General features: G+C 46.7%; 7 protein-coding genes and 3 long non-coding RNA genes across 18 annotated transcripts; 4 read left to right on the top strand and 6 right to left on the bottom strand.

Moving 5' to 3' along the window:
• Nucleotides 1-6,412: 6,412 nt before the first annotated feature.
• LOC112555360 lies at nt 6,413-28,776 on the bottom strand. 2 transcript variants are annotated; one of them, XM_025223725.1, is made up of 4 exons: nt 28,730-28,776; nt 28,421-28,509; nt 26,693-26,929; nt 6,413-7,093 (listed from the first exon to the last, which is right to left on the bottom strand). In XM_025223725.1, exons 1-4 carry the CDS (start codon nt 28,774-28,776, stop codon nt 7,056-7,058), a joined length of 411 nt encoding a protein of 136 aa, XP_025079510.1. In that variant the 3' UTR covers nt 6,413-7,055. The 2 variants fall into 2 exon arrangements, 1 of the variants encoding a protein (XP_025079510.1); XR_003097453.1 differs by lacking the exon at nt 28,730-28,776 and having other exon boundaries at nt 26,718-26,929; nt 28,421-28,631.
• Nucleotides 28,777-28,895: 119 nt separating this feature from the next.
• On the top strand, nt 28,896-30,730 carry LOC112555361. Its single transcript, XR_003097454.1, has 2 exons — nt 28,896-29,031; nt 29,212-30,730. It is a non-coding gene; the product is annotated as an uncharacterized LOC112555361 (long non-coding RNA).
• Nucleotides 30,731-82,071: 51,341 nt separating this feature from the next.
• On the bottom strand, nt 82,072-89,209 carry LOC112554782 (transcription factor SOX-2-like). The gene is given in 3 exon segments (XM_025222813.1): nt 82,072-87,649; nt 87,652-88,484; nt 88,683-89,209. Coding segments are annotated over 2 exon segments (957 nt in total). The 5' UTR covers nt 88,073-88,484; nt 88,683-89,209; the 3' UTR covers nt 82,072-87,113.
• A 3,589-nt stretch (nt 89,210-92,798) lies between these two features.
• LOC112554784 lies at nt 92,799-115,675 on the bottom strand. Its single transcript, XR_003097317.1, has 4 exons — nt 115,571-115,675; nt 114,846-114,956; nt 99,453-99,579; nt 92,799-93,553 (listed from the first exon to the last, which is right to left on the bottom strand). It is a non-coding gene; the product is annotated as an uncharacterized LOC112554784 (long non-coding RNA).
• A 418-nt stretch (nt 115,676-116,093) lies between these two features.
• LOC112554783 lies at nt 116,094-210,275 on the bottom strand. Of its 3 annotated transcripts, XR_003097315.1 has the most exons (5): nt 210,170-210,275; nt 196,248-196,454; nt 178,258-180,021; nt 144,321-144,496; nt 116,094-116,240 (listed from the first exon to the last, which is right to left on the bottom strand). It is a non-coding gene; the product is annotated as an uncharacterized LOC112554783 (long non-coding RNA). The 3 variants fall into 3 exon arrangements; XR_003097314.1 differs by lacking the exons at nt 196,248-196,454; nt 210,170-210,275 and adding an exon at nt 189,625-191,531; XR_003097316.1 differs by lacking the exons at nt 196,248-196,454; nt 210,170-210,275 and adding an exon at nt 183,039-183,162.
• A 22,097-nt stretch (nt 210,276-232,372) lies between these two features.
• LOC112555239 (metallo-beta-lactamase domain-containing protein 1-like) lies at nt 232,373-243,590 on the bottom strand. 4 transcript variants are annotated; one of them, XM_025223541.1, is made up of 6 exons: nt 243,441-243,590; nt 243,051-243,106; nt 242,057-242,155; nt 241,241-241,404; nt 236,980-237,094; nt 232,373-235,120 (listed from the first exon to the last, which is right to left on the bottom strand). In XM_025223541.1, exons 2-6 carry the CDS (start codon nt 243,100-243,102, stop codon nt 234,846-234,848), a joined length of 705 nt encoding a protein of 234 aa, XP_025079326.1. In that variant the 5' UTR covers nt 243,103-243,106; nt 243,441-243,590; the 3' UTR covers nt 232,373-234,845. The 4 variants fall into 4 exon arrangements, with proteins under 4 accessions (XP_025079326.1, XP_025079325.1, XP_025079328.1 ...); XM_025223540.1 differs by lacking the exon at nt 241,241-241,404 and adding an exon at nt 240,425-240,588 and having other exon boundaries at nt 243,441-243,589; XM_025223543.1 differs by lacking the exon at nt 241,241-241,404 and adding an exon at nt 240,425-240,588 and having other exon boundaries at nt 243,479-243,565.
• Nucleotides 243,591-244,192: 602 nt separating this feature from the next.
• Nucleotides 244,193-247,823, top strand: LOC112555685 (COMM domain-containing protein 2-like). 3 transcript variants are annotated; one of them, XM_025224162.1, is made up of 5 exons: nt 244,193-244,382; nt 245,580-245,657; nt 246,009-246,091; nt 246,450-246,623; nt 247,385-247,823. In XM_025224162.1, the coding sequence occupies exons 1-5, from the start codon at nt 244,316-244,318 to the stop codon at nt 247,580-247,582; spliced, it is 600 nt and encodes a 199-aa protein (XP_025079947.1). In that variant the 5' UTR covers nt 244,193-244,315; the 3' UTR covers nt 247,583-247,823. The 3 variants fall into 3 exon arrangements, with proteins under 3 accessions (XP_025079947.1, XP_025079948.1, XP_025079949.1); XM_025224163.1 differs by having other exon boundaries at nt 244,368-244,483; XM_025224164.1 differs by lacking the exon at nt 244,193-244,382 and adding an exon at nt 244,407-244,453.
• A 1,360-nt stretch (nt 247,824-249,183) lies between these two features.
• Nucleotides 249,184-253,620, top strand: LOC112555869 (carbohydrate sulfotransferase 12-like). Its single transcript, XM_025224430.1, has 4 exons — nt 249,184-249,361; nt 250,413-250,534; nt 250,723-250,793; nt 251,482-253,620. Exon 4 carries the CDS (start codon nt 251,543-251,545, stop codon nt 252,644-252,646), a length of 1,104 nt encoding a protein of 367 aa, XP_025080215.1. The 5' UTR covers nt 249,184-249,361; nt 250,413-250,534; nt 250,723-250,793; nt 251,482-251,542; the 3' UTR covers nt 252,647-253,620.
• Nucleotides 253,621-254,514: 894 nt separating this feature from the next.
• Nucleotides 254,515-256,907, top strand: LOC112555592 (carbohydrate sulfotransferase 10-like). The gene is made up of 5 exons (XM_025224022.1): nt 254,515-254,737; nt 254,883-255,004; nt 255,171-255,240; nt 255,745-256,598; nt 256,642-256,907. The coding sequence occupies exons 2-5, from the start codon at nt 254,890-254,892 to the stop codon at nt 256,905-256,907; spliced, it is 1,305 nt and encodes a 434-aa protein (XP_025079807.1). The 5' UTR covers nt 254,515-254,737; nt 254,883-254,889.
• Nucleotides 256,908-257,169: 262 nt separating this feature from the next.
• On the bottom strand, nt 257,170-265,266 carry LOC112555259 (retinal homeobox protein Rx-like). Its single transcript, XM_025223578.1, has 6 exons — nt 264,930-265,266; nt 264,222-264,330; nt 263,020-263,143; nt 259,688-259,763; nt 259,207-259,326; nt 257,170-258,982 (listed from the first exon to the last, which is right to left on the bottom strand). Exons 2-6 carry the CDS (start codon nt 264,314-264,316, stop codon nt 258,507-258,509), a joined length of 891 nt encoding a protein of 296 aa, XP_025079363.1. The 5' UTR covers nt 264,317-264,330; nt 264,930-265,266; the 3' UTR covers nt 257,170-258,506.
• Between the last annotated feature and the right edge of the window lie 10,637 nt (nt 265,267-275,903).

The raw sequence follows: 275,903 nt of genomic DNA on the forward strand, positions 1-275,903 counted from the left end.
TTTTGTGTTGTTTTCGATTTGTTTGCAAATAATCTTTATGCTCTGAAGCTTTCCTTCATTCATCTACTTTTTTCTCACCGACACGCGCACAGGTACCAAGCACGCGCACGGACAGGAGGACGGACAGAGGGAGGAGGGAAGGGACTAGCAACTCATCCAGGTCGTGAACATCAAAGAGCATCTCAAGGCCTGACGACCGGCTTCACACAGGAAGAAGCAAAGCAATAAAATAAAGAGAGAGACAGGTTTTACCTGGTTTACAATATAAACATCTGATGTTTTGTTGACAGCATTTGTGGACAACAGCGCGGGATGCTTAGTCTGTCGAAAAATGTCCAAAATATTTTACAGGGACAGGAAACAATTCTTAGCCAGAACGGTGGAGAAAATAAATCAGATAGAAGATGTGGAAATAATAATAATAATAATAATAATAATAATAATAATAATAATAATAATAATAATAATAATAATAATAATAATAATAATAATAATAATTTATATTCAGTATAAATAACAGGTTTTTTTCCAGGTTTTTTCTTTCACCCTTGTAATTCACTCTTTCCTAAGTTTTTGCTTTGACGCGTGTCCTCTGTCTGTCTGTCTGTCTGTCTGTCTGTCTGTCTGTCTGTCTGTCTGTCTGTCCCCACTGCCGTCTGTCAGGCGGCGCAGGCCTTACCTCCACCCACCCCCTCCCACACCCTCTCAGCTCCATCTCCCCCCACCCACCCCTCATCACCTTTTCTCTCTGACGTTTGCTTCTCACCGACGACCTCTCCTACAGGTCTCGGAGGCCTACCCGAGTGCGGGGAACACCCGATTACCACCCGGCGTCTGTCAATGAGATTAAGAGGCTCCCCAGTGCAGCGACTGTGTGTTTGATGAAATCATAATTCCAGCTCGCGGCGCGCGTGTGGGGGGATGTTTGCATCGACTGTTTGTAACAACAAATGTCTCCGTCAATAAACAACACAAATACAACTCTCAGGCGTGAACCAACAAATAAACAACAAAAATCACTATTTATGGTATTGTTATCTCTCTCCTGATCTCTCACTTTTTCTTCTTTATTTGTGTGTGTATGCGCGTGCGTGCGTGTGTCTGCGCGTGAGAGAGAGTTTGAGAAAGTGAGGTCAGGTGAGACCAACAAAAAATTATTTGCTTGCCACCTCTCACTACTGAGGACACAGACAGCTCCTAGCCACACCAGACCAAGAACCAGACCATGTCACGTGACCCACAGGTGAGGCCAGCACGTAGTTACCGCCGCCATGTCCTGCGAGTCACGTGGCACTGTGCGTGACCTGGCAACACGCATGACGACAGTCGCACAACAGACTCGCAGAGTCCCGGATGTTTACAGCAGCAGCCACACGCCCTTGCCACGGAAATATTATTTAGTCTTGTTTGCGATCCGTTTCTTATTTATTTTGTATCGAGTGTCGTGTCGGTGTTGACTTTTCAGTGTTTTCTAGTGATCCTCCCTACACTCACACTCACCCTCCCACGTCTGCTTGTGGAGGTGTGGAGCAGGCGAGCTGCTCTTTTTTTGTTCTTCTGTGTTTTTACAGCGCTTACAGACAGCATCAACATGAATGCGACACAGTGCGTGTGTAGTCATCAATGACGACGACGGCGATGGACATTTAGCGACAACAATACACCAAGTGCCACGAGGGGACAGTAAAAAAACTAAATATAAACCCACCAAACTGTAAACCCTCGATCAAAAGTTGTGTGACACCTTAAGTCGCAAACACTCGGCACTTTCAACATCAGTTATCGATCATCGTGTTGGCGTCAGCTGCGGTAGATGACAGGCTTGTAAAGCTGGCGTTACAGCGGCTGTAGATGATAGTGTATAGTGTGACCGGCTGTAATGTGATTGGCGGCCATCGTGCTGTGTATTATTTGCACAAAATATTTATTGTTCACCGGAAAACCGGGAGATGCCGATTCCCTCCCTCTCTCTCTCCACACAGATAAAGGTAAAAGATTTGCAAGTCGTTGGAATCTGTTTCCAAGGTAAATTCTCCATGACAACCATTTTTTGGGGGTAAGGAAGATTTGGCGAGTTTTTCGGACGACAAGTATTTTGCTTTAATTTCGGTTTTTAGAATGTGGTCATATTTTTCTTGCGCTGCTCTTCTCGTGCATTCTCGCACCCATCGCCCCAAATTCTCGCACGTTCTCGCTTCCTACAACAGCGCCCCCTGGTCTGAAGAAAGGAAAAGGGGACAGCACCGGCGCTCGTACCCAATCTTTCCTCCACCGCCGCTGCCTTTCAGGCGGCCAGAATGGTGGCTGTTAGGACTGGAACAAAGGCGCCATTGGCTGTCGTCTAATAGATTATGGATTTCCTTTGTGGACAGGGGGCGCTGCGCGGCCGGCGCGTGATGAAAGGAGGCGGTGCCGCTAGAACCTGCGCACGTGCGGCCTCCTCCTCGAGGTGTCGGCGGCTCCAAGAGTTTTCACTGGGCGCAGGCTTACAAAGGCGTGATGCGGTCGCACCGGATGTTAGGTGGCAGGAGACGGCTTCAACAGGGTAGTGCAGAGGTACTCGGGGGGAGATGAGGGTAGGAGGGAGGAATACTTTTGGGTGGAGGGGCTGGGGGTACAAAGGGGGATAGTTCGCTAGAAATGACTTTCGCGACAACCTCACAAATTTAAATCTGATGATTGATTGATTTTAGTCTGTCTGTCTGTCTGTCTGTCTGTCTGTCTCATCGCCAGAGAAGCAACACGCCTGAGGCAGGAACACGCAAGTTCGGGTATTTACAGGTGCTGACACATCATAAACGGGTGTACACCAATGATGAGCAGTGCTAATGCATGACAAGCGGGTGTTTACGCATTATAAACGGGTGTTTATGCGTTAGATGCGAGATAAATAGTTATAAATGTATGTCAAGGGGGTGCTAATGCACTATAAACGGGTGTTTATGCATGATAAAAGGGTGTTAATTCCTGATGAACAGTTACTAATGTGTGGCAAGCGGGTGTTTATGCACGATAAACGTTTTGGGGTATATGCGTGTACATGACAGAGGTTTATAAGAAGACAGAAGAGAACATTCAGCGAGCTCTACTGATCCCCACAAACTACACCACCCGAGGAGAGAGGGCGGGTGACAGGAAGGTTTCGACTCAATTTATTCACAAAAATTAATAGTGGCAGAACCTTGGGGAGAACTAGTTTGCGGCTTAATCGCCGCCAGAAGCTCGCAAATTAATCCTGAAAAGATTGATGCTGTGGAGGTTACCCATATCAGTCATTTATCTCGGGTGTGCGACGTCAGCGCCAAGAAAATGAAGTGAAAGTTGGGTTTAGTTTTAGCTTTTATTTTCTGCTCTTTATCTTGCCTGTCACAGCTTTGTTTGGTTTTCTTATCATGGCAGTGCCGCCACCCGTTTGTTGGCTTGTTTTGTTATGTCATTACTGGGTTAAGTGCTTGTTTGCGTGTGTGTCTTTGTGTGCGTGTGCGTGTGTGTGTCTTTGTATGGGTGTGTATGTCTTTGTGTGCGTGTGCGTGTGTGTGTGCATGTGTGTGAGAGAGAGAGGGTGTGTGTAATAGAGTGCGTGTGTGTTTAGACAATGTTCTGTCTTTCTTTCTTTCACTCTTTCTCGTATTTCTCGTACTCGATCTCATTCCGAGATCATGCTACCACGACAACCTCTCGAACTCTCAACAATGTTCCTCCCTCTGTCTTCTATTTCTTGCGAGACAGAGCCCTGACCTCTAGCGGATGATGAGTGTAACTTTCCAACTTTTCTCATAATTTTACACTCAAAAATGCTGAGATATTTAAAATCTCTCATAACCCAGCGTAGCATGAAACATTTTCATCAACCAATTCACGACCAGAAGACGAAAATTAATCTGACCCCGCGTGACCTTTGCATACACCTCGGTTGGCAGGAAGATGCCATAACGGCCACAAAACGTCCAAAGCCTCTTGCAGTTGCCTTCAGTCCCTAAAGGATGCTTTGGGACCCCCAGTAATCTTGGCCGGACCTGGGCGACAATCGACCCCGCGTACCCACAATCGTCATTACCGGCGAGTTTGGAGGAGCCCACAACCCACATCTTTATAGATGCCCACAGCCGAGTGCCGCGAGCAAAGATGCTTTTTGTGCCCCCCGTCTTTTCTGGCACGAATCCCTGCAAATTGCTGCTATCCTTCATAACCGTGTGATGAAAACCCACAGAAAAAGTCTGGCGAGGGGAGAGGGGGTGGGCGGGGAAATCCTTAGTCACGTCGAAATGTTTTCTCGGGCCGGCCAGCGGTCCGGTCGTCTTCGCCTTCTTGCTGACGTAGCTAGGTGGCAGAGGTCGCGCCCCCGGGGCCTGATTTACTGGGGGGCGGGTGCAACATTTTACCCACTCTCCTCACATGTCAAAGCGCGCCCCCACGGTGCAGCCGTTGTCGAAGGGTCGTTGGCGTTTGTCACGGCGTGGCTGGAGCGATGTATTCCGTTTTGATGTCTCTAATTTCGAGGTCGCTCCGATTGTGGAAGGGAGTGCGGCCTTTCTAATAACCCTCCTCGTAATACCAGGCCCTGGCATGTCACAGCAAGGGGAGGTCATCAAGAAGACGAGACGATGTGGAGTGGTGGCGAAGGGGAATTACCAGGAGGGTGGGATGGGGAAGGTGGAGGGAGGGGAGGAGAGGGGATGCTGAACGCTTTTCTGAGAAGCACGCGGCCGCCAGAGACCGTTGAGGTGATGCTGGGATATCCCACCATTTGTAAACTTTAAATGTTTACAAAAAAAATTAAATATGGTAAACAAAATTATTTTTAAATAAATGAAGTGAGTTAAAGAGGTCGAGTTATAAATGATAAGTTTAAAACTTTGTTTTTGCTTTTCTACAATCAAAGCAAATTTATTCTATCGTCTATCCGGTTCGGTCTGTACGAGAGTGAGATAAACCGTCATGCGTTGTGCTTGAAAAAAAGGCTGAAGAAAAAAATCATGGTGTTAAAGGCCTGATTGCAAATTTAATTAAAGAGAAATAAATTGGCTAAAGCGTGAGTGTGCAGTGGATTTTTTGTGGAAAATGTTATTTCCCTTTCCTGTGAGCGTGTTATCTCCTCGGTTATCAGCTTCAACTGCGGTGCAATCATGTTGCTGACAATGTCAAGTAGAAAACGCGGGGACAATTAGTCCCTCACCTTCCATTTTCTTACATGGAGGTGATAGATGGACCCTGGCAGGTTCCCTGACCTCCACAGTAGGGAGCTGAGGAGACAGTTGCCATGAAGTGCAGTGGCGTCATCAGCCCTCTGTCAGTAACGATGTTTGCCCACATCTTGCCCATGTCCTCCCAGCGTTCGCTGGCCGGCCATTGTGACTGTCAAAGGGAGGTTATTGATCTCCGCGGGTTGCTGCCCTTGATTGTGCCGCGCAACATCGTAACGAAGATGATAAAGGGATGTTCATGGCGACCTTTCCTCTCGACAACCTTTCGTTGCGAAAGGCAGAAGGGTGGCGAGCGAGAGGCGAGAGAGAGAGAGGGAAAGAAAGAGAGATGCATTTCAAGGAGAGTGATTTATCAGAAAGCAACTAACTTCGATTTCATAAATCGGCCTTGTTGAGAGCAGGGGCAAGTGTGGCAAGCCAAGGAGTTCGCTTGCCAGGGCTAAATCATCGCCCCTTTCTATTCTCGTAGTCTATCGCCTGTGATCTCGCTTAGACGAGATTTCATTCAAACGGGTGAACATGATTGCGTGTTATTAACCCTAGTGTGGACAAAATAAATAACACTGATGTGGGAGCGGCGTGCGGGTCATGACTGTGTTTTAGAGTGTGTCATTGCCTCCCTGGGATTAATAGCTCTGCCACTCGTGTGTCGACCCTCCGCTCCCCCCTGCTTTAGGGAATTAAACTTTCCCCAATATTAACAACTTCCCAGCATGAGATTCTGATTTCAGGCACAAAATTAAGTCGGTAAGACCTTGGAAACTTCTCTTTCTTTTTATTTTCTTTTTTCCTTTTCTTCTTTCTTCATTTGAGTACTTTTGTTATCACCTTTGTATTCTCATTTGAATACCTTTGTCGTCCCCCTGTTACATACCCTTGTAATCTCCTTTAAATCAGAGTAGTTCATCTGCTAATTAGTCACAAGAACAGCCCAGCAAAGAGGACCGCGAACTGCGAGACTTCCATCCAGCATTTGTAGGTGAGACTATGCACCTGTAAACAATTAAAAGGTCATCTAAGTACAAAATTAATTTCAATTACCACACGAGCACAGTCGATAGGTGTAGAGTGCTGTAATGTTGTTAATAGTATTTTGTATTAAATAGAATGTGTAGCAGTTTGTAGGTAGTGTGTTCAGTAGTGTGTTCAGCAGTTAGTAGTGTGTTCAGTCGTGTGTATAGTAACATGTTCAGTAGTGTGTTCAGTAGTGTGTTCAGCAGTTAGCAGTGTGTTCAGTCGTATGTGTAGTATAGTAAGTAATGTGTTCATAGTATATTCGGAGGTAGGTAGTATGTTTACGAGGTCGGTAGCACGGGAAGTAAGGGATTAGCATGTGTTCCTCCACCTACCCGCCCTCCAGTCCATGCCAGAACTTCAAAAGGAAGCCAGGAAGGTTGGCAGGGCGGGTGGACGCCGCTATCATCTGGGCAGCGCGATACGACCGTTGCTATTTGCAGGTCTGATAACTCTTCTGCCCCGATGTCCCCCTCCCCATACCTCTTAGCCTTCCACCCGGACACACGTAGAGCTGCACGTACGTACACGTGTGAACACGCACACACACACACACAGACAAACACACGCAAAGCTGCACGCACGTACGTACACTTGCAAACACACACTCACAGACACACAGACACAAACACACACACACACAAGCAATCCCTACGTGAGTGCCATCTAGCCGCCAGTGTCAGGGATGGCCAGATACCCGGACATAAATCATCAAGAGGCGAACAGACGATCCAGACCACGTGATCATGAAATGATTTACCTTCTGCGGGTGTATTCCTTGTCCACCCGACAAAGGGAACTTTACGAGTTTATAAAAGCGTCATACTGCATCATCCCTCAGGTGCAAACATCATAAGTCACAAGCCACGGGGTAACTGCAAAAATGATTTGAATTTGTTTTTTAAAGAGAGAAAATGTCAGGTAAACTGGAAACATGATGACTAACCGCAGTCGAGAGAACTAAACAACACACTGTAACCTTTGTGTACTGGAGGTCAGTGTCAAAACATCGACACCATACAAACTTTAACAAATGATATAAACAGTTATTCACCGCAGATGGCGAAGAATAAATAAAAAATAAAAACAAAAAATCGGAATACTTGAGGGAATGATAAAAGGCGCTAAACTTGAAGAGGAGAGAATAGTTCTCAGCTTGCTCCATATTTCGGAGATAGCTACAACAACACCACACCTTGTTCCCCAACATGAATTTGATATGACTTCGTGACAGGTGTATCGCAGGACTGAAGGGTGTCTCCATCCTTTAAACAAATTTTGACGAGAGTTTTTTTAAAGCTGAATGAAATCCCCCCACACCCCACCACACCACCACCACCACCACCACCACCACCACTTGCAGGTAAAAACCTCAATTTCCCTGGGATGAGTTTTTTGGGCGGACTGGGGTTTGTGACAGCACCCCATGCTGTGCCTGGTGAGGTGAGTCCTTCTCGCATGTCGGGTGGCGGTGGGGGGTGTTAAATTTGCTCCCCTGGCAGGAGGTGCACGCCACCTAGCGGCCATCTATCGCAGGAGCATCGAAGCGCACGGTGGGCCAGTCAGACAAGGATTAAAATCGCATCTGCGGGATCTCTCACCCATCCACTATCAAGCGAATTTCCACTTCCTACCCCTCTGCGCCGCACGGGTAGATCGCGAGGGGTGTGGTAGCGACTGTGAACAGCGCTCACCTGGCGCAGGTACCCACGGAGACTTACTCCTACTTCACTGATTCGATTAATGGGCTGTGTCTTTAAACGGTCCGTCAGGACCACGTGAGTCTGGGCGTAAGATAATAGTCGGGTGTGTGTAATCATGAATAATTATCTCTCCTGGTCTCGCTGGTGGAATTCAATGGCTGCGTGCGTCCTTGCAGTGTCAGCAGTCTCTGGGATATGACATCCCCCCCTCCAAACCTTTAGTTTTCCTCCTCATAACCGCCGCTTGTTGAGGACCTGAGTCGCATTCACTAAACCCATTCGCACCCCTCCTCCCCCGCCCCACCGGCTCTCACACTTTGTCAGACGCCATCTTGAGTGCTTGTCTGACTCCCTGCTTGTCGTCCCTTCAGCGAGAAATTTACAGATGTTTTAAGAGGATTATCGTTTATAGTTTTATTTTTAATTTTGTTTGTTTTGTTAGATTGACATTTATTCCAAGAAATAGGAGGGTGAGTAGGGACAAGACGACCATCGGGTGATGACAAAATGCAATCAAAAGGTGATTTTTTTGTGGGTGAGAAGACGATTAATAAATAATCTTAAGCTTAATCCCTGAAACAATACCAGTGATACAGGTGTTTAGCAGAGCGTGTCTGTGAGCTTGTAAGTGTGTACGTGTGTCTGCGTCTGTCTGTGTGTACGTGTGCCATGCGTATACGAGCGTGTGTATGTACATATGCCTGTCTACATTTATCTGTACGTGTGTGTGTGTGTGCATAGATGTATTGAGTCTACATTCATTTTACAATATTTGTTTGCATGTCTGCTTCAATTTTCAAACATTGTTTATTTGTTCATTCATGCTTCTTTCTCTGTCTCTTTCTTCTCCTTTTTTAATCCATTTTCTGTATCTCCATTTGTCTTAAGTCTGTCAGGCCGGGTGTCTAGTTGCACTCTTTCAACTCTCTCTCTCTCTGTCGTGCTGTCTGCAGTACGCATGGGCCAGAGGGGATCGGGTGGCAGAGCCCTCGTCACTGCGAGTAATCGAAGATGTCTACCTCCACACCTGCCACCTGGCTTAAATGATGACAAATGGAGTCTGTGCAACGGCGTGTTTACACGGCGAAGCCTGAGATAAAGAAAATTATGAGTTATACCATAGTGTTATCGAAACCCGACACCCCGATCGAGACCAGCAGCGGTGGGTGGGGAGGAGATATGTCAGGGTAGATGCTAGCGATGACTGTCCCTGCATGCATCGCGCATGACGACGGCAGCAACAGGAAGTTGCGACACTGCTGTCCGTTGGGTGGACTGACCGACACTCGCATCCAGTCACGTGTGACCACCCAGACGACAGGACGGGGAGACTGAGATAGAGGTTGTGAGGTCACCCAGCGTCACTGTCTACCACTCACACATACAGCGCCAGGGTGTTAATTAGCACCTCACCCACCTCACCCACCTTACCCACCTAACCCACCTCTCCCCACCTCACCCACCTCACTCACCCACTCACCCACCTCACCCACCTTACCACCTAACCCCACCTCTCCCCACCTCACCCACCTCACTCACCCCACCTCACCACCCCACAAACCTTCGGCCAACAGCTGCTCGCCTCCCTTGGCTGAGTGACTGCGTAACTGTGACATCGACAGACTGTGGCGGGTAGACATCAAAGTGCCGACTGATAGGCTTGAGTCGCTGCAATCGATGTCTACATAGTCGGTCATGCTAACCTTGTTATTGTGCATCGTGATGCTGCTAATACTGCCTGCTAATACTACCTGCTAATACTACCTGCTAATACTACCTGCTAGTACTGCCTGCTAATACTACCTGCTAGTACTGCCTGCTAATACTACCTGCTAATACTGCCTGCTAATACTACCTGCTAATACTACCTGCTAATACTACCTGCTAATACTACCTGCTAGTACTGCCTGCTAATACCTGCTATACTGCCTGCTAATACTACCTGCTAATACTGCTGCTAATACTGCCTGCTAATACTACCTGCTAATACTACCTGCTGCTAATACTACCTGCTAATACTACCTGCTAATACTACTGCTAGTACTGCCTGCTAATACTACCTGCTACCTGCTAATACTACCTGCTAATACTACTACCTGCTAATACTGCCTGCTAATACTACCTGCCTGCTAATACTACCTGCTAATACTGCCTGCTAATACTACCTGCTAATACTACCTGCTAATACTACCTGCCTGCTAATACTACCTGCTAATACTGCTGCTAATACTACCTGCTAATACTACCTGCTAATACTACCTGCTAATACTACCTGCTAATACTACCTGCTAGTACTGCCTGCTAATACTACCTGCTAGTACTGCCTGCTAATACTACCTGCTAATACTGCCTGCTAATACTGCCTGCTAATACTACCTGCTAATACTACCTGCTAATACTACCTGCTTGTACTGCCTGCTAATACTACCTGCTAATACTACCTGCTAATACTACCTGCTAATACTACCTGCTAGTACTGCCTGCTAATACTACCTGCTAATACTACCTGCTAGTACTGCCTGCTAATACTACCTGCTAATACTGCCTGCTAATACTACCTGCTAATACTACCTGCTAATACTGCCTGCTAATACTACCTGTTAATACTACCTGCTAATACTACCTGCTAATACTACCTGCTAATACTACCTGCTAGTACTGCCTGCTAATACTACCTGCTAATACTACCTGCTAATACTACCTGCTAATACTACCTGCTGTACCTCACCTGTGTGGCTGCCTGCCTTGCCTCAGTGTGTGAGTTGGTGAGACAGCATTCATCCATCCCACTCGGTGTGTACAAAGCTCGACCAAGCAAAGCGAACAAACAAGCAAACAAACAAACAACAGTAAAAAGAATCAAAAAGGCCGCATGCACGGAGATTTTTAAAAAACCGAAGAAACTCTGCTTAGAGAAGAGTACGAGTAAGAAGTTTATTTAAAGAGAAAAAAAGACATTCAACAACGAATAGCAATATTTTAATGACTGGAAAAACAGGAAAAGTGATCAACATCAAACATACAAACATATCAGCATCAACATCAAACATTCACAGCCCAGTCGATAGGGACACCAACCAAGTGATCATGTGACAACACAGTTCAAAACATATTTTCTTCCAAACAAAATATTTCATGGATAGATGATCTTGTCTATAAATGTCAAAAATTCAACAACAGCAACAACAATAGTAGTTTAATAACACAATGATTATCATCGTTTGTCGATCTCCATGTCTCAGTATCCTATGAATTCGTAAGCTCATCGAAGCGTGAATATTTCAATACACTATCAAATTGCCGATATCACACAATAAAAATAAAATTTGCATCAGTACAAAGGCAGCCATGGCCTGACAATAGTTGACTGGGAATGAGAGACAAAGGAACAGGAAGTGGAATGTCAGTCACGTGGTGTGTAGTGGACTTGCTGACAAGTGTGTTGTCACGTGTCTGTAGACATGTCAATAAGTAATCCTGGTACAGACAGGCACTCACAGGGCGGGTACTATAGCCACGGGTAGGTTTTGCTCCTGAGTAATGAATATGTAATTAATAAACAGGCTCTTCAATGTGTTTATTCACACCTGTCACTATTCACACAGCTCCCCAGTCAGCTTATTCGTCTAAACAGCATCCATGAATTGTACATTCTTGAAAGGATGACAACACAATAATATCCAGACAAGCAGCAACTTCACATCTTTCCTTGCCAAGCGTTTGATCCTGACCCCCTTTACTTGTCACAGCCATCCACCACCTGTACAGTCCTGTCACACCTGTAGGTGCGTAGAGTGTGACTAGACCTCATCACCAAAGTTACGAACACAAATTACACTTTGCACACCTCACGAGCCTCACACAAATAACAAACAAATCCATCTTCCAGAAACTGATCCACCTACAGCAATAATCACAGCGATAATCACAGCGATAATCAGTTCTTGCCCACTAATGCCAGTTCCTCTCCCCCATGATGTCAAATCACCGCAGGGTGGAAGCACTTTCCTCCTAAACCAATCACCCGTGTCTTGCGACCAGTCAGCTGACCTCCTCCATGGTGTGGTCAAGCGAGGGACAGAAGACGACAGGGAGTCGGCAGGGGCCATCAGGGGACGCTACCCACCACCAGGGGCCGCTATCAGGTGACAGGTAGACGAGGGCCCAACATAGCTTTTGAGTCGACAATTTTGTAAGGCGAGCTAAAGACAAACACGGGGGCTGTGGGTGGGGTGGCGGGGTGGAGGAGGAGGGAGCGATAAGGTACGCACCACACTTAGTGTCACAGTATATCTCCGTGTCACCAGACTCCCAGGCCCCACGGCGCCGGCCACCCGACAGTTAATGATGCACACCGCCCTGCGTCATCGGCCGGCACCACCACCTCGGATACGCATGCGTAACACTCTACCCGGGGTGGCCTCTGCTCTCGTCGCAAGCATGTCGGCTCTTGTCATTCATAAGTACAAGAAAAAAAAACCAACAACAAAACAAAACACAAAGTTTGTGTCGGAAAGAAAACTGTGGTGTTGCTTGCTGCAGGGCGTTGCAAACAGTAAACTACAAACAACTGTAAGTACAGAAGGTTAGTCCAACATCTTAGAATAAGTTTTAATCAAAAGCAACATTTTACAAAAGGTGTGAAGTAATAAACATGTATGTCTGCAGGTGTGTATGTGTATTTGTTTACTACATCAACAGATAACATCAGCTTACCTACCTGTATGAGTGTTTGCAGGTAAACAGTTTCTCATTTGTACAGACTGATGGCCACCTCAAACAGCAGCCAGTATCGGTAAAGCTCACAAAAAAGACAGAAAAGAAAAGAAAATAAACCGCTGAGAGGAATGAGTGAGTGTATGTAGGAGGGCTCGGCGACTAGTCAACATCACCTGTTGTCTGCCACTCCTGTTTGCATACAGCATTTTCTTTCATCTCTCGTCTTGCAAAGCAGCTCGCATTGTCTCTCTCTCACACAAAAGAGGAAAATAATCTGTGAAAGGACAGCGGCCATCCAAATCTTGCCGTCAGCTCGGTAATTAGTTGCGAATCCAACCTGCGGCTGCAGCGGCGACGGTGACGTGGTGGTTGTGCGGGCGATGATGTGTACCGCACTTTAACCTGTTTGTGGCCGAGCGTCGGCGCTCGATTCTCAACAAGCCAGCCTCGGTTTTTTTTTTTTTTTTTTACATTTTTTCTCTTCTTTTTTTTTTTTCAGAGAAATGACCGCGGGCGTATTTTCGCTAATAAGCAGACTTGGAGGTCCCCTTTGTCTGCGGTCCCACAACGGCATGCGACGGGCCGTTAGAGTATTTGTTCATTTCCTCCTCCCCTTCTCTGATTTTCGTACAGTGTTTGTGCAGGGAAATGCCACAGCGTGGAGAAGAGATAAGACCGTGATTCCACATTAAGTTAACTTTTGTCTCCTGCCTCTCCTCGCCGTTTTTTTCCTGCGACAATGTGGCGGCATTGTTGTCCGGCTCGGCAGCAGGATTTGACTTTAACGAGAGGCTGGTAAACTAAGCATCACACGTGACATCACATGTCCTGGCTACCCGGGCCGCCGCTACCCTCGTTACACCATCTTTCTCCTCTTTTCTTTCTTTATTTTGTGCTGTTCACTTTATTTATTTTCCCCAGTCTTGTGTGTCTTCTCGTCTTGTAGTCCCCCATCCCCACGACTTGTATCTGTGAAGATGTGTCAGATATTTTCTCTCTAAACTTTTACATTTTCTTTCTACTTCAGTTACAAGTATTTCTTTTTTACAAATTACTGGTCTCTTAATTAGACTCCCCCCCCACACACACACACACACCAAACACACACACACCACCACCGCGACCACCACCAGTAAGTTACCCAGGCGTCAGTCTATCCTTTTTCATCCGTCAATCACTCTCTCTTTTCATCACTCGTTCATTTGGTTGAATTGTTCGTTCCTTAGTCGGCTGAGACTGTTAGGTGTCGCTTCTCTCTCTCTCTCTAACATTCTCTAGCTCTCTCCCCCCGCCTCTCTGAGTACGAGTTGTCTACCCCTGAATACCAGCACTCCAGTCCGCACACTCCTCCCTAAAGGACAGAGGAGCTTCCTGAAGTGTCGTGGACCTCGAGGACAACAACCTGCTGCCTCACCTCTCTAGGGAAGCCTGCCACTTAGTGGTCTCGGACACACCGGACACAAGTCCTCATCATCGTCCTCCCTAATGGACTGGGGACTCGGGTCACGTGACCCAGCACTGGTGTGACAGACCCTCACGGACCTATGGTGTGATGGAAACTGGATTGTAAATAAACACACTCTCTTTCAACTTACATTGTTTGCTGAAACCCTTTGAAAACGAAATGTGTATTTCATTCATAATTGGAATGAATAATGAAATAAATGAATCAATAAATATTTTACATTGATTTGTCGGCACGTGTGACATTGTCGGCCATTCATTCATAATTCATCCCCTGACTGGTGACAGTTGATGAACGGTAATGTCAGTCCGCCAGTACTGGTCGGCGGACACGTGGAAAGCTTTGACCTCTCCCAGGTAATACTGAGTCACGTGACTAAAGCAGATCAGATCATTGGTTTCACTCTCCCTGTAAGACGTTTGTATACACACGGTCTCCTCCACCCCTTTACCTTACATGTCACAACTGTCTGTGGAGTCAGATACCCGTTCTCACAACTGTCTGTGGAGTCAGATACCCGTTCTCACAGCTGTCTGTGGAGTCAGATACCCGTTCTCACAGCTGGCTCGACTGGGGAAAAGTCGCTGTGCCACACGGGTATTGAACCGACTTGCTCCCGGTTTGAAGACAACAATCTTCTAGTATCTGGCATTCCTCTTCTTTGGAAACAGCGGAGAAAATGAAAGGTAACTCTAAAAGGCTTTTAGTCTATTTTAATAAGAAGTATTGACACAGAACACATGTTTTTCTGGTCTTATTATTGATTTGTTAATTAATTTGCTCGTGCCTGTGTGTCGTGTGTGTGTAGCCACCTTGTGAGCTCCTCCATCAGATGTAGGGGGGACAGTGAAAGCTTTCCACTGAATGGCCCACGAACGCTTTTAAACACAGAGAGTGACTTCCAAAAGAAACACAAAACTTGACTGTGTCGTAGTATTAAGTCTCAAGAAAAGACAAAATAAAATAATAAATGAAGTAAGTATGTCATGCCATGTGACTCATGCAATCACGAGTAACCTCAAGTAAACACTAACATTACAATCTTGGGGATGTTTCCTCCACAAACCTCTGACGACCCAATTTTTTTTCCTAAGAGGTTGTCGTCCTGGAAAAGCCTTTGAGGAGAAGCGCACGATGAGTGTCACGTGGCTTTCTTCTCGTCCTACTTGAAACAAATTGCAGGTACCCGCGCCCCCCGAACCTCCGGCCCGACGGTGGCGACCCCCTGCCACGTAGATGACCTCCAGGGTCACTAACTCCTCCCTTCCTCGCCTCGGTGGCGAAGGGCCCGGGCCGGGTGCTGAAGGGGGAGAAGGAGATGGCGAGAGTGGGCAGAGAATGGCGAGTATTGACGGCCTCCAAACGGATGTGAAAGGTTCCACTATGCTCTTCACATCTTCAAGTGGAGCTGAGCGCCGAGCTGCTGTGGGAGTTTCTGTGCCGGAGAACAATTTAATTTCAACCTGCGTGCAGTCTTTTCTTCCCTTCTTCCATCTTCCTTATTCTCCGTCTTCCAGTTTATTTTTTACACAAGGAATTTGATGTGTCGCGCTGGCTAATAAGTGAATCCAGGTGAGCGAAGAACGTTCGCGTGTGCTTTTTAATTGCGTCCCCTTTTCATAGAGGGCGCTTTTTTCCCACACTTGCCTCCGTCGCCCTTTTCTGTCTTTCCTCTCCGGCCATTCAGCCCCGTGCAGGCTTCTCGGCTCACCCGCCACGCCCATCGCTACCCTGTTGGCATCTTGTGCCCCCGAGGAAGCAGTTTGTTTTATTTTAGTTTTCATCGCCGATGCTCCCCACCCGACCCACCCGTCGTGTAGTCATGCGTGGAGCCCGCGACTCGTCATTGGTGCCGCCCTCCTGCCTTCCTGCCCCTCACTGAGGTCTCATGCCCCCCCGCGCGAGTTCGTCAGCCGCAAGTGAGCACGGGAAGGTTTTACTGTCCTCATGCACTTCGCGCACCCACGTGCACACACGCAGACAGACAAGCAATTACAGCGGAACCTACATTAGCTTTTCTATGCATTTGTTATTTATTTACATACGTGCCTTGAGTTACCCGTTCCTTCTGTGTGTCTCCGGGACAAAGGAAGATAAGGTGGAGCGATGGACAGTTGAGGACACGCACACAAACACACAAACATAAATATGAGCGAAGAAGAGGAGGCACATGCATTACAGTTACACATTAATTTGTTCGGTATCTAACGACACTTTTACCCACATCCAAGCACCAGGAAGCAATTTTCCAGATTCAGTCAGGTATTAATCTTTTGCAACTGTAATCTTTCTCTCTCTCCTCTACTCACTTCCTCTCTCACCGTCATCCATCCATCTCTCTGTTTGATCTCTCGTGTTCCTACCTGTCTGTTTATCTGTCCGTCGATCATCCCGTCTATCTGTTATTCTTTATCGTTCACACCTAATTACCCATTTCCCTCCTCCCCACCCAAGTGAAAAATCTCAGACGGAAAGAAAACAGAAATAAAAGCTTGTGTCGGTGGCAGGACGGCTCAAGGGAAGACAAGCCGAAGGCAGGCAGGAGTTACTGGTCCATGGCGAGTGGCGGCCGCTGGCTTCGACCTCCTGCGGCACCACCACAGACGCCGACGGCCTGCGAAGGATGCGACGACAACTCAAATGGCGGAGGACCAACCACGCTCCGCTGACCCTCTTGTCGTCTGCTACTTTTCCTGTCCCACGCATGCGCGCTGGCCCTCGCAGCGGCCGCCACTGGGTGGCGCTGTCGTCCCGCCATTAAGCTGTCTGCGTTAGATAATCAGTTAATATTTTCGGAATGAATGTCCCACGGGTGAGTTATGCTCACTTTGGTTTGAAGCACCATGCTGGGAGAAGCTGTCTGATAGCATCATGCTTGGTCTGCGCGCATTGTTGGTCTTGTTCGTGGGCTTGTTTTTTTTTTTTTTTCTTCTTTTTCACTTTAACAACCTCACACAAATTCATGTCTTAGATCTTTGAGCAAGGGTTGCCGGAACACCTGCCACAGTCGAGGACCATCAACATTGGAAGACCTTCACTCCACACACCTGTTGGATGTAACTGAAGTTAAAGTGTGCATGATGCACAATTACCTGACTGGATGATAACGATCTGTGTCTCCACTCTCCCCACCCCCCGTCTGTCATACCAGTGACATGACATGGCAGACAGTCACTGTTTGGTCAAAATAATGTTGTCAGCTGTCAGGTGATAGGGCTTGCTGCTGGGACCTCCTCGTACTACATTGTCACCATCTTCATTGAGGTGAGGAGTTCGTGGACCCCATGATGAAGGAGTCTTATAACGCGCAAAATCCGAATCCTTGAGAAACAGTGACAGCATGCCATCTACAGGAGGAGATGTTCAGAAGGAAAGAGCGGGGAACCAAGAGAAATGTTACCGGAGACGACAGATGAAAGGAGAAACTGTCGGTGCTTTGCAACCTGAGCAAACAATTATTTTCGAATGACTTGCTTCACCACAAGAGACTAATCATGAAATTTGATCGAATGTACATTTTACAAAGAGGGAAGAACGTGTTCCTCACGACGATAGATATAAAGCTAGGCACGTTGCCATGGCAACACCTCTTTATTAGCACCTGCTCACAGGTGGCTGCCATCTATGATGTCAAAACTTAGAATTTAAATAAAATAATCTTAATATCATAATGCACTTTTGCAAAAAAAAATGCAATAGCTATCATTTTAAAAAGTTTTACCAGTTGGCTGTAATGATAGAAGACAGACACAACAACGTACAAACACACAACACAGTCATGATGGCCAGTACGAGGATGGACATCTTAAGGGAGGGAAAGTGTCACGAAAAGCCCCAGTTCCATGCCCTCGTTTGTAAAATTGACCTGCAACGAACACCCAGGGTGTGACACCAAGTGGTGTGTCTGTAATGTAGACCTCGGTGAAATGCTGTTACAAGTGTTACATGAGTGTTACATGAGTGTGTTTCATCGTGTCCCTTCTAAAGTTCGGGAAGCTGCAGCAGCCCGCTCTGGACATCCACACAAACAATGTTTTGTTGGCGTCACGTGACAGCGCACGTGCTCCGCCCTCGTGACTGACCACCGAGTGTGACACACGGCACAGGTGATGTAACCACACAAAGCATCCACCCGAAGGTTTGTGCCGCAGCTGTAAATAATTCACCTGCACCATGGCGGGCCTTACTTCACTGTGTGGAGCAGCGGGGGGAGGTGATGGGGAGGGGATGGGGAGGTGACGGGGGGGTGATTGCGAGGGAGCAGGGGCAAGGCTGGGCCTTGCAGTGTCAGGCGGAAGTTTCCCTCTCTGTCTCGTGTTACCAGGCGGAGGACTACAAGCATCAGGAGTGATTGGTCCTCACACAGGGATTATGTCAGCGCCAAGCACCACGCGCATTAAGCACGGCGCACGCGCAGATGACTGCGCAGTTGTTTGAACACAAGTGTGTGGTGAAGCAGAATGGAAACACAGTTGTCACGGAGAGGTCAATCCACAGAGCGGTCAGAGGGAAGAGAGAGAGAGAAAAGAGAAAGAATAGTAAATCGGAACATGAAACTTTAGAGAGAGGAGTATTTTAGTCGACTCAGCCCCAGGATACTTTCACTGACAACAGCTTCTGTCACTGCGCAATCAACCACCGAGAAGATAAAAACAACGAACAGGAAAACACAAACATACAAAGAAGGAAGGAAAGAAAGAGAGGAAGAGATAACAAGACTCCGGAAAAAGGGGCTCTAAAAATAGACCCAGGAAATAGGTCAAGAGTTGGAATACAAAGACAAAAATATTTTATTCCTCTAACAAGTCCACCTCCACCCTCCCACACCCCTCCTCCCCATACCGGTGCTGGTGTGGCGGGGAGCAGGAGGAGACGCAGGCTGATAACATTTGCTGCAATTTGCAGACACGTGAGACGAGTGCCTCCCTGGCCCTCCCAATTCATCAACTAGTCTATGTGCGGCAGGCAGGCCTGGCATCAAATCGAAGTTTTTGACGAAAGGAACAAGAAGAGCAGCGGAGGGACGGGGGGGGGGGGGGGCCTCCTCTAACGGTCCGCCGACAGCTTCGCTCCCTTGGCTTCTCCATGTCCATCAGGCCTGACCCTGTTTCCTCCTCATAATTGACGAACGTCCTCCTTGTCCAAACTGCTTTTTAGGCATGGCGGAGCCTGAAGCAGGGAGGCGGAGGGAGGAAACTCGCTGGCAACGAGATTGATGAGCTCTGTGGTGAAGACTTGCACTCCCACCCTTCCACCCGACATCAGCAGGAGGTAGCGGGTAGTCCCATGTCGTGTAAGCCACTCAGCTTTCTCTGTCAGCCTGTCAACCAGTCCGCCTTCCACTTCTTCTTTTCCTCGTTGTCATCATCATCGTCACCATCATCAGGCCGATGACTATGCTGACTATGACGGCCATGATCAGCTGCTGGAGAAGAAAATAAAGAACCCACAGCCACCGCACCCTGACACTAACCCTGTTGTTGCGATGTATCGTCACGATGCCACCCACCCCACTCTCTACCCACCCAGCGTCTTAAGCAGCGCCGGGTATGTCTGTGTGAGCGCACCCTGCACACAACACCTCCGAGGTCGTATATACCTTGAGCTTAGACTCTCTCCGCGACCCTTTCATGTCTGCCTCCTGCACGCCGACAGGGGGCGCGGTGCGAATGTCTAATTGTAGGTGGATCCTTCCCTTGTCTCTCCCTGGCTCCTGTTACCCGGCCACCCGTGACAAGACTTGGCAAGCGATGGCACGATGTCTTTGATAGAGACGAACTGTCCGCCGTCTCTCAACAGGTGTCACGTTTCCTCCCAGCTGCGACCTGATCTGACTTCTTTTCTACCTCATTAATTAATTTCATCCGGAATGTCAATGAGTCCAGGTAAGGCTCAGGTAATGAAATGATTACCTGCTCCTCCGAGTGTGTGCACGTGTCCGTCGCTTATGAGCGTGAACAAACGAGTTCGCCAAATCTGATAATATTTCAGGATTTGTTGTTGTTGTTGGTGGTGCTGTTGTTCATTCGCCAAACAACACACGAAAAAAAGAAGCCGTGATACAAGGAGAATTACTAAAGTGTAAACCTCAGTCTCTCTGTGTTTGTAGGAAGTGCGGGGGAAGACAACACTCACGACAACGCCGGGTATGATGACTGGGTCACCGCCATCAGGCAAATAAAGGGGTGGGTGGGTGTGTGAGGACAGGAAACTCCTTTCACACCACGTGACCTCATCTAGCCAACGAGGCGTGCTGATCGCTGCCTGGTATAGTCTTTATGCGAAACCTGATACTTTTCGTGCACCCGTGTTTATGTTTGATACCCGAGCCAGACCTCCATCTCAACTGCGTCACACCAGCGGCTGACGGCGCGCATGCAATGGCAATGAAAACACTTCTCAGCAGGCCTCGTGCGCAGGTGCGCGTCATCTCGGGACTCGGGTACGACGCCTGCACACACCCTGGCTTCCTGCAGTACCCGGCTGTAAAATGTCCAATGAAGTGGTGGTTAAACGGTCCAGCGGGTATCACAGAGAGGATTGCAAGGTACTGGGTCCTGGGTTCAAGTCTGCGATGTAGATACAAGGTAGCCTCTCTGTGGCTTGTTCCTGGTTGCCAGGACGACAGAACTGTGGGACACCTGTACGTTTGTGGTCGCAGTCACAACATTCACAATATTGACAGCAGTCACAGCAGTCACAGCAGTCACAACATTCACAGCAGTCACAGCAGTCACAACATTCACAGCAGTCACAGCAGTCACAACATTCACAGCAGTCACAACATTCACACCAGTCACAGCAGTCACAACATTCACATCCGTCACAACATTCACAGCAGTCACACAAGTCAAGGAAACATAAACAAGAGGGATACCCGGTAGCTCAGTGGTGAGTCGCTCACCCCACCAGTGAGACTCGGCATGACCGGGATCGAGCTCTCGACGGGTAGGATATGTCACCTGTACTTACACGGATAGCCATCGGGGCTTTTCTCCAATACTCGGGGTTCCTACTCCTTCGTTCTTCCTAAACGTGGGAAAAATACAACAGGTGGACGTAGTTTTCTGACAGAAATGAATAATGGCTACAGAATGGTTGACAATCAGCATGGAAGATTTCGTTCAAAAGAAAAAAGAGGGAGTTTTGCAGTTTACATTTTTACGACGAAATCCTGTCATTCTTTGTTTTTCAACAGGTGTATATTTAATTCTTCACTACGTATTGCAGTAGACTTTGTTGAGCCAGTTTTGGTCAGTCTCATCGGTAACCTAGCTTTACCCCAGCCTTACCCTCACTTATGCCAGCCTTGCTTACTCCAGCCTGACTTACCCCAGCCTTACCCCAGCCTTACCCCAGTCTTACCCCACCCTTACCCCAGCATTCCTCCCCTCACACCCACGTTGCGAGGTGCATGCTCCACGTTGTGTCATGTGACTGGCATTGCCTGCACGCGATTGGCTGGTCCATATAAGGACAATGGCAGCGATTAGGACCAGGGACACATCTGCCATCACGCAGTTAATGACCGTGTCCAGACTACAAATCGTCAGCGACTGCGGGGGAAGGCTTAGCTGGGCTGTGACAGGTGATTGCAGTGTTTCTCTCATTCGTTTGATGCTAAGCGGTGTATTTCACATTCACATCTTGAGGATCACACCTCCATTGTCTGCCATCGCCAGTTTACCTTGCCTGAAGATGATGTCTTCAATTCATAAAAAAAAGGCTGTTAGGCATCGGTCACAACCCAACAAGTAAATAAACCACACGCACACACACACGCACACACACATTACAAAACACAAGCCACAATAACAACAGAGCAAACATCGCCGACTGTCGTCTCTTCACTCAGTTGCTGCCAAGCCAGTCCAGTGAGATCACAGACCGTGCAGTCGGTGTGCAAAGTTCACCTTCCCATGAAAACACCAAAGTGACGACTGGCTGTCTCAGTCACAGGTGAAAATAACCCAGACACAACCTCCTGGTGTCTTGTAACCTGAAGTCGTCCTCACTAACAGATGATGTGACGAGCCACAGGACAGACATGATGACAGACATGATGACAAAGATGATGACAGACAGATGCCATCGTCAGTCTAGACAATACAGCAAACCTTGGGTGGCTCCTGGCTTCTCAAGTGCCTCCTGCTGCTGGTCGTGGTGGTGCTGGTGCTCGTGGTGGTGATGACGACGACGATGATGTCGATGATGATATGGCGATGAATAACATGACGACATGATGATGATTTGCAGGGTTGCGCACCAGGCCGTGCTAAATGCAGTAAAGCTGTTGCCCAGCGCGCACTGCTGACTCGTGTTCCGGTCTGTTGCACTCATGCCGGCGAGCGCCACCAGGTAGCGCAGCTTTTCATTGATGAAATGTGTTTAGTTGCTGTTTGTTGATCTTTGTTATCGATAATTCATTAGTCAAGCTAACCGCTGGGAGAGGCGCGACCTTCTGAAGAGAAAGCGTTGGTGAGTCTCGTTAAGAGCTCGCTTCATAATTCAGCTCCTTGCCGCCTGGTGGCGCTCTCGTCCGTCCGGCTGGTGGCCATCGCTGGACTTCATAGACGAAACTCTGGAGAAGTCGATGGCATAGCGTCCGATGGATACACAGAGAAGAGGTGTCCAGCACAGCAGCAGTACCGATTAATAATTTTTTTGTCTTTATCAGGAATACTTTATCAGGAATACTTTAAAGAAATAGGAGAGATGATTAAAGCCTCATAGGAGATGTCACGTGGACAGTCGCACCTGTTGCTGCGAGTCTGAGGAAGTTAAAGGGAGACAATAGAACTCAATAGCATGCAACTCTTGACCGGTAAACCACTCGTTATCACGTGACGACATCATTCATGGGCTGCCTTCTCAAAGGGAGTAAGTGGTTACACAAAGGATTCGTTCGTCGGAAATCTGGCTGTGGGCTTTTCCTCACACCCTCTAGTGTCCTCTCTTTCTGCAACAGTCGTGTAACCAACCGTTGGTGACATCAGGGTTGTGACCTCTGGTGTTGCTCGGCTTGTGTCCAGACAATGGAGGTGTAGGCAGAGTCACACTGCGCTTTTTGTCCACCTTTGTGTGCCGGAAATGTTGTTTGCAAGAAGCGGGCACTAACCTGACTCGCGGAGCCTCTCATCCAATGAATATTGCAGCAGCATCAGCAACAAGCAAGTCACAGGCCCAGGAGAGCGCAAGCATCTGCTTGTGATGGAGTGATTGGGAGGAGGAGGGGAGAGGAGAGAAAGGAGGGTGCGTCAGAGCGTGTCACTCTCCCTCCTACCTGCTGTTGCGAGAGCAGACGACAGGGAGTCAATCAATTAACGAGTGAACAACTCTTCACTAGTCCCTGTGAAAACCGTCGCTATCCAGATGGCCATCTTCCCCAATCACGCTCCGCGCCCTCGCTAAGCTCCAGCGGATGGCAGGGAGGGTCTGTGGACGGGTATGGGGGAGGTGAGGATAGCATCGACGCGTTTTAAGGTCTTATGTGTGCATTGAACCGTGACTGTTGACATCTATGTGACACAGGTAAATTAGACACCTGAATTAGACCCACGGCAGCAAAGGTATGATTTCGCAGCAGGCCGGCAGGTAATGTTCGGTGTAGAGACTCCACTCGTCCCACGGCGAACGGTCACGGGTGGACGGCGTTTACCTTAAATACACCTACGAGCAACAGATTTTTAAAAAAATCTCTTTTTTTCTATTTTTGTGTTCTTTTGTAGTCCACGTGCACTGGCTGCAAGTTGTACAATTATTTTAATGTGCTCAGACGCTGATGGCCGAGTTTCGAACAGAAATAATTGGAGAAGAGATACAAACAACACAAACAATGCGACTACACGACAAACATTCCACCTCAGGTAAACACTGGCTGACGTAGAGACCATCAGGTGAAGACGATGCTGTCCTGTCCTGTCCTGTCCTGTCCTGTCCTGTCCTCCTGTCCTGTCCCTGTCCCTGTCCTGTCCTGTCCTGTCCTGTCCTCTGTCCTGTCCTGTCCTGTCCCTGTCCTGTCCTGTCCTGTCCTGTCCTGTCCTGTCCTGTCCTGTCCTGTCCTGTCCTGCATCAGAGGACGTGAGGACTACAACACTTGTAAAGATGCACGCACTAATAAATATTGATACAGACATACAAACAAAACAGACATACGCACACACCGTAACACACATGTAGTCTCTCCCTTCAACCTCTCACACCCACGTACGCACGCACTAGAGGGAGGAGCAGGTCAGCTGACTGCGTGTTAACCAATGTTGATGGCAGCCTCCACCTCTCACCTGAGGTCAGCATTCTTGTAACGAGGTCAATCTTCACGTGAACTGTGTGACTGGAGAGAAGACAGCACCGACTACCTGGCCGCCTGTCTGCTCCGCTGCCTTCCCGTGAGTCATTGTTTGAGGACACCAGCGCGTGCGTCTCGTTACCAGGAGATGGCGTCATCGGGGAGGACATTCATTTCTGAGGACAGTCGTAAACCACTGGGCACGGGGTGCTGTCGGGTGGCTCATGTACCCTTCCAGCTAGACCCCTTGACTGCATACTGGGAAGTTGTGTGGGAGAGAGAGAGAGGGGAGGGAGAGAGAGAAAGTGGGGGAGACAACTACATGCAGTCATTTGTTTGCTTCAGCCTGTAACTTGTCTTCTCGTGTGTCAATGTTGCACTTTAGTTGCTATGTGTGTCGGTATGTCTGTCCGCGAGTGTGTCCATGCAAGATTCTCACACCTTCTCACACCCTCGTACACACACACATATATGAACACACACACATGAACACACGAACACACACACACCAAGGTGGGCGTCTTCCCTCTGTTTACCTGGTGTTCAGGTAGATCCACGTCACAATGGTGCGCGCTGAGCACTAGGGGCAGGTAACCGTAGACGCTTACAGTTTTCAGGGGAAGCAACTCTCATGATATTTCCGGCTTTTCACGTGCGTAGCAACGGCTTCCGCTCGGGTGTCATGGAGCGCAAAGAATGGAGTCAACGAAGGTTATCCCCCCTCTGTACATGTCTGTGAAAACAGTTCTCTCTCTGTCTCTCTCTCTGTCTCTCTCACAATAACTTTCTGTCACTAATCTCTAGGTACTGAGTGTTTGTTGTGTAGCTGTGTATTACTGTATCTACTGTGTAGCTGTGTATTACTGTAACTACTGTGTAGCTGTGTATTACTGTATCACTGTGTACTTTCATCTACTGTGCGGCTGGTGAACTATTCATTGACACAAACCTTTCACAACTATGACAGTTATTGTAATAACAATCCAATACTCTACAACAAATGGGGAACATCACAAAGTCGGGCTAATGACTGAAGACGGAACAGGAGATGCTTGTACAGAATCTGACTACAGTTCATACGTTGAAGGTCAGGGGGCACGACACAGTTCACTGACCACTGACCACTGGCCCTCCACTCACTGACAGTAAATATGGTGGGAGGCTAGAGGCTCCGGACTTCCAGTGCTGCTTCACAGGTAACTGTTTGTTTACTGATCGCTTGAGAAGTAAACAGCCACAATGACCGCTAGTGTCGGTACCCGAGTAGTCTACGTGGGTGTCTTAGTGACCCAGTGACCCTGGTTACAAGTCACAAGCAGACAAAACAAAGTGCAGTACGGGGCAATGATGAGGTGTGAGGGGAGAGGTCAGCGAGGGGAGGAGTGAGGGAGGTATTAAGTGTAAGAGGTGAGGATTGTGAGGTGTGACGAGAGGGTGAGCAGTAAATAGAAGGTGAGGTGTAAATGGGAGTGAGAGAGGTGAGGTTTGTGAGGTGAGAGATGAAGGAAGTGTGAAAGGTGATTGTGAGCGGTGAGAGTAGTGTAAGAGGGGAGGGTTGTGAGGGATGAGGGGAGTGTGAGAGGTGAGGTTTGTCATAGGACCCCACCTAGTCCTTGCGTGGGCGGAGTGCATGACGACTGATAACTCGTGTACTCTAGCGCGGGTCTTCCCCCTCCCTCCCCACATACAAGCAACCCCTTGTACAACACCAGCTACACATTCAGGTGTGCTGTCTTCAACAAACAAGCAAACAAACAATGCGTCATCACAAACATGACGGGTTCGGTTACTCTCTCCAAGTGTGGGATTTGGCTAAACCTCAGACCTTATCAACTCCAAATATCTAGGCCAACGCCCTGAAGGAAGGAGGGACAGAGGAGGGGGAGAGGGCCAGTCACTTTCATACACAGGTAAAACTAAGACAAATACCTGCAGAACGTTCTCGATCTACTGCGCTCTTCAAACACACGCAGCAAATGCGTAGGGAGCGACCGGGGTCACAGGTCATGGGAAAACCACACAGAATCGTGCATGCAAATCACGTGTTTGAGGAGAGAAAGGAAACAACTCGGCGACTGCGCCAAACGCTCTGGTGTTTGCACAGTCATCAAGATAATCGCACCTCGCCATCTACAGCCTTGTTTTAAGTGAGTGGCTCACTGTGCCCACAGTCACCTCACTTCATGGCGGGGGCGCTGCAGTCTTAGAGATTGATTATAAAATATTGTAGTCGATAGACAGATAGACAGACAGGTAGACAGATAGGTAGATTGATAGATAGGTGTACACACAGAGTTACCTGACAACACGGTGCGTGGTCGAACCTCAGGTAAAGGTGTGGGTGTGACGTCACCACAGGAACAGGAGTCAGAGGTCGCGGGCTCTTGTCTGCTGAATGCTGATGGACTGGATCCACCGTTTGTGTTCGTTGTCGGATGCGCAGTTGTCTGGTTGCAGTCAGGCCGAGATTTGGCAGAGATGACCCCGTCTGTCTTGCCTCCCCTTGTCTCCATGGAGCATCCCTGTGGCTGACTGGCTGCACACAGCGAGGAATTCAAGTCTACACTCGACAAGGTGCGCCTGCTTGCTCCCTCTCTACCTGCCAGCCTCTAAGATGACAGGCCATTGAGAAAAGCAGCCAAGCCCTAAACTGGCAGTTGTGAAACAGAAAATAATACTGGTCAAGTAGTTTAGCAAGTAGCTGAGTGAAGCCGGTCCTTTGTGACATCACGGAGCCTGCCATCAGAACCTGTCTGGCCGAGCAGCGGCCGTTAGTGCAGATATTTGTTCATTCTTCGCGCACTCGTGACACTCGGCAAGAGAACCCTCGCGGTAATAGACTTGCTGGCAGGAAGTGGCACTGCAAGCGCTTGTCTACGCATGCGCAAACATACAAGAACACGGAAAACATAACGACAAACACACACACGTATATACACGCATGACCTTTCACCCACACACATTCCTCCTCTCACTCACCTTCTGTGTCTCAAATCAAAGCTTCATCACATTGCTTCTCAATTGCTTTGTCACCATGCTCCACAATAATTCCAACAATAATGTTGTGTAACCCTCCCCACAGCCACATTCACTGTCTCGATGTTTCCCTTCTCTCCTGTGGATACCGTATTTTTGCAGAACTAGTAAATGGCATCGTGGCCTAGAGACAGTAAACCACTTACAGTTCACTGCCTTTATAGCCAAGACCTCGGAACCATGAGCTGATACATTGAGCAGACCAGGCTATCCCGTACTTGCGTGACTCTCCTTACTATTGGCTGCCGCAGTCACGAGGCTGTTGTCACGCTCGGCACCAGTCACGACACCTGGTGACATCTTGGTGCTTGCATGACAATGTTGTCATCTCACGTTGTCGTCTCATGTTATCATCTTTATCATGTTTGTCTGTCGCATGTCATGGCTACTTGTTGTTAAAGCTGTTGACGACGCAGGAGAGAAGAATGCGCAGTGTTTCGCGCAGCTTTCCGGTGCGGTACAGCCACTTCCGGTACGAACCTCGCGTATAATTTATTCATGGCTACCCAGCGTTCCCCGGAAAGCCGACTCCGCGAAGCGCAGGGCATTGGGCGACGGGGCGTGAAGCTGGCTGAGCGTTCACACTGCTGTGCGAGATTTGGCTGCTTATTCACACCTGCATCCACTGCCGCTCATTAATGTGAACTGCCGCCAAACACCGCTGATCTCTTGCTGTACACAGTGCACAGAAAAACACCCGAGACACCAGTGAGATGCGGGTACACACTCTCCCTCTCTTGTCGACTCCTGTGGGTACTTGACACTCATCTCGTGTCCACACTTGCTGTGTTCATTAGTAGTTCCCTCCAACACCCCACGTTATAAGCATTCAATCAATTTTACGAAACTGTTAATGAGAAATGAAATAATGAATGAAATCCGTATAAAGGGTTAAGTTAAGGTTCAGGTTAGGGTTAGGTTTGCTTAAAAAAAAAAATTTCTATTGAAATGAGCCGTATACATGATGTGAACGATGTGAGCATGTTCATACCTGGGATATCCTTGGTGTTAGTCATGCCGCTAGCTGAGGGTCTGTGAGAGTCGTTCCACCCCATGGCACCCGTCAGCGACGTCTGTGACCTGTTGAAGGCAGCCGCTGATGTAATCGAGAGGTAGAATCCTTGAAAAGCCTTCGACAGCTTACACCCTACACCACAATGAGTCCCCCTCCACCACCACCACCACCACCACCACCACCACCACCACCACCACCACCACCACCACCACCACCACCACCTTTCCCAGTTCCTGGTCAGTCGCTCGGCGGCAATACTCAAACCACATCACAAACACTTGATACCCGGAACGTTGAGCCCCCGCCTTGTCAGGGACGTGTGTTGTGTACATGTATTGTGTCAGGGACGAGAGTTGTTTCCCTTGGTCACGTGGATAGCGAGTGAGTCTGAGAGAAGTGACCGGCCAGTGTTAAAATGAAATTCTCGTGCAAACCAGACAAAAGTAGTGAGCAAAAGTTCACCCCAAGCTTGGGCTTGGAGAACAGTGTATGAGCATTCCCAACGAAACCGCCAAGTCGGATGGTCCTGCTGTACGTGTGGTTACAGGGACCGGGAATGAGTGGTTTAAGTTCCTTGCCTAGTCAAGGTAACAGATTAATTGGTGCAGAAGTTGTGAATTTTAATTGAGGATGTAAAGAGATGTGTTTCTAAATGATTTATATAAATGATTTAATTTTCTAGAGTAAATATATTTTTTCACTTGAAGTTTTGGCACAATATGTAGTAGGATATAAATTCAGTACATTAATTAACCACCGAGTTACAGGAACTTATGCTGAGAGGAACTTATGAAGAAGGAACTTATGATGAGGATTCCCAACGAAACCGCCAAGTCGGAGGGTCTTGCTGTACGTGTGGTTACAGGGACCGGGAATGAGTGGTTTGAGTTCCTGGCCTAGTCAAGGAACTTATGATGAAAGAACCTACGGGAGAGAGAGAGAGATAACCCCTGCGAGAACTTATGGTGAGAGAACTTACGGAGACCAGGAATAGTGGAGCGAGTTGCTTGCCCAGACAAGGAACGTATGAGAGAACTCCTGAGAGAACTCCTGAGAGAACCTACGGGAGAGAGAGAGATAACCTCTGCGAGAACCTAGGAGGGAGAGAACTCTGAAGGAATCCGACAGCAGAGTGAGCTGGTGAAGGATCCATTGGGAGGGTGTGTTCCCAAAGAAGCCGCCGAGACGAGGGAAGTTTTGGTGTACGAGTCGGAAGCGTCCGCGACCCTAGTGTCGTATGGTATGTGTTCTCAAGTGGAGTATGTGTTCTCTAGTGGATAGCCTCGTGTGAGCTGGCTATAGAGAGTCCGTTGGAATATGTGTTTTCATGTGTAAGACGACCTGAACACTCGCCGTGGACTGCGAGGGAGAACTGGGTTTCTATTGGAATAGGTGTTGTGTGTGTAAGTGAGTCTGTACGTTCGCCGTGGACTGTGAAGGAGCGTTCGTGCCCCAGAGATCGGACTTTTATGTCGCGGAAGAGACGTGAGTAAACCAGTAACTGTAAGTGTTAATCTTTATATACAATATCTGAGAAACTATGTGCGCTCGAGACTTATTTCCAGAGTGGCGCTTTGTATTGTTATAACACCGCGGGAATTGGACAGGCACGGTGGACTACCACCGTTGAGAGAGGACAGTGTGCCGAATGTCATGTGTATTGGATAGTTAGTGTATGTTTATGCTTTGTGGTTTTGTTAATTTGTTTTTGGGTCTACCAGACCTTTGACCCACTTTCCCCGAGAGAGAGGATAAGTAAGGGTTTTTTTTTTTTAGTAAAGAACACGAGAAGCCCATTGGCAGATCGCTGTGTTTTGTGTTGTGTGAACGCGCGTGACGTCAGTGTGTGACGTGGTCGTGACAATTGGTGACCCCGACGTGATCTGTCGTGGGTCTGTCTCGTGTTGTGATTTGTCGTGCGCAAGTTGTCCTCCTTGGAGATTACTTTTGGAGATTTATTTATTTTTTTTTCCTGATTTTGTTTGTTGTTGTGTTTTTGTGTTGTTTTGTTTTTTTTAGTTTGTTTTTTTTTTGTTGTTGTTTTGTGTCTGTGTTTGTTTATGGTTTTTATTTTGTTTTTGTTCTATCCCCGTCTCCAGCTCTACGGGTCTGCGGAGATTGTATAGTTCGCTCCAAAGAGAGGGTCTAGTCTCTTTTTTCTACTGTTGGTCTCGTCTTTCCTTCCCTGCTCTTTCCTCTGTGTACGAGCGTGTGTGCAGTAACCGGAAGTAGGCGTGGATGATATCTATCCTGTAGCTATCTGTCTTGTTGTTTTTATGAAAAAAATTTTTTTTTTCTTTTCTTTTTTTTGGGCTTTCTCTAACTCCTTTGCCGTATCATGCTTGTTTTGAACTGGTAATACTCTGAATATTCCTATGTGTACTCTGATTTTGGTTGGAATTTAAGGAAAGTTTCTCAAATTTCTTTTGAAACATTTTTTTTGGATGCAATCCTGTTTTGTGATTGATGACATGATATATGAAGCAGCTTGTATGAAATGCTCTGTTTTCCATTGATGACATGCTATAAAGAATTACTCTGTTTTCCTTTGATGACATGCGATAAGGTACTATTCTGTTATCATTGATGACATGCTGTGTAGTGTGCAAGCCGAAAGGTTTTGTAACGGATTGTGACACACTTTAAGTGAGGTTGTGGAAACCCTTATTGATACAGGTATTGATTCTGGTGATGGTAGTTACCAGGTTGACGTGCATTTTGTATTATTGATATATCGGTTGATGTGTAAGAGTGTATAGATAGGTGTTGGTGTTGATAGGAATTCCCAAGGTTTGTTTTTTTGTGTTGTAGTTTGACTCTATTTAGTGGGATATAGGGAATTTGTCAGTGCCGATTGTTACTAGTTGCATTTGATATGGAGTTACCGGACGTACCCAGTCTCATAGCCCAGGGTCAGAAACTGGGCTACACTGATAGTACCCTGCAACAATACGTCCTACAGTGTCTTGAGAGATACGACGAAGAAGCAGATAGAGAAGAGGCAGAATGGTTAGCCAAGAGAGAAGAAAGGAATAGGTTAGCGAAAAAAAAGGAAGCAGAAAGATTATCAAGTGAGAGAACAGTAGACAGATTAGAAAGAGAAGCTGAAGCCGAACAAGGTGACGGTTCGGAATTCGCCGCTGTGAGCCAGGGTGCAGGAGAGAGCACGCGGTGTCACGATTGTTCCTCAAGAGATCGCTATACACCAGAGAAGAGGTCTTCAACTTCAATAGTAAGATCAAGTGTTACGCATGCAAGGGACTCGGACACATTGCCAGAGTGTGTGTCAACACACTAGGGTCTTCTCAGAGGCAATGCTACAATTGTAAACGATATGGTCACATTGCCCGGAACTGTCTCTATCAGAGAGCTCAACACCTAGGACCAATAAAGTTATACTGAGAAGAAGAACCAGAAAGATGCCACATCTTCTGGCAATCGGCATCGATGGACATCACAGCGCCAATGTTACACCTGTGAAGCATATGGACACATAGCCAGGTATTGTCAATACCATAGAGCTCGATACATAAACAGCAATGAAGCTACCCTGAGAAAGGAGAACCCGTCTCCGGCAAGTGTCACTCCTATGTTTACAGCCTCAAACAGAAGAGAAAGAGCACAAGAACACAGATACCAAGTAAATGTTAGAAGGGAAACTACTCCTCATTATCTAGAGTCTGAGAGAACCAAGGCTCAACGTGTGTCACAAACGCAACAGCCGTCAATACAAAGAGAATCAACTCTTCAGGAGGTTCATGAAGAACTGAACCACAAAATCAACGACCTGAGTGACGAAATCAAAGCGGTACAACAAAGTTTACAGAACTTTAAAGAAAATACAAAACATAGTGAACACAGATTGCAGAGAGAAATTAGTGACCGGGACAAAGAAATTATTCGGCTTAAGACTGAGACAGAGGTTTGGCGAAAAGAAAGAGATGAAATGTGTAAACAACAGTGGATCACAGTTGGTGACTTTGAAGAAAAGTTCGTGAACTTGAATTAGGTCATAAGAAACAGTCCGATGACCTTCAGAAAGCCTTAGCAGAAATCAAAATTCTTCAAGGAACGTAACGAAAGTATGAAGAAAGAACTTGATAATACTGTAACAAAAGAAAAATCTCTGGAAGTGGAGATAGCAAATGCTGAGACTAACAAAGTGGTGGAACGATTGACAAAACTGATAAGAGAATTTAAACGAATTTACGATGACGAGAGAAAAACTAAAGAGGTGTATCTGAACATGAGACATCAGAATGTCGAGTGAGATAGAGGAAACGACGACAGACATTGGCACCTTGACCAAAGAGTTTGAGGTTCATCAGACTTCAAAGAACTCAAGACAGCTCTGGGAAAAGTCACAAAAAACGAGCATTTTCAGAGACTATTATGGGACAACTTTCAAAGAATTAGGATATCTGCTGTTAAGTTTCGATCCAGAGGGCAAAAATAAGAAGAAATTTGTGAGAGCTCTCAAGAAAAAACAACTGGCAAGCTGATCTGTCAAGCTAATCTTTACATGACTCTGTAAGGATAGAATACCACTTCCAAGGGGAATCTATTAAGGGTACTTGTAGTAAGTTAGCGGACGTCTTGTCGCGCGTGGAGGCGGATCAAGAGATCCCTTGGGACTGTGGTGAGACATCTTAGTACTGAAAAATGTGAACATTTTTTTTTGTAAGGGGGGAGGAATGTCAGGGACGTGTGTTGTGTACATGTATTGTGTCAGGGACGAGAGTTGTTTCCCTTGGTCACGTGGATAGCGAGTGAGTCTGAGAGAAGTGACCGGCCAGTGTTAAATGAAATTCTCGTGCAACCAGACAAAAGTAGTGAGCAAAAGTTCACCCCAAGCTTGGGCTTGGAGAACAGTGTATGAGCATTCCCAACGAAAACCGCCAAGTCGGATGGTCCTGCTGTACGTGTGGTTACAGGGACCGGGAATGAGTGGTTTAAGTTCCTTGCCTAGTCAAGGTAACAGATTAATTGGTGCAGAAGTTGTGAATTTTAATTGAGGATGTAAAGAGATGTGTTTCTAAATGATTTATATAAATGATTTAATTTTCTAGAGTAAATATATTTTTTCACTTGAAGTTTTGGCACAATATGTAGTAGGATATAAATTCAGTACATTAATTAACCACCGAGTTACAGGAACTTATGCTGAGAGGAACTTATGAAGAAGGAACTTATGATGAGGATTCCCAACGAAACCGCCAAGTCGGAGGGTCTTGCTGTACGTGTGGTTACAGGGACCGGGAATGAGTGGTTTGAGTTCCTGGCCTAGTCAAGGAACTTATGATGAAAGAACCTACGGGAGAGAGAGAGAGATAACCCCTGCGAGAACTTATGGTGAGAGAACTTACGGAGACCAGGAATAGTGGAGCGAGTTGCTTGCCCAGACAAGGAACGTATGAGAGAACTCCTGAGAGAACTCCTGAGAGAACCTACGGGAGAGAGAGAGATAACCTCTGCGAGAACCTAGGAGGGAGAGAACTCTGAAGGAATCCGACAGCAGAGTGAGCTGGTGAAGGATCCATTGGAGGGTGTGTTTCCCAAAGAAGCCGCCGAGACGAGGGAAGTTTTGGTGTACGAGTCGGAAGCGTCCGCGACCCTAGTGTCGTATGGTATGTGTTCTCAAGTGGAGTATGTGTTCTCTAGTGGATAGCCTCGTGTGAGCTGGCTATAGAGAGTCCGTTGGAATATGTGTTTTCATGTGTAAGACGACCTGAACACTCGCCGTGGACTGCGAGGGAGAACTGGGTTTCTATTGGAATAGGTGTTGTGTGTGTAAGTGAGTCTGTACGTTCGCCGTGGACTGTGAAGGAGCGTTCGTGCCCCAGAGATCGGACTTTTATGTCGCGGAAGAGACGTGAGTAAACCAGTAACTGTAAGTGTTAATCTTTATATACAATATCTGAGAACTATGTGCGCTCGAGACTTATTTCCAGAGTGGCGCTTTGTATTGTTATAACACCGCGGAATTGGACAGGCACGGTGGACTACCACCGTTGAGAGAGGACAGTGTGCCGAATGTCATGTGTATTGGATAGTTAGTGTATGTTTATGCTTTGTGGTTTTGTTAATTTGTTTTTGGGTCTACCAGACCTTTGACCCACTTTCCCCGAGAGAGAGGATAAGTAAGGGTTTTTTTTTTTTAGTAAAGAACACGAGAAGCCCATTGGCAGATCGCTGTGTTTTGTGTTGTGTGAACGCGCGTGACGTCAGTGTGTGACGTGGTTGTGACAGCCTCATCTTCTTTACTACCCGACCTCGAGCTCCACTACCCGCAATGATTCCACTTAGCTCCCGTCACTCGGGTACGAGTCAATCTGTGTGCACGACTCTCCGGCGAGTTTCTGGCCTTCAGGTTTATGTCCATCGCATGAGTTTATTTGTTTATTTGTTTATTTATTTATTATCAGTTTATAACTCCTCTTCCAGTGCCACTACAACAACCTCTACCGTCGTGGGCCTTTATCCGTTTTGAACAGTGTGTTCATTTCTGACCACTCTCCAGCCGCTAATTCACCTGCATCGACACAATTACCTGCTTGTTTTTAATGCCATCTTACTTTCATGCCTGCGCCTACCAACTCCTCCTCCCACCGCTGCTGGAAATGACTGGAGTGACAAGGGGATGGATGTCTGGCCGTGTTGACTGACAGTTATAAAGTACAATCAACCTCTCATTGACACGTAAATTGTTTGAGGGGGGCGGTCACAGGGAATGTCTGTTTGATAAATCAAGCACAGGTCCATCCTCCATACAAATTATATAAATTATACGATAATGAAAATCTCTCTCACACACACACACACAAACACTCTCTCTCACACACACACACAAACACACTCACACACACACACAAACACACTCACACACACACAAACACACTCACACACACACAAACACACTCACACACACACAAACACACTCACACACACACACAAACACACTCACTTACACACACACACACCTCTACGTCTCCATTCAAAGGCCTGCAACGATGATCAAAGTTAGCCCCCATCCCGCACCAACTCCCCAAACTCCCCCCTCCATCACCCGAAACCTCCCAACCCCTCCTCCTAATGTCGCTGACATCAAAGGTGAGGATAGGGGTGAGATGGCGGTGGATGCAGGCGATGACAGACTGTAGTGTCTCACTGTCCTCCTGTGTTGCTGTGACACTATGTAGCTGTAGCTGTAGTGTTACACTGTCAGTCCTCCTGTCACACCACAGCTACCCGTCTCTGTCCCCGCGAGTAGATAACGGAATGACATCTGATCTCACCTCACTTCACCTCATCTACTGATCATCTCACCTTCTTCATCTCATCTGCTGATCATCTCATCACATCTCATCTCGTCTGTGGGTAGCTGCCAACAATAACTGACTAAAGGACAGAGACCAGAGGCAGGGTGGAGCAGCAAAACTCGGGGACCAGGGGCTGGGTGTCTGTGGCCAGCTCACACCATGGAGAAAGTTACAAAACCGACAAACGACATTATCAAGAAAAAACAAAAACCAAATGTAGGAGATGGGGATGCTACCCGAAATTCCCCAGCAGTGATGTCACGTGATCACGTGTCCCGACCAACTGCTAAAGGCAACACTCAGGTCATTTTGGGGTGAGTGAAGTTAAACTTACAAAAATGTTGCAGGTGAAGTTCGTGTTACCTTGCCGTGCAAGGGTAGGCCGCTGGGTGGGAGCAGGTGGGGCAGGTGGTGGTGGAGAGAGTGTCGGTGTGTGTGAGAGAGAGACTGCTGGCTCTGGAGTAAAGCCTACCCTGCTCAGCCACGCGTCCGCAACTTCAAAGGTGGGCAGTCTACCCTCCCACCTACTCCCACAGGGGTATCGCAAGCCCTCAAATCTCAGGTCAACCGTTTTTCCACCCGGGCCAGACGCATGCATTTGTTTTGATGTCCTCAACCCTCTCTTCCTCTCAATCCCTTTCTCTCTTGCCACTTTACTACACAGCTACCCAAGCTCCACTGTTCTTATTCACTCTCCTGCTTCCAGTCCGTAGAATGCCAGGTCACAGGTCACAGGTCAGAGGTGCTGGATCCTTTTTTCGATAAATACAGGTGTACACACGATCATAACTGTCTTTGTTTTGATGGTCATACTTGTATTTGTGTGACCGTAGCTGCACCATCAGATAGCAACCTCCCAGTTCCCACTCTCATTTCTGACGATAACGGACCACGTGACCTCAATAGTCAAACATCACTGAAATCATAATGAAGATAATACATCATGAACATCGATACATCCCAAACTACCGATACTTAGTTGGTCCATCCCACACATCACATACAGTCGATAGTTGAGAAACTTGATATCTGAGACTTTGCATCACAGAGTCGACACATCACAGACCATAATTTACAGACAATCACAGTGGCTACATCACAGACATATCACAGTGGCTACATCACAGACAGATCACAGTGGCTACATTACAGACAGATCAGAGTTGCTACATCACAGACATATCACAGTGGCTACATCACAGATCATAATTTACAGACATATCACAGTCGCCACATCACAGACGACACATCAAAGTGAATACACCAAGGATAGACTACACTTCACACATCGCCGATACATTATCAATAGTCGGTACATTACAACTAAAACATTTGCTGTCCTGTGTGTCGAAGTTTCCAACACAGTGTCAGCACTACCTCCACTAACCCTCCATTACCCGGAGGACGGCGGCTCGCGTGAGAGACACGCAGGAGACGCGCCGAGGGTTTGCAGCTAGAGTTTCACGGCACAAGGCCACAAAAATGTTTTAAAAAAGAAAAAAGCACATTGCACACAGGCAGCACGCTTGACAGGCCATGTTTTGTCCCACGCCATTTTCCCCACCCCGCCACCTCGTACCCGGAATGAGTAAGCGGGTACGTGCGGCGCGACCAGAGGCGCGCTTTGATGGCTGTCGCTGACGGCGGCGAGGTCTTGGATTTCAGATCGACGCAGACGATAAACACAAATAACGTGAGAAGCTCCTCGTTCCAGACGTCGGGGATATGGTGGCTGACTTTTTTTTTTTTTCAAACTACATTTATTTTCAACTTGCGATGTACCCTGCAGAGATCCGTCAAGGAACATCGAGCCATGATGGGCCAGGTCGGCGAGAGTTGTGCTCCCTTGTTTTTGTAGGGACTCAGCAGGGATTGTCTCACCTTGACTGCTGAGGATGTAGATTTTATGCGATTTTATGGTGACATTAATCTGGCCGCAGTGATATGAAGCATGATTAACTGCCCTCCCAGGCCTTGCTTGACTGTCCACACAGCTAATCCATTGTTCAGCGCCAGTCGTAAAGTTTGCACCAGACGTCAGCACTGAACACGGTTGTCTCCGCCTGATCCTCCCGACACGGCGACATCGCCATCAGACCCTCACCACAACCACTATCAACACCAGCTTCCTCTGTTTCATCATCAGCGTCGTCGTCAATTTTGCTGATCATAGCATAACATGAGATAATTGTTATCGCGATTCCAGCCAAAGAAGAAAATGCAGACTCATTCCGGAAGCATTCACTGATCACGAACATCATAGCTTACATGTATACACCCTGCATACACCACGTGCTTCTGTCTCTACCTCAGACACACATATACAGCCACGAACAGACGCACACACAAACACACACAATCACACACAATCACACACACAATCACACACACAAATCACACACACACACAATCACACACACAATCACAGATATTTCTTACCACAGACCCGAAAGCCGCTGATTTCAAAAGGTGTCCTGAGGGAACCCTGGTTTAGTCAGGATGCGCCAATGTCAAAATAAATCCAAAATGTCGCAATAAAATCCACCCTTGCAGCCGACAACTCTCCACAAAGTCTTAGCACATCCTTAATGAAGGGGACAATAGTTCACATTTTTTGTTCACCCCTAAAAAAATGAATGGAACTAGCATAAAACATTGGAGACAGCGTAGCACGACGTTGGTTTCTGTGCAGGTGTCGCCAGCTGCTATGTAAATTTTAATACGGGTACACCCGATGTAAGGCCTCCCATCAAACCTACCCGTATGTCCTGTCGACCATCATATCGAGGGCAGTTGCAGTCGCGACAGGCTTCACATCTTGGGTGCCAGCATCTGTGTCCGGTGACTGAGGCCTGGAGGTCGCACACCTCACCCAAGTGTGTGAGTGCCACACTCACTATACCCACCTGCTTCTCTCTCTCTCTCACACACACTGCTCAGTACCTACAACTACATCAAGCCCTCTGTTCACCGCTTACAGGTGTAACGAACTTTCTGCTCAGTAGCAAGTCTTTGACAGTCTCAAGTGTCAACCTACACAAGACGGTGACCTATCGGTTATTAACCTTTTTATCAGTTCCACCCGTGATGGTCCACAGCGGGACCTCTACTACAACTTCATTGACTTTAAAAAGACATTTGACAGAGTCTGGCACACGGGGCTGTAGCTGCTGTGGTCATCCATGTCATCCCCCAACGACAGGTGGCGGTCAGGGGACGACCGACTGATGGCCGACTGATAGCTAAAGGTCGCTCTTAATTTTAGTGCCAATCACATTTAGTGCCAATCCTCGAGGTCAGCAAATGCCATGAAGTCCGAGTTGAATGGAAATGGCAAAAAGTTTGAACTCACTTCAGCCTGTTGATCAAGCGTGTAATGTTCTCAACCTTCACCCAAAACCATCGTTTCCTGTGCTTGACGACACTGTCCCGCTAGAGACCGGCCTGACAGGTGTCCGGACATCTGGTCGTGACTGCGGCTCAAGACTCCTGGATTCATCGAGTAGAAACAAGCAACTTCACATTCTGCAGGATCTTTCTATGACTTGTTATAAATACCTTTAGCCATTTGACAGTAATAACTAGTGGTCCGTGAGGGGTCAGTTTGGGGTCAGTGAGGGGTCAGTGATCATACTAAGACTGTGGCAAGTCGTTGCTGCAACTCCAAGCTAAGCAGGCTAGTTTGGTGAAAAAGCCTTCATTGTCCAACAAATTGTACACATTCTTCATTACTTTTGGAACATCAATAAAGAATGGAAAATGATATTTGTTGTTCTTCTGTTTAATTGTGTGATTTATTTTATGACTGGATGCAAATAAAACAGAAAAAGGCGGCTTGCAACTGCCCAACCTGAGCGGTTTGTGGTCCTCGGGGTCAAAAGCTTTGTCCTGGTTGTAGACACCACTCGACCTTCGCGTCCCATTCCTGCGCGTGAGAGGACAAGTCTGACATTATACAGCTTTATACAAGTCTGACATTATACAGCTTTATACAAGTCTGACATTATACAACTTTATACATGTCTGACATTATACAGCTTCATCACCAGGGTAGAGAACAGGTTTTGATTTGATACCAAAATTACTAAGATGGAGTTTGAAATGTTTGGATAGCGATTTGATGGTCAAAATGTTCACACTGGAGTAATGTTGGTATCTGTAGATGGAGAATTCTTTAAACTTATACAACCTTGGGTTTGTCGTTGAGAAGATAACTCCCACAGCCTGGGTTCTGATGTGGAGAAAAAGAAGTTAGAGAGATCAGGTTCCACTGTTAACAGCCGCCATGGCCGACAGGGTCACTAAGTGCGGTCAATGAAGAGGTTGTGGAGGACCTTGCTCTTTCCACGCTTTCTGACAATGGCCATCGGTAATGTCAACCATTTATTTTATGTTGTGCAGTTGATGTAGTGTGCTAAAAGGTGAGAGTTGCTTTCAAAATTCAACTCACTAGACGCAGGTGATCGTCGTTTTAGTCACCGAGGGTCGAGTTGCAATCTCATTTTCTGAAATTTTGACATTCACATTTTGATGGTTTACTTGACAGGCTTTGATCATAAAGTGATTGTAGTCCGTGAGCACCGGCTGACATGTTGATGCCACGCCACCTATTGGAAAATGTGCAAAGTGTGTGGTCACGTGACTTCATGCTAGCTAACAAACAAGAGCTGTTCGTGTGTGAAAGTGTCTTGTAGAAAAAAGACACTCGGTGTCATTCTAGTGACATGAAGACCACAGTTATACAGACTGTTGTCTGAACAGTTACACAGACTGTTGTCTGAACACGACTACCTTCCTTCCTTCATTGTTTTCAGCTGCTGGCCAGTTGAAGTGTCTATGCGGGATGCGTACCTTGTTCACACACACACACGTTCACACACACACACGTTCACACACACAGATACACGTTCACACACACACACATACACGTTCACACACACGCTCACACACACGCTCACACACACACACACACGCGTGACCATATCGCCTGAAGTACGAGTACACGGAACAAATCCAGAATAAAACACAATTCGCTATTAATCTCAACAACACCAACAGAATCATGCGCCGTTCACGCCTCATTTAGTCTTCAATGTCCAGGTGCACACTGCATGATGTGGATGTTTGAGTGACATCACACAGGTGTCGTTCGTCTGGCATTCACTTAGTCTGGGTGTGCATCGACTGACTCTGGTGTTGGGGCGACATGGCGGGGTCGACTTAACTCAGGTGAGAGGTCGACATGGCTGGGCGAGATCGCTGTAGGTCAAAGCGACCGTTCCCCGTCCCCACCCACCCCGTGTACCTTGTTGTGTGTTTACCTGCGCACACGATGGCAAGTGAATCACGAGGACCTCCTGCAGCATTCTGTAGTTATACAAACACGATTCTTGTCGCCGACTGACTTTGTCCACCGCCATGTTGTCAACAAATTTACAGTAAAAATCCCCTTTAAGGGGGCAAGTTGTCTACCTCGCTACACGTGTATTAGTGGACTGCTTTCACCTGGAAAATGCAGCAATGGCGGAGTAAATAATTATGATCATGTGAAAGGGAAAATGACAAAGAAATTATTGTATGATTGTTAACAGCTTTATTTTAACCCTCAGCTAAATGAACTTGAATTTTGAGGTGCTTGAAGTCATGGTTCGTGGAATAAAAACAGATTGGTCACTTTCCCCAGTTTCACTCTCTCAGCTATGATTTGATTTTGTGAATTTTATAAATTTGAAAGATGGAAGTTGAGTGCTAATAGTTTAATAATTTGAACAATACTATTAAATACTGTTCCACTAATAGTTTTCTGTACCTGGGTGTCCTGAAGAAACTGAGACCAGCCATGCTCAGGCTCGAGCATACACTTACCCGAAATGACAATATGTAGACAAATAGTAAGACGGAAATTATTTGAGCTGTAGACAAAAGGCTTGCTACCGTGAAATGAGCATGAAAGAAATATATTTGTCCTTTTCTGTTTGTTCTGTTTGATTCAAAAGTCTGCTTGGAGTACAAAGTCATCTGCAACTACGTGTGTCCTCCTTGCATTGTATTTTATTTATTTTTAATCCTTCCCGACTCCTGGATATGCCATGCGGACAGACGGACAGTGAAATATTAATTTCTCCTGACTAAGGTTTAACTCCCTTGAAGCACAGACATGGCGTCAGTGATGTCAACACAACATCCGGGCCTTTGTCTGGACAGGGTAAGCAACTCGTCCTTCGCTCTCAGAGTTGTCCACCCCACAGTGCACCTGTTCAGCTCCATCCATCTCACAACCTTTACTTCGGAAGCAAGTTTTTCTCCTCATGCAGACATTTCGTATTTCCCAGAAAGTTTAAGGAAGCAATGGATGAAAACAGTTTATTGTTGTTTTTGTAAACCATAAATCTTATGTTCTTGATATTGCTGTGATCGCGCGTAATGGTGTTGTGTTTGACAGTTGCAGGGTGGAATCACATTTCTTATCCTGTTGGGGTGTGACGTCACCACAAACCAGCAAAAGTCTCGCGTGTCACTGAGGCCTTGCCAGGGTTTACCACCCGACAGTCGCTCCAGTAAGGGAGGTAAGCGCAGTAAGGCAGCTCAGGTTCGATCACTCTTTGCCAAACCAGCCCCTGTCTGACAACAACCCTCCCTTCCTCTCCCCCAGCCTTCTCCTCCCTTGTACGAGGGGTCAATGTCGTCAATGTCGCGAGCAAACTGAAATATGAGAGAAAGTGCGAGAGTGGTCTTTCCCTCCCTGCCCTCCTCAGCAACCAAAAGGTCCAGACAAGGCTTGCAAACCTGTTGGCCATTTTGATATTTACTCATTTACGTAAGACATTCTTTCTACCTCCTCTTCATTTATTCATTCTTTTATTCTTCCTTGCTGCCTCTTTTAATGTGTAGATGACATGAGTGGAACTGTCTCTCTCTCACTCTCTCTCTCTGATGTGCTTGTTCCTGTCGTCAATGGTGTGTGGTTTGTCCTTCCAGGTGCCACTTGATGTCAAGCAATCATACAGCCATGTGCAACACACTGTACGACACCTCCGACCCCAGCCCACAAGGGCCCACTCGGGCCCACCCGAGAGATAGTCGCGGGCCTGTTAGCCTGATAACAACCGTACGCCGGCATTAGAGAAAGTCTTCTGTAAATTACGACACTTCTTTTCGGCGGAGGGAAAAAAAGTGTTAATGGGAGGAGAAAGAGGGTTGTCGGGGTAGGGAGAGTAGCTTAGTGGCCTCTCGACTGCACGCGCCGTCACGTATTGCGGGTGGATGGTCTGCATGCTGCGTGCAGAGCCCACAGCCTCGTTGCGGTTTCAAGATGTAGTCCTCGATGTCGTTGTTGATAATCTCTTGACTGTATTGTGCAGCGCCAAGCTCATGTCGAGTGAGTGTTTCAAGCAGCGCGAGACGGTCTTGTGAAATATAGTCCCACAGTGTGCACGTGCGCCGTGACGTCAGAGCTCCCCTAGCTGTCGTCAGCCCGGGTGGCGGGGTGGTGTTCGGGGTGGGAGGCGGAGACGACGTGTACAAGGCTCTGGGAGCGAGTGTGATAGCACCAGCCGTCCGTGGGAAACAATCCTTTCCTTTCTAATTTACAAAATAATAAAATGTTGTCCGCTTGCGCCATTTGAACACCGAGACAAGCAGACTCTGAGGTTGTTTACAGTTTTATTTTGGTATTTGCAGGACAACAATACTTTTCACTTAGAATCAAAACGTACAGCCAAGTAATGAAGTACAGAAAAAAAAGCAGAAAAAGAAAGAAAGAAACAAGGAAAGAAAACGCACGCGCGGACGCACAAAGTTAGAGAAGCAGACAGACAGACAGCCAACATGTCCTCCGACACCCGAAGTGGATCAAGAATAACGGGTATCTCAAGAGAGAGAGAGATAGCTACCCCTTCCTGTCAATGTTTACCCATTACAATTTCTGAGCAGTAAAACAAATAACTGGCAGAGCTACCCTGACCAGGGCTGTTGGGTGCGCGAAGTAGGGTGTCAGTTGGACGATAAAAAGCGGGTAGGTTAGTGGACTGTCTTCCTTAACTCGCTCCACCCTTATTTAAGATTGCACTTGAAGTAGATGGCATGTTGTCTAACCGCCATTTCTACTGCAGATCGTGTTACACCTGTAATTGCCGGCAGCAGACAGAAAGTTAAAAAAAAGGGAAGCGAAAGGGTTTACACAAGAGAGAGTGAAAGGACATGGAAGGAGAGAGGAGGGGTAACAGAGGGAATGATAAATTATTTTCTTTTTCAATCTTTCACTCCATCTAAATATAGTCTAAACTGTAGAGAACCTGACAGACAGATGGGCTTGAGTGAGAAAAAGACACTTGAAATTTCTTATCTTATGTTGCAGACGATGAAAGTCTCCAAATTGTTTGCTGGTTCTACACAACAAAAACAACAACAACAACAACAACAACAACAACAACAACAACAACAACAACAACAACAAAGAGGGAGAGGACGGTACTTATCCTGTCGTTCAGACACTTGTAGATGTCCAGCTGACCTGCCTGCGCCATGTTCGTGACCTCACTAATTAACATAACCTGTATGTTGATAACATTTCTCAGGGCAAGAGGTCGCTGTCGGCGAGCTACTCTCATTTTGAATTTTTTCTGTCTGTTTGCTAACTTTTTTTAACGTTGGAAGTAAAGTGCGTGTCACGGTCAAAGCCTGTAGACTGTAGAGATAAGGCTAAACGTGTCACGTGACGAGGTGACAGGTGTTGTGGACCAGAACGTCTCCTCCGAGTGTAATGCAGGTACCTGTACCTGTACTTACCTGCTGGTGTGTCTGACATTTGTCCGCTCACACAGACAAGCAGACAAATGAATGTTTAGGAAATATTTTAAAATATTGACTGCCCAGGATTGTTTGTTGTTTGTTGTTTGTTTTACATCAACAATTAGACACTCTTCGTCCTGGTGAAGGGCTTTACAACGCACGTGCTGTGCAAGACAAGATGTAAAACAAAGAACACACAGGTACGAACGAACGCATGCTCTCTCTCACACACACACACAGACGAACACACACACGCACTGACACACACGGCACTTGCCAAGGTGCACCTCGACATTCTTGCAGCCTGGTGTCAGGCAATAATTAGGCCAGGGGGGAGCTGAGACAAACACAGGCGCAAGTTTGTTCAACACTCCACACGGTGCCGGGTGGCCATGGAGTGTGACAGCCCACAGCACTTGCTCCTGTGACCCCCACATTAAGGGAGGCCACTCGCAAGTACAAGCTTGACTTCCTGCGCCTCCGTGGCAAGAACTGTTAGGTTGTTGTCAAGTCATCGGATCTCTAAGTTTGGGGGAATGCCGGCGATGATTGTCAGGCTCTGACGAGTACACAACTCCTGGCTGGAGGCGCTACCTGCAGGGTACCCAGGGTAGAGTCTGGTCTCGTGCTTGAACTAACCGTCGGTAGGTACAACCTTCCTGTACCCGACGTCTTCCAAACTTACTGCAAGCAACGATGGTTCGGTACCCGGCGCAGCAAGCACCGAGTCGACCAAGCTGTCGGGTGCCTGGCTTCAGAGATGGGTTGGGGAAGGTAGGGAGGGTGAGGAGAGGGGCGCCGCCGTGACATAAAGCTCGCCCCGAGAAAAGTGGTCAGTCTCTAACACCTCTCCCCTCCTCCGATGACCTCGGAAAGGTTAGTGGACGACGTTTAACTTCCTTCTATCCATCACACTTTCTGCTTCGTATTTTCTACCTACAAGATGGCGGAAGTCTCTGGAAACTTTGCAGTCGGACTCTAGATGCCGGATTTTACTTACAGAAGGAAGTAGAGTGTCAGAAGGATGAAGAGTAGAGACTTTGGGAGGTGACCAGGGCAGACATCATCTCTCCCAGCCGGCCAGACGACAAGCCCTCCCGAAGTCCATATGCGTATCATAGCGACCGGTTTAAACCCTCGGTCGAAGTGGGATGTCAGGGTCCACTCCGCAAATCGCCGCAACCATTTATCAAACCCCTACCCCCCACTCATCCCCCATTGGAGGCAACGACCCTGGCGACCTGGAGGACAAGGTAGCAATCTCCTTCCTCGTCTTCTGCTTCCTCGCCAAACCTTGCGCCGTCTCCTCCCTGACTTTGTGGAGAGCTCCACCAACACCCGAGCGATCGAGTTGCGCTAATTACGGACTTTGCCGAGCTTTGCCGAAGGGCCGCGCGGTGGCGCCCCAAGTGCCGCCTGACAGTTGCGAAGGCGACCGAGATTGATAAACATGGCGCGAGACAAGGGCGGATAATGGATGGAGAGGCAGGGGGCGTGGTGGGGCTGGTGCTGTCGCGCGCGTGTTTGCCCAAAGTGGTTTATGTGGCTTTGATGACGGAGTGGAGGGGCAGCAGGGAGGGGAGAGTGGTGTCGGTGTACACGCGGTAGAACACCTAGCACTTTAGGTGATTACGAGAGTTTGTTTTACGAATGACTGACTGGCTGGATGGATGGACGGCTGTGTAGATGGATGAGTTACGAAGTTGAGGGACAGGAAGAAATCCTCGGTAAAGTGTTCTTACAACAGCCAGACACACGCCCGGCTACTTCAGGAAATAAGTGGAGATTGTCTCTACACAGACATCACGTGATCTACACACGATGTACACACGATCTACACGCGATCACAGCAAGTGACTCGGTGTGAAGTCTGTCTGCAGCCACCGACACATCTCGCGCCCTCCATCACACATCACACCTCACGGACTACCTCAGAAGTGAAGAGAGTTCGAGACCAGCCAGTGAAGACTAATCACGAGACAACTTTTTAAAGTGTAGTCTTAGTATTACGTTTTCGGCAGTCCCGGCATGCAACTTGAACTCTTGGCATGAAGGGCTGGGGTGTGTGTGTGTGGCGATCGGGGGGAGTGGAGAAAACGTTGTCGAGGTGAGACCACTCACCAAACTAGGACTCGACGTTTTGATTTGCCAGGTGTCACGAAGAGCTACTACTAAATAATTCTACACTAATACAAAGATGAGGAATCATGGAAGAAGCAGAGTTAGTGCTCGCCAAGTTAGTGAGTACGACTGTGAGCCAATAAGTCTGCTACATTTGCCGGGGGTGGGGGCTGGGAGGGAGAGGGCTAATAATTCCCACCGCATTCCACCCAGGATCCATCCACCAGTAACAGGTACCCGAATTTTGTGGGCAGGAGAAGCCAGCCGAATAGGTTTGGGTCCAGACTTTCAGATGCCGTACTCTGATACGATGAACCACTCACGGCCACTGCCCCCTGCGGCCACCCGGGACATGTCACTTGTTCCTCCCAAACAGCAATCACTCCTCTGTGCCTAACAGATCGAAGAAGCTTGTTTTTAAAACGCCTGTCGACGAGTTCATCATTGTGTGAGATCCTTGTGGGGTATTTTGTTGTTGCAGAGGTGTGGATGGGGTAGGAAATGAGCGAGACAATCAGCAAATTGGCAGCAAGAGGCCGAGGGGGCGGTGGAAGAACTGGATCCGGGCAGCGACAGACGGGGAGGTGGGTGGAGAGGTGGGTGGGGTGGGGGAGGTGTAGCGAGAGAACATGGCGGGCCATCGTCAGCGAGGTGTGTCCGGCCCTTGGCAACTCCTACCTTCCTGCTCAGCCACCAGAGCGCAAAATGGCGCCGGACATATTCGGTTGCAGAGGAGCGGTGATTGGCTCAAGGCCAGATAAAGGGAGCTCACTCCCAGAGCCGCCGGCGTGACGCGGAGCCGGAAATGGGTTGTGACAGCGGTAAGGACGCGTGGTGATGCTCAGGCAACAGTCCGCTGGGCTGAGGCAGTGGTGTGTGACTGGACAAGTCTTTGTCTAGTCCCTCCCCATCCTCCTCCTCTCCAGACAAGTGTAGAGTTGCCCCCCTTGCATGCCATCAACAGATGACAGCGGCAAGATTTCATCGACAGCCAAACTTCTCTGGCAATGAGCCCCGCATCTTGAAATACGCCAGGACACCTTTCAGTTTGAAGACTCCTGGACTAATTTCTTCCTCCGATGAGTGAGTTTAGTTCATTAGAAGAACTTATCTCCCTTACATCCTTTCCGTTCACCAGATGCCCTCTACTAACATCACGACTGTGACACTGACTTTATGTTGTTTGGTTGGTTGGTTGGTTGGTTGGTTGATTGGCTGATTGATTGGCTGATTGATTCTTTGATTCTCTGATATTCGTTCATCCAACCCGCTATTTGTCCAGTTGACTGACTGACAGTGCCTAGGAGTCTTCACGAAGGTCTGTGAGGCATCACTCAGCATGGAGGTCACGGAGTTCAAGCGAAGGCAAGCAGAAAGCAGGTTAAGACAGAGCGCTGACCATATTTCACACCCCGGGTACCTGATATCTCTGCACTGATAGACTTCTGGGGTAAAATGATGGCCAGGAACACAAAACGGTGCACGGGTCAAAGGTTGTGGTGGAGAAGAAAAGAAGAGGAAGGCAAGACGGCAAGAGGATCCACACGTGGCGCAGCGAGCACAACTTCTACCGTCGTAAAGACAGGGACTGAGGTACAGTCTTTACTTGCACCATTCATCAGGTGACCCTCTGGTAGAGCGTGAAGCGAGTTCACACCGACTCTCACCTTTGACTGCTTCGCGTGCTGACCCTTCCATCACTTGTCACACTAAGCTGTAGGACAGCAAACCACCTCGCAAGACGAAATAAAGAAAGAAAGAATGTGTAAAGTTTGTAATTTTAGGAATTGTGGCAACAGACTGACTGACGGACAGACTGACAACACACGCAGACAGAATGTAAGAGAGAAGCCAGGAATACCAGCGGACTGACACCGGGATACCACCCTTGTATGTCTCCACAGGACGAGGCAGATCCACCCGGGGGCTGGAGATAGTGAGCTGAGTTGTTTACCACATGTTTGGCGAGGCTGCAGGTTTATTGCCGAGTGTCGCCCACGTGCTAATGCCACGACAAGAAGGAGCTAACGCTTCTGCCATGAATATCAAATGTCATAGATACCCCAACCCACCGCCACTCCTCCCTGCGGTGGAGGTGTAGGTGTCCTACCTGTGCTCACCTGTCTGAACCTCCGGGTGTGCTCCTCTCTTTCTGCTATTATGCTCACTTTTGTTTTTAGCTCTCGAGCCATGTGTCCGGGGAAGGAGGACACGCCAGTGATGCACACTTGTCGCAGGTAAAATATATTTTCTACTTTTCTTTCCAAGCATGGTACGGGAGGTTACTCTCAAGTACTGAAATGTATTCATGTCGACTTGTGTAGCTGGACGTTTGTGGACGAGGGCTGAGTTCCACCCACACACCCCATACAACATCCCACTTCCGCTGCTGGACAGATGGAGGACTGGACCATCAGGTAATTGTTTCCTTCTGGGTTTCTAAAGTCTCCTGCTGTTTGCTTTGGAAAATTCTGTGAAAATTCTGTGACACATCTAGCAGCGAACAAAGGTAGTTGTCCTCTCATTTATCCTTTCTTTACATTTGTACACATTGTTCGTTCCTCTCTGTTATCCCAGTTTCCTCTTCCCCCACATACTTTTCACTCTGATTTTCTTGATCATCTTGTTTACTTCCATGTGTGGAGAGGTGGCGCTGCTGTGCTGCCTACAAGCAGTGACCAAGTCATTTCGTGTCGTAATCATTCTCATTTCACAGCAGCCGCGAGCCACTCGAGCAGAAATTCGCTCCCGAGAAGGAAATGGGTTATCTATCACCGCCTGCGACAGAGGGCGCTCTCCTTTCCGCAGGTAATGTCAAAATGGCGGCAGCGGCCATGTTAGGCTCCAGCGCCACCTACTGGCAAAAACAAGTGCCGGGTGTCGGGTGTCGGGTGTCGGAGATATTATCTCTGCGTCTAGATCGTCATGCTAGCGACTCCTAGCGGGCGTCAAGTCCAAGACGTAAACACCACTACGTCGTCTTCACGTCCCGTCAGTCGAGGACGAGATGACAGACGTGCGGTGTCATTGTCATAACAAAAACATTCTCGTTCACACAGCCCTCAGCTGTCGGGTGTTACTATATCACAGTGATTTGTGAGCTTGTTTTCACCTGGGCTCCATCTTTGTTTCCGCTCGCTGACTGTCGGGTGGCAAACATCCTGCTGCTGATAGTTTCTTCCGGAACGTTTTCCTTCGTCGTTTCATTAATGTTTTTATTCATCATCATCATCGTCGTCATCATCATCATCATCATCCTACTACTACTTGTGTAATGCTGACCCCGAGTGAGGTCTCTAACACCTGTAACACAGTAGCCTTACAAGCGCTACCTACAGCAGTATGTCTTCGTCTTTCTACTCGTGCGGTGATCCAGTTCCGGTCGCCATCCATCTTTAACTCCCCAGTTCTCTCCCCTAAATTCCCCTAAGGGTTTAGTCGTAGATCTGTCTCCCGGGTCCTCGGTTTACATGTCACGTGTCACGAGTGGAGAGGCCTCCCCCCACCCTACCCGATCGCATCGTCCCCCTTCCCCTCCACCGTCAGTCGGCTGCTGGGTTTTTCCCTGTCCCTCCTGCCTCCTCACCTGTGATTTACAAACACCGGAGTCCGGCCCAACGGCTGACAATCAGCAGGTGCTGCCCCCACCTTGCAGTTGGGCCTTCATTGGAGATGATGCTCGCCATGGGTGACGGCCCCTGGCAGGGAGGTGGATGGCGACTGTTGCTACATCTACAGACAAGTGTTCAGAGAACTGTCTTACAGACTTTATTATGATTTATTATGATTGTCGAGAGGTTCTTGCAGTCTGATCACAGTTTGTGGTCATGTGACCCTCAATGACCTCACCACACACATGGGGATTATCGAGAGATTACAAACCCTGAGAGATTGAACGCATATTTCAGTTTAATCCATTAATTGCTGGTCTGTAGACTTGAACTCGTTACTTTGGCAACAACTGATTCACTAACTCACTGGAACAGCTGCCATTAGTGGTTTGTGTCATTGACCTTTGGCCTCAGCTTGTTGCCCAACGATGGCTAGAACATGAAGTGCAGTCTGCTACATACAGGTGATTATCGTGAAAAGCTGGGTGGATGAAGCCAGGTGTCAAAGAGGTTCAAGTGAAATTAATGTTTGAAAAATGTGACTCCTGAAGGTCAAAGGTCATACAAGACTAGGATGTCACGATCTTATTTACCATGTACATCATCTCACATCGCCTTGATAATGTTTTTCTCCATATTGTCTGTGTTGATGTCCTTCGTGGTGTCTAGTCATCTGTCTTTGAGCACAAATGTTGGATTTCCGACAGTCAGTAGATACTCATTTCTACCGACAGCCATTGTTCGCCTCCCGACACTTCCTACCTTGATTTATAGTCTCTTCTGACCTCTCACCTCTTGCCGCCGGCTTCTCGAGATTCCACAGCAGCATTTGCTATTCTGTTTTCTTTTCAGTCTTGGCAGCGCGTTCGCTGTTTATTGATGCGCCAGACTTCATCCTGGGCTTTTGTTTCCGGGTGGACGGCAACCTTGCTGCGTGTCTAACCACCCTCATCTCGAAAACCTACCTTCGTTTGGTATAAATAGATATACCCGAGTGAGAGTACGGCTACCCACATATATATAATATTCTGGTGCGACTGCACGTGACTGTCATGGGACAGATTACTTCTCACTGGCGCATGCGCACACAAAGTTCAGATGGCGCTGCTGGTGTCTGGAGGACTCCGGAGGACTGGTACCGAGGGTTCGGTTCTAATCCCGGTCTTTGTGCCGCAAGAAGCTGCCACAGCGACGCTAATGATCTGGTGATCTGGCCACCTCCTTTATTGCCGTAGATGAAAGGAAGGACGCTATCTCCACCTGCCATCATCGGCAAAACTGAGGATAATAAAGAAGGTCAACAAGTCCTTGTGGACAAGAGCTGTTGGAGGGTCGCACAAAGCCACGTGGGCTGTGGGCGCTAAAAGTCACTTTATCGTCTGCAACTTTTGTTGCTTTTTTAACCGTCGTGTCATCGCTTGCAACTGTTGTTTCCTTTCGTTGCTTTTCGTAACGACATGTCATCGTGTGCAACCTTAGTTGTCCTTTGTCCTCGAAAAAGCTTATTTCATTTCATCGCTTGCCTTTGGATTGAGAGATCTTTGTCTTCTCTATTTTTCATCATTTATATCTAGAGGTAGAGAGACGACACAGGTCTAGAGTCTATGTTATTTACAAAGCGCACACAACCCAGTGCATAGTCTACTCCCTTGTTCCAGCCTCGTCACTACTTGTGTGTGTGTGTGCGTGCGCGCGTGTTATTTCAGCAAACGGAATTTACAGATGTCACAAAAATGTCCACCGGTAGCCACTGAAGGCTCCACGCAACCGATAGCCCGTCCCCCACCCCGTAAGGTGAAGCTCCCATCCTTCTCACCCGCGGCTGCAAGTCAGGTGATGTATCGCACGCGGACAGCAGACGGGTGGCCCTAACGAACCGAGTGGCATGGGCGCAAACAGGTAAAGGTGTGAAAGACCCGAGGTAGACTGCAACGTCAACCCTCACGGATATTGTTTTAACGATGATGGATTTGCTGTCAAGCCATCGCCTAGCTTTGCTTCCCTCACCCCGTATTAAAAACGGGTGTCTACCCGTGCGGAAGACCGACCGAGTAGTACTTAGACGCTGCGCAGGCGCGTTGAGGGAGCCCACCCCAAGCAGACATCATCGCTCCCCGAGCGACTCCTGGCGGTGCTTGCCTGCACGGGTGCTCTGCCCACCCGCTGCATCTTGTGTTGCACACAAGGAGCGTGTCTTTGTTGTCAGGGAGACAATGCTAGATTGCTGGGGAAGCCACACGGCCGGACAACAAAGATGGAGTTTAGACAAAACTAATAGCATCATTAATGTGAATTCAGCTCACAGACAAGAACAGATAGTTCACTTATCAGCTCCAGCGACCCCAGTGAAAACCCATTATACAGTTTTGATTCATTATCGATGCCCTAGGGGTGGCAGGGATTAAAATCACTTTGTGTGCAAGGCAGGAGAAGGAGGGGAGCGGAGAGGTACGCTTAACGCCACGTTAAACGCAGTCCATCAATAAAGCAAGTCTGGACAGGCAAGGCCGGGCTTCAACTTTGGCAGGTAAAACTATTCCACATAAATTCTTACACACCTGCTACAGGCTGGACTTAAATTGCTGGGTAAAACAAGAAAATAATTTAGTTCTGGGTGGGGAAGTTTCCAGTGCAACTTTCTCCGCTCGTGTTAAAGTCTGTTTACACTGCTTATCTCAGTTTAAAAAAAACGGTTTTAGAAGTAATACATTGCACGTGATGGCTGTCAAGAGAAATGTATTTCAGGTGAATCTTGTCTTACACCTCTGGCGGACATTTTCATTTCATTCTGTTCTTCATGGTGGCCTCACGTGCACTGTGACTTCATTGAATGACCTATGACCTTTGTAATTACTCTGTGCGCTTCCTAAAAGCGCTGATTTCAGTAGATGTACCATGATCTTGATGTCCCTCCCCCATGTTCACAAAACTGCACTGAAGCAACTCATAATGGGAGGTGAACACAACCTCTTCTACCCATCACTTAGTCCACCTGTCACTTAGTCCACCTGTCACCTGTCAAAAAATGTCCATCGATCTCTAATAAATACCAGAAATGGTTCACAAGCTGAAAGTCTTGGCTCTCCTCTCCATGAGTGTCACTAGTGTCGTCTGATTCCCTCCCCTCACCATCCATCCTTCAAGATTACCTCCCTTCCTTTCTTATTTAGCCCCTCCTCCCCCTACCCAAGGCGATACACCCCGGGGACTGGAGACCTTTACCTGTAACTTCCGGACTTGGCAACGTGGGACCTACCGCCTCCATGTAGATAAGTGAGCTCCAACTACCTCCCCCTTGTCCCCAGCTTGTTGGAGGGCGTGGGTTATCTTCCCCGAGAGATTCGCTCACCTAGTCCTCCCTGCTCCGTCCCTGCGCTTGTTTATTTTAATGTTTGTTTGATTGTCTGCCTTTGTTCCAACGACACTTGGCGCTGGTCGCAGCCCACCATGAAATACCGTGGCGCCCCCTATGGCTGCATTATTTATTTATTTTACATTAAACGGGTAGAACGGGTAGAATATGTTTCCGCCTCTTGACTACAGCATTGCTTCAACTGCTGTTCACTATTGTGTTCACTGTTGTTCATACTTTGCTGACCGAGGAATCACACACAACGTGTCACCGTCGTAGCTGTCGTCGGTAAGATTGATGATGATGATGTAAAGCAGACAAAACCACGACAGAAAGACAGAAAGAATCGTGTGTAAGCAGGTAAGCAGACAAATAAACAAGCAGGGGTGGGTGCGGCAGTCCGTTTATTCAGTCCTTGATACTTGACATCTAACACTGGGTGCAGGCAGTGAGTGGTGCACGGTGTCGTGGCTGTCGTGGCGGGGGCCTTGACGAGGGGAGCAGGCGACGGACGACAGGCGACACGAGATAAATTCCAATGAGATCGGAGGCAGATCAGCGGAGGAGGGTTTACGAATTCATAAATTACACAGGCGGGTGCGGGATTATTAGGTCCCGGACATTCTCGGGTGAGAGAGCACGTCCACCCGAGATTGACGAACTCTCGTTGCAGGCGACTTTCACTTGTTACGTTCGTTCTTCTCTCTCTCCTCGCTCCCTCTGCTGATTAGAACATTCTAAAATATTTACTTTCTTTCCACGGAGACTCAGGGAAATCGACGAACATCCTTGTAACGGTTTTGTACTCTACATTTTTGTCGGTTTGTAGTTTAATGTCAGGTCACGCGGTCGTGTCACGTGTAGATTAATTTTGTCTGCACTTTGATGTTTCTTCTTACAACATTTCTAAATAATCTTGCAGAGCCTTGTTAATTACCAAAAATTAATTCCAGCACACTTGGGGACAGCCGCACTTTGTATGAAGCATGGCTGCCGAACTTGTAGGACACCAGCGACCTCGACTTCAACCGTCCGGCGATGTCAGCTGGTCTTTGGTCACGTGACGACATCTTTGTGGCCACAGGAAGAATGGACTTAGTCTACCTGTCTGTGTTAGGGTGCAACTGTCATCACTGACTGACTGACTGACTGACTGACTGACTGACTGACTGATCTGACTACTGAATACCAGGAATGGTAACTGGACTGACTGACTGACTGACTGACTGATGACATGGCTTACTCGAGGAGCGACATCAATGCAACCTAAACTAACCCTGGGTGCAAATAAAATAATGTAGACTAAAGGTAAGTGCTGTCTAGTCACAGAGAAGTAAGCACGCTCACACACAGACACACAACACCATGAGGCAGCTTTCATCAAAGAATGACAAAAGTGATAAAAATGTCGTTTAATTGAAGTAGCTTTGTTTCCGATGACAGTGCCAGTCTCCGTCATGAAGAAATACTTTATTCAATCTCCAGCGATCAGTTTTTGCTTTGTTTTGTTGGCGAGAGAATTGCAGACAACCGCACGTGACAAACACAACATGGTGACGTGGCTGTCAGACTTGCAAAGTGAGAAAAGCTTTATTTGCCAACTGATGCAACGACTGTTTTCTAAACTCACGAGCAGATAATGGACGAATGATAATAAGAGGAAAGTAGAAGCTGGTGTCGAGTGTTGGTGAAGAAGTGGTAAGGGGAGAAGACTCGCATACCCTGGCAGGACGGAGGAGATAACTCAATCCTTCAAACCTTTCAGGGGCTCCGTCTGGGGCAGAAGGTCCACCTGCGGCCTGTGCACGCGCTTGTTGTCCACTCACACTCTCAAAGTCACGTGCAATGAGTAGCGGGGCTAGACTAGGAGACGGGGGACAGGAGGGACACGTAAATACAACTCCTGTGACGTCACACTCCCTTGTTATGTAACGGTTTTCACACGATAGCGGTTGGTACAGCCCGGAATGTGGAAATACATGTAAATGCTTTGATTTCTAAACACAGAGCAGGGAGGCAGGTGACTGGAGTTGTGAGTGGGGGGAGATGGTTTAAGTGTCTGAAGCAGTGGTGGTGGTGGTGGTGGTGGTGGTTGCGGTGGTAGTTGTGGTGGTGGTGCAGTGGGAGGAGGACAAGGAACGAACTGATGACCCTTTTTGCCAGCTTTGCATGACTCACGTGTTTCCCTGGCTAGTGTACAAAGGTAACACCAGGCGGAGACTATGCATCTGTCAAAGGTTTGACAACAGGTAGTGGGGCTCACTTGGTGTGGTTACACTCTGGAGGTACGTGGCTACACTCGGGAGGTACACACAGCTGGCACTGGATAAGAAGAGGGCAGATAGAGTCGGACGAACTGACCGGCCATCAGCCACACAGACGGACATATGGGCGGACGGAGAGATGAAGATAATGAGGAGAACGCTTGTCGCGTGATAACGGAAATGATCTTTTCATCAAAGGTCAAGTGTAACAAAGCGCCACCTTTACAAATGTCATTCATGTCAAGCCCTCTGTTCTTTTCTTGTCCTCGGTGCAGGACGTCTTAAACTGGAAACATTCGCTCGCTCCAACTTTCTCTCGGCAACCTCTCGCGGAATTTGCTGTAATATCTTGGGAAACATCCGTTTTGTTGGAGAATATTAACGAAACAGAATAATTTGTACAGAAACTAGACTCAGTGCAGCGAAACTTCTAGTGGACTAGCAAAACCTCTAGTGTAACATCTATGTAAACAAACAAACAAAGGAACCTTTACAGGAACATCTCGTGAAAAATGCTGAATTTGTATTGGACGCCTCGCGGAGCACCAGTCACAACATTAGCAAACTTCAGCGGAGTCTGTAGTCAGGCGGGTGTCGGGGTGTCTAGCGGGTCATGTTGCAAAATACTAGCAGAACATGAAGACAAACACCGGCGGAGAGAGCAGCGAAATACTAGTGCAACATGTCTCAACATGTCGCTCAACACCACCACAACATGTAGCGGAAAATCGCCAACACCAGGCTCGAAACACGATCCACCCGCTGCTGAGGCCCAACCACCCTTGTCTGTGAGTGAGTGAGTGTGTGAGTCTGTGAGTGTGTCAGTGTATGAGTCTGTGTCTGTGAGTGTGTGTCTGTGAGTGTGTCAGTGTCTGTGAGTCTGTGTCTGTGAGTGTGTGTCTGTGAGTGTGTGAGTGTGTTAGTCTGTCTGTCTGTGAGCTCCATGCAGCCCGTCACGTGGACGTACACAGCGATAACACTCAGCGATGTGCTCAGCTCTGGTTACGGGTACCTCGCACTTCGCGATTTGTTTCTGTTAAGGACCGGGACATGTGAAGCTGGCGGGTGGCTGTAGACTGGTCAAAGAAGAGACGAGAAAGGATTCGATTTCGGTGAAATTAGTCGTCAACTGACATGAAATAAAATTAAGAATTGCAGAACATTTATTAGGTTGAGTGGCTGCCAAAGTCCACGTGGAGATAAAATCACTTGTAACACACTTATCACACAGAAATTATTCACAATAAATGTCCTTCGCTCCCTTTTTTTTTCGAGCTTATACAATTATGTATTTGAGCAACAGTGTGGTTAGACAGGTGAGAAGTTAAACCCTACACAATTCATAGCTACATATTTTACAGAACAACTTTCTAACCCTGACCTCTTCACATTTGACCCCCGTGGATTCAGTCTTGCCACAGCAAATATATATAAACAGAAATGGCATATTTTATTGGAACTGCTTCTTGCTGATCAGTGGTGTCCAAAATGTTCTCTATTTTATTTCATTTTACTTTTATGATCTTCCTAAGAACAGCCGGCGCTGGCTTGATTGTCGCGCCAAATGAGTAGTCGGTCCCTTTGGGACTGGAGCCGTCTGTCGATACAGGTAGCACGGTGAGCGGAGCGAGTGCCGACAGGTGAGTGGACACCCACACCTGAGCGCGGGGACAACTGTGGCCACAGGGAGGCTGAGCTCAACTCACACCTCACCTGGCGCCGTGCTCCTACCTGCGCACACAACGCAGCGCCGCCAAGCGTTAAATGTAACCAGCAGGGGCGACAACGCGCTGGCATTGTTACAGACAATTCCAATTTCACTTTTGTTTGTTGTGTGATCTCTTGCTCTCTCTCTCTTTCTCTCTGCTCCCTCCTCCTCTCGTTTTCTTTGTTTCATCGCGCTTTTCAATCATGAATTAAGTGGAGTGAGTGAGTGAGTGAGTGAGTGAGTGAGTGAGTGAGTGAGTGAGTGAGTGAGTGAGTGAGTGAGTGAGTGAGTGAGTGAGTGAGTGAGTGAGTGAGTGAGTGAGTGAGTGAGTGAGTGAGTGAGTGAGTGAGTGCTCACGCTCAGGTAGTCAGGACAAAACTAAACTTCTACCCCCACCAAATATTTCTAAAGATAGGAATCTCCAGGCAGTTAGGGGTGCATCCATGTACCCGACTATCGGACGGGAATCGTCAGCTGCTTGACCATCGTCCGTAGGTACGGGTGTGTGAGGTCTGGGTGCTGTGGGGGTCAATCTCGTGCTGGATGAGTAGTCGGGGGTCACTGCAGGTCGACAGTCGCCGCCATCAGCACGACAAGCTTCAGCCCTTGATGACAGCTCACACCTCGCACGACTGAACAGCAACAACTGAACATGATAGCAGCCACTGAACACGACAGCAACAACTGAACATGACTAGTAGCCACTGAACACGACTGTGGACCAGTGACTGTCTCCAAGGCTCCCTTCAAGGATTTCGAGAGGTGCAAAGTGAAACAAAAAATAAACACAAAGCAACAAATCACGCAAAACAAACAAACAAACAAACATCATGAATGAAGAAATGATATCGTGAGCCTTTGGTATCAGATTTTGCTTCCAGTGTTTAGTTTCGTTTTTGCTTTGTGTGTGTGGAGGAGGGACAAGGGGCGCGTGAGTGAGGGAGGGAAGGAGGGGAGAGAGAGGGGGATCAGGGGAAAGAGAAAAGCTCAGAGAGGAGGGGTAGTTAGGGAGACGGGGGGTAGATGGGGGGAGAGTTCACACGTGGCCTGACGTGGGTGCCTCTCACTCTTGCTTGCGATTAAAAGGAACATAAAATACAAAATAAAAAAGTAATAGTATTTAAGCGGTGTAGCACTAGCACATTAATGTAGTGGTGGTAATGAGGAAACTATTTCATTAATATCAAGGATTGATGGTGGAGCCTCTCCCCATTACCTCCCAAATCGCTTTGGTTTCCGGTGCAACAACAGCGCGCAGTGGGCCCCGAGCGCCGAGCAGCTTATTGTCCACAACAACACAAAGTCTTTAGACAGCAGGTCTGATGAATATTCATTACTGAGGCTCATGGACAGTTAATGCGCCATTAACATTATCGTAAACCATAATTGATTACTTAGGGTCAGTGAGAGTAGCCTCCCGTGTCCCCCCTCTTACTCTAGAAAACATCGATCAGACGATGAGAAAATCGGATTATGATTGGACTACTTCGTCACGTGCTCGTCTATCTGATTTTCACTTTCCCATTGTACGCTCAATTTAAAACACGTGAATCAATTAATGATCAATTAATATTGTTTAAAACTCATTTGTCCTTAATTACCCACACCGACTAATAAACAGACTGACGAGGATCAAATCTGCTTTCGACAAAAAACATTTATCTCGAAATAGTGAGTGAGTGAGTGAGTAACACAGTGAGTGAAGTGAGTGAGTGAGTGAGTGAGTGAGTGAGTGAGTGAGTGAGTGAGTGAGTGAGTGAGTGAGTGATGAGTTGAGTGATGAGTGAGTGAGTGAGTGAGTGAGTGAGTGAGTGAGTGAGTGAGTGAGTGAGTGAGTGAGTGAGTGAGTGAGTGAGTGAGTGAGTGAGTGAGTGAGTGAGTGAGTGAGAGTCTCACATGAGGTCCATGTCCAACACTGTATTCATACTTACATCTTCCACGTTTGTCTCAAGTCACATCACAGCAGAACTCATTCAACATCCTTGTCGCTTGTAAAAAAGGAACAAAAAAAGAGGCGGAGGAAAGAGATAGGAGGCTAAATGTCAGAAAAAAGTATTTAAAAAAAGAGAGAGAAAATGCGAGAGTTCAAGAAAAAAGAGTGAGAATGAAAGAAGAGAGAGATTGTATCAATCCTAAAGAAGAAAAGAAGGGTCAACAGGTTACGATGGTTATAACGGTTTCGCTCCACTGACTTGTGCTCGTTGTGACTTGTCCTCACAAGTTGCCGCCTGTTCCTTGAGGTCCTCGCAACGCTCGGCTTGTTCTGCGAGGTGACAAAGTCAGAGTCCTTCTGAGAAATGGCTTGCTCTCCTCTGTTCACAGAAAACAAGTTGTCGCCACGAGGTGGTCAGGGCAACAGCAGGGAGAGTGTCCAGGGCGACATTCTAAGACACACCACAGGATGCGCCAGGAGCTGTACGGGTAGCCAACCCTCGTCTTGTAGAACGTGCTGGGCTGACAGGGTGGACATCGTTTTCCGATCACAGGATGGAGCCAGCGTTGAACCGACCTCCTTCTACTCACAAGTCGAGCGCGGAAACCATGGAACCCCGGGTGCCACCAACCCTCCTTGTTTGCCCGGGTATCATGTTCAGGGAAAGCTAGGGATACATACATATATATATAAATATATATAAATATATATATATCAGCTGATGTCACTATTGTGCACCTCCTGCTCACTTTCTGTACGAAGGCTAAGGAGATACACGCACATTAGGAGAGTCTCCTGCAAAAGAACCAAATAGAAAATATAAATTGAGAAAATCCCTAAAAACAAACACACATAACTGTAGATACTGTCAACTATGTTGATGCTATTAATGTTTGTAATTTCGTGGCGTACATACAAGTACATATAGGTATCAAGCTCCCCCCTAACCCTTCCATCCATCTCGTCACTATTCCCTTCCCTGGAGAAAAGAAAGTTGCTGATCAACCCAGCTACTCACCCTGTCAGTCCGCGGATGGTAGGCGGCCCACAAAAGTGGGCCTTGAAGTCCCCGGCATCTGGAGACATTTTGAAATGTCGGACATGAAACTGCTTTCAACAAAGTGATGCTTGCGTCGATTTTTATCCCTCGCCCGCCGCACCACTGCACACGGTGTTTGTCCCTGTCACTCTGTCTATCCTTCATAATCCTACAGCAGGGCAAGACCTCCACATGCTTTATTACACTGCACCCCTATAAAACACAGAACTAGGGCAGCAGTGCTTTATCACAGTGCACCCCTACAACAAATCATATTGGGGTACGCGAGATACTCTAGTGTACCCATCAAAAAATAAAGTTAGGCAAATGTGTAACTCGGGTGGAGAAAGCCTAGACACAGCTGTCACACAAGTAGACATAAGAGACAGCCTGGACATTTTGGGGGAACAACCTAGAAGTCACGGAGTGCGCCAGGTAGACATGAAGGACGCCGCCAAGTGTTAAGAGAGAAGACGGCGGCGGCGCAGGACACAAGGTGGTCTTTGTTTCTAGGGTGGATGCCATTACTCCTTTCCCTTTACGATCCCTCCTCCCATTAAGGGTACTGGGGTGTACAGGGACTTGTTGAAGTGTCGTAGGTAGCGTGCACCCGTTCCACGCTTGGAGGCCTTGTTCGTGGAGTAACGTTTGAATAACCTCGACAACGCCTCCACAGAGAACTGATCGCAAACTGTCACGTGATGCGAAACACGGTATCTGACCCCGGAGGTTGACAGCAGGTCGCTTTTCTTGTTGTTTTATTGTTTTACTTTGTTTGTGCGCCGTGGACGAGTCTGTGAGATGTCAACAGGAGGGATGTGGAGTGTGCGAAATACATTGACAGGAATGTTCAGGGTAAGTCTGTTGACAGTGCCAAGAAGCAAAATGTCTGTGAGGAGGATTGGGGTGGGGGAGATGTCGTCGTGCAAAGTGCTTTGAATACACGTGTGTGGTTTTGTCGCAGGACACCAGCGCCGCCTGCGTCACGGACAAGACCACGTGACAAGACGAGACTTCAGAATTCTTGGCGTTGGCAGGTGGAGATCACAGCGGTTCTTTGAGGGAAACTCACCTGACAACCGAGCTTACAAGTCTTGTATTGCACAAACGTCTCGCAAGTCAGCAACTCCAGGTCACAACCTCCATGTTTATATCTGTGTTTATACACATTCACAGCACACACACGCGAGGATATACACAACATAAGTTTGTGCAAACACACACACTCTAACCGGAAGCTGTAGGGAGGAAGCAGGTGGCGAGCATTGCTCAGAGCATGACTCAGTGGATGAGGTTCAGTCCACGGCTACCTGGAGGGAGTGAAGAGGTGGTCGGGGACATTCCTGACGGTCAGCTGGCGGCCACACAGGATGGAGGGAGGTGTGTGTGTGTGTACATCATATAACACCCCGACCTACTTCCCTTAAATTGGGGGCACCGCTTCCGACACACACCCTCCCCTCGCTCCTTCTCATCAAACAGCCCCCATCCTCACCCTCAACATTCTTGTGCTCTTCCCCATACTCCCCATACTCCCCATACTCCTCAACCTCCGTGGTCCCGGCACGTCCAGGTGTAAAGTTGATACCCTCTACTGAGGTCCCCTACACCTGCCTTGTTTACCTGTAACTTGTTTACCTGTGCTACCAATTGTGGCAGAAAAGATGATAGGACGCCGCCGCCGACAATGACGACGGCGACGACGATGATGACTACGGAGCCGTTAGCAGTGCAGTCTGTAGCTTTAAAAGCCAACTGCAGCAAGACTACTCCAGAATTAATTTACTTGAAACAGTTATTAAAGGGCGAGCACTCACACAAATATAATTAAATTAACCCCCCTACCTCATCTACGTTACGTGATGGAAATATTGTTACATGTCTAGTTATTAGTTTATCTTGCTTACTGAAACTTAAATGTACGGCACGCACCCACACCCACACACATCGACATCTATTTTGTCATTGACTTACAACGTGTGTATAGTGTCGGCAAGCTGTACGTCACCTAAGTACGTCACCTAAGTACGTCACCTACGCACAGACCTCGTGTCATCTCGCTAGTGGACGTTACTGCCGCACGTCACCGAGTGGCGCTGTCACTGTTCACACACCACGTACATGTGAAGAGAGAACGAGGTTACAAAGATTATTTTTGCCAAACCGTGTTCATCATCACAAAATGGCGAAACTCGTGATGTCCTTCGAGTTGTCTGTCTTTTGTTTTGTGGCTCACGCACGCGCACACACACTCAAACACACACACACACTCAAGCACACAGTCAAACACTCAAGCACACAGTCAAACACTCACAAACACACGGATGTCTTGAAAGAAGAACAGATTTTTAACACCTTGGGAGAGTCGTACTCGGTGACCTGGCACACACGCGCGGGGTCGTCCATCAAAGACTACCAAGGTAGTGACTGTCAAGGTAAGGGAGGCTGCCAGTCCGCAAAAAGATTCAAAACTGTGAGCTCGGCACAGTCTGCACCAGGAAATGACCCTCCGTGTGCCCTCCTGACATCAACCTCGCCTCCCTCATCCCTCCCTCTCGCCTGTTTTCTGTACCTCCCCTCCGAGCCCCCATCGAGCTGTTGATGGTCTCGTCCGCCAGGTTCCTCAGTACACCTCGTCCGAGGACAGGATGAAGATGTTGCAGGGGCTGGAGGCCCGGCTGTTGCGCTCTGGTTGCGTGGAACACGTTGCAACTCGCGAGCAGACGACAGCCAACATCTCTCTGGCATCTCCAGGCCTGACTGAGACGCTTCCGGTGAGCGCATGCGCGTGGCAACATGAGGAGAACAGGGATGGGGACAGGTTGAAATAATGCAAAGTTTCCGGTGAACTGCGATTTCCACTAGACACTCGTCAATAAGCAGGAGGGACAGGCTGGGGGAGCAGCAGGGATGAGAGGTGTTCACCTCACTGTACATCGCCAGTCAGCAGCCAGCGCCATGTTGTATTAAACTGTGAGATGCACGAGGCAGCTTATTTACAAGAAACAAGAGAAATAACCATGGATAGAGTGAAAGCCAAACCCTAAACAACAAACATGTGATTAACCGAGTATAGTTGTCTGTTGTAGCGCTTGCTACCCCAAAAAAGAGAGAAAGAATAAAAGACAGACACACAGATGATTGATTGATTGATTGATTTCTCAAATGAAAACAGAGTGACCCTTGTCTGAGAAAGACCTCGGGCAGATGTGGTGACATGAGCTGGAGGCGATGATAAGGCTACGGTGCTGTCCGACGTGACACGTGATCACAAAATGGCGGCGGTCGTTGACTGTCCCCGATGTCTGTGATGGACAGGACAGGAACTGAAGGAATGGTTGGCAAGATGTCAGAGAGTGAGTGTCACTCACAAGTCCACCTGTCTTGCTCACCTGTGTTTTCGTGTAGACATTCCTGTAGGGTTCCACTGTACAGGTGTACGTGATGGCTTCTGCTGCAAACGCACGCGCCGCTGCAGTTTTTGTGAAGGAGGGAGACTCCGAGTGGTGCAGTGGGGGGACGTGTGGGGTGGGGGGAGTTCAGCAGGTGCAGTGACCAAAGGTGCGTGTGTGACGGGGAGGGAGGGAGCGGGAAGGTGACTGGCGGAAAAGCCGGAGGAGTGAACGTGCCAGGTCCACGTCCTGCATCAGGTGAGAGGCTGCACACCGCCCTCCTCAGCCTCCGTGAAGCACGCTGCTGGTGTCACGTGACCTGCTCATCACGGACATGGGCGACAGAGCAGGTAACAGTTCCTGCACGTAACGAACATAGATACTCCAGCGTGACTAACGAGTATCTTCTTCTCTGCTTGCACCTCCGGTTGTATGTCTGTGTGTATATTGTGTGTATATATGTGTGTATGTGTGTCTATATATTGTGTGTGTATATATGTGTGTATGTTGTGTATATATATATATGTGTATGTGTATATATGTGTGTGAGGGAGAGGCCATGTTTGTGTTCTTGCTCCCATGTCCCACCCTCGATGTTCCACTCACAACTGTTCCTGTCTTACTTTCGTCAACGTTCAACCGTCAGCTACGGAGCCAGTCTGCTGTCTGCATGTAAAAACTACTTTACACTGTCCCCCCTCCCACCCACCCCCTCCCCACCCTCCCACCCTCGCCGACGCCATGTTGCCGGCGCTAACCACAGAGGTAAACGCAGTGGCAGGGCTAATCAGGAGGTGGTTGCCGCCCAGCACCAGGCTAATTGTAGCTCTTTGCTGCTGGTGGAGGGGGTGAGGATGGGGAGGAGGAGGGCGCTGTCCATCAAAGTGTGGTGACGAGACAAAGGGCGGTAATTGCTGACAGGCACATGTCGTGACATGAGATGGAGCTGCTGATAAGGCTAGGGTGCTGTCCGACACCATGTCATCATCACACGCAGTTGTCGCTGTCAACAAACACAAAAATAACACAACACCTGGAGGGGGGTGCACGCGCGCTCACAGAGAGAGAAAATAAGTATGTCGATTTCTTTAATGACAGTAAGTAAACAATGCGGGGTTGACTACAGTAAACAATGCGGGATTTACGACAATAAACAATGCGGGGTTTATTACAGTAAACAATGCGGGGTTGACTACAGTAAACAATGTGGGGTTTATTACAGTAAACAATGTGGGGTTTACAACAGTAAACAATGTGGGGGTTACTACCCATGTTACATGTTTCTGCTGATCTCAACGTGTCCGGGTGTCCTGAGATACCCGAATAAGCAGAGTAAGCATCACATTCACTCAGTTTCATTGGCCAGAGCGGTCACGTGACCCAGTGAAGCAGCCTGAGACAAATATGTAATAACGGTTTACACCTGGAATTGTGCCGGTGTTGGTCTTCCCGCGTTGACACTGGAGTCACGTGACGTGCTGGGCCTGACCACGACGAAGGACCGGAGGGTGGCTCAGCTCGATGTGTTCAGCAACAAGTTACATCAACAACACAATTATTTACCAGGCGATAAACATATGAAAGGTAGGGCAGATAACTGATGGCCACAGCCTGCTCCTACCTGTGTTACCTGCCATTGTTACCTGCCATTGTGACATCAGTGTAAACATGAAGTGAGCTGTGGCTTATTGTTACACAATAACTGTCTGTCTTCACACACGTCCACTCAGGCCATGTCCACCATCACACAAACAGCGGGGCTCGCTTCCCTCGCAGGTGATTTCGCCGACAGGTGAACAAATAATCAAGCAAACAATAATTACAAACACACAGTAAGTACAAACACACAATAAACAATAAGTACAAACACAATAAATACAAACACACAATAAACAATAAGTACAAACACAATAAGTACAAACACACAATAAGTACAAACACAATAACTACAAACACACAATAAACAATAAGTACAAACACACAATAAACAATAATACAAACACAATGTACACACAGCTGCACACAGCTGCTCCAACACATCAAGCTCACACAAAGACAGCGCTTACAGACTTTTTACCTTTTTATTCATTACATTTTCTCTCCATCTCTCTCACGCTTTGTTGTCGGTTGATATCAGCGGTGTAGACTGTATTTATAACGGGTGGGGGTGCTTTCAAGGTAACGGGTACTTTTAAAAACTGAATGCGGGAGGTTTTTAAGTCCATCAAGCTCCTCCTCACATCGAACATTGTCAGTGGAGCTGTAAGCAGCCATCAACCTCCACCCATAATTTCTTTTCATCAGCCGCCAACGTCTGCGTGTGACAAAAATGAACTTGAGTATTTATGTTGACAATAAGTTTGTAAATGACTGAGTGGGTGGAGCTGAATGCCCCGCATTATCATGTAATCCTCCTGTCGATACACAGACGATTAGAGGCATTGCTGTGAGAGGGTGAAGCAGACGAGCAGTCGACGATTCATGGCGAGATACCCGGCGAGATTATCGCCGAGCAAAATGGCGTCAAACGGGTAGAAGCTACCCTCGAGGTTGGTGTCAAAGACATGGCGAAAAGAGATACCCTTGAAGCCATTAAGCTGTCTACCCGCTTGTAAAGCGGTCTTCGCCGTGACTGAAACATGAAACACTGGGCACCCGACACGCCGCCATCCGTGACCGCACGTCACGGACACGTGATTCTCGGTCACGTGGTGTCGGGTGTTGCGCCCGCAGCTGGTTAGTCGTCATCGTCGTAGTGTCGCCGACGTCAGACATCCATCAGTAACCGGACAATCTTTGGAAGAGACGGGTGTAGTGAATTGTGGGTGCTCATGTACCTATTGGAGCAGGTGTAAGTGTTCAGGTACCTGTATGAAATAGTAGTGCGTGCTCGTGTACCTATGCCAGTAGCGCCATCTACATCCCTGTCCCATAATTCCCTATCCCAACTCGCCCTGCCATGAGGTTTGTCTACCTGGGGCCGTAGTTACGAAGCCAGAGTAAGTCACGTTCTCAGGTGACAATCAGGATGTCAAGGAGCCTCTTGCTTTCGTAGTTCAACTGCGATGCCTGCACCCCGTGGATAAAACTCTATATTTTGGTACCCGGGGTATCTTTGCCACCCTTTACAGCAACAGCTCCGGGTAAAAAGCATCATCCGCGTGGTATAACCTGGGAAACAAGCGGCTTCTCCTTGACTTCGCCATGCTATCCCGGGTAGCGACTTACCCGGCTTCATACCTGCGGCCCCAGGTGAAGGTTACCTGTCCATGGCCGAGGTTTTGATCACAACCCGTACAGCATGGCGCGTGCTTTATGAACTGTCATAGAGAGAACAAGCGGGTGTTAATGGACTATTAATGGCCCACGCTCGGGTTCTGGGTGGCAGAACAGAGTTTGTAGGGTAAGGACGGGGTGGTAGTGGTAGGTGGTAGAGGGGGAGGAGCACACACTGGAGCCGCAGTGGGTTTGTAGAGCAGAACCTGACCCGCCGTGCATCATGTTCATGGCACAAACGACCACTACGGCGTGGCCACGTAGTCACACAAGAACGTAGTCGCGTCTTCTACGTGGGCACAACGTACTCCACCTTCCTACGTCCCAAGACTACTGTCACACCCTTTACACTGTACGAGGGTCGCCATGTTGTTACATATACTCACCATTACTATGGCAACAAAGAGTCGTCACACACGTACTGTAATTAATTATCCCAGCGCCACATCTCATTACTTCAAGTTGTACATCATGTACTCAACACCGTGACGTCACGGGTACATTTACCGCTCACTACAGAAGCACACAGTGTACCCGGCCACGGTGTGTAGAGACTACCTACACACACCTGACATTACTCACGGCAATATTACGTTGTCTTGAGGTAAGAGGAAGGCACAGGTGCGAGTTCTTTCATTACCGTAACCCGAGAGCCTCACAGGTAACACGACTCCGACAGCGCCGCCACGTGGACGAGGCCCAGACACGCTCCTCCTCCTTCTACCTTGCAGGTAACTCGGGTACCTGTTGTGGTTTGAAGCTGAGTGGTCAGCAATGTTTTTATTTTTATTTTGTCTTCAACCTCCAGCCAACAGTCGTCTGCTGGGACAGGGAGGGTGCACAGTGCAGCTACTTCCAGTCTCCTAGATAATCAGACAACGGCTTCCAACGGCTTCCGCAACTTTAGCGAGGCTTTGTTGTGAGAGGTATAAACACGGTAAATATACAGGTAAGCATGCAGGTAAGAATGACGTAGGTGTCTGCACTGCTCGTCATACAGGTGCTACATGATGTAGCGGTTTATTTATTTTTATTTGTTTTGCGGTCATTCTCCTCTCCTGTCTTCCCTCTCTTCTTGTTCTTCTTCTGTGAAAGTCTTCGCCAAGCTGTGCAAGCAAAACGAAAAGGCTCGCGAGGAAACCGGAGACGACAGGAAGGTAGCAATACGGCAACAGGTGAGCCGGAGCTCAAATAAAGACAGGTGAGCAAATACCTGCAAAGTTTTACCGTTGCTCATGTTGCGGAGGCCAGCTGCACCGCACAGTATTCATAACTTGCCGAAGAGGCGGACTTCGGGGTCAAGGTTGGTGTCGGGGTCAAGGTTGGAGCCGGGGTAGAGGAGGGGTCACACTATTGGCGGTGTGTAGATGTAATGTAACATGTTTGGCTTAGTCATTACTGAGTGGTTAAATAGAGGCTGGGTGGAGTCATCAAGTGAGGGCGGGAGGTAGTCCTGATCTAAAGCGCGTGGGGGAGGGGTGTGTGACATCCGGGTATTTAGTCACGGCCATTACATGTAACGTTGCTATCGACATGTTGCCCACAACGTACTCGGGCACGTAGGTAGGTAGGTGTGGGACGAGGAACTGTGGGTAGAGCAAACAGCAGGTAGCGGGACTCACAGACGCTGAGAGGGAAGTGACGCCCTGCGCATGACGGTAAGCTGACGTCACGGCAACGGTAGTGGTGACGTCGTGACGTCGTGACGACATAACAAGCGTGATGGATGACGTGACACGTGGACGTTGGTAAACTCTGGCAAGAAACCAGCCATTACCACACCACAGGAGTGACGCCATCACCATGTCTCAGCGGGCGTCACGTCGAGGGAACGTCACTGTGACGCGAGTGCCGAGGGCGGACTGGTCACGGAGGCGGGAAGGTGGAAGGGGGCCTCGCTGCGGGGTCACGCATTCCTGAGCGTGCACCTGTTTACACAGGTCTCAGGTGTGTTGTCTTATATTCGCCTCCTTCGTCTGTCGTAACACTGGCGCGTGCAGCAGCCACGGAACCCTCGTACAGCGGTCGACACAATTCTCGCGATGAATATTTTCACACAATGTACAGCACTTCCCCCCTCCCCAGCCTCACTTTGGTGAGACCACCCTCCCTTCCTCCATTCTCACTTTGGTAAGACCACCCTCCTACAGCAGCAAGTGTAACATGCTTTTAAGGCGAATGTCGTTGTGGTGGTAGATGCTGTCAGTGGTAGATATGCTGTCATGGGAGAGAGAGAGAGGGGGGGAGGAATGAACTAGTCACGTGTGAGTGCCCCCCGTGAGCTGGTGTCGATCACTAAACGTATTCGGGTAGAAGATTTGTTGTAATTCCACAGATGAACACTGGGTGTTTGACAGTTTGTACCCCACTCGCAAATTTGTGTATATTTGTAAATTTGTGTGGTTATTTATTGCCCACCAGTGCAGCTGTTGCTAGGTGACAGGTGTTTGCTCTCCAATCTACAGTTGGTTCTTACAGACACCTTGTGTCAGCCACACTGACCTACCTGTTGTTCCATTATGTTTGAACCTGTCTACTTTGACAACAATGACTGTTAGCTGTCCTCTCTTTACTTCACTGACCGTTATCTTGGCTTTTGACTGAATGTTTAGTGAACACGGATGAGTGAAGTACAAGAGGAGGAAAGGAAGACGGTGTATCTGTGCTGCACAGGGTGAGAGGTCAGAGAAGATGAAGAGACAACAACGTGGACAAGACAGCGAACGTCTCGGTCCGTGCGGTGAGGGGTTGGCGCCCCCCCCCCCCCCGTGTCATTAATAAAGGCAACAAACGGGGGACGGAGGGGCCACAACAAATCCCAGCATCACTGGAGCGAGAAGCGCCGCATCCAGGCGATCAATGGCCTCAGCTACAGGCTTAATGAGATGGGTGAGCACTGGTGAGCGGGCGTGCACACACACAGACACACACACAGACACACACACACAGACACACACACAGAGACACACACACACTCACACAGGTACACACACTCACACAGGCACACACACACACACACACACAGACACACACTCACACAGACACACACACACAGACATACACACACTCACAGGCACACACAGGCACACACACACACAGACACACACAGGCACACACACATACACACACACACACACAGACACACACAGGCACACACACACACATACACACTCGAACATATATTCGCATGTATGTAAGAAGTGTACTGAGAGAGGGAGAGAGAGAGGGAGAGAGAGAGGAGAGAGAGAAGAGCCAGCAGCCTCAGGGAAGGAGAGAGCGAGAATTATGCGCACACATGACGGTTGATTGATCGCGAGGCTCGAGTCAAGAAACATGCAAGGCAAATTACAGTGTTTGTCTGCTGAACCAATAGCGCCGTGATTGTTCACGCGGGGAAAATATGCTGTTATATCATTCATCTATACTTGGCAAAATACCTCCAGAAACTTGAGAACCGCAGAGCATCGATCGGGAGGCGAGCGCCGGTGGAGTGGAGCAGCCACCCAAGCGCCGCCCGCCATCGGATGGAGGCTGTCACCCGCTGATGGAGGGCGGCATCAGCAGCAGCTTCCACAGATTGACTGGTGGGCGGCAGATACATCATCATCGCCATCATCATTATTAATGTTATTATTATTATTAGCATTATTATCAGCATCGTCATCATCGTCGTCACCAATCTGCGAACAGGTGAGATATAATTATTCAAGACATCGCTTTCCCACCTGGTTAGATATACTTTCAACGATTATCTGCAGGTGAGAATAGCGCTTTGTTGTACAGCGTGTGACTGACGACTGTGACAAGGTTGTTGTTAAATTAAGATTTTGTACAATGATGATTTTAAAGTTTTTAATTTGAGGAAGACTAGTTACTGCTCTACGGAAATTACAATAAATGTTTGAATTCACACAATATTTTATTTTATTTTTTGCTCGTTGTACCTACATACAACCATAGCTGAACATAATGGCGAAATAAATAATCTCCAAACTTTAAAAATTAATTTAGTTCTGAAGTATGCTCTGCGAAGAAGAGAAGTGTTGAGTATTTTGTGTGTGGACAGTCACACATTGACAGAATGAAATAAAGGTCAACGGCTTTGCTAATGTTTGAATTTCTACCATCAAACACTTTACCTGTACAAGGTGGCTGTAAGCTCTCTTGAAGAAGTTTATAACGGCTTCTCATTATAATTCAGTGACAACATCCCCGCCTTCCCCACATGGTCATCTCCACTCGTGACAACCTCTCTCTTTCCTTCAGAGAAATAAGGGAGACAAAGAAATTCCTTGCTGACAATTGTAGAGGTCGCCATTTCCTTGGGTCCGAAGGATGTGGACAACCTTTGAGAGAAGTGTGTGTGTATGTGTGGGGGGGGGAATATAGTATGTATGTGTGTATGTGAGGGGAATATAGTATGTATGTGTGTATGTGGGGGGAATATAGTATGTATGTGTGTGTGGGGGTATAGTATGTATGTGTGTGGGGGAATATAGTGTGTATGTGTGTGAGGGGGAATATAGTATGTATGTGTGTATGTGTGGAATATAGTATGTATGTGTGTATGTGTGTATGTGTGTATGTGTGTATGTGTGTATGTGTGTATGTGTGTATGTGGGGGGAATATAGTATGTATGTGTGTATGTGTGTGTGTGGGGGAAATAGTATGTATGTGTGTGTGTGGGGGAATATAGTATGTATGTGTGGGGGGGATATAGTATGTATGTGTGTGTGTGAGGGGATGTGTATGTGTTTGTGTGTGGGGATAGTGTGTATGTGTGTGGGGGGGAATATAGTATGCATGTGTGTGTGAGGGGATAAAGTGTATGTGTGTGTGGGGGGGGAAATATAGTATGTATGTGTGTATGTGGGTGGGGGAATATAGTGTGTATGTGTGTGTGGGGGGATATAGTGTGTATGTGTGTGTGGGGGGAATATAGTGTGTATGTGTGTATGTGTGTGGGGGAATATAGTGTGTATGTGTGTATGTGTGGGGGAATATAGTGTGTATATAGTGTGTATGTGTGTATGTGTGTGTGTGGGGGAATATAGTGTGTATGTGTGTGTGTGGGGAATATAGTGTGTATGTGTGTGTGTGGGGGAATATAGTGTGTATGTGTGTGTCGGGGAATATAGTATGTATGTGTGTGGGGGGAATATAGTATGTATGTGTGTATGTGTGTGGGGATAAAGTGTATGTGTGTGTGTGTGATGATCCCACTGCCGGCACACCAGAAGGCGGGCAAGCTGTGAGAAAACAAGAAGAAAGCGTGTGAATGTTACAGCTCCAGTCCCACACAGAATAACTCTTGTGTTCAAACAACATTTTGTTCGCGACGACAGAAGACAGAAGAGCAAAGAAAGGTGAGCAAGACACCCTTGTATCATTTTAGACCGTTAGAATTTTTAAAAGAAACGGGTGGGGGCCGGGTGGGAAGCATATCGGGTAAAAAAAGAGCAAAGGGAGGAGGGTGTACAATGGGGGACACGGAGGACGACGCAGCACAAAGGAGGCCGACAGCTCGCGGTGGCCAGTTGCCAGACCTGCCAGAGCCTCGGGTAGAATATTCCGTTTGAATTAAAGAAAATACAGCGTGTAGTGGGCTTCGCAGCCTGTCTCAACAGACACTATCGACCGTTGGGAAAGATGATATTTGTTCAATGACAGCAGTGCGTCAACATGTCACAACACCATCGACCGGTCTCCTCCCACTGGCATCCTCCTCCCTCCTCCGTGTCCTCCTCACTACCACGTGTCCTTCCGTACCGGCGGTGTCACGTGAGCAACAAAGGCCACATGCACTTGGTGCTGAGTCTCTCTTTATCTTCTTGTACCCTCATTCTTTCCTTCTTTTGTTGTTTCTCCTTTTTTTTTTCTTTTCTTTTCTTGCTTTTCACTTTTTTGTTACAGCCTTCCTGTCTTTCAGATGGAAATATCTGGGTTGTAAAATGTTGCCCTGCAGGCGGACTCTGACATTTCTGTCTGGCAGTTGCTTGACTTCCTTTCAGACTTCTTTAGTACATTTGTGCTTCAAAGAAACAAACAAACGAACAAACAAATGAATAAAGAAACGAGCTAACAAAGTAAATTCAGCTTCGCGAAAGTCACCTGATATAATTAAACTTCAAACTCATCCCGGCTGCCAAATATTTTCACTCCTTTGTCGTTAATACGATCATCGTTGACATCGTTATGTTGGTCTTCTTCATTTTTATTCTCAGACTATGCTGCATACACACAACTATGAGACACATCTGTGAGACACAACTATGATACACATCTATGACACATCTGTGACACATCTATGAGACACATCTATGAGACACACCTATGACACATCTGTGAGACACACCTATGCTAAACTATAGTCAGCTGACTAGTCTCCCTCCATCTGTAGCCCTATAAACGGTGGCTAAGGATGTTATGTCAATGTCAACACGACGAAAGCATCTCGATGTTTCATCTGATGTAGTTAATGTTGTTCACGAGGAAGTCCTCAGCCAGTAATGCCACGTGGCGTGCAATCCGCGCGAAGTGTCAGCAAACACAATTAACTGCCATACCCGCTCTCCCACCCGAGCACTGCAGCATCCTAAGAAGGCTTAAAGGTAATCATCCTCCCAGCTCTGTGACTTCAAGTGATTGAATTCATCCAGAATGTGAATGTAAATTATGGAATTGGTTGATAAAATTAGTCATTATATTTTTTATATTTATTTTGTCTCCGACTCCCAGTCGGGCGGCGCAGGATCACTGACAGGTCTGTAGTTGCTCCCTGCTTCATCTTTTCTTGTTTCAGCACGAACAGAAACTGACGATAAAGTAGGAAAAAGAAAAACAAATTACAGTTAAGAAAAACCAGCAACAGTCGCTCGTGAGATGCACAAAGGCAGTGGGTCAGTCGGAAATACAGTCTTGTGACCTCTCGCAGTGTCTGCACCACACCGCCCGGACACGGCGCCATGATGCTGTGCGCCACGTGACTGAGGGAAGTCCTGGTGAGTGAGTGTGTCTTGCCTTGTGGTGTCTGTCTGTCTGTCTGTCTGTCTGTCTGTCTGTCTGTCTGTCTGTCTGTCTGTCTTTCTTTCTGTGTGTCTGTGTGTCTGCCTGTCTGTCTGTCCCTCAGCAGGAAGAAGTCTGGCTGCTGCTGTCAGTGTTCACAGACTCAGTGTCTGCCCTAATCCCGACATGCTCACTGTTCACATGTACTCTCGTTAGCGCTCGTTACGGCGACGAATGGTTGATGCATCTTGTTTATTTATTTATCTTAGCGACAGCCAGCTGAGCTGTAAATAGAGTTTCAGGACCCAAGGAGGAGGATTACATCTTTCAAAAGAACCAAACAAACGCCTGAAAACTAACGGACTTAATTTGCTGAATATTGTTTGGTTAGGGTTCGGAATAAATTTTTAAGTGTTCGTTTTGGAGACTACAACCTCTACATTTTCTGATCACCAACAACAACGATTTATCTCGCTTATTCCGACATTTTAAACTGAGGATAGCTGCGACTGCTAACTGTTGTAGGCCTGTTGGCGGCCTGTGATATCAGTTCTCAAAGACAATGTGAATGATCCAAGGCCCCGGGTGTGTGCACGCTGTAAAGATCCACCCGAGCTTGGCAAGGTGAACACAGTGGAAGCTGATTGAGTTGTTCACAAACTTGCTGCACAAAGCAAGTCCAAGCAGCGAGGCTTGACACAAAAGCTTATTACAACTAACCGTTGCTTTACACCCAGCATACATCACAACACATTTTGTACAAACGACACATCGCACAAAAGGTTTAAAAAAATTTCCAAAAGTTAATTTTTTTTGTAATTTAGGTTGATAAATGCAGCAATTCCCTCACCGATTGAAAGTAATGGCTTCCCTCTCCCTCGCCTAACTGCCACACGTGCAGATATATGACCTACCCACGGCACCCCACCCGACATCCCCACCCCACCCCACCCACACACACACACACGCAGTCATGAAGTCAATGAAGTCAGAGGCCTGCCAGTGACAGTTGTGAGGGAAGACCTGTGAGGATATTGAGCACCAGTACCACCGGGGTCTCCTCACCTCTGACCTTTGACCCCTGTACTATCTGTCGCTCTAAACCCCAGCATTCTTCTGATTGGATAAAAATGAAACCCACTTGATTAGTGAGTCCAGACACACACAAAAAAAAAAAAAAAAAAAAAAGAAACGAAAAAAAGAAAAAAGAAAGCGACACCAGTAAAAAGTAAAGGAAACAAGTTGATGTGATTGAATACCCACGGTGGGTGTCTAACCTTGCTGGATGTACCCCAATCTCAGCAGAAGGACTAAAGGTGAGTAGAAGCTGCTGACACCAGCCAGTCGCCGCATCATGTGTCTCAGCCTTGAAACTCAATGCCCCATGTCCGCCCCTCACTGAGTCGCGTACAACAACAGACAATATCGAAACACACACTCGACATACAACACAGCATTTCTCCCCTCAATACGGGGTAGCCAAAGGTCACTTCCGGTTGATACGGGTGGCTTGCTGTGTGCAGTGTGCAGCCTCGCGCGGTGCCGGTGGCGAATGTCGGACGACAGCTGCAGAAGTTATAACCAAGCAGCAAACCTGATGTCACATCATCTTTCCACCCCGAGTGGTGGGCAGTTAGCAGTTAGCTTTTAGCTTTTAGCATACAGTCGGTGAGCACACCCTCCTCACACACACACACAGAAATAAAGAAGGACGAACACAGATACGGTTCTAACAAAATGAATCAACAAGGAATAACTGCGAGACGTGTGTATGTACAGTCAGGACTTCACTTGTTTTCTCTAATTACTGTTTGTTTACAACTTGACATCGGAAAGTCAAACAACTTTCTCTACATTGTTTCCGTCATTGACTTTCTCTCTAAACTGTCTCGGAATAAGCTTTTTGTGCTTCATCTTTCTTTACATCCACTGTCTCTACATCCACAATTTTTAGTCTCAACTTTCTGTTCACAAACTATTTTTACCTTCATGTCTCCATCTGAGTTTTTCTACAGAACCTTTCTCTGTGCTGACTATCTTTTCCTTCAGTTTCTGTAGGCCCACGGTGTCTCTACCTGGACTATTTTGTGTAGGACTATTTTCTGTAGGACTTTTTTTCTGTAGGACTATTTTGTGTAGGACTATTTTCTGTAGGACTTTTTTTCTGTAGGACTATTTTGTGTAGGACTATTTTCTGTAGGACTTTTTTTCTGTAGGACTATTTTGTGTAGGACTATTTTCTGTAGGACTTTTTTCTGTAGGACTATTTTCTGTAGGACTTTTTTCTGTAGGACTATTTTCGCCCTAACGTCTCCCACATTGGTATCTCTGCGCTGATTTTCTAGACATTGACTATTTGGCCTTAATTTTATCTACCTGAATATTTGTATACTGTCCCCACCTACACTTTGTTATCCAGTGATGAGCAAGCCATGCAGGCAATGGCGGGACCGGAAGCCCGTCAGACGAAGTGAGGGGTGAGGGGTGAGTGGTGAGGGATGCACAAGGACAAGGTGGAGACCTTGGAGAGAGTGAGGAGGACATGGTGCCGCCCCTGCTCCCGCCCAGACCCTGCAAGTCCCTCCACGTGAGGCCAAGGAAAGGCAACTCGCAGGGCGTAACCCCCGGACGTGCACTGAGGGGGGAGAGGGGCAGGGAGGAAGGAGGCTGGGGGACTGGCTGTGCCGCCAACTGCACCCACTGAGCTGGGGACCAACAGATGCTCAAAGTCTGCTACTGAAGGCGAGATTTATTGCTCTGTGAATTATTTCAAAGAAAATGACAAGAACAGCCGAGTTGAAAACGGGGTTTAAATTTCATTCAACGACGACAACGATTGCGATCAGTTTTGAACGATTTGTAGAGAGGAGGGGCTAAAAATAACATGCATGAATTTTGAATGGATGACTGAAATAGGATTGAATGAAGCAGAAAGGAATCAATTAAGGAAGAGAAGATGAGCAAATGATTGTCGCAGGATTGTTGCACCTTTCTGTTTTGCGACAGTCGTCGTCCACCTGTTTCTCGCCACCCCTCCCCTCTCTACCTTCCTGCAGCCACCCCTATCAACGGCCGTGTGTAGTTTCTGGTGTCAGCAGCACCGAGGTGGCACCCGACATCAGGGTGATGATAAAGGGAAGGAATTAAACTGAGGAGGTGTGAGACATGGAGACAATAGTGAGACCGACAGACAAAACTGAGAACGAGCGCTGATGAAATTGAGAATAACAGTGATGATAGGAGGCGGCAACAATATTAAGCGCATGCGCATGAAACTGCATTTGACCTTTGCACTCTCTCTTTAATTTTCTGCAGATGTCTGTGAATGTTGCGCGCATGCGTGCGAGAGAGAAAGAGAGAGAAAGGGGACAATAATTTATTATTGTGTGAAACGACTAGAAGGAGCATTACTGATCATTACTTCACATTACCGATTACTAACAAACATTACCGATGGCTAGTAAACGATCCGGAGAAAAAGACAGACGACAGTAAATTTTGTAAACACTGACATCAATTAAAACTATGTGATAAACACGTAAATTAAAAAATTGTCTTACAAGTAATGATCAAAATAAGTATAAAAAAAAACTCGTTCAGATGATTCCATCCTCACACGATGGTCCTCACACACACAAACCAACAACAACATCGACATTCAGTTAAAAACATTCACACCTGAAGTCAGTGAGGCATGACCAGATTAAAATAAACACGACCAACAATCCCAATCTTTTATAGCAAAAGGAAAAAACAAAAAGAAGCTGAGGCTCAGTGAAACACGAGAGCAGATAATTATTTGGTTTATGGCCACCAGGGGGAGACAGCATCTGTAAGCGGTTCCGGTGTAGGAAATGAAGGCAGGTAGCAGGACTGATCATGGGAACCTCCATGAACCTCCATGAACCCTGAGATGTGTTTGCCATAAAGTCAGACAGAGCTGCTCACTTCCACAAGCACTCGTGATGTCTCGTCTCCTCGTCCTCTAACTGACTGTGACCCAACATCGACACAACTTGCTACAAAATGTTCATTAAATGTCAACAAAAATTGAGATCCAATAAACTTGTCAGCATTGTGTACCCCGATCTGTCAGCTACTTACCCTCCCTCTCATCGCCACTCTCCCGATGTTAGTGTTTACAATGAGATGTTTACCTGGCTACAGAGACAACACACAAGACTGACTGACTGATGAGAGTAGAAATAATTTGGCTGAGTGTCAAAGATGTTTAACCGATGTAAGTCTACCTACACATACTTCACTCAGCACTGGCACCAAGTGCGGTGAGAAAACTTAGCCTTGAACACAAAATAATTAGAAACTCGCGAGAACAAGTCACGCGGGCGAGATTTCCACACGTGATAATCAGAGCCTCTCAGCCCTCCACCTCGCGCACACAGAAACTGTCATCGCTCGGTCCTCTACCTACGACAACGATAACAATACTTCTCGCCGACTGACCGGCACAACACACACATCGTCAGCAAACTGCGGAAACAGCTGATAAACATCTGATTTGATAAACATCAGTAAGCAAAAAAATATATTTGTAAATAATCTCGCAAACTCCTAACACCCACAATTAAACAAACAAACAACAAACAAACAAAAAAACCAAACAAACAAACAAACAAACAAACTTAAACACATATTTTAGCAGGAAACTTCGGCGTCGACAATTTAAACTGACGGCTGATTACAAAACTAAGATAATTTAACAGTAAGCATGGAAAAACACGCAGATTTGCTGTACTAAAATACTCCTACTACTACAACTAATAATAATAATGATGATGATGATGATGATAATAATAATACTAATAATACTACTACTAATACTACTACTACTATTACTACTACTACTAATAATAATAATAACCAAGAGGCGAGAGAATATTGCACAAGTCAATGTCTGTAACATTCGCTACATTCGCTTTACTGAGGCGAAGAAAGCTGAGAATTACATGTTAAAGTATTATTATTAAAGTATTAAAGTATTAAATATTAAAGTATTATTGTCTTGTCGTGAAGAATACTACAAAAGTATATTATCTGTTATTTCATTTCTCATTTGTGAAGAATAATTACAAGAAAACCATTTTCTCCGATATTATTTTTGTGAACAAAGGAAGTCGTTTTCCTTCCTGGCATCAAACTCCTGTCTGCTTACACTGCGGGATTTCTGTGTCTTTTTACTTGTGGCAATTTTTTAAATCGTATTTTCTTGTAATTATTATTTTCACAGACTTGCACATCTTTTAGCAGACAGCTTTCTATCTAAAGACAAACCCCGATATACATATTTATACGCAAAGCAAGCGACTGGTGCAGTCGTCACAACTATTCCTTCCATTCTGTGGAAAGCATTTTTCTGTCCAGAGTTTGACAGTTTCAAGCCATCTGTCACATGGTTCTTTAAAGATCGTTTAAATATTCAATAAACCTCCTATCGGAAACGCTGCTCTCATTGAGAGCAAATGGGTTTTGTAATTATCTCCAGTCGCCTGAAGCAAGGGGGGGGGGGCTGCCGAGGGTTCATCCAGAAAGGATCAAGTAAAAACAGCTGTAGGCAGCTGCCAGGCTGCTTGGAGGATTCTTGGAGAGATCACTCCCTCCACACACACACACACATCCACACACACACACACTTTGTGTTGAATAAAAAGCCGAGAGCTGTGGAAGGAAAGGAAGACCTTGTGATCTATGACACTACCGACAAACATACACGAGTGAACATTAAGTCATCCCTGGTTTTCTGACCGGACATGTGACTGTTTGGCGGATTTAAAACAGAAAATATGGCGACATAGAAAGACATAGTTGACAGTATATCGACGGTAATAAATTCTTTTTTACGATTTTGAGAATAGAGACATTTAACATGCACAACAACCATACGGAGACAGACACTAATGTACATCGGCATCGTCTCGCTCACATCCCCCTGTACAATAAATAAATAAGAAATCATTCTGACTCTCACATTCATAAAGGATGTCCAAGAAAGACAGACGAGGGGAGCAGCACAAAGGTCAAGGTCTCACTACTCACCCATCAGCCGCCGTATCTCGGGGAGCTCTTTGTCCCGACTTACGAGAAGTCCACCCACATAGATAATCCATGGTGTCTGCGGGGTCTACATCTCGGGCACACCTGAAAACTGCAGTCTGAACAGAAAAAAGTGAAAAACAGAAAAAAGAAAAAAGAAAAAAAGAAAACCCGCATATTTCCAAAGACATCATTAGCGGACAAAGCGGTTACCGTCCTTTAAACCATTTGCTTGCAGACGACTAATGAGTGAGGCGTGTGTTCGGTGACATCACAAGTGGGTAAGCCAGGGGTCTACCCACATTTTGCCGGGGGCCATTCTGATGTCACACACTGTCAAGGGCGATGGGAGGTTCCCTACTTAAGCCCTTAAACTCACCGCACACCAGGGAATGAATGAGACAATTAGGACGGCAGCAGCTAATGAAGCTAAGATTGGACTCGGACAGCAACTGGGAGAGGAAGGGGTTGCTGTGTGTGGAGGGGGAGATGGATGGGGGAGATACCCTGCACACCCACTGGCTGTTTAGAACATCGGGACATCTTACAGCTCCTCCAGGATACGTTGACTTTCATTTTATATTTTCTCAGTTTTTGTCGTCGTGGCTGTCACAAGATTTTTGTGCCGTCCTTCCTGCACCTTTGAGCTGAGCTCGTCCGCCGGTCAGGTTTGCACTTTACAAATGTGTGGAGGTGAGGAACGAATGGGGTGAGGAAGAAAACTTTGCAGTCTGTTGATCTTCTCGGTTCAAATCCTTCACAAAATAGCAGTTCTTGCTGTTAAGAAGAGGAAGAAGAAGAAGAACACAATAAAATACAAAGAAAAAGATGTCAAAGATCGTCGTACTAATGTTTGTCAGACAAAGAAGGCGGGAAGATAGTCTAACTACAACTTTCACTGTTTCTCTCACTCACTCACACGACCATTATCAGTTAACAGTCCATCAGCAGCGGGAAATCAGTTTGCAAGTCACTCTCATCTCTCTTGGAAAGTTGTCGTCGTCTGTCTGGCAGTCGTTGAAGTTGCCTTGAATCACACACACCAGACATTGAATGAGCATGTGTGTGTGTGTGCGCGCGCGTGTGGACCATGCAGGGTTGTCCAGAGCTCGACAGGTCGCAAGGATGTGTGACAGCAGACACAGGCGACTGATGCTCGCGACACCAAACTGATTTGCTCGGGGCCGTGTCCTGTGAGCCAGCGAGGACAGCCTGACGCCGGTGCTGGAGGAGACGTTCTCCTGTCGTCAGCACCGAGACAAAGATACACGAGGGCTTTGGTCACTCACGGAGAGCTGAGCGTACAGTGCGTGCTGACGTCACTAACAATACACTCGACGTCAGCGTTGTGTGCGTCAAGTCGCCATTTACTCCTGCCGAGATGACGTCACATCAGGTGCTTGTGTGAAGATTGTAGCAGGCCCGTGACGTCACCATTACTGTTTGTACTCAACCAAACGTCACGTTACGTCTGTCGAACATTCCTTGTCTACTGACATACGTCACAGGTCGCTCACGCCATTTTAACCCTCCACCTCCACAACTCGTCCGTTTAATTGAAAAAAAAAACTTTTCTTTGCTGAGGGTGTGTGCGTGCGCGAATATGTGTGTGTGTGTATGTGGGTGGAGGAACGAACACAGGTTTATGCTTCCTCACTGTCATCACAAGCGTTCACATACTTTAGGTTTACACGTGTACACGCAAGCTCGCGCACACACACACATGCACGCAGTCCATCATGCCAGCAAAATACAAACTCCAGAATAAAATTCATGTCAAATTTATTAAGAGTTTTGTACACAATAGTTCCTCCAATGAGTTTCATATCCAAAAGTCGCTCAGTCAGCTCAGCTGTCGTCAGGAAATATAAAGTGTGTTTGCAAGGAATGAAAAACATCAACACACTCACTGCTAGAGTCGGGCTCGTGGCAGCTGTGCTGCTGCTGTCAAAAAAATAAACCAACCTATCATCGGTGAAAAGTTGTCTATATGTACAACACTGTGCCTGCTTCATCGTCTAACAGTCGGGCTACAAGAAAATAACTGCCAGCCATGAGTATTGTGTCAGCGAAATGATCGTTGCCATGCTTCACTGAACAGTGCCAGACACCCAAGTCCAAGCTTTTCCAGAGGAATTTCCGCTTTAGATATATATATATACCTGTGGTTTCTTTGAATGTCAATGGACAGAAGAACAGACTATGAAGACAATAAATACTAAAATCGTAAAAGAAACATTTTTTTTTTGTTTGCACCAGAAATGGGGAGGTAAGCATGCGATGGTCAGTGACAGTGCGGAAACAGCAAACAAACAATGCAAGTCACTTTACTGACTTGATGGAGGAGTGCAGAGGAGGAGAGCAGAAAAAAGATACGGCTTGGGTTTCAAAATATTTTTATCTGAATCCTGGTCAGCATCTGTTAATTAATCTGCCCTTCCCACCAAATACTGCAGAAAATAAAAACTTTGCCATCCTTCGGAAAAACAAAAAAAAAAAAAGACCTTGCGGCAGAAGATGAAATGCTACTTGTAAAAATTGCTAGACACCGAAACACAATTGTAGATGCTAATGGTACACATTTAGGTCTTTCTTTCCGGATTCTTCTTCGTTCTATAACAAAAAAAAAAAAAATAACACGAAGTGCTGTATGGTGTGCGTTTCAAAATGATTAATTAACTTTCTTGAAGAGAAAAAAAATTAAAAACTCTTCCACCCAAAGCAGGAAGCCCGACACTCCCCGTCCTCTAACATCTTGTGTTTCAGTCCGGCAAACACGAGAGTTGAGTGTAAAATGGAATGTTCTGGTAGAAGCAGAACAACAACTACAAATAAAAGTGTAAAGATATAACAATGAAAGATATCAAAGCAATATCTTGATAAACTCAAGACGGATTTCAAGGATCTGTGGATATGTACTGAATATTATGGCATTTCTTTGGATGTGAAACAAAAAGTCAAGACCTAAACAGCTAGAAAAAGTCCAATTATTATAATTATTATGCCTTCGTTTGTTGAAAAGTTCACTGTATAAAAGAAATTTATTCCTCGTTTGGTTTTATGCGTCCTTCACAGTTATCTGTGTGGAGATGGAAGTGGTGCACCCACTGACATGGATGATGGCCGGGTATGGAGACAATCACCCAGTGAAATAGAGAGAAATGGTCATGAGACCTGTTGATGTGCGCTCGGCAAGAGCTCTACCTCGTCTATAAACTAGTTGCCGAGCGCGCACGCCGACAGACAGGTGCATAACCAGACAAGACAACGCTCGTGCTCTGCACGTGAAGGTGCGTGCATGCTCCAAGCGTGCATACATGTAAACAAAACAATATTATGTCATCGTAATGGGCCAGTGCCTGAGCTTCCAAAAAATAATAACAACCGTACACAAACAAAGGACAGTGTATAAGCACTCAATGCACAACATCGCTGTCATCAAAACAATATGTCCGATACCTTCCTCCCTCTCCCCCCACCAGCTCGCCACACCACCCCGTGGCCCAGCACTCACACACTTTGCAGTTCTAACCCTGTGTTAGAAGACTTCCCCTTTAGAAGGAAAAAAAAAGGAAAAAAGTTTCCCCAGCATTCAAATGAGTTCGCATGTCAGTAAAGTTCACACGCTCGACAAACACAAGGTCACATCAATAAAAACTGTCTACCACATCCACCCGTCCATCCTGGGTACAAAGAAATGGAGGGAGGGGATGGGGTAGATCAACGTGTGGGCACGTGCTGTGAAATCATTCGCAAGCACAGACAGGTTCACTACCTCGCCCTCTCGTCCTTCTCGTTCTCTCACTCACTCACGCACACTGTCCATTCGTGGAATGATTAAAATAAATGGAGAAAATGCACACCTTGAATTTTGATGTGATTTGATAATCACAAAATGGCCATGTACACATGCAGCAATTGCATCATTCAGTTACAATACAGTGGACAGGTGTCCGGCCCCTCATCATCATCATCACCCAGGTGTGTGTGAGCCTGGGTGACCAAAGGTAAAATGTAAACCTGTACACTCTCGTATTTCAAACGGCCACAGCGACAGTGGCTACAATGTTGCTAGCTACTTGCTGTGGGTTCAGCACTCAGTGGAGTGAGATGAAGTGGAGCTGGTGTTAATGAGCTACAAACAATTAGCAACATGTCCGTCTGCTTTACACCTCGGACATGGATTTAAAAACTCCGTGAACAAAAATTGTTTAAAGAAAGTGTCCGCCTGCAGAGAACTGTTCAGTGAGAGGCTGGGTGGGATGGGTGGGTAGATGATGATCACATAGATAACTGAATGCAAGGAAAGAGAAAACTCAGTCCAATCGACAGACTTAGTTATAACATAAATACAGACATAACTGGAATGTAAAGAAAAGAATGTTTATACCCTGAACAATTCATGTATATATATTTCGGAATGACACAAACGACCGGGTGGGCGGGGGAAGGGGTAGCATTTATCAACGATTGTGGCAATAAAAATAATACACTTGTAAAATATTCATTAACCGACCTGAAAGTTGCGCAGGTTCTCTTGATGTCCAAGAAAGGAAGAGACAAAGATATTTTTTTTCCTCTCGGGTGTTGGCAGGATCCGATCAGCCCGACAGGAGATATTAATGATAGTCAGTAATAGATGAATTAATTAGCGCGTGCTGTTAATGAGCATTGCTCGTGCACAACACAACAAACAGAGTTTAGCGACGGGTAGAACCTCCATTGAGGATTAATTAGGACGATTTGACCACCTACTCGGTACCCGCACCCAATCTTCTCCTTCAAGCTGTGGAAGAAATAAATCAAAGCCGACTTTTACAATAATATTAATAATATTACAAGAGTTCTCTGGTTCTCCCCCTGTCTTCCCCCCTAAACTATTTGCTAAAAGGAATCGAAATATGAAAGGTAAAAATAAAAGGGTTTAGTCTTTCCGATATTTAAAAACGAAAGACAGATGATCACACAGCCTCGCAAGCCGTTAATTGAATTTATTTTACACAATTTTAGAAAATATGTTGACTCATCCTGGTAGGACCTACGAGAGCTAAGAGGCTTAGGCTCGGCATGGAAGTTAAAAACAGTCAGAAAGGTGAGTTTCCTAAGCTGATTACCTGTAGGTAAAAATCATTTTATTACGGATCATGTTTTCTTCACACTTTAAGACCATCGTTTGCTGACAGGCGGAGCGATTGACAAGACTGTTGACAGAAATTAGCTTCCGAAATGAGAGAACGCGCTCCTAAATAATTGTCAACTGTCTCGGTGCAATCGTTGATTGTTTCCCCATCATCGCCAGCATCACTACAGCAGCTCCATCCTACACGTGCACTAACATCCCATTTGCCAAATTTGGGAGACAAAAAATCGCCGTGGGTACAGGTGATACTACAGGTGGAACAAAAGAGAAGGAGAAGTAAAGGTAGTACACACATACACTTTGTTACCTGTGTGTTGCTGGCTCACCTCCCGCAATGTACCCCACGCTGGTGTCGGGTGTGTGTGTCACAGACCGCCGTGGACAATAAAAAGAAGATAAGGCTACGAGAAGTGGAGGAGAAAGGGGGGCGCACTCAGTGTCCAGGGTGCAGCTGATGACAAGGCTACCCTGCCCCCACACACCCGCTTTAACGGCCGGCACTCCGCGAGGTTGCAGCGTGTACCCGGGGTGAAGGGGGTGGACGCGAAATTCAAGCATCCGTCACTGCACAGACTACACCAAGAACACACACAACGACGGCGATATTCAAGTCTGCACAACTGGCTTCTGTCTTCATTTTTCTTCTCAGTTCTTCCCGAATATTTCACTCCTGCTTGCACGTTGCACCTTTCTCTAGAAAACATTTAGCAAAGAAAGGTTCAATAAAAACTAAGGACGACAGGTATGCCGAGTGAACACACCTGTCGGGGCTGTACACAAATTCTGTTGTAACCTCGAGGTCACTAAACACAGCTTCTCTTCTCTTTATCCTTGTCTCTTCCTTTCTTTACACGCTCCATCAATCGCATTATCGACATCACGAGAAACTGCATCGTCGTTGTCGTCAGTAAACTACCCACGCAGTAGAGTGGTACACTGTAGCTAGGCTGTTAGTGTCAGAGGTCGCCGTGAGCAAAGACAGACACTACCGGCCACAGGGACGGGGGGAGCAGGGGATGGGAGGTGCAAAACTTCTCCATGGGACCTTTTAGTATTTTTCTCTCTCTCTCCGCGCGGATTCTGGCACTTGGCCTCAAAATGTAGACAAGGTCACTAGAATACGTCTGCGGAATGAGAGAAAACTTGGAAAATAAAATCTGGAAACATGTAACAACAAAATAGGAAAAAATATCAAACTAGTGAGCAGAACGAACTTGCAGCAAGTACTAAGATTACAAACTGTACACGGGTCAGGGGTCAGGACAGCGGAGTGAGTACGGCTCCTTAGAGGAACTGTGGTGTTGTACATGGTGTTGTTCTCTTTTCTCTCTCTCCGTCTTGTCACACGCAGGTGGGGGCAGGGGGAGAACTACAACTGTTCTCCGTGCCCCCAACCCCCTACAGAAATCACTTTCCTAGAGCAAGTCAGTGGCGACTCCTACTCGACAGGTGACCACAGGACTGCTGGTTGCGAGTTCGTGGGTGAGGGTCAGCGAGTCACATGTGCGACAGAGGAACTGTGTTACTCGTGGGAACGTCCGAGGCTCCGGTCAGGTTGTTGACGTAGTGCGACTGCAGTTGCAGGCGTTGTTGCGCGTGCACCAGAGCGTGAGCCTGGGCCATCTCCTGGGGCCCAGCGTCCGCCCCCGGGGGTAGGTACATACTGATCATCTGTCGAGGTCCGGTTCGGGGTACTTGCTACCCTGGTGAGCCGGGGGCAGGCCCGTGGGGGTCACGGAGGCCTGCGTAGGGGTGTTGGTCTCGCGCTTGATGGCGGACTGGGAGGAGTGCTGCGGTTGAGCCATGGCGGCATACTGGTTCATCTGCGCCATGGACATGGAGTAGGAGGGCGTGCCGTTCATGTACGACCCGGAACTCATCTGCGACCCCTGCATGGCCTGTGGGGACATGGCGTAACCGTACTGGGCCCCCAGCCCGGCCATCTGGGCCCCCGCCATGTGGTGTTGATAGGCGTTGGGGTCGGTGGGCATCATGTGATATCCGTTGGTCATATATCCGTTCATGTGTGGCGGGTACATGGAGGAAGGGTCTCGGACACCCTGACCCATAGGTCCGGTGGGCATCCCAGGGATGGCGTACTTGTCTTTCTTCATAAGCGTCTTGGTCTTGCGACGGGGCCGGTACTTGTAGTCCGGGTGTTCCTTCATGTGGATGGCTCTCAATCGTTTGGCCTCGTCGATGAAGGACGTTTCTCGGCCTCGGAGAGCAGCTTCCACTCGGCACCCAGACGCTTGGAGATCTCAGAATTGTGCATCTTGGGGTTCTCCTGCGCCATTTTGCGGCGCTGACCACGTGACCACACCATGAAGGCGTTCATGGGACGCTTGACGCGCCCAGGGTCCTGGTTCTTGCTGTTGGAAGAGCTGTTGTTGTTGTTGACGTTGTTGCCACCCGAGCCTCCGCCGCTGCCACCCGAGCCGCCGCCATTGCCGTTAGGCGTGGTGCTGCCGGACATGTCGCTACCCGAGTGGTGATGGGGCGAGTGGCTCTGGCCGTGACCCGTCTGCGACAAGGATGTGGGAGGCAGCTGCGTGGCACCTGGCGGCGTGTGCTGCTGCTGTTGTTGTTGCTGCGTCATCTGCGGCTTGATGTCCTGCTCCATCATCTTGGGCGAGAGCTTGCCGCCGTAGTGCAGACTCTCCGCGCCGGCGCCGCCATGCTTGCTGTAGTAATCCACCACCGGGTTCCGCGACGGCACAAACCGCTGCGGGAACACTGAGGCCTGGTGGTGGTAGTAGCCCCCGTCCGAAGACAGGTTGGCTGGGGCCGCGGTGGTCGTCGTGGTTGCTGGTAGGGACGCAAGCACCACAAACTATCGGCGAAGGAAGCGACGTGTGGGGAGAACAACTCTTGTCTCCACGGTGTGTCCCCCACGGGTGGCTCCACGGGTAACCTTATCGCGGGGCCCACGATCCCTCAGGCGCCTGACACAATGGACTTATTGTCAGGTGAGAGGCCACTTGCAGCTCCCCCCCCTCCACTGGGCCCGTGTGGTGTGGGTCCGCGCGGTGCGACAACTGCAACACACGTGTGGACATGAGCATGATGGTCAAACACAAAGTAAACAAATAACAACAATCGACTGAAGACACGAGAGTGAGTGCGTCTGCTCACCAGGCTATGACAAAGTATGTGTCGAGGGAGGAGAGAAAGATAAGGTGAGCGGAAGACAGAGAGAAAAAAGAGGTTCGCCGTACCTACTTCAATGAACTCACAAAGTCCGCAGCAGTGACGTACACCAACGACAGCTCCACACTGACACAGTAGCTGATGTCACTTGACGACCCCGACACCGAGGGCCTCACAACACTGACGACTGAACACACTCACCGTGACGCGTGGTGAACGGACAGACCGACCGACACGAGCAGCGTGCGTGGTGCAGATGACTGCTTGCTTTGCTAGACTTCAGTCCCCTTTGCTTCCGGCCTGAGCTGCTGACGAGTCAATAGTCGGGGGTCCTTTGGCCTGTTGTTTCGTCGTCACAAACGTAGATAAAATGCTAAATGTTTGGGGCTTTGAGCGGCGGGTGTATGGCGGCTTGTCGGCGCGCTGTAGCCCTATTCTTTGCCTAATATGCTTTGGTGCCCATGTGTTATCGATTGGCCGCCACTCAGGCTGGCGGGCCTCAGCCAATCGCAGGCCAGAGCCCTCGCTTCCACTCCACTGGCTGCGGCGCGCGCACAATGGCCTATGACGTCGCGGCGATTCACGCAGCGCTTGGCCAGTCAATGGCGGGGGGCGGGGCCAAGGCTGCGGTGGGCGCGCGCGTGAGGCTGCCAGCTACTGACGAGGGGGTGGGGTAGGTGGGAGGGGGCGGTGTAGTAGGTGGGAAGTGGGGGGGAGAGGGAAGTGACGAGTTTGGGAGTGGGGGGAGGGAGGGGAGGGAGGAGCGCCTGTGGCTACCAGGCAGGTGTGTCGGGAAGCTGAGACATGCGCAGTGGGGGTCTCGCCGCGAGCCAGTGGAGCGAGCGAAGCCTCACCACCCGGCTGTCACTCACCGTGACGTCACGCCCCGCGGAAGGCGTGGTGACGACCAGCTGTGTGACAACTTGTCCAGTCCTTCCTTCACTCGTTCCCGTCTTTTGCTCATGTGTGACTGTTACAGCCAAGCCTCGCCACCACACACCCTTCATCCCGGCATGTTGTCATTTTTTTCTGTCTTTCCTTCTCTCACTTTCTGAGCGTTGTCATAAAACGTCTATAATTTTCTAAATTACCTTTTCCGTCTCTCTCACATCGCTCATCTGTCTCTCGTGTCTTGCGTGCCGCGGTTTAAATATTGTATAATGTTTGACTGTTTCCCAGCTTTTCAACAAATAAGAATTTTCATTTCCATTTTATTGGAGGCCAGAGGAATGGGTCGGGGGGAGTGACTGAAGAAACAGCGAGGTTGATACTGAAGTTGCTGCCAATGGTAACGGCTGAGAGAAGACAAATGAAGCGGGTGGCCAGAGACATCATCCATCAGCCTGCTTGCTGACCTGTCCATTGGGTGCCAGGCTGCCCCGTGTTCATGCCGTGTGTGTGTGTGTACGCTCGCCAGGCTGCACAAAGGAAGGAAGGTGTGCTACAGGTGGGTTCCAAATACCTGAGCAGCACCCCACCCTCGCTCCCCACCACTGTGGCACAACAGCCCGCTGACCACCACAAGAGGTGAAGGGAAGTTCGAAGGTTCGAGGTTATCCTAAAAGACAAGAAGAGAGAACAAACATGGACAAGTTCAGATGAACAGACGACTTGAAGATGGACGCAGCGGACGTTACCATGGATTCACACCGCCACGCGCGGTCATCATGTGCACCGAGTGCTGACGTGCACAAGTTGACGTACCTGCCACACGTATGACACAGGTAAGTCCGGAGGCCGCAATATCACATAATCAAAGGGAAGCATGTGACTTGACTAACATTTTTCCGGCTTGATGCCGACCTTTGACCTTCGTAAAGAGCTGACCTCCCCGTGTGCTTATTACAAACATCATTTAGAACCACGATCATCGGATCATTTTCCTACTTTGATTATCATTATTATCATCATAGGAGGAGGAGGAATAGAGGAGTGGGATGGTTGTTATGGTAGTAACAGTATTTTCGCCATCATCTATCACCTGTCAGGTGAGGTATAGCCTCCTGTTGTTTGAAAATAAAATATTTCTCAGATTATAAATTCCCAACTAACAGCGCGATTAAAGGATCCTAAAGCTGAAAACAGTTTTTTGAGTGCGGCGATGGAGCGCACTTCTCACCAGGTGCACACACCTGTTATCGTCTGGTCGCTAAACAAAATTAAAAGAAAGTGATGAAGATGGAGGAACAAGAAGTCAAGATGTTTGACTGACCCCACTGTCATCTGTCGACCTGTACAATGTGACAATATCGCACACTCACCTGACAGTCACAATACAGTGTCACAATATCGCACACTCACCTGACAGTCACAATACAGTGTCACAATATCGTACTCTCACCTGACAGTCACAATACAATGTCACAATATCGTACTCTCACCTGACAGTCACAATACAGTGTCACAATATCGCACACTCACCTGACAGTCACAATACAGTGTAACAATATCGTACACCACCTGACAGTCACAATACAATGTCACAATATCGTACACCACCTGACATAATAGTTACTGCCATCCATTAGTGTCACAATGCTGTCATCCATCATGTCATGCTACTTGAGTGTCATACAGTGTCACACAATACTTTGTGTCATCTTCCAGTCTCCAGACACTTTGCACCGCAGACCAATGTTGTGTGCAGGTGTCACTGTCACTGTCATGACAGCACCTGCCATGTGGCCCTGTGATCGTGTCACGCGGCACGAGTGGCTGACAAGCGGCAGGTGGTGGAGAAGGTGTCAAGCGGACAGTTTAATCCTGCTTGGTCCGGTTACACTCGGGATTACACTGGAGCTACCCGCTGCTTGCCGGGTGCATGACAGACCGCAGAACAAACAGAAAGTCTGACTTTCACTGACATCGACTGATGCTGTCACACTGTCTGTCTGTGTGTGTGCGCGCGCGTGTGTAGAGTTTGTGTGTCTGTGTGTCTGTGTGTGTGTGTCCCCGCGCTTGCGTTCTTTCTCCCAATTCCCCATTTCGCGTATTAGCAGTTTCACAATTCATTCATTCCATAAAGATAAGTCTTTCTATCCTTTTTTCTGTGACTTTCAAAAGGCAGAAGGAAGGATAAAAAAAGCCGCGTGTCGGTCTTTTTGCTGAAAGCAAGAGAGATAAATCGTTGCTACATGGGAGGGCGATACACAGGTGAGATACACCTGTACCTATCAGGTGTACACACATGTAGTGCAAGCTCGTTAAGGATGCCAGCCGACAAGGGGAAGAAGAGGGATTGTGTGATTGTCAGAAGAATGTCAGACCAACTCTGGAGGTGAGCTGCCAGCGGGCAGGAGCACGTTTCCAGGCGCCATGACTTGTGGTGGGGAGGGCAACGGGCGGGGGCCACACCATCAGCAGTCAAACATGAAGTAAACAAAGAACAGAAAAAAGAAGATGAAAAGTTACAAGCGAAAGAAAATACTAAATTAATTGACATTAAATTAATCATCTAAAAGACTTGTCATCGCTCGCATTTCTTCTAATTTTTTAGTTTTCATATTATTAGCGAGAAGCTCTCATACCCTTGTTGACAGGTAAGTCTGGGTACAGTACTTTGCAAAGCTCTTTATTTTTTTATTTTTTCTTACAAGTTGTTCCGCTGCGTTTCTGTTGGTGGCGTGACGACTGTCAGGTCACAGGTCACACTTGTCATCACGTGCTTGTCACTGTCAGCACATGGCGGAGACTTTGCAGTCCTTCCCCACCCCAAGGCCATCGAATTTCCGCGGAATATAATTTTGAGTAAAACGATTTGTGAGGAAATGATGAGGGATTGCTACGTGGATATTTTACTCAAGGAATCTGGAGGCCGAGAAAATTCCATTCAGTAGCTCGTGCCCCCCATTGTCCCCCAAGTGAACAGCCTCCAGTGTGTTACAGGGGGGAAGGGCAGGAGGGGATGTCGGGGCTTTGCGTGCGAGGGGACGAGAAATGTCAGAAATGAAATTGAGGAGAAAGTGTAACAGTGACGTCGTAACGACTCCAACGGTCGGGGGATGGCGGGTGGCGCATGCAATGACACGCACTGACACTGTCCTCGACAGACACGTGACTGCCAGCACTCAGTGTCAGTGCCGGGGGTCGAAGGGTGGAGGTAGGCGGAGGGTTGTCATATTGTCTCCGGGAGATAAATTACAACACTGAAGAAGCTTGTGATCCCCAATATTACAACAACCCTCCGACACGTGTCTCAAGTGTAAACATCAACCTCGCGAAGTAAACAAACAAGTCTTACACACAGGTTCTTAGTGGATACACATGAACTGTGCGATGTCGGTGTTTTTCAAAATAAAGAAATAAACAATAAAGCAAAGATAAATAAATAAAACACATAAATGTCAATGATGTTTGTGTGAAGTGTGTAGAATAAAATCCGTGGCGAGTGTGAGTAGAAATATTTTCTACCCGACTTCTTGATGAAGGCGATACCCATAATCTGGTTAAACTCAGTGAACAGTTTTTTCCAGTTGAACTGAACAGTTTTTTTTTTTTTTAAAGAAAAATAACCGTAATGATTTCAAACTTTAAGAGCAGGTTTATTATAGCCACTATTTTTTCTGCTCTTGCCATTTAATGTAGATTGTATAAAAGGCTCTCTTTCTCTCTCTCCTCGATTCCTCCCCTAATTACCCTCATTTAGCATTTGCCTGTAAACTCGCTCAATGAGTTGTGGGGGGACAAGTCGGGGGGACATGTCTGTGGTGTTTGCCGACTTGCCAGCAGTGAGAAGCTGTTGGCTGTAACTGCTCTGCCGTTTGCTGTTTCCTCTTTCATCTTCATCGATTTTCCCCTCCACTCCGTCACCGCCATCATCCACAGCTCTCCCTCGTGCACAGCTCCTTCCCCTCCACCACCACACCCCTTACAGCAGCAGCGGCGTCGTCGTCCTCGTCATCGATGATGTGATCACAAATTGAGATTTGAGTTGAAAGGCTGAGCTTGACGAGGTGGCCTAGTGTGGTCCAGTGAACAGTGAACAAGAGATGAGATGTCAGAGACAAGGAACATAGGATGTCAAAGTAAAGGTCACGTGTTTACTTTTCTTCCTCCGCCTTTACACCCCCACACCACCCCCACCCAGCCTGTTTGCCGCCATCCACCCGACATCTGTGAGCAGCGATGGAAGGTGGTTCACCGCGCCTACCGCCCCTGGTTGTCGGACCTGGGGGGCGTGTACTGCGCTATGCTGTGTCTGTGTGTCTGTGTGACTGTGTGACTGTTGTGTCTGTGTGACTGTGTGTCTGTGTGACTGTTGTGTCTGTGTGTCTGTGTGACTGTGAGTCTGTGTGTCTGTGGTCAGGCGGCAAGCACAGCCCTAGTTATTACTGCTGTGTGTGTGTACGCGAGCGCGCATGTCAGTATTTGAGGCCATGAGTTTGTACACACGCACACACAAATAGGATAACATGTACACGAATACCCACAGACTTGTCACACAATGCGTAGTCATCTATAGATAACATGCTTTCACTCACACACAAATACCCACCATCCGTGTGTGTGATGTAATTGTACAAAATATTGATACACTGAAATTACATTCATTTCTTTCTTTCTCTCTCTCACTAACCTCCACCTATCCGGTTTACGTCAAAGGTAAGTACACATCCACCTCCAGCACGCAGGCGCGCACACACACACACGAGCGCACCCAGCGCCAGCAGCCATTGTACCCGAGAACAAAGCTGCGGCCCTCGCTAACACTCGGGCGTCAAGCCAAGCGCCAGGGAGGTGACGGCGGGCCGCCTTGTCCAGGTGCTAAATCCACGCCGCCGCTGTGAATGGGTGTCGAAGACATGCCAACCAGGTGAGAACGATGTCCTCTAGCGACGGCGACATCACAGTAGGAAACCCTCGCCCACTTCACCCCAACCACTCACCCCCCCATCCCATCCCACAACACCCTCGCAAAGGTTTGACAGCAAACAGACACGCACGGTTGCCAAGGTAATCGATTCAGGAGCAACCCACGAGGAACACTCCAAGAGAAGGCGGTGTTAGGAATCAGGAAGCAAGTCAATGGACCAGTGGAATCGTTAGGCCAACCACCGCAACCACCGCAACCAGTGCAACCACCGCAACCACTGCTCAGGGGCCGCTACTCTCACAAGGTGCCAGCCACTCGCTCCGTGTGATGCGCACCTGAGCGAGGGAGGAACTGTCTGACAGGTGATGACATCAGTCGTGCATGTCAATTAAGTTGTTGGACAACATTTTGTTTTGATGAGACGGTGATGTCTGAAGTCCGACACACTACTGAGTTGTCCGACACTCAGTCCGACATCGCTGTACAGGACGGTGTCGTTGGCAGGAATTATTCTTTAATTAACAGGTAACATGATGATTGCTGGCATCTCCAAACTAATAAGTGAAAACATAAAAAGTGTTTGTTTTCCCGATCTGTAAACTGCAGGTGAGCCATGGAATGGTTGACAAGAACTGAGCTCTGCGTTAGGTAACGGGTGGCCCCCGCTGTAGTCTTGTATACTGTAAACATAATGTAAACATAATGTAAACATTATGGTAAGTAGTCGTCAGCTTCTGTTTTAGTGTCTTTCCTCGCCACCGTCAGCCTCTCCTTGATACAGTCCTAGCCAGCAACACACTGACAGGAGAGAAGAACTGACGGAGCAAGCTATTTATGAGCAGACGACTGTGCGACTGATGGCTGCACGTGTCAAGGAAGGAAGGAAGGAAGTACAAATGTCTGCGATGTGCCATGCTGTTCCAGTGGAATGAGGAACACTCCACAGGACCTCTCACCATGAGAGACCAGTGTTGCAAGGTAGACAGCTGTGAGAGCTGATGAAGGGACGGACACAGACAGAGAGTCCGGCAGACTGGAAACATTCAGGTGTCCAGTCTTTACACCTTCATCCCCACCCTCCTACACCCTCTTTTCCATCTCAGTGCTGTCAGCCACTTTCATGGCATCGCAAGTCAGCGCAAAAGGGGCCGTTGCCATGGGAACCAAGTCCCGTGTTTATCGGCTACTTTGATCTCCTTAACGGCCAGGTAGCCGTTGTGATTACCTGTGGTTCTTCTCAGACCCTGACCACCTTTCTCCCGTTAGCCATCACCTGGTGACGTCACTTACGTAATGTTGGACTTAACGGTAACTTGAGACCCACCGGCATCCACCCCGCTTTGGAGATTAATCCATCCCCTCCCCCTGATCCCCTCCCCCCACCTTTATTGAAGCGTGGAGGTCGGTGATTGTCGGACTTTGTTGTCTGTCAACACTCTACAGACCAGCAAACAGCCTCCGTGTACAGCAGTAACACTCGCACCATGGCTCGTTGCTTCCACAATTACCTGTCAATGATGGAGTCTTTAGTCTGTGCTTGAAGGCGACACCTGAGGATGTGGCATTCATGTTTGTTTCTTGTGTTCATCTATCTCTCTCTCTAGCTTCTGTAGCTCAGTTCACGTGCTGACTCTCACAGCGCTCACCTCACTTCAGCTTGAGCCCTCGTCAAAAGGTGACAAGAGTCTGGTGGAGTTGATGAAAGAGAAAATGTTGAGGAAACTGTTGATATTTGCTGTTACTGGTGGCCACAGTGTCGCTGTTTGATTTCCCTCCAGCGCTTGAATGCTCATGATTTGTGTAAATTATTCTACAGTCAGAGCACAGTTCAAATGCAACATAAAGTTGTCGGCAAAATCCTCAGAAAACTGTCAATTAGAAAACAAATGTTACATTCGTTTCTGTCGCTACGACACAGATTTCGCCCAGTCCCTCCGGACAGGAGCAGTGCCCGGGTGCCTCGCGCGGTACCCCACAAGAGGAGCTAACTCCCATGCAGTCTTGTCTTGGATGATCTCCTGTCCCATCTTTCTGGATCTTTCCACCCGCGGACGGCGGACCTTCAAAGCGGGCGAGATGCGTGTTGGCGGTGGAAGTGGTCAGATGGAGGGAGGGATCCATCATGGGGCCTGCTGACGCCAGAAGGGAGGGAAGGGTTAGTAAAAGGTTGCCTGGACAGGTGAGTGCCGAGGGATCGGTGACGGGATCTGTGGAAACAACACCTCAGCAACGGCTGATTGGTTTGTGGAAGCGGCTGAAGGTGGGAGGAGTCTGGCCTGCAGCCACAACCCCGAGTATCGCGGCCCTCATCAGCAAGCGGTCGTCTAAGTGATGTCGCCTCGCCCCGAGGGCGCCGGGTACACGTCATCAAAGCGCCGGCCAGTCACGTGGTGTCGATGGCGACTGTCTGGTTGATGCAGGCAGACATGTTGACCAACTTCTGGCAAGCAAATGAATCATTGCTGGCAATGACATGGGGAGGAAAAGTTCCTTCATCTACGAAATGTTGACAGACACGGAAGGCAAAATCAGATCGGAGGTTGTCAATAGAAATGTGGAGACAGTTCGCCATCGACATCAACGAGATATCAATGAGGTGCTTGCTGTGCTCTAAAGAAATGTCACAGAAGCTTGTGTCTACCACTACCCCGCTGCAACACCCTCAGAGAAAGCCTCGACAACCATCTAGAGAGTAAAGAGCGATTTCAACCGAACTGTCAACCGGTTTTCATTAAATTCAAATTTCTTGACTTGTAACGAGCACGCCCACCCAGCCCGCTGCCAACACTCACATATAGAAATCTGAATTTTGGTTAGTCATCCCCACTCTCCTTCAAAGACGACCAGGAGTTCAAAGCCAACAGAATGAATTGAAAAAAACTGAGTTACCAGAGAATGTAGTGAGTGAATGAGTGAGTGAATGAGTGAGTGAATGAGTGAGTGAAGGGTTTCTGCACACGACATCACAAACAACGGATTGCAGGCGTCCCATGATTTGACTGATTCCAGCTCAAACCCCGCCGGTATAAATAAAAGCAATGTTGACAAGCACAACTATACATAAGTAATATATATATACATCTATACATAAGTAATAGCTAGCACAGCCTGTATACAGCAGCAGACTAGTCTGTTTACTGTAACATTTCTACAGAGTAAACATCCAATGCCGGGTAGCAGGACTTGAAGCCAGCAGCAGACAGATACCAAAGTGTTCTAAATACCTGTTCGCCAAGAAACAAAGACCAACCTCTGAGAACGAGTTGCTGGCTCTGGCAATCAATGGTCGTGACGGAGAGTACAGCAGGTAAGTGCCTGCCCTTTGCACAGTCGCCCATTAATCCCTCGTGAACTACAGGTGTGTGTGGTTGTAGTCGGCGAGTAAAGTGCACAGTCATTGCACTGACGGTAACACCAACACCAACACCATCACCAACACCGACACCGACACCAACACCAACACCAACACCAACACCAACACCAACACCATCACCAACACCAACACCGACACCGACACCAACACCAACACCAACACCATCACCAACACCAACACCGACACCGACACCAACACCAACACCATCACCATCACCAACACCAACACCATCACTCTGTCAATGAATTCACTGTCTGCCCTTCCTCTTAGCTCTGCGCATGCCCGACCAGTCCCTAGTTGTGTCTGTCCTGCTCGTCAAGAACAGCATGGCGGGTTTCTGTGGCAGGTGAGGACACAGGTGAGGACACAGGTGAGGACAGGCCAAGAGAAGTAGAGGATGGCTTGTGGTGCAAGATGACAGTTTGGTCTCCAGCAGCACCAGACAGACCTACAGAAGTGTGTACACAGACCAGGAGGTCTACAGGTGCGGGCAGACAAATGATGTGAACATTGCTTGCTGTAACAACTGGCGATGGTCACAGTCCCAGCTGTGGACACCAAAGTCACATAAAGTTTGTTTGTCCAGACGAGCAAAACACTACAGAGGACAGACATCTTGGGTCACTCCTACCAACGCACGTTAACAACAAAGGATTTTAGACATTTCGCTGAAATAAAGGCAGTCAAATAATCTTGGAAATTAAAAACAAATTGATTTTTGTATAATGAGCAAACACAAAGCCAGCCTCGCTTTGGGGAACAGATTAGCCTCGATATGAGATGACATTGATTGTGAAGGCGCGCGCGTGTCCTGGGAGTGAGTGAAGGTGTGCGCGCCAGAGAATGTGAAAGAATGTGAGAGAGAGAGAGAGGGAGGGAGGGAGGCAACCATTTTTACAGACGACATTCCTCCTTTATTCCCTTCCTTGTTCTAACCCATGCTATCCTTTCTGCCTCCGGGGTACCCACGGCGGTGCCTTGTCTTGAAGTCCATCGCCTTTGTCCCTTATCAACCGTTAACCCAACCACTTGTCTCCTCCACGCGGGTTCCGCCCCACAACGACATCAACCCCACCAGCGGTCTGAGGACAGCAGTTCCTGTACCACCGCCAGACATCTGATCTCAGCTTATCTCTGGGATCAGTTCCTCTCGCACTTGTTGGGGAGGGGCAGGGGGACCCCACAATGTGCACAATCTCTGTATTCTGTTCGCTTTGACGATCAAAGGTTCGCGTTCACTGGGGTCTGGGGTCAGCAGCTTTTGTGGCGGCGGAGGTTCACTTCAACTGTCGAGAAAGAGGTCGTGGTCAGGTAAGTAAATCACTCAATCGAGTGAACATCGTAGACAGAAAGCAGGTGTAAGACAACGGTCCAGCTGAGAAAGTGGTTCACTGATACAAGGTAAGAAGTCCAGCCTTCCTCCCTGTACCTTCCTGTGATAAATCAGGTGTTTATTAGGCAAACACTCAGTTTGCTTCCCACTGGCACGAGCAAGATTTGAACCACGATCCTCCACTCCAAAACCTCCAGTTCAGTGAGCTGACGACTGAAGAAATCTCAGAGGATACGATGCAAAGGTCTGGCATTACAAGCACACACACACACACGTGCACACACACACACTGAACACAAGTGGACTGTAAGATAGTGTAGCGACACCTGGTGTCTTACCTGCATTTCTGTTGGCAGATGCTCAGGACAGGTGGCGCCAGCGGAGTGATGGTCACAAGCGATTCTCCATGGAAACAGCAAAGAATACCAACACCTTCTTCTCTTCCTCTTCTTGCGGATTTGGTTTCTGTGCAACAATGAAGTAGAGGTCCCAATAAAATAATAATGACACACGTGGAGAATAGCAACACCATGTTTATTTATCATGTTTACTGTCAACATCTACAGCAGGTCAGCTTTACTTTACTCATTCGTACTTTCCTGCTATCCGAGTGTCCGTGCGTCTGTACCTAATGTTGCTATGGGAGGACAAGGATCCTCATTATTTCCTCAAACTATGATTGGTTGCCTAGAATTAACATGAGCAGCAATAATGACAGTTAATGACAATCATGGCTCACCAGACCCTTGACTTCATGAGACTCATCATCATTGTTGGCGCCTCTCTCGAGCCTAACAGACCCCCGGGGTGAGTACAGTTCACTTTGCTCAGTGAGTGATAGTTGTTGTTGCCACGGGTTGTGATAAGTGATAAGTGATAAGTGATAAGTGACAAGGCCACCTCTCGGTAAGGGAACTACGCTTTGTTCATAAATGAGAAAAAATACCAACAACGACCATGACAGCAATCATGCAAACACCAGTGAACACATTGTCCAGCAAAGTGACCACGAGGCTACACTTGTCAACAGCCAGTCGTGTCGGTGACCAAGTGTTGCCCTCAACAACAAAGACCGAAGCTTACAGACAACACATGTGACAGGACCCAAGCACTGGTTGTTGTTTTACCTGAAGGGTGTGTGGCAACCTGAGGCCGACAGATAAAAGAACCTTAATGATGGATGGCATCCCTCCTGCAGGCGACACACGAGTCTGTAGAAGCTGGCGAGGGTCTGTGAGGCCAACAGAGGCGAGAGTTTGTGGAGGGAAGCGACAGTTGCCTTGGGGAGCCAGAGTGGAGGTCACACCTGACAAAGTTGTTTGTACACGGAAGTGGCAGGTCCGTTACAGACGACACAGACCCAGGATTTGTACCCGGATGTGTCGGCTATTGTCAGAAAGCCGAGAAAAAGTAGTTTCCACAAGGAAGTGGCAAGATGAGGCATTACACGAGCTGACGACCAGAGCGAGGAAGGCCTGCTTCCTCTATTGATAATCATCCCCGCGGTCGATGACAGCAAATGTGAAGAAATGGAGGAATCGCAGCAGACGGCAGTATCAGCAAACACAGTCTGCCTGGTGCCGAGACTGCGAGATGTAGATGTTGCCGTCAGCTGCGACTACTAGAGTGAGCAGTCCATCACAGACTCGCACCACTGGATGCTGGAGTCAGCCACACGGTGCTGGCCGGCCTGCTGGCTGGTAGAAGTGATACACTGGCTGCAACTGCCGAAGTTTAGAATTGTGTAACATATATGTAAGTATGCGTGCGTGCGTGAGTGAGAGATGAAATTAATCCTAAAATAATAAGTAAGTTCAGCTTCCACACAAGTTAAACGTCTGTGAACTTTATTTCCATCTCTGAGCACAGTCGTAGTCTTGTAGCAGCCTCGTGTAAGCTACTGCCACCTACAGGACGATGTACCTGAGAAGCAAACCTTCAGGTAGGAAGACAGAGGGAGGTAGTGTCTGGTGTTGTCGCCACCCTCCACTGACATCTAGCGGTGAACGGTCCCTGCCGCTGGGTAATCGTCTAGAAAGTCGTCACGCCCCCTGCCGGCCACTACATTGCATAAGCATCCCGTGGTCACTAGACCGTGGCCGTGTCAACTGACTGCTTGTTGGGCAACAGTGAGTGTGACAGAGAGTGAGTGACAGACCAAGAGATTGCTTCTTTCACTCCATCCGCCGTGTCGGTGCTCCTTGTCTCGGGTGAACAGGCAACAAGGTAGAGCATCGGTCATGCGTGAAATTGGGGCAGGTACCGGTGTCTGGCCAGAGGACTAGATGGACGGACACAGGTAACAAACCTACCAGGTGGCGCTTGAGGGCTAGGGGGCGCTACCTGTCTTACAACTGATTTCACACGGTTTACCTCCTGCCCCCGGGGCACGACAAGCCGGGTAGGTTGTAGCAGCAAGGACCAACCGACAGGACGGAGTGTGGAAGAGGAATGACAGACACTCGGACAGAGGGCTTTCATAGGTTGTTTGAGAAGGTGCAAGGGAAGGAACTCTCACCTTGTAGCAGACGACAAGACTAGATTGTGCTACGATGTCAGACACGACACTAATTCTATTTTGTATCTGTTCTTCGCCCAAATGTGATGGTTCCCCTGGGACCCCATTGACGAAAACTGAAGGGTCCCCCGAACTTGTAATGCGTACTGTACGCAGTTTTGAGTAATATAATCCCTGAATTCTGTGATATACAATACATCATTACATTGTTTGTATATACAATACATCATTACATTGTTTGTCTGGTGTCGCTCCATGTCATGGCTTCCCTGCACCCACATGTACTTGAAGCCAGCACCCGAAGGTGGGTTGCTAGTCCAAGACTGCCCCGTGACCTGCCCCGTGACCTGCCCGGGCACCTGCTGTGTGCAGGCCTGCTGCCCCTGATCAGCCATGCCAACTTGTCTTACCTTCCACCCCAGTGTCTGGCCTACGTCACCACTGTACACAGACCGGATCTCTCCCAGGTCGTGAGTTTCTGGGTCACTGAACCGGAACGTGTGGGTCTGTGGTGAGCAAGCTGTCGGGTGGATCAAAGAACGGGACAGTGGCGCGCTGTAGTCGGTAACTGTGGCAGTTGGGGGACTAACAGCTGATGTGTTTGTAAGTTGCTTTGTTGGTCGGACAGAGAACTGTTCACAACAATCACCGCCAGACATCAGTCCCCGGAAACCAAAGTCGTGAAATAGTCATCGCCAGTGACAGTGCATCAGTTCAAAGACTTGCTTAGGTAAAACAATCGTCTCATCAGCCGCTCTTTGTCCTGACCTCCCATGTGACTGACCGTTGCTTAGTTGTGTGGACAATGTACCCGGAGTGGATTGTCTCCCGCTCTCCCACAGGAATCCACTGCTTCTAGCGACCACCGCACTTTGATGGCAGCGCACCTGGTATCAGGTGATCACAGGTGTAGATGATGATGATGTCCACACCTGGTCGCGTTTGTCTCTGTGAGATGAAATACTCGATGATACGTCAATCCACCCGTAGTGCAGGATACCCACAGTCCTCCCATGCTGCCTGCAACACCAGGGACGGGAGACAACCTCTCACAGCTGCTTGACCAAGTGCGACAGTCACCGCCCTTCCCCTCCACCACCCCCCACCCCATAGCAAGCGGAGTCGAACTAGTGTGCATTGTACCCGCGCAGTCACCCGTGACAAGGGCCGACGGGTATGCCGCGTGTTTTCCTACATAATTCAGGGGGAGTGCAGCCAGGCCGTGTCGTCTGCTATCAATTTTGTAGGAAGCTCTTCTGTTCCCACAGACCCGCCCATGCGTTTGGCGGCATTAAACAGCGCCGCCATCTTCCATATTTATTTTGCTTCTTGGATATTTCACCAGCTTCCTTTCAGCCCCAGTCTGCAAGTGCCGCGGTTTGAAACTGCCGTGAAATGCAATTAGCGACAGGACTGCAGCAGTGAAGGCACGCATCCTCTCCCTCCCACCTTCCTTCTCTCTGTGAGAGAGACAGAGAGAGAGAGACAGAGACCTTCTGTGGTGTTTGTTTATGGCGATAAGATGATGAAATTGATGATGATGTGAACGCTGATGAATGATATTTAATATCAAATAATATTAAACCCCGAGTGATTATGCTATGGTATGCACTCTCCTCACGATCTCCCACCCCTGGCACCTACACCCCTATCTAGACCCCACTCCCCACTTCACGACACGCTCTTCTACCTGTGGTCAGTCCACGTGGCCATGGCGACCTCGTGAATCATCAAGGTGTCCAGTTGTCAGGTGTCCTTATGTAATAATGGAGACTTGCACATCCTCCACACTCACCACAACTCTTGGACGTGAGTGAGCGATGCTTGAGGCTGTGACATCTGTACTCACCTGTCGTTAATGAGCCCCTAATTAAGGTGACGCGGTCTCTCAAGCACTTTGACACCTGTGTTCACCTGCTTAATGAGACGCTCGTTAGGGTTGAAGCACGACTTGGCTTCACGAGAGGAATTTTTGAAAGGGGACTTTTGACACCTGTCCTCACCTTGCCAGGGATGCAGAGTTCAGACCGGGGGGAGTGGGGTTCTCTTCTAAAGGAGACCCCCTAGAGGTCAAGGGGGCCGACAGTAGCAGCACAGAGCTCAAGGCAGACAGGTGATATGATACTGTCGTCATTATCGACATCGCCCTCCGAGATGTAATGAAGCGAGCCTGCTGTCCTCCACTAACGATCGCGACGATTAATCCCAGCAGCTTACAGCTGCCAGTCGACATGCAGGCCGTGCGTCCGGTAGAAGCTGCAGCCTGCTGCGAACCCACCCGGGGCCGGAAACGGGTAGACGCTTTACCTGGCGGCACAGGTGTGTTCTGCTTTGCTGCGCCGCGCGCCATGCTGACTGAGTAATAAAGGATCTGCTTGCACGTGAGCTGAACTCATAAAGACATTTAGCGGGGTTAACGACGTGTCAAGGCAACCACACCATTTCTTTTTTTTTGTTTGTTTTTTGGAAGCAGTAACAGACATTAAAATTGTTTTCTTAGTTATTATCTTTATAAGATGATGATGATGATGATGATCTAAAAGTTGTTTTTAAGAGTTTCTTGTGTGATGGCGAGGTATACACGTCTGAACACAGCTTACACGTGCACACACACATACATAAAAATGAACGCAAACACACAAAAATAAATACGTATCTCGCTCGTGCGCACACACCTACACACTAGCTGTTGAGTTGTCACGCTGTACACAACACACACACACGTAGACGAACAGGAGGAGGAAGATGACAAGCAGACTGAGGAGAGGAGGCTGCCCCTCATTTTCCAGCCCATTGTGGACGAGGTCCTGGCTGTGTTGACAAGAGCAACTGTGGGGCCCAGCGCGCGCCCTGCCAAGCCTGGCAGTGAAGTTGGTGCTGATTAGAGCCATTCAGCCCTGCAGTCTGGCACCAGACACCGCAAATTGCCAGTGGCCACCAACCGGAAACATACACACCCAGCTGCCTGTCCTGCTGCTCTCTTGCACTCCGACCGCTTTCCTCACTTTCAGCATCTGAGTCACATTCCTACCCCCTCCCTTTCACCCCCATGCTCCCCACCCTCCCTGTGGTGTGCGGCAACGGTTTATCAGGTTTATGAGGTTTGTACAGACCGCTAACAAGCTTACAACTTCCACTTGTCCTTGACTCTCAACTGCCAGTAACTGATGGGCAGAAGGTGCATGTCTGGGATGCCAGGCTGACAATGGAGACACTAGGACAGGTTCCACTGTGGTGTTGTCCCATTTGCCGAATACAATATGCCGGGAGGAAAAGTCTGTCGGCGCCATTTTAAGTTTGTGGGGAGGACGAGGGTCTGAAGCCTCACAGGACAAGTGGTGACAGGTTCACTGAGGACACCGTGGATGACATGTGATCTGGTCTGTACTCCACACCTGACAGGCCTGCGATGACAGGTTTTATAATATATATAGGTGTGTGTATGTGTGTGTATGTGTGTGTGTATGTGTGTGTGTGTATGTGTGTGTAAGTGTGTGTATATATATAGCTCACCCAAGGAACTGTTTTCTGCAGGACGACAGCCATTTGTTCCTGGTCACGTAACCTAATCAACCATGAAGGAGGTCTTCATCTTTTTTCTCTCGACACAACCACGACGTAGGGGGCGCCCGGTGGTGTAGTGGTTGGTTACAACACTGCAGTGAGAAGTCCCGGGTTCACATCTCGTCTCGGGTCACTCTCTGTACGTGGAACTTGTTCACAGGGCTGGTGGTGGAGGATTTTCTCAGGGTACTCCAGTTTCCTTCCTTCTCCTTCAGGCAATCAACCAACCCAACCACTACGTTCACACCGACCATCACCGACAAGTTCAACACGTGCACGTGTACTACCAAACTGATGGACTGTAGCATTCCAGCTACCACAGGAGAAACTGTCGTCTTGTGTACAGGTTACTGTGATGACACAGCTCGTAACCACAGGTGTACACAAGTGCTCACACAGGTGTGGACACAAACATTTAGAAGTGAACACACACACACACACACACACACACACACACACACACACACACAAACAAACACGAGATCGATGCCGGTAAAGTGCAGTCTACACAGTACACAACTGTGGATGCGGTCTACCTGTCGACATTCACAGTTCAGTGAACATTTGTTTGTGGAGGCTCGTGGCCGCCACCATTGATCAGCTCCACTGTGACAACCTCCACTCAGCTCATCGACATTTGCTGGCGCTGCTCAAGGTTTGGGTGGGGTGGGTCGGGGTAACAATGGAGGACTGGGTTCCTGTCTGTCGAGCAGCAGGTTACAGCAAGTGTCACCAGGAACAGACAGACCAACGTTCACCACAGCCATGACCGTTAGTCACCAAGGGTGGCATGGGTGGGGGTGGGGACACAGAGCCGAGGTCATCGACTGATTTCATTGACAACAAAAGGTTTGCAGTCACTTCGTACCTTCTTTGAAGTTGTTCTTCACACCTTGAACAAAAACAGAAGATTGCCGAACCTCCTGAAGACAAAAGGAAGACAAGAAAACAGGAATCGAAAATGGATGGACGAACGAGCATAGGGACCAGATAACGAATGCACGAACCAACAGATTAAATTAATTCCAAGAAAGACCAAAGTTACCCTTAAAAGGAGAGCAAACATCTTTAAGGAAACAATGTGGAGTTGACAGGATTAGTGGCAGGCACCGTCTGTACAGCGACCTCAACTGAAACAAGGAAAAACTGAGAATGAGTACCAAGAAAACTGAAAATGGAGGGAGGAAAAGACGTAAAAGAAAAACAAAATGCATGAGTGTCTTCCCTGTTGTAAAAAGTGAAGTGTCAAGGGTCACCTGCTCCCACCACAATCATGTTGTAGGCGAAGTGGGAATGGGTAGACTGTGAAGATTAGGAACAGGAAAATAAATAAACAATCTTGTGTGAAACTATTCCAGCATCAGCAAAGTTCTTTCAGTTTGATACCTTCCTTCCACCATTCAGGGTGGTTTACTTGATGAGACAAGGCTTACCCCTGATAGCGATATCACCCTGCTGGAGGAGGGGTAGGAACTCACCCACCTGCCCACCTGCATCACACGCAGTGCGAGGTACATGCCCTCCCAGTCCTCCGATCCCATACCTGCCCTTGTAGCAATATGAATCGTTGAAGCGAGGCGTAGAAACTCTGGATCTTGTAGTGTTGTTGAATGGATTAGCAGACATTTTCGTGGTATTTTTCTAAGATGTTATTTTTTATTTAAATTTGACCTGTACTTACTCTTTAGCAGACGATCAAACACCCACTCGCGCAGGATATCAAACAAAAATAGTCCACTATCCACATCACTTGCAAGCTATAATAATTTGAACCTAAACGTTTCATGTTTATCAACTGTTAAATTTAACTTTGTAGTATTTTATTTCTTGTTAGGTTCAGTACATTCTCTTCACATGCCTCGCTTCAACGATTTATATTGCTCAACGATTCATATTGCTACACCCTCAGTAGCAGCGACACCCACACTTGTGACCACCTGTCCACCCGATGGCCTCAAGGTGATCGTGTTATCGCATGTTTCCAGTTGAGCTGACCAGAAGGGTGGATGAGTGGGTGGGGGATGATTGTCCATAGTGAGTGTTTCACAGCGAGTCAATGGAGCGTATCAATTGTCAAGGGTCTTTGAGACTCCGACACGTTGACAACAGACCGCTGGCGAGGGCCGACTTGCTGGCAAGATGCTATGTTGGCCACTTCACACACAAGGTGTCAACAGTTCATGTTCTGTCCAGGTACTGGAGGCCACCTTCAGCAACTGTTTTCACTTCCCCTCGGCCACCGTCTACTTGGAAAAGCGTTGGCCACCATCCAGACACCATCAGAGTGTGGCCTCGCATCTTGGTTACATCTGTAGAACCATAACTTAAGGCTAAGCCTCCGCCATTGAGAGACAGAGGGAGAAGAAATTAGTGGGAGCTACCTCGAAAAGGAGAAAAAAATTTCCATCGAGTTCAGACTTGATGGCGAACTGTGAAACTACTGCGCGTGCTACCAAAGTCTGGTCTGCCACAACCATCATGTGTCGCACATCCAGGGTTCCTCTCTGTAAATCCCAAAGGCTAATAAAATCTGATGGACACAGGGCGCCAAGAGATTCCATCCCGACCACAGAGTTTCTGGAGCTCGTACCCAGGGTAGGAAGAATGCACCGAGTCGCGCGCTGTCTCCTCCTCGTCTCCTGTGTGGACTGCCAACATGGCGGACATGTCCACGGAACATCGGGGCTTGACAGAGCCTCATCGGGTGCAAATGGTACAAGTTCTTTGTGTGAGGCACACTTTGGAACGACTTCGTGATCTTTGCTCAAATTTACCTCCAATTTTCTCCCTCAATTCTCGCAAAGTCTGGAAGAGGTCGTCGGAAGAAATACTTGGTGGGAGCTTCCACCTTTATTAAAAAAAAAACAAACCCATGTGATCTTGAACCCCATGTGAACCTAGTCAGCAAGTGATTGGCGTATCTTTGATTTCTTCGACAGAGAGATGGACACTGGTCCATTTTCTCTTCTTTTTGGCCTCAGCCAGCTTGTGTGAGGGAGGGGCACCACTTGCTGTCTTGAAAACAAAACAAACGGAAACCTTCTCCTAACCTAGAGAAGCAACAAGTTCCTTTACTATACACGGGATCTGATGTCCGTATTTGAGACATTTTATGTCCATGGAAATAAACATTAAGCACAACAAGGTTGTTACAAAGGGCAGCCAGTGCTCTGCTTCTCATTTACAAGTCTAACACGACCATCTTAAGTTGAAGCCACAAATAACATTTTCATATTTTCCTAAAATTTAAAAGGATGCTGATGCTAATGGCTGCTCACCCCCCTGTTGTGTGTGCAAGTGATTTGCGGTGTGCCATGAATAATGCAAAGTGAATCAGAGACTGCAGGAAGTGGACAAGGACGGGTGGGGAGGGCGAGCGACTTCTGAACGCGGCTTGAAGTTTCTTGTTTTAGTCTCGTGGGCCGCCGCCTCGTCTTGCTGATCGCAGTAAGCACAAGTCTCGCACAAGTCTCGCGCAAGTCTCGCACAAATCTCACACAAGTCTCCCACAAGTCTCACACAAGTCTCTCGCCCGATCTCCGCAGGCCGCCGTCGTATTGAAGCCGCTTAATCATATTTGCATAACCTTGCGAGTGGGGCGCGCGCTGTGCCAGTCAGTACGTGAGACAGTTCCACGGACCGCACCCGCACCTGCTCCTCCATAACCTAACGTCCACTACACCGTCTGTGTGTGCATGTGTGTTTGTGTGTGTGTGTGTGGTGTGTGGATGTGTGTGTGTGTGTTTGTGTGTTTGTGTGCGCTTGCATGAAGACACGTGTCATTTCTGCTGCTGCTGCTGATCACGTGCAGAAGACGAAGGACAGGCAAGGTGCGAGCAAGACAGACACGTGACTGCACAGTAAACAATCCAGATTACAGAGATTAAATGATTCGCAGATCGGACATTTTATGTTGGATAATCACTGACTGTGACGACTGTTGCTCGATACCTTGTCTGTGGCAATGGTTTTAGACGGGTGTGATTATCAACTTGAAGTCGGGTGTCTCTCCCCTTGCTGACAGAACAGGAAGGATCCACCTTTGTGGCTCCTCAAGAAGTGTTTGGTTACCGACGTTACACTGCTTCCGGGTTCGAATCCCAAAGTAGTCGTGATCAGGTCAAGGTGGTGACTGGCAGACCTCGTCATAAAAGTTTATTTTTGAAATCGTGACGGTCCGGTGCGATGGAAATGAGGTTGTTAGCGGTTGTTGATGAGAAGGTGTTGTATGAACACAGAGTGTCATTAGAGTAGGGAAGACACACTCGACACAATCTGCTAGCGTACGCACAGACAAACACAAACACATATTTCCCTCTCTCACCCCACACAGATCCTCCTCGTCTTTAAACTTCAGCATGTTCCCTGAGCGGCGATGTCCTGTTGGACAGACTCGCAACTGCCGCCAAACCTCAAACACCGAGCGTCGGGTGCGCGTCCTGTGTGGCGACTACTACTGCACCACCCTCGTCTACCCGGGTGACAGCCACCCGTCACGTGACACTGACAGGATCCACGCTGGACGCTGGCAGTGGTGTGGCTCTACCTCCACCATGGCACCCGACACCAATTTAACATCAGCTTCATCGACAATATTCAGACATTTGTTTTGTTGTTGTTATTGTTGATATTTCGCAGAGGTTTCTGAAACAACAACAAAGTTTTCGTGGGTTTTGCAACAAAACTACTGTAGTAGCACCTGCTCAGTGAGTCGCCATTGGATGTAATTAAACTTTTTATTTGATGTGAAGGTATATGTGTGTGTGAGAGAGAGAGAAGGAAAACACACACACAAACACATCGTGAGCGAGAGAGAAAGAAGAAAGGTGGACATACCCGGGGATGTGAAGTGTTTGAAGAGGCGGGAGTGAGGACAAAGTGAGTTTACTTTCTTATTCATGTTGCGTCCAGTGCACCTCACGGCCCTCAGTCACAGCCTGGCCCTCCCTCTATCCTTGCCGGAAACATAAGTAAATTAATTTGTTGCCAGGTATGTCTTCAACTCGCTCTCCACAGTTGTCGCAATTTTGTCGATGCCCACCCTGCTACAGTACCCGATGCAAAGGCGTTGGTATTAATATTTTAAACTGTGGGTGTCAACTTTCGGTGAGATGAGACGGAGAGATGCGACAAACCTGTCGGGGGAGATGGGAAACTGGCGGAGGTGGGGACGAGAGAGGGAGGGGGAGAAATGAGGTCACAAACACTCAAAGACAGACGAGGGGAAGAGGCTGACATCACTGGCGAGTGTCTGGAGGAGCGGGTGGAGGCTGGTGGAACTAACAGCAGCTTCTCGCCTTACCTGTGCGCTATGATAGCATAAGACCTGTCTGTCCCCACAAAGGCCGCTCGTCGTCAGATGAACAGATAACAGGCCCCGGCGGTCTGGAGGGGTCTACCTGCCACGCTGCAGTGATCTATGGCCTGTCACGCATGGCTGCCAACACCCGGGTCCAGTCAAGCGTTTTGTGAAAACTACAGACCCAAGAAAAAATAACTTGGGTACAAACTTCGTTGGGGAAAACGGAAAACTTGGGAAAAGAGGGCAGGCGGAGTGTTTTGTCGGGTGCCACCTCTAAAGTTGGGGGCCTGTGTGAAGCTTGCGTTTTCACACCCAGGTGTCAAGGAAGGTCTGGAGGTGACGGTGAGATTCAGCTGTCCCAACTTGTGAAACAGAGACGGGTATGTGTGTATGTGTGTATGTGCATGTGTGTGTGTGAGAGAGAGAGAGCGAAAATGTTTGCAAAACGGACGGACGGACGGACAGGCAATGTTATCTACTGAGGGATGTAATTCGGTAGGTCTTGGATGTCTGTCTGATACACTCAAGCGGGTACACGTAGTCGCATGCACGAGCGCACTTACAATCACAGATGGTCTACAACAGCAAAGCGACTTCACCTCGGGTATTTCAGCCGCCATGAAAGCTCAAGTACAACTTCGCCTTCTCCAAAGCCTCTCTTCACAAGACACTGCCCCAACAGGGTGGCTGACTATCTACCCATGGATGTGACACGTGAGGTGCGTTACCTAACATCGCCAGCCTCACCGACAACCGCTACAACCCTGGTGGTGCACTCACACACCCGGTTCTTCCCAATGCCGCTGGTGAAGGGATGTCTGCAAGTACCCGGGCTTGCCACTGTGAACATGTCGGGGCGCGTGCGTGTATGTGTGCTACCCCACTTCAGCTAGAGTAGACGGGTGCGCACACTGGCCTCCACCCGAAAACACGGCGGCTGGAAACTTGCTGCCCGCAGGCAAACACTGGTCGGCGAGGGCCGAGACCTGCCGATGTTTGCCTGTCCTCGTGAGTAAATATCTAAAATGTTGGTGTGACATGACGTAATGAAGAAAGAAATATAATTTAAAATATAGCCGTGAGCACAAGAAAGCCTCACAGAAGAAGGCAAACACTCGCGGGCACAAATTGCCCCCCTCCAGACAAATTTCTCCATCTCGGAAGGCCCAAACCACAAACATCATGCCAAAAACCTGCAAGCATATGGCTGGCTAAGCCACCCAGCCACCCAGTCAGCCACCCAGGCAATGACTAGGCCAAGTCACACAGCAAACTAGCAGAAGGTCGCCACCCCGTCGTCTGAAGAGAGAGAGAGAGGACGAATAAGAGCGTGTAGTGCGTGTGTGTGGGCGTGTTTCTAGATATCACAAAATAAATAAATACACAATGAACATCTGCTGCTTACACTGGCTGTTTGTTTGGGAAAATAGCTTTTAGAAGCCGGCAGAGTTTAGAACCGAAACATCACGAGAAGGTAAACAAAAGTAAAAACAAGTGGAGGAAGAAGATGTAGACAGCAACACACCAAAATATCAAATGGCGAAAGAGCAACAGGAAGACAGAGGAACATGCCACGGAAAAGGGAATTTATTGCAGTCACCTGACCCAGTCAATATGAACACACCTTTCACACCCGCGATACTGTCACACTTCCCACCTACACACTGTCACACATCAATGGCTGCGTGTGATTTTGTGTGAAACACTTGTAATTACATTTAATTTTGTGTGAGGCATGTAATTACATGTAATGTTGTGTGAGACTTGTAATTACATTACATGTTGTGTGAGACACTTGTAATTACATTAAATGTTGTGTAAGACACTTGTAATTACATGTAATGTTGTGTGAGGCATGATAATTACATGTAATGTTGTGTGAGACTTGTAATTACATTAATGTTGTGTGAGACACTTGTAATTACATGTAATGTTGTGTAAGACACTTGTAATTACATTAATGTTGTGTAAGACACTTGTAATTACATGTAATGTGCACGTCACCCTCATTGCCAAGCTCAAAGCAAATGGATTGCAACAAATTATGTTTTACCAAGATCCTGTCATACTTTAGAAAATTGTTGGTGTACATTTGTGCTTAGCGAGAAAAATAAATAAATAAATAAATAAATAAATAAAACTATTTGTTTAACACACAAAACTATGGTCAGATGCTGAAGGCTGTGACACTGGCGATGGCCAGCAAACTGTTGTCGTCTGCTGGCACCCGGTAGGTCAGACTACAGTGTCACAGGGACGTCTGAAGACAGCAAACAAAAATGGACACTAGGTTGTATTTGTCTTGCAGTCACTCTGTCTCTCTCTCTCTCACACACACACACAGGTATTCCCACACACGGGTGGTGTTCACAGCCATGCCAGGCGGTTGCCGGGTGGCAGGAATGCCAATAAGCCTCAGTCGCCATTGTCCAGACTGTCAATGGACTGTTGTGGAGGACGTGCGACTCGCGGCCCACTGCGCCACCTAGCGGCAGGTCCTTTGAGGCGCGAGCTTTCTGCCGTTGGAACGCGAGTCAGAGAGGTGACAGGACCTGCAACACCTACCACCGGCGACGACCACACCAGCGCTACCTGGGCGTGCGGGACATCATCGCCAGACTCAACATCAACACCGTCATTGTCTGGCTGACGGCTGGAATCACGTGACCCACCGCCATTGTAGCATTTTCTTTGGGCGGGTACACTTCGGTTACATGATAAAACGTCTTCTTTCTTCCTCGTCTTTGCCGTCATCATCATTATTAACAACAACAACAACAACAACAACAACAACAACAACGTGCTGGAAGCCTGTTGCAGTCGCAAGAAACAAACACGAGTTGTTACAAGAGTAAAAACTTCCAAAGGTAAACCTGCAGTTTGTTACAAAAAGCTTTCACTAGTTCCAGCTGAAAGGCCTAACAACTAGTCACTGCACTGTTGACGTGTTGTTGTTGTTGTTGTTGTTGTTGTTGTTGTTGTTGTTGTTGTTGTTGTTGTTAACAAGCCTTCCTTGGGTGTCGTTTTTAATTTATAAAAATCCCTTATAAGCTAATTTCAATATTTCACTCATTTTACTACCGTTTGGTGTCGCTCTTGACATCAACATCAATGAAATATTTACTTTCTCTTTCACCAACACAGATGTAACGTGCACGTGGGATCTCTGTCTCTGTCTCTCTCACACACACACACAAACACACAGACAAACAGACAAGCAAGGCAGGAACCCACACAGGAGGGCAGGAGGAGGGGAAGATATTAAGTCAGATCGTCCGCAGATAAAATCAAAGGGGGAGGGCAGGGGAGGTGGTGGTCGGGGTAATATTGCCGAATCCCATTCATGCCACTGGGGGCAAATCGTACCTCGCCGATTGTAACAATGGGGCAAGTCGCAACACCGGGCGGCCCTCCTTTCATGCCCTTTGACTTTTGGCGCTCGCAGGAGGACTTCGCCGCCTTTCAATGCCGTGCCAGGCTTTGGTCAAAGCAGAATGAAGAGCAATATGTCTCCCTCCCCACCTCCTTCCTTCTGTGGCCAGTGAAAGCTTTTCTCTCGCCCCTCGTCGCTCTTTTGCAGTTTGACTATTTTCATTCAAATCGCTGTCCTGGAAATTGATATATCTGTCAAAAGCGGCGGAGGCCGAGGGCCCTTTGAAGTGTCTCTAGGCGTATATCCACCCGCGGTCACGCAGTGACGAAGGAGGAAATAAAACCTGGGTCCTTCAGGCCCGTGCAGTTAGCTCCCCTCTCTCTCTCTCACTCTCTCTCGTGTTCGTCCCTTCTCTCACCACGCCTATCTGCACGTGCATGCCGACCCCTTCCTCACATCTGATTGTTCTTCATGCTCTTCCAACTTCGTTTTTATCGTTTACCTTTTCCTTGCTCTCATTCTGACACCCGCTTCAGACAAACCCGCGCCCAATTTTTCTTTTCTTTTTAAAATTTTCTTCTTCTCTTTTTGCCCGTGAACTCCTCTGATTTGTCCTCATCTGCATTTTCAATATTGAATTACGACTTTTGCATATGTTCCCACTTCCACTTCATGGCAATATATTAATTTTTCTATCTTCATGCACCCTTTCATGTGGCTGTTTAGTTCGCTCCAGGTGACCCCGTATTTGATATTTGGGGCCAAAAACTCAAGCAGGATAAAATGTAAAGAATTAAACAAATTTAATCTGCATGGATTACAAGACCTCTCGCGACTGTCATGGCAATGGCCACCTCACCATGCCCCCCAGTTACTGAGCTGCCAATAACATTAATAATCAAAATAAAAATGAAACTGTTTGAAGTGAAATTTGTTTGTCCTTAATATTGTTTTTACAAATCATAAAAGCTCACACGAGAAAGGGGGATGAGGGAGGGTGCCAGAAGACATCAGGAGGAGGTTGACTATCGATCATTGTAAAGTTGTCATCAGCATCACGTGATGTGGCGAAGGCAGCCTGTAGCCTGAGAAATAAATAAATAAATAAATCTCACTGCTGCTAGTAAGGCCACACAACAATTGTTGGAGTGTGTTGTGGGCTGTTGTGATTTTATTGTAAACATGAGAAAAACCGCGAATTTCCCACAAAAGCCCGCGTAGACTGACTGACCCCCTGTTTGTACCTCCGACATCCTCCCATGCACCCCTCTATCCCAGAAGCCTCAGCCTATGTTAATGAGAGATGACATGACAACGAGCCGGCGTCACAAAAAGGTCTTGACCTTTCACCTTTTCTATCATGCGATAAATACACAAAAATATAAAAACACAATCAACTAATACAATTTTGAGAGAGATAATAAACAAAGAACATGTACATCTGACGACACACTTGAATACTCCACAAACAACTCAAAGTACTTAAAAGGAGAAAAGACAAAATAATTTTTTCTTGAACTTTCTCCAACACTTAGACGCTACCTGCGATGGTCAAAGGCTTACAAACCTTGGAACTGTTCACACAATTTTAAAATTAAATAAAGCCACTCATTTGAAGATAATGTATGCACTGGGGCTACGCTTGAAGGACCTCTCCAACAACATTGTTTACAAACGACTGGACTGAATGCAAACCTACCCAGGTACACACGCACCCTGAGATGGTTACAAGGTGAGAAGTGACATCACAGCCAGGTTGTACTTTGGTTGCCTGTCCTCTCTAGTGTCCTCTCTGGGTTACAGTCTGCCATCATAGAGGGCAACCACTTCAGTGTCATGTCAGCAAAGTTGGTGCAGTTGGCACCCGGGGTAGAATGTCTACCGAGTCTGAACAGGTCCTTCCTTAGTCTTTGATTACAACATGCAGTTCGGACTCAATTATTTAATGCTAGCGAGGAAAAGAAGATAAACTTTAATACATGTACAGGCAAAGTGTGAAATGCAAGGTGTAGTAGGTGGATGGCCTACTACAAGATGGCGTTTGTCCTACAGGAGGACCGGAGGAACACACGAGGCCAACAGCAGCTCCAGTCTACAGGACAAAACCGTTTTTCCTGTTGCCATGGCTGACTATATACAATGTAGCACAGGACAAGATTGTAACAAAACTGCAATAAAAATAAAGAGGTTTATACACCGCAGTGACAATGTTGTACTTGCCTTGTGTCCTGCTGGCGACTGACCCTGTGACCCTGTCCTTCAAGACTGAGATGACAGTCACGTGACTGCACCGCGCGTGTGATGCTCCTTCGTGGGGTGAAGTCATGCTTGACCATCATCACACCATCGGTTGGCTTCATTCTTCTTTCCTGTCAACAATGCACGGTATATAGACACGTGACTGGACACATGACACTTCACACTACACAGATATTGCACACTATATAAACACTACACACTATACAGACACTACACAGATATTGCACACTATATAAACACTACACACTATACAGACACTACACACTATACAGACACTACACAGATATTGCACACTACATAAACACTACACACTATACAGACACTACACACTATACAGACACTACACAGATATTGCACACTATATAAACACTACACACTATACAGACACTTCACACTACACAGATATTGCACACTATATAAACACTACACACTATACAGACACTACACACTATACCGACACTACACAGATATTGCACACTATATAAACACTACACACTATACAGACACTTCACACTACACAGATATTGCACACTATATAAACACTACACACTATATAAACACTACACACTATACAGACACTACACAGATATTGCACACTATATAAACACTACACACTATACAAACACTACACACTATACAGACACTACACAGATATTGCACACTATATAAACACTACACACTATACAGATATCCCATAGTATACAGGCACTACACACTACATAGATATTGCACACTATATAAACACTACACACTATACAGATATCCCATAGTATACAGGCACTACACACTACACAAACATTACACACTATATATATTTAATCAAAGTCTGAACACAGGGGGCGACGAACTGCAGGAAATGTTTTGACGGAAGTCACACACGTTGGTGTCGACAGTTGTTTCACAGGTCAGTGAGTTTGTGTTGACTGGTGGAAGCTGTGGGATGCTCGACATTTCAAGGTGGAAGTCAAGACGTTTGTCACACCCTCCCAGACATGTTTATCACAATATCCGATATGTTGTTAATGAAATGTCCACCCGGCTATTGGATCTTTATTTGTAAGTTTGTGTGTTGAGGACAATTAGTAACGAGACAGGAAGTACACGATGAGAAGTTGCTGTGACACGTTCATAGTGAAGTGACACGTTCATAGTGTAGTGACACGTTCATAGTGTAGTGACATGTCAGTGAGTGACACGTTCATAGTGAAGTGACACGTCAGTGAGTGGCTAGGTGGGTGTAGGCACGACAGCTTGAGCCAGTTTGTCCACAAGTCCATGTGTAATGAGACTGTGTCAGCGGACATCAGGCATGATCACCTCTGTGCTGCTAACAGATAAGACATCAAACAGAATTTAATCCGCAGTCACTCCATACCCGACTCCATACCCGACATCTCTTTCCTCCGCCCCGCAGAACACAAACACACACACAAACACAAACACTATGGCGGCCTTGTGTGGCTGATAGCTTTGATAGCTTTGATAGCTTTGATAGCCCATGGAGACACGCGGAGATTGTGTTTATATGACACGGCACTTACAGCGCCATTCTGCGAGACTTCCTGTACCCGAGTCCTCCCCCACCCCGGGTAAATACCATTTGTGCGCACGGCACTGACTGCCAGAAGTCTGGCTTTGTGGAGATGCTGCTGGGTCGAAGACTACTTGATTTCAACAAATGTTAACTAGGAACACACCAGACGCATGCAGCGACAGTGTAATAAAGAGATACAGAACAAGCGAGCTGCTGTTGACTTATCTCCCTTGCTTTCTGTGGCGCCGTCTACACAGGTTTACGAATGTTGTTTGTTACTAATTGTGTTACTAGTCACACTCTCGCGCACACACAGCACGAGACAGAGAGAGAGGAAGGAAGGGAAAAGCAAAAAAAAAAAAAAAAAAAGAAAGGAAAGAAAATTGAGGAAAAGAATAGAAAGGGGAGACTACGCAACAAATGGATGCCTAGCACACCTGATGTGTTCCTCGTTACTTAAGAATATCTAACACGGTTCTCACTGACACTCCTATCCTGTCGCCTTCATCATCAATTCTTTCATCATCGCAGACGATCATGTCTGACCATTTAAATACCCGGATGATGATGAGTGATCAGTAATTGTGTTCAAGTCGCGCCAACCTCCTACCAAACCCTCCCAACAAAATAACACCACAGCCCCCGATATTACAACATATGACTTCCAGCAGCTCACCCACGTTTGATGGGGTAGCCGCCATAGTCAGCATTCTTACTCTTGCTAATGAGATGGCTTAATTAACCCAAAGGTCACCTCGGAGGTCGGCGAGTATGTCCCATTCATAAACAACCCAAGGACAGGGTGGGCTTCATGGGCAGGTCATCAACAAGCCCGGGCGATGATACGCTTCTTTAATCGTTCCACCTGAGTGATTTTCAATTGACATGTTCCACCCACACCCCTCATGCAAAAATATTAATAATAATATTATTATAATTGATTTCAAAATATCAGTCGGGAGATCGTGTTCCGAGTCACGTGTTCACCACCATCCATCCTCTTCCTCCGTATCATCATCGTCATCATCATGGGACCAGGTGAGCACTTTGATAAACAATGTCGGGTGGCCAACAATCGTCGAAAGACACTTAGCACAATAAACAGCTGGGTGCAAGTTCGGGTACACGAAGTGGCTGAGTTGTTCTGTCCGTACTCCTGTAGCTACACCGCCGTGGGGTGCACTCAGGTTCCGCCATCAGCAGCTCGCGAGCCAAGAGAAAGTTCATCAACAAAACTCAAACTACCAATGACAGAAATCCCCGTATGTGGACACAAACAGTTAGAGTACAGCCAGTACAAGTGTGGCTGATTTATCGACATCGCACAGAAGCTATCGTCAAGCAAAGACACAATGGCGGCCGTAGACAGACGACGACGACGCTACCTGGCGATGCAGGGGAAGGCACTCTGGCGACGCAGCTTTAACTGTCGGCGCAACTGTGAGAGAGTTGTTTGCAGTCCTTTTGTCCCCCGTCTGCATTTAACTCGCATTAAGCTGCAATTACACTAGCTTTGATTCTCTGGCAAGAAAGAAGATTTGGAAGCGTCTGGGTTGGAACCGTCCGCCCAGTGAAAGGCCGGTTTATCAACGAGAGTGTGTGTTTCTGTCGCAAATATGGAGGCTGGTTCCGTTGTAAAACACAATATCCACTCCCCAGGAGAGGTTGACTTTGCTTTTCACTGTTTCAGCCATACAGACCCCGACTCTAGCAGCCAAGACATGTCAGAGGAGTGCGGTCCAAACAGCCGAGATTTTTGATGTTTGAGATTTACAACGAAATACAAATACGGCCTGGATAAACCCGCAGAACTTTCTGGCAAAGACAAAGGCGGCGAGAATGGCGCGAGATTAATGAACACACAGAGCCAAAACTGCTTTTTTCCGCCACTTTCTTAGGGGTGGACGGCACCGGCGGAGGAATAGCGCGGCAGGACAGGTGGCGGAGAGGGGAGGACGCCGTGGCTGCTGGCCGCCACCCGATAGTAGCGCCAAGGAAGGAAGAAGGGAGTTGGGAGTCAACACACTGTGTTTGTGAGCCGTGCTTCGGGTCCGGGATCCGCGCCTGAAGGGCCTATCCACACGACCACTGGGCCTCTTCTACTCGACCCGCCACCCGGCTATCGGACACACGATCTGGGCACCTGGCTCGGGTGAGTCCAGGTACATCAAAACACGGGTAACCGGGTACATTACAGGCGTCCTCTTCTTGACTCTGTCTCTCGCCCGTCAAGTGTCCCCTGCACATTGCTATCTTGGAGGAGACTCGCGGCTGAGCATCCACAAAATCGCACACGCACGCGCGCACGCACGGACGGGTACACATGTATGAGAAGCGGGTACATAAAATAACATATGCTGCTTTTACTGATACAGTACTGAGGATGTGTTTTTAAATATTCTCCATGTATCCAGCTTCTTCTAAAGATTAAGTTTTAATCATTTGTGGATCGTGACCTGCTGGAGGTCTTCAACAATCCAAGGTTGAGGTTACATCGCCGTTTGTAGACATACTACACCCCGCTAACACAGGTCGTCAATCCATCCATAACAAAGACAGACAAGACACCTCGCTTTTTGCGGGTATTAAAGTCTGGGCACACAACAGCGAGCTCGTGACGTACTCTGGGTAATGACTAACTAGTTACCATGGTGTCGTCGATGTTTTCTTACTGGGTAGGGGGTGGGATGTCGTTTGCCACGAGCGCACGATTCTTCGCTGTGTCCGGCAGGTTTCCAGGAAGTACTGTCACAATAACGACATCAGCGTCCATGTCTTCCTCTTATCTATTTGCCCTAAACGTCTTCCTCTTCTTTTTCATTTTTTTTTTTACTCTGGCATAGTCGAGTCCGTCCTGCTTAGATAGTCTCCCATGTGGTGACTTCAGTGAGAGATCCATTGTATCCGTTGTTTAAGCAACAGGAAGTCAACAACAGGACCATGTGACGTCAGATTTGTGACCACGTGACGTCAATACCAACGTGAAAGCCCACGTGACAGGCGCGGACAAGTCCCAGCAAACACTTATCGTCCTCCGTCAGCACGTTTCTGCCTCCCCCCCCACCCAACCACACCCACAAGGTTTGGAAGCTCTGGCTCTGTATCCACTGGCTGGCAGTCGCCTCCCCTTCCAATCCCAGCACCGCACTCGCCCAACTCTCGGACTCCCGCAGTTCGGGCTCACAAATTATTCAGCGTTTGCCGCCAGCCTGGGGGCCACCCTGGGACGACTGAGCTCTCTGCAGGGCGCGCCCCACCCCTCACCCCCAGCTGGGAGGTGGCATGGAGGGGCGGTGGAGGATGAGCTAAAAAAGGCTGATGAATCTGCTAATGGCTGTGACCAAACAAGGCCGTCGGCTTGCACGTGCAGCCCGTAACACGACACTCGGCGCGGCGGCGCGATCCGCCTGCGACCCACAAGCCCCTAATCAGGCTAATGGCGCCTGGCGCTGACCCTGTGTGGTCCACAGGCTGGGGCTCTTCGCCACCCGCTTGGGCTGGGATGTGATGTGGAACTGTCTACCTCCGTCTGTTGGTCTGTGGAACTGTCTACCTCCGTCTGTTGGTCTGTGGAACTGTCTACCTCCGTCTGTTGGTCTGTGGAATTGTGTCTACCTCCGTCTGTTGGTCTGTGGCACAAGCTCTCCATGTCGCGGTCTCTATCTCGCGAAGTCTCCATTTTTCTATGGCACAGGCCGTCTATCTCAGTCTCTGTTTATTCCTTTTTTCCTTACCATTTTCTTTTTCTGTTTTTTTCCAAACGTTCTTCGCTTTTCTTTCTTTCATCTCTTTTTTATCCTCTTCCCTAGTTATCTCCCTCTTTTGTTTATACCTCCCAGGTACGTCAGTGCTACACTGCATTATTCCCCCTGTCAGTAATGTAATATACATTTATGTGACTTATTACGATCTGATAGCATCACATCACAAATGTTATTCACCATTTATATAACAATGCGATTATAATCATCTGACAACCTATCATACAACATTTTACATACTATTTATGCAACAATGTTACAATAATTTGATAGATTATCATACATAAAATGTTGTATAATATATACATGACAGTTTTATTATACTGATCACTTTTCATATCAATAATGTTATGAAGAATGTATTTAACACTGTTAATATAATTATCTAACAACTTATCAGACCAGTGATGCTACATACTATTGTTGTCACAATGTTACTATAACAATCTTATATCGCAGTGTAATATTCTGTAGATGTCAGTAAAGTGCTCATCTCAGGGGCAGACAAGCCAACAGATGTTTCCCTCAATATCTGAAGGAGGAGGAGATTGCCCCTCTCTTGCAATACAGACTGGAATAAAATATCTCATCTTTACAAAAGGTGAGTGTCAGGATGTTTACAGAGACTAACACAGGGCTTACACAGATGACGATAACAGAACGATAACAGAACCAGATGCAGGAGAGAGGCGGAGGAGCCAGCAGACCTACAGAAGACTGAGTTCGTTGTGGAAACAGTGGGCTGCACGGACGGATGCACGGACGGATGCTCGGCAGGGCACCATAGTCACGTGGTCTCTGTGCCCCACGTTAGCACGAAGCCAGTGGGAAGCTGCGGCTTCACATCATCGTCGTCGGCGACTCCCAGGAGGCATCGCGCCTTCCCACCTTCTCCATCAGTGCCCCCGTCGACTGCCCCAATCTCGGGTCCTCCCGATGGAGGGCGCATGCGCATCCGCTGACAGACTCCGCGCCAGCCGCTGCGCCTCCCGTTTGGGGAGCGAACGTCCCGCTCGTCGGCCGCCGAACTGTTGATTAATTGATGTTGCCTATTAGCCGCGCAGTTCCGGCACCCGATGGCCTAATGGTCCATTAATTCGCTGGTCTTTTACTGCCAGCCAGAGACCACGCGACATGCGATTGCTCAACTTTGCCCTTTGCCCTTCCTGGGATCACGCCGACGAAGCTTTGTCTTACCATCCCACCCGCCGGGCGGGCATTGCGGTTCCCGCTCCCCATCCCTCCCGACGGAGAATGCATTATAGTTTCATCTTTTGTGTGGGTTTTGTGTTGCTTTTTTATGTTCCCCCAACTTACAGTCTGCTGTTGTACTTTCGCCTCATCAGTAATGGCGCCGACTGGTGGCATGAATGCATGGCTCTGACTGCACAAAGCCTTTTCCTCCATCTTTTCACTTCAAGTCGCTGGAGCAAGCTGTCTAAACAGCCCTCCACAACATCCCTCTAACCTTTGCCAACGATCAGTTGCAGAATCTTTTCAGACCTTTCAAGAGCTTATCATTCAATCTTTGTTTTTTGTTGTCATTTTATTCTCCAGCTTCCTTCACGGGAAGGTTCTTCATTCTTCTTATTGTTGTACTGTCGCCGGAAAAAGCCGGAGAGCTGGAACTGAGATGTCCGCAAACAGAAAATGTTTACAGAGCGAGGAGCTTGGATATCGGGTGAATAGAGAGAGGGGTGAGTGGTGACTGGAGCTACTTATCAGAAGACAATAATTATAATAGATGATAGATAATGTACTGTCCAGCGACTAATGTTTCTACTTTGCCTTACGACTGATACCTTCTGTCCATTTCTCCAGTACAGGTGTGCTGCAGGTGGGACGAGCGGCAGACGATGAAGGAGGAAAAGACAAGTTTGTGTCAGCAGGCAGTTATCGCATCATTAAGTGCCTCCCTAACCACTCCCACCCCTCTCCCCCACCTTGCTAGCTGACAAAACATGTGAGCAACAACATGAGCTCATTCACTTCATTCACCTGCACTGAGCAACAGTCGCCACAGCCTCGCCATCTACTAACACAACAAGCATCGCAGCGATGAAGATGAACAGCAAGAATGAAAATGAAAGATGATCGATAAAAAATAACGAAGAAACAAAATACGGAAATAAATAAAGAAAACACAACAAGCGAGACAAGAAAAACACACAAGGAAAAACTACAGACATAGAAATACAAATCCCAGAAAGACAGAAAAAATAAAAGAAATAGGTCAACAATATGAGTACAAGATTTTATCGGCATCGATGCCATGAAACAACTGCCTGCAGTTACTTTGTCATCAATTAGACGAGTCTGAGGAAAAAAAAAGGAAAGAAAGAATGGACTGACGGGACGAGACTGTAACGGACAACTGCGTAGTAGAGGGGGCAAGAAGGGATGGGGGAAGGTTGACATCCGGTGTTGACGGTTTGTTTTTAGAAATTGCTTGCGACGCAATTCAGGGAAGACCACGTGCGGGCCAGACAGTGCTGACACCTGGTCTAGAAGGACTGGGGTGGTTATATTTAAGCCCGACCATAAGTGGCCAGGGGGCGGCTGATAATAATTTGGTGGATTTGTGGTTTTAATTCACCGACTCGACGATCTCTGTGGACGTGATACTGTGGCTGTATTACGGGAGAAGTACTTTGTGGTTGTACTATCTCTGTGGATGTAATAATATGTATGTATTACGGGGGATCTACTTTGTGGTAGTACCATCTCTGTGGATGTGATACTGTGGCTGTATTACGGGAGATGTACTAGTGCAGATGTACTACTGTGGATGTACATCGTGTTTCTGTAGTCCGCGTCATCGCCGTGGGAGCTCTTTGGTGAGAGTATCCGGCCGTGCAAAGTATTGGGGGCCAAGAAACTGCACACAGACGTGGGCGAGCAGAAGCAGTGGACTCGGAGTAAGGAGGGGGCTACCCTGCCCTTCCTTACGCGGACGTACCGACCACCACCAGGGAGGGTACCTGGTCAGCTGAAACTAAATCATCGCCGTGGGAGCTCTGTGGTGAGAGCAACCGGCCGTGCACATTCTTGGGGGCCAAGAAACTGCACACTGACGTGGGCGAGCTGGAGCAGTGGACTCGGAGTAAGGAGGGGGCTACCTTACGCGGACGTACCGACCACCACCAGGGAGGGTACCTGGTCAGCTGAAACTAACCGCCGGAGGAGGGATGGTTTCCCTCTTAGTTTTATCCCAGCTGCATATTGTTCTACCCCGCCTGACAGTAACTTATCGGTATGGTAAAAACACTCTTTTATCATTTATTGAACTGTAGAAGAAAGGATTTAAGTGGACTAAAAGAAACCGGGGACTGGAGAGCTGCAGGGACTAAACGGTTATTAACATGTTGAACTTTGATGGTGTGTTATTATGGTAATTCTTCATATGATGCCGTGTGGATTCCGGCTGAGTGACATGTTAAACTTTGATGGTGTGTTATTATTGTAACTCTTTAAATTGGTGCCGTGTGGATTCCGGCAGTGACTTGGTAAACTTTGATGGTGTGAACGTGATGGAGTGTTATTATTATTGACTGTGGATTACTGTTGATATTTTATCTACTTGTAAACTTGTGTTTGGTTCTAATAATTATTGGTGCCTCTAAGGAGGGACGCCCACCCTTAAGCGATCTTATATTGGTTTTTGGAAAGAATGCGCATGTCTGCGGATGGTCCGTGACAGAGACTAGGGATCAGACAAGGTCTCCTCTAGACAGGGTCTCTACCCTCCCACCCCGCACCCTGACCCCCAGCACGACTGAGCTACAAGGACCGGGTGGCAGTAGGTGAGTGGCTTGCTACAGACTAAGCTAACTGTTTGTTAGCCAGCAAGCTAACTTGTGTTAGCATCCAGCTACAGCGACTGCAGCCGGCCCCGCGGTGACTGTCACATCAGTCACGTGGTCTATCGTCATCTCTCGAGACGCTGCACAGGATTCCACGAGACCTCCTTACACTCAATTACCGTTCACAGATTGAAAGAAAGAAAGTTTTTTTGGCAAGATAAAGAGAGAATAATTAGTGTTACAGTTGAGGATGGGAAAAGTACACTGAGGTTTACATGTTTACACGTGTACAGCGAGGTTTACATGTTTACACGTGTACAGCGAGGTTTACATGTTTACAAGTGTACAGCGAGGTTTACATGTTTACAAGTATACAGCGAGGTTTACATGTTTACACGTGTACAGCTAGGTTTACATGCTTACAAGTATTGCGACAGCAGCAGTGTGTATGTGTGTGAAGCAAAGAGAGAGAGAAAGAAGGAAGTAAAAGAGTCTCAGACCGCGGGAGGACAGGGACCAAAGGAAAAGGCGATGGAGGTGACATGTCTTCAGCCAGTTGACACACGTGTCAAGCCCTTGGTGACACAGTTTGTGACAAGAGCGAGTGCAGCGTGCAGACACGGGTATCTGTCCCACCCACCCCAACACACACACAGCCCCGCCCCTCCCTCACCCTCCCTGCAGTCCCTAGTGTCACCTGACAAACCAATCTGTCATCCATCGTCAGACACCAAAACCTTCAAACTGCCATCGACCTCCGTGTACACATGGACAAGCAGACGACAGAGCAGCCTTCTGTCTGTCTGCCTGTATGCCTGCCTCTCTGTCTGTCTGTCTGTCTCCTCTTGAACTTGTTCTTGTTTCCTTCTTGCTTACACATTGTCCACACTGAGTTATCCTTGCCTGTCTGTTGGTCTGATGACACACTCCAGCTTCAGACAATGACACAGCTAATGTTAGCCAGTCGATGACACACTCAGCTACTGGTCAGATAGACAATGACATTCTCTGCTCCAAGGAATAGTCAGCCAGTCGATGACACACTCATCTATCATCGTATAAGCCGAGACGTAAGCGTTGGGTGTCCACCACCGTGGAGCACATGTCTTTAGCAGTAATAACAATAATAAGGCTACATTCCAGGCTATACTCCATGCTACATTCCAGTCAACATTCCATGTTACGTCACATGCTACATTCCAGTCTATACTCCATGCTACATTCCATGCTACATTCCAGTCAACATTGCAGGTTACGTCACATGCTACATTCCAGTCAACATTGCAGGTTACGTCACATGCTACATTCCAGTCAACATTGCAGGTTACGTCACATGCTACATTCCAGTCAACATTGCAGGTTACGTCACATGCTACATTCCAGGCTACATTGCAGGCTACACTCTATGCTACATTCCAGGCTATACTCCAGGCTACATTGCATGCTACATTCCAGTCAACATTCCAGTCAACATTCCAGGGTGCGCGAGAGGTGTGTGCACGCGCGGCAGCTGGCATCAAAAGACTGAGGAGTGTAGAGTTCGCCGCGATACCCACGAGGCTCCTCACGACTGGCTGGAGGCGATGGCGGCTTGTCGATGATCTTTGTTTAAACATCTTCATCCATTGTGTCAGTCGCAGCCTCTGTAGCTACAGCCGCCCGCCTGCTGACCACGGCGCATGCGCACCATGTGCTCGCTCTCACCTCGCGCTATTCCGGGGCCATCCCCCTCCCCAGCGTGCGGGATGCAGCCACAGGCCCCTCCTCCCTGCAACCGTCGCTGTCAAATATTTACCTGCGAGGCCGTCTAATTTCGAAATACAATTAATAACCACGCATGTTGACTCTCGCAGGCGCTCAAGCTCGCCCCGGCCTCGCGCCTAACGCCACCACCGCCTCTGGCACCGGCCTGGCCCCCCGCACCACGTGATAACTAACAGCATTTCCTCCTCCCACAGCCTACAAGACCTGCACACGCAGGGAGGGGCCATAGGGACCCAGGGGGGCAGTGAGATGCTTCAAGATGGCTGGAGGAGGAGGAGGAGGAGGAGGACAGCTTGCGAGCCACAGTCCATGATACACAAGCTGCAGTTTGCTGAAGCAAATAGTTCCTCTCAGTGGAGCTGTCCTGGGTGTGAGTGAGAGAGTGAGAGAGTGATAGAGAGAGACAGAGAGAAAAAAAAACATGGAGAGGGAGCGGGGGAGGAGATGACGAGTAAAGAATGTGGAGGAGAAGGAATAACTTCATTATGTAGTAAACACTTCCACTGACGCTTGTCTCCAGTAGGTTCTCGTCTGCTGTTCATGCTTAGTTCCTCTGCTTACCTGCCTTCTCCCATCCACGTTTCCTTGAATAAACAAAGTCGAGCAGCATCAGAAAATACACGGAACAAAGATGAATTAATGGGAGGAGGATTGAGAACATAACTGAGAGCAGAAAGTGAAGGAGAAAAATTAACTGACAGATCTTTGACCATCACCTGGAGGAGACTTGATTCCCTCGTCACCCAGCAAGACGCACGTCGTCCTGCACTTTTCCTCCCATTAAACTGTAGAGGGAGGAGTGTCGGCGGGGACACGCTTGGCTGAACCTGCTGTAGTGGGGAGGGCCAACTACTTGAAATGCAAAGGTCGTTGGTTCGATTTTGATCAAAACTTTTTCTTTTTGATATACACGTTTGTAAAAAAAAAACCCTTGTGCTATGGAGAGATCGTGTGTTTGTGCGCGCGCTTGTTCGTGTGTGCGCGTGTGTTTAACTTATTAACTCGACAGCAGTCAACAAGCAGCTTTCTCTACCTCCAGCTCTTGCTGTTACAGCTTTATTCCCAAACCATACTTCAAAGCCACAACCACCGACAGTTGTTTTATAGACAGAACCACAGTCGGCTGTTAACATGAGAAATAATAGGTTTTAGATTATTTCTTCTTTCCGTTGTTGTTGCTGTTGTTGTTATTTCCTCTGTCATATAGTCTTGCACGGGAGAACGGTCCGGTGTTCGCATGAGATCTCGTGACCAGGCGACGTCACGCACGAGGTTTGGCGAGAGCAGAGAAGCGGAATGACGATAGAGGGCGTGAGCAGACGTCGCGTGATGCTCGGGGTCAGCAGCGCAGCCACCGTGAAAGCGATAACAACATCAGCGCGCCAACGACACATCTCATTTGATGAGCGACAGCGCCCTCGCCGGCGACTGAAGTGAATTACGCCGCTAAAGACTCAAAGGGCAGACGATAATTTGCCGCCGCAATCAGGGCAGGGCGCGAGGCCAGATAAGCGGGTAGCTGCAGTTTAGCATCGAGTACTTCACTGACGAAGACATCAGTTCTCTAGAGACGAGCGCTCACACAAAATTGTAGAATTATGCTTTTTATTCTCTCCCCCGCCGATTGCATCCTGCCCTGGCTTCCGTGAAGGGGTGCTCGAGGGCAGCGGGGTGTGACTAGGTGATGGTTTCATGTTCTTGGCGACATGTGTTGTGCCCTTGTTGACTGGTCGCATGCAACATCAACAACAGACTATAAATAGACTGCAGTGAGCATCACTCACTCTCTGTCTCTCTCTGTCTCTCTCTGTCACATACACACATACACACAGCCTTTCATCGGAAAAGAATGGTGAAGGAGATGAGAACTTGAGAACCATTGATGATTTCTACCCTCCTGTGCTTGTGATGCTGACTACAATATTTATAGTGTATTGTACTTGGCAAGCACGTGACCCTGCTCTCGTCCTCCCCCCCCCCCCACCTGCTTTATTGCTCAGTGGCGTGGAACCAGGGGACACGGGGGTAGCAGCCGTCCTCCCGAACAAAATACCCATTGAACACGATTGTGAACACCGTTCACTGTCAGTATGGAGTCCCCCCCTCCAAACATAATTATGTTAATAGTAATGTAACATTAATTCGTCCTCTTCCACGACTTCCTCTCCTTCTCTCTGACTTTAACAGGAAAGACAACAATGGAGTTCAATGAAAGCCAGCAATGCTGCTAGGTGTGGAAGATCAACCAAGGGCTTGCTGTGACAAGCAATTGTATCTAATTAATATTTTGTGGGGAGGGTGTGAGGAGCTGTCCTATTGACGTCACTCCACGTGAACAGACAGTCCAACCTCTCCTCCCTCTCTCTCTCTCCTGTTCCTCCCTCTGAGATTGTTAACAACTCACGCAGCCTTCTAACACAGTTAAGAACCGCCTTTAGAAAGAGCGCCATTCCAAGTCCGGCATCCAATCCCTCCAATAATACACACCCGGCATTACTAAGGGGGACAACTCAGTTAGGCGATGGGAGGCAACTACAAGAGACTGCGCGGCGACTGTGGAAGGTAGGCACGTGCATGCAGGCCACAATATGGACGCATGAGGCTCTGTGCCCGAGACTTGTCCCCAGATGATTCAAGATATTTTTGTTTTCTTCAATGAAGGCCTGGATGCCTCTCTCCACAGCAGCATTGCATTAGTCGGAGATTAAACCTGGGGTCGGGGAGGGCCGAAACACGAAAGAGCTGGTCCACGCGGCCAATTTGAGCCGTGGCTTTGAAATTGAAATCACCCATACAGATTAATTTTGTTTTCTATTAGGAGGAGCGCGGGGGCAAACAGAGCACGGGCGCAGGTAGGAAACATAATCAGGACGGAACAAAAGTCTCCCCGCCGAGGGATGTCCGCGGCGAACAATGTCGGTGGACGGCTCCAATCGGAGCGGCACCGTAAGTGAATTTCATTCTCGACATAGCGTTAGGGAGCAGAGAGAGAGAGTGAGAGAGAGACAGAGACAGAGAGAGACAGACAGTGAGAGGTGGAGAGACAAAGAGAGAGAGACAGAGAGAGACAGACAGTGAGAGGTGGAGAGACAAAGAGAGAGAGACAGAGAGAGGGGAGAGATGGAGGTTGGAGCAGAGTAATTTATTTCTGAATGATACGGTGAGCGCCTGACGGAAATCTCCAGGTGAGCAGGTGTCCCTCGTGCGAGAGTGCGTTCGCTCGTGTGGTGACTGCAAGCAGACCCTTCACCTACTCGTGAAACCATATTCTCCCTCACTCACGCACAAGATAAAATAAAACGAAACAAACAAACAAAAATGTACCGTGAAATATAGCCGAATGGCGAAACATAAAGTCATATTCCACTCGCGGCTCACCTTTCCCAGCTTTTCCTTCCACAATATTTATCCAATGTCCTCAGAAATTTTCTACGAATCATTGGATTTTGATAATTTTGGATACTATTGCTACCACTGCCACAACTGCTGCTGATGATGATGATGACGACGACGATGACGACGACGATAATGATGCTGATGCTGCTTCTGATGATGATGATGATGATGATGATGTATACTTCTAGGTCACGTGAGCCTACCAGCAGGGCAAAGCTGTAATGAAGTGAACAATGTGAAGGAAGCAAATTACACAACGAATGAAGGCAGTGACAGCTACAGAGGAAAGCCAGGCTACAGTGTCCGGCCTACAGCTCCAGATCTTTCTAGAACAAAATATATTTTAAGAACAAGTCTCAATGACCAGTTCCCTCAGCATCTGTGCACCTGGAAGGAGAAAGTACATCCGCCAAACACACAAGAACTGATTTGCCTTCTGCTGAGCCCCACACCCCAGGGGTAGGGACACAGTCCACAGTCTTTGCCCTGGAATGGCGGCCAAGTCGTGTAAGATGTTGATGATCTTGCAATTAAACCTAAATAGAAAAAAAACCTACACAAAACGAAGTGCAGTGCTTGTGCAGTGAAGTTCAAAATGGCCGCAGATCTTTTGCTGGAAGCTTCACCCAAACCACAGACTGTACAGAAGCCAAGAAGCATCCCACGTCTTGGAATGGTTGTAGCAGCTGTACAATGCGAAAATAACAGACAGGTGAGGTGAGAGTTGAGATAATTATACAAGATGTAGTTTGTGGGGATAGGTGAGACATTCCACGGGACTTCCCTCCTTGTCCCCCACTCGTACTCGTAGTCGTACTCGCTACACGGCGGCAGGTCGGCTGCTGGTGTCACGTGTCTTAGTATCATCGCTAAACGGTTCCTGCCATCAGTTCTTGGTTGCTGACAGTAATGAACAATAAATTTCTGAATATTTACTTCAATAAAACAATAAGTAACCCAACCAACTAACGTGGAGCCAACGAATTAAAAAATATTGAAGAGAGAATAAATGAATAAATAATTGAATACAGCAGACGAACGAAAGAACAAAGGAACGAAACAAAGAAAGCATGTAGAAAGAAAAAAATTAAAAACAAAACAGCAACATAAACAAGAGTTTACTTTGTAAGCCAGACTGTATGTACTTGTAACCTACATCAGTCTCTACATGCACCTGAGAGTATCTACCTGTGCATGAACAGGTGAGACAGTATCTACGTGTACGTGTAAGCAGACAAGGATCCACTGGCAAAGCCAAACACAAACAAACAATTATTCCGACAGACGAGCGAGCGCACGAGCGACCCGGGGTAGTTCCGGTGACGTGGTGCGCGCGGAGACCCGACCTCGCCGTCGCTCCCCTCGCAAGTTGGAAATTGGGGATGGCCGCACAAAGCTTCATTTCGCACAATTAGTTTTCTCATTGTGCCGAGGTGCGCCACCTATTGGGTCGCCATCTCTGCAAATCTGTGCCCATGCTGCTGGAAAACAAAGGTTTGGAGGAAAAAGCAGTGAGCGTACAAAGCTCTACCATCAACTGTACGCCGCATCGATCCTCCGCCGAAGCTTTTAAGACAAAGACGGAGGCACGTAAATGTCAGCAAACAATGGGCTTCTCCCCGGCGCTGCCAGCGGTCTCCAGCTGCGCTGTCCAAGAATTTATGTCTGGCATCCAGTCGAGATGCAGGTCCTCCGCTCTTACGAGTTTCTATCCCTAGTTGGCGAAATTTCTTTGTTTGTTGCTTTCCTCGGCAGCGGCTCGGAGCCCAAAATGATGGAATGAAGGAGGATGGAGGTAGGTAGAGGTAGGTGTGCGGCGACTGAACAATCGTTACAACAAATAAGAGAGGGGAATGTGTCAGTCGCAAGTTTCATTGTTGTTGTTGGGTGTCACTGTCACTGTCACTGTCATCAGTTCACCGTTTGACAGAAGTTGTCACAGTGTCAACAGAATGATTTCAGCTGTCATCGGAGCAGCTTGGTGTCCAACTGACAGTCAGGTACAAAACATTGAGATATCGGAATGTACCTGACGATCAAATTCATTCATTCACCTGTGTGCACGCTGACATACACACGTGTGCACACATGCAATCACACAGTCAAGCTGAGTAAGACATGTCTTGTCATGTTTGTCCTGTGCCACTACAACACCCACACAATCCACCCGGTCCCGTTTACTTATTGTCCTCTCAATAAGCTGCATGTAGCTCTTTGTCTTCCACTGCTTGTCACGTGATCACAGCAGTGAGTGTTGTACACGTGCGTGGTGAACTTCGTGTTTAGTGGCGAGTGTGTGTTGACAGGCAGGGATGGGGAGTAGCTGTAGCCGAGCTACAGCTACTGTAGCTGGCTACAAATTTTGTAGCTTGTAGCTTAGCCGGCTACAAATTTTTAAAAAGTAGCTTGTAGCCGTAGCTACATTTTAGAAAGTAGCTGTAGCTTGGCTACATGTTGGCTACTTTCACGACCATTCGTCGACAGCGTGTCAGCAAGACGACGACAGCCACTGCTCTCACTGCTCGGTGTGTTGACAGCCAGACACCACGTGTCTCGCACGCTCAGTAACCGCAAGTACTGTGTCGTCCAAGTGGCGGGAGCGGTATTTTGTTTCATTTGAAAAACGAAGATGGACGTACCCATCAATTTCCAGCCTTATTTGAAATTTTTTACATTTTGCGAAGCCACAAAATGTGGGTATAGTTTCAAATGCAAGAATTGTTGAGAGATTGTTCAGTCCGGCAGGACTTATCATGACAAAGCTGCGCACTAGGGGGACAGACAGCAACTTCGAGGCCAAAGTTCTGGTCAAATTCAATTCCATGAAGGACTGAAAGAATGTAGATTTGTTTTAAGGTTACCGGTACACTCCAAACATTAAAATCCATATTTTAAATATCTTTAAGGGTTTTTAAATATAGAGTAACAAAATAACATAAATATAGCACTTTAAAACTGTTTTTGAGTACCTAAAGTGAAAATTGTGACTTTAATCAACGTTTTTGTTTCAAAACGTACAAGCATTTTAAAAACAAATTTACACAATACCATAAGTCATATACCAAAGGTTTTGGGTTTTTTGTAAACTAGAGGCACTGATAAGAAAACTGATGCATAAGGCGTTTTGATATCTCAAGATTTCTAGGAGATATAAAAAATCAGACATGGTACCCCCCGACTCAGTGTGAATGTGGCAATTAAATATTTAGAAAATATTTAGAAAAATGTTAATTTTATTAAAAGTAATGTTTATACCATATTCTCAAATGCATCACTTTTAATTGTAGCTTATGCATTTCTAAACAAAATTGCAAAATTTTACTGCTGTAGCACAAGCCAATCTTGAAAAATATGTTTTTATAGTTTAGGACTGGATGTCAAAAACGACAAACAGAGAAATTCAAGCTTAAAGATTTAAAATAAATATATCTTGTATCAGATCATTTTTGAAAACTATATTTCAGTGTTTATATGCTACATTTGACATCCTACTATATAATTAAAGTCTATTCTAGTATGCCAGGACTATACTTTTCACCCTATCAGCTTTTGGAAACAATTAGTTTGTGTTCCTTTCTTTGTTTTCAGTGTCAGTGTTAGAAAAAAATACCTTATGATCTGCTTGCCTAAATTAGATTAAGCAGTGTTTTACTTATATTCCATGCAAACTCATTTATTTCAATGGTCTGTTGTTCATTGTCACAGTATTGATAAGAGGTTGACATTTTTCATCACCACATAACCTAACTTATTGAAAATTCCACCAAGTACCTGATACTTAAGCATCTGTTTAGTTTTCATTTCTAAGTAATAGGGAACAAATAGTTATAGAAAACAAATGTTTATCGGAAAACTTATATAATTTCTTTTGTCACTAAAACAGGATGAGGAAAAAGATCCAGAAATGTTTAATATAATCGTAAAATACGTGTACTTATTGTGTGAAAAAGGCCGGGGGAGGAAGGGGGCAAGGAATGAATGAAAGCATTTATGGATTCACTAAATAAAATTGTCGGTATATCGCAGTTCTCCGTTTCATTATTATAATAAAAACTTTGTAAAGTAATAGGGTTTTGTGTGTATGTTTGATGTTTGTGTATGTTGCTACAGCTAACTTGTTATAACATCACGCTTTTAAAAGTAGCCAAAAGAAGCTGGCTACATTTTAAAAGTAGCCCAAAGTAGCTGGCTACTTTTTGGAAAATTGTAGCTGTAGTGTAGCCGGCTACATTTTGAAAAAAAGTAGCTGTAGCCTAGCCGGCTACAAATTAAAAGTAGCTTGCCCATCCCTGTTGACAGGTGAGCGTGGACATTGTGTGGCGAACTGTGTCACCGCCTGGTGAATGAGGTAACAGTCCGCCACACTGGATGGCGAGACAAAAACTCCAGTCCACTCTCCGATGTCTGCCTCCACCTCACATGTTGTCAACACAATCAAAAACACTTCACAACCCTGGCTGAGGATCGTCAATCCTAGAGGAAGATCGTCAATCCTCGCTGATGATCGTCAATCCTGGATGAAGCAAAAGGGAGCGGCAGAGGATGGATGGGGTACGGAGGCGATAAGGTGGGTGGCGGAGGGCATAAAGCCTCGGCAGCCTCAGTTTGGGAGGAGAGAAGAACAAGGTCCCCCCCCCACTCCATCAAGCTACCCCCACCCACCCACCTACACGAGACGGGCGTGTCTCGTCGCACGAGGGGAGCGCAATTTGGCGCAGTAATTGAAAGAATCTCAGACAATATTGAATAATGGTGCACTCCCCCCACCCACACCCACAACCTCCTCTCACCCTCCCGCCCAGTCCCCCAACCCCTACAATCCCCCTACAACCCCGACACGTTCGTGGTAACGACGATAGGGAGGGTCTGGATGTGGTGGTGTCAGAGGGCAAAGCAGACGGGCGGAGAAGAAGACTGTTGTCGTTTATTTTAATTTTTGTTAAAGACCTGCCATTTCTGGGGGTGCGAGGGGAGGGGAGGGACAGGGAGGGGTGTCTGAAGGGCGGGGGCTAGTTACCTCAGGGTCAGCTCGTGGTGGACGCAAAGTCTTGATCGGTGACACAGTCTTCATCTCCCGTTTCCTCCACACTTCTTCTACCGGAAGTCGTCAGCGGGTGGACTGATTACATACTTCCGCTGCCGTCTTCTTTCTCTTCTTCCTCTTCCTCTATTTATTCCCTCTTTTCCCCTTTCTTCTTCTTCTGCTGCTGTTTTTCTACTTTATTTCTCCTTTTCTTCATTCAGTTTGTCTTTTTTTTACGTTCCTCCTGTCCATTGTGCTCCTCGTGGTGTTTGGCCAGCCTCTTTAGCTTCTCTTGAGGCGATGAGGAGGTGGCTTAGGGTAAAGCAGCTTTGGCCATCAGCCTAATCAACAGGACCGAGATGTGACAGGCCGGCTGTCTGGACGCCAATCAGCCTGATAATTTGCCGGCCCACAGTGGGCCGTGTGTGGGCCCAGCCCTCCACAACACGAGGGAGGGAACGCGGCGAGTCGCTGGTGGTGTTTGTCCAAATCATTCAAACATTTCTCCTTCCTGTACTCTCCCACCCTCCGTGTTCTTTCGTCTTTTTCACTCGTCTGAGTGCAGCCTGTTCATTATTCCGAATGTTGTTGTTGTTGTTGTTGTTGTTGCTGCTATGGACAACACATTTTCACAAAGCTAATCAACAAGTCCACCTGTGGGAGGCCAGCGGACAAAGGTCAGTCAGTCAGTCAGTCAGTCAGTCAGTCAGTCAGTCAGTCAGTCAGTCAGTCAGTCAGTCATGCCACTGTTTCCTCTGTTTACATTTCCTGACTCTATCCTTCTCTGTTTCTTACTTTTTTTCCTCCCTTCCTATGTATATTTCTGGGAGCGCGTGTGCACACGAGCGTGCAGACTGCATTAAAACAACAACAATGAAGTCTTGCAGCAGTCAATATGTTGACATTAACTGGTCATTGTGTTGTCTTACATTCATTACAACATCAGTCATTCATGTCCCTCAACCACTCGCATCCTAATCTCTCAGCAGTCAGACACCCGCCCACACACCCACCTACACATACACGCGCGCACACACACACACACAGAGGAAGATGCAACACATTTCTTCACAACAGATGCGTGTGCGTACGTGTGTGTGTGATTTATCTTTCTCGGCGACCTTTCTTTTCTTCTTCTTGTCACACCTCCACCCTCCACCCCGCTCAGTTCCATGTCAAGTTTGCTGGCAATGCCCCCCAGTGTCCCCCAGTCATCTACGATGGACACTTGCTGTCCGTTTGCGAGGCTAAAAATAGCCACAGGGCGGCGTTGGCGTCCTGACAGCCGTCCGGCCATTCACGCCAAAGACAATGGCGGCGCTTGCAGACGACCACCAGCCCCGCCTGCCTCCCGTGCCACCCTGACCAAGGATAGGGTGGGCCGAGAGATTAAATTGGGCAGCGCGCGCATCCCCCTCCTTCTAGCAAGCAGCTCAGACGTGGGCCCGCCATTCGCCTCCTCAGACACCAGCTTCCGCACGCGCAGCCCTCGCTGTTCCCAGCACGTGCAGGCTGCGCACGCAAACATGTGCGAGATGAGGCGGGCAGGACCGCACGTGAGGTTCCACAGACACCGGGAAATGGTCCTCCTCTCTCTCCTCCCCTCCTCCTCCCTGTGTGTCTCTCCCTCCGTCCTCCCACTTGAGTCCTTAATACTCTGTATGTGTGTACGTGTGTGTGTGTGCGTGCGTGTGGATGTGTGCGCGTGTGTATGTGTGTGTATGTGCGCGTGTGTATGTGCGTGTATGTGTATGTGCGTGTGTGCTAGGTGCACGCGTGTGTATGTGCGTGTGTGCTAGGTGCGTGTGTGCTAGGTGCGTGTGTGCTAGGTGCACGCGTGTGTATGTGCGTGTGTGCTAGGTGCGTGTGTGCTAGGTGCGTGTGTGCTAGGTGCGCGCGCAGCATGCCAGCGCGAGGCAGATGATGTTACCGAGCAAACAACGTCGGGTGTAATTGAGGAGGTTAGGCAGTGGGCCTCGCGGGGTAAATACTCACATTTGTATTCACATTGTCTCGCCTGCCTTCTGCACCTTGGATACATTGGCCGCCACTGCAGCCTCCACTGATGCACCTTCATCTCTCTCTCTGATGCCACCTTCATCTCTCTCTCTCTGATGCCACCTTCATCTCTCTCTCTGATGCCACCTTCATCTCAGCCTCTTCTCACTCTCATCACAACGCCGAGACAGGGTGGATGGTTGATGGAAGGTAGGGTGGGAGGAGAGAGAGACAAACAAAATATGTTTTTTGAGACTTCTAGCTACCCGAACATCTTGTGTAGTGTGAGGATTGGATTCGTTTTGAAGGGTGGGGAGGAGGAGGTTATGTGGGTGGATCCATGAAGGAAGGAGGATGGTAAGACAAGATCGGTCATGTGATCATACTAAAGGTCGGACCTTTATCCTCCGGGAAGATTTGCGTTTTCTTTGAAAAGATGTGTGACTGTCAGGAAGTTGTATTTGACGACCATTCTCATAAACAACAAGCTGTATCATTATCAGTATCACCCGTACATCTACACTTCCGGTCTTCACAGTTGCTGCTGTCTCTGTAGATGTCTTCCCAAAGCACAATTGTGATGACATAACGAAAGTCTGGCTTAAACATCTAGAATAATTTTAGTTTCAAACAGTTTAACTCTGTGCTGTGCTCTGTGTGTCTATCAAACTAATTAGTTCAATTACCTATGTCCTCACAGTATTTCAAATTAAAAATGTGTCGCGCGGTGGGTCCCTGAGTGGAGGATGTGGCAACGGTTGAGGGACAGCTGACAGAAAACTTTGTCAGTTAACTCCGATGTTGGAAGGATGGTGAGAAATAAGTGGTCTGGGAGGGTTTCTTGTCCCTCATTCTTACAAATATTGACGATAACAGGTGTGTGACTGAGCACTGCTTACACAGCAATGTAGACACGGTTGACTTGCAAGACAGGGTTGAGAGTGCAACTAGTCCCCTACTCCACTTCAAACTTGTGTATTTGTGCATTCACATATTTAAGTACACTTCACACGGTCGTCACTTCTCTCACTTTATTGCCAAAGTGAAAGAAAGAATAATGGACTAGTGGAGTAAAATGTGGCGTGATGACTGTTGTGAATATTGTGATGACTGTTGTGAATATTGTGATGACTGTTGTGAATATTGTGATGACTGTTGTGAATATTGTGATGAATATTGTGATGACTGTTGTGAATATTGTGATGACTGTTGTGAATATTGTGATGACTGTTGTCCTTCACTAAGCAATGTATCCCCCCTGACCACCCGACAGCACCTACCCGCTAACACAGACATGCCTCGGGTCAACCCATCCACCCACATGGCGCGCGTTCACAATCTTTCTCGTTTTCTCGTTCGTCGCTCCTTCCTTTCTCTCGTGTTGGTGTTGATGGCCGTGCATGTTGTGCGTGCATCCCTGGATGTGCGTGTTGCCCAACTTTTAATTCCTTTTTTCCCTTTTGTGGAAAACCGCTGTCATATCATGCCACCCCGCCACGCCTCATTACAACATTAAAAATAATCTCCGCAGTTTGGACGGCGATAAACGACCGGCCGATGTGAAGAAAGGAAGACAACAGATTTGAGGGTGGGTAGGGGAGGAGGAGAGAAAGGGGAGGAAATCCCAGCACAAGACCACGAAGGCGCAAAACGCACGGCAGCGAGGGTTGCTGGTGTCCAGAACGAGGCCTTAGGGGCAAATTGACTTTGATTGATACACTCGCGCCATCGCCCCGGCACAACCTCTGGAAACAATATGGCCGCGCTTTCCACAGGCCTCTAATGCTCTTTATTAATGTGATCCATAATGACCGAAGGAGCGATAAATTCGTTACTTGGCGCGCGTCGATGGCTGATAGTGAGCTGAAAACGATTGGAAGCATCCGTTTTCCGAGCCAGTCATGAATTTTCATAAGCCCGCGAGATGCGTTTAATCTGACGGGCGGGAGGCGGCACGAGCGGGGCTCACACACCAAATGAGCCACGGTTATTGCCGGCCTGATGTCGTCTGCTTGGATGGCCCAGCTGATACGTCACCGGCACCAGCTGCGGAGACAGTTGCTTTCTTGTTTGTTGCTGCAGTCGTCAACACTTTCATGCTGCGCTGCTTCGCTTGTCGCCCCCTTCTCTTGATTTCGCTTGGGGGGCGTTGTTGTCTGTTATGTCTGCCAGACTGGTGCTGGAAATCACACCCGAGCATGAAGCTGTCCAGTGGGGACGAGACGCGGTCGTAGTCAGACGTCGATAGTTCACAGAGACAAACACACTAACTGCTCATTGAATATGCTAAAAGGAGCAAGTCATGCGTGGAATATTGGGCGAAACAGCACGATGGAGAATCAAGATCTTACGCAGCTAATTAAACAGCTTTGATTAGTCGAGGGATTAAATGGTGGCAGTGTGGAAAGCGTGTTAAAAGCCTTGTTAGCCCTAAGGATCGACTCTAATCACGGGTTTCACGACTGTTGGCTTCTCGGGCGACGGTGGCCGAGGGCTGATAGCGCTTTGTAATCCTGCTCGGCATTACACTCGGCATTACACTCGCCACGACCTCCGCCAGCTCGGCTGTAACACTCGGTGCCAACAAGAGTGATTTCCCCTTGATTGTAGCACACAATTCCAGGAATGATCCATTCTGACAACAGTCAAAAATGTCCCGAGGATGGATGCAGTCAGAGTGCATCACTGAAAGTCCCCGGGACGACTGCACGGTGACTGAAGCGGTGCAAGCTGATTGGTTGGCCACGTGACGTCACGAATGTCGATGGCCGTCCATCTGGTTAACGGTTAACTTGGCGGTGAGTCGACACCGAGGTGAGCAGAGAGCGAACAACCCGGGCACAAGTCTTCTGATGATGATGATGATGATGATGATGATGATGATGATGATGCGCACACAGACAAAATGAAAGAAATAAAATAGATGGCGGTTCAGATTCACTTTCTTATGCACACAGTGCGAATCTAGTGCCACGTGACCAGCAGCAGCCAGGGGCCACAAGGGGCTTAACTAGGGTCTGAGGGTCAGTGCCTGTCCCTCCCGTTAGTATTACATACAGACGCCATTTATTGATGTATCACGTGACATCTTACTCCAAAGACCATTCCTGTAATCACGGGCCTGTTAGAAGAGGAATAACTAGTGGAGCGACATGTTGATGTGTAGCACATTATAACATCATCAACACATTTGTACAAAAACAATCAACATCAACGAACGAGGGGGGGCTACTCAGTAAGCCCGGAGTTGTCCCCCCTCAGCCACAGAAAGCGCGTGGACTGGTTGAGCAAACACACGCTCCGCACTTAGTTATTAATTTATTTACAGGTTCTAACAATGTCCACAACAAGGTAACAGTCGTCACTGATGTCAACCACCAGCGGCTAGCGACGACTGATGTCGTGCACCTGTGTTGCTGGCTGTGCTCAGACGGCGGGATTCCTAGTCCCCTCCCCTTCCAGGTAAGTGAGCTTAAGAAAAGGAAGAGTGAATAAATAAAGACAAACACAGCCATTAATTAATGGATTTATTAGTTAAGACGTGACGTAGATATAGGTATCACACAGAAGGACAAGGGGGAGAGAGAGGAAGAGCGAGAAGGAAGCATTCAGGGTATGAAAGGGTAACGAGTGAGGAGAACGTGCATGAGTGCATCCTTCACTCCATTCCTCCGTTTAACATCCACCCACTTCGATTTCTTGATGAGAGGGAGTCGTGAAATAACACCCAGACACCTTGGTCGTCTGCATCCTCCTCCTTATCTCCTAATCTCTACGTCATCGTCACGTCCGTCAACGTTGCCGTCTCCTCCCTCCTGCTCCTCCCTCTCTCCCGCGTGAGTACTGTCCCCTTTCCATCCCCCAACGTTATCTCCCCTCTCATGTTACGTCAGCACTGATCCGAGCGCAGGTCTTCGAACCCCTCGTCAATCATGTTGAGATTCTACACGTCACAGTCTCGCCAAACCTCGTCCGCCCCTCCGAGATCCCGCAAAAGCAGCTCTCCTTACACCTTGCCTCTCCCACATCCCCTCCCTGTCTCCCTCCATAGCACCCGCCATCCACCCCTTCCCGGCAGTCGGCGCCCTGTTTGTAGCATATCTTCAGCTCAGCCTGTGTTTTTTCCGCCCCACCTCACCCGGGGTACATATCGGGTGGAATTGTTCTCCACACACCCGATCACGCATCTGCTGGGGCCACTGTCTCGATATCCACTTAAAGGCTCAAAATTAATTACTCGCCTCTCGGATTTCCCCATCCACCCCCTCAGTCCAGAAAAAAAGTGTCTTGCGCCTTCTGCTCCCAACAGGCTTCTGGTTGGCTGCTGTGGCCACCCCGTCAACAAGCCAGTCACTAGCCAACGGAGCAACCAGGGGTCGCTGGGGTCACTGGAGGGTGTGACGCAAAGGAGACAGAAACAAAGACGGATGCACCTTTTCATAAACAACAACGAGTTTCAGCAAGTTGCTGGCTGGTTGCATAAAGAAAGTGTTGGGGAGACAGAGACGGGATGGGGGAGACGAGAGGAAACACCTCAAAGACTCCGGTGGACGAAGGTAGTGAGTAGCGAGTCATCAGGCAGCAGTCGCTATTGTATTTTGTTTATTTTCTCATTTCACAAGCTGTTTTTAACCCCAGTCAGCAGTCATTCCGACAATAACAGATCCGTCAGGACAACTTTATGTCTGTAAAACATGACAGCGCGTTCTGTGAGGGACACCGGGGTGAAGAGGCGCCCAGAGACTGTGAGGACTTGTAGCTGTCACGTGTAACAAGCGAGTGTAACAACAGGTTACATTAGCAGGCTAGTGTCACGTGTAGACCTCGGTCACAAGCCTGTAACTGTAGGTGTCAAAGGTCAAGACAAGCCCTGCTGCAGCCTCTTACTTTTAGCATCATCATGTTATCCCCTCGACATTATCTACCCGCCATTGACGTGCCTCCATCACCAACCGAGTCTCACTAACATTCTCTTGGTGCCGTTGGTAAATTTGTAAACCTGGTGTGAAACGATCCCCTGTCTGTCCACTCCACCTCCTTCGTGCCTCGTTTAGTCTTAAAACGGACGACAGTCCCCCCCCCCTGTATTCTTCTCCCCCTCCCCGACACACCCCACCCCCACCCCACAGGACTGTCCCAACCTCTCGCCAGGCTCCCCAGCCCCTCAGACAGCATCCCTGGCATGCCCTAATCTTCCGTCCACTGCCCACCCTGTCTGCACCGTGTACATTCCGCCACACCCGGCGTCAGAGCCTGACCACGCCGCCGCCCTCACACACCCGCCTCACCCGATACGAGTGGCCGCCCTGTTCCTCCTGCGCGCACTTGTCCACCGCGCAGCGCCCCCAGGCACGTGCAGCACACAGGGGCGAGTACTGCCAGTGGTGTTGGGTTACCTTCCCTGTCTGGTGGCGACACATGGCGAGGCAAGGGAGGGAAGCAGCAGGATTTGTGAGGAACGGAGGGGAGGCGTGGGGAGGGGGTGGCAGGGGTAGGGGTACCCGGGAAACAGAAACTGTTGCTTCACTTTTCCTCACTCGCTGTCGCGAATGGAAGACGAGCAAAACGTGCGTGCGTGAGTGTGCGTGTGTGTGTGACGTTTCAGTCAGCTTCCTATTTCTCTGTCTGTCTGTCCGTGTGTGTGTGTGCACATAGAGTGTGTGTAATGTACCCGGGACTACGTGCGTGCATGACTGTGTTTTGCTGTCACTACAGCTTCCTTGTAACCTTTGCCCTCCCTCTGTTCACCTTTCACCCTGTGTGCCAAAGCTCGCACCCTGTGCACATTGCACGTGAGCGCCTGCGTGTCGGTGGGTGCCTGGGACAGCAGGAAGGACAAGTGCTTCCTCACCTGCGCACGGACGTCACCTAGAGACCACCTTCACACCCGCCGAGACAAGCAGTCGCCGAAGGTGAGCACAAGCGGGTGGAGCGGCGGATGGGGCGACAGGTAGCGCTGGCAGTTTTTGCCGACTCAGTCCTCATCGATCCCGCGATCAAATATCTGTCACTGTCACCTGCACAATGGCACCCTCGGGTGGCCTTGCGGCGCTCTTCGACCAGAACCAGGTAGACAGCGGTCCACCCGAGCGGACAGCGCCGGTCCTCTACCCGTGAAATGCTCCCCATGGCGCGGCGGCTGCTCCCAAGCTGCTTTGCAACTTGTGGACACAAAGAACTCGCCACTTAGCGAGGGGCTAACCTTCTGCCGCGGGAGGATGCACGCTCGGCTGAGGGTTAACTGCGCGAGCGCTGTTTTCCTACAAGCTTTTAAGCAGACGATGCACACGCGGTATCGAGTGCGCAAATAATACATGATCTAATAGCCGCCAGCACCCGCCGCCATCTCCTGTGTGCAAATCCACAAAGCTCCGTGAGCTTCAATCACTGACACAATGCAGGGAGGGAGAGATGGCGGAGAAAAGGTGCACGTGACGAGGAGGTAGAGAGAAAGACAGGGAGGAGGGTTAGTGTCGGGTTGACAGGCCGTGAGGCTCAGCAGCTCGGACTGTGAAGTGCGTGCGTGTTGCGTAATTCCGTCAACAGCGCCAAAACGAGGTCGCGGTAACTGTAACCGATTAGAGGATGATGATTGTGACGAGCATCAGCAGGACTGACGAGATCCATGTAATGTCCGAGGTCACGTGGTCAGGTGTAACAGTCAGGACGGTTTATACATTCTTCAATAGGCGATGAAGACTTAAAGTCTGGAACTTTGTTGTTCGTGACGGATACAGTTGGTGTGCGCGTGATTGGTGTTGTGTGTGTAAGTGTGTGTGTGTGATTATTTATTGTTTCCAGCACATAGTGTTGTGTGTGTGAGCGAGACTTGCCCAATGGCAGGGTGAGGAGCGCGGAGAAGGGGGTGTGCGTTGGAGGGGAGGATGTCTTCATCAGAGGTCGCCACTCACCTGGACCGTTGTCTCCTGCTGTCTGTGTGCCGTTACACTGGTAATCCGAAACCTTTTCCACAAGAGAGAAGACGAACCTGGAAACTCTCTGTAACCTGTCACGTGACTCGTCGGTCGTGGGGAACCTGCTGATGACAGGAACCTGGCACGACGACACTCCCTCCTGTCCAAAGTCACTGCAACATGAGGACCGAGCACTTGAGGCTCGTGTTACTGGGTGGGGTGGGGACTACACTAGTCTCGTGCTTCAAATACAACAACAACAAAAGGCACGCATATATACACTCTCACACACTCACACACACTCACTAACACACACACACACAATACAACACTACATCACCAAGTATCCCTCTATGTATCTCAAGACCAACAGTGTATAAACTGTGCCTAACACTGTATGAACAAATACAAACTATTAACAAAACACTTGGTGTACACAGATGACCACTCAGTCTGTTTACAACCAACACCAGCAGCGTGCACAACATCCAACAGTCGCACACGGAGGCCGAGTCACCCACGCAGACCAACACGTGTGTACCCGGCGCGAGGACCAGCGGATGCTGGATGATGATGTCGATGGAGCTGCTCTGTGTGTTTAACGCCCTCGCTCAGGAACTCCGCCATCCGGATCATGGAGCACGTGACAGAGCGGAGCAGCGACTACAATATTTAATAACAGGACAGCAATCCTCGTGTCAACGGAAAGTGGAAGCAGCAGATGTTGTTAGGTAAACTGATGCACGGGATGTCAACACACCTACATCTGTACCGTGTGTTCGAACTCGTTGAACCGCTGACCTCCTAACGAGAGCAAATAAACTAAAAATAGCGAAATATTACAGACCTGAAGTTTAAAACAAAACTTTAATGTTCTTGCGATAAACCAGCGCCTGTTGTTGTTGTACATCGCCGTGTCTACATGCCAAACGAAAGAGAGGACAACAAACAAAAGGAAAGAAAAAAGAAGAAAAAGGACAGAAACAAAATAAACAAAAGAAAACCAAAATCCCACAGCAGGCTGACGACAGACAGAAATCTGATAAACTGTTGTTTACTTGTACATGTACTTGTAAGTTTGTCACGTGAAGGACTGGCTGTAATAACTCCGCAAGCACTTTAACACTCCGCAGGTCTCTTGCTTCCCCCTCACCACCCACCACCCACCATCCATGTACCCACCACCCACACGCCCTCCCTTAGCTGGGGAAGCAGGGTAGGAAGGAGAACAGATACCTTGTTTATTAGCAATGAAAGTCACTGTCGTCTACCCGGTCCCCATCAGTGCTGTCACACCATGTCACGACGCGTGTAGTAATCCTCGCGACCTTGTCGGCAGGCGGCGCACGGAGCGCGTGACGAGCCCTGTACGTCACGTGAGGTCACGGTCTGCGCCCACTTGCTGCCGAGCGTCACCGAGGCGGAGGATCAAAGGACGGCCGCGATTTGCCGATAACTGTTCAAGGGTTGACAACTGGGTGAGCACGACATGCGATACTGATGTTGTCGGCGATTACCGCCTCCCGCCTGAGAGCTTACCGCCCTTGCACGGCGTCATCAAGTACCCGTCATCGATGCGATCTCGTCGTCAGCTGACATGTTGGAATAATCAATCAGATGACAATGATGACGGAAGGTCGTCAGCTGACATGTTGGAATAATAATTATAACTATCATCAGGATGACAGTGATGACAGATGACTGTAGGTCGTCAGCTAAACTCTCGTCCTGTGAGACCGATGTGGCAATGCTGGGGGAGATGCAGAGAAAGAACAACGTGCCCGAGACGAGAACTGAACCCAAGACAGCCACTCACTGCACTGGTGCCAGGCGCTAACCGTTGCCCCGCGAAACGCCCGACATGAGGAAATTAATTGTAGAAATGAATAACAGTTGTCAATCTCACATTTATACATTTACTTCTTACACTCCTATTGGTGTGTGACACAGACAGACAGACAGACAGACAGACAGACAGACAGACAGACAGACAGACAGACAGACAGACAGACAGACAGACAGACAGTTCTGATGGTTGATTTTCCCGAGATGCAACTTGTCAGTGATGTCTCGTCGTCTACCTGGGTGACAGCCCTCCCTCACCTTCATCTTTGTTGTTGGTGTGCGTCATGTTCTGTCTCTAGTAACCGTCTGTGATTGTCAACATCACATTTTATGTTCTGGATTTCTATCTGTGTCTGCGAGAACTTTCTTCTTTTTATTAGTTTTTATTCACTTTATTTCTACTGTCACGTCTGCGCCGTCTTGCCGTAGTGTGTGTGTGTGTTTGCGTGTGTGTGTGTCACAGCAATCTGTGTACCCAGGGGGAGGGTGTGACACATCTGACACTGTGCCTCTCGGGTGCTGATGGTGCAAACACCGGTTGCTTTAAAGAAGAGGAGTTGTGAGGATGGAAGATGCTTGTGTCTGTGGAGTCACACCACCGGGAGCTGTGAGTGTGACTGTGGTGCCATACAAACCCCATAATAACTGTACAGGTACTTCTAGAAGTTTTATGTAAGATTGCAATGAACACTATTCAACCTCACAGTATACTGCATGTAGGTTGTACAATGTACAACTGTACTGTAGATATTGTAGCTCGGGCGCCAGGTGTGGGTCAGACATTGGCTGGGCAAGGTTTTAATCCTGACCTGCTGGGAGACCTCAGCCGCCACAAGTTCACTGAACCATTAAAATCATTCCCAGAAACTCCTGAAGCACTTAAAAAGTTAGACGCGCTCAGCTCCGCCATTGGTCGGCAGCCGGCGAAGCTTTTCAATCAGTCGCTCATTCCCGCGCTTTGTTCTGCCAATTCCTGATCGGCACAAGTCTTCAGGCGGCACCATCCCCAAATGGTCGGATGCACGCAACGGCCTACCTCAGAACAATGTCGTCTGCAGGACTTCCATTTTGAAATTAATCAGGTAGATAAAGAACTGGCTACCGAAGGACGCGCGAGGGGAGCTGCTTGCGGGTGGGGGTGGGGAGGAAGGAAGGGGGGTCAATGGAGGTGAGCGCCCTTGTCTGCGGCAAAGATTTGTCCGCTCCTGCCAAGGGAATTAAGCTTTTGGTCCTGGGTGGTTTGGAGTGATTAAAAGTTTCTTGGATTAATTAAAGACGTCCACAGATAGATGGTTGATGGAAGGAGGAGAGAGATGCAGCTCTACAGACCGAGGCATCCAGGGTCTTGTCGCCGCGAGCCTCATCTTCACAGGATGTTGGCTGAGATGACTTGGCTGACTCCAGTGTCCAGTCCTAGTCAAGCTGCTCGCGCATGGTGACTTCAGTGTCACTGCCAAGTGGATTAGAGGAAAAACTCAGTCCACGGACAGATTAGCTTGAAATACTTCGTGTGACATCTCCACGAGCTTCATGTGGCAGGCACAACTTCCACCAACGGCGTCTGCGGCAACATCAAATTCTCTTTTCTCTCTTGCAGTTGGTCCTCGACATATTCCGGAGGAACAACCTTTATCTAGTATGTCTTTCGACTGAAACACAAGCTGACAAACACTGACACAAACACTGACACAAACAGACTATTTTTACCCAGAGTAGTGCAGCTTGCTTCTGACACATCATCGCCATGTTCACATAAATCTTCGTGTTTCTCTTGCTCTACCCGTTGATGCATAATGATTATATTCAAGTATAGCTGACAATACATTAACCTTAATAACTCTATAAACTCTACACAAATAGGACACTCGTTGAACAATGGCAGGCACAAGATTGCGAGGCATTGCAAGGGAAAGGGGAAACAATTTGCAGAAGACGCAGTTATCCAGGAAACATCATTTTTCCTCCGGCTCTTAAGAGTTAAATTACATTCCGCGAGAAAATCTTTGTCATGTGGCTGGTGATCAAAGGAAGCAAGACCCAGTGGGTGTGACGACGGCGGCAAGATGGCAAACAATGTTTATATATAGGCTGTCCCTCCATTGTTCACAGTCTGCTACTTCTCTCTGCCAGACACCAGGATACGCCATCCACTCCGTCTGTCTCTCACAGTCTTTAAAATAAAAAGGAAAGTAATAGCCAGAAGGGAAGCGGAAAAAAGGACGATGAATGAATAGATGTGTGTTTGTGTTTCTGTAACATTATGTGTGTGTGTGTGTGTGCGTGTTCCAGGACACCGGCATGCGTTCGCACGTGACACAGTTTACCTTAACTACAATGAAATGGATCGCAGTCCAGGTATTCTCCTCCTGGTTCCCCCTCCCTAACCCTCCCTCCATTCACCTTCAATCACACGAAGCAAGCAGTTTGCTTATAACTCCAGAATAGTCTCCCCTTTGCTGTCGGCTTTCTTACCTCCCTTTGGCGGCCCTGGCGCGCGGCGGACAACAAACACGCGGCTGCCAGACCTCGGACCGCGATTTCACTGGAAACAATGGCGGCAGTGCAAGGCAAGAGAACTTTTGTTCACACCCGTAAACGCCTGGCTTCTCTGCTGTCATTATTCCTCACTTTGTATTATCGCCAAGGCGCAAGAGGATGAAAGGGGGGATAATAACTCTTTCTGATGCGGCTAATGGCAGGCGACTGGTGAATGGTACTGACGACCATGGACTGGGTAACGGGTACTCAGCAGTCCGCCCGGGTACTGCTACATTCTGTCGTGTGGAAGAAACATGTTGCAGCGGCGGCCAGCACGCGTAAAATTAATATTTGATGACAGTCGTACGGCTCCTACCACACCGTCTACCGCCGACATATTGCTGTGACGAGTCCATGAGGGAGTGTGGCAGCATCTCAGCGGATATGTTTGTGCACGTGTCTGTGCGAGTGGATGTTTATATCTGTGTGTGTGTGTGTGTGTGTGTGTGTGTGTGTGTGTGTGTGTGTGTGTGTTTGTGTGTGTGTTTGTGTGTGTGTGTGCGAGTGTGTGTTTATATGTGTGTGTGTGTGTGTGTGCGAAAGAGAGAAGGAGCGAGTATTTCTCCATCTATATTATTTTGATGCTTGTGAATGTGAGGCTCTCTTCCTCCTTTTCTGTCTTCATCTCTTCCTCTCTGTGTGACGTCTGTGGGGAATGCTGTATACAAGACGGGAGGAGTTCCACTCTGCAGCCCAAAGCTTGACAACAGTTTAGAGAACTGTTTCCTGTGGGACAGGTATGCGGATGCTACAAACAATAAATACCAAAAATCTGAGCTCGTGTTGAGTTGATCTTTTAGGATTAAGTTACCATGGAAACCGATTTGTACAGTCCGAGGAAGCTCGCTTTTTTTTTTCTTTCGCCACGAAGATGTGACAAATGAAGAACATGAAGAACATCACATTAACTGCTGATGCCAGCGCTGTTGGGTACCAGACACACCCTGGGTAGCCAGTTGCTGCCTCCCCCATCAGGGGCAGACAATACAAAACCTAGTTGCGCCATGGGAGGGTGGAGTCTGTCACCACCCTGATTGCCATCCCGACTGCCGAAACCTACTTCACCATGAACTGTACACATGTTGGGGTGAACACAGTGAATGTGAACACAGCTGTGTCACGAGAGTGGGAGCTCACAGTGACAGTGTACACTGAGGAACAAGGGAAGTCACAACAGTGATTAATGATCCACGTGTCAGTCTGAGCCTGTGATCATCACCAAACTTATGATTAATGTTCTGTAGAAATGTGACACTGTCACTACCTCAGTACAGGACGAGACTGTGCACAGGTGAGACAACACCTGGCAAGGAACACAGGTTACAAGGTGCAGCTTTGTTATGGTCAGTGTCTTTAATGAACTTACTTACTGATCACCACTGAGGTACGATCATCAGCTCAATACACCTGAGTGGTGTGCGACACTAAGATGGTTGTCCACCTCGTCACACCTGGCTTAACACCAACGGCAACTTCATATGTTGCTTATTGAATGTTGCTGTACCCCATGACTGAAGAACGACTTACAGTTCTTTGTCTTACTTGTACTTTTATTTCTACTTTATTTTATCTACTATTTTCTTGTAATGCTAAGAAAATTTATTAAAATATTTCTGAACTCATAATAACATTAATTCTTTGAAAAATAAAACATCGCGCATGCACGCACACCCACCCACTCCACACCTACAAAAGTGTATCCCTCTGGATCACACCCCTAAGTAATAATTGTACAAATCTCGATGGTATACCAAAGGTTTATTTTATTATCCGAGTGTAAAGAAGTCGAAGCAAGCTACTGTTATTATTCTCTCTCTGTTACATTGAAAAGGAAACTGCTCCTGGCTGTTCGAGACAAGTCATCGTTTGCCCTAACGCTCTTGTGAAATATTCACATCCACCCCGGGTGCGCAGCAGCCGAACATCGGCCCTCATTCAGTATGTACGGTCGGGTGAGCCTCCCTAGGGGGTTAGGCCCGATGGCTGCAGCAAAGGGTAGGGGTGGAGAGTTCTGGAGGCAGTCACCCGTGGCAAAAGAGATCAGTTATATATGGCGGAGCCGCGAGGTCAGGGGAAGACAACTGAGACCGCGACAACGGGGTGGTGGGCGGGTGGGAAGGCTGTGGACTGAGTCGTTTCCAAGGGCAGTAAGCCCCGTTGCCTTGTGTGCATGCATCAATAAACCAAACCTTTGACGTGAGACGGTCGTGCATAAACTTCTGTCACGGTCACGTGGGCAGACAGAATAACTGAGTGGCCTTGGTGGTTGACAGACAGACAGACAGACAGACAGACAGACAGACAGACAGACATGCCCATTCATACACTGACACCAGGGTGCATATAGTGACGAAGTGTCACTGGTGTGAAGGTTTCAATAAACCACAGACTGACATTAAAATAAACATGTAAACATACTGTATACAAACTACACACGTAAACAATTTACAACTTCCAAAACAAAGTCAAGTTACTGTAGTAAGATTGTTGTCTCATCGTGAGGACTGAGAGGAATATACAACTACTTACTTTCACAGTGGGCGTGACTGTGTCACACGTGACTCGGGTACAGGGAGGGGGCGTGACTGTGTCACACGTGACTCGGGTACAGGGGGGGGGGCGTGACTGTGCAAACACATGTCATCACCGTTGAGAGCAAATACTTTCTTTCTTTCCCAGTATTTAGCCAGCACGTCGGACGCTAAAGAGTAATTAAAATGGAATAACGGGTACCTCTCTTGAGCCACCCAGCCAACCTTGTAAGTATAGCGCGCTTGACATGGTTATTGTGAGTGCTGTGCGCTGTTGCTGTCATCACCAAAGCATGTATTATCAAACAGTTTCGTGTCCACTACACGCTAGTCATCTGCCAGCAGTAGAAATACAGGTAAAAATCACTTCTGGTCTTCACGGGAACCTGAGTGTGGAAAGTATGGAACGGTTGTTGTTTTATGCTATTCAGCAGCAAAGGCTATTGCACGGTAAACAATTTACCTGGCCTGTCAACAGGTGCCACCCGTAGAAAGACAAGGGTGTACCCGAGGCGAGATATGTACCCCGGACTGTACTGGTGTCAAATCGTTGCACCACAGGGAAAAAGGGTGAGAAAGAGAGAAAAAATGTTAAAACGTTTTATTAAAGGTGGGGTGGCAGGAAGTGACGTAAAGTATCCGTAGTTACCTGCCAGGTGTGCGTGCTTTTGTATCCCTTATCCATGAATCAGAAGTCGGTGGCCAGGTAACAAAACGGTTTAAACGGGTACATGTCACATCCCTTCCCCAGTCTGTCGTCTGTCCTAGTGTTTGTCTGTCTGTGTGTCCTCCTCCTGTCTGTCTTTTTGTCTATCGAATACATTCTTCACTTTTGTCCACCTCACGACACCTTCACAAACCCGTTGCCAGTCAGGTGGCCTGGACAGAAGCCCGGACCATTAGCCGTAAACTACTTCCGGTCGGGTAGACTGCCCTCTGTCCCTCCATCCCATTCTGTCTGCCTCCACCTCCAGAACAGAGTTAGGTAAGCCGGAAATAGTTTCGCGTCAGGTAATCGCCACCTGTCAGGCTGGACTCTCATGCACCACCCGTTTACCACCCGTTTACCTGCGGGTAGCCGGCAGTACTGGTGTGCCAGGCATTCTTATCATTTCCGTCGTGCAGCCCTCTACTTTCTGTGGACCAGAGTTACCGCCGCTCGGGGAAATAAAGCTGTGTGGGGCTTCCTTGCGTCACCACCCGAGCCATTCAATGGAAGACAACTCACAGATAATGGCATTGACGAGAGCTTTTGTACGGGGGGCTCCGAGGCCACCCGCTTTGTAACAAGATGGAGAGAAGGTACTCATTACGCAGGTCGTCACAGACATTTAAATAGTTTGACATTGAGGCCAAATATATTTAAACAAGTATACCTAAAATTATTTAATGTCATCTATCCTCAACAGTAAGTTTGAATGTGTGGGGTGGGTGGGTGGGTGGTAAGACTTTCGTCACGTGCTCGGCGTTCTTCTGTCAGTCTCTCTACATGGACGTGTTAAAAGTCGGGTGGAATGGCCGATTTGGCGACCAGAGTTCCACACCCCTCTCCTCCCGCGACAACGCCACTCACCTCCACCAGCATCACTGTCCCATAAAGCCCGCCCCCTGTAAGCAGGCACCACACCTGACAGGTGCGAAGCTCCACCACTGACTGCGGTGTCCAGTTAGGCATCACTGACACTGATTTACTGGGGTGGTGGAGACACTGGGATTTATTTGTCCACGTTTACAGCAGCTCACAGCACGACTAGGAAATCCTAACTGAAAATTGTAAATAGTAAAGTAGTGCAAACAAGGGTATGAGCCATGGGTAGTGTGTAACATCTGTCAATATCTGTGCACGTTCCACATGACTGACTTTTCATTTCAGACTAAGATGGAGGCTAGTAAGAGTTGAGTCCAGGTCGGGTGTGAGAGCGAGAGCGAGAGAAATAAAGTGTTAGATAAAAAGGATTGAATAATGTTTCGTGCAGCTGCTCTATGCTCCTGTTGTCTGTCGTTGCCCACTAAACCAGTGTTTGTCGTTGTTCTTCCACTACGCCGCTCTCTCCATCCTTCACTAGCGGTGTCTGCAGCTCAATGTTCGTCTCTTGTCCCGCAGTCTCAGTGCACTGGCTTCTTTGTCTCTACTTCTCTGCGATCTCAACTTTTTGTTTCTGGGTTAGGAATCCTACAATCCTGGCATTGTGACCATGTGAGTACCTCCCTACGTGTACCCGTGTACCCGTGTACAGGACATGCGCAGCTCTCTAGCTGAGAACTCATTCCGCCTCCTGCTCCATGATTGGATGATCAGTCATACTTCCTCAGTTCCTCAACTGACAACCTTGTGCCCATGGCAGTTATTATTGTGGAATCCTGTTGTTTTTGTAAATCTCTTTGTTGCCACTTTGATGTCTGGGCAAGGCGCTACAGAAACACATCATCATCTTTATTTACCTTCTAGAAGGCGGGTACATGGAGGGACACAAACTGTGGATTCGCTTGACTCTGTCCTGACTGATGATCTCACCACAAAAACTTGTCTCTTGGTGGAGTTCAAGCCCTTTCAGTGGTGAGTGTTTCAAATGTTACGAAGGCCAACGTTTGTCTGTCCCCGGCGCTCACCCGCTCGTGGCTTCCATCACAGAAAAACGATAAAAACATAAATAAAGTGGCACGAACAAAGCCCATCATTTCTAACAAGATCGTATCCCCTCAGACTTTTATTTCGACATCGGATTTATTTGTATTAGCTTTAGTTGCTGTTGTTGTTGTTTTTACAAGAGCTGGGCTGTAGCGGCTGTTAGCGAGACTGGCCATGAAGGAGGATGACACAGGTCCACCCTTTACTGCCGGACACAATGTCAGCAACACTTGAGTTCCTGGCACGAAGCACAAATAAACTAGAAAACAAAGTCTGCAGCACAAAGTTCTCTACATTTCCGCTGTTTATTCCAACAGATAAAACGAGAGGTTTATTCCAGCTGGTCTAACAGACAACAGGACATCAGTTGAGGTAGACCCGGGTGAGTGGAGTGAAGAGCGCAGCGGCCACCCGTTTATGACCAACATCGCCGTCGCGCACCACGCGCACCTTTGACATCTGTGGAGCACAACAGCACCGCGGGGGTCACGTGGTTATGTCTGTCTTGCCAGCCTCGTCTTGTACTCTCAGGAGGTCTCGTCATTTTTCTGGAGGATCGGTCGAGAGATCGCCTCCTGCCGGGTGTCCAGAGGTCGTCGCGCTAAAGTGCGCAATAAAAAAACAGCGGACGAGAGAAAGGTACCCGACTGCACCCCCCCAACAACTCACAATCCGCGCCCTCCCTCCTCCCACCCAGACGGCGACCTACCTGAGCTCGTAAAACTTGTTCTTTTCAATAAAACCCGCATTGCTCTCGCTTTTTCTTTTTGCGAGGACGAGAGCACCGCCCCCAGTCGCACGCAGTTTACTTTTGTGAAGATTGGGAGGATGTCGGAGGATCTGTTCTGCCCTTTAGCCCGGTCTGGTCTACAGTGAACACTGTTCATTGCCTGGCACTGCTGTTTATGGAGGACGGTAAACATACAATGTTTCTCATTCTGTCTCCGCCGACCATCAGATGTCATAGACAGGCTTCACATCTTGCTGAACATGTCTGTCTTGTGTTTGTGTGTGTATATATATGTATCTATGTGTGTGTGTGTGTGTGTGTGTATGTGTGTGTGTTGCTATCTTGCTGTTGTGCCTTCTTACTTTCCTGTCTTTCTTGTTCTTGCTTTACAGATTGTGTTCCCCTTCATCTCAAAGTTAATACCTGATATGTTCAAGTGTTATGTATCGCTAAGTCTTCTGTAATCACTGTGATTACTTTCCGTTGTAAAACCTATCGACGCTCAGTACTCTCCAGTCCTGCTTTTTTTTTTCTTGCAAACAATTTACAGGAGAGGTGGACGAGGGAATTATTTTGAGTTAACACAAAGAATACACAAAAGTAGAAAGACCGTTATTGGATACTGAGCTTTGTGTCAGTCATCTGCTTCCAGAAGCAAGGCAGCACCATTCAGTTTTTGCCGCGGAAGTCATTCACGTGACTACATGTGCGCGCGCTTAAACAGCTTACGATTGCGCATGCGTGAAATATCAAACGGAATGGCAAACAAGATGCTTCTGCATTTGTTTTTTTTCTTGTTGCTGGCGATACACAGAGTCGCACGGATCATCCATCATCCCTCACTCGAGCATCGCGCTACCCTGTTACTGCTCCCACCCCGAATGGGACTTAACCTGTGCGCTTCATGTCCGCACTTGTACAGCAAGCGCCGCCTGCAGCAGCAGCAGCAACGACAGTGGAAGACTACTCCGCCCTCTAAGTGCTTCTGCCTGGATTGCGCAGGCCCGAGTTACGTCCCCTAGGAAGATGGGCAGAGTGAAGTAGTCTGTAATGCCGAGTGACAAAAGCGCCTGCTACACTCCCGTTAATAGAACACAACGGCATTAATCAGATTGTTTGAACAGTTTTGATGAAATAATCATTAGTTGCATCAATCCGGGCCCCGTACGCAAAGCGCCTGCATCTGTCCTTTCAGCCATTCATCAGACCAATCGGTCGTCGCCGATGTTTGGCCAGCAAGCAGTCCCTGGAAACATCCACCACCTGTACGCTCTCTAAATAAGGATGAATAAATAAAAAAGTCGCCGACATGTAAAAAAGTCCGATGTGAAAGGTATTTAAGTGTCGTTAGACTGCGTTATATTTTGATTTCAGACTTTGTAATCCTCGCGTCCGCTGGTGGGGGACTTGGGACCAGCGCCACCCCACCTGCATTCAGGTTCAAAGGTTGCGAGGTGGATCGCAGGCTACAAGACTCGTCTATTACATTTTCCCATAATTGTAGGAAACAGGGAGTTCTTGAGAATACTTCATAAAATGATATAAAAATATTTGATTTCTATGGCAAACTGTTGCTGGTGTCCATGGTGACTGCCGTGGTGATAGTCACAGAAGACAGGAGCGGCGAGGATGTTGCAGGCGGATGTGTAGCGAGGTGTCGAGTGATGCTATTTTTAGAACTTCTGAGAAACAAATGTCTTTCCTCGCCCACGACTACGGTTCGTTGTCTAAGCGTGTTCATTACGTCTCCGGGGGGGCGATCTACCCGAGCTTTTTGACATGGAACGCAGAAACACGCAGGGTGGGGAGTGGGGTGGGGGTGAAGGTGAGCGAGTAGCTGTCATGTCAAACTCTGCGCTTGGGTAAGCCAGCGTGTTCGGGTGGATAGCAAGTCGTACAAGTGGGTAAGGTCTTGTGGGCTGACTTCATTAGGGGGTGGAATCTCTACCCGCCTGTCTCGTGTACCCCATCCAGCCCTCCGACCCTTGCTGCAAGCCACCCCACACCCCATCCTCACAACAACCACCGGTCGCCTCCCCATGAATCGAAATAGCTAGGTCCGGGTGGAAGAAAAACAGTGAAGGAGGGAAGGTGTCCTGGTGGACGCACTCAAGAGGAATCGGGTGCTTACTTAGAGTTTGCTACCCTTTAGGGCAAAACGTCCGCGTCTTCCACCCGACTGAAAACGTCTTCACAACATCGAGAACAACAGATGGAAAGAAATCCCATTCAGTTTTTGTCCATTCATAAGAAAAACGACTGCCCGCAGCCTGCTTTCTTAAGTAAGTATTAAATAACTGTTTTTTTTTCTTTTTCCACAGTGCTGTGTACCCGTAATCTCGTGATCCTCCACCCACCACAGACCACGTCCTCGCTCGTCCAAGTCCCGATGGCTTCCTTGCCAAAGCATTGACGGAGTGGCCTTAGGAGAGAAGAATATAAACAAATACAAAATGTGACAAGTCAAAGACACAATGACAACCTAATGGGGTGCACGGCCGGGTGCTCAGCTGGTGTGTGTGACGCCGCCTGCAGCTGACTTTCTGTGATTTTCTCATCGTGCGTCACACCCGCCACAGCTGCGCACTGCACCCAGCAACCACTCGCACTTACTACAGTCCTTGACCATCGCACCACTTCCACTGTAGTCCGTCAAGCATCACTAACGTCACGTGGACATGCCTCGGAACTGTGTGACGTCACAATGACATGGCTAGGAACTGTTGACGTCACACCCACGTGCCTCGGAACTGTGTTAACATTACAGTGACATGCGCATAACGAATACAACACCGGAGGAGCATGTTCCTTCTCTCTGGATCCTTGCGCAAAAGTTATTCTTATTTTCTCTCTTTTTTTTGTTTGTTTGTTTTGTTTTTGTTTTTTTTTTTTTGTTTGTTTGTTTTTGGTGATTGGTGAAGGCGCGGCTGGCAGGATGTTTATTATTAATAACAGATTTTCCGTTTCAATCCACAGATTCCAGTGATAAACACACGCGAGCCCAAACGATTGTTTGATTCATTAAGTGAGGTAGGTAGGTAATCTCAGAGTGAGATCTCTTAGTTGACAGGTGCGAGATAATGATGCCCTCGGCTTTTACAGAATGCTTAGCAACTGGAGCATGACTGGGTGGATAGTACTCGTTCTTTATTTGGGGTGGAGAGGGAACAAATGTAGCATAAATCTCCTGGCTGATAGTGATAATAAATACAAGCCTTCCCATGTTTTGTCATCCTTCACTCATTCACTTACCCGTTCATTCACTCAGTGGCTAAGTATCAAGTGCAATGCTGATGACGATGATTGCAGGGACAGTGGATAAGCTGAGGACTAGTTTCATCTCACATCAAGAGCTTACTGAGGACAGGCCAGGAGCAAATATTGCGTACACAAGATGTGATGCCGAGTGTTACGAGGAGACAGAAGTTGTGATTTTGTTTTGAAGGGGGTCAAGCTGCGAGCGCACCGGTGAGAGACGGGTGGCTGCTGACGCGTTTTCACAGGTGCAGGGTTCCGCTGATCTCTCCTAAGTCCCTAGGACTCTGTTCCGCCTGACTGCCCCCGGAGGGCTCTGTGCCAGTGTCAAAATTACATTCCGTCTACCCCTACCTGTGCGAGCCCTACCTACCCGGGCCTCAACAACCGAGCTCTGAGCGCTCACCTGAGTCAAAGGTGCTCCAACATGGCGACACTCCAGTCCACCCGCTCCAGCGCCACTTGCACGCCCCAGATATTTCCTCCGGCTTGCTTTTGACTAATAATAATAATAACAATAATAATAACAACAACAATAATAATCCTGTACGTAAGCTGGGAAGCTGTGGAGGAGGAGATTACAACCCACGTTATGTACACAGTGCGATGGTGGGTGACTTACCTGTCCTTTAAGGACGTGAGAATATTATTCAGGTGTTTGCCTTGTAACTAACCTTTTGATAACCTCGTGGCATGCACTAGTGTCACAGTATGTGTCATTGTCACAGTGTGTCAGTGTCACAGTATATACCACTGTCCATGCTTATGCTAACATTTAAACACACACACTAACACACCAACACACCTGTCGTACGAGCTGAACACTCACACCATCACACCCTTTGAGGTTTGGTTGTCAAGGTGGCATGTGGCATCTTGTGTCTTACAGGTGTCATTAATGGCAGAGATAAAAGCACATCTCACACCTGGAAAGGTAAGTACATGCGCACTCACGGGGTGGGGGCGAAAGAACACAAACCTGTCACGTGCCAGTCCCTTACCTCCCATGACTTCTACCCCTCCCCTCGCTCGCACTTCTCCATCCAGAGGGGCCTACCCCTTCATTATCCAACCCACTGGCAATAAATAATATTCTTGTCCATGGATTTTTTTTCATTTATCAAAGTGATGACGATCGTGTTTTGAGCGTTGATGACAAAAGTTGTTTTTTCCAATGTCTACAAAGCAACTGTCAACAGCAAACCGATGTTTCTAGAATTCGTGTACACAACTCGTTAGCTGCGTGTCCGCTTGTTTGTTCGCCGCCACTTGGTGAATGAACTGCATGGACTCGCTGTTAAACTGTGTGTTGACCTTTCTCTCTATCTGTGTGATGCCGCCAGACTGAGAAACGATCCTGTCGAGTCAAAACGATTTTGTGAACATTTGATTTTGATGAAGAGTCAACCAGTGGTGTGCTGGGTGGTGGGGTAGGGTAGGGTGGGGTAGGTGGGACACGGCCCGTCCACCCAGCAGTCGGCGTCCAGTGGAGTAATGATAATGACAGTGCTAACGTCCTCGCCCCGCACAAAGCCATTCGATGCGCACCGGGTAACAAGAGTTACCTCCTTTTAATTCATTTGCATAGCAGCCAGACGACACTGGAGAGGCCGCTAATTGTCGCAACAGGCGGACCGCTGAGTCTTATTCATGGCAGAACAATCGGGTGCTAAACACACGGACCAACTGATGAAACTGCGACACCCACCCAGCGCAAGTGTTGTGAGCGCGCGGGTCGTCGGCGGCTTGCCAACGGAAAGCGATCTCGCCCAACATGTCGCCCACCTTGCCGCTGATGTGGGCCCGAAACCCGAGCCCACCACCACCCAACACCCACCCCAGCATCCACCCCGCCATGACGGGCCAGCCCCTGGCAAGGGACCATCCCGGGTATGTGTGTGTGTGTGGGTGTGAAGGGGACGAACGCTACGGGTACCCACCCTGGGATCTTGCTGGCGACTGGAAGCAACATTGTCTCCGCCTCGTCTCATCGCCTGTCCTTCATCGACTCGTCACATCGATGTGCGTCCAGCGATTGGTTACCGAGGACCAGACGGGTGCAGGTCTGTCCTTAGAATCGCTCAGAAAATTGTGATTTTCTGGTTTTGTTTGTTTGTTTGTTTGTTTGTTTGTTTGTTTGTTTGTTTGTTTGTTTGTTTGTTAGCTGACATGTTTGCACGTCTGGCTGTGTCAAAGTCATAAAACACACTTTAATATATCTAAACGTGTTAGTATAATTTTTGGGATATAATATAAACAATTAAAGTTGTCTTGTGAAATACTCTTATAATATTTTCAATTTCACAAATAGTTTTACTCATTTAATTACAGAATCTTATTTACAGAGCCACCCGGAGACAAACTGCTGCTTGTTTGAAAAGCTCATCAATTAGTGGAGAAAATGTGAAGTCGATGTCTGTCTGTGTGATTATGCAATTTATGAAATTGCTCATCGTCAAAGGAATCCCATAATGTGTTTACAGACACAAAGTTGTTGAGAATATCTTGATGTTCAGCGAGTGGAACATTTCTGTAGTTTTATTCAACCTACAACACAGGGACCAGTGCAAGTGTGTGATGTGCGACACGCAAAGAACACGTTATATTTGATTGTAGTAGACATTATGTAAATCACACAGCCAGGTGCACTTTTCATTCATAATGAAGAAAAGTAAACACCAAGTAATTTCCCTGACAACCTTTCTTGTTTACTGTAAGTGGCTGGTAGTGCAGCTGAGTGTATACACACCTTCACAACTCTCACACAGTGAGTGAAAGAGTAATTTTACGCACGAGGAACATATTAATCACACATAACAATCGCACACAATAATCACACAATAATCACACACAATAATCACACACAATAATCACACACAATAATCACACAAAAATCACACAATAATCACACACAATAATCACACACAATCACACATCAACACGTTTGGAGTGGAGGCGTGAAGAGGGCACTACAGTGTCACGCGGCTTTAGATTAATTAAGGAGGTAAGGCAGTTCTCTCCGCAAACCACAAGGCGAAATGAGCGAAAAATAAGGAGAGAATGATTTCTCTATTATTATTATAGTTTTGTTTAGCACAAGCCATCGCAAGAGTATATCCACAACAAGAATACAAACAAAGAGATTTTTTGAACACTACAAAATAAGTACATCTCATTAAACAGCTTGTAGCTGAATTTTGACAATTTATATATTTTATACATTGCAATATTAATTTTTTTTTACTTTTAATTAAATACATATATTCATTTTAAACGAATTTTTTAATTTAATTACAAACCAGCGAAATTAATACTGTTCTTATTACAATCGACAACTGAGAGTAAGTAGTACCGCAACACAAATTAACTTTTTTTTTAAACAATATTAAAAAAATATGTAAATGTAGAATGCCGATAAATGTTTAATTACTTAACGCATTTATAATACGCTGTTTTAATATTACAGACACTACAATAGGTGTGTATAAATATAAACAGCAAAATTAAATTTTAAGGCAAAAAGCGAGTAATTATTTTGATTTTTTTACCGATTACATACAATTGCAAAGTACAATCGATGCTGTCAGAGAAATTAAATAAAAGAATTTTTTAGTTGATGCGATCTAAATTATACTCGTGACAGCGCATATAATTTTGTTTTTGTTTCATTTATTTTTGGGGGAGAGTTGGGGTGGGAAATTTAAGTGACTATAGAAATTTTATATTGCTGAAAAAAAAAGATTTTGGATGGTGCTTGGAAGAAATTTGAGTTCTGCGGGATATATATGATTAATTAATTAAAATATTGCTTAAAAACACCGAGACGAGTACTTCAGGTAATTTTTCAATCCGCGGTGGGAAGCTGACTGAACAGCTGCAAAAGACATATTTTTTTAAGGAAACCGTGGAAATGAGAGGCTTTAGCCAGGCGCGGGTAGCCACCCCAATAAGCGTCACGCGCGGCGGAGCACAACACGCAGTCAGCGGGAGTCACGTGACACCAGCACCAGCGCCATCTTGTAGACAGCTGTTGTGATGCCGTCACGCTCACCTTGTTGTTGCTGCCGGTGTTTATGATGACGATGACACTGGTGATAGCATTCTACACCCGGTGTAGGACTAGGACAGGGGCGAGTGGTGCTGACATAGTAACTCTAATTTTACAGTCGCTTTAGGTCTTCCACACCTGGCTAATTACCTGCATGATGTATTGATTGACAGACAGACAGACAGACAGACAGACAGACAGACAGACAGACAGACAGACAGACAGACAGACAGACAGACAGACAGACAGACAAACAGACAGACAGGTTGTAGCAAAAGTTGTCAGCAGTATATTTAGAATAAAAGGTAAAAATCAGCGTAGGGAGGGTTCCCACGAGACGAGATAAAAATGAACAAAGCTGACGGAAAAATGATTGAAATAAACAAAATAAAATGAGAAAAAGAGAGAAAGAGCGCGCGATAGGTGACATTGAAGATCAGACAGAAGGCCAATAGACAGGCAGACATATGCCTGTAGTTTATCAAATATCGGCGTTTTTTGAATTTTGAATAAACCTGATATTATATCCGTCTGTCACACTCTGCCAGGAATGCACTTGCAGGAGTTACAGTAAGTTTGTTTGTGGGTGTTCTTGTTACCTGCATGATGCTGTCATGTTCGCATTCCCTCCATTTCTTTTTTCTTTTGTGGATGGAGTGAGCGGGTGATGGGTTGAGGGGGTGAGGTGGTGGCTAGCGACAGGAATGAAGACAAATTCCTGTGAATATTGATCTACACGCCGCCCTTGGTCCTCCCCCATGGTCCTCCCTCCTGGTCCTCCCAGCCCCAATCTTACTGCAAATGGTTTCGATGTTTCAAGCCTTCTGCCTCATCAAAGTCCTGGCACATCCGGGCGGCTGCGGACGTGAAGTGGTCACGTGACCAGGCCCTGGCCGTCTCGCGCGCGCGCCGGAAATTTTCTGATGGCTTCTGAAAGGAGTCTCCTCCCGAAGGCTTCCTCCAGTTAGAAGGATTTGAGGATTGGAGCCCTGAGCTCGCTGATAAAAATTACAACACGGCCCTCTCATGCCTGATCCTTAACATCTGCACCCCAGTCCGCGGCCACCACTTCGCCCACAACGGACTGAAAGGCAGAAAGTGCAGACTTTTCCGGTCGATGTTTAGTCATTTTTCTTCTTCTTCTCTTCGCTTGCCTCTGTTTTGTCCTCACTAACATACATGCTCACATCTACTCATTCCTTGACATCTTCACTGAGCTGAGCAGGAACTTTCACAATGTGTCCCTGAAGTGGACTAATAATTATTTAGTTTATTATTTAAATAATTATTTAATTTCAGAAACAAACTTTTGGTCTATGTGAGCGCCTGTAATGGGGGAGATATTTAGCGGTGACATTTAGCACTGACACTTAGCACTGACACTTAGCACTGACACTTAGCACTGACATTTAGCACAGAGCATGATACCACCAAGGAGAGTGCGGGCCATGGGTTGGACCTCGGTCGTGAAGAGACTTGAAACAAGGAGGAGCAGGGTGGTCCCTAGAAACTGGTGATGAGAGAACTGATCCACGGCTGTAAACACGGCTGTAAACATGGCTGTAAACATGGCTGTAAACACGGCTGTAAACATGGCTGTAAACATGGCTGTAAACACGGCTGCCTGCAGCACGTGCTTGTGTGGCGAGTCTCAGACAAATAATTATCTTTCACTCAGTGGTCTGAGGACTGGACCACCCTCGCTGACAGAAAAATTAATTTTGCTGACAAATACCGGAAGTCAGGATCAAAGGGCGAAATGCCGATGTTGACAATCACTAACGGCTGACATCTTGAAAGCTTAGGGATGTGAGTTTTGCTTGTTACAGAACCTTTCACATGTTTACCTTTCGCTACACCACTTGTGACACGTGTCTCCAGGTGCAACATGCTTATGAAGGCATTTCACTTCACTACAGCAAAAATACTTCTTTCTTCATTCAGCCCCTCACTCACTGTCAGTACATCTCAGCAAGACTCACTAATAAAGGAAGAACTAAAAGAACGAATGTAGTGACGCTGACGGCCGAGACTCATGCACGCGCGACACAAGGATAGCGACACACACACCAACGCTTGCACGCACGCGCTTAACTATATGCACGACACACGCACGCACCTCTACTCTACACACAGTGAAGTGGGGGAGGAGGGGTTAAGAGGTAAACGAAGAAAATGCGAATCTGGTTCTGCCTGGAGAATTGAAGCAAAGGAATAAAGGGATAAATAAATCACCATTTATTATTATTCCTTCATCTCCAAGTACAAGCGCGATAAAGTGACTCGAGGAGAAAGTGAAAGAAAGAAAAAAAACACAGATGATGATGATAATGATGATGATGATGATGATGAAAAAGCTAGACATTACTAATGATGGCGGATGGGGAAAAGACTGAGGACAGGGAATTGGGCGAAGACAAGGGGGACATAATGGGGGGCAATCAGGTGCCAGCCGCTCCAAGAGCTCGTGAGTCGGCGCCCAAGATGGCGGCTGGTGAGAAAGGTCAAGACGTGTTGAGCGCCGGCTTACGCCCTCAAATACTCATCGCTTGTCTCCTCTTGACCTGGCGGAAGCGGCTTAGGCCCGTTAGTACCACTCACACCTTGGAGTACACCGACAGACGCAACATCCACGACGTGTGTTACAGTCGTTAGCGATGATGTTAGTGAGGTTGTTATTGCATCAGCTGTAGCTACTACTGCTACCTGTTTAGTAATTAATAGGTCAATATAAACACAAGCCTCATTTTAAGTTTGTGATCAATAGAAAATAATCTAAGTCTGTTGTCACAGTTCTATACAATTGTAATTAATTTACTGGTTTCCAGTTTTGTGCGGCATACTTACTCTGTAGAAGAAATAAATTGTTTCTTCGATTTGTGTGGGTTTTTTGTTTGTTTGGTTGGTTGGTTGGTTGGTTTTTTGTTTTTGTTTTTTGATGATATAACACAGTAAAGTTATCTACCCCGACGCTTAAAACACGGGTGGATTGACTGTCCATGTTACTGGCCAGTACTTTTTCCTACATCTCACCTTTTCGAATGTGAGGGGCAGTGGGTGGCTTTGATCCCCATTTTATATACTCTACCGAACACGTACACAGCCCAGGATATCACTACTCCCACATCATAAAATAGTCCCACACATTTAGAGACTTCTGACATCAGCCACGTCCAACAAAAAGTAATCCCACCGATCGTTGTGCTCCTCCCTTTACCACGGAGGGAAGATGCCTACAGGCGTGAGTAGCGCTCAATACCACTTCAACTGCTGCATCTTTCTTGCGGAAACTAGTCTTTACAATTTATTTTCTACAGATGCAGCAAACCTACTTTGTCTCTACCAGGCAGCTGTCGATGGAATTGATTGCCCGCCAGTACACAAGTCTTGTTGTCGCTGACATTAGGAGGAGAGCGGACATCAGTGTCGACAGTTGATGTCACAAAGCTGAGCGCCATCTTGGAGACACAGTTATTGTGTTTGATGGGACTGGCAGGTGTAAACATTCAGATAGGTTACTGTGTTTAAATACCCATTGATTGTCGAGGGTCTGTAACTGAAATAGCATCCAGCACGTGAAGACCAGGACACACCATGGCTTGACTCACACGAAACCAAGAATGAAATATCATCGACTTCGCTCTCACAACTAATGAACTCGAAAAAGAAACACATGAAGGTGCTAACCAATCCCACAAGTAGAGGAATGATCTGTGTTTACAGCGGTGACTGGAAATATTTACACTGTAATGTAGTGTAGGGTAGCTGTGCTCAGACCTTGTCACGTGATCTCAACAATAGTTCTCACTTCTCACCCACTCGTTTAGCAGGTGCATAGGCAGTTATCGGTAAGTGGTCCACCGTGACAAAAGTGCTCTATCGTTCCTCCGGTGTGGGGTGTAAGGGGTAGGGTATGGGATGAGGGTGAAGCTGTCAGGTCACAGACTCACGCAAGCATCAAACCAAGAAAAAAAAAATCACTCAACGCCCCATTCGCTCCCTCCACCCTTTGTCGACCTGAGTTCGAGAAACAACAGTAAAAACAAACAACACTCCGTACGGCTTGATAAAGTAATGAATGAAATTGGCTGTCTCCACAAACACCTTATAAGTTTCTACTCACTGACTCACTGAATGACCGACTCACTCACTGACTGTGACGTCGTTCCGGGTGGGAGGGGAGATCACTCCACAGCGTGGCAGGAGTTTCTGAAAGGGGCTGCAGCCCTGTACACGGAGGCTCAGCCTTCGTCTTTCCTTTTGGTTTATCTCCCTGTCAAATTCTATGAATATATTTATTTTCAACTACATTTGCCTCAGTTCGTGTTGCCATCACGTGACCTGCTGCGCACGACAGGGTTGGAGCTTAGTCGCGGGTCTGGCATCACTCGCTGGTGCAAGAGTCATCACCTGGCAACCTCTCCACGGAGTCGGGGCCGAAATGAGGCCTTGTTCACCCGACACACTCCTGTCACCAGAAGTGGCCGTCTGCCACAGTGTGTCCCCCTCGGATTGTCTGATTGTTCTCCAGGGGACCCAGCATCTACGCCAGCGACCGTTTTAAGACGAGGCTGAAGAGGTTCAAATCATTGAGGGAAAGACGATGGAAGCAGACGGCCTCCTAGCCTTATTGTGTCCATGGTTGTCGTTGTCTGTTTTAAAATCACGGTCCGTCACTTCTCACAGTTACAATTATTTTCAAGAGTAAACTAAGTAAATGATATGACTATTAACTTGTTGTAAGTAAAATATTTCAAAATAAAATTTAACAAAATTAAATGATTGAACTAACATCAAGTTAATCGTCAGGGTTCCAGTCGGCCAAAAGGCAGTTTTAAGAATCTATATTTCTTACTTTCCGTTAATACTATTGAGGCACTGCCTTGTTTATCAACATTTCCGGCGGTTAGCTTGTCTTTTGACATGAGTTGTGCATGGTCATACACAGAAATGATTCTACAAGAATCCTGTGATCATAAGGCCATTGTCACCGCTAGAAACGTTGAGCGTGCAAGGGTCTGTGAAGAGTTCTCCTTCAGAGCGAGGAAGAAAGCAGACAGAGGACAAAGAAAGCGTTTGAGAGGTTGGACGCTGAAGGAAAGCATTCTGGGAATTAAAGAAAAAAAGTTTAGAAGTGAAACATCAGCGAATGTGCCAAGGAGAATGCTGGGTACATTGTCATCAGCATCTACCGTGTGTCCGCACCATCGTGCACACCACCGCCATCATGGCGTCCGCACTCAAAGCTGCTTCTAGTCAAACTGAAAATAATCGTATTCAAGTTAAAGCGTTTTTCAACTCGTTTAGTCCAAGACAAAGAAGGCGTGCCAGCGCCCCCTAGCCTGCGCATTGCGATGCAGCCAGCTGACGGAAAGGGGAGACAAACCTAGAAGCAGTGATACCTGGGAGGATCGTGGTGATGAAGGGGTAGGGACTGGGGCGTGCGTGGCCTGAAGCTGCACGAGGAAAACTAGACGACAAAGACGATGACAGCACCGGGAGGTTGGGGTGGGGTGGGTGCAGAGTGAGGAGACACGCTGACTACCCTCACTTTCTAATCACCACACTCCCATCTTGTCACCCAGGGTGGCTGTCAGGAGGAGAAGGAGGGACTTCAAAGTCCTCCCGTCTTAGAAATGAAGCACTGGCCTTGCTTCTCGTGTTCTTCTCTTTGTCCTGCTGACTACTGTTTAGTCCCCTCGTCAGCAGCAAACCCGTGGCTACACACTGACGCCCACGTGACTTTGTTCTTGTCCGATGTCAGTTTAGAAATGATGGTTGAGTGGAAACACATCAGTCGTCTGCAGTTGTTCATCATCTACGGATGAGGAGGTGCATCAAGCAGATTATTGCTCTTCTTCTTTCTTCAGTGTGCGTGCGCGCGCGCCTTCCAGGAACAAATAAACAAGAGCGAGGCGATTCATGAAGACAACAATATTGTTCAATAAATGTTTGCTGACATTTAACTTTTTATTTACTGAAAAATATTCGTCACACAGACATTCACAAACAGGCCCAGCGGCTGTGCGTTTCGATGAAAAATCAAGTGAAGGAAGATGTCCAGGCAAGTATTAAACCACCCTTCCATTATAAAGGACGGTTATGGGCCCTGAAAACTCCCCCCTTCTCTCTCTCTCCCATCCCCCCCTTATTCTTCGGTGGATGTGGAGCAGGTTGTCTCCTCGCCTGTGCTGCAGTGGCAGGTCGTAACTCGGTGGCAGTTTACTCCAGTGCACGTGACGAACTTCTTCAACTGATTTACGGCTACGTTTGTTGAAATGAACTCAGAGTCGTCCACACCGCCAGGCCCTGTGCCTGAATTTCCTTTATTTTATTTTTTTTTTTCTATTTTTGTCCCTGTGACTGTTTTCCGGTTTGGACTCAGTTGATGCTGGCAACTGAAAGACAGTTGTTGACAGCAACATTCCTCTACTTGTGGACATTTCACCCTCGCATATTTGTTTACTGTAATTTACGTGGGAGACATAAAGAAAAGGTTGACGGAATCCTGAGTGTTCACGTGAAATCACAATGTTTTTATTCGGAATTTGATACAAAATATTTGTAGGCAAAACTTATCCACTGTTGTTGTTTGTATTTGTGAAGTAGTCGGCAGAAAAAGTCCAATAATAATATAAAGTCACATTCAGTTCCCTCACTGATCACACCCCAAGCTTCTCGACTAAAGACAGAAGAGAAGACCCTGGCAGCCGCCACAAAATGTTCAGGTAACGACAGGTGGGTGGGCGAGGTGTCTATGCAAATTCCGAGGCTGACTTATAGAGGGCGCTGAGGGGTAGGTGCAGGTATTCCTGACGCTAACGTACTGGGCGTAACCCTTGACCTCTCGTTTGCATACAAGCAACTGCACAGACTCGTTAACCTGGAGTGCAGGTAGACACACGTGTCTTTAGTCTGCAGCTGCTGTAACACAAGCTTAGTGTTACCATGACGACAGATGAGCCAGGTAACGTCTGAACTCATGAACAGCAAACCGCTTGAAATTACAAACAAAATATATCGCGATGACAACATAAAAATAATAAAATCTTATAACTCGGTGGCATGCTAAAGTTAGCATTACTCTGGTAGCGTGTTGCTATTGAATGTCTAACATCGTGTCTGACATCTTGTTGTAGTCACAGCATCACTGAGTTAGTGCTGGTTAGTGCTGGTTAGTGCTGGTTAGTGCTGGTTCTGACTATACTTACACCTGTTAGAGTGAGTGCCACCTCACTGTCTGACCACATGCTGGTGTCACAGGTGTCACTGCAACTGTGAATTCAGCCCTCGCATTACTCATTGAGTACTTTGGAGGCCTCTGGCCATATATTGGTATGTAGACGCAGTGTAGACATATGGTATGTAGACAGCATCACACACTAATGTCACCACACTAGTGCATGCCAGCATACACTGTTACGGAACCAGACTAATGTCAGCATCACCACACTAATGTCAGCATCACTACACTAATGTCAGCATCACCACACTAATGCCAGCATCACCACACTAATGTCAGCATCACCACACTAATGCATCACCACACTATTGCATCACCACACTAATGCCAGCATCACTACACTAATGTCAGCATCACCCTGCCACCTGACAACATTAGTGTGACCACACTAGTCTGGCCATCGGATGTGACTACTTTGCATCACCCCACTGACTGTCACAACACCTGTCACAACCTGACGGCGCTGGGTGTCCCAACACCAGTCTGCACCATGTCGGTTCTCATTCATTTTATCATTCTCACAAATTGTCTTCTACTCCCCCCTCTACCCGAGTTTGCTTACTGACAGCGTGCTGCAGGCCCTGTCCCTGTCAGTCTGTACCCGTCTTTGTCTTTTACCAGGAAACTTTAAAAGAGAAGCTAACGCTACCCGGGGTAGAAACCATGACAACGGCGTTTGTGTCCTCCGCTGCCTAGTGTCGAGGGTGAGTATGCGAGGGGGGAGGTGGGAGGGACAGTTGTCGCTGCGGCTTGTTCCACCCCGGGTTTGTCTACTCTTTTCGACACAGAGAGACGTAGAGGGAAGGGAAGACAGAGAAGGGGGACGTGTGCTTAGTATCATGGAACGGGTAGGCACATCGGGGTATTGGGGGTGGAGGGGAGAGGCGGCCATTGTAGGACGAGGACAGGGAGGGGGGTGACGGTAATTAACGTCAGAGGCTGACACTAGCCCTGTGATGGAGATCGGTGGCTACGTTGACCCCTGACCCTTGACCTTCCTTCGCTTCTCACCTGCTTCTGAGGAGAGGAGGTGGGGGGGGGGGCGGCCGCTTACTTTTGTGCGCAGTCTCCTCAGGGCCCTGCTCGGGTGAGGAGAACGGGTAGCAGAAGACGAGAGGACAGAACCGTGGGTGAGCTGAGAAAAGGGTGGAAGAGGCGTGAATCAGCGAAGGCGGCACGGGTAGAAGACGGACAACGAAAGGCGTTGGCACTGGGTGGGTGGATGGCTGCGGGGAAACTCAGGGAGAGACACCGCGTTTCGATTGATACAAGGGTTAAAAAAAAAATGTAATGAGGACCACATTCTGTCCTCGTGAAGAGCTCAGGGGATCGTATAGCCTCAGGCTTCACTCACTCACATCCTAGTCGTGGGCAAGTGGGAATAACTCTTCAGTCAACCACAGATCTGTCGTACTTGTTGTCGGTCGTGATCCAGTCTACCCGGACAACCCTCGGAGTAAGTGAGCAGCAAGTGGTAGACCTTCAGGTGCCGACTGATGCACCAACAGCCAACAAATCACGGATCACACCAAGTAGCGCCCCTGTCTTTATCAAACACATTTCCATAATTATTCACGTTGACATGACATCAGTATGACATGACATTAATATGACATGACATTACTATAATATGACATTAATATGACATGTCACCCACGAATGATAGATACAGTGCAACTTGCTAGGAAACAACAAAACATGAAGTAGAGGTGATTTGCCGGGAAACCTTCCGCCAGACAAAGACTTGAATTCACTGTTCAAAGTCTACTTTTAACGACTCTAGACCTTTCTAACCGGTTACATCCTTACAACCACCCGGGTATCTTCCTCGCATCGCGCACGACATACACGTGTACTATCCTCAACACTCCCTTCCATTCTGCTGCATGCACCTACACAGTAATAGAAAAGTTGTAAAACTCATTATTGCTGTGGTTAGCCAGACTAAAGTTCAGCTGAGCTACCACAGGACTTGGAGTATTTTCCAACAATTATCTTTCTGTCATCTCATTTCTTGTCCAACGTTCCATTGCATCTTCGCTTCTTCCTTTCGCTTCAGCTCCGTCTGGTTGTCGTGGAGTTAAATATCATTTAATTAGAATGCAGCCAAGGATGAAATTCAATTTGCTGTTGGAGGCGCGCCAGAGAGGGGAGACGACCCACTGGGCAGTTCAACAGGGTTGAGGTGGGTGGGGGAGTGGGGGACCTACCCTGACAGGTTCAGGATGTTGGCAAGAACACCCTCCTACCACCTCCTTGACACACAACTTCAGTGCAGGGGTCAGATAAACAAGTAGCGAATCTCTCGCAAGTTCTCCTGATGCTCTACAGCTTCATCCCTCAATAAAAATGACAGTTACCCCGGGAGTAGCATGGTGCTAGTCTAGTGGCAGGACATCTTGTGCACGGTACACAGGCTGGAGACGGTTGTCTGGGGTTGCAGTGGACCTAGTCTTCTAGCAAGTCCTGTCCACATCACATTTCGTTGTCTCGGTCACACGAGTGTTAAGGACTCACAACCTTTCTAACATCTTCCACAGGACTCCACACACAAAGGACAAATCCAGTATTGAGATGACATTACTGACTTTTGAAGGATATTTCTGTTATCGCTTAACGACAGAATGGTCTGCTTACAAAGGGGAAAAGTGTAGAGGTTATAGTTATTACCTCTCAAAACCCCTCCTCCCCCATTGCCAACCTCCACCCCCAAACAGAAGCAGGGGTCCTCTCCGTTCCCCTGTCACGTGGCCCATGTTAGCCCGCCGCCGGGTGACAGGCCAGGTAGGAGTTTGAAGGGAGGAAGGTCCCCTGACAATATCTCCACCGTGAGAAAACAGCGTTAGTGGCCGGACAGTTGACACAAATAGCTGGGTGCTGGGTGCCTGGGGGGTGAAGGTGGGGTACCAGGGGATGGGGTGTGGCACAGAGACCTGCAGTCGAGTTCTGTGCGGTCCTGGGGCAACTGAACACAGACCCTCGCGCTCTCTACAACAGCCACGAAGTGTGTGTGTGTGTCAAAGGGTCTATGACAAGAACATTTCACTTGTAATCACCCTTACCTTCTGTAAATAGTTTTGAATTTATAAGCAAAGTCTTTCAGCTCTGAGTGGCTATGTGGTGTTTTTTTCTGATCCCCTTCATCATCTTGTTCATTTCCAGCACCTCCATCATCACCACCACCACCAGTTTCAAATACTTTGGATCGCGAGTGACACGGACAACGAAAGTCGTAGCTAGTTGGTTCAGAAATCTTGGGCAAAATAATTTTTCACTGCACGCGACACGTGACACCTGCTTACAACACGAGCTTGCCACGATGCACCTTTATTCCGACTTGATGTAAAACATTAATTATTACTAACTAGCCACCATCACCATTCTAAATACCCAATCTTAATCTTGGCTCCAGCAGACACCCAGGAGGCGGGAAGGGTAACTCTCACGGCTTGTGAAAATTATAGTTATCGTCCCTTTGGACCAGTGTCACCTGTCGTCTACGGTCTGTGGCTTCTCCTAGTCTGTGCTTGGCCAATCAGAGATAAAAGAGAATAAAATGATCAGCATGCTTTGTTAATATGCACATCTGTCAACACAACCCTTAAGGTCTAAAGTCCATTTTAATTGGTCCTTGCGAATGTCCTGGTCCTCCACAGGTGAGTCTCATTTCTGTCTCATGTAATTTAAGCCTACTGTATTTGCGATTTTAGTGACATGACAGATAAACATGAATATACCTCCGATGCGAAGGAAACCAGCAAACAGCTGGAACTGTATGTTATTTAGCTTGTAGGTGAACATTCATCACGGGTTAGACCGATTTCTGTACACGATGATGTTTGTAGGTTCGTTTTTCAAGAAATAACGGAGATTTCTCACTCTGAATTTCAAAGAAGTATTTTCTTGGTTTCAACTATGCACGGTTTTAGAAAATAAAAATGTAAACATTTAATGATACCATCACACCGGTATTCTTCTTAGAAAATGTATTTTTCTCTTGCATACACAAATAACAGCCCCCACCGGCGAAAAAAAAATAAGAAGAAAAACACTTTTACACACACACAAGCACGCACACAAATGAAGAGGCAACGGAAGGCAGATGAGAAAAAAAGGGAGTGAGACAGCCAAAGATTTCTGAAACTGAGGGTTGGGGAATATAACTAATGCCTCCATGTCAGTCCGGGGTGTGCCCTCACTCGCTATGGTTGACAACCCTGTGTGGAATTCGTGAGGCAGAAACAAGACACCACCATGCGCAGAAAATGAAGGGAAAAAAAAAAACTACCCGACAAGGGGAGAAAGGAAAAAAAAGCTAAAAGAGAGAGAGAGAGGGGGAGGCGAAACCCGCAGGTCGTGAAGGCGGGAGGAACCTTGTCATGATGTCCTGTTGCGTAAATACCAGGCTGTCTACAGGCGTGATGGAAAAGATGGAGGACGAGACTTAACAAGGGGTTAGGAGAGGGGGCTGCCTTCCTAGTCTGTATGCACTTGTCAGTGCCTTGCCTGCATACTTTACTGTCTTCTCCCTCTACTTCCCGGCGTCTTACCAACGCACTTGCCAACGCTTTGCCATCTCATTGCATGAGCCATTCTAGCGCCCGACCTATAGACTTGTCAGGGCCTCAGCTATTATATTTGTTGTCAACAGTCAGATGATATCACTATTTCCCCCATTATCCATCAGCAGTGACACTACAGTATGTTCAAACCATTAGCAACGACATCACTAAGTAAGGGAACCCTCAGCGACCAAAGGTCCTTGACAACCATTTCAGTAGTAAAGAAAAAACAAAAACAAGAAAAACCCGCCAACAGCAGTGAGGACTATTATCATGGATTGACGTAGCACTTATCAGTAATTACAGATAGAACAGAGGGCTGAGGGCGAACAGAATTCACCCCCGTAGTCACAACAAGCATAATTTAAATAACACGTAATTCCTGGAGTGACTGACAATCGGCGATTAGAAGGAACAAACTTCATCTCAACAGTGAAAATCAATGCGTTTACATGATGACGTACAGGTCAGCATTACATGATGACAAGTAGTACAGGTTACTTCCAGCCATTACATGATGACAAGTAGTACAGGTAACTTCAGCCATTACATGATGACAAGTAGTACAGAGGGCAAGTAAAGGACAGGTACTTGCAGTGTCAGCCAATGCTTAGATGTGAAGAGTGCAAACTTTCGACAATTTCTATTGCATTACAAGGAAGCTAAAAACAAGCATCAAAGACTATCGCATTCACTTTAAAACGAACAACGAACCTGTTTGAGGGCAGAAAAAAAATCAGACGATAATTAAGATTTTTTTCCTCCCTTGGCGATTTTCAAAAGCTCTCCCCAGCTGTGACTGAAATGAATGTTCTCAGTGGCGTAGGTATACTCGCATGAGCGATCTTGTGAAAACAAGCGGGTTAACTGCACAGCTTTATGAGCTCTTCCACGTCCACACACCCACCAACGAGAAGCTATGTACGAACAAAACGCACGCACGCACGCACGCACACCTGAACTCTAATATCAGCGCGTGCACCCACCCACCCTCTACCATCGGAATGTGTCACCGACTTCCGGATTTGAACTCTTTCCAGAGGTCGTAAAGGAGAGAGACCCAGCAGGGGCAGACAATTACGAAAGCCGTTGCTTGTGCTCCTACACCGTCTTGTCCTGTTCACGGCCGACAACTCCGGCCACTCGTAGCTAACGAGAGAAGAGATGAAAATGTTGAAGGAGGAGGAGAGCGGAGTCGACGGCGCAAGGAAAATCACGAGTTCAGCGAGGCAGAAGTGGTGGTGGTGGTGGTGGTGGGGGGGGGTGACACTGGGGTGGGCCTGGACGAGTGCGTGGGTGAACCACATCGACAAGGGACTCGAACGTGTTCAGAGGAAAGTCTGCAGCTCTTAATTCCCTCTCCGCTTTGACCTCCATGCACTAAGCTCTAATCCTCTGGCCCCAGCGGGTTGCGAGTGCAAGTGTTAAAGGTGAACAAGATGTCAGCCGTGTGACGAGGACATTCACGATGTCCAGGGTTTTCACTGGCGTGCGAGGAGTCTGTGTCTGAGAAACTGGTTCCAGTCGCCTTAAGCCAGGCGGATGTTGTGATGAAATCCTGTACAAACTTTCACAAAATAGCCAAAAACGATGGTTGATATGGTTGATATGGGTACATTGCTGTACTTTTGGAACCACTGGTAGTACACGCCTGCAGATCCATTGAATATTCCAGAGATACAGGAAAACTATGATTAGCTTTGTGGGATTGGAGCTGAGTTAACTGTATCCCACAAAGACACAGAGTTGTAGTTTCTTTTTCACTCTCCACGCACACACACAGGAAAAAGCTACCCTAAATGCTAACTCACAAGCAGTAAACAAGAACCGAGTTACACTTAGTTCATACGGCTAAAGGGAAACAACCCTTAATATTCGCATGAAACATAATTCTGACAGAGTAGCTTCCCTTGTACCAACATTACAAGTCTTTCCATGTGCGAGCTGCTCTTTATTATATCACACAGTCAAACTGTTCTTTAAACTAAAACCAGAAAATATAAATAATAAAACGATCTTAGCAAGCAAGTGTCATCTTAACATAAGGAAAAGTTAGAGAAGGATTCAAAAATTCCTTAACAAATATAAACTTTAAAATTAAATGCTTTAGCAAACAGAACTTTCACATGTCAAACAGATTTTGATAGATGTAAATGAATGAAACTATACCAAAACTAAAAAGGCAAGAAGTGTGTTTAAAATTTTGTTTGCTTCAAAAAATTAGTTTACTCATTTACAAGCAATGATATGTTACAAAACAACATTGTCTAAGGAAACCAGTAAATAAAGGAAATTAAAGGGAAATTGATAAAAACACAAACAGTTTAGAAAAGATTTTTGGAATATGATATAAATAAAAATTTAAAAGATTCAAATATTTTATTGATTTAACAAGCTCGGAGGTGACTATACAAAGGAAAGAGAAAGAGTGGAAACAGGAAAAGGTCGTTTGTTCACAACACTTGGGGGGGGGGGGGGGGAATTGGTGTTTTACGCCGTGTGAGCAACTGAGGCTATATTACGGCAAGGCAGCCAGCCCTGTAAACAGATGCCACGTGCAGAGAAAGAACAGCGTGCCAGAGACGAGAAATGAACTTTGGGCAGCCAACCTTCACTGTATTGGTGACAGGCGCTAACCGTTGCGCCACCCGACCGCTCACAACACTTGGGGAAAGGTAAGAAATATCAAAATAAAACTGTTGTACGTCTTGATTACTTCTTCGGGCTCCTTATGCTATATTGATTAAGGTTTTAAAGTTTCTTTCTGTACATGTGTGAACCTAACCTGTTTCCTCAATGTCTTAAGATCCCTACAGTCCTGATGAAGATGTTCAGCAAATGTAGCAGGGGAAATAACTTCTCATTGCCGAAGAAGCCTCACCAAGATGTTACCTCCCCTGAATATCGCGATGATGTTGAGATATTATTTGAAAGCTGAGGACGTGGGTACCTGTGAGAGTGCCCGTGAGATAATCTTTATAATTTGTCTGTGGTAATTTAAGGTAAAATAGACGACCGGCAGTGTGATACATTATCTGATAAGTTTATTGTCTGGCTAGATGATCAGTGGAATGGTTAAATAAGGTTTAATGGGTTGATGCCATAAGTCTTACCACTTATATTTCAACTTCTTTAAGTTTTCATAAAATAAAATATACAACCAAATATAAGTTAATCACAAGATGTTTTCAAAAACATTCTTATCACGGAATTAAACAATAAAATAAAATTAAGATTGCTAAAACTGCGGCGATCGCATACCAAAGGGAAACAACCCTGAGTATCTGTTACCTCTCGCAATTTCACAGTTGCTTCCCATGCATCACGTTGCGCTTTCTCCTCGTGTTCTTAGCACACTTTGTTTTCGTAACGTTAATGCATGTCTACAATACTGAGGTTAAAATAAAACAAACAAACAAAACCAAACGATTGCCTAAATAATGAAAGCATCCTACCTGACAGCTTTCTATGCGACCGCTTCTGCTACAGAGCCTCGCAACTGTCATTGTTACTCTAGTCGTTTCGTCTTTGAAGAAGAGTCGCGCGCAGGCAAGCACCCACGCACCCAGGCACACTCACACACACATTCTCTCTCTCTCACACACACACACAGAATGAGTAGCTTGGGTGAAAGCGGGTGGTATCTTCTACGGAACGATGAGGAGAACAATAAAACTCCGTCACTCACTGCACGTATTTACTGTTTGTGTAGACTGCACACTTATTGCATCCAAAGAACGCGTGACTTGTTTGTTTTTTCATGCAGTGCGACTGAGCATAGGTACACCCACTCGTCATAATTCATGTTGATTTTGTAATTGGTCGTCAAGGTAATGGAGATGGTTCTGTTTGTCCGGTTTCCTTTTCAGACAACGGAACCAATATTTATTAACAGACAGTGAATTCCTGTCTTGTCTTTTCAATCCACCCGCATGTCGTCAGCGTTTCCGGGGACTGTGGCAGCGCTCGTCATCGCTCCTGCAGTCGTGCAGCGGAAGCGTTTGCTGCGCTGCGCAGCGCCGTTCGTGACGGCGTTCCGTTGACCGAGGTCAGAGGTCAGTGAGGACAACTGGCTGACGGTGTCGATCTTAGATAAATTTTTAGTCTTAGTCTTAGGCTACACTGGTCAGAGGTCGTGTAGGAAAAACACAGACTAGGGAGTGCAAGGAAACAGAATATACAATGGATGGACAGTGCCTTTGAGTCCAATGAATGGAACAAACGTATACAGTATACAGGTTAGTGTAAAAGCCAAAAAATAACAGAGAATGGTATTTATCAACAGATTAAAGTATTTTTACATAATGCACAGCATGAAACGTGATTACAAAGGCAAGATGGAGGCAGCTTGAAAACCAGCGACAGACAGGATTCATATTTTGTGGCCTGTGAACGACCAGCACGAACCAACCAAAAGAAAAGTCTCGTATCCTTTATCATTCTCTTTCTATTTCCTTATTTATGACTGTTTAACTGCTTACCTTCATCTCTCCTTCATTGCCTTTTAACATTCACCTTTCACACACGCCAACAATAGCACAAGGTGTTCTCACCTTCTTGTACAGTTGTACCACACGTGTAGAATCCTCAAAGAGACAAAAGGAAACTCTTGTACTTGATCGTCTCAGACCACCTTAGCAGGACCAAGGATCGGGGATCAGGGTTCAGTAAGGCGTTCCAGGGATGAGATGACCAGGTGAGGTACACGATCCTATCAGTGACAAGACCCTCAAAAAAACAAGCCGAATGGCTGCCCCTGGGCATATCTTTAAATCCTCCCAAAAAGAGGGACAGCAAGCTTGCCATTTCTTCCCGTGACATCATGCCATGCATCCATCACAGAACAGGTGCAGCACAAATGTAATAATAATAGCAATACAAATCCGCAGACGAAATCAGCAGTCGCTGCATAATCCGCAATGACCCATGACACCTCGCTCTCACACCGTGTCGATGATGGCGAGGACTTGTTGAGAGATGCATGTACCTTGTAGAGACGGCAGGCACGGTTTCTGGTGTAATTGCCTCGATTTGTGAACTTTCTTCACTTTCTTTGCATCTTCTGGAATATCCTCCGTTCGCTAGTTCACTGTAAGCCAATGTAATCCAATAAAAAGTGGATGTAGCACTGCCAGTGTGTAATCCATGAATCAGGAGGCTTTGCTCTGTGCAGTGTAATCCACAGAGGAAGTTGAACTGTGCACTCTCGGTGTGATCTACACGAGGCCAGGGCCCAGGGGTGATCATATCCCCGTGTCCACCTCAAACACTCAGTGTTCTGGTCACGGGTGACCTCACCCGCGAGGTAATCTTTTAATCCTTCGAGCACTCAATTCCAGCTGCACATCAGGGTGGAAAGAAGTGCAGTCCATCCAATTTGTTTCGTAATCCATGGACTGCACAGTGTGCACCAGACGAGTTCAGTTCGATGTTCCGACAAAACCCCAGGCAACCAGTGTTCTCCAGTGCTTCACAGCGATCCATGGGCTTTAAAAACACACAACGCAGCTGATCCATCATGCTATCCATTAAATCCAGTGCACATCCTGTGAGGTGCGGACTGTAATCCATTAAGCGAAGAAGGCATCACTGAGAAGAAGTAGGTATGTAGCCCATTTGATTCAGAGATTGCACACCAGAAACAAAATTGTCGACACAGAATGCAGTGCAGTCGAGAGATCACTAGGAAAGATGTTGTTTTCCTTTTATTCATCGAAATAATGCAAACATTCAGATGGACAAAATCAAAACTTACTGAGAGATGGATTCCAGCAGTGGGAGGTACGTGGGAAATACTCGCATTCCTTATGCCACAGTAGCACACTAAGTGATGTAGCACACCAAGATCACACTATGTAGCAGTACACAGTGTAGACTACAGTAGCAGCCTGTCTACTGTTTGATATTAGTGGTCTCCTGTTGTTTGATATTAGTGGTAAGCAGTGTAGACCACAGCAGCAGCCTGTCTACTGTTTGATATTAGTGGACCTAACGTACCCTGGTATCCACGTACACACTTTCACTCACCTCCGATTGTGTATCACCTGACTTGCTGAAACTTCAGCTTGTAATCAGTTGAAGCTGAAGGACTAGGTGAATGAAGAATTTTATATTTCCCTGCAGCTGATGAATGTCTCGAGAAAGTTTGCACCAAAAACCCGCAGGGAACCACCATCGACTGCTTGGACGACTGATCTTCCCAACACACACACAAGTGAAAAAAGCCGAGTGGTGTCGTGGAGAACTGATCTCAGCCAAGAAGCACTTTCAGAGGACAAGGACAGGTGTTCTCCTCATGGGTTTATTAACTGAGATATCTGAAACAAAATGGTAATGACGACATTGCTTTTCATAAACACTTACATTACCATACATAGAGACAAGCAGAGAGAAGAGAGAAAAATATTTCAAACAAATATATGTAAGTGTGATTAAATGTATATAGGACTATATATCTAAGGGTATTTATATATTTTAAAACACCCACAGAAGCAGATGGAATTCCAAAATGTGATGAAAACTAAAGCCAGCTGCACAAAGCGACTTTGTTGTTATACTGTATAGTTCTTGCAAACCGTTGTTTCATTAGCACCGCTCTGCTCCTACAGACTAATTAAACATCTTCTAACAGAAAGAAACACACGCTTTTAATAATTTAATAAGTCGAATATTAATAATCAATAATGATAACTATCGCAACTAAAATTATTCAATGTCGAAGAACAAAACAAATTCTTCAAAACTGAAATCAAAAGCTAATAATTATCATCTTATTTGTAGAAATAAAGATAGTGTTTGTCATTTGCGATAAACAAGTTTAATTTATTGTTGAATTAATATTAATTAATGACTAAACGTAATGTGCGTAGATTATTCTTACCACTTCAGCTTATTTACTTACTTGCATTGCAACACACACAAAGTCTCCATGTAAAAGCAACACCAAGGGAGACTACACAGCAATAACTAGGTTTCCTCCCTTACATTAGCGCTTTAGAGGCCCCTGAATTACATCTGAATATATATATATGTGTGTGCTTTCGCTCGACGTTCAGTTTTGTTTGAAGAGGATTTTTAAGGGTACTTCATACACCCGGCTCTCTTATCCGCATCGAACGCCTTCTTCACCTTTTGTCGAATGTGCGACGATGTTAGCGATGTGACCAAACTTTGTCCATTATTTGAGACTAAATTATTTGGTTATGAACGCCGCTCACAAGATTGTACTTATATATTTACCTTACACAGAGGTCCTCAAACTCCGCGAAGCACGAAGGCAACAGACGCCTGTGTACAGCTAACCACTGCTTACATGACATCTCGGGTACGACAGTGTGTTTCACGGGTGGGTTCGGAGACAATTAACTATCGCATAGAATATGGCTGTCATGTCTTCTTCGATCAGAGAAGTCAGGGCGTGCTCTGCGGGGTGAAGTTGGAGCGAGTGAGCGACAGAGAGAACACTGTAGGGAATTGAAGAAGAAAGACTACAACTAAGAAGAAGATAACTATTGTGACGGCGCGGAGGAGGGGAAGTGGTTATGACAATAAAAAAAATAAAAAAAATAAAAATATAATAAAAATGAGGAACTATCTAAGAAGCGAACCTGTCGCTTGTTCTGGACAGCGTCTGAAAACAGGCCTGGGAAATTGAAAGCAATTACCACTGAGTGTGTCCCCTTGTCGAACAATCGCTTTTGCCATCTAAAACGGCGGTGAGAATGTGAGACACGGCTGTTATAGCCCAAGCCTGGCCGCGGCCACAAAGCCCTATTCTCCCAGCGCCTCGGACCCATTATGTGGCAGACAATGGCATCCCTGGCGCTGGTCCATAGCTCGGCTTTAAAACTGAGAGACAACTGCAAAGCTCTGCCCAGGTAATTTCCAGCGAGTTTAAACGCTTTTGGTATCTCCGGCCCAGAGATGAGTAGGCTCAGGAACATGTTTCAGCGGGCGTTTGTGGAAAAACAATGACCAAGAGTGACAACCATGGACGTCGGCAGAAGAGTTACTGCCCCTTGTGCCGGTGTGCACAGCAGCAACGTCTACAACATCACGCAATCTCCATGCAGACTACGACTACAGCACGTCTGCCGACAGATGACAGTCCTGTCCTCTTGTCTCCAGTCTAGCTTGTGGCCGCCATGTTATCTTATTCTTTGCCAATACCGTTGAAAACCATAGTTTGACTTGTTTGTTTGTTTGTTGTATGTTTCTTCTGTCTGTCTGCATCTCCTAGTTCGTTGGCGAGGTGTCACCTGTATGCAGCACAGTAATAGACAATGACAGTGACGATTCTTTATAGACAATGAGGGTAGACAACAGACACACACAGGCCCCCACTCCCGGGTATACACATACTTCATATACCTCCATCCACCTCTCCCACTCACACCTACAGAGAGAGCAAAATGTTTAATCTTTATTCTCGCTTCGCCTAACAAGCTCGTTTGAGTACTCGGACATTTGCAAATAACACTTCATTACGGTCAGCGACTGGCAAAACATCGATAAAACCCACTTTCTCTCTCTCTCTCGTTCCTGTCTCCCATACAGCAGGGGACATAACCCACTTTCTCTCTCTGTCTCTCCTTCAAGTTTCCCATACAGCAGGGGACATAACCCTCACATTTATTTGTTCCTTCACTTTCTGTAGCTCGTGCCTTCATTTTGCTGGTACCGCAGCACACAGCTGAGACTAGCCATCTGGGTACCTCACCGACTGTGTGTGTTGAGCGTCACGTACCCGTTATACCCTGCATTTAGTTCAAAGTCTTAAACACCAAAAGCTTAAAAAAAGCGAAATTCCATAATAAATGGAGACTTTCCTTACTACTCCTTCGTTACTTACTACCTGTGAATTGCCAATCAGGACATCAACATCTCATTCACACAGTGCGAAATCACCGCGAGGTGGAAGCACTTTCCCTCAAACTCAACATCTGCATGCCACCCCACATCAACAGCCTGCCTTCAAAAGTTCTAACATGATATATTTATAGTATTACTATCGGCTACAAGGATGTTAGGCAATTACATGACACTTAAACACACAGTTTGCCAAACACTGTCAGTAATGTTAAGAAAAGCTCCCGGGAGCTTATTCTGAGCTAGATTGCGGGTGTTACAATATTATTATTATTATAATTTTATTTGTTATTTGTTGTCTATAGCGTGGCTTTTACACTGAACAAACTTATGAAAAGCCCTTCTTAGATTACCTCGGCAGTTTATGTAGGTATGCATGCACAAATGTGTGTATTATGCGGGTATTTTGTACATGTGTGTGTGTGTGTACTACACGTAGTTGTCATAAAATCGCGTGTCTGCCTACCTGTCCACCCGCCTGTCACACCCGGTCATCCACTGACTGTTGTTTAACATGTACTGAAGTGAGTTTAATTCCTGTATTTGTATGTGGAGTGCAGTCAAGGCAGCCGTGTGAGGACATAAAGACGTCCATGTCTCACCCGAAACTCGAGACGAGGCTGGAGTCAACTGCCGCACGGCTGCCACCAGAGGGCGCTCGGCGCTCACAAAAGACCGCGGGTCTCAAAGTCTGAAAAGCCATCGCCTGACGCCTCACATCGTCATTGTTCAAATTTAACTCTGTTATCTTCCACGTGTAACAGAACTCCATCTACCCCGCTACCCTCCACCCTGGCCTCGTCACGTAAAAAGCTTCTAACGTGTTGATGGCCGCGTCCTTACCACCCGTCTACCGTCTACAACCTCCTCGTCCCTCTGTTCCTCTCTCCTTGCTCTTACCTTACCAAGTCGCTATGCTTTTTCAGCTTAGTCCTTTCAGCTTGACAAGGGGACTATTTTTTATCTTGTAGCTATTGTCACAGGGGACTCGACCATGCAGCCCAAAGGGGGAAAAATCAGAAAGGCTCACCTGAAGAGATGGGGTCAGCTTAATACGACTGAAAAGATCCTACCTAGGCCGACTTACATGTTGGGCGTAAGCTATACTTTCACGTGAGCCCCTCCATTGTGCGGGCGAGAGAGGAGGCCGGCGATTGTAGACAAGTCATCAAAGGAGCAGGCAAGACAGGGGCGCCAACTCCAGCCCACGGCACAGACTGCGCTGCTTGTCTCACCAGCCTAAACGGCGCACCCACGTGACAAGGGGTGGCAGCAGCTGTCCTCCCGGCATTTTCATCCTCATCGCCACCACCTCAGTCGCCCAAAGTTCACATGGTCACCATCATCACATCCACTGTGGACCACACAATTTAGTTGATATTTGTTCTTATTGCACAATTATTGGGTGTTAGGACCAAATGCTATACCCTATCTCATACCCGGGGTACGCGCTCAGCGAGTCTCCTCCTCATCATCTTCTGTCAACACACGATGATTTATATTTACCCCGAGAACATCCTGTACCACTGTATCAGTCTCAGCTTTACAATTCGACTGGGTGGTCAGTTGACCCGTCTATTGACCAGTCGGTAGCTTACCACACAGAGAAACTTTAATCAGTCTGATAAATAAACAAATCAGCTAATCATGCAATCTGCGACAAGTGGATCTCATTCAGAAAGTATCCTGTCTTCTGTGTTTTATATCTTCTACGAGTTGTGTCCACCCTCCTGTGACGTTTCTCTAACGATTCTCCACCCGTTCCCTGTGAGGACGGGAAGAAGTGGACAGTCGACACCCGTGTAGTGCAATGGTGTATTATATATATTATCCCTACTCACCCTGCTGAATCTGGGAACTCACCTGATCTCTTGAGGGTTGAAGAAGGAAAGGTAGCGAGGGTTTCTTATACCCGGGGTGGTTAAGCACCTTAACGTAAAGCTCGCCCCGTAGACAGTAAGTACATCGTGAGCGACCTGCCTGCACTGGACAGCAAGAGGAGACCAGACATGTCTGAAAGTCTTACCTGCACAGGAACTGAGGTGTTTCATTCCATTTTCTTCTTTTCTTATTTTCTTTTCGTCTCTCTCTCTCTGTGCTTGTTTCTCATTTTTTCTTCTTTCTTCCTTGATATTTCTCAAACCATACACTAATTGTCCTGTAACAGCTGGAGACTAATTAAATGTAGACCGTTAACATCTAACATTTTAACCGTGTCTCCCATTTTGAGGGAACATTTTCCAGGCTAAGTGAACCAGAGGCGGCAATAGTTTTCTTTCTGCGGTCACGTGTGTGTCTTCCACGTGATGTCGTCTGCTTTCTCTACTATGAACACGTAGTAGTGTGTGAAGCCCCCTTGTCCTCCCTATCATAGCCTGACGTACGTGCTGACACACAGGCAGACAGAACTATATATATATACACACATAGACACACACACACACACACAAACCGTAGATCAGCTTCTCCGACTGCGACACGTCTCACCTTATAATTAGCAGGAACTAAAACTATTTGAAATGCCTCTGGGAAAAAAAGATACACAAAAGAAAGCATAGCGCTGAAGTGTAAAGTACAGGTGCACCCCATCGAAGTACAGGTGCACCCATCAAAGTACAGGTGCACCCCATCAAAGTACAGGTGCACCCATCAAAGGCTGGCAACTGCTCCTCCCAAGGTGAAGGCCAAGTTTACCCCCTCGTACAAAAGGTGATTGAAGGAATGAGTCTCTCAATGAAGAGTTCTGTCATTGTTGAATGTCGAATTCAGGGATGCGTTCTTGCTTTTCCTACTTTTATATGTTCTCTCTTTCAGTGTGTGTGTCGCCCCACCCTCCTACTCTCTCTACACACATGTGAGAGCGCGAACGGACTCACCAACAGATTTCACATTTCTTTTCACTACATCAACAACAACAACAACAGGTCTCTAACACTGTGCAGCACAAGATGTTTAAAACTCCTGGCATTACTTTGTGGGCATGGAGGGTCTAGAACACACACACACACGCACACGTACATATATAAATCACACACACACACACACACTAAAGTCAATCCCATCGGACACCTACAGGCGTTTGAACTGGAGTGTAACGGAGAAAGCCAAGTCCACGGAGCAAGAGCAATACTAGTTTTGACATTTCTCTCATCGTGCATGTCGTCCTCTGTGGCTGCCAGTCGCCAACATTTGGTTCAAGTCTGGAGCCAGCAAGTCTGGTGTCCTCTACACACCTGCAGGACATCGTTCTTGGAGACTAGTCTGTCCCTGGTTGTGTGACTGTAGTGTCGCCACCTGGCTACAGGTGTACATTGATGAGAGGTAAAGAATAAATATCTCCACCTGGCTATAGGAGTATATTCATGTTTATAAGTATGTTTATGAGGCCTTACACTGGAGTGCCGGGGTATACGGGGTAGTTGTGTGGTCGTCACACCTGGCTGTCCTCGTCCACTGCACCACCTCGCCCCCAGTGTGCACGTGACTACGGAGAATGCTACAAGTCGACCCTACAGAGTATAGACTGTCAGCCCCTGACTAACGGTTGGTGTGACACAACAAACTTTTGTACTTCAGTATTCACCCACCCACCCACCCACCCGTGCTTGCTGTCCTTCTGTCGGTACATACACATACGGGTGTGTGACAGTGCACAAAGGTCCTCCACTATGTTTGGGTTCCCCTCCCTCAAACACTATTGTGGTCTTAGTTCCCCCATGATATTCCCAGACTTCGAGGTACAACCTTACAAACGTCACCGAGGACACATCGATGATATCATCGATGATGTTTGTCACTCACGTGACAGTCGTTAACCAATGGCAGAAGACATTTAGCGGAGAGTGCAGCAATGTGCAGTTATCATCACCTTTACAGCCGACGACCAAGACACCGACACCGACACACCTGTGTTTGCACACACCACCACAACACAGGTACTAAAGGTTTATTATCGTCGGTTGAGTGACTTTCACAAGGCGCCATTGTTTGTTGAATACTGGTGTGTGTGACAGTGAGAGAGTGAGTGAGAGAGTGAGAGAGACAGTGAGAGAGAGAGACAGTGTGTATTCGTGTATATCTTGTATCTCTCAGTGCCCGCATGTTTGCGTGCGTGGTGTGTGTGCGTGTGTTGTGTGTATACCTGTGTGTGTGTGTGTGTCATGCGTGTGTGTGTGCGTGCGCACGCGTGAAGAAGTCTTGTACCCGAAAGAGGTTTTCAATACAAGGAAGAGGTTTGGAAGACAATACACCGACCCTGAGAGGCCAAGAGTACAGGCGCTGGTGACACACTGGCAGGCGAGCAAATGACACAATCATCTATTCAAATGGCCTGCAAGCTCGGCACAACGGCCCTCAAGTCCCCCACAAATAATTTCCATACACCGTTTATTTCGCCTCTCGCCGGGGTTCACGCCGGGTCCAGGGACTCAAGACAGTGAGCTTGTTGAGAAAGCAAAACGACTTTGGAGGTGGCAAAGCTGGGTATAGAGAGTGTGGCTGGCGGGTACAAAAGAAACAGTTGAAAGTGGTGAGGACATGACGGTGCGTGAAGTCAATAAACCTTGTGTGTGCAGTCAATAAACTCCTCTCTCAACAGCTTTTCAAATGGCCGCCAGGGAAGGGCCCCGCCTTTAGACTTGGCAGCGATACATCATGTCATACAAACTGCAGTCACAGTGTTAGAAGGCCAGCAGACAGGCGACAAGACTCTATACTAGCAGTCATACACCCCGGGTACATCACGGGTAAGCCGCCACAAACACCCAGCAATCCTGTCAAGGTCTCTTACTTCTAGACACCGGGTGCGCATGTCAGGGGTATGTTGTGTCAGCCGTTGGTGTCCATCAGCAGTAGTAGCAGCAGTAGTAACAAGAGGCGGAGAAATAAAGGATGACAAAGGTCAAAGTTCAGGACGTGTACTGACTGATGACAATCACGTCTATCAGGGGGAGGTGATTCAACACAGTGTGTTGTGACCAGTATACAACAGGTGAACCTCCCTGGAGGTAACGGAACTATGTGACAGTGTCAAGGTGACAGTGACAAAGTGACAGTAAGTGACAGTGTCAAAGTGACAGTGACTAAGTGACAGTGACTAAATGACAGTGAGTAAGTGACAGTGTCAACGTGACAGTGAGTAAGTGACAGTGTCAAAGTGACAGTGACAAAGTCTACAAATCAGTCCCGATGCAGTTCCTTCTCAGCTCGCTGTTATGTTACGGAGCGAATGGTCTGGGACAGTCTGTGACTAGACTGTGGGTGGAGGAGCCACATACTCATAGAACACCACTGACACTCTAGCGGTGTGACAGAGGGTGTGACAGTCATCCGGGTTCTCTACAGCTACACGGTCTGTTTCCTACAAGCGCCACAGCGCCGCATCCAGCTTTTTGTCATGAAGCTCTGTGTGCTCCACATGTGAGGTGAGGAGGTACCACCTACCACCACCATCCCTGTCAGTGACAGAACTGTATTCCACTTATACGGTTTGTTATTACAGTGAAGGTTGGCTGCCCTTTCAATGCTGATCTTTCTCTGCAGGCATCTGTTTACATGCCGTAATATAGCCTTAGCTGCTGACACGGCGTAAAACACAATTTCCCCCCCCTCTGTATTCCACTTCCGGCAGAGGCGCAAGGAAAATGTTGACCCCTGACCCGTGCACGTGTCAGACTTTGCTATGCATGTTTCAGGTGTTGACATTCAAGTTACTAATGTTGATGTCAACATATCGCACTAACATCCAATGAATGTCCTAAAACTCGTGTCCGTCCGGAAATTGCGAGTGAGACCGGGTACGGATCGTAAGAACAGCGCCACCTATACTGCATTTCATTTTAAAGCCGATGTTTTAGGTGACAATATCATAAAATTACACTTATTCGTCCACTTGCAGCAACTCTTCCTTCTCTTCTAATTCACTTTCTGCACAAACACGTCATTTTCATCGTCTTCTCCTCTATTATCACGTTAAAGTTTCCTGCTCGCCACCAACACCATCGGGTCAGATGTCCGACAGACACCTCGTCGCCTAGCAACGTCTGACTCCGCAGCTGAAAGGTCCCTTGTTGATGGGGCCACGACTGAGGACCTGCCAGCCTCTGACTTTGACCACAGGAACCTCAAGTGGGGCCATTGTTGGTCCCTAATTGACGCCAAGTGGCGACAAAGCGCCGTCTGGTGTCAGACATGACCACAAGGTCCTGGCAATGTCCACAATGTCCGCCACTGACTTGAACAGTCTCCCCCTCCACCAGCCCTCCCCTCAGGTGTCGCCACTGTCCTCCGTTTCCCCACATCACTTCGTGTGTCGTTGGTCGGCCAACTGATATCCTCCCACTGGGGAGAAAGTCGGTGTACCCTTCATGGTGACAGCACCTTGCTTAATTAACATTCTTCTGTTCATTCTGGTGTAGCAACGATCAGGGTGAGTAGCACTCACTGAGGACTGTGGTCCTGGCTACTGATAGCCCTCAGCCACATCTAGGTACCTGTACGGCCTTCTGCCAGGGGATGACAACACGAAAAATAAAATGTGGAGAGTTAGTGTTGACCAAAGAAGACAAACATGGTCAAAGTAGGGGCTCAGATATGTCTGCCCCACGGATCTCCTGTCAAACGCCACCAGTTTTTTTTTATATACATTTATGAGTTCCTTCATTCACTCGTTTCTTCTTCTGTTTGTTCGTTTGTTCTTTCGTGAAATGACTGTAAATAATAGTTACACCAACCTTATTCATTCGCTAATTCACCGACTTTCTATGCAGAAGATTAGGTATTAGTGGTGACAGCTGTAGATGATAAGTAGTAGGTGATCACAAAGTAGTTGTGACAGGTGATACTGTCATTACAGTATGTGTAAAATATATATATAGCAGTATATTATTAGCGCCATCAACACAGTCTATAAGTAGACGTGTTGATAGGCTATAAAAAAATATATCACATTTAAAAAAATGGAAGGAAGATATGGAACTGAAGGATGGAGCGAGGAAGAAAATTAGAAGAAAGAGAAAACAGAAAGAACTCTGGGACCTCAGTACTGAACTTACCTCCGTCCGAGAGAGTTCTGCTGGGCAATGGTCACAGAATGAGCACCACAACATGCAGCGATGACATCTCGGTGTTGTTTGTGGTGTTTGTGTGTGAAAGTTGCGCCTGTAGCCGTTAACCTGGGGGCTTGGCTGGTCACACACCTCCTCACACACCTCACGTGGCTACACACCTCCTCACTGAAGCTTGTCAAACACAACTGCAGATTGAGGGCTGAGATGGCTTCCTCCAACAATTTTTTCTGGAGATCGAACTCTTGCTTGCTTAGACGGACTATTTCCTGTCCACACGTTAATTTGATCAACATTTGTGTTGTCCCTTTCTTGGCTCAAACGACTGCAACGGATTAACTGCCACAGGAAGCACAAAACACTGGGAGAGCAACACTGGGCTTCGATCTGGACGCCAGCAGCTCGCAGGACATCGACATCGGCTTGTGGAAGCACTGGAAGACACCAGGTGCCTGCAAACTGAAACATCTGCCAGGAGGACATTCCAGAGCCCAGTGAAATCCAAACGCAAGCAAACACAAGTCTGTCTGTCTGTCTGTCTGTCTGTCTGTCTGTCTGTCTGTCTGTCTGTCTGTCTAAGAAGTGGCTTTAAAGGGCTTTTGTAGACTCTCATATTCCGCTCCGTTCCTTGATGAACAGAAGGAGGACTACTCTCAGACTGCAGACTGCTACCCTCAGTCCTGCTGTGTCCCACGTGAGCACAGGTCACTCTGGTCGCCAACACTCAGGTGACATCAAGCAAGGTGCTCCTCGTGTAGGTGCCAGGTTGCCGGCTTGTGTCAGATGGCAACGAGGCTGTCAAGCAGATCACAAGAGGCAAGCTTATCATTAGCTAACGACATGGCCTGGGCTGACCTCGGGACGAGGATTATTGTAAACAACTCCCGCGTGTGACAACACAGTGTACACAAAGCCTTCAAGGAAAAAAACAAAACAAAATACAATCTTCGTAACTCTTTCCTTAAGCGACTTGCTCCAGCGGAAAAGATCATGTCTGAAGAGTTTCACCTTTGACCCAGCGTCCTTCTGGAAGAGTTGTGTCATCATATCCACTGATGATGCAGCCTCTCGTCAGTATTTAGTATTGTTCATTAGCTGTGTCGTCCATTCTTGCTTCCTTCTGTCCTTCTCTAGCTGATATTTCTTTTTCTTTCACATTCTCCGTCCGCGGCACCTCCAGCTCCGTGTCGGGTGGCTGTTGCCAGCACGGCAGTCCCTCCAGCATTGCCAGCCTGGAGTACAGCCCCAGTCTTTTTCTCTCGTCGTTTGCATGAGTGTGCAAAGCTATAGTCAGGCTAGACCCGACGGCTTTAGAAATCGCCCACAATGCTGCAAAGGGGGGAAAAAAAGGAGTAGCAGAAGTCCATTGTGTGGGACGGAGAACCCAGAGAACGAGGCGAGGCAAGTGCTGGGCTGTATCATTTCGCACGTTTGCCTTTCCATAATGCGCCGAGACCAGGCCATTGTGCGGCGAGAAAGGCCCACTCCAAAAAAAGTCACCCGGAGAGAACGGGGCATTCAGCTCCTCACAATGGCCCGTGTTTCCAAATATGTTGTACATATCGCAAATGAACTAAGAAGGAGCCCTGGCTTTCAAAAGGCCCGGCAACAAATTTTACGTATAATGGTTTGGGGAGACCTCCAGTCCGCCACCTCTCCGGGCTTTAGAAAGAAGACAGAGAGGGAGGGAAATGGAAGCCCTCCAACTGGCCCCGCAGTCGGCGAGAAAGAAATGGGGTTCCTGCCATGGAGGACGGTCCAGGGTTTAGTGTGCAGTTACACAGGGTGGCGATGACAGACACCCGATGTACACCACAGTACGACTGGCAAACCTGCACCAAATGCAGCTCAGACCAATTTTATTTTATTTGTTTGAAACTGCGTTCGACGAGGCTTTCTTCTGGATAATTGTTTCCCGGCACATGAAACACTAGTGGCAAAACCATTTGGAAAGTTACTGCCCCAGGTCTCTCTTTCTCTCGCTGTTTGTGTTTTATTTCTGTGAGGAATAGAGATGTCGCTTGAGTATGTTGGTACACAGTTTGGCCGAAAATTTGTTTGTTTGTTTTGTTTTGTTCAGTGCGAAACACGATCACTGTGTTCACACACTGCTTTACGGGAGTAAATGAATGACCAGAGTCAGAAAAGTTGTAAGTTTGAGACCAATGAATAGGAAGTGGTTAAACTAATTATTATTTTACTTCCTTTATTGTTCTTCTCTTTTTCACCCGTTCAGTGGTGCAATGACCAACAGCGCCATGAAAGTCTACATTGATAAGCTAATGAAAAGTTTGTACACAATGCCAGAATTATTTTTTACCCTTTCATACCATTTCAGATTGTCCAGTTTGCTGTTACCTGTTAGCTTAACCATTGATTACTGAGCAATTACTTGTTTTTCTACATATTGTTTGCAACAAGGCGCAGGGGACGTAACTAGCAACTTCACCAACATTGCTGACATCAGGGGCCACAACCATGACACACAGGTACAGTTACCTCGAGGGTATCCTTAAACACTGAGTCAGCGCTGCAGCCAGTGGCAGAACTAATTACACTCATCCAGTGGATGTTCATACATACCCGGGGTAGCGGGGTCCCAAATAGCAAGTCAGAGTCAGTCACGTGTTAGAGAAATCAAAGCCAAGCCTCTAGCAGCACATTGTTATTAGCAGGGATGTGAACAGAAGTGAAAATACATTTATACTGAGGATAAATATGGCGCCTCTTAAATACTGTCCCCTCCACCTCCCGCTTCCTCCGTTTTCCTTCGTCGCCTCATATAAAAAAAGTAAGTTGATGTCATGTCAGATGATGTCACTGTCATGTCCTTATATTTTCTGAAGGTTTTTTTTTACTGTCTCAAACATGTGCATGGTCTAATATGTCGGAGTCAATACCATCTATGTTCTTTTCGACATCATCAGCATCAGCAGCATCAGCATCACCATCCTCATCATCATCCTCATCATCATCATCATCGGGCTTCATTTGTAAAGATATTGTAGCTTCACAGAGCCAGTGCCAGAGGTTATTGTGCCACTTTGTTGTTGTTGTTGTTGGATGTAACGATTCACAGCAGTTTGCTAAGGCTGACATGATTGTAGCGAGTGCACATTGTGACGTCGGCACGTGATGTGAACACGTGACAGGAATAACTTGTTTGAAATGAGAAAAGAAGACCGATGTCATCTGTCGCCGAATTGAAAAAACAAAAAAGAAACAAGAGTTGTTTAGGCGCTTGGCGAGGTCAGACCCTAAACCATAATTATCATTGGCAAGCAACTGCCGTGGACAAGAAACAGCAATGGCGGCTAACTGCATGCCACGGTGACTGCGCATGCGCGAAGAGATGAAAGCCACTGTCGGCGGTGTCACCACGCACGCGCAAGCTGGAACTGATCGGCAGAAAAGATCGCAGTGCGCATGTCTGCTGGAACGTTCTCAATACCAGGAGGGACAATGGTAAGAACCCAGGGATCGATAACTCTTCCAATGCCGACATTGTGAATACTCTATTATCTCCCTTTCATTTTCCAAGTGCTGATGCGCCTTCAGTGGCTTTTACGCGCATGCGCTGTGAGGAAATATGTTGCCGACCTTTTGTTTTTTCCGACCAGTCTTGTTTCCCTCTGTTAATGTATTCCTGCTAACCCCTAGACTAGTCTGCAGCCTGCCACGGAGGTAAAGTCACTCGGCACATCATCGAGATGAGGACTGACATCGTCACACCTCCACACATCAGTACACAGACACACAGCACATTAGTACACAGGTACACAGACACACAGCTACACAGACACATCAGTACACAGCAGTCAGCACAGGTACACAGACACACAGCACATTAGTACACAGCTACACAGACACATCAGTACACAGCTACACACACACACAACACACTGTTCCTCTCACATTAGGCACAAATGCAATATTGTAAAAACTAATTTACTGACTAGCTAACTAATGTTCATACACCACAACACACACACACACAGTGTAGTATTGTACGACAAAGGTGCCAACTGTCAGGTGTTGCACGGAGGTTTTTTATGTTTTACTACAAACACTGATTGGCATTGATGACGGCTTCAGAATTCATGAAACAATTGTTTTATCCAGGTTTTCCATTGTAGTCTCGGCAGTCACCTGTAAGCCTCAATCTCAGAATGATAAATCCCGCAAACAGCTGATCTGCACAGAACCTCATTCTTCAATTGCTGATCTCCCCACCCGGGGTACGCAGTCGTGGAGTGGTTAGAACACTCGTTTCTCACCCCTGCATAACCATGCCCCGGGTGTAACTGTCGTCTCGTGTCTGTATGAGACACTTGGGTGGTAGGTACTCCTGGTTTCCTCCCTCTTCCTCGCCCCTCATAGTGCGAAATCACTTCTAGGTGGAAGCACTTTCCCGCTAAAGCAGTCAACTAACCGTCTCCCGTTAGAGTCAGTTACTAAGGTTTTACTGAAATATTTGACAGCTCGTGTAGGCCACAGCTTGTGTCACAGGACTGGGGGTAAAGTGTACACCAGAGGTAGATGCGATGTACACTAGCATCACATGTAACACCAGCTAATGGCTTCCTCACATCTTCCCTCACATCTTCCCTCACATCTTCCCTCACATCTTTTAACAACCGCGCAGACGGGAGACGGTCTGTCACAGTGCTGGCAAAGAAGTGGAGGGCTGATGCATATAATTGTCAGATAGAGTACCCTTCGACCTCATCCCGAGAGACTGAAGCAGGTCTGGTGCCAGTCCTCGATGCTACATGATGTGTGACTGCATTCTGGAAGTCTCTTTAGCCACAGCAAACTACTCTCTGTACTCTTTGAGCATCCCTTTCCTGGCTGAACGAGCAAATGAAGAGAGGAAATGAATTCTAGATGTAATCGCCAATGATATTTGATTATTGTACAACCGTGGGGCGAGCTGCAGGTGAAGCGAAACTCACGGCGGAGAACACGACAAGAGCGAAGAAAAGCCGTAAATTGGACAAACAGAGAACTCGGGTACACGGGTGGTCAGACAGACAGGACGCCCACCTCCTGTGCAGCACGAATCAATGAAAACCCATCGAGAATGTTCGCACAAAGTCGGAGGGCTACCAGTTACTTGGAAGCAAAGACAAAATGTCCAGGGTGGACATGTCAAGGTTACAGGTCAGCAAACTAAACTCTCGGCAAGGAATGCTGGCGTTGGCGCGGAATGATGAAAGGAATCGAGTGATGATACGACATGAACATGATGACAGGGTGACATGACAGGGTGACAGGACGAGATGGCAGAATGATGACAGAAATAACGCAAGAACAAAGAGCAAAGGTGTGTCCTGTCTTTGGATATGACCACGTGATCCGGCTCTAGCTGCACGTGCACACCTGATGAAGATGATGATGAGGAGGAGGAGGAGGAGGACGACGACGTGTTTGTGTGTGTGAAAGGTCACACTGACTGACAGAGGAATGAGCGAGCCATTGTTGTAGGAGAAAAGCTTTCTGTCCCAAGTGTGTAGCACAGCTTTCATGGAGGTCGCCGAGGCAAGTTCACGACGAGTTCACGAACTACCAACGCCTGTCGACCTGAGGTAGACTTCAGTGCGGGTGCTAAGTACTTGAGTGCCCCTGCACCTTGCGAGTACACCTGCCACCTGTCGCCACACCTGGCTGCACCTGACGGTTACACACAACGTGGAACAAAGTGGAAACGAAAAGGGGAAAAGCAGGCAGAAGGGTTTACGCGGGCAGAACAGAGTCGGAAGGAAGGTTGAAAAGGTGGGAGAGAAAAGGCCATTTAGAAGTTATCTAGACTTGTGCAAGGGGCTGTCACGTCCGGTGAGATGAAATATGGCGAGAGTGAGCCGGTGCCCGGGCACGAGTGAATACTTGCACCCATTGCTTAATAACGCTTTTGTCCGACGGCTGGCCGACCAGCCAGCACCCACTCGCAAAGTCCAGGCAAATGTATTTCGCCTCCTTGCCTTTTGGTGAACCAGCGCCTGAAACGCATTCACTCTGTGGGAGTGGTTCAGTGGCAAGTGGTTCAGTGGCAAGGGCTGTCGGGAGGAGGGCGCGCGTGCAAAGTATGTTTTCGGTTCGGATGTTCGCATGTGGATGGGGGGAGGAATGGGTTTCGTTCTGAAGGTGTGGCTAGTAATTAAGTTGCATAATGAACACACGGGGCACACACGCACACACGCGATACTAACAGTCGTCAGTAGATGCACCTACACCCTCTACTTACCAACACGAGGTCGGCGACTGTCTCTACACATCACGTCTTTCAAAAAAACAAAAAAATATCTGTATGAGCGATACAATTGTTTTGTAGAACTAAAGACGTGAAAGAAAGAAATTAAAGACGCCGTTAACACAGTTCTCGCGGTGAGCGGATGACTGCTCAGATGACCGCCATGTCAAAGGTCATATTGAACAAGAAAAAAATTATATTTCTTTGCGCGCATGTATGCGTGTACTCGCTCGCTTGTGTGTGAAAGAGTGTACGTGTGTACATACCAGACATGGAGAGACTAACAGACATAAAGAGAGAGATTAAAGGGAGGAATACGCATGAAGAAGAGAGAGAAGAGAGAGAGAACTGACGCACTCACCTTTCTGTTGGTGCACAAGGTGATAACGGCTTAGCTCCCGTCACGTGTCACTTGTAGGACCTCAGACACACCACGTGACCTGCTGATTGGCACCGCTCCCTCCCCGCCACTCGTACAGCGCCATCAAGCCTCGGTGTGCTACGTCATCAAGTCTACCGGCGGCCATGTTGGGCAGCACTGTCATGTGACCGGAAGGCAGCCTCACATCTGCAGACAAAACAAAAAAATTCCGTTACTAACCCTGTGTCCTGAGGTGCTGCTAAGTCTTCGCCATGTCCTGTCATCGCCACACGATGTCATTGCCACACCCTGTCTTCGCCACACCCTGTCATCGTCATACCCTGTCATCGCCATACCCTGTCTTCACCACACGATGCCATTGCCACACCCTGTCTTCACCACACCCTGTCTTCACCACACCCTGTCTTCACCATACCCTGTCTTCACCACACCCTGTCGCCCAAAATGCAGACCAAACTTGTGAAAGTTTCTGTAGTGTCCAGGTGTTCTCAGGCTTCTCAAGCAGACGGCCACAGACACAAAGTGAATGACCCACCGGCCTGATGTTGATGGACAGGAGCTGAGCTGTTGTTCACCTGACATCGCCTGACACAATCCACAACCGTTTGCATCTTTCTCTCCACCCTGAGTATGGGGAGGCCATGTACAGTGAGGGTTAATCTGTCTCGCACAGTCTTGCTTTAGGATTTTATGTCTTAATTACAGAGAGAGACACACACACAGAGAGAAAGAGACAGAGAGAGAGAGAGGCATATACCTCCGGACAAACAATGACATCCACAACCTTTCCTGTAAGCACTGCGCCATCAGCAACTAGCGGAGAACCACTTCGAGATCAGAGTTGTTTTTTATAAAATGAATAATAATATGGCGGTGAGACATTCATGTCCGAGTAGAAGTGATTTTTGTATTCAGGTCACATCACAACTCTCGGTATTCTCATGACGATGAAAGAGTTCTGAGATTTATGAAAGTCTGGACGTGTTGTGACAGTTATGGACGGTTAGAGGCTTTCTGACTTTTGTGAAAGACGGTTGGTGACGTGTTGGTGTTGGCGACTCAGGCAGGAAACAGCGGCGACAGCACAGGCCGTGTGCTGGTGGTGGTGGTGGTGCTGGTGGTGTGTGACTGGAACATTCACTAGCATGTCCACGGCACTGACTTCCTGTCCAAGATGTCCTGTCCTAGCTGAGCTGCATTCACCGAGCCATTGACACAACTCTACCTCCTGTCTGACTCCCGGGGCTGAATTATGACCTCCAGGGCTGGCGTGTCACTGCCAGAGTTATCTTCTCCAAACTCTCAGAAGTCTTTAGTATGAAGTCTGTTTGAGCTGCTGATAAGAAAAAAAGAATGACAGAAAGAAAACGCACACAGAAAAAAAGGGAAGAGCGCAGGAATCCTAAGCGAAGTAGCTGACAGTTGAAAGCTTGACACGAGCGGCGGGTGTAGCGGCGACACAGTGGAGGACACGTGACAAAAGGCTACTCCATTACGCGCGCTTTGAAAAGCCTGCTAGCCTGAAAGGCGGAGTGTTTGAGCGCAGCACGAATAAATATTTGAGCGCCACGACTTCGGCGTTTAAAGTTGTCCGCCGCCTTTCAGACCCACACGCGCGCCGCACATCTCGCCGCGGAAGGCGACAGAAGCTGGAAAAGGGTGAAGCGGCTCGCGCATGCGCACATCAATCGCTGGTGTGACACAACACCGCGGGACTGTGTCGGAGTCTTCACCACCCCTCACCCAATCTCCTCCCCCTACTTAAAAAACAACAACAAAACAGCAGTAAAATAAAAAATTCAGTTAAGCCTTGTCGTTGTCGTCATCGTCGTCCGCCTCATCTTGACGCAGGAGGTCCGCCGTGTCGCTGGCTCCAGACTCGGGTGCACAGTAGTGTCCAGGGTGGAGGTGGGTGTGCACGTCACCGTCACTCGGCTAACCTTCAGCAGCTGCTTGTCAAAGATGTTTATGTAGCGGGGTGGTGTACATTAGTAGTCTCTACCAGCATGCCGGCCATCGTGGCTACCAGTGCTACAATGGCTGACTATGGCGACTGACTATGGCGGCTGACTATGGTGACTGACTATGGCGGCTGACTATGGCGGCGGCTGACTATGGCGACTGACTATGGCGGTGCTAGAGATGGACTCACCACAGGAAATGCGGGTTTGGGTGGCTAACATCACGCGGCGCCTGGCAGCTCTTCACTCAGTCTCAGGGCTTCCGTGGCTTCACCATCGCCTTCCTCCTACACTTGGGGGAGGAACTGGCGCTGATTTATTTGCTTCAACAAATTTCATGTTCATCATATTAGGGAGATGCTAAGGATAATTAATGAAGATAGTGTCTGAGGACCCCCATCAATCTGTTATTTCTCTGTCGTAGAAGGGTGTCGTGTGATGTGGGTAAATGAATCTTGTGCACTGGTTGGTGCCCTCTACCACCCTGGGTATGACGGAGGAAATGGCTGCGGCTCACAGTCGGCTGCAGGTCAGATGAATGGACTAATGATGGCGGCCCGACCTCGTGCTTCACCATTTGTAATATTGGTTAAGACTCACACTGAGACAGAAGTCGCGATGGCGAGACTAGCGCAATGTCAAAGGTCATACTGAACAAGAAATACGTAACATTTCTTTGTGCGTATGTCTGTGTGTACGCCTCCTCTCTGGGTAATTCCTCCCCGTGAGTTCTAGATCTTTCTCCGACTCCTTACACTGGCTTACATGGTCACAAGAAGCTGACAGTTGATTGCTCGGACAGGTTGTGATGGAGTCTTGTAAGGTGACACATGTTGAGGTCAACCACCCGAGGCTGGCGATGTCAGGGTAGGATGCTGTGCTGTGCACGATGGCTGCACGTGCTGTGGCTGGAGTAGTCTCCCTTGTCATCCAAATTACATCAAAGTGCTGTCTGGTCAGAGAGGGAGAGGGCGATGTTTACAGCTGATAGTGATGATGGGACATCATTATCTATTATTTTCAGCTCATCCTGATTACAAAAGGAAATGACAGAAGCAGTTGCTGAGGCTGCCGGGCACTGAGCAGCAGGAGTAGCAGTCTCACGAAGTCTTGTCTGCAAATTGCAGGTTCAACCATTTTCAGAAGTTCCCTCAGTGTGAGACATAAAGACATCACAGCCATCTTCCTCCTCAGTGTTGCAGAATAGGGAAGGTGGCGAGGGTTGAAGAAGTGACAGTATTAAGCAGATTCCAGTCCGCGATGACGGAGGCGAGTGGAGAGCTCGTCACTCGGGGAACACGCGGCAGGGAGGGGCGGTGCACGAGTCAAGTGCTGGGGTGCGATGCCACCCAGGTGTGAAAATCAACCTGTCAGACCTCGAGTGCTGCATGGCCGCCTCATGACACATCTCAGAGCAGTCTTCCTCCGCAGGAACGACAATTCGACTTTGGATTTTTAGAGTTATCCCGCCTGCCTGCTGGTGTCGTCAGTGTGGAATTGTCTTGCGCTGGTCGTCATCGCCGCTGTTTCGATGAAAGTTTTACGAGATGTCACGTGATAGGTGTAGAAAATGTATTTCTACCCATTGTCTTTTTGTTGAGGTGTTTAGTGTGTTGGTTGCTTGGTTAGGACAAATGGTCGATTCTGTAGTTAAAACAGGGACAAAACATCATGTGCGGGCCAAGCTGGCACATCTCCCCTGGCTAGCGCGACAACCATCTCGCTGCCGGTGTCCAGTGTCGGTGTCAACTTCGTCCGAGCACCTGACGTGGACGGCCGCGCGTGACGTACGGCCAGGGGAGATAATTGTTCCACGCCTTCTGGTAGTGATTTCGGGCCACCCTCCTCGGCGGGGTAAAACCCCACAGGAAACGAACAAAGTAGGGAGGAGTGGAAAGAACTTTACTTTTCTGGGTGGCGAGGTGGATATCGGCCGACAGAAAGTCCGTCGGGAGAAAGGACGTAAAAGACCCACGGGACTCTGAATTATACTGAGTTGTGAACGTTAACTGACGAAACTGTGGACACTGGGATGATTAGGACAGTGTGAACTTTAAATGACGAGCATATAACAAATGGAGTCATCACGCCAGTGCGAACGTTAACTTGTGAATATTGGATGTATCAGCGACCAGCACCATAGCGAAAAAGCCAGAAAGCTAAGTTTGGGATTACCTATGGAATGCTTGCAAACTATCTTCTTGTAAATATATATGCACTCTGTTAATTATATTCTTATCATTAAGTTTGAAACCTTGTTATTGAATCTGTTGTAATAGGTGTGTGGGAGAATGCTAGATGACTGAATGCAATAGTTAGACATTGCGCACAGGGCCCACGTAACGGTACATTACAACTGGCGAGCCTGACGTAGAGTATTAATTTATTAAGTTAAATTAATCTGATGCGAACTGTGGAATACTTCTGATAATTGTTATAGCATTGGTATTTGTGCTATTTTTTTTTAAGTTGTGATACCATATATCTAGACTTTGCTTTGTGTTTAAATTGGAACCATGGGTGGCAATGACATAGAGTTTCTAGAAAAGGCGCTCGAGGTTATGCAACAGCTAGAGCGAGAGGGGAAAGGAGGGGATATAGTGGTGACACCCTCGGTAACTTTATTCTGGAGGGACTTGACGTGTTTGACAGACAAAGACACGAGTCAGAAAGGAAAAAAGTAGAAGCAACGTTAGAAGGGAAAAGGCTAGTGGAAGAAAGAGAAAGACTAGCGTTAGAAAAAACTAAATTAAAGTTAAGGGGAATCATCAAAAAGAGCGAATTAGAAGACCGGATAGAAACTGAAAAGGAAAACCTTGGCAGAGACATTGTGAATGTGACATGGAGGCATTTCGGACGTCACGCATTCGTTGAATCTGAAGTGCAGAAACTAGAGCACGCATCCCAGGAACGCATTAGAAAGTTGGAGCTAGGATATTGGTTAGAGATTGGAGAGAAACAACAACAAGTCGAAAAGATGCAAGTAGAGATAGAGAAAAAGGATAGAGGCGAACAATCGCCTACTGCAAGAGATTGAATCGCAATATTACGGGGGACCACCCTTGCCACCAAGTTTTACACCCCAGGAACCAAAAGCCGCAGCAATCAAGGTTCAAATGACGGACAATGATTCACACGATGCTGAGAATTTCAGAACGACTAGCCAGCACACCACATATGCCATAGAGATAGGGGATGGTGAAAGCGAAAAGGTTGATGTTGAGACCGGTTCTGTAGATGATGACGGAGAAGAAACGAAAGAGCTGGATATCAAAACAGACAGCGAAACCCACCAGCTCCTTGAGAAGAAACCTGTGGTAGAAAGCACCGCAGAGTCCGAGACTCAACAGAAGAATTGAAGAGGTGGAAGTCGAGAAGACACAGTTAACAGTGGAAGAGAAACCACCAGAAAAGATCTGGATAAAAAAAGATTCAAGGACATACTGATGATTTTGAACCGGCTCTTCCGCAACCCAGAAATTCAATAGATAATAAGGATGATGAGGACGAAGAGAATGACGTCACGACAAGCTCGGCAGATCCTAATGAAAAGAACCAACGAGCTGAATGGCACAACAGAGAGCCAAACCTACCAACACCCTAGAGAGAACCCTGTGGTAGACAGAATGACAGAGAAGGACGCTCAGACGAAGCAAGAAGCAGAAGGAAACGCTAGGTCGAAGGAAGAGAACAATGAGCTAACTGCGGAGAAGAATCAAACTGAAAAAGTTCGATTAAAAATGATTCAGAAGAGGGTGACTTGAGCCTGGCTAATAACTTGAACCTGACTAAGTGTGTGGAGAGCGGATCAGAATCCAGAATAGAGAAAATGATCCCAAAAATTGAGAACGGAATTAAGCAGTTAGGAAAGGCAATCAAGTCCAAAATGAAGTTGTACGAAGAGAGCAAGTACTACTCTGCTTGTAGGGATCGTGCTAAACGGCACCAGTCGAAACTTCTAGCAATGAGAGGAAAGACAAAGAGAAAACGGCATCGTAGACATCGGGCCACGCCGACCACAGTAGACGGGCGGCACACAGTAGACAAAGAGAAAGGAAAGAGAACACGAAAACTGTATTCTGGCCCTGGGTCACAGTAGACGGGCCTGACATAGAGGTTGCCCCGTGGTAACAAGAACAAAACAGACAAAGACAAGACGGAGAAAAACTGCACTATAGACAGCTGGTTACCTCCACCATAGTATATGGGTTACAGACAACTAGCATGTAACGAGGTAGATTATCAGGTTTTGACCACTTTTGTTGTTGACTGTATTATGACTATGATGATGATTGCGATGATGACTTTTGATGGATGATTATAGCTATAGTAAGTACAGGAGTGTACTAACGACGATTTTTTTCTCCTCTTCTATGATAATAATGAAGATGATGATTGCCGTATGGTCAACGATGACGATGAGGAGGAGGATTGCACTAACAATGAATTTGTATTATGATGATGTTTTATAACCAGTCTCCGTGCGTATCAGCTGTTCACAATCTGCAATACTGCAGTTGGCCTTTTATGTAACACGCTATCAACACTGCTAGCACTGAAAGTTTTTTTTTGTGTGAGTGTATTGTACTCAATGGAGGGATTGATGTATTTCTGAACCCAGGGCCAGCTATGTTCATGTAAAGGTTATAGTGGCATGGGAAGGCTAGTCCTGAGAGGATAGTCTGTGGGGTAGCACAGTAAGGTGTACCTGTATTATGTGATGGGTTCACCGCCGTTTTTCTCCACCAAGCGGAACATGCGGTACCCAAGGGCGGCAGAGTAAGCGTCTGCGCGCCAGCAGAACCGAGGGGTTGCTGCATAGATTATGTTGGTATGATGTTATGTGATGGGTTCACCGCCGTTTTCTCCACCAAGCGGAACATGCGGTACCCAAGGGCGGCAGAGTAAGCGTCTGCGCGCCAGCAGAACCCGAGGGGTTGCTGTACAGCGTCGGGGACATAGGTCACGACGAGTTTTTTTGACAGGGGATGACCACCAACCAAATGGGGTACCCCTAGTGTAACCGGCTGAAGTGTTAAAAGCCGCAGTGGCTAGGCAGTTGTGTGAGAAAAGTGCATGTGCTACTGCACGAACCAGATTGCTGAACACGCTGTGTAAAACGCACACTTTTATCGAGAGGAGATGGTTCTATGTAGAGTAGTCTTTGCAACACGCAATTTTTTTGAGGTGTTTTGAGGTGCATTGGTTTATGTGGTAATAGTAACTTTTTTCTTTTATGAATGTTCATGGCTGTAATTGATTACTGGTTGCTTTATTCATTTAACAGATGCTTATGTGGTAATGATTTTACCAACTGTTTGGATTTAATTGAACTATGCTAATTCATTTCACGTCATGTTATTATGTATGGATTTGTATTTTGAAAAATTGTGCCTTAGCAGGCACAATTTTTCCCCCGGAGAGAGGAGTGATGTAGAAAATGTATTTCTACCCATTGTCTTTTTGTTGAGGTGTTTAGTGTGTTGGTTGCTTGGTTAGGACAAATGGTCGATTCTGTAGTTAAAACAGGGACAAAACATCATGTGCGGGCCAAGCTGGCACATCTCCCCTGGCTAGCGCGACAACCATCTCGCTGCCGGTGTCCAGTGTCGGTGTCAACTTCGTCCGAGCACCTGACGTGGACGGCCGCGCGTGACGTACGGCCAGGGGAGATAATTGTTCCACGCCTTCTGGTAGTGATTTCGGGCCACCCTCCTCGGCGGGGTAAAACCCCACAGGAAACGAACAAAGTAGGGAGGAGTGGAAAGAACTTTACTTTTCTGGGTGGCGAGGTGGATATCGGCCGACAGAAAGTCCGTCGGGAGAAAGGACGTAAAAGACCCCCGGGACTCTGAATTATACTGAGTGGTGAACTTTAACTGACGAAACTGTGGACACTGGGATGATTAGGACAGTGTGAACTTTAAATGACGAGCATATAACAAATGGAGTCATCACGCCAGTGCGAACGTTAACTTGTGAATATTGGATGTATCAGCGACCAGCACCATAGCGAAAAAGCCAGAAAGCTAAGTTTGAGATTACCTATGGAATGCTTGTAGACTATCTTCTTGTAAATATATATGCACTCTGTTAATTATATTCTTATCATTAAGTTTGAAACCTTGTTATTGAATCTGTTGTAATAGGTGTGTGGGAGAATGCTAGATGACTGAATGCAATAGTTAGACATTGCGCACAGGGCCCACGTAACGGTACATTACATAGGTCATGTGACCCTTGTAACTATTGGGGACGCCACAAAGTAAGGTAAGAGTAATCATTTCTGTTACAAACAGATTTACGATTAATAAAGCGACCTACCGCGTCTTTCTCACATCCACACAGCCAGTGAGAGAGTGAGAGAGAGAGAGTGAGGGAGTGAGGGAGAGAAAGTCTGTGGCAGGTTCCACTGGTTGACACAAAAGGCGGATCAGCCATGTCCTATGCAAGACTTTGTCACAGAGAATTATTTTCCGCACGAGTGTTGCAGGCACAAAAGCAGCGGCGCAGCCCCCAGCCCCCGGCCCCAGGCTCAGGTTTTGCCCCCCAGCCAGTCCCGCGGTTCCGCCAGCCCCAGTGAATTTTGTGTAATTTTAGCATTATTTCGGTTCTGCCTGCTTCTTTCAATCCTGCTATAACCCGAGCTTCTTGGTCAACATTTTCCACCGGCTCCTTTGGAGCAGCATAGCGATAGTCTCCCTTGGGAACTTTTTTTCCTGTTGGCATTACACAGGCAGCGGCAACTCACCTCTTGTAAAATAGCCATAGAAATAGGCCCTGTGTGTGTGTGTGTGGGTATGTGTGTGTATGGGGGGGTATGTGTGTGTGTGTGGGTATGTGTGTGTCTGTGTGTGGGTATGTGTGTACGTGTGTGTGTTTGCGCGCATGCGCGTGTATCTGTTGATGTGTGTGTGCGCATGCGCGTGTGTGTGTATCTGTGTGTGTATATTTGTGTGTGTATCTATGTGTGTTTGTGTATCTGTGTGTGTGTGTGGACGCACGTGTGTCTCTCTCTATTGATCGTGTGAAACTGCGGCTCCAGATTTTCACAAAGACGCACGGAGGTATAATGGGGAGTTTGTTTGCCTGTAATTAGGATGGCTGCTGCCAGATTAAGTAATGTCGATGATGTGATATGGTTACGTCGACACACAGCCTGCAGGACGACTTCACAAAGCTGACGGTGTGTGAAATATTCACGTGGAGCCGGCATCACGACGGCGGCGTACGTTAAGGCGAGCGTAGTGAGGACCAGCGCCGGTCAGCGTGTGAGTCGCTTCCACGGCGTGTGGATCCTCAACAGACCTCAAGCTGGTGTACCACGTGACTGGCTTACACGTTGTAGCAATGACGGTATTCGACTTCGCCATTCTCCTGTGAAACGAGAGCTGTCCCGATCACACCAGTACCCCTCTCTCATCTGTGTGTGTGTGTGTGCGACAGACCTCCTTCACGAACGAGCTTACTAACACGAACACTCTCTATCTCTCTCACACACACCCACACAGACACACACACCACACACACACACACAAAGGTGCTGGCAAACACACGCACTGGCAAAACCACCAACCGTTGACTTACACTGTGAAGTTTATCCACCCGGTCCTCAACCCCGACTCCACCTGCGCCATTTGTGTGAAAGGCAGGCGTCTTGTCGCTGAGAAACAACTGCCATGTACCCGAGTCTCTCAGTTTCCGGGGCTGTTGGAAGCGTTTGTCTTCACGGGATCGCGGGTATTTCAGCAGTCAGTCTTCTATGTACATGTGATCCACGTTCATTTCTCCTACGACAGACACAACTTTTTCAAATGCACACCCAGAGTAAATATTCCTTCCACCAGATGTCAGGCTTGTGCACAGAAGCGTTCTTAATATTAAGCCGAGGGCGTGGTACTGCTGTGCATTATGTATACATTATGTATGTATTATGTATTCACTTGGTTAATACACTTCTCCATGCCCCCCTTCCTCACTCCGCTGTACCTTGGGTAGGCTCGGCACATACTCGAGGGTTGTATTCCACTGTGCCAAGTCAAACGGCAAAGAAAGTAAAATAATAATATTTTCTTTTTATCTATGAATGCGCCCACAAAGACCGTTGAGAGAGTGAAGGACAAGCTGACAGGCGCCGTGATGACGTAATGACTGGCAGGATGATGTCCGCCATGACGACTCTGGGTCACCGGACATGCGCTGTAGAGACCTCTGCTGACAGACAAACCTTGATGACCCACGTGACCTGACGTCCTGGGACTGCCTCTGGTAATTAGGGTGAATGATAATGGGGGAGACCTGATGACGATGTGGCGGCCGGCAATGTGGTGTGACCAGCTGCACTCTGTCACGACCTCTAAGTTCGACAGGTAGCAAAGTACAGGTCTGTAGCAACACCCCGGGTATGAACCTGTCTATGAACCAGCAACAGTCCTGCAGAAAACACGTCTGACGAATGAAGCCGACCTCGCACTCACACCTTGCGAAGGGATGAGCCAGAGGAGTAACCCTGACCGTTACCCAGGCTTCTAGCGGCTCTTACCAATGTCTGCTTCGATGACGAACTCACCAAGTGCAGCTACGATGTCTGGTGTGGCGCGTACAGGCAGCCCAACGCGTGAGCAGGCTTGTGACCTCTGACCTACAGAGCCTGACCCGCGGGCGACATCGGGACGACTACGTGTACAGCAGTTGAGAATACGGATACGAAAACGATAACGACTACAAACGCTAAGCACCAACTGGATGTTGCCATAGGATACCAATATAAACAAACAGAGTCTGTCAGTGGTGTACAGAACACTCTGTACAGTGTACACACTACAGTACGGACTTTGCTGGCGGGTGGGCACAGCTGTGATGCAGGCTAGAGTTAGAGTTAGAGTTAGAGTAGAGCTAACAGCTAACAGCTAACAGCTAACAAAGCTAACTGCCCATTGCTGGACACAACAACAAACTTTGTGAATACCAAGTAGCAACAAACGGTGCAAATGACTCTGTAGTGGAGGCCAGTTTCACAAATTCTATTCTTACGACGATTTAAAAAAAACAACAACACAAAAACAAAAACATGAACACTCAAGGACTAAAAACCCACACCAGTATCACCCAAAGTTCAGGACGGAGTCTGAGCATCCAAATGTGGGGGAGGGGGTGGAGTAGGGTGGGAATGTCACACGTGAAGCGACGAGAGGGGATGTGGCAAGGGCTTCAGGGTCAGGGTTAGGGTTAGCACAATAATAATGTGTCATGATGTAACACAATAAAGCATGTTAGAACATATCGTGGCACAAAACTCTGTGACATAACATGACACATTAACGGGACAGTTAATGTCCAGTCATCTGCGACAAGAGACACAGAAATGACCTCTCACACTTTTCTTTTCGAGAACACCATCGTGTTTCACCTCCATGTTGACATCCATGATGCCATGTCATGCCGGCACCAACAAGAAGCAGCTGACTCTAGCAGTTCGCTGTACACGTGTTCAAGTCGGCTCTGCTCACCAGCAAAAGCAAAAAACAAACAAAAAGACAAAAAACAAACAAAAAGACAAAAAACAAACAAAAAGACAAAAAACAAACAAACACACGTGACAGAAAGGTCACAGCCTTGCACCACGAGAGCAGCACACTCCCCTCCCCTCCCCACCCAACTACCCACCCGTCTGATGGTAATGTTCCCCGTGTCATAAACAGGCAGTGCAGGTATTGTTGTCGTCGTCGCTGCCATTGTGGGCGAGGAGAGGCCCCCCTCTTTCACGTCCATGGCGGGCAAACTGTGGAGGACAATACCCACATCCGACCCTATTGTCCGGCCGCCAGCACAAAGCGCACCCGAGCCTCGCTCTCGCTAGGACGGTGAGACCTCCATCAGGAGCTGCCCCTCACACCGCTGTGTTGTCGTTGCCGCTACTCCTGTCGTCGTCACTTGTTGCAGCTGCTGATGGTGTCGACAGACGAAGGAGAAGGCAGGGTGGTGACTGGAGCAACTCTGTCACGTGACTAACGTGTCTGGCGACAGGCCTCGCTCGGGAAACGGACTTTTCTAATTTAAGTTTGTTTATGTTGTTTGATGTTTTCGGTTTGGTTTTCCTTTTTTATTTCTTTTTTTTTTTCACAAGATTCAGCATTAACGTCCGGAACAGCCACCCAGTCACTGTCCTGAATATCGCAGCCCACCTGTCCCTCATCTGTCAACACACAGGCTGGACTACAAGGCTATGATATGTAGTCACCTGGCACAATGTCACTCTCCTGATGAAGAAAACATGAAGACAGATTGTGAGACTGAGACAGACGTAACGACTCTGTGGACATTTGAATATCAATGCCAACGGACTTCTCAACAAGAAAAACGAGAGAGCGCGAGACAGAACAATGAAAACTTCAAAACGAGAAATTTCTCTCACACAGTCGCCAGAGTCTGAGGACAGAGCGACAAACTCAGTGTAGGGTGACCAGTGACACAGAAAGCCGTCACGTGCTCTGGAAGTTGAGGCAGGTGACTGGAAGACACTGGGAGGGGAGATAATAGCCATGGCGCGATAACTCCAGTTTACAAATGGCCGCTCGCGTCGCCCGCTTGTGGCAAGAGTACTTACCGCGAGAAAACGTTCTCTCCTGATGCGGGACTCTTCATCCTGACATCCACTTGTCAGATGCATTGAAAGAAAAAAACATTTCATAGAAAACCTTTTTTAATTTTCATCTTCGTGGGGTGGTGAAGACAAGAGTTGTGTGATCCGGGTAGGTGGCTCTGTGCTGAGGGTCACTCACCCGACTGACTGCAGTGAAATCAATATCCTCGCCTTCTTTTTTCTTGTCTTCTTAGCGAAAGACTAAAAACGTTTGTAGACAATTCACGCATGCGCATGGCAGGGACTTCCTAAACGTAACCAAGCAACCGCGTGTGTGAGGTCACGACACGTCGACTGCCTGTTGGGACGGATTTCCTCCTCGCGCTCGTGTCGCCCTCGCGGTGACAAGAATTAGAACCCGGATGAGACAGGTCGCTACTAAGGTCCTCTTCCTGTCTGGCGTCTCGCTACATCTTCATACCTGGCGAACTTCTTCATTATCATCATCGTCGTCGTCATCGTCATTTTCTTCTTTTTCGTGCTTCTTCTATTTCTTTGCCGCTCTCTCTCTCGTTGTACGACGAGAAGTCAACAGTCAGCCGTTCACGTGCCGAGACACTTCAAATATAAAAGCCGTTACTGAGAGCTGACATCACCTTCAGGCGCTGCCCTCCAGCACAAACCTTCAGGCCATAAGTCAGGACTTACATGTACCCCCACACACACACACACACACTTCCACACATCCTCACCTACATCAACTCACACTACACACACGTACACACACGTACACACACGTACACACACGTACACACACCCTCACCTACATCAACTCACACTACACACACTCGCACACAACAGTCACAATTTCACGTACCTACATCTACCCGCACGCACACTGACACGTGCACTGACTGCAGGACGAGCAGGTCGGGTGGTTGGTACAGGTAGCCATTGTCTCCCTTTCTCCCCAGACGATGTAAAGTGGTCCACGCTAAACAGTTCGTCTAGAGTTCTCTCCCTCTGTCTCTCGTGATCCACCCTTTTATCTACCCTGTCTCGTGCATTTGTTACTCCTGTGTCTCTGTCTCCGTCTCTGTCTACCTGTCTCTTCCTGTGTCTACGTCTACCTGTAGCCGAGTGCAGTTTAGTTGACTACTACCGTGACTACCTCGTCCTGTAGTCCTACCCGCATGCAATGTCTCTGTCTACACCCACCCACACCTTTTGACCCTTTGTCTATCTACAGGTAAGAGTGACGGGCGGGTGGATTGATGAAAGGACAGACGGGTGGGTGGACGTCATTACGTCACAGTTCACTTCCTTCAGACATTCGCACAGCTCGCGCCCGTGCTTACCTGCACGTTGAGACCTCGTCGTCTGGCCTCGTCCCTCGTGCATCTTGTGATTGCTGCTCACGCACACCTCCGCCAGCCGCACCGCCCTGCTGCCGCACCGCGCCCCTTACTAGACATGCCGCACGTCGCCGCTTGGTCCGGGTGTCGATAACCAGTCAGCCGTCACTTTGCTGCTGCTGCTGCTGCTGCTGTTGGTGCTGATGCTGCTGGCCTCGTGTTCTGCGGCCTGGGAGAAGGAATGCTGCTACCCTGGATGTAAGAGCTTTGCTGCGACTCAAACCTCTGACTGTAGGGAGCACGAAGTGGGGAGGAGAGGAGGAAGGAAAGAGGTGAAGGGGGAGGACAGAGGTGGGAGGGAGGACAGCAGGTGAAGTCGTCGCACAGCGGCAAAGGGAGGTCACTGCCAGTCGTGGCTAAAGGATCGTAACTCTGCGCGCGCAAGGCAGGCGGTGATGAGATGTCGTCAGGCCGCGTGGTCGTCGAGGGCTGTCCAGCAGCTTCCGGACCTCACGTAATATCACGCGCTCACAGGCGCGCCCCCTGGTGGCCTCATTAGCGATAACTGTGCCGACGCTTCTGCTCGCGCGCGGCGTGCATCACTCGATGGAGGAGCATGGAGGCTTGCTGATGTCGGCCGGCCAGACAGACGCCCCCCTCTCCTGAGTGTGTGTGTGGGAGGGGAGCGATTTGTGACGTCACAGAGGTGACAGCAACCCCAGGTGTCTGTTGTCCACTTGGTGTAAGCAACCTTCTCGTTCCTCAATGTGTGAATCCTCACTCAAGCAAGAGCAAATAATTTTATTTTTAACCTGTGGCCATCGTATCGCTACCGGAGTTTCACGTCCGTTTCTAAATTCAAACGGTTTTATAACTGTTCACAGTCCACTGTGACATGTTCACAACGCCCATATCAACGGACACCAGCAGTTGCACCTCCGGTGGATCTCAGCAGAGTAAATGTTCGTTGTCATTTCTCTCTTTCTCTCTTTCTCGTGTGGTCTGCCCGCCCCGCACAGAGAAAAATAAAAAGATAAACTCAAGTGGGAAACGCTTCACCAAACTTCACGAGCTTCACTCCACAGTCGAGGGCCAGAAGTTGGACCTGTCGTCTGACGAACCCTGCGTCCGTCACCGTGCGCCGAATCCTGGGGATCCGCCGACTGCCTGCTGCAGCGACTGGTGGTGATGCACGACAGCCGCAGGGCCGGTAGCCGCCACGCGCCGCAGCAACTGTCTCCGCCTCCCGCCTCCCGCCTCGCCCCTCCCACTGACGGCCACGTAACAGCGCGAGACGTCAGCGCCGTCAGGCCCCTCGTGGGTCTTGGCTCGGTGCTGTGATGCTGTGATGGGTCTTGTCTCGTCTTTTACTTCTCGGTAAATGCTGCACCAGTGTCCTCCACTTCCGCAACTTTTTGTTTTACTCCATCCATTGGGTCCGCTAGCAACCGGACAAATAAGTGGACAGACGACAGTTGACGTCTGCTCTTTGCTCGATTGTCTGTCTTGAGAGAACCAGGGTTAATTGTCAAAAATAAACAATTAACAGTACAAGAATTCGAAAACATCCTCGGTACTTCCTGTCTCTTTTTTTTTCTTTGTCTTTCACCTATTTAGCATAAATTGTTGCAAGTGTTTGTTTGTTTGTTTCTGTCCTGTTGTAGAAGTTCAGCCAGTAACAGTCGTCCTCAGCAGGTCTGGTGCGATGGTCATACTTCTGTAGTCATACTTCTCGTGCTGTAGTGATACTGCTGGTAATATAGTCATACTTCTCGTACTATCTCCATACTGCTGGTACTACAGCCATACTACTCCTACTATAGTCATACTACTCGTACTATAGTCATACTACTCGCACTACAGTCAAACTGCTCGTGCTGTAGTCATACTGCGCAGACTATAACTGATGATACAATAGGTAGACTGCGCGCACTATATCCATACTGCTGGTACTACAGCCATACTGTTATTACTACAGCCATACTGCTCGTACTATAGTCATAGTGTTATTACTACAGCCATACTACTCCTACTATAGTCATAGTGCTCGTACTATCGTGATACTGCTCGCACTATAGTCATACTACTCGTACTATATCCATACTGTTATTACTACAGCCATTCTACTCGTACTATAGTCACACTGCTCGTACTATAACCATACCGATGGTACTATAGGTAGACTGCGCGCACTATAGTCAAGACACGTTTTGCGCATGCGTGTGTGTGGCCGAACGTGTCTGTCTGTGCGCATGCGTGCGAGTGGAATGGCGGCGAGTGCCGATGTAGTGATGTAGTGTGGCGGCTAGCGGGCCCGGACAGGGCGGCGTATCGAAAGTGCTTTAGTTGTAAATTGTTCGCCGACTCAAAAGCTGCGACTGCGGGTCGACCGGAGGAACAAAAGACCTCTCCACGCTCCCCCACAGGCCGGCACCAGGCTGGCTGGCAGAGCTGCCCATACAACAGCAGCTGCGGGCTCTTCCACGGCATTCAGCGCCGGTCTGTTGTTACCTTTAGAAACTCGCCTCCCGAGCCTTTCAGTCCACTCGGGGTGTGAGCGATACATTTCCCCCCGGAGCCCCGGGTACAATCCTCACCCACAAGACACCCGCCACCTCCAGGCCGCGTGAGCCACAATAACAAGTGCACAGGACAGGTAGGTGGCCCTGCACAGCTCTGCACACCAGGTCTGCAAAAATCCACGCAACAAGCCACGGAGGAATAAAGGTGAAGGGAAAAACCTTTTTCATTTTTTTTCCTCATGACACAATCTTTGAGAAAGAGTCCGCATCAGTCGACACCCTTCCCCAGCCAGAATCCGATGAAAAGGGGAAACCTGTGGTCACCTACAGGTAAGTGTGTAGAAGTACAGGTGAGGAAGCTGTCCTTGTGCACTTCCCATTGGGGGCAGTGAAGTGGTTCACCGTGTCTAAAGTATGTCGACGGTGGAACCCAGTCCTCCCCTGCAATCCTTTGATCTTTCCCTGTCAAAGGAGAAGCCAGTTGGAGAGATTGGGTCTTTGGTTACCCGAGACTGCAAGTACCAAGACAACAATAAACGTCAACATCAATAAGATGACTGATGGAGAGAAAAGAAGAAAGATTAGGTGGTAGTGAAAGAGGAAGACAAGAGACGGGAGGATATTGAGACAAGACAAAGACCGGAACATTTCTCACTGTCCTCTGATGTCAGACTTCAAACCGCAATCACGTAATCGATATTCTTGGAAAAGATCATAACCGTCACTCTCACACGTGTACATCACGTGACTGTTGTTACTATCAACTTGCATGAGGAGCTTGGTTCCCGCTCTTGTGCTACCTGGCAGTTTTCACCTGCAGCTTTCATCTCACCGTCGACGTACATCGCAGCCCAGCCCGGCGAAGTGCCTTTGTGTGGCAGTGATCTCAAGGTGTGATAACTGTGTTCACGGGCTGCCAGTGCAGGTGAGCGCCGCGGTGTGCAGGTAGAGATCGATGTCAACAGTTTGCTGGCATTCTGCTAGTCGCAGCACCACCGCCCTCCTCACAACCTCTACACTCTAGCTCGGCGGTGCAGGCAGGACGACGGCGGTGGTTCGCACTCTGGTGTATTCAGCACGACCGACAACATTTAGTTGGCAGGTGTCACATGTAACACACACGTACACACACACACACACCGACACAGCAGTGCACTCACACATACACACAAACCAAAATCAGAAAGAGAGCGAATTGGACAAGAATGTCACGGAAAAATCGCAAATAACTGTCGGACTGACGGACTGACGGACTGACGGACTGCTGCTGAGTTCACCGTCCACAGAAGTTGGTGCTGACCATGGAAACAGAGTTATCTTTGTCAAGCACATTTACCTCCCTTCTCCCCGCCGTGTGCAGTTCTCCTCTTTGACCCCTTGTGACCCCTTGTGTGTACTTATCGCCGATGTGCATGACTTGCTCGCCGTATGAACATCAAGGTTGGTTGAGATCAGGTGAAGGTGTCGGTGTCGAGCCCCTGGAGAAGAACTTCTTGATGTCAGCTCCAGCAATCGACGAGGAAGAGAGAAATAAATGAAGCATCACAACCTCTCTTGGCGATAGTTATTTGTTTATTCTGTGAGGGCGGCATTCATCTCTAAAGTGTGCATGTCTGTGGCATCAGGCGCTGATGCTCTAACCCAGTGGTTCTCAAAGTGTGGTCCGTGGACCACTAGTGGTCCGCGGGCATAAGTCAGGTGGTCCGCGGCTGCAGTCGTCAGATGTCAGCAAAGTGATGTTTACAGTGATGCATTCCTCGCATTAACATTTTAATTACAAAGAACGAGGTATACGTAGTTTTATGTCAACTTATTACTATGCTACTGTCACAGAAGGACGTTTAGTTTTGAAACAAAGCGGCAATTTAAATTTGAAATTCATAGTACAGACTGATTTTTAGGCCTTGGTGGTCCGCCATAGTTTTTACTTAAGTAAAGTGGTCCGCGGTCCGAAAAACTTTGAGAACCACTGCTCTAACCACACGGAGAGAAACAGAAGTAAGGGAGGGAATGAGACGAGAGAAGAAGTATGCAAAGTTCATCGTTCAAAGTTCAAAGAACAGCCTCCATAGTCTAGGGTTGAACTCACATGGGGCGCAAAACTTGCGCATATCTTTGTTTGTTTGTTTGTTTGTTTGTTTGTTTGTTTGTTTGTTTGTTCTGGAGCGTGAAGTTATGTGTTCAGGGTGGGTGGGGTCCTGAGGTTGGGGGGGGGGAGCTGGGAGCTGACCAGTGGCGTGTGATTGATGCGCGGGGGGCAGGCGTCAATGAAAGCCTGTAGTTGCCGCTCGTCTCACCTCCACCCCGCTGCTTACACCCACCTACACAACCGCCAGCGAGTTTAACAAAGTCCCGGGTGCTGCTGGGTGGCTGTTCGCATTCAACCTTTTGTCCCTAAAACGCCGGCCACACCCACGCGTGACGTCAGACATCGATTGTGTGCGCATGCGTGTGGGGTGAGGTGGGAAGGAGAGAGGGAGGAAACACTTTCACCTTCTGTCTTCACATTGGCATGAGCTAACGTGGTCAGTAGCCTGTGCTTCACCTTCCATGGTTACAGTAAGACAGACAGCTCAGCAAGCAACCATACAGTCACTATGACTGGTCTAGCTAGCAGATGTAAACAAAAATAAAAATGCCCGACTTGTACCCCGTACCCGTGATACCCCTTACGAGACGAACTCATGGGATTGGCATGAGTGGTTCAACGACGCTAATTTGTTCCAATGATCTCGTTCTTGGAATAGACAGAGCTTGGGTGGGAGCTGTGGAGCAAAGAGAATTAAGTATAGTATGATAGTTTAGTTTTGTAGTTTATCTTGTCTGGTGTAAACAACACTGACAACAAACAAGCAACTGACCGTAGGTGAACATCGCATCACAACATCGCCCTCACCTCCACCTCAGCCCGGGAGAGAAGATGGCGCTGGCCACAATACGGATACAATAACATATAAAAACCTGATCAAAGGGCGCTAATTAAAGTATCGAACAAATATGACCGTTTCTTTTTCAAGAGGGCGGCTGCCTGGTCCCCCCTTTAGACGTGTTCCGACTTCTTGTCAATCAAGTCTTCACAGAGCAGCTTGCCCTCCCTCCCTGCCTCCCTGCCTCCCTGCCTCCCTGCACCATAAGCAGTTAGCTGCACGTTAATGTATGAGCCGTGCGAGGGTGCCATCCCATTCCATCAGATGTTTATCAAACATGGATGCCGGGCTTCGCGAGCTTCCAGTCTGTAATTAGCTTGTGTTAATGACAGTGTCGCTTTCCACACCATGGTAATGAGACCGATTTTTTAATAATTTAATAGTCGCTACAGCCAGCATCTGAGGCGTGCGTGACCTCAAGCAAACAACAAAAAAAAAAAGAAAAAAAAATAAAAAAAAATCGGTTAAAACTGTTGGAGCGAGAGAAGAGAGAAGCAAAATGACGAGAGAGAGAACGTGTGGATGAAGATAATATCTATTGATGCTGATTATTTTCAGACAATATCACTGTCAACGCATAATCTACAGTTGCTTTTGAACGAGATAAACATACCAAAAGAAATTTGAACCAAGAAATAAATATCACGTCCAAAAATTAAAAAAAAATAACTAAATAAGTAAAATAATTAAAGTACCTCAAGTGCGTGGGCGTATGTATATATAATTATATGTGTGAAAAATGAGACAAATGACTAACTTTATGAATGCCAATGGCCAAGTAATAACTAGTGAATTGTGTTCACTTACAGTAGTAATGAAACCCGCAGGGCAAGTGCTAGTTAGAGGGTAAGGATAGGGTAAGTAGAATAAAATAACAACACACCTGTGAAGGCAATACCTACAACATCACAGCAGCTCACGATGACAAGTCGTCCATGGCTGAGCACCTGGACTGAGAGTTCATCTGTTGAGTATCGGGACTGAGAGTTCATCCATGGCTGAGCATCTTACACAGGATGCACGTGACTTCCATTGCCTGTGACTCCTGTCTACAGAATAATACAAAGTTCGCCTGAATTCAAAGCAGACTCTCTGCTATTTCATGTTCTCGTACAGAAAACATTCCGCAACATTTTCTGACAATTTGCTGATCACAAAATGAAACTAGACCCTCCTGTCTGACACCAGAGGTAAAGCTGTTTAAAAACAAACTGCGAAACGACTGTAAAAGGAGAAAGACAGTGTTGATGATATTATCTGAGAATTTAACAAGATAGCTGGCATCCTCAGCACTTCTTCATTTTAAAGTGTATTTAAGTATATTTCAGTCGTACTTTCTACAGAAAGGTCTTCAGTAGTTACAGCCTCCTCTTGTGTCCAATGTCTTTGAAACTTCTCCCTCAGGTTCCAGACTGCAAACACAAAAACAACACTCCACCCAAATGACTAAACAACCACAACAACAACAACAACCATGACGACTGGCATGAAGTACAGCCTCTAAAACTCTTGGAGCTGTAAAGGAAACCTGAAATAAAAGAATAAAAAGCAGTCGTCATGAGATGGACACAAACTCCCGCACTTCACTTGTTTCCCTCCAACTTTCCCTTTTCTGTTCCCTCTAGTGTCCCGACTACAGGCTCGACACCTCCATGGTCAGCATTCTGAGCATTTGTCTCCTCGGACATTTAGCAAATACTCGGAAAACACAGGACGCGCTTCTTCCTTTCAAGAAATAAACAACAATTCTTGGAATAATTTCCTGTATTGCAAGCAGTCATCGTAACACACTTGTAACAACATCCTGTATGTTAGTTTGAACATAAATGTTTTGTGCATAATGAGCGACAGTAATGTGGACTGAATGAACAGGAGTACATGGATGTGCTGCTGACAACGGATAGCAACCTGTCGTCGGACCACCATTGTGTGACAGTCAGACATAGTTACATCCAGTATGTAACACTCAGACATAGCTACATCCAGTGTGTAACACTCAGACATAGTTACATCCAGTATGTAACACTCAGACATAGCTACAGCCAGTGTGTAACACTCAGACATAGCTACATCCAGTGTGTAGCAGACTTAGTTACATCCAGTGTGTGACACTCAGACATAGCTACATCCAGTGGGTAACACTCAGACATAGCTACAGCCAGTGTGTAGCAGACATAGTTACAGCCAGTGTGTAACACTCAGACATAGTTACATCCAGTGTGTGACACTCAGACATAGTTACATCCAGTGTGTAACACTCAGACATAGTTACAGCCAGTGTGTGACACTCAGACATAGTTACAGCCAGTGTGTAACACTCAGACATAGTTACATCCAGTGTGTAACACTCAGACATAGTTACATCCAGTGTGTAACACTCAGACATAGTTACAGCCAGTGTGTGACACTCAGACATAGTTACAGCCAGTGTGTAACACTCAGACATAGTTACAGCCAGTGTGTGACACTCAGACATAGCTACATCCAGTGGGTAACACTCAGACATAGCTACAGCCAGTGTGTAGCAGACATAGTTACAGCCAGTGTGTAACACTCAGACATAGTTACATCCAGTGTGTGACACTCAGACATAGTTACATCCAGTGTGTAACACTCAGACATAGTTACAGCCAGTGTGTGACACTCAGACATAGTTACAGCCAGTGTGTAGCAGTCAGTCGTCATTACATCGGACTTACAACAGGCGTGTAACACATGTTATGCAAGCAGGTGTGTAATTAATGTGTTTGTTGGACAGTCACACCAGTCAGTCAAACGATGACGTGTCAGAACTTTGCCCAAGTACAGACTAACCTCTGATGTATCACTGCTACATCCCAAACTTACTTTGGCAGCTGCTTACAGTTCCACTCGCTGTAAAGATACCGGAAGTGGTTCATTGAGGAATGTTTTGATGGCCTCGTGCGCATGTTTCCCCCTCATTTCCCGTCCATGTGATGCGTGTGGCGTACAACTGTGAACGTGTGAAATGTCTTGTTTTCACAAAATATCTGGCGTGACTAAAATGGTTGATCGATTCCCTCCCTTGGTCGCTCTTCAGGCCAAGTGCAGTGTGAGTGTAAGAACAGTCAGCGAGGCGCTGGTGACGACCATCACAAACTTTGTGACGAGAACCTGCGCCCTCCCTCGCCGCCTGTCACTGCCACTGAAAGGCCATTGGCAAATCGTCTAGCCACCATTGTGCGCGGCGAATAAATGGGTGCCATTCACGTCTTTCAACCGCTTTGAGCGCTGACGCATGCGCAATGCGAGCAGGTTTTCATCCTGGTATGATTACGACAAAATGGACCTTTATGATTCCCCCAGAATGTTGTCCGTGCGCCCAGCCCGCATCTGGCCGCTTATCAGTGCCATTCAACTGCGCACAACAAGCATTCAAACCAACTTTTGTTCGCACGTCTTCCCAGAGTGAAAAGAAAGACGGAGAGGGTATAGAACTCAGAGCCAGCCAGCCAGCCAACCAGCCAACCAGCCAGACAGCCAGCCAGTCAGAGACTCTCTGCAGTATAGGAGAGAGAAGAGGGCAGAAAAAGAGAATAGAGAAATGAACGGTGGGGTGAAGAAAGAAAAATGAAGGAAAGAGAAAATGAGAAAAAAAGAAAGAAGAGACAACAGAAAAGAGTGAACCATAGTAGGACGAAAGAAAGCTGCACTGAAGGGTTGTGAGAAGACACCAAGAAAGATGAAAAGAAAAAGAGAAGAGGAAAAATTGAGACCTCAACGAAGAAGACAGAAAAATACAAGGAAAGGGACACACAGAATACCAAAAGACACGAAGTAGAGAAGAAAAGAAAAGAGAACAAAAAGCGAGAAGAAAAGAGATTACAAGAGAAGGAACAGAGGGAGAACAAAATAGTAAGAAAGGAAAATAAAGACCAACTTAAGTTTTAACTCAGGAGAAGGTTCAGTTGCCATAGCAAACTAACATTTCAGCTGACCTGCTGAAGGTACAAAAGGTTTCAAATGATACTAAAGACAAAATGAAGGAAACAGAGAAGAAGTAATGACAAAAGAAGAGCTAGCAGACGAAAGAAGTCCAAGCAGGATGAGAGGATGAGAGAGAGAGAGATGAGGGGGAGGGGAACAGAAGACCCGTGAGACTGACTTTCTGTTGTCACTGGTCATCATCGCCACTCTCCTCAGCCGCCATCCGGCAAATGTCTACATCCATCCCGTCTTCACATATTTACTCCTCATATTTCCTGAAGGCGCTGGGTCGTCTGGTCACCGCACCAAAGGTCATGGAGTCGACAAGGCAAAGGATGGGAAATGGCCGCGGACTCCACAAGGAGCAGATTTCTCCACCAGACCAGACACAAGGAGGCGCGAGACAGACTGTCACACAGGTCGTTGCTGTCGTCAGGACAGACGTTCACAGAGGGTCATCGTGTGTACACAACACAATATGTACATACAAGATATACATAGATCGTCTGTACACAACACATGTACATACAAGATATACATAGTTACATCGTGTGTACACAGCACATGTACATACAAGATATACATAGTTTGGTCGAGTGTACACAGTACAAGATATATATAGATCGTGTGTACACAGCACAATATGTACATACAAGATATACATAGTTTGGTCGAGTGTACACAACACAGCATGTACATACAAGATATACATAGATCGTGTGTACACAGCACAATATGTACATACAAGATATACATAGTTTGGTCGAGTGTACACAACACAGCATGTACATACAAGATATACATAGATCGTGTGTACACAGCACCTCATAGCTATAGACGATAAGTATCGTCTGTACACAACACAACATGTATATACAAGATATACATAGTTACATCGTGTGTACACAGCACAACATGTACATACAAGATATACATAGTTACATCGTGTGTACACAACACAACATGTATATACAAGATATACATACATCGTCTGTACACAACACAACACATTCTGTCTTGACACCAAGAAAAGAACGACAGCCTCGTTATCAGTGAAGTTCATCGCGGATTCTGGATTCCAAATTTGTTGTTTTAACACTTAAACGCTTTAAAAAATATTGAAAAAATCGCCGAACAAAAAGAGATAAACAAACATCTTCACACACAATCGTCTGTAAGATTTGTTGTTGTTTATTTGCTGTGAATGTCAGCACGCCACACCTGACCCATCCACGACAAAACAAACAAACAACTCAGCAGACAAGCTTGCTAGCCATCAAGCAGCATCCCAGTGTGCATCATTACCTACATCCACACATAAACAACAGACGACGAGGGTCCTTCACTGGCTCCAGCACCACGACTGCAGTTGCGGAGGGTGGACAAGGGCTGGTCACGTGACTCAGGCAGCACGAGGAGGGCGTGAGTGCAGATAATATCTGTCGGTGTGTACACAAGGCGGCCACACAAAGGCGCCAGGCTCCTTTATCCACCAGATAAAAACACGGGACAAATCTTGAAGTCGACCGCAGAGAAGTGAATGTAGATGCACATTGATTTGAAAAACAAGACAGAGGGAGGAGACAAAAGCGTGTTTCCCCACAAATCCCGGATATAAAAGCTTTCAGCAACAGATAGAAGAGGCAGCACATGGCGACAGCATTGCCAAACAATTCTACTTTTGTGCCAGTCTTCCACAACGAGAGCTGCAGGAACAAAGGGATGTACGGAACAAAAAAATAAAAAATATATGTACATTGAAAAGGAGGCAGCTGCAAAGCGGTCTGACTTGTCTTTACAACATAAAGTTGTTTTTGAGGAGAGAGAGAGAGAAAGAAAGTAAGGGACGAAATAAAGACAGTTTGCAGTAATGAGGATCAATCAGTGAAGAGAGGAAGGTGGCTGTCACAAACTGCTGCCAACAAACATGGCTTCTTCACTCCACAGCCAAACGATTTGGTTTGAACACTCACTCACTCATTCACTCATTCATTCACTCACTCACTCACTCACTCACTCACTCACTCACTCAAAGATAAAGACTGACTGTTCCTCATTCTGACGTCCGCTTTTTATCTGCCTGCTTGTCTTTCTTCATCTGTCTATTATGTTGGCTGTGTCCACCAAAGTACTTCTGACTGTCACGTGTCGTTGTGACGAGTGTAAACAAAGTGTTGTAAACAAAGTGTTGTCATGTCAGGGACAAGTCGTGTGTCCACATGTTGTCAGCCTTCTGTCCTTTATCTTTGTAAAGTCTACAAACCTTCCTTTGGTACTTTTTCACTCTTCATTCACAAAATATTTTAACTTTAACTTTAAGTTTAGTAACATCCGGGCCTTTCATCCACTTGTAACTGCCTCCTGTTCCTCTCCGACTGTTCGTCTCGAGTCGTCCTACCTTCCAGTCAAGAGATAGCTTTGTGTCTGTTCTTTTACTAACAGCTTGCCAAGGTATTCTCTTTGATCGGTTAGTTGCTTGATGCATTTGTTTGTAGGTTTGTATGGTTTATTTGTGTACATGTCGATGTCTTGACACTGTGTACCACTCACTGACTGCAGACGTACAGCTACATTTTCTCACTTTCTACATTGTTTTCTGACTCATACTCCGCCTCCTCTCCCCTCCCCTTGCTTGGGTCACCTGCATACCTAATTATGACTGTTATTACCTAATCATCGATTATTGATTTCGGCTGTTTAGTGTGGCCTCGAAGTCGTTGTTTGAATGGCACGTGCGCCGTGTGACGTAGGCAGGCCACCGGAGCTGTCGATATGGTCACAGAGCCGCTATTCAGCCAGGCACAGAGTCGGCCATTCACAATCCTCGCCTTTTGTCTTCAGAATGGTTTCCATGGTTCAAAACTGGCACGAGGTTCTTTCAGGAGAGTTTCAGGAGGGCCTGGCTGGATCTTTTGTGCATTTTGTGGCTGCAGTATTAGCCAGGCGGTCGGTAATGATGGGCAAATAAGGTCGGACCTTTCTTCTTGGAGTACAACGCACCTTCCCCTCCCGCCCCCTACCCCCGCCCTCAAGTCGTGATGTACTTCTACTTTGATGACTCCTTCTTGACGGGGAACATCACCAGAGTTATAATCGTGCCCTGATGTTGTGGCATACATCTTTCTAGGGTAACTGTAGGGGAAAGGGAAGTAACTCGGGTGGGTAGGGGAAGGTGAGGTAACTCGGGTGTGTAGGGGAAAGGGAGGTAACTCGAGTGTGTAGGGGAAAGAGCAGTAAGCAGCGGGATTTCAATGGACCGTTTGATGTTTACATTAAAGTAAAAGAGATGAAATGATTCATTGTCACTGTCGTCGTTGACGTGTTGTCCTGATGTTGGTGGGGCAGATTTCTCTAACCAATCAGTGAGCGTCACTGCTCGGGTTCTGTCATTTCCTCTGGTCATTTACTTTTCTTTTCATCCTGACAACTCTCCCTTTCTTTATCTCCCATCTCTTTCTCACAATTTTTCTTTCCTGCTCTCATATCTTTCTCTCACTTGATCCGTCGACCGCTCTCACTATGGAAGAAGGGAAGAAATAAAAAGAAAAAAAACCCGAACGAAAGAATGTTGGCTCCAGGGATCTTGTAACCTGAAAACGAGGCGGCCAGCCGAAAATGCAATGTTCAATGTTTAGCGTTCAATATCTGCCCGCAGTGCTGTCCCTTGAGTGCGTATCTTGGCACTGCCATTGAAGACCCAGGGAATTTGAGTCAATTATGAGAATTTCTGAAGCATCTCGCAGCCTACGTTTTTTCACGAGACTCCGGCACTGACAGAGACTTGGGGGACCGTAAGAAAGGCGCCATTGTCCCGCCCCGAAGCCCACGAAAGGCCGACACGGAAATGAAGTTTGGACGCCAGAAGCACGGCCCTGAAGGGGCTGGCAGGGAGGATCTGAAAGCCTTGTGAAGGACGCATTGTTTATCTTCAATGGCGTGGTCCTACAACTCAGCTGCTACGACACTGCGGCCAGCACAGCCGCTTTTTGGGGGGTCTTGAGCTGCCACTGCAGCGAAATTAATTTGGCACTGGGGCTGTCCTCCAGACTCTTGACTGGCTGAGCGCTCGGGCTGCCAACCATCCTCAGCCTCTCTCCTCCCCATCCCACAGGCTGCGGCGGTGAAGGGCAAAGTCTGGCTTGTTTGGCCAAAAGTTGCGCTGGTGTCGACACTCTTTTCACACGGTCTGCGAAGTGTGGGGAGGGAAAAAAGCACCATAAGCGAGCCGACTGAAATTTTGTATTATATCAAACCCTGGGTCACCCTACAGAGATATTTAAAAATCATGCGCGAGTGAGAAAAAGAGAAAGAGCAAAGGTTGATGTTGAAGAACAGTAAGAATATTTTTGTGTGGTTGGTATTGTCATGTAATAATCCTCTGTAAATCTGTTGTGATTCCTGTGAACTTATTGCTGACTGTACGGGCATTAGTCTCTCAAAATCACTGACTGACTGACCGACAGATTAACCGACCTAACCCAGGGGAACTCCTGAGTGCTTCACAACCCTAACCTTGTAAAGACAGAGAAATGTCTCCAGGACCAGCACATTCAGAACTGGTTTGAGGAAAGAAGGTATGTAGGATAATGATATCATTCTTAAATTAATATTTTTTTAAAAATTATTTAAAAAACAAATTTGAAAATACTTTAAAGAACCCATTTTGAAATAATAAGCTAAGACAAGAAGATAATCCAAGACAAAAGACTGAGAGACAGTTGAAAATCGAAAATAAGTTCCTGATATCTCTTACTATAAACAACTTTTTCTTTAAACTCTACAATACCTTACTTTACTTACTACATAACATGTTTTTAATGCCCTAAAAGCACAAACGTTCTTTTCATTTAAAAAAAAGTTTTTTAAAAATTATATAACTTTGTTAGGATGCTACTGTTTCAGATCGATAGTTTCTTAAATAAGTGTGTGTGTGATGCAGGGTGATACTGTGTGGCCGTATGTGTTGCTAGAGTAAAGAAATGACTGATGATCATGTGCATGAAGCTTGCCTGAAGGGGGGAGCGGCTGGAGGTGTACACGATACAGAGAAAGGGTGAGGAGGAGATTGGAAAGAGGAGTAGTACTACAGCTGGTCTGAGGGCTAAAAATAGTTAACATCACCAAGAGTCATGTACATATTTTTAATCCCGATAGTATTGGGTGAGTTAGAAGGAGACAACGAGAACATTGATGAAGAGAATGCGACCAAGGAAGAAGAGAGAGAAAGAGAGATTGGCGAGTACTAGCATCGAGGGGATGGGGATGATTTATGTGACCTTGTGAGAAGACGGGGAATGTTTATGTGACCTTGTTTATGAAGTTTGCTTCCTATCATGTCACTAACATGTTTCAATGCCCCTACAGGCGACAGTCAAAAGTAAGGATAAACATCAGCCTGTGGTTGCACGGAGAAGTGAAAGGAGGCATAGTGTCTCCATAGTCCACACCCTGCAGATCGTGCTTTATCACAGACACTAGTCATCAAGGGGTACCGAAGATACCCTGGGGGTAAAATAAACCCATACCCGTGGGCTCTGGACCTTGTTTGCCTCGTTATGTCTGCGGACAAATACGACTTACCTGCTACCACGGTTTACATGAAAGAAATCAACATTCGTTGTATTTTTTAGTTGTCCTCTGTCTTCTCACTTGCATCTTCAGTCCTGTATTCTGTATCCTGCAGTTTGTATCTTCATACCTGTATCTTGTACCTGGCATGTCCGCAGATTAAGGTAGTAGCCACCACAAAATCACTGAAACTCGCCAGCATTTATTCACGACTTAATCGCGGATAAGGGAAGGAACAAACCCTCGCCCCGTATATTCCTACACCATGCCCACCCAGGTGTCAGGTGTCAGGTGTCTTGAGGACACAAACAAGCAAATCACTGTGTCTGAGACACACCAGGATCGTCCTCTGGCAGACAATCAGCGTCCCCACCAATTTAGTTTGCTAATAGAATCTTGTTGCCAACAAATTGTGAAATAGGATGAGCACAATGTGTTTTGGGGCGATGAACCCAGCATTATGGAATTATGACATTCAGAAGAATAGCGGCGGCCGCGCTGCCATTGTGCTGCTCCCTCTCCTTATGCCAGACGCCATTTTGTCTAACAAAGGATGCCGGGAGAAGACTTTTGTCGCCCGCAAATTGCATCCCCTGCTTTTACGGGAGGTAACTATAGGCTGGTGAAGCTGCATTCAGCGGTAGATGAAAGAAGGAATATGAGTCATTTCTGTTGGGTTCTGTCTTGTCCGTTCGTCTACCTGTCTCACTAACCATCCGTATGCTAGCCTTCACCTCTGAGGATCTGTATGTCAGGCTACCTTTATTTCTCTGTAGCTTAGTCAGTCTTTGTATTTGTGTGTTTGCCTGCTGTTTATCTTGAGGTTATATCGTAGGCTGTGTAGGTCAGTCTATGCGTATGCTAGCCTGCCCATCTCCCTATTTGTATCTTTGCTTGTCTGTCTGTCTATTTCTATCCGTATTTTAAGTCTGTCTGCAGCTCTGTTTCTTCATGTCAGCCTGCCTATTTATCTCTATCCGTGTGTTAGCCTGTCTGTCCTGTCTATATTCCTGCCTGCCTGCTCGCCTGACTTCTTGGATTCCAGTCAATAAAGGCTTTGAAGTTTAAAGACTAGGAAAAAAAAGAAGGAAAGCTAGAAAAGGGCACGTGAGTATTTTGTTGGAGTCGGCGACCAACAGCTACTATGTCCAGAGACCACCGGTGTGTTGCAGACGACATCCGCCAGACACACGAGCCCCACTGTAACGGACTTCATGTCTGGCGGATGATTAGTGGCTGTGGCAACAGTCCTCGTGGTATTCCAACACCGCAATCTCACAAAACAAAGTATCATTAGCACCTCCATTAATGAAGGCCTACAGTTGCAGTCCATGGTAAGCTCCAGAGAAAACATTCGCGCGGACTTTTTTTCTATTGTCTGTGAGCCTCAGTCCTCCACCCGCCTTCTCCCCTCCCTCTCCTCCCTCCCCCTGCCTCTCGTGCACGAGCATCAATCTACAGACAACCTCCTCGCTCGCCTTTTGTGTGCGGCGTCTGCATTTGATGTGTGTGCGTTTGCGCGGCCATTGTTGGCACGTGACAAGCACATCCGTCATGCGTACTCGAGCAATTTTCAGCCTTGAATTGCGCAAGTCGTTTCCTCTTGTGCAAAGGGCCGCCACTGGCGGGCAGGGGAGGCAAACACGTTTGATCTCTTCTGTCTGCCTGGGAAAGTTTTTATTGTGTTTGTGTGAGCGCAGAAGCTTTCAATTTTTTTTTCTACAAAAAAATCTTCTTAGAAGCAATCCTCAAATTCCTCCATAATCGCCTGCAACATCAACTATATTTCATGGCTTCAGCAATCACTTTATACCTTCTCCCCAGCCTGCTCTTTTTGTCTGTCTTTCTCTTCTCGTTCATAGAAAGCTAAATTTGATTGACAGGTCCACGATATTCAGTAGTGTGTGTGTGGGACTCATTTTCTTGCAATGGTCCTGCCTCTATCAGTGTAGCTAAAGATAATTAATAGTTAAGGTTTATAATGTTTAGTAGATCCTACTTGACTTTTCTGCTATATGTAGCTTCTGTAATTATTGCTGTCTATTTTTCTTCCCTTTCCTCTCTCATTGAGGCTTTGTAATAGCTTTCGTATACTCTTGGTAACAGGGTACTCTTAGTCTAAAGCCCTGACAGTTTATTGTAAGATGCACACGTGGTCTATTTTTACACGAGAATCGGTCTGTCAGCATGCTCGGATTTGGTGTATAAGCCACAAGTCAGACTGCAAAATGTAGCAGCAACAAACTGTCCGTTGCTGTTGCCATGTTTCCCCATCATGACATCCACATACCAGAAATTTATTCACCCAAAGGGAGATAGAGAAACTGTGCTGACCGCCCTGTCACCTGTTCATGGAGAGGCAACCATGACTTGGCGCCTGTCTCTGTCACGTGTAAACACAAGAAGACAGTACACACGATACAAACATAAAATCAGTTCGACACAGAAAAAACAAAACACAATAAAGAGTATACTCGATAATGTACTAATAGCAGAGTTTGGGCATCACACCACTCAAACAGTCCAGCAGCGTTTGTGAATTTTACCAGACAAGTGTCAGAAACCGAAATAAAGGTTTAACCATCAAAATACCCCAAATAAGCCCTCGTTAACTGTATGGTACTAGTGTTCACTGTACTAGTGTCCGTTGTACTAGTGTCCACTGTCCGTTGTGCTAGTGTCCTTTGTACTAGTGTCCATTGTACAAGTGTCCGTTGTACTAATGTTCATTGTACTAGTGTCCGTTGTGCTAGTGTCCGTTGTGCTAGTGTCCACTGTACTAGTGTCCGTTGTACTAATGTTCATTGTACTAGTGTCCATTGTACAAGTGTCCGTTGTGCTAGTGTCCACTGTACTAGTGTCCGTTGTACAAGTGTCCACTGTCCACTGTACTAGTGTCCGTTGTACAAGTGTCCACTGTACTAGTGTCCATTGTACTAGTGTCCGTTGTGCTAGTGTCCGTTGTGCTAGTGTCCGTTGTACTAGTGTCAGTGTCCACTGGCAGTAAAATAAGGGCTCAAGTCATTCAACAGCACATTTCTCAGGCAACAGGATATTTGTTAAGGAAAGAACAGGACAGTTCAAAAAGGAAAACAAATCAAATGCTCTGCCTCTCTCTATTCTCTCTCTCTATATATATATATAAATTAAAAATATACCAAGTATAAATCAGACACACTATAGACCAGTGCACAAAGTGGACAGTTGTACATCAACTTTAACTTCAAAAAAAGCTTTTTACAGCCTCCATGGAGACAGCCTTTAGTTTCTATTGAGGAATTATTAAACTTTCTCTGCAGTGTGGGATACACTGAATTTCATCTTGAGATAAACATAGGTTAGTATTGTCAGAAACAGCCTCCAGTACACCCATTGATTGCGACGAAGCAAACTGCAAACCCAATCCCAGGAGGCATCAGGTGGACCGTGACATCGGCAATGACAGACTCGGTGCATTGATGTGTTCTGTTGTGTTCAGCAAAGCAAACCCATCATCTAGGGTCAAGTGCGGTTCACATCAGCAAGAAAAACAGGTTGAACATGATCTTGGGCAAGACAGTGAGACAGAAGTACAGTCCTTCACCTGTCTTCAGAGAGACAGAAGTACAGTCATTCACCTGTCTTCAGTGAGAGAAGTACATTCACCTGTTTTCAGTGAGACAGAAGTACAGTCATTCACCTGTCTTCAGAGAGACAGAAGTACAGTCATTCACCTGTCTTGACAACAATACAGAAATGAAGGACAACACTTTTCTCTTCATTTCACGGCAGTACACGACTATGTGTTCAAACAAAACTGACCAGACAGGGGTGGATCCTTATTGATGGTCAGCACGAGATCATCAGGGTCAGACCCAGTCTACCGACTGTCCACGTCTCGACTGGCGAGCACTCAATATAAACATGTTGTAATACGATTATGACACACAATTATACATACATATACTTCGATCACTAATCTCACAGTTGAAAACAGCGGAGTCCTTCGTTGTCCTGCTGTGGAAGTCCGTCAGTTCCTCCCTCCATTCCCGTCTCCCCATCTTCTCGCCTTCCGCTGTCGTCTGCTCCACGACCGTCGCGACAACTCGTCCTCGTCCCCTCACACCGGACCCCCTCCCCTCACACCAGACCCCCCACTAAAAAGTATATCCCCCTCCCCTCTCCCCCACCACCTGTCCTGACGCCGACTCGCGTTTCTCTGTCGCCAGGCGACGCTGGCTGAAAGGCGCCTCCCTGGCAAGAAGAGCCGAGTGGGGCCCGTAATTTGACTTTGTGTGGCGAGGGGGGCCCGCCATTTAAATGGCGGAAAATTTGCTCCTGTTGCGTCCATTGCGATGTGGCGTGACACGAGGGCTGTGGACAGATCACCCAAGCGTACAGCGGTCAGACGGCTGCAGGGGGGAGTGGTCAGGGGTTGGGGGAGGAAAGGAAGAGTGACTGAGAGAGAGGAAAACTGGCAGGGTAGGAGGGTGGGGAGATAGTTGAGGATGAATGGCCGAAACGAAGCGCTAGTTGCGTACAATGCACGCACGTGAAATTAAAGTCACTCCATTGAGACGCAGGGGGCGCCACAGGCAGGCCTGACTACGTCTAATCAAGCCGCCGTTTGTCTGAGGCACAAAGCTGCAGACACAGCTCCACAACTCCGTCATCTCTCTATTTTATTCTCTCGCCGACACTCTCCTGCCCCCGTCTTCCGCTTTTCGGGATTGCTGTTTCTTCCTTTCTTTTCCTCTTGCTGCTTTTTATTTCATTTTTTACTTTTCAATGGCCGATGACTGAGAGTTTTAAGAAACGACGAAGCTGAGGTAGGGTGATGGTGGGTGGGTGGGTGTGGGTGTGGGGGGTGAGGGGAAGGTGAGGAATAGCAGGTGAGTAATCGATGGTGATCGATAGGGGAAAGGTAAGGAAATCTCACGACTTAAACTGACAAAAACAGCGGGAGAGGAGGTATATAGACCGGCACCAATGAGAAATAAAAATAAACTAACTTTTCGAGGAGGCTACAAATGTCGGCTAGAACATGCGAAAAGAAAAGGAGATGACAAAGGACCAAGACTAACTAGCAGCAGAGGTTATAGGAACCGACAGGACTGACGCAGGTAACAAACACGTGACGGTAACGTAATAATCACGTGAGGCGAGAGTCGGCATATAGCGGGAGGTAATCCTTTACAGACGATCTGATATAAACAGAACAGAGGTGATGATCGAGGAGAGGATCGAGTGGGGATGGGTGAGATCGCTGGGAGAGGAGGAGGAGACAGGTGAAATGGAGTGCGGAGGTACACACTACTTGTTAGCGCGGAAGGTGACAGAAGTGAGAGCGGATCTCCACCAACCGACTACCGCTATGAGGTCACAAGGTCCAGACTCACACGACTATAATTTTTCTTTTCTTATCAATCGCACACTTAGCATGAGATTGAATTCCCTCGACAATCAATAGAGCAATCATAGGGTCACACAGACTTTATTGGTGCTAGTCAATACAGTGTGTGGACTACACTAGACCAGCCACACGTCCAACAGGCTAAAACCATTTACAGGATGAGGCTGAAAAGCAAACAATTTCCTTCCATCAGGGACCAACCATGATTTGTGATAACGTCGCGTATTATTGCTGTTGGTGGCGGCGGTGATGGTGAGGGTTGTTGATGTGTTTTTTTAACAAAGAAAACAAAACTGGAGCTGCATCATGGTTAGCTAGTTCAGCTCTGTACACATGCGCCATACCGCGCTGGTCACATGATGATGATGATGAGAAAACGGAATGAACAACATTGTCCCCCGAGCATACACTGACAGTATAATTTTTATACTGAGTCTTGATGTTTTCTCTTCTTCTATTAGCATACAGCGCGATTAGGCCACTTACAAAATAATATTAAAAGCGAGAACCTGCAAGAATGGGACATTCCAGCAATTAGCCCACAAGTACTGGCATGAGCCCCTCCATTATCTAGTCTGTCGACTTGTCTAGAGAGGATTGGGCCACGGCACTGAGGGCCCAATGACCGCCTGCCAATCACCCGGCGCCCGGCAGCAGCTCAAGGCGTATCGCGGCACATTCCTCTGAAGTCAGAGTCCTTTGAAGTGGCGGCGAGCACCCTCCTGCACTACAAAGGCGCTTCACACGCGCCACTCCGCTGCCGTCCGCGCAGGGTTGGGGTGGTGGGTGGTATGAGGGTGGGAGGGGATGAAAGCAGGAGCCAGCCTACGGGAGTGAGAGGAGGTGTGGGTGCGTTAGATGATAGATGGGTGGGTGGGTCTAGCTGCTCCGCTACTGCAGTCCCGTGCCAGTCGACGAACAATTGAAGAAAACTGGTGGGTAGCACTGGAAGGTGGGAACAGCTCGGTGCCTGCTGGCACAGACCGTGATGGGGATGGATGCTGACTGCTGCGTACTGGCTGACGTCATCATAGTATCGCCTTCCGCGAGATCCCGAGCTGTCAGACAAGATCAGTGACCCGAGACCCCGACCGACATATAGGGGGTTTTGGTGTCACGTGACCCTCTCAATCCCACTCCGCGAATTAAAGCGATCGTCAAAGCTCATTACCCTCCCGGTGTCGGGTCCTTGCTGAGATGGGAGCAGACTTGGGCGTCTGGTGTCAGAATGTGGCACGCGCTCTGAATGTCACACCTTTGTGCAGGCTGACCATCCCACTTTTTTATTCATTCACGTGACCTGTAGTGTGACCTTTGCTGGTCAGCGAGACGTGTACTGATCATCACGGTGAGACGGCCGAAGGAGCTTGGATACCCACGGACCGTCCTTTTGTCAGACCCACATATAATGTTGACAACAAATGCACTTTAAAATCTCAAAACTGCCTTTGATGAAAATGCGCTTAAAAACAAGTGTATGCGAGAAACAGCAGACCAGAGCAGACCATAGGATGAAGATGCTGACTGACAATCTCTTTACTTCACATCACCAAGAAAGAATGAGACAAAGAAATGGGTTGCTCAAAGACCTCTCGAGATATTAAGACTGGCAAAGACTCTTGAAAGTACAGGGGCAGACAACTTCCCGAGCCGACGAGCCTGTCATTCAGCAGACCCCAGGGAAAGGGAAAGAACCGAGAGAGACGGCGACACTTGTTGCTGTGTGTTTCTATCCCACTAATGGCCAACGGATGGATGTTGATGAAAGCAGATTTAAAACACTTGCATACAAAAGCATACAACACACCTTACTAAACAAGAAAAAACACAAAGCTATAACACCTAAGCATTCCATCAAACCAAACTTTATTAGACATTTTAAGAGATTTACTTGGAGCAAGTGTTATATTCATTGCTTTACAAACAAATGCTTCCATACTTACAGTAAGCCCATAATTAGAATTAAATTCCACCCAAATCTCTGATCATAATGTTACAACAATAAGGCGACGACTCATTTCCTACCCAAAATAGCCTCAGAAGCATTAGCTTGGACCTGTGAAATTAATTCTTATAGCACACGGTGATTGGCAGTGAGAGTTTTCATATCAACCCCACTACCAACACAATGTAATGATTCCTGTCTTAAGCATGTGTCACAACACCTCTATAGCAAGAATGGATTACATACATACGAATGTTAATATGAGCACACTGTATTAACATGTAAATTACACGTCCCAAGCAGTCCAACTCACTGGACGCTGGCAATTTACTACACACTTCGAACCACCATTGAATTAACATACAGTGTCCAAAGGTTGGCGACATCAATAGTCATATGCAGGGTCTACAGAGCTTAACACCTGAAAACACTGCTCTGAGGTGTGCATGTAGTCACTAAGGTATTACTTTAGATATCTAATAATTATAAACAAAATGTGAATCAACTAGGGGCAGACATAACAAGCTGCAAAGTAAAACTGCTGGTGGTTTAGGCAGGGGTAGAGGATCTATGTAGCTTTAAAAACACAAAACCTTGAAGGAGCAGGACTTGCTTTCTTTTATGTTTAAAAAATAGCCACAATATTAAATGTTATTAAAATTTCAGATACAGAATTATTGACCTGTGATACAACTCTGTTATGAGTATTAGAGTTTTAGATGCATGACCTGTAGGCAAGATGAGTACATGGACTGGCATCTGATGTAATCCTCTACACATGAGGTAGGGTTAAGTGCACCAGACTAAGCAACAGCAATGTGTAAACACTGGAACTACATTTGCTGCCAAAATTTGTCGGAACAGAATGCCTAGTGATTATAAATTGTACATAAACTCAAGTCCAAACTATTTGCAACTGCAGATACCTAACTTCCTTTGGATTTACAAGAAAATGCTTTATGATGGAATGAGGTAGGAAATCATTATTTCTCTTTACTTTAAACTTTAATTACAATTTTGATCAATGTCTATACCAATGAAACAACCTTTCCACATCTTCCTATTTCTCTGAACTGCTCTTCCCTTACCTCCCAGCGAGAAACTCCACTCGTCTGGTCTTCTTACTCTTCCTGTCACCGGAACAACATGTGGCTACAGGATTTTTATTGTACAGCAAAACAATGGAACTCTTGCCCTTTCCATATCTGCCAACTATCCACTATTAAATCATTTAAGCATGCAATGAAAACCCACCTCTTCCATAAACATTACTCCAAACACCCTTTCCCACCATGATAGTCCTTTTTCACACTCTTCCCTGCTCGTTTCCTTTTGCCATATCATGTTGCTCTCAGCCCTTGTTCTTGCTATTTGATTACTCTTTGTGTTTTCTGCATTTGATTTTATTCTTCGATGGTACTGTTGTTTGCTCTTTAATAGTTGAAATGTTATTGTTTTTCTGCCCATGTTTTATTCTTGTTCTTCTTCACTAAGAGCATACTCCTTGCATGAACGTTCATGCTCCTTGGGAGTGGGAGTATGCACTTTACAAATTTTGCATGTATTATTATTACTGTGATGCATACAAAGTGGTAGATTAGCCTTTTCAGCTACCATTAACTGTTCCTCCAGTTTCTAGCAAAAGGGCTATAGAAGTATTGCTCATCCCTGTTTCAAACAAAAGGTATGGAAAGATTTCACCTCTTTTTACACCTAAACAAAGAGGTTAGGGATGCAGCATTCAGAATTTATTAGCTAAAGGGGATATCAAAGACACAAAATGATGTAGAACCTGGCTATCAGCCCCAGCAACATCAAAAGGAAAATGATTTATGTTATCAATAATTAACATCAGGTGAGGAAGCTAAAGTATATCGATCTATCCAGTAAATAAATGCAACATCAAATTATGCAGAAGCTCAAATTGTTGAGCAATCTTGAATGTTTTGTTGATATGGGGTTACTTGCTATCTCAACGTTCCTCTTGATGTCAGTGACATCACATTTAGAACATTCTGCCATTTCATATTAAGTATTTTAAACAGAAAATCAGAAAGCTTACAATTGGAGGCATGCACATACTTTTGTCAAAGATGAGGTTAAACCATGGACTTTACTCATCAATATTTCAACATAATTATTCTATTCTCAGAAATTATGAGGCAACAGTCTTGAACATGACCAACTTTTCACTTTATACATAACCAGGATTTGCTTCTTGTAATAAAGACATACTTTGCAAGAACTTGAGGGGACAGGAAGGAACAGACCCAAGCAAATGAACATTAGAGTATATGTGCAAACATTTAGCCTCATCAGCAAAAGTATTGCAACAAAGAAGTCTTTTGGCCACAATTAACGAAGCAGAAGGGAGAGCTCATTCTGTCTCCACAATGATACACTGGGACTGGGACACTGTTGATGTTATTCCTTCCCCAGAAGCTTCCTCATAGTACTCATCATGCATCATGACCATGCGCATCTGCTTTCTAAATTCCAGTGGCACCTTGAACATGGGCCCGTGTCCAGGAACAATGTAGTCAGCCACCCGAAGAATGTCGATGCGGCTCTGCTGTTGAAGTTCAGGCCGCTCACTAGTCGACTGCCAGATTTCAGGATCCTCAAGGTCATCAAGATGCTCAAAGAGATCACCTGTTAAAAAAAAAAAATAGTAGCAATGCTTATTATTTCAATAGTTAGAAGTAGAGATTTTGATGGTTATCTTTCACTACTCTAAGAAAATCGTAACTATGTGTTTCATTTCAAGTCAGTCCAGCTTAAGAAAAGGAAGGGTGATGAGGTTGTCAGACAGCTAATAACTGTGAGGTTCTCCAGCCTGAAGACTATTTTACAATTCTTCGTCCACCGTGGTGTCAACAACCCTCCAAGGGCCCTAGTCAAAGTGTCACGCAAGGTCACATGGCTGTAAATATCCACTCCCTATTACCAAAAGAGGTTGCTGGTGGCAATGGTTTTTGACTGCTCCATACAAAGTCGCTGGTCGTAAACTCCATGTAGGCAATTCAGAGCTGTTTCCTTAGGGACTGTTTCAGCAAGCAAAGTCCAGCTTGGATGGGAACTATGAGCGACTTGGACAATCTATATTTGATTGCAAACCTGAAAATACTGATACACCAAATTCTGTTCAACATGTCCATTGCTGCTGTCACTGTTGCAATAATCCTTATGTGAATTTGTGCTACACAACTATCGTCTTTGGGAAGGATTGCTCCCGGCTACTTTAAACTGTTCACCTCTTCAAGTTATATTTTCTTGTTCTTTTCCTATTATTGTTACACCTGGAGGCCAGCTCTTGAGATTAGCAGTCATCCATAAAGCATCCACGTTGGTACAGCTTGGTGTCAAGAATAAGGTGACCAGACGTTTCGGGGGCGAAAGCGGGACACGTGCCGATGATGGTGTCGTCACCGTCAAAAAACACCGAAAAAAGTGATTTTTAAAGACAACCTGGACATTTGATGGACTTGCCAGAAAGCCAGAAAGCGGGACATTGGGCGTCCCGCCCGATATTCAGGCGGGACACGAGGTCAAAAGCGGGACTGTCCCGCCAAATGCGGGACGTCTGGTCACCTTAGTCAAGAAGCATCGGTGACAGTCACACCTCTGCCCTCAGTTGCTGGAGGAACCTACACTTCTGTAGGATGTGCTCCATGGTTTGCTCTGCATCTCCACAGGAGCACATTGAGAATGACACAGATATGGCTCATGGTAAAGGTGGTGCTCTATTATGTTGTGCTTCATCCTGAGGCAGAGGATTATCACCTGATCTAATATGGACTAATGATGGTAGCTCTCTGATGATCTGTGCAAAGCCTTGATGATGGTCTTCATCTCTTAGGCTGACCATGGGTTTTTTTCCTGTCTTCAGCCCCAAGTTCTGCCATTCTGCCGTACTGTTCATTGCCCTCAATACCACAGAATAAGGATATCCACTGCAGTAGCATTTTTAGGCAATGACTTCAATGTGGCCCAGTGTTACCCTGAATGTTCACATCCCGTCACAACCATTCACGCCACACTCTTTCAAATGCCTTTATAAAGAAGTCGTGAAAGATTTTGCTCATTTTGTAGATATTTTTCTATCAGAATGCAAGAGTTGAAGATGTTTTCCATTGTATTTTAGCACTGAAGTCAGAGGCCTTTTCTCAGTTGTAGTCTTGAGGCGAGAGAGAAAGATGCACACCACCCTTATAAAAGCTTTTTCTTTTTTTATTTAACAAGGACCATAATTGTTATTTAAGATTCTCTTGTGGATGTCACGATGCATAACGTGAAGTGTCCTATAGGGCTAACATGTTGTGCTATGGAAGTGCTCGTTTATTATTATTCAGTAAAGGAAGTATTGCATTTTAAACTGGTGAAAGGTAATGTGCCATACTTTATGCTTTAAAAAAAGACAAATATAAAGAACACAGTGAGAAATAACCACCCTTCCCCCAAAAAAGAGTTACAAAACAACAAAAGAAATAGATTAAAAAACTATCACATACCTGTCACTGCAACAGTGCCCAGCTGTGTGCCTCTGACAACAACAGATACATCAGCTCCAGTGTGACCTGGAGTAGGCCAGATCTCGACAAAGTCATCGATCTCAAAAGGAATTCCCTGCAAACATTGGGGAAAGGAATCAGTTGCTGACTAACTTACTTAACCCTCAGAAATGTGAACAGACATTTGATAAGACTATTTTTACAAAAAAAGACCAGCACACAGTTTCTGGTATTTTAAAAATTACGATGTTGCTGACAAATTTTCTAATCACTTTTCTTCTCAAAGTACTTACACTATTTGATCATCAAAAATGTGCTTTTATATAACTGTTTGTTCCAAAATTAAAATATTAATCTTTACTTATGCGTGTTCATGCTTCTTAAACTGTAGAAGAAATACATTTTATCTTTACCTCTCTCATAAGCAAAAAAATAAGCTTAAAAAACTAAAATATATGGGCTGTTGTATTTATAAAATTCTGAAGCAAATAACAGATTAAAAATTTAGATGATTGCGGTGCACACATATTTTCCATTACATAAAAACATGGGGCCAGCTCTACAGCACACTGCAAATACTGAACAAAGTGTTTCAGAAGCTGATTCTGAAATACCATGAGGAAAATCACTACTGCTGATGCTGACAATTTGCAGCAATGCTTATCCACTATAAAACAACAGCATGTCCATGCTATGTAAGACGACTAGTACCATCGCTGGGGTGGCAAAAGGTATCTACTTCTCTTAGACTACATTTGGGTAGAAACAGAAAAACCTAAGTGAGAAATAGTATGTTGAATTACTCTGACAGAATTGCAGCTTTGATTTCTAATCTTTTAATCTGCTATGTACGAGGTTGTGGCATTACTAAAGATTTCCAAAAACCCTAAGTGAACTCCTTTTTCCTCATGTCATTTCCTAACAAACAGGGATACAAGCAAACTGGTCATAGCACTTAATGAAAATTATTTCTAATATGTTCAGATTATGTTTTACAGATACAATTACTAACATGCAAATGAAAATACACATATAGGATGTATACTAGGGAGATAGTAAAAGGGATAGAAATATTAATGATGTTGCTTAACTAAAAACTCACCACACATTTTATTCCTTTTAAGAGATCAGTGTCATGAGATAACCATGAGTATAGCTATAGGGTTGGTGTCTCACTTTTGCATTGTACATAGATCAGGTCAATGTAAAAGTCAAACAGATATACAGACCCTGAGAGTGATTAGCAGGTAAAGGGTGTTACCTCATAGAATTGTTTTCATGTGGCGACAGGCCACTGAGGGAGACAGGGCAAAGCACACCCTGCTGTCTATTACGTCCCCAGCAGATCAGTCAGTGGCTAGAAACCGTTCATAAATATTGGATGACACCATTACATATTCTGCCATTTCAAAGTCCATGCCTGTACCTGGTGCAGATACACTGACTTCAGAATGCAGTAACTGCAACTGGCAGGAACGTTTCTAGTGAACAGAAAGCCCAACTTTGCGGCACCTCTTCCTCCTGTTGCGATACAGGTTGTGCACAATATAAAGAGAGGCTGTTGGATGTCAAGTCTCTGCTGAGTGTTGGTCTTGGAATCATGACTACTTTTTTTTAAACAGTAACACATCTATTTGGCCATTTGTCACTGGTACACAGACACAGCAGCTGACAAGGTCTGCTACCCATGCTTGTGTAGGGTGATGTTGAGGAGGTTTTGCACAGGGCAACTAGCCCTTTACTCCAAGTTTGTAAATCATTAGGTCTTCCTCTGGCCAATGCAATGTTGACCAACCTTCAAGGAGCTTTGAAGACTAGTCTTTGGCAAAGTGTTCTGATGGATCACATGGCCAAACCAGACTCACCTACTCCACTTGACTTGCAGGTGATGTTTCCTGGTGTTCTGTGAATGTAGCGATCATGCTTTGCACAAAGTCATTAGTTCTTATATTCTCTGTATCAAATCTAGAACAACCTCCTAATGCACTTGTTCTCAAATGCTGGGATTCTCTATAATGGCAAAAAAAAAAAGTCAACATTTCATATCGGCATAGCAGGATAGGTACTGCAAGAGACTTGTATAGATTGTATATTGTAGTAAACCTGATTTTATGATTATGACAGACCCTTTCCAGCCTAGCCATTGCTGCTGTTGCTGTCATGATCCTTCTGTGGATATCTATTGTACAAGTGTTATCTTGGGTGAGAGTGGGTCTAGAGTACTTAAACCCATTTGCCTCTTTGAGCTGTACTCTATTGTTTACGTGCCCAGACTCTAGTACAGAGTAGTGAGTGACATTTTTGTTTCATCTTCATCCTATTTAAGCAGCTCAGCATGAACATTGTTAATGCTTGGTGACTTTCCTCCCTTTAAACTGTGCACTGCTCTTCCTACTCTTCCTGTAGAATTGGTAGATCTAGAGGTTTGCTGGTTTTAGCCTGATTGTTCTGAAGGATGTTAGTGCCTGTCTTAATCTGAATTTTGTTGATGTTTGCAGTATTCAATCCATTGCACGAGTACAGCAGTGCTTTCTTTGAGAAGGAAGCCACTGCTGTTGTCAATGACTGAGGTCTTGTGTTGACCCATCTTGGTGTGGGTCTTTAGTAATTGGGAGGCCTTTTTGCTGTCTGCCATTCCCTCCTCGATGATCTGGCATTGATCCCTCAATCCAGTCCTCCCTGGCTGCCTTCATCCCTTTCCTGATAGTGCAATCCACTTCTTTTCTTTTCCTCTTTAAAGCCCTCCTTTGATCACTTTGATCACCTAGGACCCAGGATTGTTTCTTCTCATTTTGATGGCCTAGCACTCTTGGATCGATGACAGTAGGAACTCTAGAGATTTCCTGACGATATCTACATCACAGTCCATCAGTTTCAGTGCCATGAATTTATCTCTCCTACACTTGTTTCAGTAATTCTTTACAATTTTTTTTTCTCAACTTACAATGTTGATTTTGTGTATACATGTGAACCTGAACTGCAGAGTTAAAGCCCTAGCATCCAATTTGGATAGGATGTTATCCATTCAAAAATTAGAAAATAATACAGGTTTCTTGAGAGATGAAATAAACGTCGTTTTCCTTTAGAGCCCACTTTTCCACATAGAGCATATGCATGTCACAAGTGATGCAGTTTGAGTTTAGGCTAAATCAGTCAACAATACAATACTATGAAGAGTAATGGTGAAATGCACATAATCTTGAGAATGTAGCCAAAAGCTAGCATGTTTTAAAGCTTCTACAAGCACTATATACAACAGACCAATTTATAATATGTCTGAATCAAGACAAGAAATTTTGCCATTTAAAAAGTTTCAAACTGTTCTCTACAAAGATGAGACATTCAATTTTAGTTAACTTGAATTTTTTTTTTTTTTTTTGGAGGGGGGTGATTTTTGTTGTTGCAAGTTGCACTAGAAAATTTCAAACACTAGAAGGTCATTCACCTGAGCAAAGTCATGCACAGTATATCGGTCTCTGTGACAGATGTCATATGACACCACCAAACAGGATGATGGAAAAAGATTCAGGTTGCCGACATGATCTGAGTGGCCATGTGTACAAATGACATAGTCTATTTTGTCTGGACAAAGATCATGATCCTGCAATCCTGAGAAGGAAAAACAAAACGTGTGGTTAATATGCAAATCAGCATGTCACAGCATTTTCACAAAGCTGAAGAAGGGTGATATGACTTGACCAAAGGTGCAAGACATTTTCACTACAGAAACTTGAACAAACTGTTGCTGATATGTAATGTTATCAAGGAATAAAAGAAACGGTAAAAACGGTGCAAGCAGGCATACAAACAACAGAGAAAATATGTGCCTTAGGTATATATGTATAAAGGGTACACAAAATGACTCTCTGCCGGCCAATACCATGTGAAGAAAAATGATTAAGAATGGCATAACTATTGAGGCCTTTAAGGTACAATTTAGAAATGATACAGATGAATGCTCGGAATTAAAGCATGCAGTATTTTTCTCAAAAGATATAATTTTTGTATAAATCAGTATAATAAATAAATACATTTACATGCCAACAGTAAAGGATAATGGGGTTGTTCAGCTCAGATGCAAGGCACAACAAAGATCAAAGTCATCAAAACAATTCAAATCAAAGAAAACAAAAGATATTATCACACAAACTGATAGGATAACGTATGAAAAAGACAAAGCCATAACAATTTTGTAATGCATGCATAGATGCATTTTCTGATTTCTGTGACCCAAAAGCACCAAGAAGGAAGGGGCAAGCACCTCTCGAAAACGATGAAGAAAGTAGGAGGTTCCACGAACCACCTCACTAGCAACTACATGCATTGCCTTGGGAAAGAGATTCAGATTTCCAACTTTTCCTGCTTGCCCACTAGTGCAGATTGCAAAAGACACATCATCTGGGAGCAATCCACTCCTGGCTAGCCCTGGTACACAGTGGCATGATAACATCAGCAAACTAATGTAACCTACAGGTGGGGTTAGAGGCCCCAAAAGACATCAGAGTATATGAGCAAACCTGTGTGCAAATACATGCATCTCTATATGTCTGTATGCCTTTTAAAACACTTAAAAAATGTATATATATATATACACACTGTATTACAGATAAATAGGTAAAATAGTTTTAAAAAGTTTGATTTTAGCTGTAGTATGCAGCAATACAACCTAACTTTGTGAAATTTGTATCATATAGACGCAATAGTTGAAAAGTACAGATTTTTCATTTTTGTTAAATAAGGACAATTTTCCTCTTATTTCATCTATAATGAGATGTGGAAATGGAATTGTTGCCATCAATGTAGCTAGGCATTGAATTTGAAAACAGAACACTATAACTCAAAGTTATCTGGTCAATTGCATTTTATGAACAAAATAGAATTACTGTAAAGAATGATTAATTTAACATTTCAGTTACTTGCCTCCCCTTTCAGCTAGTAAGCATAAGAGCTGAATTCAAAGAACTCTTGCATACAAAATGTATGAACACATTCTTTTAGGCACTTTAAAATGCCAGATTTGGCCATCAAGGCTCCATGTTTCAAAAGTTACATTTTAATGATATAAAGCAAAGCATACCGCTCAAAAGCAAATCCTTGTCCCAAGGGCTCCCTGTATCCACAATAATATTTTTGGGACCTTTTAAAAGGGTTATTGAACCACCAGCCTCCAGTAAACCTGAAAACAAAATTTTAAACAAAGTCATCATCATTAATCATCAAAATTATTCTTTTGCTGCAGATTTTGTACTCCTAAAAAGTTACCTGCAATGACATTTTTAGTCAAGTAGGTCCTGTAATTAGTGTCTCATGATACCATGTTGAGTAATGTTTTTTCAAGACCTTTCATTCAGAATTTTCCTTTAGAGAAATAACCTAAGTAAAATAATAATATGATTTCAGTTATCTCCGATAATCTGCATTCCTATGTATATGACCAAAAAACATATATATATCAACATATCACTCTACAATAAATTCCATATTAAAGCTTCATTAATTTGACTGTAATATTCTCGTGATATTCTGTACTAAATTATAAAATTATTATTAACATGCAAGGTTATATACCACTTGTTTTATGCTGGAATACTAAAGCTATAAACACTGAAATATTAAGGAAACTACTCTTCCAGTATATTCTGTCAAATTATTTCATCAAACTTCAGGAGGGCCCACTACACACTGACACAGGTCGCTATAGACGCCCCCATATACACCTTGAAACTGAAGGAAAAACACACAATCTCAATCTAAACATAACCAACCCAAGCCCTAATCCTAGCTCTACTAAGCTTACCAAAACCTGAACCCTAACCTAAATGCCTACTTAACCATTAATCCGAACCCAAATTCTACTGGAATTTCTTTCATTCCCTTTCTCCACTTTTTCAAGAGTATCAGAATGTAATGAGCTGTCCTCAAAATGTACAAAATTTTAAATTATCTTCTCTTGTACCAAATCATCCCAAATGGCATGAATAATACAAAAAGAAAAAAAAAAAGTGATGACAAAATCATCAAAACCATGTCCTAAATTATATGGTAGGAAGAAAGGTTTAATGCCAACTTACCTCTTTTCATTGGCTTAGTGTATCCTTCTTTTATGACTAAGATGTCATACATGATGCTGTAAAATTAATATTTTAATATGTGAAATATATCAACTGCGCGTTGAGCTGTACCATATAAAATATTATTTATTACAGCATTATTCCTTTTATCCTGCACAATTGTAGCTCAGGTAGGTGTTACATATTTCAAAAATATATTACATGCCTAATTTTTAAACGACCAGCTATATCTGCTATCCGGCGTATGCCTTTTATACTGGCGAGTGTTGTTTACAGTGTGAATCGCTGGCTGACGTGCACCCAGAGCATTCCAGAATACTCTACACCCTACCTTCACATTTGTATCTGTACTAACAAGACAGTATATATTAAATGCATAAATATACTGACTGTTGTGAATGGCAAGCTGAACGCTCTAGAGAACTCACGTAGAAAAAAAATATCGCGAGGAAATTTCGTTTTGCCAAAATTCTTTATTAGCAATTTTGACAATGGATGCTCTCCCCTAGCTGGGAAGGGAAGCCACTCTGACATGAATCCAATAATAAATGTCATTACTCAAGACAAGTGAGAGCATTTGATGCACTAGTTTCCTCTGTCTTCAAAGAAACACAATAGATTCATTATGTAAGATATAAAATCATACCCTTCAGTCGGAAATATATTTTTTATAATTTACCTGTGGTTGATTTTAGGAATTATATTTTTACACTTACCCTATAAGTCGTCTGCTAAACCAAATCTGATTTTTTTTTTTCTACAGTAAAAATCATTTTTTGATTATTAGAAATGTGTGAGTTATATTTGTCTTTTTCAGAAATGTTTCAAGGCCTTTGTTTCAATAAATCATCTCATTCCGTATTCACATCTGCCAAAGACTATCTGACGTATACTCGGCGGTATACCCCAAACTTGCTGACTTTCGGTAAAAAAAAAAAAACATACAACAGACAGACAACATAAAGCACTATTTGACAATCAGTATGAGTTCAAAAATGACCAAGATTAAAGCAGAATATAAATTCATAATTTTTAACTAAACATATCACTTTTTTAATTTTAATTCATAATTTATTCAGACAATGTATAAATGTAATTCTCATCTTGACTAATCAGTAAATTATTGTATTCTCATTTGGTTAAAATCTCAGTTTTCATCGTTCAGTTTGAGTTCACTTCCGCTTTGGTTAACGTGAACTTTGTGCAAAAAAAGTACATCGTATAGAAACGTGCGCCTTTTAGGCTGTAATTTGGCAGCACTTATCATGCTGTTGGTTCTTGAAGATTCGCACAAAGAGCACTTGTCCTTTCTCAGCCAAGTTGATGTGGACGGTAAATATAATGCCTCAAGCGTTAGACACGCCCACTTCACACAAACCGACATAAGCGGCTGGGTTTTGATTGTAAATGCTTTGTTTTCGTTTCTTTTTCAGGTATCATCCAGGCTTTTGATTCATATATTAAAGGGATTTTCCGATTGCCCATTTAAAATGTGGAAGTGTTTTCGAAGTTTTCGGACCATTAGTTTAAATTGCTGGTGGTTCCACCAACCCCTGATCACAGATATGTATCAGATGTCTTATCGATCAGCAACAGAAAAAGTAGAGAATAATATACCTTCCTTAATACTGTCGCCTATTTTATCGTTAAAGTCGTTTTATGCACGTCACTAACATGAATGACGAACTACCACGTACCTTTCATGTCCAGTTACTTTTTCGTTTAGACAAATATCTTACATTTAAAAACGAAACCTTTACGTTTTTAGACCCTTACCCCAAATCGTCTAGCTTTTCAGACTGCCTACTCAAATCTTCCAGATTTAAGAGGTCTCTTAGGTGATTTACACATACTTCTAAATGATGGGAAACCCTAGTTATTGAAGTGTGTGTAAAACATATGACCCACGCAAAGAGGTGGATAAAAGAATGTTTACAGTGAGCTATATTTGGCAGGAAACAATCATCAAGAATCTATAGTAGGACGTTTTGTAATAAAGAAGAATGTGTAGATTAAGAGGCCGGGTGTATAAAAGTATTAATTGTCAAGATACTTTTCTAAAATAGATTACAAATTTATTTGCTTGATTTTTAGCCATTTTCTGGTAACAGTTTAAGTAAAACTTACTAAGTACCTAACATTAAAATCAACCAATGTAACAACATTTAGCATTTGATAATGTTTTATCTCTTCTATTCAGCACTTTCTTAAAAGATTCCACCTTTACTATTCTCTGTCCTTTCCCAAACCTTTCCCTAGATATTTACTGTTATTGAAAACAAATGTCTAAAAAAGGAGTAGAGAATTTTTGTTTTAAAATCTTTTCCAAATTCTTATTTTCTCTTGTTCGCATTTGCATTTTTCCATTCATTTTTTAAATAACATTTTATAATAATAATATATATATAATTTCGTAATAATATTTAATTCCTTCTCTTTAGAAAGAAACATATTGCAAAGAGGTTTCAGAAATGTAATGGATAACTGTTGGTGGTTTTGATATGATGATTGCAAGTTTTTCCTGTACAGTTGTAAGGGAGTTCTGCAGAATCAGTATGGAATTTATAAGGAAAGGTGCCAACCCTAAAGTGTACCAAGGAGCTGCACGTGAGAATGCAAATCTTTAGAATAAATCTTTATCTTTCTTCCCCTCCTTTTGCCTTTTGTGATGCTAGTGCCAGCCTTGGATTGCACAGTCTCTGTAAACTTACTTTACTGTCTTTACTGTTGAAACTTTAATTAATTTGATGTACAACACTGTATTACATCATTAAATGTTATTAAAAGATATAAAACAAAAATACAAAATAAGTCTGTTTGGAACATTACTGAACATTGTTTTATCAGTTTGATTATAATTTCAAAACAGGAAAAATTACAATGTCAAATGATTTATTTGTTTGTAAGTTGTTAGGTAAAGGTTAATTAAAACACAGTGTTCTGATTTTTTTGCTGCAGAGAAACTTGGTGTCCAGGTTGAGACTGTGCAGCATGGAGTTGAGGGGCTAATGTTTCTACTCCTGGAAAGTTCAAAGCTGATGGTAATATGTATTTTAAATTGGTATTAACACAACCTCAAAAAAACTGGAAATAAATTAGGATTTTAGGATAATTATTTGAATTGCAAGATGACAAAAGTTTTCAGTATTTGCTTCTTCGCGTATTCTGTAACGTCAATAGTACATTTTATGGACATTCTTAATTAAGCTAAATGCACTTGAACTTCCTTTTATATTATCAATTTCAAGTAATTACAAAAAGACTGATCCAAAGTATGATGGTGTCATCATATTTCATAACAGAAGAGGATAGCTGTTTCTGGACTGGCTGTGCCTGGGTTGAATCTTCTAGAAATTAAAAGTTAAGTGTTCTCAAGTTAAGTAGTCTTTTGCTTTCCAGCTGAGCGAAATAGACTTTCAGGACTCCATTATATCCCTGGGATTCCCAGAAAAGTTGCAGTCTCTGCTACTTGAGCTATATCTCACAAATAGACTTGAGATCCGTGCAGTGCTGGCACACATGTCTGTGGACCTGCCACATTATCACACTCTGGAGTGGCGTTTTGATGTTCAGGTAAGAAGTGTAGTGTCCTGAGAGATGGACTTTTTCACCATTATTATATTTCTGTAGATGTCACTATCATCTTCTAATTATTGTCCTCCTTCTGTAGCATGTAAAAATAAACATTGGAACATGAGTAAACAAAGGGGGAAAAAGTGCACTTGAAAGCAAATCACATACCACAGAGGGTGAGAGAAAAAGGTGGGATGAATCAAGAAATTCTAAGCTAAGGTGAATAGATAGCTCTGTGCAAAAGTATACGTACCTGAACATTATTTTAGAGCTTCTTATTGTTGCCTGCTCAAAAGGTTTAAAATTCTTTAATTCTGTCATTTCTATCACAGCACATTTCAGTGAGTCAATATTTGCTGTTATGTAAACTAATGTGGCATTAGACAGTCTTTAATAAAGTTAACACTGCTTTCAAGTAGATAAAAAAAAAGTACATACTGTATTACGAAGGCATGATAGAGATCCAAACATTTCATTAGATCAGCACACTGTTCTCACTTAATATTTAATTAGAAAATCAATAATTAGAAGCATATCACAAGAGATAATGATCTGGCACCATTGGGGTGGAGAACATGACGACATTCCATCATTTTAGAGCTGACAAGACATTTTGAAGGGAAATAATTTTAGGGTGCTAATAACCAGATGTATTTTTCTCCCTTGTATGGATTGGCATGGGTGCCTATGAGATCTTGTGTGTGTGTGATCTAAAAGCAATAGCATGCTCCTCACCTTTATCTTATTTTTTGTGTACACAGCTTGCCAGTCGTTGTTTGCGACACCAGCCAAGACCACAGATACTTATGAAGCTGCACCTGAAAGATTCAGATGAAACAAAGACCCATCTACTGCAGACAGACCCTGTCAATCTTGTTCACTTAACTCAAGTGCTGGATGCTGCACTTCAGGAAATCAAATCGCCCTATTGTCGGAGAATCTGTCGCAACATTAAGTAGTTTTATCAAATCGTGGAGCCCTTCTGTACATCGTATCAGCCTCATCGTGTGATTATGCAAGATGAGTGAGATAAATATTCTATACCTACTGACTAGTTGCATATATGATGATTTTGTATGTTTAAATGTTGATGTGTATGGTTATACATGTACATGACAATGAGAACTTTACTAGGCATTGCAAATTCACAAAAAATATTTATGTTGCAAAATAATTGATAATAAATGAAATTAAAATAAACAACTGCCTGGAAAGTTTTGCAATCCACATAGCATTTAATAAGAGTGACTGCAACTTGGAGGGAGAGAGATGTGTGTGTTTTATGTTTGCATGTGTATTTTTAAATGGATGTGTACATGTATATATATATATCTTCTAGCTGTGCCTTCATATCTATCCTCAGATATCTTGGTCTGTTTTATCTTTATGTATCCCATATATCTTGCTCTGTTTTAACCATTCAAGTCTGGCAAAATCAGCCCAACTCTCCCCTTCAACTACCTTTTGCATCATCTGAAATGTCAGGTATCCGTCTGTTGGTTGGAAAGAGGAAGTTTCAGTCATGGAGTGTGCAGACCTGGAACCAGTGATCTACTCTGGTGGAGCGACTAAGAATACCAGCTTTGACAAATGTGGTTCCAGTTCAGTTTTTTTTTCTTTATAGAATGTAGACTTAAGCTCTACACGTCCTATAACTACCAGAGAATCATGATCATAATCACTGCCTTTGTCATTGTCTTTGATGCTGTCATCATCATCTCTTTATTTGCCTACATTAAGAAAAGAGTGATGTCCAGTCAAGGAATGCCCAGTAAAGGACTGATCTATTAATAGAACCAGCTGATAGATATCAGGCTCCAGGCACTATGGAGAGCTACAGATGAACATTTGCACACAATGTATCACTTACGAATGTGAAGACATACCTCTCCCCATTCTCCAAACAACTAACAAGGAAATTTTTACTCACCATTTCCTGTAAAACTTCAGACCTACATGACTACATGGATCCGGCCCGCCTCCTGTCTCTGACCGGCCCGCCCGCCAGTATATATACTATATATACAGTATTGGGTAAAACTCAGTTAACTATATTAGTCCGGCCCTCTAAAACCTTCCCAATTTCTCATGCGGCCCCTTGGGAAAATTAATTGCCCACCCTGGTCTATGGTGTGGTGTGAGAGTTTGTAGTTTAGCAGGTCTTAGCTCTATATCATTCTTCTCGTCGTTGTTGTCGTCGTATTAATAACTGTTATTTAGAATAATGTTTAAACCACGTGCACAGTATAGCATTTGTTCCTGAGCCGTTGGTAAAGGTGAAGAGACATAAAATGTTTTACTGATGATACCGTCATTGTAGTTGCTACCTGACACATTGTTTTCTCGCTGATCTCTTCTTATACTGAACAGTACACCTGACAGCTGCTAGAAACTTGTAGTAGTTGTTGTTGTTGTGGTAGTTGTTGTTGTTGTAGTAGTTGTTGTAGTAGTCAGCCTCGTCATTCTCATCCAGTCCCTCTCCCCCCCCCCACACACACTCACCTTCCCTTTAACGTCTCTTCGTGACGACAATGCCGGCTGACGTCATTCTTCCGTGATGTCAATTTCAATGAACTCACCTTAACTCTGATCAAAGGCGACTACCGCTAATTAACCTGCTGCTACCTGGCGTAACAGTTACCTGTCAGCCCGAATAGCTTCACGACAAAGACGCAACGTGGGGACAGGGCGGCCCACCTGGTGTAGACGATGGTCTACATCCCACACCTGACAGTCAGGTAACACGTGCTTACTGTGTGTCTGTCATGTGCAACACGAACTTCGTCCACAGCCAACAAACACGCAATGAACACACGATTTCGAGCTGCGTTTAGTCATCATAAATATTGGGGAGAAAGTGAGAACTGTCCCAGAATGTGATGTAGAAGGCGTCTTATTGTCAACAGGTCAACATACACTCCAGTGGTTGATAAATCATTCGACTTTGAATTCTGTCATGAGTAGATGTCTATCTTGCATGCCACCAGTTCATGCCCATTGTTTAATGGAGGAAGTCCAAGGCCTACCACAGTATTCGGGGGAACCTTTGTGAGAAGTTGTTTTGGCCGCCATCAGAAGTGTTCATTCTTCAGGCCTTCTGGTGTTCTTCTCGGAACGACGTCAGGAACGAGGCTGGATGGTTACATCCTCAAAACATCATCTGGTAAACACCTGCTGGCAGACTCGTTTTTAGATAAGGTATCGCAAGTATCAAGCTCCATCATGGTGTGTGGGAGAGGAGTCCATCTTCCATTGCCCTCCGTCCGACGAGTTTGTTTCCTGTTATTACACGGCTGAGCTCAGGTTTGCATCTACCTCGTGATGCCACACGGGTGGAGTTCTTGAGTTGTCACCGGGTGCTTGATATTACTCCTTGGACACTCAGCTTATATTGGGTTTGGAATTTTCTTTTAATTCGACATCCCCTGCGTACAGCAAGAGACTGGCCATGATGAGTGCCAACAGTTAGCACCTTGAGCGAAGAGTCTTGACCTTTCTGTACAACTGCCACAGCTTGAGCTTGTTTTCAAAGTCCAAAAAGTGTAAACAAAGCGGCCGAACGTCGACCTGAAAGTGGAGCTGTCAGTGGGCGTGGTTCCTAGGTCTTGATCCATCACTAAATGACGATTGACGAGTGAGGTCGTACTTAACTTAGTATTATTCCTCACATTCGTTCTCGCTGTATACACGTGTATGAATGAATGCATGGACTGGTAGGTGCTGGAGAGAGTGTGATAGCTAGGTAAGTCCTACCTGCCGCTCATTACACGTGTTTCATGTGATGGACAGAAGCACCATGAGGTGTACGACGCGCACCCAACGAGTGTTGTTATGTCGAGTGTTTCTCTTGGGCATCGCGCTGGTCAGCGTGTACTTGGTGGGCAAGTCCCTGACAGGAATCATGATTTCAGGTCTGTAAGTTTATTGTCATTTTTATTTCATTTGATGACCTCTGAAATTACTCATACTGGTTTTGATATGTGGAAGTTGGTTTATATTATATACACAAATATATCATATATCGTTCACATATATATGTTTTGAAATTTCAATATATTTTCTATGGGTTTTGTTAGCTAAAGAAGATGTTTGTCAACAGGTTCCAGTCAACGGACAAAGAGGACGCTAGAGCTTAAATGGTGCTCTAATCCCCATAGGCATTGAAGTGAGGTAAATAATGCTAAAGCAAGTGCATGAAACTAAAAATTGAGAGACAACAACAAATATAGAATACGAGGTGTGTTGAAAAAGTAACGGGACTGGTGTAACAAACAATTTATTTCAATTCTAAACAACAACTAAACAACATGGTTTTCCCTTTCAAGTAATCTCCCTCGAGTATAACGCATTGTCCTTCCCACACTGCCATGCTACCAAGAAGACAGATAAAAGAAAGAAATAAAGAAACTGGGCAGAAAAATATATACCTTAAAAGCCAACAACCATTGAGATTTTCATTCATGATGCCACTAGTTTAATATTCATTAATTGCCTTTGTCCAAAACTGTACCCACCCACTGTGCGAGTCAAACAACAACAACAACAAACAACAACAACAACAACAACAACAACAACAACAGACAGCTCACTCAACAGGTCTTCACTAGAATAACTTTGTTAACACAACACCGAGCGCAAATGTCTTCTTTCCAGTTCCGGACATGGACAGAGAACAGACACAAAATTCACTTTTTTTCTCATCCATACTCTTCACAATGTCTGCTAGTGGAGCCTCAAAAACATCGCCGCAACATCAAAGAAAAGGCGGCTGTCGCCCCCACACTCGCCCCCACTATGTCTTAATGATACATAGTAGGATAAGATCTTAGTAATGAACAGTTTGGTAACATCTGTCTAGTGACACACAGGAGGGAAACACCGGTCAACCCAAAGAACAGTTGCAGCGGCAGAGACAGCGCATGGAAGGCCGGCAGAGCCAGGCCGAGAGGTACTGCCAGCACACAGGCACGAAGGACGGCGAGACGGATGAGCAGCACTCACCCAAAAGCTGTCCCCTCGTCTCCTTAACTCACCCCTCAATATTCTGTTCAGTCCCCAGTATTGGGTCGACCTTCTGGAGCAGGTTTTACAAGGTTTTGGACAGAAATGTTTCCAGTCTTCTGGACTCACCGTTCACCGTGCCAGCCAAAGTCGCCAACAGAGAGCGGTGCCAGAGTGCCAGAAAGTTTGGCTCGTTGAGGGAGAACGGTCGATACATAATGAAATCCACGTTTGTTCGCGATCCTTTCTCTCGGCTGTTCTCTGCTTACGTGGACAAACTTCTGGCACCCAATCCCACCTTCTGGACCACGTGGGGGATCCCGGCCATGCTGCTGGAGGGGGGCTTGGAGGCAAAGGATGTGACTTGCGGTCATGCGGTGACCTTCCAACAATTCGTTCGTTTAGTAAATAATCGTCTGCATCGCGAGGATCCTCACGTTATCTCCGTCGTACGCACGTGCCATCCCTGCGAAATAAGCTATGACGTCATAGGCAAGATGGAGACCTTTTCTGAAGATTTGCGCTACTTGACCTCCGTCTTGAACGTGACCTTCGACCCCAGGCTGTCGCTCGCCACCGAGAGTAAAGTGGACGCCATTTTGGATTCGGTGGAAAGCCCTTTCGAGTGGAGGGAGGATATCACAAAATGCATCTCCACTCAAGAGATGGGGCGAAGAATTTGGCGCAAGCTGCAGATCCGAGGGATCATCAGTACTTTTCACGACTATCCGTTGGCAGACGAGGACCTTTCCACAGTGTCCAGCACCGTCTTCAGCAAAGCGGCTCTGGAGGCCGCCATCAAGTCCACGGACAAGGACCAGCTGGTGCTGCAGAAAAGACAAGCCTTCATGGAGGCCTATCGCACTCTCTCCATGGACGACATCCACGTCTTCTCGCAGCTCTTCGCAGACGACTTTGAGGCGTTTGGCTATGACAAGCGGCCGGCGGCTGTGTTTGACAGAAATCTCACTTTCGTGGATACCCATGCATTCGATGTTAACACACCCTGGGCAACCTCTTGACATACAAGAATGAAAGGAGAAGTGGAACAAAAACTACACAACACAGTCGCAAGGTTTATACTGGACACTGGAGTTTATTGAAGGTACCTGGGTAGGTGAGACGGGTGGATACTTATATTTTGAAACTGATGGGCCGTACTTTATTTCTTGAAGCTTGTTTATCTTTTCATGCGCTCCCTCTTACTTACAATTCCTCTCTTTTGTGTATTCCCCCTTTCTTCCATTTTTGTATCACCCCATCATCAAAACATGAGACAGTAGAGAAAAGATGCCGCGCAAATTTATTAGGTGTTTGGCAGGTACAAAACAATACAAGTGAAGGTGGTGTGTCCGCCATGCGAGCAACTGTAACAAGTAATCGCTGTCAGCTGACACTGTGCATTGCTGACAGTGTTCATGGCTGTCACTGTTCATTACTGACACTGTTCATTGCTGTCACTGTTCATTACCGACACTGTTCATTGCTGTCACTGTTCATTACTGACACTGTTCATTGCTGACACTGTTCATTACTGACACTGTTCATTGCTGTCACTGTTCATTACTGACACTGTTCATTGCTGACACTGTTCATTACTGACACTGTTCATTGCTGTCACTGTTCATTACCGACACTGTTCATTGCTGTCACTGTTCATTACTGACACTGTTCATTGCTGTCACTGTTCATTACCGACACTGTTCATTGCTGACACTGTTCATTACCGACACTGTTCATTGCTGTCACTGTTCATTGCTGACACTGTTCATTACGACACTGTTCATTACTGACAGTGTTCATTACTTACACTGTTCATTACTGACACTGTTCATTACTTACACTGTTCATTACTGTCACTGTTCATTTCCGACACTGTTCATTACCGGGTCTGTTGTGTTCATTACACTTTAGTTTCCTTAGTTTTCGTGGTCAGGCTTTTCGCTCTCATGTTGTGAGTTACAGCTGTTCATGCAGATTAAACAAATTTATCTTCTGTGTGCTTGTGTGTGTGTCTGTGTGTGTGTGTGTGAGAGAGAGTGTGTGATTGTTAGAGCGTGTTTCTGTGTGTGTGTGTGTGTGTGTTTCTGTGTGTGTGTGTGTGTGTGTGTTTTTTTTGTTTGTGTGTTTGTTTGTTTGTTTAGTCAAGTGATGCAAGTTCATGAGCCGGATGTGCGTCTAAAGAAAGTTCACTGACATTTGTGTGTGAACTGAGCAAGTGGAGGGCTAAACACTGACAGCTCACTATATGCACCTACAACGACAACAACAACATTTTAGTTCATTGATCTCGTCTTACACTGGACAACACACCTGACAGTCACTAAGACCTAATGTGGAATAACAGCCAACCTGAAGCCCTGAATAGTTTCACGAGAGAGATGTAAAGGGGGACAGGGCAGCCCACCTGTGTACACCTGTCTGTACATCACATCGCACACCTGACAGCCAGGTAACACGTGACAATGTGTGTCTGTGATGTGCAAGATCAACTTCGCCTACAGCGAAGAAAAATGCAATAAAAAGACGATTGAGAGTTGTCTGTGAAGATAAATAACAAAGATTTAAACAAAAGCAACAACAGTTTATAAATGTGACATACAAGGCCTCAAAGACTTCTTATCAGGAACCGTTAACCAGGTCAGCACACGACAAAGCTTGATAATAACTGCACGAAGACATCTGTCTTCAGTCGAGTCCTTATCTTGACTTGTGCCGAAAGAAGTCCAAGACCCTGCTACAGTCCTCAGGTGAACCTTTGTCACAGTTGAGTCTGTCGCCATCAGACCTCATCACTGACAGGGTCTCTGGTCCTCGCCCCTCCACTGCCTTCAGCAACGAGCCTCCAGGGCCGCGTCCTCCAGCGCCTGCTCCAACAGGTTAAGTGTGTGCGTGCGTGTGTGCGTGTGTGTGTGCGATTGTCTGAGAGATTGTCTGTGTGTGTGTGTGTGTGTGTGTGAGATTGTCTGTGAGATTGTCTGTGTGTGTGTGTTGACAGCAATACACGGGACCTACCAACAGTCCATCTGTTGCGAAGCTGTGTCACGGTCTGTGGCGGCCATTGCGCGTGCGATGTGAGTAGTGCGCCTCCCTCTCGACTCCCCTGTGATCCGGTAATCTCCTGGTGGCTCTATTTTGTTCTTCTTTCTCTTGCTCGCTACCTGCATGTGTATATATTTGTAGGTGTTGGACACATTTGTGTGATAGCTAGGTAAGTCCTACCTGCCGCTCATTATACGTGTTTCATGTGATAGACAGAAGCACCATGAGGTGTACGACGCGCACCCAACGAGTGTTGTTATGTCGAGTGTTTCTCTTGGGCATCGCGCTGGTCAGCGTGTACTTGGTGGGCAAGTCCCTGACAGGAATCATGATTTCAGGTCTGTAAGTTTATTGTCATTTTGTATTTCATTTGATGACCTCTGAAATTACTCCTGCTTATTTGAACATGTGGAGGGTGTTATATATATAATTTAATATAAATATATATTTGTTTTGAAAATTTGTTGACAGGTTTTGTTAATTGAAAAACATGTTTGTAAACAGATTGCTGGCAAAGGACAAAGAATACGTTTGAAGAAAATGGTGTTCTAATCCCTATAGGCGTGGAAGTGAGGTAAAATATACTAAAGTAAGCGCATAAATGTATGAGTTACATGACACGGAATACAGAATTTGTTAATATTTTGTAACTGCGCATATACTTGTCAACATCTACTTGAACATGTCTCTCCTCATGTGTTGAGGAATAGAAAGTAGGACCAAAGATCCAGTCTACAAACACACACCAACACACACACACACACACACACCAACACACACACACACACACGGGTTCCGTTGACCGTTCTCATCCCACCAATTAGGGAGACTTGTGACACCCTCCACTAGAAAGTTAGATAATACGTTTGAGGTAGTCGATAAGTAAAACATTTTGCTGCTACGGAAAGTTTTAAAATATGACAGTTATCGATAAGTGAAATGTTTTGTAATACACGCACACTTAAACTGAGAGAACAACAACAACAGCAGTGACCTGATCAGTAGAGATAGGAGGAACAGATGCACACATCAACGTGTGAATCATTGATGCTTGAACAGTTTGGTAACATCTGTCTAGTGACACACAGGAGGGAAAAAGCGGTCAACCCAAAGAACAGCTGCAGCGCCAGAGACAGCGCATGGAAGGCCGGCAGAGCCAGGCCGAGAGGTACTGCCAGCACACAGGCACGAAGGACGGCGAGACGGATGAGCAGCACTCACCCACAAGCTGTCCCCTCGTCTCCTTAACTCACCCCTCAATGTTCTGTTCCATCGGCAAGATTGGGTCTACCTTCTGGAGCAGGTTTTACAAGGTTTTGGACAGAAATGCTTCCAGTCTTCTGGACTCACCGTTCACCGTGCCAGTCAAGGTAGCGGACGAGGAGCGGTGCCAGAGCGCTGACAACATTGGCTCCTTGACTGCCAGCCGTCGACACGTGGTGAAATCCATGTTTGTTCGCGATCCTTTCTCTCGGCTGTTCTCTGCTTACGTGGACAAACTTCTGGCACCCAATCCCACCTTCTGGACCACGTGGGGGATCCCGGCCATGCTGCTGGAGGGGAGCTTGGAGGCAAAGGATGTGACTTGCGGTCATGCGGTGACCTTCCAACAATTCGTTCGTCTAGTAAATAATCGTCTGCATCGTGAGGATCCTCACGTTATCTCCAGCGTGCGCATGTGCGACCCCTGTAAAATGAACTATGACGTCATAGGCAAGATGGAGACCTTTTCTGAAGATTTGCGCTACTTGACCTCCGTCTTGAACGTGACCTTCGACCCCAGACTTTCGCTCGCCACCGAGAGTAAAGTGGACGCCATTTTGGATTCGGTGGAAAGCCCTTTCGAGTGGAGGGAGGATATCACAAAATGCATCTCCACTCAAGAGATGGGGCGAAGAATTTGGCGCAAGCTGCAGATCCGAGGGATCATCAGTATTTCACGACTATCCGTTGGCAGACGAGGACCTTTCCACAGTGTCCAGCACCGTCTTCAGCAAAGCGGCTCTGGAGGCCGCCATCAAGTCCACGGACAAGGACCAGCTGGTGCTGCAGAAAAGACAAGCCTTCATGGAGGCCTATCGCACTCTCTCCATGGACGACATCCACGTCTTCTCGCAGCTCTTCGCAGACGACTTTGAGGCGTTTGGCTATGACAAGCGGCCGGCGGCTGTGTTTGACAGAAATCTCACTTTCGTGGATACCCATGCATTCGATGTTAACACACCCTGGGCAACCTCTTGACATACAAGAATGAAAGGAGAAGTGGAACAAAAACTACACAACACAGTCGCAAGGTTTATACTGGACACTGGAATTTATTGAAGGTACCTGGGTAGGTGAGACGGGTGGATACTTATATTTTGAAACTGATGGGCTGTACTTTATTTCTTGAAGCTTGTTTATCTTTTCATGCGCTCCCTCTTGCTTACAATTCCTCTCTTTTGTGTATTCCCCCTTTCTTCCATTTTTGTATCACCCCATCATCAAAACATGAGACAGTAGAGAAAAGATGCCGCGCAAATTTATTAGGTGTTTGGCAGGTACAAAACAATACAAGTGAAGGTGGTGTGTCCGCCATGCGAGCAACTGTAACAAGTAATCGCTGTCAGCTGTCACTGTTCATTGATGTCACTGTTCATTACTGTCACTGTCAGCTGACACTGTTCATTACTGACACTGTTCATTACCGACACTGTTCATTACTGTCAGCGGACACTGTTCATTGCTGACACTGTTCATTCCTGACACTGTTCATTGCTGTCACTGTTCATTACTGACACTGTTCATTGCTGACACTGTTCATTACTGTCAGCGGACACTGTTCATTGCTGACACTGTTCATTCCTGACACCGTTCATTGCTGTCACTGTTCATTACTGACACTGTTCATTCCTGACACTGTTCATTGCTGTCACTGTTCATTACTGACACTGTTCATTGCTGACACTGTTCATTACTGTCACTGTTCATTACTGGGTCTGTTGTGTTCATTACACTTTAGTTTCCTTAGTTTCCGTGGTCAGGCTTTTTTTTTCCCTCTAATGTTGTGAGTTACAGCTGTTAACGCGAATTAAACAATTGTAAAATGTGTGTGTGTGTGTGTGTGTCTGTGTGTGTGTGTGTGTGTGTGTGTGTGTGTGTGTGTGTGTGTGTGTGTGTGTGTGTGTCTGTGTGTCTGTGTGTGTGTCTGTGTGTGTGTTTGTTTGTTTGTTCAGTCTAGTGATGCAAGTTCAAGAGCCGGATGTACGCCTAAAGAAAGGTCATCTGAGATTTGTGTGTGAGCTGTACAAGTGGAGGGCTAAACATTGACAGCTAATCATGTTCACCTACAACAACTAACCTCCCCCCTAGCACACCCAGAAATACTAAAGGTTGCGATATGTCTGAAGGTTTGCATGAGTTGTGTACGAGCAGTTTGTTGCATATTGACATCCCGCTCCTCTAGAAATTGATAATTAAGAGTTGAGTGGATACACGGAGCTTGCTCGCCATGCCCTGTGAGGCTAACAGAAGGATAACAGTATTTTAGTCAAGACTGACGAGCTCGGTAACCTCCCCGCCCTGTCTAAAACTACTTTTGCAGACCCCAGAAAAATCTCGTGACTTCTCGCTTCATCTTGACAGCAGACAAGAATGTTTAGCGGGCAGGAAAGGTGAGACAGGTAGATTGTCGCACAATTTGTTGCACCTGCGTGTGACGTGCCAGGGCGAATCAGGAAGGTGCAACAACGTCGCACACATTGATGATTTCATCGTCATCGGCTACGCAATCAGTGACGTCACCTTTCGACGAGGTGACGTAGTCGTGAAGATCCCGGCTGAAGACAGGCTCCGCCATGTTCAAGCCGACTTGCGAGTCCCGGATGTCAGAAAAGCTCGACGCCAAGGCCGACATCTTGGCGCAGCGCAGTCTGGTATCGGTGAACCGCTCCCTGAAGGAGGGCGCCGCCTCGCAGACGGTGACGTCATACATGGCGGCGTGCTTGTCGTCCAGCAGCTTGCCGTCTCCCTCGCGCACCATGTCGAAGTGAGTGGCTCCCCCTGCCAATGACATGGCCTGCTCGCGAAGGTTGAGAGGGTTACACAGGGACAGCGAGCACTCCAGGGGAGACGAGCGGTAATGCCGGGAAGGAAGCCTGCCTGGCACCAGAGGTAACTCGGCGACAGGGGAGGCCACTGCGGAAGAGGACGAATTGCGGGGGATGAGAAGCACGAGTTATCCCTCGTTGGGCTGACGACTCTCGTCTGGTGAGGAGGCATTGGGAAGGCGGTAAATGAGGATAAAAATGGACTCCTTCTGTCGACATCTGAAAATACTGGAAGACAATTAAAATAAACGTTAAATGTTAATTTTAAAAAGCGGACTAGTATCTAGCTTTCAAAACAAAACTAAATAAAAAAAATTAACTAATGGCAAGAGAAAGAGAGAGAGAGAAAAACGAAAGATAAAAAACAAAAAAATACAAACTAGTAAAAAACCAAAACTAAAGAGTTGTCAGTCATTAAGAGACTGCAATAATTAGTTCAGTTGTTAATTTACCTGGGCGAGACCTGTGACTTGTGATGTCTGCGAGGGTGTTATGCATAGCGGAAATCACCTGCAGCGCATGCGCATTGGAACCTCGCCTGATGACGTTGGCGTCTGTCTTCTGCTGAGGAGCTGAATAAAAAATATGGAGCTAGCATCATTCGTTGTCGACTTCTCTCGCTCTCTCTTTCTCTCACACACGCACGCATGCGCACAAACATTCAACTCAATACACGCAAACACTCACACGAACGGTTTGAGAGAAATGCAGTTCTTCTGTCCATGGTGTTTATTCTTTGTTTCAGTGAGAGAGACAGAAAGTCCTGTGCGTCACTCGAGATGTGAACCACGAGGCTCTTGTGTTTGTGTATTTGTGTGTGTGTTTGTGTGTGTGTGTGTGTGTGCGTGTGTGTGTTTGTGTGTGTGTGTTTGCGTGTGTGTGTTTGTGTGTGTGTGTTTGTGTTTGTGTGTTTGTGTTTGTGTATACACTTACTGTCGGAAGCAGGAAGGACCTCGACTTTAGGTGCTAGGCCCTTTCTCCATTTCGCTCGTCTGTTTTGAAACCAGACCTGCAAGAATATGAAGATATAATTATTCAGCAAAATTATTCACAGTAATATGATTTTTTTGCTTAGTTTGGAAGATGAGGTTATGATAAAATGATAATAATAATAAGTCTGCTTTAAGCGCGCTACTAAACAGACAATCACACAAACATAAGAATAGATGGTGGTCTCAAAAACAGTTGTAGCATGACTGTATACTTGTGACCTTCGCCTGTCACAGTCTGTAGCTGATAGACACAGGTCACACAGGTCACAGTCACACAGGACACAGGTCACACTGTCACACTGCACCATGACCTCTTCTAAGTTATGTAAGTGGAGACATAAGACATAAGTACAGTAGTCAGAACAAAGACCTCAAACACACATTCAGCAGCAGACAGGTGAGTGTGAGCGACATGGTTCACTGAGCTTCCTGTAGATACCTGATGTCGTCATTACAGACAGGTGTGTACTCACACAAAGCTCGCTGTCACACCTCCAGCAGAGCATGGAGTGTATACGACAGCTGGTGATCAGAGGTTGAAGTCGACATACAGATACACAATGTCACATCTACGTCATGACAAGATGGCGCTGATGTGACAGTACAAACAATGTCACATCTACGTCATGACAAGATGGCGCTGATGTGACAGTACAAACAATGTCACATCTACGTCATGACAAGATGGCGCTGATGAGACAGTACAAACAATCTCACATCTACGTCATGACAAGATGGCGCTGATGTGACAGTACAAACAATGTCACATCTACGTCATGACAAGATGGCGCAGACAGAAGTCTGTCCAGGAAGGCAGCGGATGTCGCAAGAGATGAGCTGATGGACACTAAACACAACGCTTCACGCAGATGAAGGGACAAATATAAAAAGTGAGGGAGAGGTAGTCAGGCAAGGGACATCACTCTGATGTAAGTCTCTTGTGAACAACATGCTCCTGATGCACGTGTCACCTGTGAACACTTGTCGCTCTGACCATGTGAACGCTCAGTATCGTAACCTGGTAACCAGTAGCAACATGCTCCTTCCTCACCACCAGGGTAGAGTGTGAGGGTAGTTGGGGAGGAGCAGGTAGCAGGACTCAGAAAATTAGGTTATTTATAGCACTGAGGTCAGGTCTGTCAGTCTCAGAAAACAGAGAGCGGGAAATGGGATGTGAACACTCTCTGTCCTCTTGTGACAAACATTTTCTCAGTAAGCAGCTGGCTGAGCGTTCACTGACAAATACTCAGACGGCCAGTACCTCCTGCTGTGTTTACATCCTGTTTGATAATAGTTACACCACAGTGATTAATATGTAATTATGTCGCTCAGGATATGGAGATTAATTACATCTGCTTTCTGTAACCTTTACACACACACACACACACACACACACACAAACACACACACACACACTCACTAACACACACACAAACACCTGAAATATGAAACGGAAAAAGAAAAAAATAGAAATGAAGGCCTACAAGAAGATTATGTCAAACATCAAAATTAATCAGTAGTCAGGAAGTCTGTATGAAAGAAAATGTCTCAAAATGTCCAAGAAATATCTTCAAACTAAATCTGTCACGTGCACGGGGGGAGGAGTGTGCGGGGGAAGGTGGGGAGGGAATAAGCAATTACCAATATCAGCTTTGTTTAAAATGTTCAACAGATATTGAAAACATAGCGGCTAGGGATCACATAAGTTCACTCCCCTCTCGTTTAGTCGGGGCGTCTAACTCAGGAGGGAAATTGCAGATGCTCCCTCAAACAGCTCGTGACTCACGCGGGGTCTGGTCGGGGTCAGACTCAAACGCGTTTGGCTTTGAAGTGGCCCCCGGCCCCCAGCCCCCAGCCACGCTTGCACTGAGGCTTTGTGAAGCATGAACATGTTTGACTGTGTGTATATCTATCTATCTACAGTATTTTCATGCTGTCGAGATTTCCCACGTGTTGATGTAGTCTACCTCGGCTCAGTCTGTACTCATGCTCTCGCAATCGAAACAACAGATTGACAGAGAGAAAGAGAAAAAAAGAGACCACACACACACAGACGAGCAGACAAGAGAGAGAGAGGTGCTCAGTACAACATAAGATCAACAGACCGCTAACGTCCTCTGAGAGATAGAAATGTTTCAAAATGTTTTTGGGGTTGGGGGGGGGTCCACATTTAGGGCTTTTGTCTCCACTTAGGATGGTTTAAACATGAAGAATAACTTACCTCCAGCTTATAACTCATCTACACTCAAACCTTCACATGTCTTATTGTCGACTTTAGATAAAATCTCTCAAGTTTTACCAGAATGAGGGAGGAATTCACAGCGACTTGTTATCGCAGTCACGGTGTTGACCATCAGCGTTTGGCACCGCCATCATTTTTTATTATCTTTGTCCATGCCAGACACAGGAGCCAAATAAAAGCTGGACGAGGGCTGGAAGCGACTGACAAAGCTGTGATATCATGCTGCAGGCATTGTAATTGTGGCTATTAGCAGGGTATCGCCCCATCCTCCGACATTTGCACAAAACGGCGAGCACCAGTTACTTCCCTTTGCGCGCATGCCAAAGACCTTAATGAGCCGTAACGAGGGGTAATTAGTGAAAATTAGACAGACAATGCATAGAACATCTCCACATGTGCACAGTTTTATCAAATGTCTGGTTAATACTGTTTACTACTTTTTATGACATACCGGAGCCCATCTATGCTAAAAATCTAGACTATTTGTTAACAGCGCTGACTACTCTAGTGACGTAGTCCTTGTATCAACAAGCAGCGTGCAGACTGCTGGACAATCAAGTCGTAACACAGCACGTGACCACTGCTGCCAGCTTATCTACGGATTAGAATACACATCGAAACAGCAAGCAGCCGATACCAAATTTGTAATTGTTTGAGTTAAAGTGTCTGTCTGTCTGTCTGTCTGTCTGTCTGTCTGTCTGTCTGTCTGTCTGTCTGTGTCTGTCTGTCTGTCTGTCTGTCTGCCTGCCTTTCTGTCTGTCTGTTGAGCTCGACAGTCTTTTTCATGTGTATGAAATACTATAGCCAATGGCGTAGGAGGATGTTCAGCTTTGGGAGGGGGTAGGAGGCACTCCTTGATGATGACAGAACGGTATTCACATTTTTACCTCCTCACTATGTTTTTTTAGAATTTGAGATGGCGGCTGTCCCCCTGCCGCCCTGTTTCATACACCACAGATATTTACTCACTCGTTTCTTTTTCTCTCTCAAACCATTCACAGATAAAGCAATAGGTAAAGTAACATCCATACCTGAACACGTGACTCATGAAGAGCCAATCGCTGAGCGAGTTCCTCACGTGTTACCACATCCGGGTAAGGGGCTTTTCTGAATGCCTTTTCCATTTCCTCCAGTTGGTAGGGACTGAAGGTTGTTCTACAAATATACAATGGGGTACAGTGTGCCATGTCAAGTGCCGAATAAATAACTACGTGCAAGGAACAGAGCAACACGTCAGTAATCATAAATTTATTCAAAACATCCTCAGCCACAATTTGAACTTCAATTCACCATCGTTAGCTCCAGAGTAAGGGTTATAGTTTACCTTAGTTTACCCTGACTGTCACAAGACACTGGTACCCCACGACACTGGTACCCTGGTCCATTCTATGTTTGAACAGGCGCTAGAGCATGCTGCCAGTCATGATCGTCCATCAAGGGAGGGTGAGAGTAGATAAAGTCGTGTATATAATCCTTTGTACCTTCATGTACTCTGTGTATTGTATTTGTTATTTATTCTTCCCTTGTGAAGCCTTCTGTTGAGCACGTGACATATGTCTACATAGATAAAGCAGCTATTGTCACTGTTATTGTCATTGTTATTGTTATTGTCTGTCATTGTCATTGTCATTGTCATTGTTATTGTTATTGTCACTGTTATTGTCATTGTTATTGTCATTGTCACTGTCATTGTCATTGTCATTGTCATTGTATTGTCACTGTCATTGTCATTGTTATTGTCATTGTCATTGTCAGTGCCTGCGTGTGTGAGTGTATGTTCATGTTCTAATGCCTGTGTTCACATGGGTGTGATTACACTGGAGTTTCATGTTCATGTGTAAGATGCGATTTTCCTTCTGGCGTTCATGCTGTGACGTCACGGTAGGTCATCAGTCCTGTGGATATTTCAGATTGAAATGGAGGGACAGGTCACAGGACTAGCAATCTCTGTCTCACCCCCACAATCACTTTCCCTGACCCCACGACGTATTCAGCACTTGTTTGTGTAAAGATTTAGTCAGTTACTGTTACTTCAACAATAATCGAGTAACTTGTTTCTTACATGTTTCCCTCCCCTTGTTTCTAGCGTGAACATTCCGTAAAACTTTTGAGTTTTAAGACATTTTGCCATCAGCTCATTTTATTTTGACACTTCGCGAGCACATGAGATTTTTTCTTGGAAATGTCGGCAGTACTTTGTTTATGTGTTATCCTGCAAACAACTCAACAGTACCTGTTTCTAGGTCGCTTAGCTCCCCTGATTTGTGTTCGTTCCAGGTGAGTATCAGGTGAACACGACGTCACTTCCGGCGTTGTGACGAAGGCCATCTTTAGTCAAGATTCTAAAAAGACCACAAAAGATTTCCTTAATTGTACGCGTCGCTTATGAGATAATGAAATAATAATATCACTTCCCCACGTGTGAGCTAAAATAAGTAAATAAACAAAGAAACAAGCGAACCAACATACTACAGAAAACTAACAAACACAAAAAGCTAAGATATAATATGTGCTAGTGTTCATGTTTACTACTTGACTAATTGCTAGCAAACTCTCTACACTTTTGTACTTCCAATTTCTACCGATTCTTATGTCACCAGTCGTCATCTCCAACAGCAGTGTAACTGAACACTTATTCTCTCCACACAAATCTTTTTTTTCTCTTTTCTACTCATAAGACATTCCGTTCTTACGCGTGATAAATAATTAGGAAAAGAACCCTGTAGACTGTAGAGCCCTGTTATTTTGTGACTAAGACTGTGACGAGAAAGCACGTGCGACACGTTTTACAATCACATCAAAAATCTGATATAATGACAGCATCAAACACTTACAGACTGTTGTAGAGGACCCCAGATACCTGGCCGCCATACTTATACAACTCATTCACACTTGACACTCACGCGATGTAAGTACAGAAAGTAGGCCACGTCAACATTACCTCTCGGCACGGCACGTGCTTGTCCTCCGTCGTGCAGCAGATGCAGCAGGTGCGACAGCTGATGGACTGAAGATGCGATGTTTGATGGAGGGTAGACGACCGTCGTTGTCCGTCGTTGCTGACGTCACGGCTAGACGACAGGCTGGAGCAGACGACACCTCACCCTCACTAAGAACCCGAACTGTGGGCAGGGCGTCACCGCAACACCAACGGTCCCTGATGGCGGCGTCTGCCTCGGCGCGAGCACTCGCATGCAACTGTCGCCAGTCTCCCTGATTCAATAATTTTATAAACGATGCTTTGCTGCTCCTCCATTAATCCACACCCCACCCCACCCCCACTACCCTAGCCACTCCCGTCACTATTCCTCCTCCACCCTCACCACCACCCCTCCCCAACCCCCACCCCCGCTGATCTCTGGCTCGCAGAGTTACGCGCCGAGGGTGACGAAGGGGTTAACCCTCAACAAAGGACTATCAGCCTCTATTGTTGGCACGATGATGATGATGATGGTAATACTACCATTAGCTGCTAACTTCAGGGACTGTGTTTGCATCGGAAAGTCGCCATGGAAAGCCTGCATCCTCCTGTTGGACCGCACTTCTGAACTCAGCCAATAGCAACTAACTAACCAACCAACAAACCTACTAACAAACCAACCAACCAACCAACCAACCAACCAACTAAATAACTAATTAACCAATCAACCAACTAACTTTTTTCTACCACCTGGACTCTAGACTCTTTTAACTCAAGTGCAAGCTGACACAAATGTGGTCAAAGGCTGAAATATTTCCCAGGAACTGGCGGGAGATTTTAAAATTAATTATACAAATGGAGAAAATACGAAAATCTCAGCCGACATTTATGTTTGGGGTACTCTAGTAACAAATACGATTTACAGTAAGCATTACAGTTTACATATGTATAATCAATATTGTAAATCGTGTGGTTTATACACACACACATATATAGAGGTAAATGTCATTGACTAAATCCTTTATTAAAACTTAATATACGTGTGATGTGATTATCAGAGACAAGAATGTGATCTTATTCACTGTCAAGGTGGGTGTCACAACTGTGTCACAAGCGAAGATGTTTTAGTAATGATTTGTAGCAATGAAAGCGGGTGGATGATTCTAGATGACGACGACGATGTGCTTGAGCACCCGTGAGTGTCTTTGACAGGAGAGTTCATGTGAATGCTCAGTGGTGAGAGTAGTGTGAAGGGAGTGAACACGAGGTCTACAAGTTACCTCCCTTGCATGTTACGTCACGAGGGGCAGCCATGTTTGTCAACCTGAGGCCAGGAGAGCATCAGTCGTATGTTTGCTTCAGTTCAAGTTCAAGCTGTGCTAGAAGACCTTCGTGTATCAGAGGCCCAGGCTCCTCACAATGTTTTCCCGCTGTCCAGACCTGACCTGACCCGCCATCACCGACAGCTGCATCTCACCAGACATCACGTGAACACAGCTTTGTCCAATCAGCGAGGCCTGCGTCTCTTGCATTGCGGGAAATGTTTTTGACTTCTTTTCAAAACCCAGATAAGAATAAGACAGGGTTAGTTGATTCGTGAAAGGAACTGAGTTTTCGCGAAGGTTCGACAAATTCGTACCTTCTAGTGAATTAAGCTCACTCATCAGGTAGCAGTTGGCCCTAGGGGGAGCCTTTACACTTAAATAGCTTGGAGGTAGTAGACGAAAAGTGCACAGTTCTAATTTATTGTTTTTATTTTGTTTAAACACAAGTTTCTTTATTGTTTAGGTTGATGTTTTAGCAAACGTGTTATTGAAATAAATTACTGTGTTTTTTATTAGTTAGTCGTCACTTGCCACATCACTTTCATCTTTGCCGCTGGCGAACACAACACCCAAACATCGCCCTCTAACGGCGAACAACCGTCTCTGTCAGCGTCAAGGACGGTACCCCCACCCTTGTGGTGTTATCAGGCTAAACGGTGGAACTTGCAGATACAAGCAAGTGGCTAATGCACTTAATTGATACAGAGAGTGTGTAATTCTTCCCTTGCCGCCATTGCCAGTGGCGCTGAGGAGCAGCGGCGAGCCAGCCAACGACCAAGAGGACGATGAGGAGATGGAGGGGGAGGTGGTGGAGTAGCAATAAACACAATTGCCCTAATCACTTAATTCTCGGAGGGTTGGATAATGTCCAATTCTGTGTTTCACGCAATCGCTGTCGTTGTCCCCGGTACGAGGCGGAGGGTCGGACACCGTTGTTGCGATTGTTGGTGGAGGTTTAGTCGTTACTTTTGCTGTAGCTACATTCCACATGTAAATACAGGGACAACTTCTACAGACCCCTACCTGAGCTTGGACTCCGCAATCCAATGCTTTGTTTGTATCATCGAACTATTTACTGGCAAACTGTGAAATATTCGGTCCTCTTGGTCTTGGCCGCACTTCTGACACACTTAATACACAAGTGAAACGGATTATTGTTTATCATTATTTAAATTATGTTTAATGTTCCCTTTAAAGTTTAGTCCCCAACTCCGAGGGTAATAAAACTATGAAAATCTACCCGAGTGAATAGAGTTATGATTCTGGAAGGTACAATCAGAAGCACATTGTTTGATGAGAACTGGTGTGTCGGATTCTCTTCTGGTGTGTCGGAGGGTCTGACACCTGTGCTAACTAGTGTGTGTGATTGTCTGACACCACCAGTCTATGCTAACTAGTGTGTGTGTGATTGTCTGACACCAGTCTGTGCTAACTACAGCCCATGCTGCTCTGGAAAACGAGCGAGTACTCAAAGAGAGCAAAGGAAACTTAATGGTCAGAAAAGTAAGGAGTGTGTGTGTGTGTGATGCTCACACTTGAATCTCTCAGAGAGAGGGAGGGAGAGAGAGAGAGAAAGAGAGAGGAGGAAGAAGGCATAAAGAGCATATTCACCCAGTGTTAGCATGACCGTTTATGCTCGTGTTTGACTGCGTGTTTAGTGGGTACAAGTGTTTGTCCACCTCTTGGCGGCAGTTACATAATTATCTCTTGGCGACCGCCGATGATCATTTTCGGAATCTGTCTCTCCGGTGACCTCCATTTTCACGCCTGCAGTGCCAAACGTCTGCTTGTCCACACACTGCCAGTGCCCCTGACCGTTACATCAAGGAGCAGTTAGGGACATTACTATGCCAGAGTTAATAAAGAGCAATTACTGCCTGGGGACCGGCCGGCCATCGCCATCAGTAACCGTTGCTGTGGTTGCGCTCACCAAACATGAGGTTTATACTGGCGATAAATACTCCTGTCGTATGCTAATTAATATCAGCAGTTGCAATGTCTGCCACTGGTTTTTAAATTCCGGACCGGTAACATGGCAGGTGAATAACTGGTTGTGTGAGAGGCTGGCGCTGACCACAGTCCGCAAACAATAATTACAGCCGCTGTTTGAACAGGTCTCACTCACATCGCCACAGTAATGACACACCACCGGGTGGCTGTGGCCAGGCACAGCAAGTGACGGGTGCTTTGTAAGGCTGAAAGGGAAGATGGATGGACAAGACTTGTTGACCGGGTGGCCATCGTGGGGTGGGCAGCTGCGTGCTGGACAAGGGTGGGGTGGGGTGAGGTGGGGGGGGGCTGAGATAGCAAAGAGTGAGGAACAAGAGTCGACCGTCGGACGACTGCATTATCGCAGACAGAGGCGACGACAGGGCGATAAATGACCACCACGCTTGTGCGGCCCTCAGATGGCCAAGGGAGGGGGACGCCACGCCACCTGCATGCCCTGTGACCTCCCCTGCCATGGCGGATGTTGTGACCCTGTTCATACCTGCTGCACGCTGCCCTTTACAGCAGTTGCCTCCCCATCGCCCGGCCCCTGGCGTCTGTCCTCTCTTTTCCTCTGCCTTATCGTCAAGTGGCGGGTGTAGACGCGCCGGTAACTCAATTAAGCGCTCAAGTGCGCGTGCGCGCTGCTAGCCTTGTGTTTGCGCGCGTGTCGCGTGCTGCGGGTTGTGGACGGCGGCCACCAACGACCAATGATGTTGAAGGTCAAAGGTGAGACTGTCGCTGTCGCTCTTAATGGCTGCATGCGGGACCCGAAAACAAACGGATGATTAAATTTTATTTCGTCGACAATCATCGGTGGATGGCAAGTGCCTGGCGAGAACAAAAGTCGGAGGGTACTTGACTTTGGAGGAAACGTTTGAAGGAGAGGATCGGGTGGTTCTATTCTGTTAACATTGTTACAAGCTTCGCAAACTTTTTCTTTGCAGCTTCGAGTGAAACAATTTGTTTCCTATTGTCACAGAATCAGTAAGTTTGAGGAACGCTCAGTTTTGTTTTCCTTTCGTTTAGTCTCAAAGAGAGAGAGAGAGAATGAATCAGGCATTTGACTCAACGATAACTTTGAGGAACTATTTAATGACGAGAAGATCAGCGCTGGTATTTAGTGGCAAGAGAATCAGCACTGGGATGGAAGACAGCATCGACATCTAATACACAGCAAGCACTTACCTGAGGTTAAAGGTAAAGAGTATTCTAGGGTGATTAGGCTATGAACGTAAGGGGTTCATCATACCTAGGGCACAGAAGAAGGAAGTCATCGTTTGCTTGTTTGTTTGTTTGTTTGTTTGTTGTTTTTGTTTTTTTGTTGTTTTTTTTTTGTTTTGTTTTTTTGCCAAACCATTAAATAACATCTGCCCTCAAAATTAAGGTTGTCGTTTCTAGTGGGAGGACGCATGGCCGAACGAGCTTTAAACTAACAGTTTTGCTTCGTTGTAGAACGCAGGAAGCACCAGGCTCTCCCCCACCCAAGCCATTGTAGCTACCCAGATGAGACCTGAAGTCTGACAGTAACCAGGCAAGCACCATCTTCTGCTTGCAACTTTCGACAAGTTCACATGTCAGACAAGTGGACATTAAGGATCCCACATTGCATTGCAGGCTACATGATCAAGAATGGAGGTGCATGGGTCATGATAGGTTCATCATTTCTAGCATGACAAGACCAGAGTGCCAAAGGTCACGCTAGAGTGTAATGGGAGGAAAAGTTCATGCTGAATCATCGCTGGGCGAGTGTTTGAGCCAGGGGGGGGGTGGGGGGAGCGGTCCGGTGGCGCAACGGTTAGCGCCTGTCACCAATACAGTGAAGGTTGGCTGCCCAGAGTTCATTTCTCGTCTCGGGCACGCTGTTCTTTCTCTGCACGTGGCATCTGTTTACAGGGCTGGCTGCTTGCCGTGATGTAGCCTCAGTTGCTGACACGGCGTAAAACACCAAATCCCCCCCCCTCGTTGACACAGCAAGCTGTGAAATGCTAGGGTAAGTGTTTCCTGAAAGTGGTGATCAAGTTGTGGTCAGCCATGGTCGAGTTTGTCTCTTGGTCGACTCCTAATTGTATAAGTAACAACTTAGTTGCACAATCTTGGCTGTAAATCATCAATCCTAGTATACAGGCTTTTTCACAACAGTGGTCGAGTCGTCTCAGGTGAGATGGCCGTTAACAAGCAGACACGTTGTCCAGGCACTTCTAGTTCTCTCCCCTCCCATTTGAGCATCCTCCATGCACGACTTCTCTGTCGCCATGAACCCTGGGGTCACGTGCCACCCGCATGGAAGTGGATGGAATCCGGTGATGAGGTCAGCGCTGGCAGGGTAAGCCCTGTTCACACTGTTCAATGTTTGTTCAGGAGACACACGAAGGGCAGACATACTCAGGGCAATGAAATTATCAAAGTTATCTCTCACCGTGTGATATGAGCAGCTCCACACCCTCCACAGCCCACAGACTTCCATTCCTTCCATACTGAAGATTTCCACCAGCGGCAGGAAGAGCGCGCTGATAAATACCCGCTTGTGACATGCATTTCGAGCTCAGGTTGTGTTGACTAATAAATACAAATAAATACTCACAGTCAGTACTGATGAGTAATGTACTCAGGCTGTATCCTGGTTATGCCATGATTGTACAAAGAACCGCCCAAAGTTATTTGTTCAGCCCTCTCTAACCAGTGTTGACTATCCTCCTGTCCTCCTATCCCATCTTTATTGCTGTTCCTCCTTTCCTCAGCAGGAAAAACGATCGAGAAGCGGAAAGAAGAAATATTCTAAATAGTTGAATAAGAAAAGGATAATAAGCAGGAGGTCGAGAAGACAACATAGCAGAAAATAAAAGAAAGCATAGAAGTAAAACAAAAATGGAGAGCTTTTATGGCAGTGTAACCAAACCGCCATGCCAATAATTTCTTTGGTGTGTAAAATCGAGACAAGGGCTTTTGCACGAGGTAATTGCCAATATCTGAGGTAAAGAATAAAACAAACAATTAATTAAAGGCAGGGACAAGCCCATTTCATCACGTAGCCCAGCATTTGTTTACTTTTCTACTTTTCTACTTTTTTGTTGTCCACTGATGCATTCATTCCACTTACTTTCCAACGTCGAGACGTCAGTCAGTCGGGACAGCACGTGCAGATGCGCGTGACCAGCCAAGGTAATTACATAATTCGGTTGCTCGGACGCGTAAATGTCTCTAATTACTGGAAGATCACAATTCGTGGTTACACACAGCAAATGGCAGATCACGGAGTCCGGGACAAAACAATTGAATGCCATCAGGTGCAATTTGGACCTCATTAAAGGGAGAACGAATGCCCCATTTTAGTCTGCTCTTCACTTGTTGTGTAATCGGAATTCCGCAATAATAACACCGCTTCGTAGGCTGCATACTGAGGATGTATTTCTGTAATGTTTTTCCCCCCTTCTGCTTTTCAGTCAGTCCATCCTTTCGTAGTCTCCTCTCTCTCCTCAGTCTTTTTTTTTTTTTTGTTGTTGTGTCGAGTTTTAAAATATGATTTTTTTACAACTATTCTGTGACTCTTTAATGTTGACGTGTGACAGCACATCAGTAATCACAATTGTCCGCAAGTCTGCTATCCCACCACTGTTTATTTTCAGTGAGTTTGCTGCTCATAAACACGCGGTACAGCAATGTGTAGGAGTCATCAACTCTACAGCGCCATCTTAATGACAGTAATAAGTCACTTATTTACATATTTTTGAATTTTACCTTCTTTTATTTCTTTCATCCTGAGTTGAATCGGTATTTTGTTTTAGTATTTTTTATCTGTTGCACTGAAATGCTGCTGGGCTCCGAGTTTCTGGTCGTCTGGCTCGCTGATGATGGGGAAGTGCAGTAAAGGGAGACAAATGTGTCAGCGACGCTGTATTAGTGTTTTCGAGTTACTTTCCCTTGGACTGCAATCTTCTGCACGCGGTTTTTATACTTTAAATATTTAAAAAAAAGATGCTGCTCTAATAGAAACAGGCTGTAGCTATAAGGACAAAAAGTCGCAGAGGATGTGAAGATTGAGTAGTTTTTATGTGAAGTACTGTCGTGCACTGGGAGCTCAGCTTCTGATGTCCGATAATTGATGGTGATGTCCGATAATTGATGGTGATGTCCGATAATTGATGGTGATGGGCGACACTGGGTTGTGTGTGCCTCCTTCTTTGTACCGAGAACGTCTGGTGTCTCGGTCACCGGCACCGATAGCTTCCGTTATCAAAGCTTCTACAACTCTGTGTGTGTGTGTCCGACAGCATGTATAGCGTGCATGTGTGCACGTGCATGTGCGTGCATGTATACGAGCGCGCGCTCTGTGTGCTTCTCTCTTTCTGTATGTGTGTGTGGGTGTATAGGTGTATGTGTACTGTTTGTATTTCTGTGTGTGGGTTGGTGTATGTACGCTGTGTATTTGTGTCTCTGTATGTGCGTGTGTGTGCTTTGCACACATTTGAAGGTATTGCGTTGATCACCAGACATCCCGACCGCTTATCAACGACCAGTGATAATCAATGGCCTGGTCTCACTCACCCACTCTCACCCACTCTCTCTCACCCACTCACTCGCTCACTCACTCACTCGATCGCTCACTCACTCACTCACTCAAACGCACACATGCATGACCGGTGAGAAGGACAACACCACTTGAAAGCAAAATCGCTTTTGACAAAAGTTTACTAAGAAGAATAACATTTGTGTAATAAGGCTTGCCTCTATAACAACTTGTATAGAAGACAGTTACACAGACATATTCACCAGTTACCGACTATATCACGAATGTCAGCCAACTGCACTGGGAACTACCACAGGCCTTCAGTAACAAATACATTGCTGTGTTCTAGACTACTGAGCACCCATCCATGAGGGCTGAAGGACGGCGACTGCAAAAAAAAGCGATGATGATGATGATGATGACGACGACGACGACGACGACGACGATGATGATGATGCTATGACCATCATGTTAACACTTTGCCCAGAACACTGTTAACGTTCGTCCCTATTTGCCCGTTACGAGCGACCTTTTGAAACGCTCCAAAGACCTCGTGTCTGGTCTTTACAGGAGACTAGGAGCCACGTTGTCTCCAAAGAAAAAGACGATGTCAGGTCTTCCAGAGCCTCTGCCATATTTTCCCGGCTTCACATTCACCTGTCAAAGACTGTTAACACCTAAAGCACGCGCAGAGCCACGTGATGAGAGAAGTCAAGAGCATTAGCTGCTTCCTTCACTCACGCATGTTGACACAGCATCTGTCACTGTCTGTCTTTTTGTTGCAAATGAACAGACGAGGAGCACTTAACAAGGACGACTACCCTGAATTCAAAAAAAGAGAGAGAACGTGTTTGAGTTCACTGCTAGACAACAAAGGTCGAGAACATCCCTTAACATTTGTAGGACAACGATGGGTAAGTGGCTCACCGAGTATAAGACAGGACCTTGGGAGAGGGGGAGCCTACCCACCTTTACTGCAATCTTTTACTTTTCTGTGAAACATCCGATATCTGTTTGAGATGGGGAGGGCAGTGGGGGTGGTGGGTGGTGGTTACAATACGAAGGTCACTGGGAGGCACACCACAGGCCAGACCCAAGAAACTGTCCTATTGTAACAAAGGTGGACAAATGTACACAAGTGAACAGTGAACAGCTGGACAACCCACCATGTACCTCGTTTGCTCCGAACATAAGAAACAAGACATCAATAATTTAATCTTGTCCAAAATTTATCGCCGTTGGCAGGTTGACAGTGACTATATTTACAAATATTGTCAAACCTCGTATAAATTCATGGACACAAAACATGTTTAAAATCTTTTCTCACACATCACAGTCTGCAACATCTTCCTCTAGCTCTCCACAGACCATCCTCAACTTTCCATTGGCGTGTTAGGATGTCACGTGTCACTGTGCCAAGGGAAGTTGTTTGTGATGTGCGATATACTTCATGGCTTTGTTTTCTTCAGATTTCATGGTATAGGATGGATGGACTGCTCAGTGACAACATGTATAAATATCTTCACTAAGTTTGTGAGAGTGAGGTGCACCTTCAATAAAAGTCCATTACAGAGGATGTAACTTGTAGAACTTGTAGAACTTGCACAGAAGCAGGAAGCTGCTGGTTAGTTGCTGACATTTCACAAAAACCTCTGTAATGAGATGACTTGAAGACGACCAGGAATGCTTTGTTGTAGAAATTATGTTTAGCACTAAAAAGTTTAATGCTGATTAATTTTCTCAATTAAAATACTACAAAGGTTGATGTTACTAGGAAATCAAAAACTGAGAAACGAAGGACTTAGTGCAAAGACTTCAATAATAAGCTTTGAAATTATTTATTGAACTACAAATGGACTGCACTGGACTGCAAAGTTTTTACAAGGACAACAGCCATAATTTATTTGAAAGCTATTAGTGAAATTTAGTCCAAGAGAAGCAAAAATGCTTGCAATGAAAATTAGTGCAATGAACAGGAGGAAGTTTTTTAGTGTCTTAAAACTAGTTCAAACTCATTTGTGGACAATGTATCTTTGTTAATTTTAGTGACCTAGAAATAGCTACAGTACTTGGTGGCTTATAGTGACCTAGATATAGCTACAGTACTTGGTGACTAATAGTGACATACAAATATCTACAGTACTTGATAACTAATACCCTGTAGTGACCTAGAAATAGCTACAGTGTTTGGTGACTAACAGTGACATACAAATAGCTACAGTACTTGGTGACTAACAGTGACCTAGAAATAGTTACAGTACTTGGTGACTAATAGTGACATACAAATATCTACAGTACTTGATAACTAATACCCTGTAGTGACCTAGAAATAGCTACAGTACTTGGTGACTAACAGTGACCTAGAAATAGTTACAGTACTTTGTGGCTTATAGTTACCTAAATATAGCTACAGTACTTTAAAAATGTTGAACAGGGGACAACACTCTCCTAGCTCTTCACTTCTATCTTGCAGGCCCGCTATTGTCCTAATGATGACATAAAGCTAAACTAGGTTTAGTGAAACATTTTGCAGAAAGAAGCAATATTCTACTACACACTCCCACAAGACCGGTAGAGTAGGATGTTCTAGCCAAACCTTACATAAACATTACACTTCAGTTGTCGGCCTTGTCTGATTCTTACATCAACACATTCACAACAGATGTGCTGTGACAAAGAAAGGCAAGTTCCACAGACATTTTCACAGCAAAGTATACAGCATGTTTTTAAAGTTTAGACTGATCATTTCATTTACAAAGTTTGTATTATGTGATCAAAATTGCAAAAATCGTTAGTAGATAAATAAGTACAATAGTCCCAACATCCATCGCCAACCAAACCAAAATCTAAAATGGATGGCAATGGCTGCATTTCAGGAAAGGTATCTCCCTTCGTTAAGTAACTGCTTGAACATTTTCCTTCCGATTACAAATCCTGACACATAATCACACACACACCACGTACACACACCGGAGTCTGCATGCATGAATCCATTGAATGCAGGGTGGAACTACCCGCTTGTACTGTCAGCATCGTGCTGGGTGGAGCCAGCCTTACCCACCTCCTGCTCTCCTCTTCCCTCAGCCTCTCAGCTGCGGGTGATTTGTCTTCATCCACACTCCAGATGTGCATCTGTCTTCACACAGGCGGCAAGAAGTGTGGGAAACATTCTGT

Source organism: Pomacea canaliculata, linkage group LG14 (genome assembly GCF_003073045.1).
Source record: "Pomacea canaliculata isolate SZHN2017 linkage group LG14, ASM307304v1, whole genome shotgun sequence".
In the NCBI taxonomy this organism is placed as follows: domain Eukaryota; kingdom Metazoa; phylum Mollusca; class Gastropoda; order Architaenioglossa; family Ampullariidae; genus Pomacea; species Pomacea canaliculata.

What these genes read in the sequence shown, in the direction of transcription:
- LOC112555869 (XM_025224430.1), top strand. Translation starts at nt 251,543, where the DNA reads ATGGAAGGCCGGCAGAGCCAGGCCGAGAGGTACTGCCAGCACACAGGC.
- LOC112555360 (XM_025223725.1), bottom strand. Translation starts at nt 28,776, where the DNA reads ATGTACACAACACACGTCCCTGACAAGGCGGGGGCTCAACGTTCCGG. An exon ending in GCGGGGGCTCAACGTTCCGG is followed by an intron (nt 28,510 to 28,729) that starts GTATCAAGTGTT and finishes TGCCTTCAACAG; the next exon opens with GTCACAGACGTCGCTGACGG. An exon ending in ACCACGCACCGTGTTGTCAG is followed by an intron (nt 7,094 to 26,692) that starts GTAACTCTGTGT and finishes TCATTTTTGCAG; the next exon opens with TTACCCCGTGGCTTGTGACT.
- LOC112555685 (XM_025224162.1), top strand. Translation starts at nt 244,316, where the DNA reads ATGCTGTTGGTTCTTGAAGATTCGCACAAAGAGCACTTGTCCTTTCTC. An exon ending in AGTGTACCAAGGAGCTGCAC is followed by an intron (nt 245,658 to 246,008) that starts GTGAGAATGCAA and finishes TTTTTGCTGCAG; the next exon opens with AGAAACTTGGTGTCCAGGTT. An exon ending in AGTGGCGTTTTGATGTTCAG is followed by an intron (nt 246,624 to 247,384) that starts GTAAGAAGTGTA and finishes TTGTGTACACAG; the next exon opens with CTTGCCAGTCGTTGTTTGCG.
- LOC112555259 (XM_025223578.1), bottom strand. Translation starts at nt 264,316, where the DNA reads ATGGCCTTCGTCACAACGCCGGAAGTGACGTCGTGTTCACCTGATACT. An exon ending in GCTAAGCGACCTAGAAACAG is followed by an intron (nt 263,144 to 264,221) that starts GTACTGTTGAGT and finishes GTATATTTGTAG; the next exon opens with AACAACCTTCAGTCCCTACC. An exon ending in AAGTCACAGGTCTCGCCCAG is followed by an intron (nt 258,983 to 259,206) that starts GTAAATTAACAA and finishes ATTGTCTTCCAG; the next exon opens with TATTTTCAGATGTCGACAGA.
- LOC112555239 (XM_025223541.1), bottom strand. Translation starts at nt 243,102, where the DNA reads ATGTATGACATCTTAGTCATAAAAGAAGGATACACTAAGCCAATGAAA. An exon ending in CACTAAGCCAATGAAAAGAG is followed by an intron (nt 242,156 to 243,050) that starts GTAAGTTGGCAT and finishes TTTTGTTTTCAG; the next exon opens with GTTTACTGGAGGCTGGTGGT. An exon ending in GGGCACTGTTGCAGTGACAG is followed by an intron (nt 235,121 to 236,979) that starts GTATGTGATAGT and finishes TTTTTTTAACAG; the next exon opens with GTGATCTCTTTGAGCATCTT.
- LOC112555592 (XM_025224022.1), top strand. Translation starts at nt 254,890, where the DNA reads ATGAGGTGTACGACGCGCACCCAACGAGTGTTGTTATGTCGAGTGTTT. An exon ending in GACAGGAATCATGATTTCAG is followed by an intron (nt 255,005 to 255,170) that starts GTCTGTAAGTTT and finishes GTTTGTAAACAG; the next exon opens with ATTGCTGGCAAAGGACAAAG. An exon ending in GCAGATCCGAGGGATCATCA is followed by an intron (nt 256,599 to 256,641) that starts GTATTTCACGAC and finishes ACCTTTCCACAG; the next exon opens with TGTCCAGCACCGTCTTCAGC.